This window comes from Trachurus japonicus, chromosome 24 (genome assembly GCF_045865225.1).
Source record: "Trachurus japonicus isolate A0001 chromosome 24, Traja_1.0".
Classification (NCBI taxonomy): domain Eukaryota; kingdom Metazoa; phylum Chordata; class Actinopteri; order Carangiformes; family Carangidae; genus Trachurus; species Trachurus japonicus.
This window is the reverse complement of record NC_140930.1, coordinates 15,180,329-15,454,839: the sequence shown is the minus strand read 5'-3', so window position 1 is coordinate 15,454,839 and position 274,511 is coordinate 15,180,329. Positions and strand designations below refer to the sequence as shown.

The 274,511-nt window shown below is 42.1% G+C and overlaps 5 protein-coding genes and 1 non-coding gene across 14 annotated transcripts; 2 read left to right on the top strand and 4 right to left on the bottom strand.

Moving 5' to 3' along the window:
- The first annotated feature begins 684 nt into the window (after nt 1-684).
- Nucleotides 685-10,798, top strand: epm2a (EPM2A glucan phosphatase, laforin). Of its 2 annotated transcripts, XR_015035205.1 has the most exons (3): nt 685-938; nt 2,344-2,699; nt 2,795-10,798. XR_015035205.1 is itself a non-coding variant. In XM_085770756.1 (2 exons), the coding sequence occupies exons 1-2, from the start codon at nt 755-757 to the stop codon at nt 2,625-2,627; spliced, it is 468 nt and encodes a 155-aa protein (XP_085626882.1). In that variant the 5' UTR covers nt 685-754; the 3' UTR covers nt 2,628-10,798. The 2 variants fall into 2 exon arrangements, 1 of the variants encoding a protein (XP_085626882.1); XM_085770756.1 differs by having other exon boundaries at nt 2,344-10,798.
- Nucleotides 10,799-50,109: 39,311 nt separating this feature from the next.
- utrn (utrophin) lies at nt 50,110-222,380 on the bottom strand. Of its 6 annotated transcripts, none has more exons than XM_085771343.1 (79): nt 221,886-222,380; nt 220,268-220,411; nt 203,509-203,570; nt 202,447-202,539; nt 201,144-201,221; nt 199,690-199,782; nt 198,797-198,969; nt 197,056-197,171; nt 196,170-196,336; nt 192,720-192,950; nt 190,843-191,024; nt 189,504-189,654; nt 189,064-189,183; nt 188,666-188,767; nt 188,335-188,442; nt 187,916-188,095; nt 186,399-186,562; nt 186,184-186,307; nt 185,991-186,078; nt 185,051-185,295; nt 184,001-184,169; nt 182,630-182,757; nt 181,060-181,197; nt 180,852-180,965; nt 180,560-180,715; nt 180,177-180,347; nt 179,896-180,087; nt 178,939-179,073; nt 177,216-177,365; nt 176,518-176,679; nt 175,987-176,118; nt 175,550-175,723; nt 175,201-175,356; nt 174,911-175,081; nt 174,254-174,433; nt 173,411-173,539; nt 172,365-172,535; nt 172,207-172,263; nt 171,723-171,887; nt 170,814-170,951; nt 170,558-170,653; nt 170,285-170,455; nt 169,981-170,153; nt 168,799-168,949; nt 167,610-167,785; nt 167,103-167,238; nt 166,514-166,663; nt 166,243-166,395; nt 166,020-166,121; nt 165,666-165,786; nt 164,910-165,127; nt 164,685-164,802; nt 164,260-164,465; nt 163,199-163,353; nt 162,871-163,060; nt 119,589-119,761; nt 117,901-118,057; nt 108,758-108,887; nt 106,078-106,346; nt 104,662-104,808; nt 101,450-101,528; nt 100,018-100,078; nt 92,948-93,009; nt 91,303-91,377; nt 88,233-88,434; nt 85,825-85,910; nt 84,215-84,372; nt 80,738-80,904; nt 78,351-78,462; nt 74,863-74,999; nt 70,077-70,115; nt 69,498-69,563; nt 66,885-66,950; nt 59,672-59,833; nt 58,359-58,596; nt 54,642-54,717; nt 54,298-54,381; nt 52,682-52,707; nt 50,110-51,503 (listed from the first exon to the last, which is right to left on the bottom strand). In XM_085771343.1, the coding sequence occupies exons 2-79, from the start codon at nt 220,338-220,340 to the stop codon at nt 51,495-51,497; spliced, it is 10,635 nt and encodes a 3,544-aa protein (XP_085627469.1). In that variant the 5' UTR covers nt 220,341-220,411; nt 221,886-222,380; the 3' UTR covers nt 50,110-51,494. The 6 variants fall into 6 exon arrangements, with proteins under 6 accessions (XP_085627469.1, XP_085627467.1, XP_085627470.1 ...); XM_085771341.1 differs by having other exon boundaries at nt 221,929-222,380; XM_085771344.1 differs by having other exon boundaries at nt 222,240-222,380.
- A 2,403-nt stretch (nt 222,381-224,783) lies between these two features.
- Nucleotides 224,784-224,866, bottom strand: trnal-uaa (transfer RNA leucine (anticodon UAA)). Its single transcript has one exon. It is a non-coding gene; the product is annotated as a tRNA-Leu (tRNA).
- A 1,531-nt stretch (nt 224,867-226,397) lies between these two features.
- Nucleotides 226,398-228,570, bottom strand: LOC146961716 (syntaxin-11-like). Of its 2 annotated transcripts, none has more exons than XM_085771229.1 (2): nt 228,434-228,570; nt 226,398-227,659 (listed from the first exon to the last, which is right to left on the bottom strand). In XM_085771229.1, the coding sequence occupies exon 2, from the start codon at nt 227,652-227,654 to the stop codon at nt 226,770-226,772; it is 885 nt and encodes a 294-aa protein (XP_085627355.1). In that variant the 5' UTR covers nt 227,655-227,659; nt 228,434-228,570; the 3' UTR covers nt 226,398-226,769. The 2 variants fall into 2 exon arrangements, with proteins under 2 accessions (XP_085627355.1, XP_085627356.1); XM_085771230.1 differs by lacking the exon at nt 228,434-228,570 and adding an exon at nt 227,865-227,915.
- Nucleotides 228,571-229,278: 708 nt separating this feature from the next.
- LOC146961715 (syntaxin-11-like) lies at nt 229,279-232,059 on the bottom strand. The gene is made up of 2 exons (XM_085770653.1): nt 231,851-232,059; nt 229,279-230,844 (listed from the first exon to the last, which is right to left on the bottom strand). The coding sequence occupies exon 2, from the start codon at nt 230,834-230,836 to the stop codon at nt 229,940-229,942; it is 897 nt and encodes a 298-aa protein (XP_085626779.1). The 5' UTR covers nt 230,837-230,844; nt 231,851-232,059; the 3' UTR covers nt 229,279-229,939.
- On the top strand, nt 231,803-269,108 carry mthfd1l (methylenetetrahydrofolate dehydrogenase (NADP+ dependent) 1 like). 2 transcript variants are annotated; one of them, XM_085770651.1, is made up of 28 exons: nt 231,803-231,933; nt 235,510-235,594; nt 235,711-235,761; nt 235,866-235,919; nt 236,541-236,665; nt 237,307-237,407; nt 238,804-238,940; nt 239,430-239,541; nt 239,915-239,982; nt 240,088-240,185; nt 240,278-240,451; nt 240,688-240,824; nt 241,284-241,330; nt 241,921-242,028; nt 242,544-242,618; nt 243,323-243,425; nt 244,848-244,924; nt 246,269-246,409; nt 247,770-247,838; nt 251,040-251,151; nt 257,058-257,197; nt 258,285-258,326; nt 260,277-260,380; nt 260,598-260,775; nt 261,685-261,792; nt 261,901-262,053; nt 267,597-267,715; nt 267,950-269,108. In XM_085770651.1, exons 1-27 carry the CDS (start codon nt 231,824-231,826, stop codon nt 267,684-267,686), a joined length of 2,799 nt encoding a protein of 932 aa, XP_085626777.1. In that variant the 5' UTR covers nt 231,803-231,823; the 3' UTR covers nt 267,687-267,715; nt 267,950-269,108. The 2 variants fall into 2 exon arrangements, with proteins under 2 accessions (XP_085626777.1, XP_085626778.1); XM_085770652.1 differs by lacking the exon at nt 231,803-231,933 and adding an exon at nt 234,513-234,811.
- The last annotated feature ends 5,403 nt before the right edge of the window (nt 269,109-274,511 follow it).

The window sequence follows — 274,511 nt, the reverse complement described above, 5'->3', positions numbered from 1 at the left end:
TCAGTTTCATCATTAGTGGTGTATGTATCCTACAATTTTTGTATCCTTAGGGATCGCACCAGTCTGCGTTGCCATAACTATAAGAGCACAAGACTGTGCATGTGCTCTTCTCAAGGGACTCAAAGCAGAATGTATAGTATAACAAAAAGTACGCCTACAAATCCATACTATCCACACTTGTCCATGCGCACATTTGTATGGGAGCATATTCATGGCCTGAGAAAGAGTTATTTTACCTACAACAAAGCCATTTCTGTGTTAAAAAGAGGTTATTTGGTAACAAAGTCAAGACCAGAGATTTTCACTGCAGTGCCACTCTGGAACATCACAGATTAACAGCGTCCTTTCTTCCTTGCATGTGTCACCTCCTCTGGTTGTTGACTTTATGCATGCTAATGAGCAATAAACGGAGCCACCCTCAGACCACAGTGTTCACAAACTAAATTAGAGGGATACAGGATCACTGCTATGAGGAAGAGAGGGATGGAGGTAGGATAAAAGACATGGGGAGAGATGAAACATTTTGATTATTAGTGACCTACAAAGCGTCACTCTGATCTGAAAACACCTCATCTTTATTATCTTATCTAAATTTTAAATTGTCCAGATCTCACAACAAAATAAAACCGACCACACACTGTAAAAATAAGGACTGAAACATCAGTTAAGTAATGCATCCCTTAATGCCCCCAGGGTGCTGTCACGTGTTTGGCTGGGCAGCTGTCCGCGACAGGTAGAACATGTGACGGTCAAGATGAAGCATGATCTGGGCATTACTGCAGTGATGAACTTCCAGACAGAGTGGGATGTGGTCAACAACTCCTACGGCTGCAGGCGCAACACTGGGGAATCCATGACCCCGGAAACCATGATGCATTTGTACAAAGACTGTGGCCTGGTGTATGTGTGGATACCCACACCCGACATGAGCACAGAAGGTAAGAGGAACTTTGTGGAATAAAGCAATGAGATTAGTATTAAGCTGAGTCAGAGAGATGGAGCAGACACAGTTTTGAGTTAAAGCAGATATCAGTGGAATGTTTTTGTTAATATAAGTCCTAAATAGTCCTATTTTCCGTCAGCAATCACTTACATGAAGTATTTCAGCCTAAACACGAGTCTCTCCGTCACTCTGCTCTGCTGTAACCCGAGGAGAAAATTTTCCTTGTGGGATACAAGTGTTATCCAATGAGGGGAGAGAACGGCATGAAGGGCTGTGTGTGCAGCCAAGGGATGCGCGTGAATGTGGTGACGTAGCACGAGGACCAATTGATGCCTGACAAGGGCGGGGGCTGCTAACTCATGGTGCGTTCAAGGAAACTCGTACTTTGTGTTTTTCCTTCCTGTGAAGTCATACCAGTTCGATCTGGTACGAGTTCACGGGTCGGAAGTTACGAGTGGCCGTTATAGGGAACTTTCACAGACAACAGGACGGTAAAAACACGAGCTACGGGTTACCTGGAACGCTACCAAGTCGTAGTTGTGACTTGAAGCTGTAACTTACGGTTTCAAAAGCCTGCCTTGAACACAGCATTAGCCGAAACGGCCGTGCCGATGATATCTGCTTTAAGGTTAGGGTTAGTCAATGTATTCCTCAAAGACACTCTGGCAGGTTGTGTTTAAAGCTTAGGTTACATAAAAATATTCCAAAGGTCAGTAAATTGGAGAGGATGAACACTTTTACTAATCGTAACAAGAGTGAGAGGAACAAAAGAAATACACCTGAAAAGGATCTGTGATGAAATTATAGCCAACTAAGATCATAAATAAGCTTCCAAGGTCTTTCTTTGCCAGGATGTCAGGGATGAATCTTCAAATCACAGTATCACACGCAGTGGGTTAGTCACAAAATTAGTGCTCCTCGTCTTCGTAGGTGAATGTAAGCAAAGACAAAAAATCTGAATTACTCAAGTTGTGTGATTCACATTTTATGAACAGGTCCCTGGAAGCATTTTCTGAGCACAGTGCGCTTCTTCATAACTAACAGCTCATTGCTGACAGTATTGTATTTTGCTCTGGAGTCCAGAACCTGCACAATAACTGTGATAAATGCACTTTTTAAGTATTCATGGGTATGCCTTGAGGCAAATGACTGCCGACAGTTATTTGCAGCACTATATATTACACGTTTCTTCTCCAAGGTCGCAAAGTCGTAAATACCCAAGTCAGTTCAAACAGATCAGAGGACGTTAATGGATAAGTCTTGTGCTATTCTATTTTTCCTAACAAATCCAACTGAAAGATGAAAATTAACAATATATTTAGGTGTGATATAGTTTCATGAGATTCATTATCGCCATCCCTCTCCTTTTAAGTGTATTGTGTTATTCTCTCCATATCCAGGTCGTATCCGGATGCTTCCTCAGGCTGTATTCTTGCTTCATGGTCTCTTGGAGAACGGCCACACCGTCTATGTTCACTGTAACGCTGGAGTAGGCAGGTCGACGGCCGCTGTGTGTGGCCTGCTCATGTACATCCTCGGGTGGAGCATGAGGAAGGTACAGTACTTTGTTGCAGCCAGGAGGCCAGTAGTATATATAGATGAAGAGGCTCTAATCCAGGCTCAGGCTGACTTCATCCAGAAGTTCGGACAGCTGCGACCATCCATCTGTTACCCGGAGATATGAGGGTTGACTGTCTTAATACTGAGGTCTTCAAATTTGAGGAAGAAGTTTACAGTTATGGAAAACTCCACTGGACTGGACTGGACCTTTGGAAGTAATAAAGATTAATGATTTTGTGTGAGGAAATAAATACATTTGTATGCATGAAAGCTGCCGGAAGGTGAAATAACCTGTAGCAAAAAAAAATTAACTTCAATTAATTTAATGTATGTAAATGATCCACTTGGTTGATTCTGAAGTATCTGGAGAGACTTCTCCTGGCTGCCAGCGAAGATGTTAAAAGCAATTAATCCTGCTGTGACGTGTTTGCTTTTAACGGCAGGAATTATTCTCTGCCATTTAACACATATAGTCACAAATTATGCAGCTGGCGTCATCTGAGGACACTATTAGTAGTAGTTTTCAGTAAATGCCTGCAGGGGTGTTTGGGTAGACATTTTCTTTAAGCTCTTTTTGTAATCATTAATTAATTGAGTTGACATTTTGAGGAGGCAACTTTCAGCTGACGTGTTGAACAGCAACGAGCGAGAGGGAGGCAGGTCAAAAATTTGGAGGAATATAAACTCCATTTCTCCTTTCACTGTTGCTTTTGTATGACTGGGTGTCATTTAAGAGAATCCCCTGTTCTATTACAGAGTGAAAATTATCCTTTTTTTTTTTGGAGAGACGTCTTAATGCTGCATGAAAATGGCTTGCAAAAAGCAACAAATTTCCAAAATGATAATGCCCTTCCATCTCTGTCAGACAGGTTGCCTGCTCCCAGACATCCAAGAATACCGCTCCGCCCCATCTCCCTCAAAGAGCTTGATAGCATTTCATCTTTATTTATTTATCCGGCGAATGTTATTCCAACCAATCTCCTACATAACAAAAACAACATCCCTGCCAGACCATTTAATGCATACATAATGAGACATTATTGGAATACTGTTTGCTGTCAGTTTTGAACTTCTGCCGAGGCTCTTGCTGAGAATCTATTGCATTATTAAGATACAGTGTCTTTGTCACCTGTGCCTGATTTAAGAAAGTCAGTGGATAAGCATCTTCTCCTGAAGCACTAGTCTTATAACCTGCCATTACATTTATATAAGTCCCTGCAGAATCCAGAATTTTCAGAGGGAGTCAGTGGGGATAGGTTGGTTTGAGCTGTGCATATGTGCTGCACGAAGCAAATTATCATGAATTTGACGTGCTAAAAACTGAATATTAAATAATGGCTGTGTTTTTATTAAGAAGCAGTGTGTTTACAAGTCTGAACATTTTTTTAGCTGTCTATACCTCACCGCATGCTGTGATTTGTCACTAATTGAATGCAAATGTAATTGGTAAACATGTCACATTTGTTCCACTGGGTCATTATCAGTGTATGTTCCCAGGTATTTGTAGTCCAGGATCTGTCAATCAACACCAGTTCCCCTTGATCTATTCAGATAAGATAGGCATTACAGAGTACTCACAGAAGTCATTTCTGCACCAGATAATTGTTTTATAAGGAGCAGAAGAAATTCCACAAACAAATTTCATTTCATCCAGAATGTGCAACAAGAATTTAATACAGACATGCTGTGTGTTGTGTCTACTGTTCTGGCATGCAATGTCCCTGTAAGCCATCAATTTGAATTTATTCCCTCCACTATCCCGTTTACACACATTCATTTTGCTGATTTAAAGCATCACAGACCTATTCTTTAAATTTGCTGTTGCAGTGTAACTTCCCTTCATCACCTAATGGAGCCATTAACTGAGACAGACTATTTCCTTTTTAAAAAAAATAAAATAATACACTTTTAATAACCTTCTAACAGTGTAAATCACAGGGGCTTTGTGGTGATAACATAATACTGGCAGAACCAGAAAAATACCTGCTGTCATTCATGTGCTGAGGTGATGGTAAGCAAAGGCATTTTTAGTGTCCTCACGTCTTCTAAATTAGACAGCCTTAGATCTTTGCTGCACTTTCAAGGGGAACTATGCAAGTCGTTCACTTTTTCGCTGCTTTGGTTACTTTTTTTCTCTACGGGGCTCCTCCTACAGGTTCAAAGTGCGTATTTACACTGTCGTACAGTCACTCAAAAAAACTCAGTGCCAACCCTCCTCCCCGGCCATGTGCAATCCGTGGAATGAGGTGGGTAACGTTAACAAAAGATTATTGATTACTGGCCGTGTTTGTGTCGTAGTCCCGTAAAGCTGTGCATGTTTGTCATTTAACCATCACAACTAACTACTCTGAACCTGTTTAATACAGTTGCAAATCTTGCCTCTTGTATTTTAACGGGCAGAAATGCTGCAACATTTTTTATTATTTCTCATGACATTTCAGTGTCTGTTTCAGTTTGTGAATTCAAATAAGTACAAGTTTGTGATAGTGACACAGCACAGAGACAACATCCAAGAAGAAAACAAAATACCAGAGCTGTGCCCAGAATTTACTGCCAAACAGCATCAACAGAGTGTCTGAAATGGCAAATCTCGCCAGCTGCAACCATTGTGTCCCATCACTGTTAGCAGTATAAATAATACCCATGAGTGTATCCGAGATGGCAAGTACCCCTGACAGCCCTGGCATCCTGTGTAGGGATACTATAGACTGTAGGCTGAGCCACTTATCTTTCACATTAACTTGAGACATGCCACTAAAACAAGTGAGTCCACATCATTAGGACTGAGTATTACAATCATTAAGAGTTTATTTTGGATTTTCATTATGTAACTATTTCATCATGAACAGGTGGTGCTCTACAACCTCTCTAGTGTCACAGTCTCTGCATCTGCAGCAGACACACATGCACTATGCTGCTGCACACCCCTACCTAAAGTACAAGTATACAACACAAGTTCAAATGAGGACAATAGAGTGTATCTGCCTGCATTCAGCGATTATTATTTCATATTCTATGGCTAAATAATTCTCAGCCACTGCCTCATTTCATCCAACGGCTTGGTATCAAAGCACTTTTCGGTAACAACCTAGAAATTCAGTCCACAACTCGCAAAGGCTCATTAAATGTCCCTCTGCTTTATTTTGCATATCTGTGAGATGGATGAGCAGAACCATTCAAAGTCAGCAAAGCGCACTACTCACACAAAGACATTATTTGTTTACTCTCTGTATTAGAAATTATTATCTCAACTCAGTCTATTTAAATTTGGTGAGTGAATAATCCAACAGGCCCAAAGTCTTCCAAGATGCATGATGCTTTGAGCACAAACTCTGCCCTTTGAAACACTTACCATTCATCTTCCATACAGCTCTATTAGCTTGACCAGTCTGCACTAGGAATTCATTCATCATAAAGAGGTAAAGCTTTTTCACCTCTGCAGACAATCCCACAAGTCACACATACAAAGAGCCGCAAATGATTTATATGCATCACATCAATCTGGGCACCCTTGTCCAATTTACTTAATAGATTCCAAGTCCAGCCATATCATTTGCATGGCCCAGGCTCACTATGTGCTTAAGAAAAGTCCAGCAATGAAGACATTGCTCTCGACTTTGCTCCCGGGCAGAGCTCCAGTCATCCTGTCAGATATTGACTGGGGAGTACTGACTATAGCTCCAGATTTATAAACCTATTCTACCATGTATGTTTCAGTAGCTTGCACCAGCAGCCCATCTTGTCGGACGACAGGTTTATCAATGCAGTCAAGCACATTTGACTATGAGGCATTCAGTGCAATTTGAACAGGCATGAGTAATGTCACACAGTTGGAACTACAGTAAAAATGTCAGATCCGGGAGGCTGCAGTGTTACATTGCTGAATAATGAATACATTTGAGATTGCAAGATGTACACTCACTGCAAGAGGCTGGATAGCATTTTCTAATGTCTGTGCCAAGCCAAAATATAACATATTCCTCCAGACAAACAACCACACTTGATAGATATGACGTCTGTGCAGGCTCTGACAGATGTAGGGACATTCATTTTGAATCTTTTTTTTTTCACCCTGACTGCTAGCCAACACTCATCTACCAACTCTTAAGCGTTAGCCACATATAAAAAGGTTGTCTATGTGTCTATAACACATTGAAAATACCAACACACAGGGGTTTAAGTTGACTGGAACTATCTGTGTGTCTAACCATAGATTGATTGGCTGATTGACTGATTTGGTTATTTAAGTGTCATGCACATTACTGTGCCCAGCCCACATGAGCTTACAAGACACTGAATAATATAAATACAGACATTCAAAGATGGATAAAAAGTCTTCTCATAATGTATCCAAAGACTCGTGCAATGAAAATTTCAGCATTTATAGGCAAAATATACAAAACAATCAAAGTAAGTATAGTCTTAAGGGGGTTACTGTCCTTTCTTTTCAATAAATCTGGCAAGGACATATCTCCTTGAAAAATCAACTCAACATATCACATTCAGATATCTAAAATAAGTCAGGATTCTTCGATTTTGAACTTTTTCAAACGAGGATTTCCTCAGTCCAAAGAGTGAGACAGACACATACACACACAACAGAAACTGCTCCTGAAAGATCACCACATCACCGATCCTCTTAGCTTCATTGTTGCAGAGGAAGCAGTATTCCACTTATCCAGGAACTCAGCTAAAGCTCTATGTCATAAATGCATGAGGTTATTAGAAAGATCAGCTCAGTTCAGGTCAGATCAGATCAGTGATTAAAAAAGAGCAGAGTAGCAGAACGGCTTCTTGACCGCTGCGGAGAAATACACCCCCGGCATGAACCGCAACAGAGCGTCATCAAACTCAGAATAAAACTGTCGTGGCCTACAGTACCTCAGTCATCAGTGAAGCAGACAGGTTTCTATTCCTGAACAAAAACTCAGTAGAGAAGCTATCGCCATGCTGTGGGGTTAGTCTGGTGCACACTGTAAAATGTTAAGACTTGCGGCCGACAATAACTGTTCAGATGGTGCTGATGTCACAGGATATTTTAAAAGCTCAACTGATAACATTAATAGGTCAAAATACTGATTGTCAGTTAACGGTTAATTATGAACAACCCGAGGCAGAAGTGAAGTCTGGAGAATGGTCAGCATTTTCCAACAGCTTTTGCTTTTTGCAAAACGCTGACCATTCTCCAAACTTCACTCCCACTTCCCTCTACTAAAGCAGTTTAGAAGAATGCTGTTAGGATCAAAGAGTCATTCTGATGAACCAAAGATAAAGTGAGGTTTATCGGAGTGTCAACCAAGCAACTTAATTGTATCAGTGTGGTCCACACTGATTTCATGATGTGGTAATAGCAAGCTTCAAAAAGGTTCAGTCCTTTATGATATACTATCAAATATCTTGCTCTTTTCCATCAACTTGTAAACACTGTGCCGTTAAAGTAGCTGGGTAGTTTCACTTATGTTAATATGAGGTGATTATAGAGTCAAGGACAGGGAGCCATCAGCATCCACCAGAGCCCAATGGAGGGATTGTCTGAGCAGACAACATCTGTGAAGCCGGTCCACTGGCCAATTGAACTTTAATGTATTATTTACAGCCAGTCATTCCCCACGGAGTTGGTGGCAGGAACCCACTGATATTCAATAATATCCAGCCTTTGTCTCTGAGGGGCCATAACAATGACTGAGCTGATATATGCAGACTCAACATTTCTCATGCAGACCGTGTGAATACAATCTGAAAATTGTTTGTTGCTGCAACACATAAACTATGCATCCTATTAATTTTCTAATCACTTGGTGGGCTATTCTTTGTTATTCTTCTTTATTCTGGGTGCATTGTCCTTTTATCAGGAACACTACTGAGATTTTAGTGTAGGTTAAAGTTGCTACCCTATCCACCATGCTATCTTTCTTCTTTAAAAAAAACAAAACAGATACATTATACTATAAATCTCTCCTTAGAAAATTTCAAAAACATAACTTTTTGTTTACACAAAACCTCACAGGAGTGGTCAAGAGATCATAAATATGTGTTTGGGGTTTGTACTTCTAAGTGAAGGGCAAAAGTTGTTTTTATTTATCTTGCTGATTCTAAATCATATTACATTTGGATTTTATAATCCTATCTTGTGTTTGTTAGATTGTAAATAATTTGCTGAAAAATAATAAGCTTTTTAGATTTCAACCGCCGCAGCTGAGTGCTCTCCTCAAAATCTCTAGAAAGTTCTGCATGGATGAACTATGGATGTATTTAAAATTCCTGTTTGAGTGATTGGAAGGTAGCTTATCTATATCTAGAAGCTTTGGCTGATAAATGTGCGCTGTGAGCCTTAGTGTGTGAGTTTTGACAAGACTAATCTCTGTCACGCAAAGATCGCTTATGCTCTCATTACATGCATGTCTGGAGTTATTTAAATTAATGACACCAGACTGTTGTTCACTGTTGGTGGACTCCAAAGAGATTTTTAATTTCAAGACACAACTCAACGCATTATAGATGGATTGTTGGTGGATTGTAATGATTGCCTCAATTTACAACAATCAAGCACTGCACTCAATTTAAACACATTACTGTTCATCACAGAGAAAAGAAGAGTGGTGGGCAAAGGAAAATGAGAAATAGATGAAGTAAGTCATTTGCTTTGACAAGTCCCCACCACAGTCAGTCACTGTGCAACTGTACTGACTGGCTTCCTGTAAAATCCATTTCTTGCTGTCAATACCTCTGTTGTTCCCTCCATCTTCTACATTGCCACTGCCATTGATCAGTGTCAGCACGACAGATTCTGATATGAACAAAGGAGCGGGATACATAGCTGCTGTGCCGTAGTGAACACTGTGAGTAATTGTGTGTCACTGGGAAAAAAAACTTGGCAGTGTAAGGGGTTGTGCACGAGCCCTGATGAAAATACTGGTGTCTTTATATCTACTGTCATGAAATGTTACTACGATGTATCAAATTCTGCAGGTCTATATAGATAGGATGCAATTCATCATGCTCACTGCAAACTGACAACACCTCAGAGACAGACACTTGGTTCAGTGACCTTGGACTTGGTTAATAGAGATATATCCCAATCAATAAATTCCATCTGTTACCTGGAGCTCTGCTCTGGGTCTATGCACACACTTGTGACTGGACTCTGTATTTCACTCCGCTTCTCTAACTCATTTCTCACATAAGACATTAGGCAAAGATCCGTCACAGAGGATGAAGGAAACGTTTGAGGAACTGCCGTATGAATTATTTGTTGCGGAAAACTCTAACTAGTTGACCATAATAAAAATGGGTATGTCTACTGAATTTGGCTTTAATTGACCAAAGAGCGGCAAAAGGAACACGTTTAAAAGGACAATAGTTGCCTTGTATGAATTTGGCTCATTAGTTACAAACTTCTACTTTTCATGACAGAAAATATTTTGACAACTTTATATTTATGTATACTTTGTTGTAGGCATTGCCACTTTCAAATTGGTCCTTATATGTGTCTTAAAGAACACTTTATATAAAAGAAATCGATACACTAGCTTCTCAAATTGAATGGCTATTGATTAGGCTAACCACCATTATACCTGCATTGTGTTTGTGTTCTGATCAAGCTAAAAGGAGTTTGATTAGAATATTAATCAAACTTTGGACCCCTGAAACCATTTTTGCCAAGATGATTTATGATGCATGTGCTTTTTTTCATGCTACGCTGCAGATTTACAGCGTCATCAATCTGAGTCTCAGATTGCCTAAAATAGTATCATTAAACCGTCGGTGGTGGGAACAGTCAGAAGTGTTTCTCTCCCATTTTGATGGTGGATAGGCACATTTGACAATTTGACAAAACAATCACTCAGGTGTCTGTGCGCTCCAAATCATGTCTAATGTGTTTCCTTTCAGTTCATTTTCGTAAAATTGTCTCCTAATCCACTAATCCATCATATGGTTTTGCAGTCAACAGCAGCCGTGGCATATCGCAAACAAATGAGATCTCTCATCTGTGCATCTGAATCGTATGTGTGCTGCTTGTGTGTGCCAGCACAATCTGTTTGTATTTTTGTCATCCAGCTCAAACCAAACAAGACTGGACAGGTATACATTTGTGAAAGGAGCTCATTTGAAGATGTTTTTAGCACGTAATTAAGCTGGCCCGCCCTTAAGAGAAGCACAACAGAGATGTGTGGCCATGCATGATAAGTGGGCCCTGCCTCCCCAGATTCTTTCCTCCTGCCTGAATCAGTGATGCCAGATGCCAAGGCTGACAGCTTAGTTAACATAGTAATCATGAGATCAACAAGCACTAAATGATCCAATGAAAGAAATGTCCATCATTTAATCATGACTGTAAAGGAAAAAGCTGCCTTGTGAAATCTATCAGAGGCTTATCTCTACATTTTCAATCATTAGCTTATGTTTGTTTATTAATACCATTCTCCACCTGACAATGTATCACAGCGTCTCAGCTACCAGTTTAGGTTATTTATTGTCTTCTTTTTAATCTTTTATCTCACTGGTCATGACAAACACCTCTCGTTCTCTGTGTTATTCACATGTAGAATGAAAAATAAAGAATCTGAATCTGAATCAAATCAGAATCGATTATTTGCTTCGCTCAATACACGCAAAGGACATGGCAACAGTTTTCATCCATCCTTTTGTTATGTTCAGTCAAATAATAGTGCTTCTTGACATTACAGGTACATCTATAACAATTTTATCTTAACAGTACAATCAACTCCATCTGCACACTTCTTGTGTTCCAAAATGTCCTCTTCTAATTGCTTATCCTCGAGGGAGCTGCTATTCCACAGAGGAAAGGAGATCCCACATAAATGCCCCGCCATCATAAGTACCAGTGTGCTGGAGTTGCCCATGATCACAGAGACCAGGCAGGCCACCACTAAGGGCAGATTGGTGACTTGAAGTAGGTTGACAGGGGACAGAATGTGACTCTAACCAGGTTCGCCACCCTCCTCACCTTTACACCATTTGACATGGTCTCCCTGCCAGAACAGATAACATTTACAACAGAGCAGTGAGCAACAAAGCACAGGTGAACCAGAGTCACATCAGAGTTAACACACACTCACAGTCACTGATCTCTTTTCACTATCGTGCATATACATACAGTATTGTTTCAAGCGTTTGCTCAATTAGGCTTTCTCTAATTATTTAAAGGCCTCTAAACTGACCAGACAACCACTTCCAGCGGGGCATTACTTAGTGACATCTTATGCAAATGTAGTCTATATAATGGGTGAATTGACTGTGTTAAAAACTGATGATGCTCATCTCATCATTTACATGGTACTGTATTAGAACTCTAACCTGATAATGACTCACTCAACACAATGGAAAGCAAATTTAGATTATTAACAGCTAATGGACATGTCTGGACCTAATATGATTTTCTCTATCAAAAGTACATACCACTCTGGCTGATGAACAATTGAAATTGGGTAATTTATCTGTACGTGTTTGGGAACAACACCATTCAAATAAAAGATGTTCTGTTAGGGATGTTAAAGCAGAACCAGGAGTTGAAGAGAGAGAGCGAGCTCTGGTGCTGTAAATACCATTAAAAGTTCATTTGGTATGTTTATTGTGTCTTTGGATGATGAATCTGAACATCATTAATAGGCCGGTCCTGTGTGTGTGAGTGCAGGGATGAGCAGACATATGGCTGCCAGTTCCCTGGACCACCAGACTCATAAATCACCTATGACAACAGATAATGAATGCATGGCTATCAGAGAAGATTGGTTTGCCCATTTCTACATCAGTTTTGTGGAGTGATGCTAGAATTTATGTTTACAAGAGGCTGCGTTCAACATGAACTACGTACATGCCCACATGTTAAAACATGAATAAATAAGGAGCAGGATGAAAGCATTACTTATCACGTGGCCCACAAACAACTGTGACTTTCATTTAATTTGTTCATTTGTTGGGTTGCGAATTAAAATTGTTCTAAAAATATATTCATTTACTGCAAAAATGTCGCTATAAGAGGTTTAGTTTTTACACCACTCAGCACATTTTGCTTACTCTTGTCCTAAATTTCGACTCTCCACCTTGCCTTCATTACTGTTCATCATCAGCACATCTGGGCTCCACAGCCAGGCAGATGGAAAGTAGATGAGGCCTGTCTGTTGTCTGGGGACCAAGCCAGGTGTTCAGACCTTACTTCAGGTAACATCAAGTCCCAAAAGATGTTAGTACGGGTCTTTGGCAGAGCCTTAGAGGCTTTACTGTGCAGTTGCTGAGCCTGGATGTGACTGCAGAGCCTTGAGGCAATATTCATAGGCAAATTAGTCTTGCAAAGGAGACTAATATCATACCACAAGCTGTCATATACAGTTAAGACACATGACATATTAAGGGAGGAGTGTTGGTGAAGTTCATCCTGTAGTTAATGAGGCACTTGAAGAGTTTACCTTAACTGTCAAAACACTTACACTATGACTAAGAGCGGTCCACAATGACTTTGCAAATCAAGCAGTGACACGGAGAAGTTTGTGCTGGTGGACCTCGCCCATCTGTCTTTATCTCAAGTAAGAAAGTTCCATTCCCTTCAATGTCAATCTTTCAACCTGAGAGTATACGACTTATCTCTTTCTCATTCCTTTTCTCTCTCTCTCTGTCACACACACACACACACACACACAAACATGCAGACATGCACACACAAGCACACACAATTTCCCTTTAAATCCCTACCTAAATTATCCTGGAAGCTGTGGGGGGCTGTGAAAGTGCCAAGTTGATGGGAGGGCAGAACGGGATTGTGGGTAATTTCATGTCACATTTCCAGCAGACTGATGTCTCTTTGGACAGATAATAGCCTACAGCATACAGAGACAGAAAAGGCAAAGTCACTGTGAACCCTTTCTTCAAATACTTTAGCCCACATTCCCAGAAATGCGTCCATGTATTTTTTTTTTTTTTCGAAGGCATATTTGCATTTTCTCCACATTTATAAATTTGCATAGCCAAATGAAAATTGCTTGTGTGTCTGAATACTGACATTATTGGCTCCCTGGTCTCATTGCCTCCACTAATAATGCTCATTCATTACCAAGCAAGTAGCATTGATAACCTACACAACGCACTCATCCATAGACTTGTTTCCACTCCATTGAAAGGGCAGACAAAAGTCTACCTCTATCAGGATGAAGTGAAACTTTTGCAGTCAACATCCCACTGATTTTCAGGCGCTCCAAGTTTTGGAACTACTGTAACAGGCCCCTCCGTTTTTGTTTGTTGGAGCACCACCAAGTCTTGGATAGACATAAAACACAACAATCACTTAGAAAAAGGCTATCTCCTCTGTTAGAGGTGCTAGCAACAGGGAGAAACTAGATATAAGGCTTTTCAGAAGTCTGCTTTTGAATTCCCTTTTGGATTCTAAACAACTGGCAGCTATTCTATTCTATTGACAATATTCACAGCGTCGCCATCTTTCCTCACGTCATCACTCACGGTGGGTGGGTAAACAAACCGTATAACTGCTGCAAGCCGTACAAACATCCGGAGTCTGATAAACTGCTTTCCTTTCATCGCTTCCTGGTTGATACAGATTTAAGGAAGGCATGGGTTATTAATGTCCGAAGGGACACCGGGCCATATTTCAAAGTAAAATGACATTTGGGTTAAACTGATTTGAATTAAGTTAGCTGGCATTAGCTGCAACTGCTAACGTTAACGGTAACATTACTGTATGTGACGGCGTTGAATCTTCCCACTCCAAGTGACGATGTAAGCAAAGATAGCCACGCTGTGAATATGGCTACAGTAATTCATTTTTTCCCCCATCTGCAACAAGTACTAAAGTGATTTCTCCATGCATCCAAATTGCACCTCTGACTGGGCTTCTTCTACTTGTCAAGTGACAGTTTTCAACACAGAAAAAGACCAAAGCTACTGCTGGGTTAAATGAAACCTGTAAAAGCCGGATACTGCATTGCACACCAACACAACATCCAAAGCCAGCTCATGGGAAATAGTAGTCTTTTACAAACTCTGAGGTCTTGCAGGTTTCGCAGCTTGGGTGAACAGCAGTATGTGCTGCTGGCAGATACAGCAGCGCCAAGGTGAGGAAAGCTGCCAGTAATGAGACTGAAAAGTTGAGGCTAATTAAAAATAATGAGCTCTGTGTTTTGTCTCTCCACCAACCATTTCCACCAGTGATAGGAAGCTGATCACAGTCTAACACGGCTTTATTTGAGATCTGTAACATGTCTCTTTTACCACTGAGATCGATCATGCTCACATATACCTGCAGCTCCTGGGCCAGTGTTTTCCTGATGGGAAACACTGGTACATTATGTTGACAAAAACGTGCGTCTATGATGCTGCCTGATTTCCCTTCTTGGCTTATCTGACCAATTCCCAATCCATGAGCGTAAAAAATAACAAGGCTAAAATTTTAATGCATTATTGATTATACCTAAAATGCTGTGTGTTACATTTCTGAGTGCTGCAGGAAACTGCTGTATGCAGATGGGAAAATATATAAACATTAAACAAGTCTACAAATTCTTTACAAGCTGTATAATCTACCACCATGTCCTAATTCTTGATTATTTCTGATAATGAATCTAAATCACAATACCGCATATAAATGTCATAAATCAATAAAACCATCATTTCCAACATCCCCCTATAACCATCTCCCTCGTCTTACTCAGTATTTCTGTGGTCTTTTTTGCAAATTGCTCCACTAAAGTGTTTGCTAAAGCAGAAGAGTTTGTGACAATATGGGCCCTCTGCTGCCTCACAATGAACCTTATTCCCTATTCCACCACTCTCACGTTCCCTCATCCATTGCCTTTACCCATACCTTACTCTTGTATCACTCTCTTCACGTTTAAAGTCTCATCATTCTTTTCCTTCTTTCAATACTTGAGCTTTTTTTCCCCCTCTCACACGCTTAACTCTTTCCCATCAGCAGGTTTTGTTTTCCTCCATCTTTGGGAGACACTTCACTATTGCATTTCCTGGCTGATAAAAGGTCTTTTAAAAAGGTGCATTTTCTAAATAAACAAATGATTTATAACGTCTATTAGTGAAAAGACGGTTTAGATTTAAGGAAGAACACAAGAGTGGTGGCTGCTCCATTGACTGCCAGGCCTGACAACACTGTCTCATTGTTTTGTGTCTGCTGTTAATTTAGTTTGGCATCTTCACGGGTAGAAAATTGGAAAATGTTTGGGTCTGTGCTTCACTGGACACAGTAAATGGTGCATCCTCGCAAATGCAGTCAAACACAAACCCCCTCCCCTCCCACAAACAGCAACGCCATCCATACACACACTACACACATAGTAATTGCCACACAAATACTCACACATTTTTCCTCTTTGGCATGAAGGTTGTCATGGTATTTGCAATATTTCCTTTGCCAAGAAAAATGTGAAATGCATTTCCTTCCTATTGTTTACTCATGTGGAGGACAGAAAAATGATTGAATTGGCCTGAAATGAATGGAGGATAAGGACCTGGTTAAATTCCTTCAAGAACAATGGTGTCAACCTACAGTGCATGCAAATCCCCATACGAAAGATTCAGAAAGTTACTGTAAGTTGCAGGGGTTTACAATCTGCATTATTGGGTCTTAAAATAAAATAGACGTTATAAATCACTGTGTTATCAATATGCAGTGTATCCAAAACAAACAAAAAAACATCATTACACTGCAAATAAGTCAGAGTAAACTATCTATTTTACTTCTCCCATATGTTATAGGTACCAACTGCATTATTTGGAAACTCCTTGACAAGTGGGAACAAATAGACAGAATTCATTTTAGGCCTGGCTGTCTTTTCCTAGGGGCTTGTCACACACCAAAGTTTTATGTACTGTACCTCCTTCCAACTTTTGAGGCATAAAACAGAGCTTCTTCCTGAAGCGCTTGTCTTTCAACAGGTATTTCTCACTGTACGCTCTTCCACAACAGAAAGAAAAATCCTGATCCTGGTCTGATGAAAGTGAATTTTAACTGTCAGCGCTGACAATATCCAACTGGGTACCGAGCACCTATCACCGTGTGAGAAACCCAGGCTATCATGTTGGGTAGGTTGACTTTAAAAGCCGCATACAGACTCTGTGCACACGCTGAGCTGACAGAACGCTTGGCCCTATCGCTCGCTCTCACTAACAGCGATCTCTTTGGCCCACTGTGAAGGGTGGCTCTTTGCTATACTTCAGCAATCGTACTGCTGAAATGTCCACCCCTCTATGTGCTTGTCGCCCACGGCTGGGTCAAATATCGCCTCCAGTTCAACATCTGCCCTATCAGCATCAGAGAGGAAGATTGTTTGGGGAAACAAGAGGGGAGACAGACAAAAGGAAGCTGAGAGATCGTTTTTACACTCATGTCATGGTGCGAGAAGCTGTCCTGACTTACAAATGAAGAGCCATTGTTTGTTTTTGTTTTTTTCCCAACACTGTGGGGATCAGCCCTGACAAAGGCACAGTCCTGGACCATGCATGTAGCATGCTCCCATAATGACAGGCTGACAGAGGGGGCTGGTAGAGAGTCTGATATAGCAGGACCTCTACAGGATTTTGCATGACGCTCGATGGCCCCTCTCCCTCCTCAGCCAGCTGTCATTCATGTCTCCACTTTATCAGACATTTCAAATTAAAAGCCCTCTGCAGAGTCATGCATTTATAGCTTCATGAAATTAATTTCAAAGCATTGGGCTCCTGCTGCAAAATGCAAACAAGGGAAACTCTGCTGTGAGAGTGTATCTGTCCTTCTCTGGATATTTGTCTTTGTGTCCTTTGTGTTCATGCAAGAGCAATCCTCTGTCACTTTTAAGAACTGGGAGGCAGCACAAGTGAGATGTATTTGCAGGACAATGTCATACACACATTCACTATGAGATGCTTAAGTTTTTTTTTTTATCACCTTGGGCATGTAAACAATAGCTCCAGAGCTACGTGCTCTTATATAACAATTCTCAACAGCCTTGTGCTTCATTTAATAAACAGACTTCTGTGGCATCATTGAAAATATCCTGAGGCAACATAGCAAGTTGAATGAATTTCCCTAAGTAGTTGTAGTTCTCGTTGTCTCAAAGAACAACAGAGAGCTGTTTTGGGTGGTGAGGTTGGTCATTAATCGGAACTGAATATGCTTTTGTGCTTAAACTAAAACAAAAACAAGATTTAGTATCAAATATTCTTGGAATGAATTAAGATGGGAGCTCAAGATGAGGATGAATTTTAATCAACTCACACAGCTTATAGCACTTTCTAGAGCAGCTGAGTGAAGCTGAGTTACATACTGTATGACCTCCACGTCTCTGTGTCAAATATAAGATGATGTTATCAGTTGAACTATTCACTAATGCCACCTTTTGCTCTTTCTGTGAATATATTTCACTTAATTAGAAGTCTAAGGGTGTAATGGTTCTCCAACACAACCCGGCTGGTTCAGACCTTGAGTTTTTGAGCAACAATTCAGTTTGGTTGTCACCTGAACAGCACCAGGGGTCTGCAATTTCAGGGTTATTAACATTTTTTCCAGCTTGGTATTTCAAAATCACAAGAAGGTAGAAACTAGTATTATGATTATGGTCTCACTTTCAGTTCATATACAACTTTCAACAAAGACACACACCTTTTCTAATTGGCTTTGCACATGTTTCACAATGAACAGTGGGGTTCTGTGTCTGGGTTTCAGTTGCCTTTGCTTAAAACGAATGACAGCACTTTTAGGAATTTGCTACTGGGGTTTAATTTGACAGAGGTGATTGACTTTATTCAAAAAATATTCAAAGTAACTCAAACTTTGATGGCACTTTAGAGTGTTGCCATAACCACATAACATCATACAGTATAATCCCTCAGCACAGAAAACTTGAGGGGGTTGGGTCGGAAATGATTAAGAATTAATACATTGATTTATAAAAATAACAAGAGCATAACTGAGCATGTGGACTGAACAGCCGCTCAACTGGAGCAAGATGGGGAACATGAAAAGATGGAGAAACTGCAGACAAAACTGGACAAAAAGGGAGACAACTATGACAACACACTTCACAGGAGTGATCAGGTGATGGTGGTCACTACATAGATGAAATTGAGAATCAACAGCAATACACCATGACGATGAGCATGAGATTGGTTTTATCCATTTGCATGGTGCTTGAAAAGAGAGATCCACCCTGGAGTCCACCAGAAAAGTGGCCCTGATTGAGTTCTGTAATTTAGGGGGCACAGACAATGTCAGGCTCTGATTGCTGGGAGGCACGGAGACAAAAAGAACTGCAGAGGAAATGAAGAGATGGAGGAACAAGAAGAGAGGACCGATTTTGTACAAGTGATTGTGCTTGGTCCTGGGGCTGTCAGCCAATTTCATTTAAGTGAAGATACTGATGGCTGATGATGAGCAGACGTTTCAAAATGGGAAACTTCAAAATGGAAAGTAGAGGGACAGAGAGGGAAATAAATTTGGGTAGCAAAGGCTAAGAGCGTGGACACAATGACAGACCAAGTTAGAAACTTCTTTCCATATCATTCAGAAGTAATTGCTATAGAAACCACTGCAAGCAATGGCAGTGATACTTAATCTAATTCAAGTGATATAGTTAAGTAGCTATGAAAAAAAGACCAAAAAGTATTTTCTGCTTGCTTAAAGCTTTTTGAATATTTTATGCAGCTTTTCAGCATACAGTAAATGTATTGATGTAAATGTCTATGAAATATGTATATTTTAAATATTTACATAGTCCAGTTATGGGGTAATGTGCAATCATATTGCTACTATAATTCAAAGATGAATAATTTTTCACTTGCAAATTTCTACAGAGTAAAAATCAATCACTTTTTTGCACAACACTTTTCCCTGTATGAGGTCAAAAACAGTGTGAACTCAGTCACCAACCAAATCTAGAAAATCAGTATGTTGTTATATCAGAAACAGCTTTTATCATTGTTTTGTTTAAATACAATTTAAATCAACATAATAAACAAACTGATAACCAACTGAAACCACAAGCAAACGCAGATACAATGCACTGACAGCGGAGGCCTATTCTAATGAGTCTCTTTCACTGACAAGCACTCCAGTCACAGTACGGTTCATCAGTAACAAGCGTGCAGCTTTTACGTTTCTCTTTTCTTGCCAGTGTTTTATTATCGCTTCCATCTGTGTCATCCTGTTTCAGCTCTCTGAGGGTGTGATGACCGAGGCTCTGGGTGATTGCATCAGGTTTTAATATCTGTCTGTTGGTTGTTGTCATGGACAGAGCACAATGGGTGCGAGATGGAGGATATTATTGAGTGTGCCAAGACAGGGAAGCATCTGTCCCATTTGCCACCCACATATCAGCACCAATTCCCGTAACTCCACAGCACATTGGACACGCACCCAAACTCCCCAAATTCCTCTCTTGAATTAAGCGAGACTGGGTGTTTGCCTGTGAGCAGATGGGATATTTCGGTGGGGAGTGAAATTAGCCAACAGACACAAGAGATGATTCTATGTGTATCAGAAAACACAATGGCACAGTAATACTGATGATTCATCAGAGCCAGTCTGTGTACTATCACCACTGCAGCTGGGGATGTCAATGACTTTGTACAGAAATGCTATCCCCCATCCCCAAATGCATTAAAATGTCTAGACAATGCTACTTACAGTACAGCTTCCTTCAGTGACACTGAAAACTTTTTAGTGGGTTTAAAAAGGTTAGAAGAAGTGTGTCTTACACAGACAATACAATGACAAACTAGCAGGGAATGTAGCTGTGTCCTCTTTTTGAGGATTATACTTTTTAGTTAGGAGTAGGACACATTAGTGCAATGAGCTGTCAGTGAGAATAAAATCTTCTTCTTCATAATGTGTTCTTAGGTCAAAAATGGTCTTGACTTTGGTCGTTAGGCTTCAGCGGCTTCTGACCCTGACAAGAATAAAATGAAGCTTTTTAGTAGGGCTGGGCATTCACTGACTTAATTTTGCTCATGTTGGCTAATTCAGTTGATATTTTACCCAGTGTGTTCATTCATGAACAACTAAAAAAAAAAAAAAAAATCAAACGTCTCTGTCTGGTCCAACTAACCCTGCAGTCACTCAAAGCAAAGCTGGCGATAGATAGATTGATACAAGCACAAACACTAAGCCCCAGGCTACTTCCACACAAATACTTTTTAGTTTTAAAACACATCGGTTTTGCTACATTTAAGCCTGGCATCGACCACTGACGTTGTTTTGCCGTCTAGAAAGGAAGAAACTGAGACTTTTGGAAACAATGGGACAGACACCTGCCTCACCTCCTGACAGGCTTCACCTTCATCTTAAAACCTTCAACGATTAGCTATGTCTAACGACTGGAACAAACACCGTAAAATTAAAGTAAAGTGCGTTAAGTACCAGTCAAAACTTTGGAAACACCCTCCCATTGACTTCAATGCGAAAAAGTTTCCAAATTGTGTGAGCCACTATGTATTATAACTATATTGTGTTTTAAAGATAAAGATAAAAAATACTGAATGACTGCAGCTACACACTACTAGGGTTGTCCAGATTACCATGTTTGGATAATCGATTATTCTTGGACATAAGAGGGTCATGAAGGACATAATGAATGTATGGCAAACAAACACTGCATGTCTCCAAAATCATGCAGGTTTCCAGGATGCCAAGTAGCCTACTCATTTCAATGTAACAATTGCCGATGAGAACCGGTGTCAAAAAGGAGTAAAACAAATCGATCACCGACTTCATGATCGATTACCATGGCAACGAACGAAGCTTCAATTTTTGGGGGGGTCAGCCCTACACACTACTGATAAAAGAGGAAATAGCTAACAGACTGAGTTTGCTCGGTCTCTCAGTACGGCCTGAAGCCTTTTCAATATACAATATCACTGTTAGGGCAGATCTGACCGATCTGAAACCGGCTTTGGTGAATTAAATAACATAAATTAGATAATTAAACGTTAAAACGCAGCAGTTAAATAAGAACATGCATTGCAATGCAATTGCACAATTCAATTTCACACCAAATTACAGACAGGAGAATGCATGAAATTCCTGTTGTTGGGAATACTGCATATACTCTTAAAGCTAATTAATATTTAAATGTAAGGTTTGTTTTGAGCAATGCTTGTTGTAATAATTTGCCCACAGGTCTTCAAAGTGGGATAAAAATGCAGAAAAGAAGGACTCCTTCACCTTATGAATTGCCTAGGAGAAGAAGATCACCATACACTGGGCATCTTAGTATAGTACTGTTCTGTTCTGTTCTGTTCTGTTCAATGCTATATCTGTTGAGTGTGTTTTTGTTTAAGCAAGAACATTCAGCTAATTTCTCTTGTGCTCTCTCCGTTTTTCCCCCTGACAAAAATACATGCTTTAATGTTCAGACACAAAAGAGCATAACACTTTGGCTTTGGATGGAAAGTCATTCCACTTAGCTGCTCTGAGCTGGTTGCTTCTTAATTATGGTAACTAAAAAGGCTGCGAAAAATGGCCCGAAAACCTCTTATAAGCTTAAAAAAGGGACAATCTAGTCATTACAGGGGTGAGCAAACACGCAGCAGACACACCGAGATCCAGAGGGTAATTTTCATGGATAAACACATAAATGAATATTTTAGAAATGAGTGAAAAAAGTGAAAAGATAATAAAAGGGTGAGATAAAAGCCATATTTTATGCCAGATAAGAAGAAATACAAAAACTAGAGCTTTTTTTTTTTGTACGATTGACACTTATGTCGACAGCTGAATAGACCCCTGACAATGCCACAGCAACAGTGTGGCTTTTATCAATGGCTGTGCAGGGATGCTGACATATTGTCAGAGAGAGACAAAGAACAATAATTAAGTTTATAGAATATCTAATCCTTTGTAAGGGGAAGGATTCCGAGAAAATCTTTAGAAAAAAAGAGTAAAAAAGAAAGAGGTTTTAATTGAAGTAATACTTTACAAAAGACGAAAGAAACTGCTATAGAATTCATATTCAAAAATGCTTTAAAAATATATATTTTTTTTACCTCAAAACGACAATTTCAGATTTTAGAAAGTATGATCAAATGTGACACAAGACCTCTATGTTTGGTATTGATCTTTAAAACCAAACCATAATGATGTAGATACATCAGCCTTTCTGATGAGCAACACTGATGCAAATGTACAATATGACAATATTTCAAGTTTATTGTTTCAGTATTTTAACATTTACATTTTGTGAAACGGACAGACTAATGTGTGTTGGCACACAGTACCAATCTTGGCATCCACAACAAATCACCCCCTGGTGCATCCTATCAGTCAGAGCTTTGCAGCAATGCATATAACTGACTTCTATGTGAAGCCTGTTGTTTTACCCCCAGGCTCCTTAAATACTCAATCATGTTCTGTAGCGACCAGGGCAGGAAAAAAAAGAAGATATGGGAAATCATATTTTATGGTTTCTGGGGATGAAATTCTGAATATGTTCCAGGAATTGATGTTGGATGCTGCTGAATAATAGACAACCCTATTGGCAGCAGACGCACCACGTCTCTCGTTTTAATGGAAGGACACCAGCTCGTGCACTGAACTGAATGCAAACAGCGATAGCACCAGGAATTTGATGCGTGAATGATGTCATCATTGATCTAGTAATTGTGAGGCTTAAGTAAAGGCCGATCATCTTTGCTGTGCAATGTGCACTGAGGATAATCTCTGAGTAATATCTGTCTTGTAACATCACTGATTCAGAACGCAGGTTATCATTTTCTGAGAACATGCACCTTGGCAATCTGTGCTACACAACTCTAAATCATAAGCCTAGATAACACCCAGACTTTCAATTGAGGCAGAACCATGTGAAGACGCATGAAGAGCCACGCACCTCAATATCTAAAATTATTTTCTCTTAAATGTGACTGGTCAAAACCATTTCAGAGCTGCTGATATCTTGATTTTATTACATCATTTATATCAGCCGACAAAATAATCATATAAGTTGAGAGCTAAGACTGTGCTGTGAAACTGGTTATATGTAAAATTATTGCTCAGAGAGAAAATTCTCTCACGGAGCCAATATGTTCAGAAACAGGAACTGTGAATGCCAAGCAGTCGAGACACTGTGATAATAAGCTGGAAATGTCGGGTCTGAATCACCCAGTTAAATTAAGCAAAATATTCTTTCACATCAGCAAACTGAAGGCAGACTAGAGTCTGGAAATTCATTTACTGTAGTCCCTGAGGATCATAGGAGACCCAACAGAACTGGCTATTCAAAACTCTTTCACGGCACAGAGCAGGGGTACAACCATTCTCATGTCAAATTTGATATTGCAAATGTAACATCTGACAAAGACAGTCATTTATCAATGATTCAGGCAAAATCATTCAACCTCATTGTCAACAAAGTTTTTGAATTCATGTGTATATCACATCCAAACTGAGAAAATCAATTGAAGCTGCTTTTTAGGCTGCAAAACAAGCTCTCACAACACAGTCACTGTTGAATTAAACACGTATATCCAATCCAACACATTCTACAATGAATTCTACACTTTAAACTTCAGTAATAGTTTGAAATAATTTATTTCTTCAACAAACTAGGATTACCAACCATTGATGAACAAGAAAAAGAACATCTTGATCAGTCTATATCAGTAAAATAAATTGAGCTACCAAATAAAAGTAGCTTCTGTGAATTGTATACATATTCTTTCTTCACAGAAATTGGCTCTCATTGAAGAGCATAAAGAATAGAAACATCACCGACAAGCACAGCAGCAGAAGCTGTAATTTCAGTTTCACATTAAAAGGACAAAGTTGCTCGGAGGTGCAAATCATATATACCTGCAAGAGCAATCTCAAGTGATTATACGATTGTAAATAAGGTCTCTGCAGTTACGCTGGAAAAATGATGAACTTTAAATACATCCTCATCAGACACAATTCATGTCAGGGTGACAAATTTCTTGTATATTTACACAAACTATTTCTATTCTCTATATGTCTAATGAATCACTGTCTCTGGCAGTGATTATCTGTCTTGGTGCCCACAAAGTGTTTGACCAGATAGAATAAATATATTTCTTCACAGATTTAAATAAACTGGCTCTGGCTCAACTTTCTGATCTTGGATTCAGATTCCTGTATGCCTCACCAAACGCTTGCATTAGAACAAACATGGGCGGCAAGAGTAAAGAGCTCCAATTATTTTTGCTCTTAACTGATTCCAGTCCTTTCCTGTTCTTGGTCTGTATCTCACTGCAAGATCACGTCAAACTAGTGGAGTTTACTGAAGTCAGGTGAAGTCAATTTTGACAGTCTTAACCGTGACAGTTAAACCAACACAAGATGAGGGAAGCCCAAAGCCCCACAACTGATTACTTTGAAATGGCTGACTCTCTGTAAAATATTCATTTCATGACTGGAGTGAAACACTGAACAGAAAAACTTGTTTTACTGACTTTAATGCGTGACTCTGATGGCCCACAGTAAAGAAATAGTGAGAGAGCAGGAATGCCCTAAGCAGCAATGGGGTGGCTCAGAATAGCAACAATTTACTCCCAAATGTTCAAAACGAACCAGTCTTTCCCGTGTAATTACACTATTTGTGGCTGTGGCTGAGTTGGAAGTGTTTTCCTAATTATGAAATAATGCAAGCTACTACTCTGGTTTGTGGAACAATACATAACTGTATAATATATACAGATCCCTGTTTCGCATTGTGCCAAACAAATAACAATGCTCACTGACCACACACACACGCACATGCACACACACACACACACACACACACACACACACACACACACAGTAAGGGACTGTAAAAACTTTATGGATTTATTTCATGGCCCACCAGCCCGAAAATGTGTTTGTGTGTATGTGGGAGAAAGAGAAAGAGCAGGTCAAGGAGGGGTTGAGCTTATCATTGTGCAGTGCACAGCTCTACAGATTTACTAGGATTCTTACAATTCGAAATAGCAAAAAAAGAAAAAAAAAAAAAATATATATATATATATTATGTGGCAGTCAATGTCAGTAGTGGTGGGCTGCTACAAATAAATTAATGGGAAACACTGTAAGTTCTACTAAGTATTTTGAGCTAGTGATATTACTTTGAAAGAATGAGTCATGATCACAAAGAGCACCGCCTAATTGGTGCCCACTCTTTCGTGTCACTTCAAAGTGTGAAAGTTACAGCTGATGTTCTGCGGTTTGGGCCTAGAGAAGTAGAAAAGGGAAAAAGAGACATCTGGGGTACAGTGAGCACAGGCTAGCGGAGACAGTCTTATTAAAAACCAAGTGAAGGGTGCTGTTAATCGTCCCATAGGTATCTCAGGGTCTGTGTGCACCGACCTCTCTTTCCACCCATGGAATAATGAAAGCACAAGTCAGCGTGCCGCTGTCGTGATAGCACCCTTCGGTTCCAGGACAGTGGCTGTGCTCTCACCCTCAGGCCCTGGACAGGATCTCTTTATTCCGCTTGGATCCCCGTCTCTTTGCAGCCAGCTGCTGCCCTACTTGGATTTCTCATTCTGCTCCTTTGATTTGCCCCTCTGCTTAAAGCCTGCGCCACTTTCATCAGAGGGCTATTTGAATCCATTCCACCTTGAATAATTGTGCAGGTGAAAGCAGTGTGTGGAGGCGCACAGTTTGAAAATGGTTCGACATGCAGGTTTGACTTCAGTTTCAAGCATCGGGGTAAATTGGTTCATTTGGAAATGCTGCATATGGCAGATAGGGTCTTGGTCTGGATATAAATGACATACATTGATTTTTCCGTCTTGTAAAGTATTTCTCACTCAGCTCGTGAATAAGCTGTCTGTTTAGTATTCAACTTGAGCACCTCATGCAGTAATTGAACCTGTATTACCCTGTTACATCAGCATGGACCATTTAACATTACTCACATAGGCTTGCAACTCATTTTAAGAGACAGAGGAAACAGTGTTGAAAAAAAAAGGGAAGAGTGAAAAGGTGCATTGTACTGTATTTATCATAAACACAGAGAAAGCGAACCACAGGTCTTGTTATGAATTCTACACCAGGCAGCATATTCAGTAGCACATCCTGCAAGACATCAAGACGACCCCTCATTACAGCTCCCTTGCTATTATCATTAGCTAGGTGAATATGTGCAACTGGGAATAGATGTGGTTCTTTGCTCGTTAGGCGACCTAGTGTACATTTGTCAGGAATTAACGAGTAGCTGTGTTCATTAAGAGCAGATAAGCTCTGGAAAGAAGGTCAACTGATGCAGAGTAGGGGTCATACCCCTCAGACAGTCACTGGAGGAGTTGGTGGGTAGTGCATCTGAGATAAGTGTGTGAGTGTCTTGTTTCTTGTTTCTTTTCTCTTTCATTCATAGTTAACATTGGTAACATGTTCATCAAGTTTATTTGCTGAGACGCATGTTAAGATTTACTGCGACGGGACAAGCTGTGAGTCAGACGTACAAGGTCGTGTAGAGAACGAGAACGGACAGGGACAAACAGCAAGCGCAGTCATGAAGAAACATTGTTGTTCTTTGCAGTCCCTTTGGTCCTTTACTGTCCAATCTCGATGCAGTGATTGAGACATAAAGCTCCTCTCTCCTGTATATTCAGAACCTCAAGTCACTTACTGCCTGAAATGTTTTCCTGAATTTCTCATTTTGTGCTTGTCAGAGTTTACGCCTTCAATTCGACCTGCCCTCTTTCCATCTCATGCAGTCTGCTCCTACATTCATTAGCAAAAGGGTCAGGCTAATGCTTTTCCTGTCATACGTTCTAAAACTGACATTTTGCTCAGAGTTCAGTGTGGACATGTTCCAGATGTGAGGGCAGTAGACGGGATGTGTCTGTGTTTTTCAGTTTTGAGGCGCGTATGTGTCTGAGTGTGTATTTTGTTGTGTTATGGCAGTGGAGAAAGGAAAAGGGCAAGGTTCAGTGGAATTCAATACTTATCCCGGTAGTAAATGACCTTTACAATAAATGTATTCCTTTTTTCAAGCCAGAGAGGGATAAGCAATTCAGCCAGTCAGGCAAAATGAAGCAAGCTTAAACTTTAACTTAAACTATAAGTTTACTTTCACCCAGCACGTAAATATGAACTCAGGGCACCAGAAACTACTTCTGTGCAGCCAGGCCTGAACACACTGCACACACACACACTCTAACTCTGTGGACCAAAATAATGCAAAAATCTTCCATTTGGATGCTAAACTATAGGCCTGGGCTGCAGTTAGTCAAAATAATTTTGTTTCCTACCTGCAAAACCTTCATGAATCCCATCGCACTTTCATAAAGATTTTAATAGATGACCATGTTAAATTATAACACATGGAAAATAAGTACTCTTTCCTTATCCACCAAAGGAGAGAAAATTCACTTTTACTTTATTTCACAATTGGGGTTGGCTTACTGTATTGTTAAGTTAAGAAAAAAGAAATCTAATCTATATTGGGCCAGCCAATTATGCAAGGATTTCCACAAATTTAACATGGCATCACAAAGTAAGCCTCCGTAATCCCTGTCCTCAACATGAAAGTGAAAACAAAATGGTAAATGTTTATTTAGATTTACTTTGGAGAAGATATGGCGGTTACACTTCCCTGTTAGAGGTCTTTGCAAAGATTAGCCAGCATGCTCACAAGAAACTTTTCAGTTACTAGACCAGCAAGAGCCATGAATACTGTGGATGCCTGAAAAAAATTGCATGGAACAGTAAATATACTGGTCACGTAGCCGCTTATTTTGAAAAATGTAGGCTTTTATATGTTTTTGTCAGTTTGTACTTGTACTTGTTGAGCTAAGCACTAAGCGCTATAATAATAACTTGCCCTAGTTCTGTGGCCTAGTGGGCTGGTGTCCAAACGCCTACGATTCCCCCCCTTGGATGAGAGATATGGTGGATTCCCAAAAAAGTGTCACTCCCATTATTTTTTATCAGTTGCTTTTGTCTTTGAGTTTATTCAGCAACTTTTGGAAGAGCAAATCTAAAAAATAAAAGATAAAAGAAACTTGATAACTAAAGAGCATAGTGTTTTAAACGTTATTTCACTTCACAGGTAGAAGCTTAGTTCATTATTGACTGAGCCACTATGTGAAGTGCACCAGCAGATTGCTGGCATTTTGTTTTTCTCTCGCATCATTTCTCAGAAGACTGTTCCAGCACGATATGGATCAGCGAGTGTGAAAGCGTCCCTAAAATGATTCACACAGTGGGTGGAACTGACTATATTTAGAGATGGAGGGAGAAAAGGACATCTGGGAGGATGAGAGTACTTTATTAGAGGCGAGTTTGGCATTGTAATTTTGTCCTGCTCTCACCAAAGGCTCAAGTTTGCCATGAAAATGTTTCATTCTATTCGCGAAACTTTAACCAGCCATTATTTACCCGTCTCGCTTCATCACAGCACAGACACCACGTGAAGGCAGTCGCATAGTTGTGGTTGGCCATGTTTGGCACATTCAGAGAATCTCATTAAACTGTCCAAAAGTAGCATTAGGAACCTATTTTGGGCTGTTAACAGGGTGGATGCTGGCTGGCTTTTGCATCCAGCCCTCAGAACAGCTGTTTGATGTCTGAGGAATGCCATTACTGGCCACAATCACGTCTGAAGTGAGTACACTAAAGTCATTGTAATTATTACCTGCTTTTTGCCATCACAGGGTTAGAAGTGTTGGGGAGAGCATGAGACCCACCGCATTATATTATTTCACTGGCCTGTCGTGACCTAGGAAAAGTTGGATGACTCAAACACATAACAGATGCAATTAAAATATGTTTTTATGTGCGTATGCTCATATAAATTCAATTTCCTCATAATTTCCCCCATCATGCCGGCAGAGATTGTAATTACTTATTCATGACATTTAATGGAAGTAATCTATCTAACTCTTAAGTGGGTAAAATGGCTGTTGAGAATTCTTATAGGGATGAATAAAACAGACCTAACCATGCTTTTTACACAGTCGCTGCTGTATCAGACCTCACTTGCTATGCTTACTTAGAGTCCTGATAGTTTTTATATTTCTCTTAAATTGCTAAAAAAAAAACAGAGCTATGAGCTATAATAAAGCTTCCAACAGTTTGTTTGAGTGTACACAATTTTTGGTGGTTTATTGTTCACAACTACCCTTATACTCTTATGTGTGGCTCTTCTCTTTTTTTTTAAACAGAAATGACAGGAAAATCGCCACTGTAGCTATTTTGGCTGCAAAACAGCTTCTATGCTGAGTGATCACATAAAATAAATGAAATGTACATTGTTGTAGTTTTTTTTTCTTGTTTTAGAGAATGAAAATGTCACAATAAGAACTGAATGTGCAAACTGCAAATTGCATATTGTACAATATTGACCTGCGATAAAATGTTGTGTTTTCTTCCCTTTAATGGTTAAGGCTGAACAATATGACCAATGTGACCAATACCTCTACAGGTAGTTACTTTTATGGCATTATACCTGTGAAGGCTTTGTACCTTCACAAACAGACAGTAAAATGACGATTCTTGTTGATGATGATAGGTTATTACATAGATGTGACTCAGCACGTGCAGTCGCTTATTGTAGGTAACATAGTCAAGACCTGATTGCCTGGAAGGATCTAAAACATCAATGAGCATCCACTGATGGGTAAATGTCTGTACAAGGAATGCATGGCGACATGGCAGCCAGTAAGTGCACCTCTACAGCCTGAGTCGCTAATGGAAAAGGGACCATATAAAAGGTACCTGTGCTTGAAGAAAGAATAACATCTCGTAGGAAAAAATCTTGCTCGATATATCTGTGACATGCCAGAGTGAGTTTTCATAGTCATTGTAAAACATACTATTCTTAGAGCTGTTGCGTTACTGTCACTTAACTCTAATGGTTTGGAAAGGCTCAAGATGCTGATGCTCAGTTAGCCTGATGTGGGCTCACGTTTCATTTACTGCCACAGAAGACAAAGCTCTTGTTCATATACAGCAGCCTCTCTCTGCTGGCTTTGTGTGAAGGCTTACCAGCAAAGTACCCAATTAAATTATCTTAAAAAACAGAGGTTTTCTGGCCGCTGTTCAAAACCACTTTCCTACATAGTTAGCAGGGCAAAAGCCATTCAAAGCTGAAAAGGGATTATGGAAAATACCACAATTTACAAATTGTTTCCCTAAATCATGTGCTTTAGTGCAATTAGTCTTGTCAACCTAATCATCTAAAACTGAATGCTGTCTGTTGGTTCCAATTATTAGGTGGCTCACAGACAGATGCTTTTTCTTGGTGAGTACACACAAACTGAATATATGTTGAAATAATGACTCCCACTGTTTTATTTTGTTTGTGATGAGCAGAGCAATAAATAGATGTATAATATTTCACCTAATAATATTAAATGTTTTAGGGTGATGTTATTCTTTAAATCTCTCGTATTTAACATCATTGCAGCTGCCACAGGTATTATAGTCTTTGGAGAGAACAGGACATCATACTGAATGATATTGCTATTAAGACCACTCTTCTCCGAGCCTCCTGTCACTGATGCTGCACACCAGCTAAGAGTAAAGTAGTAAACAAAAGAAAATTGCAATGATGCCTGCAAATAAGAATGTTATTAGGATTGATCTCCTTTTAATATATGAAATAGTAACCCTGCATCAACAGCCGGAGACTGCTACCTTGCAGATAAATTGTTCATTAAAAAGGAAAGAGCTGGGGGAATCCAAAAAAGATACAAACAGAGCAGACAGTAAGTGGCAATGATGTACTTTGGCCTTCATCCATAAAAGTAAATTGGATTGTTAAGGTAAGTCAGAACCTTAGGCTCACGCTCCGAACTGCAAAGCTGCCATTAATCTTGACAACAGTCATAAAACAGTATCAGCTAAACATCTTGAGTTCTTGTTTTTCAATGGAACTGGTGTGAAACAGAATTCCTCCTAAAGGTGGGCGATACATATCGTCTACGATCACATTTTAAAGGATATCGTCAGATTATCGTTATCGTAAAATTATCAAGATTGTTTTTTTGCCCATATCACCCACCCGTAATTCCTCCTCAAACAGAACAAAAAGGGGATATTCTTAAATGGAAATACAAAACAAAGGGGGCAATACCAGGTCCCTCCATCTCCATCCGTCAAGTAAAAATCTGAAATTTCCTGGTTACCGGTAGTTAGTATCTTTAATATTTCTCTTCATTACATTTTAAGTTGAAAAGTCACACAAAGAGAAAACAAGCCACATGATGAAGTTATAATTCACCATGTGAGAACACCGCAAATGAAAGAGCCAAATCAGCAGCTGCAGCAGAGAGGAAGAAGCTCGTCTGATCCACCACCCGGAGACCACAGCAAGTGTTTCAAATCAAACACACCTGCCAAGGTACCCGACCAACAGGTGCCTGCTGAGTCTGGCTAAACGCCAACAGCTGAAGTACAGACAGTGGATCCTTCAGCTGTGACTTCAACGTTCACTTCAACCATCAGTGAAGTGTGCACCACCTTTCTGCTGTTTTTTCATGTTCCCTGTTGTGACTGCGGCGCTCCATTCAGTTCAGTGTTTAAGACTTGGGAGCGCAGTGAGACAGTATCTTAGCGGTCTGATTATATCTCTTTCTTTTTCTCTGCTCATTCATCCTCAATGCAAAATATAAAGGGAGGATTTATTGCAGGATTGTTATATTCAATATTTTAGCTTGATATGTAAACTGTCAACTGAGTATATATTTTTCAACCAAAAAAAAGATGACAAAGTCACTCTAGAGGTACAAAAGTAAAAAGCCTTTATTGGACAAGAGCAAAAACTGCACCTATAGGGCACATCAGCACAAATCAGTGATGAGACACAGATGAAGCTTATCAAGATAATCACAGTGAGTGACATTATACTGTAGCTCCTGGGGAAAAAAAAAACTAGGCTCTGGAAGTCATGGCCATTGAGGGAAACGTTTTGGATTTTCAAACTGAAGGCAATGACTTGTCTGGGACTCAATGAAGAAATTGATTATTCTCCTTTTCTGTAAAAAAAAAAACGGTCTACTGTTGCTTATTGTCAAGTGTGAATTTAGTGTTTTGCTGTTTTTTCCTCATCATGTTTCTCCAGGAGCTATAATGTCACTTTCTGTGATTATCTTGATGAGCTTCATCTGTGTCTCATCACTGATTTGTCATGTGCCGCAATGAGTAGGTGCAGTATTTACTCTTTTCACTATGTAGCCGTGTCCAATAAAGGCTTTTACTTTTGTACCTCTAGAGTGCCTTGTCATCCTCTTTTTTTTGGTTACTATTCATCACCACCTCGATGTTTTTTTACTCATCCTCCAAAAGAATCACTTTTTTTCTGTTTTTCGACTGAGTATATATTTTTGTTGTATCCATTGACTACAAAATTTCCAACTAGAATTTATTAGCTGCTTTTTCTCATGTGCATGGAAATACCAACACATATACGCCTGAGTACATACATACCTTAGAAAAAACACCTGATATTAATCTTAACATATTTTTTATCTGCGTAAATAAAGTTACACAAAAAGTTTTACATCTACTTCAGTAAAGAAATTCTTTTAACTTACAGTACTTGAGTACAGCTTTGCACAACCAAAGACCAGAGTGCTTTGGCTCGAGATGAGTGCCTCAGGAAACTGAAACTGTTATGCCACTTAAGCCATCACATCTTTTCCTCATGCAGAACATTCAACCCTCCTCACTTAGAGGGATTCCTTGTTCGTTGTGCATTTAAGCATAAGCTACATATAGCCTGGTTTCAAGAATAACAGCAACATAACACTATCATTTATATAATCCATAAGTCTCAAGAGATCTCTGCTGTTGTGCAGTGTTACCAGGCTCGGACTAAGCGTGGTAGGATCTATTCATGGTCTGTAACCAAGGGACCCCAAAGTACTTGTCTGAAGATGTAGATAAAGAATGCCACCTAGCCATGATTGCTAGAGCAACGGCACACACACACACACATACACACACACTCCACATTCAAAGAGAGAATTGAAACAATGTCCACATCAGCCAACCATGACGAGCCTGACAGGTAATCTTGGGAGAGCAAAGAAAAGGGCATTCAATATGTCTCTGCCTTGAGTCTGCAAGTGAGTAAATATGAAGATGAGAAATGGATTTGGTCATGTTGGTGTATAGGAGACCCAAAGGCCTAGTGTGTGTGGACCCTCACAGCAACACCAAAGATGTGCACCTAAAAAATGTGTTTTTGAAAAATCTTGTGATGCTCTAATTAGATTATAAAAATACACCCAATAATCATAACTATTAGCAAAAACACTCTTAACATAAAGATTTGTAGTATGTTTGATCAGAAATGTTTATTTAGATAATTTCTCTCAAGCAATGATGCAACATCTTTGCAATTTGCAAAGTAATAGCTCTAAACTCCCGGACTCCCAGACTTCCCCCGCTCACTTTAAAGAAAAACTCACACGTCAACATTCTCATGACGTATGAAGCAAAAACAAACATGACCAGTACTGAAACCTTCACACACCAGCAGTGCCATCAACACACACACACACACACAACGCCTCTGCTCAGGGTCCACTGTCCACAATGATGCTGTTTGGAAATTAGTTTTAATACTGTATTATAGACATACTCTTTTCCACAACTGCCCAACAATTCATTGTATTACTTTCATCTCCATGGTTTTGAGGATGGTGGTCCTGTCAACAGAGGCAAATTGCAAATTGAAACACAGAATCCAATATCAAAGACTAATCAGCCATCTCACTGATCATTACCTATCACCACTGAGAATTGGCCTTTTTAGATCACCAGTCAATCGATCAGTGAATCTCTAGTTATTACACTGAATACGCAATTAGTGGGAACTTTATTATACCATCTCCATGTCTAACATCCCAATCCTAAAATTTGCAAAGACATTTAATCAATTTTCTCTTCCCAAGCAAAAACAAATTCAATCAATTCTTTTCATGTACAGGCAGAGGATGGTGTTGTTAATTCAGCCGAGGCCCATCTTCCACATGATTAAAGCATCACAATGTGATACCATTATGAAGAATGCACCTCACTGTGTAAGATATCTGGTTCCACACAAACAAGAACAATAATTTACGTGGTTACACAATCAAGCTAGGGAAAAACCCTATAATTTTTTGTGGCCCATATGATATAGTATATTTACTTCGAACTTCAAAGGAAAATGCTTAGAACTGTTCGGTTCAACTGTCTTATTCGGAGCGTGTGTTGAAAAGGCAGATCTCCAAAAACCGGTAAGACAAAAACGGGTCATATACAAAGGTTTTCACAAAGAACAAACGCGAGAGAGCAAAGCACACGTAGAATGGGCGTGACACATCGGGCTTAAATACAGGCAGACACAGGTGTGGAGATTATTGGAACAGAAACAAAGGAGCTTGACAGGAAGTGATGAACCACAACAGGAATGAACACAAATTGCAAAATAAAACAGGAAGTCCAAAAACATAAAGACAGAGACCTGACACACAACAATGTATACCAAACCAAACCAAATCGAAAACAGTGACCACAAAACCACAATACAAACCGAACCGTGGATTTTGTGAACTGTTCCTCCCCTAATACCTACTCGCACAGTCGCTCGGAAAGCAAAACTGAACTACGATGAATTCGCTTTCTAGTCATCTTGCTGTTGGAGAGGAATGAGGTGTACAAGGGGAGCGGAGGTGTGTTCAGATCGGTACATCTTTTCCAACTGAAATGGGCAGTAAGGAGGTCTGGGAACATTGCATTAACATGGAAGTGTTTTTGACAAAAAACAGCAAAATACAACAGCGGGTTCCCAGCCTCTCAGAACACATCACACACAGGGATTAGTCCCATGCTACTCCATAACTTGGCTGGAAAACAAAAACAGTACACCAACACAGAGGTGTGCAGATTTTCACACTGCTCAGAACACCACTGCTCCACACGGTGCATCACGCACAGCCCGTGAAGTATTTGAGAGCAGATGAGAGAAATAATACAACGATTTGTCATTTAGTGTTGGTGAGCAAGAGGGAAAGTGGAGAGGCTCTACATATGTAAGCTAAATATGCATGTATTTTACAAATATGTGTGTCTGCCTTCTGTATTTTTTCTGGATGTTAACATACACACAACCACATGAAATTATGTGTGGGTGTATGTACAGTCTGTTCTCCTGTGTATATCTCTGAGGCTTTTGCTTACGCTCGAGTTATTTACCGTTTTAGCAGATAAAGGTTAATTATTTTCTGTCACGCACTAAAAAGTAATCGAAGCATATTGGATCAAATTCAAAATACCTGTACACAGATACATCCCCTTTGAACAAAAGCTATCAATTCCATCCCAGAATATCAGGTGTCACCATGACAACATGCACTGACAGACCCTGTCATTGGCCAGATTAGCACGGATCAGTGTTAGTGTTAGCTGCTGCTCTGATTGAACTCAACTGGGCTTTCTGATGCATTCTGTTGTCTTTGGTAAACAGTGGTTTGTACAGTGTCAGACAGAGATAATCCTCTACATAGGGGGGGATTAGCCTAAATCAATAATGGCCGCACAATGTGTGCATGTTATGGCAGCTGGCATCTACCTCACAGAGGTGCACACGAACCTTTGCCCAGGTTTTGTTTCGAAATCAAGGGGGAAGAATTAGCTTTCAGGATGCAGAGGTAAATCTGTGGATTGTTATGCAACAAATGAGGATCCCCAACAGGAAGATTCACATTCTGTCACAGACTCTAACCTGAAATCCATTGTGTCGTCGGCTTGTTTCATGAGAACAGAACAGATCATCAATCATGCGTAAAAATGAAAGTTATTAGATCGTGAAAGAATGTGCCAGTTAAAAATTCAAGAGGTCTGATTTGACTATCAACCTCGTCGTCGAATCGTCGCAAAACATGGTTATGAATTTTACATAAAATTTCTTTGTTTTCTAATCTATTTTCAAAGAAACATGACATTGGGTGCTCAACCTTTTCATTGAGTGCACCCGGCTCGCACTCTCTCTCTCCTCCCTGGATGTCGTTTCCCTTCAATGGATGGAAAATTTAATTTGTGCCTATTGTTTGTTTTTTTACGAGATTAAACGGAGTGATGTATTCTCTGTCTATCGCACAGCTCCTGTATAGGTACACACGCATGCACGCACACACAAAAAAAAACTAAGCTGTCCATGGTGCTGAAACCGGCCATACAAGCACTGATGCACATATCATAGCCACACAACAATGGGACTAAAAGTTTTCATTCACCATACACACTCTTTAATTCACAGCACAAACTTATACTCATCATTGATACACCGCTAATGAAGCTAATGAAGGAAAAGATGGATGGAGAATGTCCTGTTATTGTTATCTTATGCTAAACAGTGTTTCCGCTAGGATTTTTTTAAGGAGTGGCGGGCTGACAGCACCTACAGTACAACTAGGAATAACAAAGCTTTCTCACATGCAATGTATCATCACCACACTCCTCTCACTTACCCTTTTGCTAATGATATAAAGATAACATAATGGACAATTGGAGAGGCACTGCTGGTTGGGCCAACACGAATAACACCTTCAGTAGAACAACCAAAGTCTCCCACCATGTTGGAATGTGTGTTTGTACTTTCTGATGACAAAGCAAAATTTTGAATCGCAGTCTTTGTAGGTTATTTTTGTGTGATTATGTAATGCACATTCAAAGTTAAATGGGGCATCATTTCAGGAAACAAGTATTTTAAGAGGTTCTGAAGACATTTATGGGACACATATCTTGGGACCTTGGGAACATCATTACTTCTCCGGAACACAATGTAAAGGTCCGGACCAATTAATAGGTTTTCTACCTGTATCACGCAAAGAGACTAACTATGTACCTTATTGTTCACCTTATTTGTTCACGCATGGAAGGGCAAGATGAGGACAAGAAGGAAAAAGGAGGCAGAGAGAGAGAGCTGGACTGAGAGAGAGAGCGAAAATGTGGGGAAAATGAAGGAATCAGTGCAAGAGAGTGAGAGAAATGTGGAAGAGGGATGAATACAATTTCAGCAAGAGAGGGGGAAAGATGTGAGTCTCGGAGTGGTGGAGGAAAGTGTAAAGGGAAAAAAGACAGAGAGATTCATTAATGCGGTGGATGGATATGGCCCATTAGGTGATTCTCAATAAGACTCTCTGGGCCAACTAATTCACCTGCAATCATTTACCCTAGTAGGTTTGATCACAGGCACAGAGGCTGCATGGCAAACAGCACACAGAGGAAATAGGACCATCTCTCTGCTAAATACATGCATAGACATACAGTATTGGCCACATAGATGACATAACATGGACACTTCCTACTTTCTTTCCTCCTCAGTGACTCTCACCATGTGTCAAGGTCATCAACAATTTTTGTTTCCTTTCTGCTGTGCAACTGGAGTTTCTTGCTCACACTGTGATAATTAACAATTAACCTTTCATTGACAATGCTTGTCAGGGATCAGACTTAACATGTCCATTAGTTTCGTGTCAGCGCACAGCCAATAAGCAGCCTTCACACACTTAATATTGCACATAATCTAAAGTACACAAAGTCTGACCTTCTTGCTATTGAACAGATGATTAACCTTTATGCTCATTTAGCCATTGGTTTGCATCATTGCTTGATGCAATTTTAATTACAAAGCTGAAATCATGTTCCAAAGCCCTCCCTAGAAATCCATTTAAGCTCTCTCTTGAAGACAATCAGCTGATGTAAAAAATTGAAGCCATCAAGAGTAGGGTGGATCCTATCAGCATTTTTTGGGGCTGATGCGATTTCCGATCACAGGAATCATAACAGCAACACACTTTTGAGAGCACGATGATCAACCTGTTTAGGGTCCAAATCGGCTGATAATGATCGGCGACCAATTGATCGAGGCATCCCTAATCAAGACACTTTGTATTGGTTTGCTACTTTAAAATTCTAAAAAATAAAAACTTTTGCTGGTTTTTGAGTAATATAAAACCTGTAAGTTCAAACTTTTGTCTGAAAAAATCTCCCGGCACCTCTTGGCTTTTAGTATGTGTCACTTTTTTAAAAATTCCCTAAGCCACAAGTTGTGCATTTTGACTGCTCAGTCACAGCAGGAACACCATATCAAATAGTTCTTCAAACCTCTTCACTGATTCTTGATCCAGAGCTTGACAAGGAATTCTCCAAAGCAGATGTTGTTTTCAATAGTTAATGAAAAAACTTAACAGCTATATCCCAGAGTAGAAGTCACAAAATCCCCGTACTATAGTCGTCTAATACACCCGAACAATATTCAGGCCCACAATGCACACAGCTAAACAAAGCCCCAGGCTGCATCAAAGCACACTATATATACGCTTCTGTAACTGCATTTATGTTTATATTAATTCTAGCAATAAAACAGACATAGATCTACTTGCAGCCAGACACACTGGAGATGCATTCACACCAGGGTACATCACCGATCATTGGGCATTAAAAGGTTTATGTTATATTTAGCTGTTTGCTCCACTTTTGCACTTTGGCTTGTCCCTTGTCAGCAGAAAACAGAGTATGCAGAGAAGACAGGGCTGGCAGCTCTGGTTCAGCTGATGCCAGCGCACAGCATCTATTGTTCACCTGCGGATTTGGAAACAAAAACAAGGTGGCATGTCGTGTCATCCCAAGCCTCTTCCTGTGAAAGAATAACCTGCTTTCCAACTGCAATCTGTATCACAGGGAGAAGCCTGATTCCCAGCTAATTCTCATTAAGTCTACAGCTATGGAAAAAGGGGGGCTATAAGGAAACACAGAGGACCTTAAGCCAAATTGGTTTCAACTTTTCAACATGTTTCGAGAGGTGGGGAGGGGTAAAGTGGGGCAACACTTTCCCTGGCATCTCTTGTCATGCATGAATAATGGATACATACATGTAGGGGGAGTGAGGGAGTGAAACTGGGATTGAGAGTTTGAGACTGAACCGATGATTCCAGACGCGATGTTTACAATTACGTTTAAAATAATACACACCTTTTCCTCACCACACCTTAGGACAGTAATACTGTATTGGTTTGCTGTGGACTTTTCTATTGTCGATCAAAACAATGAATTTACTGTTTGTAAAGGCTACCATGATCAATGACTGCTTCCAAATTCCAGCACTAACCAAACTTGGTACAATAATCTTGCTAAAAAGGAATAATATTTTTATTTCATGGGGCATTGTTACACCTGACAAACAAAATAATATTTAAATATCTACAGGACAGTGAACTGAGAAAAATCTTAAGTAGGTCATCAACCTCATCAAAATGTAATACTGGGAAATAGATAGGGACACTAGAAGGAAAGGAAATACAGTACAGATGATGAAAGAAATGAACAAACATCCAGACGCTCAATCAAATATGCAAGTTGGCTTAAGGAGGAACCTTATGTTTAAATATGAGCGCTTAAGGAAGCCTGGGAATATCTGAGCAGAGTGGGTTGGAGATGAAGAATGGGGCTAAAAGGCAGGAAAAAGGAGAGGCGACGGACATACAGAATAGCAAAACAGAATTATCCCTAACCAGCAGCCCCTGGAAATGCCAATTAGAGAAAATGAAAACAACGCAGGCTAATGATGGATAGGTCCTGTGCTCACTCGCAAATAATTGAAAGCATTACTTCTTCAGTTACTATCAGAAACTCAAGAAGAACTGTCTCAGCTCACATACTTTATTACAAAGTCAGGAATATGAGTTAGAATATGAAACAGGTTATTCAGTATTCAGTTACTCTGATGAAGATGGGCTAAATCAGAAGTGGCTGCCACCAGCTGTCAGTTAGATATCCCTCCTTACCGTTCCTTTCTCTTTGGTTTCTGCTACTCTATTCTGCTTATACCGTACACAGTCATAACTACTTCCCATCCTGTTCTTTTTACGATTTCTTCGTTTTTTTGCACTGGTTTTTCCTTGTCAATTTAATTGCTATTCTTCGCTACAACTGTCAGGTGAAAAAGTTGTATCTCAAGAGCCTTCTTTCTAGAGGAATCACGATGCGAGTTTAGTGAAGCTCACTGAGAAGCTTTGAGTCTATCAGATAAAGTTAAAACTAGACAAAAAAAAAACAATAAACAAAATTGAAGCTTTGAGGTTTTCAAAAACGCACCCACACCGCCCTACACACTCTTTAGTGACAAGTCAAATGAGCATTTCAAACCACTCTCATGCAAAACTCCTACTTCAGTTCACTGACATCCTCTCCCCTGCTTCTCGAGTGGAAGTGTACGCTACCTGTTCCTCTGACACATGACAACTCCCCTTCCTCCCATCAGCCTGCCAGCTGAATTTGACAGGCTCTTTAAAGGCCTCTGTGAGTTGTGTTTTGTTCATTAACAATCCATTTCTCAAAAAGAAATATGCATAATCTAAAAAGAATGTGGAGCAAAGCTGTATCCCTTGCAGCCTCTTCTCTGAGGAACATATTTTCTCTTGTTGAGGAGTCAGATACACTGAGTATGACTTAATGCGTGCTGCTCTCACCTATTAACTATTCCTGACACTACAAATGAGGATTCAACAATTAATGAAATGAAAAATTGCAAAAGCAAATATTGAAAAATTACAATATGACCAAGTATAACATCTAAATCTGTCATTTATTTTTTTATAAAGAAGGAACTAAAATAAAATAGCAATGGCTGAAATGGTAAAATATGACAATGTGTCACTCAGTGTGAACAACACTAGGATCATGAAACTCTGCCTCTTTACATGTCGTGCTGGGACATGTCAAAATGTCTTACAGTATATGAAAAAGACCTAATGCTTTTGCTGCATCTTGTCCAGTATATATACGTCAGGTGCTGCACACAGCTTTGTCTCCATGACAGAGTGACAGCTGAGCTGTGGCTGGTCATGCACTTACATGACAGGTGAGTCCCCACGGCTCAGTCCTGTCGGATTATAGCAATCACGCACAGCAACAACAAACTGAGTTAAGAATACAGATGATCTATTGTCCCTGGAAATTATCTCTATTTTTCATCTTATTCATTATTTAAAGATGGACTGTAAGCCGCAAACATCATTATTAATAAATCTGTACTATTACTACAGAAAACATTCAGAAGACACAGAAGATGTCATTTCATATACTCGTCCTCAGGCTAATTTGGAGCGTGTAACTGAACCTGTCTGGCATACAGGTGTAATTATTGGATTTGCAACCAGCAGGCGTATTTTGTTTCACAAACATGAACAACATTGTGTAAAGCCGGGACTTCAATCACTGTTCTTTGGGGCAATTTATGGAGGTGACAATGAGCAAAACAATTGAAAGCATATTTAGTACGCCAACAGTTCAGCCCCATTTAAACATCAGAAAATCATCTGCATACCACACAAACATCATTATGCAAAAGTGATTAAATATTATAGTGCCTGCAGTAGCTGAAACTTTTTTTTTGCCATTTCACTGCATGCACTTCACTTTAATTCCAAATTATGAACCATACACCTCCAGATCACAATTTCCTTTTTATGGCTCCTCTGAAACTCAACCAATTCTCCTGTAATTTGGATCCTGCATTCAGCGCTTTACTCTCATCAATATGCTGGTGTTTCGGCAACCGGGACCTGAGAACCATGACCAAGAGCGACCGTTTAGTAATTCAGAGTGTTTCTCATTCACAATCTGCAAGGTGGCAATGGAGTGTGGTGCATCAGCCTAAGCCTGTCAGGCACAGAGGTGTCATAAGCATTAGCTTTACCTCCGGCAGATGGGTTGTTATGAAAATAAAAGGGTGTGAGGAAAAACACCTAGGAAATTTTCCCACAATGTGAAATGTGTAAATCAAACTGCTATCAGTCTGCACAAACTGGAAGTACCTACTGTGAATGGTAATTCTTTTTCTTATACGCAGCGAAATGTTACAACAGTTCATTTCCAGAAATCTTTCAGCAACCTCTCGGTAGCCAATACAGAGTGGCCATCAAATTTCATTAGCGCCTCGTCTTCTGTGTTTACAAGTGGCCTGATTGGTTCATACTGGCATGGTGGCAGCAGGGCTCTAAATACTGTGGGCAGGAATGCCAATGACCTGCCTGGAACTAATGGTCCATGCTGTAATGAAACTGGGAAGATACTGACTGATTACCTGCACGCCTCCCACTGCTCCCATTTCAGACACACCAATTTCAGTTTGTCTCCCTTCATTAGTCCTTGGCCCTGACCAGGCGTCATGAATGAGGCTGTTACATACAGTCGCAGGTGTGGAGCATTCAACAGTCTGCTTGTTACAATAATTTTAGCTTTGGAGCGAATGACATGTGAAAAAGATGTACTCTATTCGAGTGTAGTTGTATAGTATCTGCGTTAGTGTATCTGTTATAACCATATACTGTATTATGAAAAAGTATTTAGGCCCCTTCACTTTTACACACGGGATTCATTTTTTCCCCTCATCAATCTAACCTCAACAACCCATACTGACATTTTTAGGAATTTATTAAAAACCCAAGAAATGAAATTTCACCTTCACATAGATATTTAGACCCTTCCCTCAGTACTCAGTGAAGCACTTTAGGTAGTGATTACAGCCTCAAGTCTTATGGGTGTGACACGCTAAGCACTGCACACCTGGTTTTGGAGGATTTTCTGCCATGCAGATTCTCTCTGGATGGAGGCCACTGATGGATGACTATATTGAGATCTCTCCAGAGAAGGTCCATTGAGTTCAAGTGAGTAGTCTGGCTGGGTCACTCAAGGACATTCACAGAGTTGTCCTGAAGCCTTTCCTGAATTGCTCTGGCTGTATGCTTTGGGTCACTGTTGGTTATTAAAGTGAACCCTCCCCCCAGTCTGAGGTCCTGAGCCTTTTAGACCAGGCTTTCATTAAAGATGGCCTTGTGAGTTGCCGTATGCAGCCTCCCCTCAACCTGACGACCTACCCTCAGACCTGTCCCTGCCTCTGAGAAGCACCACTACATATTTCACTTTCTCCTTTTAGATAAATTTGCAGTGTCTAAAATCCTATTTTCACGTTGTCATAATACTGAGTGTAAACTGATGATGGAAATGATAATATAAATGATCTTTACATGTGGCTGCAAAAAAGAGTCCATTGTAAGTGTGAAAATGATAAATGTTAGCAAATGATAACAATGTCTGCCTTGAAATATAAGAATAAAAGGAGGCAGGCAACTATTAACACACAACAATGCTATGAAAAGGGGAAAGCTATGAGGAAAAAAGTGAAAATTAATATAAAAACATACATTTAAAAAAACCTATAAAAAGGACAAACAATTTAGGATATGCAACAGAGCAACCACAAGTTTTCAAACTACGGCCGACTCCTTATAAGTACAGCAATGTAACAAAGTAGACTACTATTTCTTTAAAGCAGGGGTTCTCAACTAGTCTCACTCTGGGACCCACATTTTCCCATGGTCATTAAGTCGCCACCCACTTTTATAGAATTCAAACCAAGAATTTTTTTTTTTTAAGCCTTTAAAATCTCATTTTTCTCTTTATTGAGCAAAGTGCATTTCAGGGCACATGAATGAAACTGAGGAGGACCATGACAACTGCATGTACGGAAGTGAATTAAAAAAATATCAAACTGCACAAAATGGAGACCAACAAAATGATATATTTGACTTCTAATGCATCTCTGCATTCAGAGCATATTCACAAAAGTGAATAAATATCAAATTGCACAAAATAAAGACCCACAAAACAAGGTATTTTAACTGCATTCAGGCCACATTAATAAGAAACTGATATCTTTGCATTCAGAGCAAATGGAGCAAATAAGAAGAAACTGCGGGGGACCATTACAACTGCATGTGTTCACGTGTCTCGTGTGCCTTTCAAAATAAGTTATTTTTCACAATAAAAGACATGTCCAACATCAGATGTGCATTAAATATTATTTACTTTTTTGACCAGCTGTCCGCGACCCATCCAGAACGGGTCCGCGACCCACTTTTGGGTCCCGACCCACCAGTTGAGAACCACTGCTTTAAAGCACAGGGAAGAAAATGATATGGGACCAACGCCCAGAATATTCCCTGAAGCATCCAGCACAAAAACTGTAGGTCGACGTCCTGCCAGAGGAAGGTGGAGGGCAGTTAGCTACTTAAAGTTAATCGTCAAAGAGAGAGCTAATAAGGTGCTAATGCTAACTCACCATGTGTGTGTACTCAGCATATTCTGGAGATCTGCACTGCACTGAGGACAATAAACCTCTGCAGATAAGTATTGAAATGGAGCAATTAAAGCCGGGAGGTTCATTAGGAAATTTGACTTAAGGTTTGTGTGAGCTGGAACATTCAGAGAACTACAGTGTCAGCAGCATCACACAGATTCAAGTGCTGACATAACAGCAATAACACAAACTAAATCTGGCTTTGCTCCTGATTTCTTTTAGCTTCTCCCCTCTAGGTTGCTTGCCTTGTACTACTCATCCCCTCTGCTCTCCTCTCCCTGACTCCATCTCTCTGGAGTCCAGTCTGTATCCCATTTCCCATACAGGTCCCACAGTGCTCTGCCTCCCCTCCTCGTCAACATCTGTTCCCTATCCTCGCCTTGTGCCAGGGGCAACTACCCGCCAAGACACCCATACCATCGGTTCCAGCTCTGTCGCCGCCTGCCAAGCAGCTGATCAAAGGGGACAGCTGTCGATTGGATCGGCATGCCAGCCAGTGTTGCTGCATGAATGAGAAACAGGCAGAGGAAGGGTGGAAAAAATAAACATCGAGCCCGATCGCCACCGCCGTGCCATCCAGAAAAACGGTTTGCTTGCTTGTGGACAGCTGAAGCCATACGCCCAAAGCCTGGAGGAATCATGGTAGTCTGTTTTTACCCTTAGCAAAGAGAATAATTAGCAGATCACAGATGGTGATGCTCAGAGGGGTATCGGGACAAGAGGACAAGGGAACTGAATGATTGGATATTGTTTGGTATCCTGTAAAAAGACTCATACACACACACGAGAGAACCTGAAGCACAGTTTAACTCTGCGTGAAGAGCAGAGTACAGGTTTGGTTTGCCAATGAAGCCACATATACTGACAAGCAGGTACCAGGGGCAAATGTGGAACAGTGGGATCCCTGGATGATTCAAGGTGTTAAAAGTGACAGAGAATAGACGGATTAAAGACATTCATTGCATCAGACCTTTTGACAAGCTCTTCAAGTGGCCCCCACATTTCCTGGTTGCGTCCCCCATGGCTAATTGCTTAGTTACGTACCTTTTGCATGCTTGCATAGGTCTAGTCTTCAACACCTTGCAGCAAAATCTGTGTTGTTTGAAGTTCGGGTGATGAAAGAAACTGCTGTCTTTCCAACCAGTTGGGTTCTTCTACATAAAATTTAATTTAATTAAATTAGTAGCAGCGACTGACATTTTGGCCACAACATTCATGACTCTTTTCAGAAAAGCATTGAACCAAAAGAGCAAACACAACACAAAATACTTGCTGTATTTCGCTTTCAATAAATTTATCAAATAAAATTAATTAGTTCAAATCAGTCACAGCTGAGCAGTTACCTGACACCAGTATGTAACCATTGCACCATTTGGCTAACTTTGTTTTGTTTTAATGATGAAACTGGGAATTAACAATAGACTGAAGAGACTGAATGCAATGTGTGTATTAGGAATACAGTTATAGCCATTGGGCTGCATACAGCCATGTCAGCGCAAAGGAAATGCTCATAGTGACAATGCCAACAAGCCAGTGCTTCAAGAAGAGCATGACCAAGGTGAACATGTTTTGGTGCTTAACACACATGATGCTGAGGTTAAAGGGAATATCAGTAGATTTACAAGTTTTAGTCAATTATATCCAGTAAAGTTACTAAGCTTCATCTTCTGGACACCATTAATAAGTGTAAAACCCCACAAAATTATGTTTTAATTTTGTATCCAAATGTTAATTTGCACTGCAGCACCTTTGAAGAAGAGGATGACGGACGCCACCTGGCTAACTTAGTGGTTGGCTTCGCTCTTCAGCTAGTACAGTATGTTACGAAAACAGCCTGTCTTCTGTAACATTAAGCACAACAACACAACACAACACAACACCAGACCGCACAAGGACACATTGAAAATAAACTTGTTGTAGTGGTATTGTGAAACCTTGCACAAACTTACCTTTTTTTTTTTTTTTTTGACTTCCCGCTGATTGGAGGACGGCGTTCAACCATGGTCCAAAATCAACCGGATTTTAAGTCTGTGTGTTAAGTATTCACCATTAAAAGCCACCCAAACTGTGAAGAAACTTCTTAAACTGCGTTTAAATAGGGAGAAATATATATCTAGCAGGTGTAGGACACAGTAAAACAATTAAATCTAATTAAAAGGAGGAGACGTTTGTAAATCCAAAATGGCGGACTATCCTAGGCATGGATGTGATCCTAGGTCACGCTCAGGTCACGCTGCGACTGTGCTCGCTGCGCTCACCAACAGTCGGACAATGTATTGCAACAATACGACACGGTCTCATAATATAAACGTAATAAGGTAGCTACTTTACTATAATTGACTATAATAAAGAAACAAGCACAGTTTATGCTGCCTTATACAGTCTTGAAATAAATTACTCATTGATGCCATTTTTTTTTCTTGTAAGTATTATTATTTAGGGACCGTTCGTTATTTATGGAATGGGCCACCGGAGGAAAATGGGGGGGGGTCATGTCATAATATTCTTTGTTGAGGGGTGGGTCCACAAAAAAAAAAAGGTCAGTGAGGGGGGGTCATTCAACATTTTGTCTGGAGGACACTGCAATGCCCGCAGAAAACAAAAACAAAACAAAAACGGGACATTTCAAAGCTGCGAGCACTGATGACAATGAGAGTAACGGCCCCCGAATCACAACGTTATTTTATGTTGCCCTGATCTGCCCTGAGTTGGTTTCGAACCCGGGTCTACCGCACCGCAGGCGACGATGCTAACCGCTTCGCCAAAAACTCAATAAGGGCTCTGCCCGCGGCTTAGCACGTCTTTTATTGATGAGTGAGTTTAACTTCAGTACCGTACAGAGGTTACGCTGCCTGCCTGCCTCATTGCGTAACTCTACATAGTCTGAGCAGCACGTACGTTCACGTTGCTTTTGTGAATTGTAAACAAACAGACGCCCCCTCGGTTTTAGCGTCCAGCAGTTTAGCGGCTAATTCAACTGCAGTGATGGATAACTGTACCGGAGAGGATCAACAACTTAATGAGCTTCATTTGAGGAATAAACGGCAGCTTTTACCTGACGGGAGACCGACGCCTGAGCTACGGTAGCTAACAGCTAGCTGGTTTTATCTACTTCTCTCTCTCTTTCCCTCTCTTTCTTACACACACACGCACACACACACACGCACACACACACACACACACACACACACACACACACACACACACACACACACAACACACACACACACACACACACACACACACACACACACAGTTGTCTGTCATATCTGTCGTAAACCTTGTAATAATACGTTGTTGTTGAGTATGGTTCACATTATTGTTGCTTCGGTTTGAGTGTGGATTAATTGTTAATGGCTTGTTGTGTAATGTGGGCTGGTCCAAAATCGCGATTCTGTTATTGATGAGTTGGGTTTTAATAACAGCTGATAAATGGCATGGATTGATGAGAAGGTGTTGCAGTAGCACACATGGTTGTCAAAATGAAATAATGTAGTGTCACGCGCTACGTGATGCGATGTCACGTACTTGATGGCTGGGGGGGGGGGGTCATGTATCTTTTGATAAGGCTTAATGCAGGGTCATGTTAAAATTTACTGACTCCGACAGGGGGGTCATGTAAAAAAAAAAAAAAAGTCCTGTGAATCCCTCCGGTGGCACTGATGATAAATAACGAACAGTCCCTTACCCATTTCTGTGTCGTCGTCCGCTCCTCAAACTCCTATGTATATTTAATTTCATATTTCCATTTTTATTGGGAGCTCTGTAACAAAAGAATTGTTCCTTGGGGATCAATAATGTAATCCTGATTCTTATTTTTATTGAAATCATTTTTAAAACAGTGTTTATTCAACTATGTTGTTTCATTTTGCTGTTGAATTGCTATACAGAGTCAGGTATTTGCTGTCTTGCTGTCTGATTAAGACTGAGGACATCTAGCAGGATGCTGCTGAGTAGTGTCCCCAAGGTTCAGTTTCCCAACAAGTCAGCAAACATTTATCAGTTCCAACCAGTTCCTTGGCGGCAGTGTGCTGTAGCTAAGTGTGACTTTTGACCGCCATTTGGATGGGCAGGAATATTTTACTAAAATTGTTTCTATAGTCTATGATTATTAAAATATCCTCTATATGCGTTGTGTTTTTGTTGCCTTGCTTTATGCTAATCTTTACTCAGTCTAGCAAACAGACTGCACTTCACTGGAGCTTGACAGTCTAATAATGTGCTAAGTCACATAGAGCTGCCTCTGAGCAGGATTAAAATACTTTGGAAAGATTGCTGATAACGCAGTGCAATCTTGTTTTGACCAAGTTTCACATGAGAACACAGGATTGTTAAGTAATTAAACCAAATCCGCCATCACATTTAGCCTAATTGTCTCATTAATATTAATAACAAAAACAATACACTACTTTCTGGGATGGGACCCAGTAAGGAATAAGAAGCACCTCTCCCTTGGGTATGCTAGTTTGTTACTTACAAAACTTCTTTGCCTTTTTACAAACAAGCTGATTCTTGCAGCGGATTACAGAGGTTGGAGTAGTAAACTAATTAAAGCACCTCAGGGAGCCCAGAGGATGTGAGCACACTGTCTATAAGGAGTTGGAATAGGTACAGTAGCCCCAGATCCAATTAGGGTGCACTAACGCTTGGCTACCATTGCATTATTGAAGTGTGTTATGGAGCGGCTGGACCATGCATGATAGGGAATGCTATTAAGAGAAAACTTATCTAGCATGGAGAAGTCGTCTCCTTGAGTTACTTTGTGTTGAATTTGCACAGGTGCCACAACAAAAGATGATTGAAACGGATCTGGGGACTAATATGTCAGCGATCGCTTTTCTAATGAACCGTTGTAGAGAGGAAAAGTTTCAAAATGATGATGACATTTTGTGATGAAGAGAGAATGAAAGAGAGTAGTGTAGGATTAGGGAGGAGCAGTCAGGTTTGATTTATAACCACCAACAGGCGAAAGGACAGCCAAGCAAGACCAAGGTAAATGTCTCTAATGGAACATCACACAATCTTTAAGAATAATTAATGAATGTGGCTACAAGTGAGTAACACTGCTGAAATTAAAAAAGTTTGTTTTAAGGTGTTTGGAGGGCTGGAGCAAAGAGTGAAAAGGCTAATTGCCTTTCATCATTCATTTGGAGTTCAGTACATCCCATCATGTTCATCGCAAACACGTAATAATGACGTAACCTCACACCATGTGATCAATTCCTTGATAAATAGCAAAGCTAAGGTCCTGGATGGATGACACTGAGGAATTGGCAATAATGAGTTCTATACAGCTCAAACCAGGAGTGGGTGTATGCGATGGCTTTAAATTCAGGGAGCAAGTCCTGCATATGAAACATTTAAAAGTAGTGGGATGAATTTCTAATCAGCGGGTCTGAAATTCCCTTAAGTGATTCAAATATATCACCTTTAAATATTTACAGGGTTGATCAACCATAACAGTCCTAACAAGGCAATAAACAGAGCAGGCAGTAAGTAAAAAAGCCAAGGGGAAAAGCGTACTTGTTATAAAAATTTTATTTAGAATAAAACAACATAGCCATATTACACGTAGTGTGGTCAATCTATTTTACATACCTCAGGAGAAGCGACACAGTTCTGCCATGGTACGGTTCATCATGATTGTAATCATTAAAATTATCACCAACATTGTCATCAGTCTACAGTCAGAGGAGGTTATAGTAGTGTTGTTCAGTCTCACAAGTTTTACAGGATAGCATATAGCACAACAACACAACGCAGTGAGGGACCAGTGCTAGAAGGCCAGTGGAAAAACCAACAACAGATAAAGTAATACTCTTCGTCACGGGTGGCCAGCTTCAGCAGGCCACACACCCATTGTGGTACAGTAATAATAACTTCTTTTTTTTTTACTTGGTATCTCCTCGTTGCAGTGTACACAAATACAGTAAGCTAAAGCTTCGAATGCTAAACCAGGTTGTTCATGTTCTGTAAATGATCACAACTGTTTTAAACAAGTTTACGAACCACAAAAACAAAACTGTGTCTATGAGTCTGAGGTAGCAAGGCAATCATGGCTTTCCTCTGATTTCTGAACATATATCTTTTAAAAAATCTATTCTACATAATGATGGCAGGCCTCTTACAAACCCAGATTCAGAACAACTTTAGATTTAAATCTGTATTTTCCAAAACGTCTCTCTTTATACACAGTCCCACTTTAATTCATCTACTCTCGTCTTCCACTTGTGGAATGACTAACTGTATAGGCACAGAAGGGGTAAACTTTACATTAACAAATCGCAGTCGACACAAAGTCTGCCGGCATATTCAATGCTTTAAAGGGGAACTTGACATCAAGCATGCTACAAGATAGATCCTCCAAACAAAACATACGCCTGTGACTGTCCATGTCTTCAAAACGATCCTTTCAGCCACTGAATGTTATTACTCAAGAAATGTGCGTGCTCCCAGATACTGAGGATAATCTGTGGCTACTTCCATTGACAAAAGCAACTGGGGGCTGGAGGGTTCAAAGCAGTGGAATGACAAACAGGAAATTAACAGTTTGATTCCCAGTGAAGGCAGAACTTAACAAAAACAAAACATAAATCCCAAACCACCCTCTGAAAATCAAAAAGCATGTATAACTATACAAAGCCCCGTGTCCATATACTCATCTGCATATCTAAACAAATCACTGACAAATGTTGAACCAAGTTCAGGTACAATCTACAGTTCATAAAATGTACAGTTTGCATAGTACAAGACAAGGTGGCAAAAGTAGTTAAGTTGTCCGGTCCTGTGCGTCTTTGGGATTGAGGGTCTAGGGGTTTGTTTGTTTGTTTGTTTGGGAATGGTCCTGTCTCTTCCAACACACACACACACACACACACACACGCCATCCTGTGTGGTGACTGTTCTCACATCACCTGTAAAACAGACAGCACAAACAGGAAATAATCAAATTGGATCACATGACAAAAGTAAAACAAATTCAAGAATAAGGTACAGTGTGGTTGGGTTCAAGTGGACACAGTGAGAGTATTTCAAGGTGCAGCAGGTGAACCTGCCTCATTTCTCTTCATCAAGACATCACTGTGTGGAAACATCACAAGTTCAAATAATGTAATCGGGTTTGAAAGCTGGTAAATGGACTGCAGTCCCTCAAGCCAGTTACAGTCCATTAGGAGCTCGGTGTGGAGGAAAGAGAGGAGGCGGGCGCGGATGATGCAGGAAAGATTTTACAAAACATAGCTGTCTTCTTAGAAATGGAATTAGGTACTTGAACCTATTCACCCATGCCTTTGTGTGAAAATCAGCAGAGAGTGTACTGTGAACAGCATTTGCCAAGGACGGAGCGAAAAGGGAAAGATGAAAAGGCTGACTTAAATATCAGCAAAAGAAGACTGTGGTTCGCTTCATTTCCTGCATGTACTGGATTCAAACTACATATTATGGGTGTTATACAGTATCAGTATCAACCTGATCCCACATTAAATTCAAAGGTGTAAAATGTAAAAGCGATAAGTCGAAGCGCAGTGGTCTTCAAAGAAGAGAGTAGGGAAGAAAGTACACAAGGGAAATTATATCTAACAGCCACCACGCATGGATTCATAGCAAACAGGAAGTTTGGTTGGCGTGTGTGACGAGTACAGCAGCTTAAAAAGTCACAGTGAGAGAGGGGGAGCAGAGCGAGCAGAGCAGCTCCAGGGTGTGGTAAATAATTACAGGGGGGAAGAGGTCAGTGACAACGGTTTTCACAACAACTCTGTCCCAAAATGCACCTTGGCCTCGGACCAGGGGAGTGAGAGGAGCCGCTAATGGCGCTCCCTGGAGATCCATTAGCTGGCTCTTTCTCACAGGCCACCAAAATGTGGAGGGATGAGGCAGGTGAAGGCAACAGAGGAGAGGACTTCTGTGGCAGAAGCTGTAATTACTTCTAAAGTGTTGCTCTCTCCAACTTCTCACGGCTTTATAAATGACTTAAAATACTGACCCCGAAAAACTGACACACAACGGAGCGGACACAGGAGCTTCTGCAGAGGCTGCAAATACGCAGTCCGATTCAAAAAATATCTAAAAGTGGTGAAGTGCTGCTGCGTCTTACCTGTGGTCTTGAGGAGAGGCTTGAGGCTGTGGGAGAAAAAACAAAGAGACAATTGAGTCATTTAACACTTGAATTCCCCAGTTCTCAGTTTTATAAGTCTACATTAAATTATCAGCCTCTGGGTCCCTCCCACATATTCCTGCACACACACTCCGCTCTGCGCTGCTCGGCCCCCGGTGCCTCGGAGCTGTGCAGTAACCAAATGCTAATAGCTCTTGCTGGTGCGTCTGGCAGATTAGAATGGATTTTTAACTAAAGCCCTCATAGGAGTTTCAACTCTAAAAAATTCAAAGGCAATCTTAAACCAGCGAGCTCTCACTCACTTTTTTGAAGATTTTTATTTATTTTTGTATTTGATTATAGCCTCCAGAGGTGGGTATTCTTTCAGAGTCTGTTATAAAGAGTAATGAGGGTCTAAGGTTTTTCCTGATCAAATCAAATGCTAAATTGAAATGATAATTTAAAAGAAAAAGAAAAACCCTCAAGGATGTTGTTTAAAATCTATGTTTGACAAAGCATTTCATTGGATTCAAAACCACAGTCATAATGCAGAGCAGCCAGCCCACACCACACAGCACAAGCTATACAGCACTCTGCACCCAGACACAGGACAAGACCTTTTGAATTCATGACTACAGATGAGTGCACAGCTGCGCAAGTTACCATTATTTATACATGGCACTTCACTTCACAGCACACACACAAACAAACACACAAACAAAGCTGACGTAATAATGACAAAAAAGCGCAAAAAAGATGCAGAGCAGTTGTGTGCGAGACAGTCACACAGGAGGGGGAGGACAGGATTTGACAATAGTGGGAGGAAGTGAAGACAACAATCAAAAGATGGAGGATGAACCGCGCTTAAATTATAAATTATGTTGATGGTATCAGGAAAATACCAGTTTCTCTCCATTCTGATTCAATGTCATTTATTTCTGCCACGTTGTACTGCTACAGCGATAATGCTGAGACAACAGCAACAAAGATTAAATCCTAAAACAGCCGTTCTGTTGGGCTGAGACAATTAGTGAAACTACTGTAGCTGATCAACAGAAAATTCATTAGCAACAACTCTGATAACTGCTTAATCGCCTCAGCGACATTCACTCTAAAGTGTCAAACATTTTCCATTTCCAGCTTTTCAGTTGTGATGATTTGCTGCTTCTTTTTGTGACATATGGTTGTAAACTAAACATCTTCTGTTTCTGTTAGTCGGGATAAAAATATCCCACTTTGTATATTTGAAAGATGTGGTGAAAAAACTGTGAGCTTGTGATCTATTTTTGTCTTTTATAGACCAAAAAAGGTGTAGATGAATCCCTTTAATATTTTGTACTACAGTATGGTTGATTTCAGTGAAACATAATAATTTTTCACAAAAGAAACTCGAATACAAACTGGCCTTGCTCACACTCATGAATTTTTCCCTGCGAGGGATGAGCCGTGAAGAGTTATACAGTATGGCATGCACTATTTTTCTGCTGACCAGCGACCTTGTGGCAAAACACAAACCTGGCCTCAGAAAGGCTGGGGAGACACGGCGGGGGGAAGAAGAAGAAGAGGAGGAGGAGGAGGAGGAGGAGGAGGAGGAGGAGGAGGAGCGGGAAACTTACGACTGCATGCAGGGAAGGAGTTGTTAATCTGCTCCATTACATCTGCCAGGTCAGAGCTGCTGTTGTGGGAGTCCAGCAGCTCATCTGAACAGACACACACACACACAAATATGCAAAGAGAGGCTGAATTTTAGTTGCCACGCAGACACAGTTCAGCATCACAGTGAGCAACACTTTTCCATTAGCAGAGTAAGAGTGTGAGTGACGCTCAAACTTTCATTGTACCTGATGTATAAGTGTTGAAAAATGTATCTTCTGCCATAGTGATTGAAGTCAAGGGGACAGGCCTTCATATATCTAGATCAGTGGTAGCTTGAGTATACAAGTCTTTTTAAATGTCTCACCTGAGTTTTCGCTAAGTGGCCCTCGATCTTGCGCGGCAGGAGAGGACACTCCGTTTACCCTTGAGTCCACATCCGGCTGACAGGGTGAGAGACAGAGAGGGAGCATGACAGAGAGAGAGAGAGAGAGAGAGGGGGAGGGAAAAAGAGGGAGAGGGAAGAAAACAAAAAAAGAAAACTCCATCATTATAACACAATTATTCTGCTTGGCTGCCGCTTGACAACTTCAAAATTAGCCGTGCTTCACTGCGGCAGGCGGAGACCAGGGAATACCAGAGGGCGGCACAATGAGGCTGTCGTCATGTGTACAAAAACATTCCTCATAAACAATAATAAACACGCTGCAGTGCGCGTCACATTCAAAGGACATTTTCATAGATTTTTTGAGTGTTTCAGCTAATTGAGCCGAGGGATCTTAGGGAGTGTGACAGTGGAGAGAAAAATCCTGTAGCGCCATCATGACAGATTAAAATGAAGGTCGTGATGTGCAGCCAAGAGACACAAATACACAACCGCAAATATTCCTTTGTCTATGATAATCTATGCTGCACACTGCGTAATGGAATATGTAAGTTTCTGCCTGGATACAGAAGACATATATTTGTCTCGTCTTTTTCTCCACAGGTTTCTGCCCTCACACCTGTGGCTGAGCCTCTCATTTGAAAATCCATCTCTCCCGGGGCCGATGTGTCTGACATCAATGCAGCCGGCACAGTAGCAGGGAGTGAATACAGATGACCTACAATAATCTAAATAAAAAAACAAAAAAACATTGTTGATATTCAGGATGCTTCTTGACAGGGTCTTGCCTGTAATACATTGCATCACTGTTCCTCTTGTTCGAAATGCTGTCCCCTGTTGTCTGTGCAATGTCCCTGCTCTGCAGCCCCTTCTTGATATCAGCCACTGAGCTTATAGTGACTTAGAGGACTCAGTGAATGTTTTCACCATCACTAAAAAAGACTGTTTCAGGCAAAAGATTTTTAGATGTGTACATACAGTAGAGATTCTAATCACATGTTTCTATTATTGAGATAAATAAGCACAATAAATTAATATCTCAGATTCAAGTCACTGTTAAGGGTCTAAATAAACCAGTAATTTGTCCGAACACTTTGTCACTTAAACTCGACTTAATCAATTTGAAATGAGGATTTTTGTAGCTAAAACACCATGGACAGCTGATCGGTTGGTCTGTAGCTCTGATGCACAGAATCACATACTTGAGTTCCAGTGACATTTACAGCAGAATACCACATCCTCCCTCCTCCCCTTTAGCTTTTCAGCTGAAAGAAACCAAATCAATGTTTCCTGACTCCCCTCCCGCGTCACCCCTCTTCTTCTTCATCTCCTGGTGCCCCCGGCGCTAGTAAAGGCTAACACGTTGGAAACGTCTCTAGAGCACAGCCAGTGTCTTGAGGCTCGTCTGAGAATAGCTCGGGTCAGGGCTTTTGGTCAGCCTTCAGGAGTGTGAATTTAAAGCGTGCCATCAAGTCTGCTGGGTTTATTATTCTGCAGCTTGGCGGTAATGCTGCTGTTGATGGAAAGACATGTTGACATATCGTCAGGAGGACGCCGGGGACTCAAATGTCACCCAACAGAAGTTCTTATTTAGCGTGGGGATGTTTTGTGGGTGTGCAGATAGTCGTGCATGCCATTATGTTTGCACTTTTTGTCTTTCAGTATTAGCATCAGAATCACATTACGTCAAGATGTGGTGGCACTGATGCAGAAACGTTTCAATACCAATATGGTACAGATAATGTACAAAGGGAGGCATTATTTTATATACAGAGACACGGTGACAGCTTATTGTAATCTAACACCAACAGACTTGTACTGTTATCTAACCCTAACACTAACTTACTCTGTGATTGTATTTCATGTGTGTTTGTGTGTGTAACAGTTGCTAGTTACTTTCCAGATTAAAACTGCATATATAAATAATAAATAGCACCTATGATTTATCTATTATACATTTACACGTATATTAATCTGCACTGACAGGATAAAAAGAAATTAAATTTATTGAACTTGAGCCAGCTAGTGCTTAAATGTTAATAAATCAGTCGTAATAGTAAAATTTACGACAGTATAATACCGACAGGGAACATTATGTTGCCTAATGAGCACTCTCATTTTTCAAGATTCAATATGTTTACTTACAAAGAAGCACTTCTAATTGTACTATGTAACTATCCAAAATATTGAATTACATACTGTTTGTACAAATAAGTATGTGTACAGTTATCTGCGGTTTAAAAATAGAGCAGCAGCATCTCCGAACTGGGTGAACCAAAAACTTTTTCTTCACCCCCCACCCCTGTCAAAATGTTGATCTTCATCCATTAAAAATCTGCAGAGTCACATCAGCAGGCTTCCTTGGGCCATATTTGTTGTGAGTTATTACTGTGCCTTCAGCTCCACAGCTTCCAGAGAGCCAATACCTGCCCCTGTGTTTGCTCAGTCTGATTTGTCAGGATTGCTGTTTGTTTGGCTTGAGGGTTGTGCATTTCTCACTTGGCACAAACAGTCCAACCTCAATGAGCAATTAGGCTGCGCATAAACAAATCTGGAAGTTATTGATAGAGGGACGGGAGACGGCTGCAGGACTCCTGCATGGAATGGTAATGATTTGATTAGGATCTAATCTGACCGTTGATGAGAAGGTGTTATTGTTCAAAGGCACAAAACAGTAAAGATAAAAACTGATGGGCTGGCACGTCTCGCCTATGGACTTGTGTGGTTGTTGAGGTGAGGATTAATACATGCTCCAGTACGTATTAACGTCAATGATTTATCTGAATGACTGCGAATGATTCCTTTCAATTAACTGGAGGCCTGTGTGAGTGTTTCACTTTTTAAATTAGGCTTTTTTTTTTTTTTTACTTATTCTATGAATTGCACTGAAACGGCTCTGCCAGCTGCTGTGTGCGACTGCGAGTCTGTGAACTGTGATTACTGCCCTGCTGCTCCTCAACAACACGCCTAATGAACTGAAAGAAAAGGCAAAAATAAATGGCAGACATAAACTTACAAAGTCACAGTTGTATAAGTGCTGTGCTAAAAGGCTGCAAAATGGTAGTTCGACAAGAAAACAATAATTAATTTTTCACTTATGTATCCAAAAGTGCAAGTGGATGTGAATCACCCGTAAAAACCCTGCAACAAAGACGGGTTATTCTACGTTAGCTTGTCATTATGCAATAACGTTCAGTCTCCTTTTTGCTGCTAATTTGCAGCTACATTGTTGTTTTGTCTCGTCTCAACTTGTGACTGTTTGTGTTGATACTGCTTTTGACAGATATTGGTGCAACTTTGAGACTATCTAGCCAAAGTGTGCTTACTTTAGTTGTTACTCACTTACGAAGACCTCCTTTTAAAGCAGACAAATGCCACTAACCAGCCTTTATATCGTGGTATTACAATTATGTCGCTTGAGGTTTTAAGTCCTTATTCATGTTCTCTTGAGCAACAACACTGCATACATTTTTTTCTGCAAATGGCCTCTTCACAGCAGCAGTTCCAACCAGCCCACTTTGCAGTTGTCAAAGAGAAATGCACAACACCAAGAAACAACCCAGAGTGCTTCCTTTTTCTATCTGAGGAATGACTATTTTGACAACACACGAGTCTATGTATATCTATCTGTGCCCCCTCTCCGCAACAACCTGTGGCTTCTCAGGGATAAAACCGTCCAACAAATCAATGTTATGTCACCTGGTGCAGTAGCTGTCGGAGGCGGTGGAGCTGAGACTCCAGCTGTTTGTTGTGTTCCTCCAGGATGTGCATCCGGGCCTCCAGGCGGCCTTTGTGTTGTCGTAGCAGCTTGGCTTCGGCTAGGAGATCGGCCTCGTCTGGGTGGCCGGACTGGCTCTCGGACTCCCAGGAGCTTCCAGCAGGGGCCCCTCGCTGGCCATGCTGCTCCTTCAGCTGCTCGTACTCCCTCTGCAGGGTCCTGGGTAATAAGGAGTGGTAGCATAACACATATGTGTCACAGGTATGCATATACACCACATACTGTATGTGATCATTTTGTTTTATTTTTATACAAAGATGTATGCACTGTATATTTTTGTTTACATTCAGCTCATTAGATACATTTTTTATCAATTTTATTAATATATTTATATCATATTTTGCATACTTGTTAAGTAGAAGGACTTTGTAGTCATTTGTAACATTAGTTTGACAGTGTTAGATTCCTAGGAGCCTGGGCATAATGCAACCACTCGGCCCTGATGGGATTTCTCTTTCATGTTCTCTTTCCTATGATTAAATAATAATTACAAATATGTGATTCAGTGTTGTTGTTGTTATTTTTTTTGTTTGTTTATTTTTTTTACAATTCCTGAAGGACCCTCAAACAGAGCTTTCAAATGCTTCCTCCTCAAAACAGCTCCAACAGTGGGGTGCCACAAAAAAAAACACCCCTCTCATGTTTACCTCTTCTTTCTCAGCAAAATCCCATTTGAAGTGGATACACAAACACAAAGGGACCCCTCGCCAAACCCCCACCCCCACCACCCCCCACCCACCCACTCTCCCAGTGCAGAACCATAAGCTGCAGTGCTTTACTTAAGTTGGCATTTATGAGCCTGGCAGTAAAGCTCGCTCTCTCTCTCTCCCCCTCGCTCTCCCGGAGCGCCTGTGTATGTGGATAATCAGTGTTAAATCACTCCAGTCCAGCCACTGGCTGTGCAAAAGCATCTCTGCAACAATGGATCGTCGTACTGTACAGTGACTCTGTCTCTAAGCCATGTCCATTTACTAATCAAACCGGGGAAAGAACCTGGTTTCCGAGACGGGAAGTGTGACAGAATGTGCAAAAATACTCAGATAAGACCAGGAAACTGTGGAGTAAACAGTAAAAGTGATGACAAAAAGAAAACCAGAGCATTTCATTTCCGTACAGCAGAAATGAGTTCAGTAATCTCAGTGTTAATAATCTCCTCTTGATCTTGAAGGTTGTCCAAACATAACTTCTTTCCCCTGTCTCCTAAGCCTCAGCCCAGCTCAGTCTGATGCCCTACCTCTGCTCCTCCTCCAGACGAGCGATGATCCGCTCCAGCTCGCCTCGCTCCTCCCTCTCCACGGCCTGGAGGATCTGAGCAGGACTCTGAGGCTGACTGCACGGGGAGCCCTCCCCTCCCAGCGTCTGACAGTACTGCAGGATCAGGGCATGCTCGTCGTCCCTGTGGGAAAGAAATCAAGAGTTATGTGAGCGCTGAGGACCCAGTCGTCTTTGTCCCTGTTGCATCACTTCGCTTCCTAGTCTTATTTCAGCACTTATTTCTTGTAAAATAGATGAACCGACGCCACAGTAGGGTTTCCATTGTCATCTTTTGCATCAACCAGGTTCACAGCACATCAAAAAGCATAAGATTATAGCAAATGCACATGTGAAAAAAGAAGACAGCAACACAAACAAAAACAGCAGCTTCCAAGCTTGTAATCTAAACAAAGACTGCACGAGCTGCCACGATATAGAAGATCTTCAGCTATTGTAGGTCTGTGACGTTATAAGCTCCACAATCCCTGGTGGAACATAGATGTGTCAGTCTTTACCATCTGATAACTGGAATAAGAGGAAGGCGGTGGGATGGTGGAAGGAGCAGACAGATGGAAAGATGTGGAGGGAGGAAGGGAGGCGCTGGTGTCTGCTCTTGTGTTTCTGTTCATGTGTGTCTGCCCGTCTCTTTATGTGTTATCTAAGTTATCTGAAGGAGGCTAGCAAGTCTCGCAAAATCCCCGCTGTCACCGTCATTCTTAAACACAACCAGAGCCTTGAAGACTAAATCCTGAAAACCTTACACATGGGGGGAAAAACAAAAACAAACAAAAAAACAGGATGGCAGGTTATTTAAAAAGTCCTTTCCACTTCTAAAGTGACTGCCAGTTCCACACCCAGCCTGACAGCTTGGAATAGACTTGGGTGAGACAGTTTAGTGGCATGGTAGCTCCATATGTGACTTTCTATCCAATACTAATTCTATTTTGACATTTTTCATGAATCCGGCCAGTTGAAATGCCCGCCTATGCTCAGACTGTCATTCAGCATTTATATGCTGTGATTATGCAGCATTAACACAAATATATCTGTATCAACATGAAGCCAAAAACCTTGTGATGAATGTACTGTCTGCTATTGCTTCAGATACTAAAAGTAGAGGCAATATATTTTTATTACACAGAAATATTGAATAGGTTTCCTGGGATCTGGGAGCACGGCAACATCAAAAATACTGCTTATGACTCATCATTACAGAAAACAACTGTGCATGTTATGGTAAAATAAAATGAGCTGTAGTTGATGTTTTAGTGATAATTTTACCATTTGATTAGGTAGATTAACTTCCCTTATGTCACATAACAGCAGACAAAACATGATCAAGAATCAGCACTTATTTGTATTTTTTTAAGCTACAAGTTTTTGATATAAGTGTACTTTAAGCGCCTTTTAAAATACATCGACTTGCTATAAAGTTCACTCACTCTTATCTGGGCGAGACCATAACCGAGTGCATAATCCTTAGTTATAATGAGTGAGTTAATCAAATACGCTCCGGAGAGCAGTTTGACAAACTGGAACGTCTCAAGTTTAACATAAGACACCCTTGAACTGCACCATGGGAGACAATCAATGAGTATTCAGCAAATATTCAGAATGTCATTATCGGCACACACATAATAAGAGTCATTACGAATAGGAAGCTTTTTCTCAGCGTTGACAGTAATTATACTATTTTGTGACCAAGGACTGGGGGGAGCGTAGAGCTAATGAAAAGGTACAGAGAAAGAGGATTTCACCTCTTCACGTTAAAAGAACAATATGCCAAGCCATGTGTGTTGAAGAGGAAAGGGATTTTTAGTTCATTCTGGGATTTGAAGCACAAGTTTGAGTATTTTCTTTCTTTTAAGAGTGGGATTTACGTCAAATGTGCATTTAGGATTAAATTTTTCGTTTTCCTTTTTTTTTGCAAATAGGAAAGACACATAATATAAAAAAAAATATAAAATCACCTTTGTAAGAAGTTTTGGACCTCTCCGAACTCTCCATTAAAAACAAAAAACATTTAAAAAGGAACTGAGTAAGTCTGGTCACTTTTCCTCTGTTTTGCTAACCCTCGTCCTGGCCATGTGTATTTGTTTACAATGAAGCCGACGAGAAATCAATCAATAGGGTGGTAGATAATGTTATATACAGTATCATAAAGGATGTTACGACGTGTATATTTGTGTAGTTTAATCTGTCATAAGCAAGAGATTACGGGATATGGGGCGCACTTGTGTCGCAGTGCACGGAGAAGAGAGCTGGCACACCGGGGAGCGGCCTCTATCTTGCAAAGTTGTTTTTTAGCCAAGAGACGCAATAAGTGACTCGCACTTGGAAGTCAGAGAGCCTCCATTCTCCCTCTGAACAAGTTAAGTCATTTATTAAACCATCACAATTACTCCAAAGCTGTTTAATTAAGATAAAAAATGAAGCATAGTTAAGATACAAATCCTGCAGAGTTCCTCTCTAACTTCTTCTTCTTCTTTTTTTTTTTTTTTTTTTAAATCTCCTTTAACCAGTAGCTCTCACACACATATACTGTAGTTCCTTCCAAGAGTTTTTTTTTTCACCCAGTCATTACTTATTTATAGCTTTATTATTACAGAACTCTAACTTTTCTAGTTTTTCTTAAAACTCTTTCATATCTTAAGCTACAGTTTAAGCACAGATGAATGTAGTTATTCATCAATCTCTCTTGAACGTGGAGACTGAAGCCACACTGGGACTGCTGAGCTGCTGATAAATGACATAAAGAAGGCTGGCAGAGACAGGAAGCTGGATGTCACACTGCCACTGTACTGACAGGGATGATGAAGAAAGGCTTAGCTGCTTTAAAGAACGTTAGGTTTGGGAAAAGGTGGCAGTATTGCATGCTGGGGCCAGGGGATTAAGGAGGTAGAGGGGGAGGGCGGGGGGTCCTCCACAGTGAGTGACCAATTAGGCAGGTCCCTGGCAAGAGGATGCTGCAGAGGACATTATGGCTGGCAGGCAGGAGAGCCCACAGGACAGTGGGGAGGGGATCATTACATGGGAAAATGGGGACTACAGGGGGTCGAGCTGGCTGGCTAATACTGGAATACTGGGACAAAGAGGAAGTACAGTGAAAGGACTGGAGGCTAAGAGAGTGTGGTGGTGGAAGATGAAGGGACAGGGAGAAGAAAGGGATGATAGAGGAAGAGAGCATCCGTGTGGAAGAGGAATTAAATGTGAATAATGGCGATGAATGGAGAGGCTATTAGCTGTGATGCATTGTGAGGACGAGTGTTGTGTTTGGTGAGGGTGAGCGGAGGACACAGCTCAGGGAACTTTTTACAGTCTTTACACAACAACAATAGTATCCGGGCCTGATGCCTCGCTAATATATCGCAAAGCAAGCGGCGCCTCTCACACTGCATATCAATGTAGACTGAGCTTGGAGAGGAAGAGTGAGAGATAAAGAAAGGGAAACAAGGATATTGGCAATACGGGAGAAAAAGAAGAGAGAGGATGAAAGAAAGGCAGAAGCTACTTCTATTCCCCTCTTGTGGGATGTTAAAACCTCTCTTTCTATGAGACTCCCATATTTGGTGATTGATCATTGTGAGGTGTCTTGTTTACAACACAGGGCTTCAAAAAATAGTATTTCTGTGTTTACCTCTGTGCTTAGTGTTTAATCTGAGGTTGCCTGGGCTAAAAGATAAAACTTGATTAGACTACAGCTAAAAATGATGAAAGGAGGAGAAGAGAAAGGGAGAGGGCGAGAGGGGAGGGGTTGATGAAAGGGAGGTTTCGAAAGAAAAGGGGCTGGAGAAATTAAAGGGGACAGGAATAAAGGACAAAATATGAAAGACAACAAAAAGGGACAGCACTGGGGGAAAGACTGGAAAGCGAGAGATAACCGGACAAAAAAAGACGAGTGAAAAGAAGGATGAGGGGAGTCTCGGTCCTCGGCTGATGACAACATTGTGCTGGAGGTCAGAGAAATCAGGCATCACGACTTCCTTATTAAGGATTCCCTTTTAGATAAGGGAGGACAAAAATGACGTAAGCACACACACACACACACACACTCACACACTTTATCTCCGGGGCTCGCTCGCTCTGTCTTTCTCTCTCTCACACACTCACACACACACTAATTATTGATATCACTGCACAGCTGGCAGCGAGTCCACATCAGTGTTTGCAGGCTTTGAAAGATGAGGAAATACAAGCCAAAAGTCAAACATGCATGTAATTGGCTAACGCAACCATCCATGTTGTACACTATGTGACCAGACGCTGCCAAGGAAGACACCTTCTACTGTCCCATTGTCACACACTGGGGGGATCGTTTGTGTGTCTGTGTGTCCTCACAAACACCCAGATGGAGCAGGGTGATAGACAAAAGAGGCTTGTGTGGAATCAGCTGTAGGCGGGAAAGAATAAATCTCACGAAAAGAGAGGAAAGACAATCAAACACTCCAAACCAAAGGTATTAAAAAAAAGGAAGAGGAAGGCGAGTTATTTCTTAGCTGAGAAGTCTGACAGTGCAACGTACAGCTTCATCCTTTCAACAGAGATATGGCTGGGGGGTGGTGTTTTACTGTAGCCGTATCTACAAAGCACAATAACTCTTTTTTTTTTTTTTTTTTTACAAAGTTACTTTTTCCTTAAAAGTCGGCCTTAATGAACACATTGGAGTGTAGAACCAGAGCTACTGGCTGATTATGGCCTTTTAAGAACAGCCAGTTCTTATTCAAAATCTAATGCAAATTAATTTTTTTTTAAATGTCATCACATTTATGATAAAACACTGCTAAGAGATCGATATTAACCATACTCTAAAACTATTATAGGAGAATAAGTTGGCTGTACTGACAACACAAAAAAAAAATCATCACAAAGATCTTAACATTATTTAGCTCTTTGTTCAAATTAAGAGCCAGAGTGTGGATAATCAATTCTAATAAGTTAATTATCCTGCACAAAAAGAGCAATAACATAATTATCCTGCACAAAAAGAGCAATAACAATCTAAAACAGCAGACAAATTGGACGTAGTTCACTTCCTTTCCAATTAGTACTGTTAAGAGCACAATAAAAAAAGTTTATATCATTTTACAGACTGCAGAGCTCCCCACGGAGAGCTTGGTTATTCATTTTAAATGGGCTAATAATCAGATATGGGTATTGTGCTGCAGAAAAAGGACATTGTATGCATTTTTAAAGCCTGCTGTACACTCATAGGTGCCATACTGGGCTTTATCCTTTATGACTACAAAGCCATTCTTGTCAAAGATGTTCTGCAGAAATATTCTTGTCCTAGTTATCTTTTATGATTGGCATTTAAATTTCCCTTTTCTGGAGGGACTGTGCTCTTTTCATCTTCACAGCTACAGTACATTGTGTAGCTGTTGTTGTTTTGTAGACGAGTGGTGTACAAGACTTAGAGAAATGACACTGATGTGGACGTGAGAGAAAGCGGGAGAACTATGATTACTGTATGCTCTAAATGCGCCCTAGTCGGTTATTTTTTCTCCTCTGCCGCTAAAACCATTAGCCTTCATCAAACCCTCATCTTCCTCACCTCATTAGTGCTATAGAGACTTCAGTGTACCAGAGTCAGCGCTGCTACAGAGCCGGCAAAGATAATGGCTTCTTCTCTTAAATAAGCCCGAGTACAAAGCACAAAAGCGAGAGGGAAGGAGGAGTGGGGATAATGTGTTTGTCCCGCATTACGAAAGCTTTGAGAGGAAAATAAATCCACCTCTGATTCCACCTTCCCTCTGCTCACCAAAAACTTTTTGTCTTTCTGTTCTTCTGTCCTCCTATTGATCAGCTGAACACAGAGAGAGAGCGCAGACCTGTTCCTTCTGGGAGTCTTTGAATTGAACACCTTCTGCCTCTAAAGCTAAGAGGCGAGGTGAGAAGAAGGTGTGGTGTGGGAGCAGTGGTCCACATGATGCACACGCATCAGCAAGGGAGGCAACCTACAACCGCATGAAGCTCCACTTCATCTTCAGAGCAGAACCATCTTCCCCTGCGCCTTTCCACCATTGTGTTGTCAATATTCCTTTTTAATGAATTTTCCTTTTTAAAGGCCGCAAAACTTCCTTTCTTTTAAGGAGGTATACTGTACAGGGAATCTTTTTGCTCTCCTTCTCTCTTTGTGCTACTGGAAACTGATGTTAAGATAAAAATAAATAAATAAATAAATAAATCATCCACACCCTCTCTGTATCTGTTACATTCTCATTCACAAATTAATTTCACACATGCATACACACGTGGATAATGTTCAAATCTATTAAGATGATCTATGATCTGGGAAATCTTGAGATCAGGACAAGAACATGTGTGTCACGTGTGTGTGCCTGCCTGCCTGCCTGTGTGTGTGTGTGTGTGTGTGTGTGTGTGTGTGTGTGTGTGTGTTGATCTCTGTTTGAACACACATGCTCTCAGAGGGGATTTGAGCCTCTAGAGCTCATTCCCCTGATCAGGATCTGAGCTGAGAAAAGAAACTGATGCTCTCTTCAACCTGAATGGTCTGTGGAAGACATACACATGCCTTCACACACACACACACACACACACACACACACACACACACACACACACACACACACCTTTTTTTCCTCATTCTTTCCTTCTTCAAGTTAGCCGCCACGCTCCCATCTTACTGATCAAAGATAACTGGTCGTTATTGGAAATCCTGAAACTGATCACTCTCACTGTTCATTGTTGGCAGTCTAATCCATCACATTTCTTCCGAAGTCCTCTCCTTCCCGATGTATTCAACCACATCCCATTGTCTTTTTTTTCTCCCCACTATGAAAACCTCCCTCCCTCCCTCTCTCTCAGCTTCCTCACACACACCTTGATCTCTTTTCAGGAAGCCACCTTGTTATTGCTTTGACTGGTTTTGATGCACGGAAGCCAGAGAAGGTATGTTTTGGGGTCTTTGACAGGTAAACAGTGAAGCTGGAGCTGTCTTAGCATTGTAATGAAAGGAAATATCAAATAACATGTACAAGAGAATTTCACTTGACTTTTTGGAACAAGTTCGTCATTGAAAATAAACTTTATTTGTAAAAATAAAGAAATCTGTGTGAACGTGTTTTCGAAAGAACGCGGAAGGAAACATGTGCTGGTGTTGCAGAAAACTTAAAAAATGTTAAAAACAAAAATAAACAAATCAAAAACGCCGGAAATAACAAACGGTGACTTACATGCTTCCTGTGGCTGAGCTGCTGTCTGTGGGCAGGGAGCCGTTGGAGCGCTCCATCTGGGCCAACCTAGGAAAGAAAAGCAGCATTAGGGACTAAAATTTAAACATTTAAAAGCTGGTTTCACCTCATTAAAATGCAGAACATCAGTGTAAACAAATGAGGATCTCGGTCCCACAGCAGGACCCCAATTACGATTTAAAAAATTTAGTGACGTCTCTAAGCAGGTTAAATGACAAATGATTCTTTTTTGTTTTGCAAAAACAAGATTACAATGGCCACGTTTCATGCATACAAAGACTGTGTACTAATACGTGAATGCATTTTGTCCACAGGAGCGTTTTTGTATTATTTCTGGTCACAGATCCACACAGAGGAGCCATGCTAATGAGGCAGACTCCCACTGATCACAGCTTGTATTCAGCAAACTCTATAATACAGCAGCACCAAGGTTGTCCCACAGATGAATAATATGATCCACAAAATATCCTTTGGGGTGAAACTGAACTACAACAGAATATACTGTTAAGGGGACGGCACTGGGAAGAGATTCACCAGTCAAATCCTATCATTGTGCACATTTGCCCATGCAAATCTATAGGCTATGCCACAATCTATAATGTCAGCATCTAAAGCTCGGATAAAACAGTAAGTCATGCCTGTGTCATTGCTGATAAAACGACGCAGCAGGAAACACTGAGCGAAGGTTAATTGTGTGTGACCAGTGGAAGGTTGCAGGACACACAAAGCAGCTCTGTGCATCACAAGACCATCCATAATTAAACCTTGTGTGGAAGGACACACTGGGGTCTGTTCTGACACAGGTAACCCTTGCCCGCTTCAGAGAAGATAAGCTCAGGACTTATTAGAGATTCATTCAGTGGCGAGATGGGATTTCTGTGACTGTGATACTTGTGGATCTTTATATTCAGACTTATCTTAAAATCAAATATGACAGGTTTTCAGTCTCAGTGCAGGAGAGCATTAGTCTGTGCGATGTTGGCAGTGATTAAATGCAGCTCATACACCGTGTGTACATGGGTGTGTGTTGATGTGCGCGCCAGTGTCATTTCGAAGTGGGCGGTTGAAAACAGCTTTTGGGCCGATCTGTTGCAACTCTGATCTCAGCAGCAAATCCATTATGTCACCAGCCGTAGCGGTGGGTGGCTGTGTGTTCTCTGAGTTCTCTCACTGAGCTTTGACAGTCATCCGACATTTAATGTATGGGAAGACTTAAGAGAAAAGCAGATGCACAAAGTTTAACAGGGTATTTTATGGTTGCTGTTGTTGACAACTTTTCTCTTTGCACTCAGAACTCACAAAATAGCTAGTTTTTATGCATTTTTCCATCATGTGCATAATAAAAAGTTCATATGATGGATTTATGCTTTCAAAAAATAATAATTTTGCAACAACAATACCAACTCCAGAGAGTCTCCAGACTTATCGCTGCATGGTAAAACTGGTCTCAACTTTTGCACTTTTGTTTATTTTCCTCTCCAATTTAGTGAAAAAAACAAACAGCATCCCATATACTTCCCTTGTTCTGTCTTTGTAATGATTCAGCTCAATAGAGCCAGCACAGATTTGAAAAAAATAAATAAATAACAGGATATTTTGATAGATGCTGGCAGAACAGGCTTCGTTTGTGTTCGATTCTGAGCTTCAAGTGTCAGTGTGAGATCAGTTTCATTTTGTAATGAGCAAAAAGCAAAAAGCAGAGTGGCCAAAGAAAAGAGAGTTATTCACCACAATCAAATATAATGCTGCAGAAGCAACTAATTAAGATACTTAACAGTATCTCTGTTTATATGACAGCCTTCAGGCTATACTGGGCAGAATAAAGCTGCCAGTGTGCTTCTTCAGGAGTGTTGTTCAGAGGAGTGAATAGCTTTTAAAAGCTACTACTTTCAAACGCTCAAAAGCTCTGTTGGCTTTTCACCTTGCTTTCTACTGTGGCCATTTAGAACAGCTGTAAACACATTTGATTTCCGACAGGGTCGCACAAAGCATCGCATGAACTACTTCAAACACAACCCAGCTCCACAGTTCAATAATACACAACAGAGACATGTAATGACACTAAATTAAGTTTCTGGTTTTCATTTGATGTCATTCCATCTCCTGCAAACCACATTTTTATACATTTATACATTTCTGCTGATCCTTTAATATAGCATAATACAACCTTGTTTAATGTGATTTTCTGTAGCTGTAGCGCTGCTGCTGTTCTCTGTGTATTTCATGCTTTTAAAATCATTGTGTGGAAATTTGATTTGGTTGTCATGTTCCTGGCTCATTGTTGTCAATATCAGATTGCACGTACATAGTTTTGCATTAAATGCAGATTGAAGGCAAATGTGGCTTGGAGTATGGAAATATTTAAAAACAGAACAGAAAATGGCCTTGAACTATAAGATGTATTTATTTTCAGTAAATCTAAAATGTACAAAAACACTGGTGTGGCCGTTAAAGTGTGTTTCCCCTCCTATAATGAAGCTCCTGAGATTTTCTTTAATGTGAAGCATTTAAATGCAGTTAGCACTACTTTATGTGTATGCTTTATGGCGTCTGATATGATGAGATGATGATTGGGAAATGCAGTGCAGTGCATACCTGCTGGCATACTGCTCTATCCTGGAATGGGTGTCATCATGAGAGAGCTGAGGTGACTGGGACAGCCTGGAAATGAATGGGGTAATGGAGATGAATGAGATCCGGCATGCTCACACAACCTCATTAGCACACAGATTCACAGGCACATGCACACACAGTCGCTCGCAAACAACCTAATGACCCTTCTCAACATCACCTAGAAAACAAATCTGATGATCCTAGGGAGAGAAATAGGAGAGCAGGATGATCTACGGAGCGGTCGGGTGGTTTTTGACAGCCGCTGCTGGGATGAGCAACTGAAAGCTAGTTGGATGCTTCAGTGAGGAGAAGGTGGTGACGGTGAAGAGACAGTGGGTGAGTGGGTTTTTTGGGTTTGGTTTTTTTTTTTGCACGTACAGTCAGTGGATCAGGCAGGCGGGTGGGAAGGCAGGCAACATGCAGTGCAGTCATGGCTTAGTTGGTGTGAGGACGCAAAGGGAGGTGAGTGAGGAGAGAACAAGAGTAAAAAAAGGAGGTGTTTCTTAAAAGGCATTCCAGTCCGGGGGACGAGGTGTAGTTTCTGGTGGCGTGTATACTCACTCATACTGCTCCGGACACATGCTGATGAGGGTGACGGGACTGTAAGAGAATCGGAGGGAGGGAAGGAGGGAGGCAAGGGAAGGAGGGAAGGGGAGTAAAAAGGTACCACAAAACATTTTAAGGGGTCAAATCCACTCAGTGGGTCAGAAACAAAAACACAGCATGTGGAGGAAGAGCCTGTGTAACTCTCTCACACAGGGACAGCATGTAAAAGCAGGTGAACACACAGTCACCAGTGTGTACACTACACATGGTCTCTTCTTTTGTTATGTAAATCCTTCAAAATAGACCGGTGACACAGAATATGTAGGTTGACAGGCAGATTGTGTGCGTATGTGTGTGTCACAAATCGCATGGAAAAGGTTGAGTGTGTTAGCTGACATTGTTGCAGTCACACACACATTTCATTTAATTGTTTTTTTAATTTATCTTGCATACAGAATGATATGGCCCAAATTCATTCCTTTTTCTCATTTATTTACGGTGGGATTTACTGAAATAGTGTGCCAGAAAAAAACACAACATACAACAGAACCTGTTTTCTGGTTAATCTCTTATTGAGTCCATTATGTGATGAAAGTAGAACTGAAACACACCATGAGATCCCAGAAAATGAGGCTAACTGCTCTTTAGCGTTTTTGGAAATAAAATATGACAAAGCAGAATGCAGGCGTTAGTTTCATGAAGTCTTTTTAAGTTTCTAGTTTTCAGTCCGTGGTAATTGTTGCTATTCTTGGAGAAGCACAGCATAAATTGTTACTTGTAAACAAATAGGACACCTTCTTATCTCATGAAAACAAAGAAATGTGTGAAATTTGTGGAGGAGGCTGGCTAGAAATTGTTAAGATAACAGTCGAGGTTGACATTCTTTCGCCTCACGCTTTTCTTCCCACATTAAAGCAGGAAAATTCTGAGGGAGACGCGTGGCACGGCGGTTATGTTTCTCACAGCAGGGCAACAGTGTAGTCACACTTCTGTAGCTGCGAGGAGAATTTGAAATGTAGCAGGAGATCCAGATAGAAAGGAGTTTATAAAAAAGGAGGGAGTGAGAGAAAAAGAGAAATCGGGGTCGTCGGGGCAGACGGAGCTAACTACTGAGAGCTAAAGCTGCAGCATTTTACGCCCCCACCGACATCTTCGCCAGAGGGAACAGTCAGTGTGTTCCTTTTGTTTTTCAGGAGGGTGATGTCGTTTCTCATCTTTGCCAAAAATTGATAGCTTTTTGGTGTGAAGATTGTTTTCCTTTCACCCAAATTTGTCCCACATAACTTGACGTATGACATAATTCTATCTATCAGATGAGTGCACTTCAGAGGTAATCTGCAGCAACGAAGAGGGAGGAAGAGGAAGGAGAGGGAATTGGAAATGAAGAATGTGGAAAAAAATGAGTGAAGGAAAGGTGAGAGTGAGGGAGGTAAATCACAACAGTAGAGGCCTTGAGAGTAGTTGGGGTCTGATAAATGTGGCTGCATGTGCTTGCTGAAGTACAATAAAGGAGCAGAGCTTCATTTCCACTGGTAGTGGTATAAGTCTGAACACAGCCAGCTGCTGTCGAAATTCATGGCTACAATGAATTTAAAATTAAAAATACTCTTCATAAGAGATCACCATCAGTCTGGCTCTTATTAATATCTTTTAAATGCCTCAATTATGAAAAAAAATGCTTTTGGTGGCTTATTATGTCCAGATCTAAGTGTATTCAGAACATGAATGAGCAAGGTCAGTGGTCTGCAGAATGAAAAAAATGTGATGCTTCTCCATCTCGGCCTTTGGATTTAATACAGATCTGAATGAGTTCACAAAGGATCAGTCGACACTAAAGATGGTGACTGGAGTAAACAAATGGAAACATATGAGCAGTAAGAACTCAATCACCCATCAAGAGGCCTTTTCTTCTGAAAGACTGGCTAATACAATGTCACCAAACCTTGCTACTTGGACTTCTGTGTTTCCACCTGGCTACTTGAAAAAATAATATATAAATTGAAGCACTGATTCAGAAAAAAGTGAAGAAACTGCCAAAAGATTAGATGTCCTCTCTCATCTTTTTATGTATTTGTCAAAAGCATACAGTATGTGTTTCACAGTGTTTTCAGGGGAGGTGGAGGTGGAGGTGGTGGAAGGGGGTCTTTGTGAATGCCCTGAAAGGCTTCGAAAAATCAATTTGATCCATCATGCTGTGGTAGTCACTCTGTCTCAGTTAGCACCGTTTCGCCCTGTTCCTCCTCCCCACAAAACACAATCTTCACAGCGAGTGAGTGAGTGAGTGAGTGAGTGACTGAGTGACTGAGGGGGGAAATATACAATCTATCACCAAAGTGTAATTTGCGACTAACCAATGTTTTTGGGTTACCTACCTTAATTCAGTACATTAATCTACCAATACATGTACTAAATATGAATATACAAAAAGTTAAAGTGCACATGTTAAAAAAAAAAAAAAAAAAAAAAGTCAGCCTCTAATTTTCTAATCCGTATTCAAACCCATTAACCTCTCTGCGAGGCCTAACGCAGGGTGAAAGGCAAAAAAAAAAAAAAGTGTGTGGGAAACCATTAGAATAGTTCTTCCACATTATCAAATTTAGCTGTGACAAATCAAAAATCCTATATGGTGTGAAATTAAGCAAAGATTGAAGTGGGAGGTGAGAGTGGGCGGTGTTTTGCTCTCTCAAGGTGGAGGAAAACAGAGTGGGTGGAATTAAAACAGAGAAATGATGATACAAGAGCAGAGAGGGGAGAGAGACGGGGAGTGAGTGCATTAGGGAGGCCAATTATACAGCAGACAATCTAATTTCCTCTTCTGCTGCTACACTACTTTAAAAATTATAACTTCTTTAAAAGTTCCTTTTGTTGAGACGACCAATGGACCCTGACAAGGCATTAAAGAGGTTTTGGGGCGGATATTTATAAAAAAAAAAGAAAAGAAAGAAAGAAAGAAAGAAGAAATCTCTTAATATTATTCAAAGTTGTACACAGCGAGACAAACTGGAATAAGTGTGATATCCAGTCTGTTAGTTCGTTGGTATTCTGCGTTTGAGGCTGAAAAATTGGAAGCAATCACATTCTTATTACAAGCAACATGGCAGCAAATGTGAAACGTGATGTTTACCTAATCTGTATAATTCCTCTTCTTAAGCAGGGACTAGACCTTGTACCAATTATAGAAAAAATCCATTTCAATTTAGGTCACAGTGTTATTCATTCATATGAAGATGACAAGAGCCATAAACTGTGACAATATAGGTCTAAAATGAATGGGGTGTACTGATCATACGCCTAAGCCTGATCTTATGGACAGCTTAAAAGCTAAAAATTGCACATACAGGCTTCTCTCTGCACATAAAGCCGTCTCTTAAGTACACAGCCTGTGGTAACATGTGGAGAGAGAACAGCTCACAGCAGAGACCTAACATGGTAAACGAGACAGGAAAATGATAGCCATTAAATAGTTCTGAATTTCTCTAAGTCTCCATTCCCTTCTGCCATATTTTGAAAAGATCTCCAGGTTTCTCCGGCAATTCCTCTGCATTTCAGAGGCATTTATCAGGCGGGCAGCTCTGCAGGAGTCATTTTTCAGAGCGGAGAGGAAGTGAGAATGGGTCGAGGTGGGAGGTGAGGAGGAGGAGGACAGGCAGAGGATGGGAGGGATGAAAGAGGGAGTGCAATCCATCTGAGAGGGCGACTGCGTGCGGCTGGATGTTGTGGGAAAATCTATCCTCGGCGGACAGGTGTGTCGCTTGGTTTGTGTGTACATACGCGTGGGTATCTCCGAGAGCTCGGAAGATGCAAAACGACTTTGTTCGCAAGTCGAGGAGCACGAGGGGAGGGGGGGGGATGTCAGAGATTAACACCGCGAGTGACTGAGCGACAGCTGACAGGCAGAGACATGACAGACTGAAGGAGAAACATAAAAAAGTAAGAAATCGTAACAGTGTGAGAGCACGAGGGACGCAGCAATTAACACTCTGAAACACACAGGGGGGTGAGTGTGTGCTGCCGAGCGTCCCACATGAGGCTTTTCACAACCTGTGACCTGAGGATATTCATGACAGAGTGGGTGATGTGACAATAAGACATATTTAAAGGGGCACTCTACCAATTTTACATGCCAAGTCAATTTAACAGTCAGAGGGCAGACTGTGAAAAGCTCTCGAGAAGCTTTGACAAGTTGAAGAAAATTTATATTAACCACACTTGTCGCTTAAATAATCTTGCCTCTGAGGGTAAAATGTTGTAAGAGATACCCTGGGTGCGTGACGTTCAAAAAAAGACATATCAAGCAGGAAGGCTTTAACGAGAGACACAAACAAGTTGCATTTTGGGAAGTGTAGGATCTTTTTGTTTTTTGGGAGCTTGAGTCCAGACATAATAACAAATCAGTGCAGTGCAACTTTTAAATACAGAACAGGAACACTTGTCGCACGAATGACAGCTGAATAAAAATGTGTTTACATTTACAAAACAGAAGAGTGAGGGGTTGCTCTTTTTTTATTACCTCCTCCCTCACGTTGTGCTTTCTAATCCAGCAATGAAATTCCTCACATGACTAAATCTCGCCCACATCCTTCACTCACAGGTATGTCTCACTGCAGAGGACAGAAACGCTCTCTCCTTCCTTTTATTGCGGCATTAGGACAGTTGGAAGGTGTAAATAAATATTACCTGCCTCCAGACATAAAACTAAACAATACGGATTCTGACATCGATCTGTGTGTGATGAGTTTTTCATGTGTTCTATTTAATCAGATCAGTTCTCATTCATAAAGACACTCAGGTGTTTACTCACGTCTCCATGTTGTCGCCCTCTAAAACCGTCTGGACAGGTAGGTAGCCGAGCCGAGGGTGTTTGGCGAAGTACTTCTTGGATCGGAATTTATTCTTCAGCACTTTGGTGAAATCACGCATGTCCTCACCTGACGTTGTCTACAACAGACACACACAGAGGGAGAGAGAGAGAGAGGTTATTTATTTTGGTGTTTGTGTTTCTTATTCACACATGAGCAGCATATGCATTCGTGTTTTGTTAATTAGATGCTTAACAAAGTGTTTGTCTGCCAGAAGCGGTATCTGCCTTGCAAGCTCAACAACAAATTACCACAACAGTCTGTCCAGAGGGCGAGAAAATCCTATTGCAGAGGATTCAGACAACCACCGCTGAACACACACACACGACACCCACAGTTGACAGCTATGTGTGAATGAATGAACAGACTCTATTGAGTTCACTTGGCTTATTGACTAATCCACATAATTTAGGATGGTAGCTTGAGCAAACTAACAGCAGTTACAGAAAAATGTTGCTAAAGCTGGAGAAGATGTGTATGTGTGTGTCTTTTTGTGTCAACTCCTTCCTGTTGAGCTTATATGTTTTCTTTTGGGACATTTCTTTCCTTGCCTTATTAGATAGTGACAGTGTAGATTCTGGCAGGAAACAATGGGAGAGGAAGAGAAAGGTGTGGGGATGACATGTATTAACAGCCTCCAGCCTGAGTGGAATCAGATAGTTTTGTGTTTTGTGCTGTCTGTTTTTAACCACTAGGTCACCAGGTTTCCACCTGATGTGCTGAGACAACTCAACTCAGTTCACTCTGACAAAAAGGACACCGGAAACATGAGTCAGTCCAAGTGTCTCATCTCAGGAAAAAGGTATAAAGATTGAAATTACAGTAATAAATGGGAACACAACACCAAATCTGGCTTCTTCAATAACCCTGACAAAGTCCTCTGGAACTATGAAAATGTCACTCCCATAAAAATCTCAACCTAATAAAAAAGCAATATTGTGGCCATAAAATGAACAGTACAACAAAGATGAGAGAACGTTTCTTAATAAACGATTGGAGAGTTTCACAAAAACACTCCTCATCTGTACCTCCCTGCAAAGTCTATTTGTTTGTTGTTGGTTTTTTTGTGTCAACATTATTCAATATAGACTTTTTATTTTCAAAGATAGAAAATGGAAAGCCTTTTTTTGAACATGGAGAGGAGGGCAAATATAATTATGTTTAATAGAACAGAAACAATATAAAACTTCGAAAGGAAAGGGTTGGATAAAGTTAAGCAGCAGGATTTAAAATATCACAAGGAGCTGATTCAGTTCAAGTTTTTATTTGATTTCCCCGGCAAGACCCCGACAGGAATTACACATTCAGGTGTTGGACACATCTAATAGTTTGGGACTGATACAGTAGGTTTGTTTGGATATTCAGCGTTCATGAACAGCAAGAATGAAATCATACTGCAGCTTTTTAGTGTGATTCAAGCAGGAACTGTTCAAGGTTTTTGTTCCACATTCATTTGAGTATTGATCTGGCTGTATGCTTTACATCATTGTTCATGCAGAACAGAAGCCGTTGCTCCAGTCTAAGGTGTTTGGCACTGCCACACAAGCTGTCTCTCTATAATTTGCCTGTATTTGGCTCCTTTATCCTCACATGTCTCCCAGTTGTTTATGCTGAAAAGCCTGCGGTCAGCGTGCTGCTGTCCCAGTCATTCTTCAAAGCGGTGATGGTGATAAGCTGTGACTGGTTTCTGGCAGGCGAAGAGCTTAACATTATGGCAGATAAGTTCAAATATTCCTCTAATCAGTGAGTACAATCTTTTGTCTTATGCTCTACATCTTTCACAGGCTTCTATGCAGCTTCCAGGCTGCTGTCATGAACGCCTTTCACTGCCAAACAGACCACATCTCTGCTGAGAAGATGTGTCATCGGAGCAGTTTTATCAGCGAGGCCCTTAAATTCAGCTAAATGTCATCTAAACAAAGTCGGCCTCGCCTGGCTGCTCCGGTCAGTTTGATGTCCGCTCTAAGAGAGTGTAGGACAACGTAAAGATGCAATTACTGTGCAACAAAGAGACACACTGATATACGATGCCTGGATGTAAACAACTCATTGGTGCTCACATCTAGTGAATCTTAGTCGATCAGGCTCTAAAAGAAACATCAGGACCATTTACAAGAATTTGGAAAACCTCAATTGAAACTTTGAGGCTGAATTCTGAGCAAATGAAATATGTGGTATTTATTTTTTATTGGTTACATGATTTTGAAAAAACAAACTTTCATACTATGTGTTATTGTATAAACATTGTGAAAAAAACTGATTAAATCTAATTTAGATTTTAGCCACACTACAAGCTGTGGAAAGAATCAAGAAGGAAACAACTCCACTCTTTAGTCACTCTTCAGTCCTGATAAAGTTGATCATCACTAAACTCCTGAGTAATTATTGTACCCTTTGGCTGAAAATGAAATTTTAACCAACATTTTCAGTTTCAGCTGCAATAAAGCTGAATATAAGATAATGTTTTGAGTTTTTTTTATTTAAGTTATAGCAGGCAGCTGCCGGGCATCTTAACTCTGGAAAGAGCGATCACTTCTTCCTTCAGCTGCTCCTCCAAAGTCAATATCTATCCCATTTGCAAAATTGAAAAAGCAAATTAAAAGACAGAAATGAGAAACGTCCCCACTCCAGTCACTCAAAGTTTGATGTTAAGCAATACTGAAGGGAGTTGGCCTGCTAGTGTGCGATCCAAAATGAGAAAGAGAGCGATGTTCAATTTTGCCGAGCTCTCTCTTCTCTAATATTCTTCTCTCGGCTTGGTAGTAAAGTGAAATATAGCTTTATGGCGGAAATTATAAAAAGACCTCAGAGAGCCATGACCGTTTGAACATTTATTCACAAAAATTCAAATGAAGCCAGAGGTCTGTCAAGAGGGTTGATTATGGGCCAAGTGGGAGAAATCAAGCGGATGGGACATAGAAGCAAGGGACAAGAGTAATGTCAACTTGTATTAACCACAGTGAGGAGATCAAAATCTGCTCATAAAGTTACATTGAAGGGCAAAAGCAAGTTCACAATGCAAAATCAGGACGAGGCTAAGGTCCACACTGTGTTTATGTCCTTGAACTTCATACGCACATCATTGACTTACAAAATATTTGGTCATTAAGACAACAGCGTGTTCTCATAATTGAGGGCTGTAATAGTTAAGAAGTCCCTGAGACATGAGTGTGAATATTCAGGGGCTGGAAGAGTGAGTCAGTGGTTTATGTGACATTAGGAGAGGGGCAGTATTAATGAAAGATGGGACAGGAGCTAACCACAGTCTGTAAGTGTGAATGCGTACGCCTTCATTAAATGGATGAGCGGAGTGTGTGCGCATGTGGAAAAGAGATACGAGATGAGCTGCTGAACAACGTCTGTGTCTGTGTGTGTGTGTGTGTGTGTGTATGTGTGTATGTGTGTGTCTGTGTGTGTGTTACTCCCTCACCGGTGTGCAGTACTCCACCATGGGGTAGTTGAGCTTGTGGCCCTTGGCTGTGCGCCCAGAAAAGAAGCAGCTCTGACACACATCGTAGTTGAAGTGCTTCAGACTGCGATACCTGAAAAAGAGAGAGAGAGAGAGAGAGAGAGGGAGAGGGAGGTGAAAACTGAGATGAGTTGAGTTGGGAAGTGTGTGGCGTGTGCGTAGATGTCACTTTTATGTCCTCAGGGTCGGTCGGTGTCCGTTGGTGTGTGTTTGTGTGAGAGAGAGTGAATGTATGTAGCACTACAACATCATGACTCATCTCCAGGCTACTCTGTGTGTGCAGCTATGGATTTCCACACAGTCACACACAATCCTCCTACACCAACAAACACACACACACACACACACACCCTAAATATGCTGACAGTGTGACAGACAGTTGGATTTCCACCAAAACACAACAACTTGACAACAACTGTCGGGATGTTGTCCTCAGCAGCAGCTGCAGCAGCCAGGAGGCCATTTAACAGCTAAATTGAGACAGGAGCCATTCAGACATAATAGCTTAAGTCTTTTATCTCTCTCTCCTCTCCGGCTCTCCCAAGGTTAGCTGACTGATGAGTTACGAGAGAGAGTCATATATCAAAAGGATGCAACAGCGCGCAAGACACCACCAAGTCAAATGTGCCATTACATGCTGACATGTAGCATATTACTATGAGGAGAGGGTGTTAATTCACCTTCACAGCAAAAGGTGCAGAGACGGTCCTTAATTAATGAGTTTACCCACCGACAACTTCGTTAATAATGGAACCTGTGTGTCAGGTCTTCTGGGGTGAGAACGTCTCGCATATTAAAAAATTGTTTTTATGTAACACCTGTCATGAAACACTCCATCACATAGTGTAAACACTTGGTGTGAACATGAAATGTTGATATGGTACGCACAAATTACACCTATTGCTTTGGCCTTTGGGTGAACAAACACAGAAGAAAAAAAAAATCAATATAAGATGAATTTAAAACATTGCAGGGATGAAATGAAGTGGCATAAATTCATGAAATACACACAGAGGGCCTCAACACTTCCCTAAAATGCTGTAAACAGTAAGCCATTCAGGTCTGTGCAGCAAAAGTAAATAACATGACCAGAGAGAGTTTAAAATGAGAGGAAGAGAAACAAAGCTGGATCAGAAATAAAGGTCAGAGTCCAATTTTACATTATTCATCCCGCACATTATCATAAAAACACAATAGGGGTCTTTTGTATCAATGGCATTTTGCAGCAAAGGCCATAAAGCTTTAATTGTTGCCGGCAGGTTCAACATTGCAAGTAAATATGATGGAAGACATGCGCAGGAAATGGTGCATGTTGAATGTGGTTTGGTGGCTTGTTAACAATGCCACTAATTAGAGGAGCTTGAGGTTGACATTTGTCACATGTAAACACATCTGTTGACATCATCCTTTAAATGCAGTTTGAATCTTTTGTACGATCCCATGTACAGGGAGAAGAGCTACTACTCCTCATAAGGGGGGAAAAAATATCTGCCAGTGTAACACGATTGGTATCATGTCTCGAGACCACACAAAATGCTTGCTATGCATTTTCCTTCCTCTATCCCTCTCGCCCTCCGCCGTTCCCTCCCTCCGTCGCTGGCTCTCGCTCATCGATCAATGCCAGAACCTGGGAGACGCGTGCTTCATCAAATGTCTGACTGTATTTCTCTTTCTGCTGGCAAAGCAACAGATCTGAAGCGGACAATTCTGCCACCCTACTTCACTTACCACGGCGTTAAAACCCATCCACAGCCGCAGAAAAAGCCTCCGCCTGCACGGCCAGTGGGTGAAAAACTGAATTTTATGAAAAATTGACTGGAGCTGTTGAGCAGCGGCACAGACTTCTCTTCACCTGTTGTTACTGTGTAGGTGTAATTGATCAAGAACCAATTGAAACAAGGGGAGCATTGAGAGTGTTTGTGTAGTGTTTGTGTGTGTGTGTGTGTCTGGGTTATTGTGAGTCCTTCAGAGTATCAGAGGGTGGTCTGTTATAGAATATTTGCCGAGTGATCGCCTCCCTCTGAACTTTGTAAATGTGGCGGTGTCGTGTATGTTTGTGTGTACGAGGGGCTGTGTTGTTTGTGAGTGTACGTGTGTATGTTTCATTGTAAACCTCCGGATGGTATTTAGTCAGTGGTGTATCAGCCGCTGACATTTAGATAAATGCCTGCCCTCCAGAGCAGATCTGCCCTTTATGCTCAACCAGGAGAGAGCACAACTCAGAGCAGTGCTACACTTGCTGTATGTGTGTGTGTGTCTTCTGGGCTGCATACTTGTCACCTCCATCTTTTATGAGTGTTCCACTAATGTCGAATTAAATGCTAACGTGAGCAGATGAGTGCGTTTACCTGAAGCCAACAATAGGACACTCCTTGCAGATGTTACACTTGGCCTGGTGTTTCGCCGTCTCGGCCGCGGCCACTCGGTGCAGCACAGGAAGCCAGACCATGGACTGAGGCTCCAGACGCATCCAATCCACAAACTGCCTGGGCTCCAGCTCCACCTTGTTGGTCACCTGGACGGGGCGTGAAAAGGCGTGGAACAAACGTTAGGTTAGCCTTTTTCAATCAAAAAGTTTAGAAACCAATGTGAAGTTTACAGTTTCTATAAAAGTTGAACAAAGAGAGCTGATGAACTGTAAAGGCAGGAGCATGAAACCGAAACATGCACAACAGCATTCCCTGTGATGAAGAGGAGACTCTAACTCTTTGCTTGTTACCAGAGGCCTAATAAAGATGCAGGCAAATTGAAGATGACCATCCACATTAAACTGACGAGTCCCTTAGGCACATTAAGGTGTTGAATTGTGGACATGACTAAATAACTTTTACGAGTCTCTTACTCATGTTTATTGGTTGAAATATCTTACAATAAACATTGATTTGAACACCCTCACTGCCCCCAGCCGTGAATGGCCCGAGCTGTACTGCACCGTTAGCCACATTGCTCAAGAAAAAAACAAAAACAAACCAAAAAAATAACTCTTACCTGCTGCTATGCACTTTTAGGGGTATAATTATTCATGTCACTTGTACTCGCACAGAGCTACCAATTGTTCTAAACGCTCTTATCGTGAAACAATTTCTAACCTTCTAGTATCCACTTTCCAACCCTTTTTAAAAACGACCTATCGACCGACACAAACATTCCCTGATACGGCGGCATCAACGGAATACACCGAGGCAGAATCTTTGTTCGGCTGCAGATTATCATGAGACCATTCGAAAAGCCAACTCGGGGTTGAGCGGCTTTGACACGGCTGTTGTTACCGCTAAACAAATCAAAGACGACCTTTCCATCATCCCTGACAGACAAAAAGGGCAACAAATGCACCAAAGGGCTGAATACATTTGAAATAAAACGAGTGAATAATCAAAAGGAATCCAGAACATATGGTGTGTGTGTGTGTGTGTGTGTGTGTGTGTGTGTGTGTGTGTGTGTGTGTGTGTGTGTGTGTGGGAGCACGTTCCCTTGATCCTCTCCCAAAGCTTAAGGTGTATAAGACTGTACAGTGTCTCAATTTTATTAGCATATCCCTCTGAATGTTACTATTCACGCAGCAAAACAAACTAAAAGGAAGCACATTCTGTCATGAGATGTGGGATCAGGGATCGGCTTACTAAATTAATATTCACAACTGGCTTTCAAAAACAACATTCAACAAGAAGCTTTGGTGAATTCAGAGCGCCAGATATTCCAAAAAAATGTTACAAACCAACGTGGTGACATCAAACAGCTAATGAGATTTCTACTCATCTTGTCTCATGAAAAGTTTATAATTTCTTAAAAAAAGTTTATAATTTCTTAAAAGTGTTAATAAAGTGTGGTTGTCAGTCAGTTGGGTTTAGGAGGATAAAAAAGGGGACTTTAAGTTTTGTGGTGGAGAAGTGACAACACCGCAGAGGAAACTTTCATCCGGCAGACATCCCAAAAAGTGCTCAACTCTTCCATCTGACCTTCCCCTGCACAATCAGAACACTTCTCCATCAGTCTCATCGTCACCTTCCCTCCTTCCACTTCCACCATCTAACGGCAGAATTATGGCACTTCCAGGTTAATTAATGCCGGGGAGAGACGGCTGAGAGGATGACTATATAGACGGATGGATGGATAGATGAAGGAGAGTCACAAAGGAACGGCAAAGGAGCCATATTTATGGCGGTGCAACCCGTTCATCACGAGCCCATTAAACCAAATGGACTGGGTGACTGCACTGTCACTGGCAGGGCAGACTGACACACAGGTGGGACAGGGCTTGTGTGTGTTTGTGTGTAAATTAGTGAGTCTGTGTGAGTGTGTGTGTGTGCACCTGGTTTCTATCTGCCAACTTGGTTTGACGATTGAATGATTAATGAGCAACTGGACTACAGCTGGCACAGCAATTCATGATCACGTCTGTGAGCAATTTGCGCGCGCGACTGTGTGTGTACTCCTGCGCGCTCGCCTCTCCAGTGTGCGCGTGTGTGTATTAATAAGTCATCAAAGGAGTGAATTATAGGCAAAGCAGCAAGGTGTTCACCCCCATTGCCTTTTGCATTATTTTGAACTGGGGAAAAAAAAGAGAGAGAGAAGCAAAGTTTGAAACTGCCTCACGTTGCTATTTTGGGAGGTGCGGCACAGGAAATCAGTGAAATTTATAGCTTCCCAATTTTAATGTTTGGCTCCCATTTATGACTGCTGAAGCACGAGCCAGGGGAGAAAGAAGGAGAAAAATGAAACAGTGGTCCCGGGGGAAGAAGACATCATTAAACGCCGGTATCGTCCAGAGATAAACCCGGGGAAAAGTGGCGAGCTGGACGCAGTAAAACACTAGAGGACAGCCAGCAGAAGCCTAGAGGCCATTCCAGGCTTCATGGTTGGTCAGCAGAGCTTAAATATTAAAGCTTTTTTGTTTTACAGCATTGACAGAAGCAGGTGGTAGATGGCTGGGAAATGTGGAAGGGGACCGAGGTGTTTAATGACGATTAGATTTGGGGAAGATGCATCACAAAACATCATCTATTACAGAAGTGATTACTGTTATCAGGAAAGTTGCCAGAGTGACTATTCTGAACATCTGGCAGTTACCTGTTTAGTTACAGCAGACACTGAGACTTTATATTATAGGCTACATTAGGTACTAGGGATGTGTATTAGCAGAAGGATCGATTTCTCCTCGGGGATAAACCTAATCCATATATACTGTATACTGTGAGTGCACACAGCAAACATTGTACATAACCTAGGAAGAACCCTGCTCCTAAAAACAACAACAAACAGCATCTTTTTTAAGAAGCTAAGGCTCAGAGAAAAGAAGTTTAACAAGGGCAGTGGGAATCCTGCTTACCAACAGACTGCACAACAGAAAATCAAGATATGCTACAATTTGTTTTTCCAAGCGACGACTTTAAATGAGAAACAGAAATGTGAACTGTACAGTAGGTCAAGTTTTGGGTTTGTCCAAAAGTCTTGATTTGCTCTGTTTGGACCAGATTTGTGAGCTTTTAATTAGCTCCTACTGCACCAAGATGCAATTTTTTTTCTGTAAGTAATACATTTTTTTCAGTTGAGAACAAATTTTGGTCATTAAATCTGACACTGCCTTAGGGTGAAAATATGTTAAGACTGACATGAATTTATTATGACGGATTTTCATGTGAATTGTTAATCATGCATCCAGGTTTTTTTTTTTTGTCAGTAATCCGTCCAGTATTAATGATATTATGCGATTACTCAAGAGTGTGAAAAAAAAAACCCCTGATCCCAAGCTTCTTTGCTTATTCAATCTGGATGTGTCTGATGCACACTGGATGCTGGTGTGTGTTTGTGTTTGTGTGTGAACATACGTGCTGGAAGCAGCTGCGGACGCTGGGTTCGATGTTGGAGCCTCCGAAGGCGGCCACCTCCCCCAGCTGCCTCGGGATCTGGATGGCTTCGTGAAGCAGCAGACCCAGCTGCCTCTGGTCACAGGTGTCGCCTGCCGACGCTACCTGGCTGAAGAGGTCTGGGGGTGGGAGACAAAGGGAAGGAGAAAAAGAGAAAGAGGGAGTGAGAAAAAGAGACACAAGCATGTGGGTGATGTTTAAAATAAAAAGATAACAGCATAAATAGATAGAAATAGAAGAAAGAATAACAGAATAATAGCAGCGAGTGGGAGAGAAAGTGATAGCGTGAGTATATGTGGGTGTGAGGTAGAAGTGAGGACATGAGGGAGAAGATACATTTTTAATCTTTCTGCCTTATTCCTTGCATGCCAGGCTCTTTCTCCTCTAATCTCTTCCTCCCTGCGTCCAGCTCTCCTCCATGTTCGCAGAAAAGACTGACAGAGCTGCTCTGGACGTGGACACCTGCCCGGTGGCACGCAGCCTTCGTCCAGCGGGGCCCGTCTCCGGCGTTATCTCTTTCAGATTAAGTTACGAAACATCTTCAGAGCTCATGCACAAACTGTGCAACGAGAGCAGAGAGGGTAATGTGGAGAAAGAAGAGAGGGAGGGGGGGGGCATGACAGGTCTTTCTGCTCTGCTTACAGCTGACTTTGATCTCAGCGTGAGGCCGGGCCCTGATGCCATGCCCTGTTATGTATGTGTGTATGTGAGCGGACACATGTGTGTGTGTGTGGGTGTGTGTGTGAGTGGAGAATATGCAAACACCAGTCGCGACATGTGTTCACAACCTCCTTTTTCCCACAAACTTCTTATGTCATCTTACTGATCAACCCCCACATCTTCAACATGCTACTTTCCTGAAACAAGATTACATTTGACATATGCAGCTGTCAAAAAAGCATCAAATGGCACCATGCCTGGTTAGGTGTGTGTGTGTGTGTGTGTGCGCGTGTGTTGCTGTGCAGCTATATACATGCGACTGACAGACAATGACACTCTAAAAGAGTAGAGGAGGAAGGATGCAATCAACCGTGCTTGATACCCTTCTCAGGCTAATAGAAACTGCCAGTGGAACGAATAGGCTCAGGGATGGAGACCATGCCATGGCAAGAGACAGAGGAGGGGAGAGAGGGGGGGGGGGGGAGTAGGGAAGCAAGAGTAAGTAAGATAGGACAGAAGACAAAGTGGCACAGTTAGACAGATGAACAATGGTGTGAGCGGTGACAGCAGAGGCAGATAGACAAGAGAGAGATAAAGGAGCAGAAAACACCGAGCGAGAAACCAAAATGAGCCTCCTCCCAGTGCAGCAAGCCTATATTCACGCTCCCTAATCCTCAAAATAAATCAGAATGGAAAATGAAATAAAGAACAGGGGGAACGCGTAGGAGGTCTCTCATCCAATTAGACGACCCGTTCTCCACCTTTCTCTCCTGCTTTCTGCTGGGTCTGATTAATGCTGGTGGGATTACGGTCGTGCCGGAGCGGTATGGGATGGACTCGCCACACATCGGCCTGTTGCAGTGTTATGTGTGTGCGTCGGCAGATATCTTACTTTTCTCATTGGCACTTACATTTGTATTTCTCCTCCAGGTGTCCCTTGGCGAGAGAGAGCAGGCCGATCTTCATGGACAGGATGCGGATCTTCCCACTACGACCACTGCAGAGCCCACACACACACACACACATACATACACACACACAGTGGCAATGAGTCATTACATTTACTGTGGGTTTGTGTGCTTATGCAGTGCCAAGAAAAAGTATGTCAACACTGTGTTATTAACTTATTTCTTGATCCCCTGTCCTTTGATAGAATGCATCACTGCACTTTCATCTGTCATCATTGGTTGAGATTTTATTATGCTCATTATGTGCTAAATCCTGAATGTTTTTGTCTGTGTGAAATAAGCCCTCTCACTAGCTGTAAACTGAATCTACCTCCTGGTACAAATAGAGTTACCTTACACTTTGGAACAACCCGGTTGTTATCGTTATTGTTCATGAAATGTGATCTGATCATCAAGTCCGGACAAACACGATGTGCTAACGCCGAAAACACACAAATGCTATAATCATAGACTTCGACTAGCCTGAGTCTCTGTTGAAAAGACATTAAGCTTTCACAGCGTGGTGGAAAAAGTAAGTGAACCCTTGGACTCAATAACCGGTGGAATCTCCTTTGGCAGCGATAAACTCAAACATGCTCCTCTCTAGTTGCAGCAAATTAGATGTGCACAATGTTCAGGAGGAATTTCAGAGCAGTCTCCCAACAAAACCGCCTCAGATCAGCCATATTTCAAGGATGATGTCTGGTGTGAAAATCTCTCTTCAGGTCATTTTCACTGCATCTCTACTGGATTAAGTTCTGGGCTCTGACCGGCCCACTCCAGCAGGTGGATTTTGTTTCTTTGAAGTCACTCCGTAGTAGGTTTACTTTGATGTTTAGGGTGATTGTCCTGCTGCAGCTTTGACTGAGCCTCAGCAGGTGGACACACACCCTGACATTATCCTGCAAGAGACCTTATAAACTTGGCCCAGGCTCTGGGGCAGCAGAGCACCTCCTCCCCCCAGCTTCACCTTTGGGTTGATGTTTTCAATGCAGCGCCCTTTTTTTGCACCATATACAGAGCTGCAAGTTCTCAACCTTATCTTCATCAGTCCTCAAAACATTTTCCCAGTAGTGTTGTAAAGTGTCAAGCTGCTCCTTTGGTAAACTATTGGGGGGGATGCTCCATGATACAGAATGATGAACAGAAATGTTAACCAGCTCCAATGACTCCTTCAAAACTTTAGCTGTTACACTTTTACCTCACAGATCACTGTGTTGTGCTTTTGGAGTCATCTTAGCGGGGAGCCCATTTCTCCTCAGAGCAGGAGACACAGAACTAAATCGTCTCCATTTCTAGACAGTTTTGTCAGACTGAGGACTGAATATCTGAACTCTCTCAGACGACTTTCTAACCCTTTCAGCTTCATGCGAATCAACTATCTTTGATGCTTTTTTTTTTTTTTTTGAGACGTCTGGTTCACACCAGCAGATGCTTCTTGTGAACAGAAAACTAAAAATGTTTGTGGTGTTTTTTTCAGTTTGTTTGTTTTTGTTTTTATAAATCAAAGCAACGCTGACCTGAACCTCCAGTCTGGTTTCACTGGCTGAACTCCAGGTTTGTGAACTAGTTTCAAGCTACACAGCGAGTTATTGTGTGTTTTAGGATCTGACCATATTTGAATTTAATTCCAAAGGGTTCACTTTTCTTCCCGCTATGTATACAGTATGTCTATATGCATTTAGTTCAGTGTAGATCTGAATTAAATGCACCTGCAGTGACAGAAAATCATTACGTGGTTGGAAAGAGAAGAACATTGAAATGTGTGTGTGTTCCTATTGCTTTATTTTTGCTGCTGAGACTGTAATTGCCTTTTCTGTGTCTCCTCAAACAATGTTCAGAGCAGTAAGCACGGTGGGTTTTACAGCATGTGAACACACATGTGATTAAACAGAGAGAACTGTATGTTTGTGCTTTTCGGGCCAGCGCAGAGCATATTTGCACATGTGCCTCTGTATTTCTATTCCCAAACAAACATGGTGTGTAACAGCAATTTGTATGCCAAGCAGAGCTCTCGCTGATGTGTATGGCATGAGGACAACATCCGAAAATAAGGAATATACGAGTATGAGTGTGTAAATATGTAAAGCATAATCATTATGCATAGACAGGACCAACAAAGATGGATTGGAAAATTCAAGAGCATAGAGAAGCCTCAGTTCTGCTGCTTTCATCCAATCTGATTTGATTTAATTTTATACACTATATTTTGTAGAACATGTTTCACTATATAAACAAGAAAGCACATTAGAATATATTCTCATGAGGCCAGGCTGCAGGTATCAACATGCAAAAAAAAAAAAAAACCTATGACAAATTGGTGCTGGATGGATGATCCAACGTCCTGAATGCAAAGCAGATGTCGTACGTACGTGTCGTAAACGTTGAGCAGCCAGTTGAGACACATGTCGACACACAGCGGCACGTTGACCAGGTCTTTGTGCTCCTGCTCCAGCCCGTCGTAGATGGACGTCAGGCAGTTGATGACGTCGGGAACGGACAGCAGCTGATTGTTGTTGGTCAGTTTGTGCTGCTCGAAGGTGTTCTGGGCCACGCTGAGGTCCAGCAGGTCCACTGCAGGTAGAGAAGAAGGGGAGGGGGGAGGAGAGGAGTTAGACGAAAAAGGGAAAAAATAGGGGACAGCAGGAGAGAAACAGGGAGGAGACAGCAGGGACAATTATTGGGAGGAAGAAGTGGAAGCGAAGAGGGGAGGAGAGCAGACAAAGGTTAACAAGAACAGACAGCAGAAACAAAGTTAAAGAAGAACAAGAAATCCCATAAGGGGAGAATAGAAGAGGGGGACAGACAGAGAAAGAAAGAACAAGTTAGAACCATTAGTAACCCTTCCTTCTTGTTCACTGAGCTTTCAGTAGCAGACTATTCATAGAGGCACTTTAGAAACTGCAGACTTGACTGATATTTTGTCCGAAATAGTTCAAAACAACCAAGTGGGGACGTCTGAGGAGAGCATAGACAGAGAGCTGACTGATCACTCTGGTAAAATATTAATGTGAGAGAGAAATCTGAACAGAGAAGGACAAATGAGAAAATGTATGAGAGGCAGACTGAGATCAGTCCCAGTTTCTTCTAATTTAATTTGTTGGCCACATCTTCAATGACAGAAGAAAAAGAGAAAGTTATATTTATATCAATATCTCAATTATACTTCCATCGCCTCCTGTACTTGAGCCTTTCCTTATGTATCTTAAGATAAAGAGGAAAACAGAGAGAGAGGATTTCACAGAACAGGCTGATGGTCCTGTTTGGCACAACACTAATAAACAGAGTCGCCAGCTGCATAAACACACACACACGCAGACACACACACACACAAACACATAACACAGCGTGACAAAGCAGAGGAATAGAAACAGATAAAATATGAGACGCTCTCAGCAGCTGTTGCGCCACAGATAGAGCCATTCACACGTACAAACACACACACACACACACACACACACTCACACACACACACGGTCAGTGGTGTGAAAAGCTGTGGTGTTTATAGTGTTTGAAGACTGAAAACTCCCCAGTCTCTTATTGACTCCTAAAATATTATTTTCCCCAAATAAGCAAAAAAAAGGCTGTCTCATATCATGATACTGATGCTCCTTGAAGTCTTGAAGAACAAGTTTGGGATGAAATAACTTAACTAAAAGTGAATGTGCTGCATATTCAAAACATGGCTTGGATCAATAGATCATATGCTTTTGGGAGACAGTGTTTTAATGTGAATCTTCAGACCTTACTACTGATTTGACTCCTAATTAGTGCTTTATTAAAGGTCCAATAGAAACCAGTTGATCCCGAATGAGTTCAAAACATGTCGACAGCTGAAGGTGGCAGACGGTTTATTCACTTATTTGATTTAGTCATTAAGTGTGTTTTCTACATCTGGTTATTCTATCGTCGTAGTCGAGTATTATCCAGCAAATATTAAAACACAGGAGGCTGAATCATTACGTATAATCCAGGTTTTTATGATGTATGAACTCTCGGTTCCGTCTCCACATCCTCCCCTGACAATATTTAAGCCTGCGCTCACCTCCTCTCCTCACTTAATCTCCTCATTTGCCCCATCACTTACCCCCTCCATGGCCCCTTATTGCCTTATGCTACCCCCCCCTGCGCCCCAGACAGAACTAATTACTGTGGTGTATCCATGTGGAGGAAGCACACAGTGGGGGCAGTGGTGCTGTCAGAAAGCAAAAACTTTACTTCTTCTCACTACAAATGCAGATATGACGCTGTGGGGCAGTGGCACATTAGCGGGGTGCCATGCAAGCTCATTTGTGCCTCTCCAACCCCCTGGCACAGACTTAACCCAATTAGCCGTTTTATAGTATCCCTGTCATGTTTGTTAGTGTGTGTGTATGTGTGTGTGTGAGTGTGTGTGTGGGTGCATGATTCACCATGTATACACACAGTCGCACACATTCACGCAGCACACTCAGGTCTCCAAGCAGAGATTCCATATGAATCCAGGCTAATAACTAATAACTACTGATCCTTCTGCTGTGACTGTGATCACACACACACACACAAACACACACTCACAAACACACACACAGTCAGTTTTGGGACTGTTCTAATCTAATGGATGAAATTGAATTGCAGTGCCCCTAGTCGAAATCACTCAGGCTAATGCATTCCCGTCACAAACACACGCATGCGATCAGAGAGGCAATATGAGATCGCAAACTAAAACGCCTACATCACTCAAACTCATTAACAACCAACAAACACAATAACACACTTTGATACCCACGATTATACAGGTACACACACAGACGTCTCGAGCTGCACTCACACACCTACATCAGACGAGGCACACAGAACAAAACTTCCTACAAACAGCGGGATGTAAATGAGCAGTGTGCGTTGCTATTATAGTGTCACCAGCTGGATAATAGTTAACATTTGTCACCATTATTAACACTGTGCCGGTGCCGGCCCACAAGGGTGGAGTCTGCACATACCTGCAGTCAGCGTAGAAGTGTGTGTGTGTGTGCAGACAAGGGTTGATGGCCGCCTGAGACTGTCAGTAATAGCTGCCTTTATCAAAAGCATTCATTATAAACAAGAAAACAGCAGCTCTGGTGTTTTGTCAAAAATGTTAAAAAAGGAGAAAAAAAAAAGTACAGGCTAAAAAAATCCCACCTGCGCACGCCAAATGAGGCTTTGCTCAACAGGCGTAATACAAGCACCAGCTGCACATACACATGCACACACACACACCGACTCAGTGTGTGTGTGCTGCAGTTTTAAAGCCAAAATAGCCGTGTTGTTCTGGCACAGCATCTGGCAAAGCTTCAAATCATTACTGCATCCCCTCGCTGCACCCAGACTTCAAAAGAAATGGACCAGGACTGTAGGTATTAAGGTGTGTCTGTCTGTGTGTGTGTTTGTGTGCGTGCGTGTGTGCGTGTGCGTCTTACTTACAACACAGTGCTTTCTGTAGTCTGCGGATCTTCATGGCTGTTCGGTATGCTGAGAATCTCACATTGTTCAAGTCCGCTACAGGCAGGGATGGAGACAGCGAGATGAAAGGTAGACAGACAAAAAAGAAAACGGAGGCAGAAAATCAGAAAACAAAGTGCAACAAAAATTCGCCTAGTGGGCAACACGAGCAGGACTTGTGTCAACAATGAAAAACCGGGCTTCCTGTTAGTTATTGTGTATGGAGATGACCGAGGGGGAAGGGCGGCGGAGGTGGTGTTGGTGCGGGTGGGCAATGTGGACTGTGTAATTAGGTTAGTGAGTTCTGTCTCAGTGGGGGCTGGTGCTATTTGTTGAGCTGCTGGCCTACAGCAAACGCTCCCAAAGTTTCACAGCTTATTACTTATCCAGTTGCTCATTAAAGAACAGATATACTGGCCGCCCCACAGGGACACGGACACGCATATGGATATTAGTCTGGTGTTGGGAGAGTGGGAAAAAGATCAGGGTGCAATTTTCATCGAGTAAAATGTAAAACACAAACTAACGAGACAAGTGAGGAATAGATGTGCGGGATGGAGCTGATCCCTCACCAGAGCTCAGCCTTCATAACACCAGAAGCTCATTTCACCAAATTACAACATCCAAGTTGCAATTTTGCAACATGAAATAATTTCCTCTCAAGTTAATTTTGTGTGTGACAATCATTCGCCGCTGCTGCCATTTGTGATCTTGAGTGTAAGTGGTGCTCCCAGATTGCTTTTCTGAAATGTGCCCCCAGTCCTTTAAAAGACCAGTTAACCGCCATGAAACAGGCTTTAGTCATCTGGCCATGCAGATAGTTTTGAGTTTAGTTGCCCACGTTCTGAAAATGTGTGATGCTCAGGGCATTGACAGATTACCTAAAACTAGAATTACCACCTCGCGGTTGTTTGCCTCTGCCGACCGGCCAAGTTGAAGGAAATGTGGTCACGGTCATATGAATTTGTGAGGTATGGCCAAAAGCGTTACGATGTGCCTGAGGTAATAAAATTCCCTCTCTGATACGTTGCATTTACAAGAACCTAAGATCTCAGTGACCTTGAACTTTGACCTTTGATCCACCACAAGAGGCGATACTGAGATGTCGCATTCACAAGGCCACAGCAACCTTGACCTTTGACCTATGAGCACCACAGTCTAATCTGTTCTAATCTTTGAGTGTTTGCACCAAGTTTGAAAAGTTTCTGTCACACTGGCGCTGGATCGATAAGAACAGGATGGACTGACAACTTGAAAACAACATGTCGGTGCAGAGACACAAAAGAAATTCAGCAGCATCTCTTTTTCACAATCAGCAGGACCATTACTCTGGACAATGTATTTGTAGTGAAAAGTTTGTTCTGAAACTTTTTACATCAGAAATGCCATAAAAACAGTCGACAGCAGAGATTGACATTGACAATGTCATTTGTGGAGCAACCCGAGCGATTGAGGAACACAATGTCTGGATCCTGTTGATTCTTTGAGCTGACATTGTTTTTAAAACCTGGAGCACCACAAAGGAAATGGACCAAAATACAACATTTATGCGAACCAACCTTTTTTACTTCTGAAAATATAACCTATGACATTTAAGACAACAATAGAGACTGTGATTGTTTCCTACCGAGTGACTGGTAGAGCTCTGTCATCTTTGGATGGTCCCAGCAGGTTGTCTGTGTCTGGTGACTGAAAAACCACAAAAAGAGAGAGAGAACCATTAGATATAAAAAAAATATATAAAAAAGAAACACATATTCTGACACACAAACAGGAGCACACAAGACTGACGGAGCACTGACTTCAACACACACACAGACATACTTTCAAGGATTATCACAGAAGAAAGAAAAACACAGTGATTGAAAAAGATTCACCTTCAAAATAACACTGGTAAACACAAATGTGTCAGAATGAACGCGCAAGCTTACATCACTATTATCGTCACCACTATTTGACGTGTACGAACACTGTGGATTGCTTTATTACCAACTCTTTTCATAGCGCACACAAACTGGGGGCAGAGTCCTCCACAAATCATAAATGACTACTGTAAGTCCCCTGAATTAAACCGCGAGAAAAGACACACACACACACAAATCGCCACATGCTGTGAATCCCTATCATCACCCTGGCATCTGTCTTTTCCACACAAAAAAACCATGGGAGATAAATGTAAGGGGACCAAGTCTCAACTCCCCACTTACATTTCTAGTTCAAAGAGAAGCCTCGCACTCACATACACACACATACAAAACAATAACAAACTAAATGTAAAGAAAAACCAACACTACGAATATAAATAAAATACAAACTGTGCTAAAGTCAATCACACATAGTTTCTTCCGCACATCGCACAGCAAAGGATCTGGCTCTTCTCAGGCTGCAGCTGCCAATCAGTACATCTATTTGAGCTCTGCTGGCCGTGTTGTGGCTCCTCTGTGTGTATATTTCAAGAAGGCGCCTGGCTGTCAGAAGCTGCACTCAGATCTGTGTGGAATATTTGAGAAGATTTCTGGAAGGTGTTTTTTTTTTTTTTGAAGGCAGTGGGTCCCCTGTGGTCTCTGTGACGGCTCGCTCTCTGCTGACAGGCGGCAGGAAGTGGAGTGGAGTGCTGACAGTAAACTGAGGTGGCAAAGAGGACGACGGAAGCCCCTGCTCGTCCGCACGCGTTCGTTCATCTGTATTCAACGACTTTCGCACCCCTGCACATGCCTGGACGTCCCTGTTCTTGGGGGGACAGGCTTGTGTTTTTATGTAAATGGACAACAAAGGGCTTGGCTGCATGGAAAGCAGGTCAGACAGTCGGGGGATTTGCTGATATTTGCTTCACACAAACACATAACGACAGGAATACCGGATACTCAGGAGGAAACCATTGGCTGACAGCTATCACCCCGAAAACGTTTTTTTGTCATTCACGCGTAGACGGGCACATCACGGACAAGACCGAGCCAGTACAATGATGCGATGTGCAATCACAACATAAATCTGTATCGAATCCATGTGCACACACATCAGCAAGGCAGGCTGCATTTACTTCAAAAAGACCGGGCAGCTTGTGCTTATATCCACCAGCTCATGAATGCCATAATGAGGACAACTGAATTGTCAGGTCCAACTGTCCTCAACGCTGTCCCCCTCATTGAATTCCCTTTGTAATGCCTGAGCTATTTTTTATTGTCCTGCAAGAGGAAAAAACTGATGACACATTTACTACAAAGCTGCTACAGTTTAGATAACACTGTGGGAAATATCCATAGGGGACAGGCATCAGAATATATTAAAGACCAGGGGATGCAAACTGAGATTTTTTGGCAGATATGTGAGAGTTTCTTGGAGATCCATCTCAGCACAGTGGTGGTTATGAGGCTGCTTTTGTATCTATAATCAGGTTTGTGCTCAAGAGCCGTAAGCTTGAACTCATGGCTCCAAATGTCTGAGACCGGTGACGACTGACGACTTTCGTAACGGCTAATGAATCGAATCGAAAGGTCAAACACAGCAGGTTTCCTTTTCACTGAACCAAACAGGTGAGGTGTGAAAGCAACCAACCAAACCTCCACAGTCAGTCAAGGACACATGTGGTGCTGAAATGAAAACAGGAAAACGATGACCTTTTTAGATGAGATGATTTGCTGCTTTTCTCTGGTTTGTATCAATGTGAAGTGAATATTTTTTAGGTTTTGGGTCAGAAAATCTGAAGAACTGCTCTTCTCAGAACTTAAACATGAGTATGTTAGACTCTTCTTCACATTTTATAGATGAAAATATAATTGAAAAAGGAACCAAGATCGACTGCTGGGCTAAATTCAGCCCACTTGTCTCTGTATTGGAGAGAACCGACAATACTTTCCTTGGTCATGTGTCTTCCGATCCTCTTTGAATTCCAAACAAACAAAAACAGAAACAGGCCAATTAACATATCTCTTTTCAGGTTGTCCTGATTTTTCCGGAGGTGGCTCACTGTGAGCGAGACTGTCTGGGGATGCAGCCACTTGGGTCTTATGTAATGCATGTGACATTTCCCTTCATAAACATCATTTAATGACATTCACAGTAAGAATCAGCGAATGAAATGGGGTCACAGAGGGGGATACTGCAGCAGGCAGAGAGGGATGAAATTTATGTAGCCACTGGGGAACCATGAGTGGGAAAAATAACCTTTTGCGAGACATTTTTTTATGAGATTTCTGTCTGAACGGGCAACAGGAGCAGGCAGTTGAATCCAGTCTGACCCTCTTACACTAACAGATCACCACGATAACAATTAAGCTTATCAAAAATAATTGGTATTTCCTATGACGTTTGCTGTGTGGAAGTGCCATTCCCAGCTGCTACAGTCCAGTGGAAGGTTAAAGTGGTTTTGCTAATTATTCACTTTGTCTGTGTTGCATCATAATATCCCATAACCACATTTTCCCATTACTAAGTAGCAACTATGCCTGCGTTGCTGTTGCTCATACAAAAAGGACAAAATAATAAATGTTACCTTTGCTCAGCAAAAGAGCAAAAATGTAAATGACAAAATCCCTCTGGGATACATTCACCCCGTCCTGCCCCGTGGGGCCAAAAGGGCGAATCTATCCCATCAAACAGTTGGCTGCAAACCAGCCAACGCATCTGCACAACACTTCTCTTTGCTGCCGGGAGTTTGTCACTGTCAAACATTCAGGGGCCGCCATGAATAATCATGAGCGTGCAGATGAATGATTACTAGCGTATCTGGGTATCCAAAGAGACAGAATTAGTTAAATATCTGAATAAGCAAAGGGGAGATTTAAGGGACTTTTCCTGGTGACAGCAACCTGCCAGGCATCTCACAAAGTGTCTCTGACAGGTGATAAGTGCCGGCGTTCACCACCTGACTTGTGTCTTTTTCTGGCTCTCACCTCTCCTCCTCTGTCTCTCTCTTTCTTTCTTTTTTTTTTGCTCTTTCAAAAATGAACCCCCTCGCTTCCATCAGTATCAGTCTCCTGCTTTTGAAATACAGTTCAAACTTAAAACTTCTTAATCCTGAGGAAGGGATGCACATTGTCCAGCCATGTATATATGAAGGCTGTCAGCCCTGCTAGGAACAACCAACCGCACACAAGACTTCCCTGCAGACAAACGTTTTCTGACAAAAACACAAAGAGACAGTTCGAACCAGAAAAGCAGTGGAATGTGAGGGTGACGATCTCCAAACTTTACAGGGATTCAGTCGTGCTTTATTTCCTCCCAGAAAGCCCTTAAGACTCGCTAAAGTGCCCGAATGGGTGAAATGGGACAGCATGTGGGGTTTACCAGCATGAGGCTGCTGGCATAAAACTTGTGTGAAGCCATTTGATTTCCCTCCCCAATATGTCGCTTGAACTCCTCTCTACAGGGGGTGGACAAGGCGCAGTTTTAATCACGGGCCCTTTGTCAGCCCAGAGAAAAGAGTCGGCATATGAGAAGAGATGGAGAAGCAGAAGAGGAAAGGTTGGAGGAAATGAATGTGCCACAGTCTGATGCGGGTGTCCCAAGTATGTCACTGCACTGAATGCGACCTATGATTATTCCTGGAGATGGATTTAGAGTTCAGTTTTCAAGCTGAAAATTAAGTGGGTCTGCATGGATGTGTATTTGTGTGTGGAGGGAGATTTGGAAAAGGGCAATGTGCCGCATGAAAACCATCATTTTGAAATGAAGGAAACGCCATGCACTGTGGCTCAAGTGAAAGCAGAGATTCTTTGCCATCCATTTCTGAGAGGCGACATGGGGTTGGGTGGCAAAGCCGCCATGGAGAGGGAAAACCTACTAGTCCAACCATCCTAGAGGCATCGACACAACATGTGGCGTGTGCATTTGGTTTGCAAGTTTCAGCTTGGCTCCATTCATACAGTATGCATCTTTGGGTGTGTGTGTGTGTGTGTGTGTGTCTGTGTCTCTTTTGCCAGTGTGTGAGTGTAAATCTCTGTTTGTGTGTCTAAATGCAGTTGTGTGTATTGTTGGTGTGCAAATGCCCTTGTGCACAGCTGCTTTGTTTGTGCGAGTGGGAGGATGCAGGTTCGTTGCATGGGCATATCTGTGATCACAGGCTGTTGTTGACTTTAAAGTTATAAGCCTGTCCTCTGAGTCGTTGCCTCTCTCCGGCTTTCATCTCTGATCCCCCTGTAGTGCCAAGCCGCAGGCCCAAACATAACGCAGGTGTCCCTCCCCCTCTCTCTTTGTCTGAATCCTATTTTTCTTCATTTCCCTCCGTCTGGAAACACTTTACCTTGAATCAACTGTTTTTAATTGGTTGTTTTGAGATAAATTGTTTAACTAGTTTTTCAGTAGTATTTCAACGCACCACCATGAAAGCAAGAGTCTTCAAAAACAGTGAACTATTTTCCCCATGTAAACAACATTTCAGGTCCCCAACCACATTAAACATAAATGTAAATTCTCTGGAAAATGGTTGGCGCACACTTTTTGGAGGCAAATTAAACCTTTGTAGCTGTAGCTTTTATTGCGGGTTGCTCAGTGGTTAGTGGCACGACAAAATTTAAAGAAATGACCAAACTTCTTGACTCGAGCTACAGAGAACTGCATGTTTTCACCAACCAGCTATTTTGCAGGGTAATCACATTCTCCCCCTACAACATTACAGCATGGAGTAATAGGCTTGAAGTTTTCACAGAACATTTTGAGGTCACACTGAAGTTCACGCTTAACTATTTGGGTATAAAATGTCATCACTTCATTCATATTAAATTCACAAATTGTGTCATAATCAGTGTATGAATTAATCAAAACACATGTTTTTTGAGGTGGAAATGACCTTTGACCTTAGACCACTAATGTCTAATCAGTTCATGTTAGATTCCAAGTCAAGTTCAAGAAATCCCCACAAGGGAATATGCGTGATCACTGTGACAGATTTGTGCTAAATTTAAAGGGATGCCCTTACAGAGATATTGTATGAGATCACCGTGACCTTTACCTTTAATTACCAAATTATAATAATGTCATCCTTGAGTCAAAGTGAGTGTTTGTGCGAAATTTGAAGAAATTCCCTCAAGGCGTTTCTGAGATATTGTATTCATAAGAATGGGGCGAAACAGAGGGACAGATGGACCGCCACCCCGAAAATGTAATGCCTCTGGCCCTGGCTGCTGCTGGCATGGTGGAGGCATAATGACCATTTGACAACTCAACTGAGACAGTGACATTTAAACTCAGGGCAAAGAGCGATTAAAAGGGGACTGCCCTAAAAATTACACCCATTTTAGGAGCATAAATCACACAGTCAGGCTATTACAGCGTCCCAACAGGAAGGAGAGAGAGAGACACACGGAGACAGCAGGACTGACAAATGATACCTGAAACTGCTATCCAAAGATTTTTCCAACTACCAGCCAAAAAAGTGAGGGTTGAATTCAGGTTTGGTTCGTCAGCAGTTCACTGACACACTGTTACATTATTTCTGGATAATGAGGTCCTTCAAACTTTCAAAACTGTCACATCCTGAAGAGCAGAGGAGCTGCGCAGATCTTCTCTTTGGCTTGTTTAAATAAAACCTGCAGTGTGGCCTGATTTGGGACAAATTAGGATGGGAAGCAACACGTCAAGCTGAAGTTTTATCGTGACTATTAGAACAATGGGTGGATCTGTCCTGGGACTTGGTCAGGTGTTATCTATTCAAAAAGGAGCTACTTATGTTGGACTGAATGATAAATATGCAGGTGAAACAGTTTGAATTTTAATATGCGGAGAGCAGCAAAATCGGCAGAAAGAATTTCCTGCGTGGGAGCGAAATGAATTATGTATGCGTAAGGAATATACATAGAACAACAGCCACCATTTGACCAATTGTTTGAGGTCACTACAGGTCGGTGCTCTGATGTGAAAAGGTTAAAAGGCACTTAAGAGCATTAGACTGGCCAAAAAATGTTTCAGATAATGGGCTCTTTCAGGGTCGAGTAGGAACATTTTTGAAATGCAAAATCAAAAACATAAATTCAGTTCCACCACAGCGCTTCCCACATCTAAATCTACTGTGTATAGACGAGAAAATCTACCCTCCTTCCAAAGATTAATAAAATATCATATCTCTGTCTTTACAGTATTTTGACTTGGATTGATTTCTTTCACCTGCAAAAACTACATGTCACGGCCAGTCAATAACTCATAAGAGATATTCAAGAGGATTTTTCTTATACATTTTTACACAATCCACAGGAATATGCAGGGAGACAGTAGCTTGAATCACCGGCCTAGGACAGTCATTACTGACCTGAGGGTAACACCCCCAAAAGAGGTCATATGATGAATATACGAGGTCAAAAGATAATCACTTGGAGAAGAGATGCAAAAAGAAGTCCCAACTCAGCCGTGGAAAATTCAGTTCGCTTTTTCTACAACCTCTGCTCCCTTTAAGTAGTGCATGATTTGACCTTTGCAGACCTCTAAAATACAGTCAGATGAATAAGTGCCACATTAAAGAGTCACTGAAAAACAGATTAGAGACCATTAACATAGGAGATGGAGATAAATACAGGAAAAAAAACCCACAAAGGTGGTGTTGTTAAAAACAACAACATTTTTACAAACACTATCCGGAGTGTTCTACCTTGAATGCCTCAAGTGTATGGTAATCACTGACACACACACTAACACACATGCACACACAAATGTGAACAATTTCCAGGGGCACAAAGAGGCCTATTGAAGCAATTTCTAGCCACTTACTTGATGTAATATGGAACCTTATTCTGAGATACTGCACGTTGCCAGGGGAGCTGAACAGAGGCTGCAAATGGACAGAGAGAGAGAGAGAGAGAGACGAGAGAAGAGTCAAAATCAAAACACAATCTAAATAAACAATTTTACCGTGCAGTATAGTAATCCATTTAGTCTTTGGAGCTTGATGTGGAATAATTATCCAATCCAACACGTCCACATCATAACACAGTCTGGCTATATAAGGAAGACACTCACTATCTGTTGAAATTGTGGGGACAAAAAAACAAAAAACAAAACTTAAATAGGTATTGTTCTTTTAGAAGAAAGCAGGAGTAGGGAGACAGATGGGAATGAAACACAATTGAGAGGAGGTGCCATATGACCAGCTTTGTGTTCATCTTTCTGCATATAAAAGAAGACAACAAACACTATCAGACCAGGGAAATCTTTAAAATGACAAGCCGATACAGTGTTAAAAACAGCCAAATATGAGACGAGAAAAGCTCTCAAGAGCAATACGGAGCACAAATGTTGTTTGATTTATCGCCCTCCCACTTTCCCTCCTCCTTGACACAGCTCTATGCGCAGATAGAGAGATGAAAAGACAGTAAGAGAAAGAGATTAAGCGAGATTGGAAGATATACGAGATGGATAGGGCGAGATAAGACCGCAGTACTTTATTGATCCCTGAGGGAATATTAAACTACTAGTGTAATGAGAGCGAATATGTGATGGAGTAGATAGTGTCATAGTGCCAGGGAGATGAAAGAAGAGCCGGAGTGGTGTTTTGTCTGGCGCAGTGGCAGAGCTCTCAGCGGGGCTTAGTTAGTAAATTCAAGTCCAGCGGTGACACGGCGCAGCGGCCGAGCTCGCCACCTGCCCTGAATCACAAACCGTCCATTTTGTGTCCGTGTTTGACAGCCAGCAAAGCAAATCAGGTGGAGCGGAGAGAACGCTAATGTCTGTATGATTATAGAAAATGACGGCAGAAGAAAGACACAGAGAGAGACAGAGAAAGAAAGAGAGAGAGAGACAGAAAGAAAGAAAGAAAGAGGGAGAGACTGGCTACTTTGTTTAATGTTCACACTCCTGCATTTGTCTCTTCTCTCTAGCTTTGTCTCTCTGTTCCCCTCTCTTTCAGCTAATGACCACTCTGAAGAGGAAGAAAGAGGAGAGAGTCAGTGGAGAGCTGTAATTAAGCTTGCATTATTCAAGAGCAAAGGGCCTCGTCTGCAAACTGAGAGTTAGCGCGTGCATCCACATATCCACTGAGCATGCATGACAGTCGAGGCGTAATGCTGAGGATGAGAAGATGGGACGTGCAAAGAAAAAAAAAAGAAAAGGAAGAATTAACGGATGTGAAACAGTGTAACTGAGTGGAAACAAACCCCTGAATTTTCTATTTTTCCCAAAAAGAGGTAATTGTCTCTGTACTCACTGGAGAGGAAATGCTGGGAGGAGGGGCCGAAGTCTCTGTGGGCTTCCTGAAGCAGCTTCAGTCTGTCCTCGACCGCCACCTGCACCATGACCGGACAGACAGGAGAGAGGAGAGAGGAGAGTCAGCCGTGGACCTGAGAGTGACAGAACTTCACATGGGCTGTGAAGCCGGCGTCATGCTTGGGATGAACTCAATTTCAGTGCAATTAAGTTGAGATGTGGATTTGCAGTAACAGCCCACACTAAAGGACATTTCCATCCTTACAAAAGGCACAAAAACAGAGTGGACTTTTTACTGTTTAGCAGTTCAGTACAGGTGCATAATCAACTCAGTCAATTATTGAGGCAAAGGAAAAACTGGAATCAATTTCTCCACCAGTGAATAGAAAATACTAATACTAATTACTAAATTGTGTCATATTAGTGTATTAATTTCATTTTTATTCATTTATTTAATCAGTTAGATCCCCACTCACCACTGTGCCTTAACAATAGCTGCTCTTTCTGGGGTTCCCTTAGAGTCATTAAAGACTACTTCAATTGGATAGGATCAATACACATCCATTTTACTGGAGTAATACTCATAATGGGATGATAGTGATACACAAGCCAACCCCTATGAAGCACAACAACCAACAGAAAACTAATACATACAGTACAATAGCATTGATAAATGAGAAGACTTTCCACAGCTCAAAGGGTCACATAGATAAATAAATCAAATGAATATATATATAAATAAATGTATAAATGTGGCAATATAGAAAATAAATAGTGTATGAATTCCTGAGGCTCAGCCAAGAACTGTGTTGTGAGGTCGACCACCAAACTCAATCAGTTCATCTTTAAGTCTGAGTGGATATTTGTGCCAAACTGTATAAAAATCCCCTCAAGCCGCTGCTGAGATTCTGTGTTCACCAGAATGGGACACACCAGCTGAAAACATAATGCCACTGGTCATGGCTGTCGCCAACGTGGGGGCATAAAAATGTGATGATGTATGATTCTTTGATGTCTACACTGAAATGCGAGTCAAAGTCTGACATTAAGAATGCAGGGGATAAATTGTATTGTTGCTTTCATCTTCCATTACTGGCGACAAGATGAGAAGCCTCAATCGGGGCAGAGCGGTAAGCGCAGCTGCATGCAGGCAGCCAGAAACCAAACTTCGCTCATCTACCGCCACCGCCGAGGTAACTGAAGTGGTGCAGAGCCGAGAGAGCGAGAGATGAAGGAATAAAAAATGATAGCGGTGATGCACGGCTCTTAAACCTGAATAATGTTGGAATTGTGTGAATGTAAGCGTAGCGTTGAAGCAATACGATCAAAACCGCGACAAGACTCAAAACCCCCAAAATAGAGTGTCTTTTTTCTTTTTATACTCTCTATTACTTATATATTGCATAACCGATTCGCCCTAAAATAATGCTAGTTCACCTGCAGTGCAATGCATTCAGTGAGAGGTGAAACTTCACAAAGCTTTACAGAGTTATCAATCACGCACACATTTACTCCTGCACCTCTGTGAAAGCTGTGTATTGACCTCTCAGGCAGTGCACCTGTGCCCTGTGTGGCTGTGGGATTGCTGCAGTAGCAGGACAGAGACGGCGCTGGCGGTCTGATAATACCGACACACACACCTCGAGGTATTAAGGCGGTCAGATCACAGCTGTCCACGCAGGGAACCTGAAAATAGGCACGGAGAGGACGATAGCGCGGCCTCTTTCTGGACACTAATGGCTGTAATGGTCACTATCCTACCGAGAGGAAGATGGGAGCTGTCAGTGTATGAAAACCACATCATCAAACTACACAGTCAGACCTGCTTTATTAGTGGAGGTGTTCCCGGCCGTCCTGCAGACCGAGATAAGTAAGGAGAGCGGCCAATAGAGAGATAAAGTGTGCAGTCCACTGAAACCCTGCGTCACTCTGACTCACTATTTGAGTTATGGTCATTCTCCAGGCAGAGAGACTATTAGTGGCTGTCTGTACACTACATGGGAAATATCACAAGGCTACAAATTAGCCCAGCTACCCAGTTTCACGCTGCAGCGGTGTGACACTTGAAAAGGGATGACTTCAGGTTTCCTTTCTTTTTTCTCTGTCTCAACATATAACTTCCTCTTCTGCTTTATTATGCCCACACTCCCCACTCATTTATCTACTGCAACATAGAAGAGAACCTTTAAATGAGGTCCACTACAAGCAGAGTTTTCATGTCAGTGTCCTTGAAATCACAGTCTCTCTGTGGCTGTCCTTCAACTTGGTGCCATGACAGCTGGGCAGCCTGACCTGTATTCGGTGGACATCAGAGGCATCACCTCATCACGGGTCTCATGGGCTCCCACAGTCAGTAATGAGGGAGAAAAATACTTTGACATCCCACTGCACCAGTGTTTCGATCCTGTAGATCTGATCTCATTTCACACATGACTTCTTCAGGGTGGTCTTGAGGAAAGACCGCTGATATTTACGTACATAGTCCAACGTTTAACGCAAGAAAGAAAAAAAAAGACAGAAAATAGCAGAGTTGGCCTTTTTTATGACATGGATGTATCTGAGAGAGTTAATCTCACTTGCAGATTTAAATCTGCATTTCGCTATGCACCTGTGCTCCTGCACGCTTAACATAAAGGATTTAATTCCCAACATCCTTTCTCTTCACTTTTCCTCTGATGACTTGTAAAAAAAAAAAAGAAGAAAAAAAGAAGACTTTTCTACAACTGTCCCTCTAGGGCTGAGACATGCTCCAGTCGGAGAAACACTCAGCGAGTCCCACAGTGGAATCAAGACCAAGACAAGTTAGTAGAGAGCCAAAAATGTGACTGGTGTGTAGTGAGAATAGTGTCCATTGATGTGTAGTGACAAAGTGTCGCATTGAGCGCGGTGTTCAAATAAAGCAGGTACACAGGCAGAGGGACAACTCTCAGTCCCCCGGTGCGTTTGGATGACACAAAGTAAAATCAGCATGCGCACGGTGAGAGGAACCGAAGGCGAACAGAGGAAGAAGACACAGAGGAGGTAATAACACGCAGGCAGGCAGACGGAGAAGAATGACGGAACAGGAAGACAATGAAGACAGCATTAATCTAGACAAGTGTGGACAAAATACTGAAGGAGGGAAAGAGGCACAGGAAGCAACAGTGTGTGTGTGTGTGTGGGGAAACATGTCTGCCTCCACATCTGCAGACGATTCCGGGGGATTGAAACTACCTGCAGCAGTTTCCATCTCATGTTGAGCTGGTCCAGTTGTCTGGAGGCGGTGGAGGACAGCTGGATGTCCAGTGGTGTCAGCTCTGCAGAGAGCTCGTTGACGAGTCTTACATCCTGACGTAACGGGGCAACCTCCTCTCTGAAGGCCTGCACGCAAAGTTTCACATTGTTGTAGGGTGAAAGACATTTCTTTGTTTACTGCGTTTTTTTTTTGTTTTTTTTTTGCCTAAAGGGAGTTGTGTTTTGTTGTACTACAATTTGCATTTACAGTCTCTACCTTGGCTGTTAATATCAAGCTCAATTCGTACACACTTTGGTTGTTGTAATCTATTAATGGATATTGAGAGATGTACTGTAATTGGACAGGGAGTCAGCTATTGAGATCTGAGTTGGTGCAACACGCGGCCAAATTAATGCAGCAGCTGCGTTTCCTCGTACGACCTCGTGAACCGTGATTTGATTATTTCTGCCGCCACTATTTCTCATCTGTCCTCAACTTCTCCCTTATCGCTCCTTCATTCACTGTGGAGTCATCCGGGTCGTGATTATCCGAGCTAAGTTGAATCCGGGGGCTGGTTGTAGAACCACGCTCCGTACAACAGTTCAACTTTTCTTGGATATTGCTCGTTTGTTATCACGCTGTCATTTTTCTGCTTACTGACCAAATGTGTTGCCTGTTTTTTAGAGGCCAGGTGAAAAGACCTTCTTGATTTTGATGAGACAAATGAGACAGAACAATCAAAGCCAGTGCATCAGCAAATCACACACTCTTCTGGTCCGGAAAAAAAAACTGAGTAGAAAAGTGGAAAATGTGTGAAAGTCTCACTCACATTCCTGCACGCACTTATTTCATGGATGCACAGTTTCACTTTTACTTGATCAAACTGAGGTTAAATCAGTAATTTATGTGTTACACGCCGACGATTCACAGTGAACGGCCATAACTTAGATTTTGTGAGTAAAAGAATATAAGACTGAAGCTGACATGCAGAGGAGAGGATTGTCTAACTCTAACTGATGACGATGATTAATGATGATAATACAGAGTTCCCACTCTTTTCTTGAAATCATTTTCCAGGACTTTTTCCAGGACATTTTCAGCTGCTACAGTACAACAGACAAGTTATCACACCATACACTAATACATCCCTCATCCCATTCATGCTTTGGAGATGTGTTCATTTCAACAGTTGTACCCTATTTTGTGCATAATTGTTTCTATGTGAATTCCTCTCTCACCCCCAGAAGTCTGATTTAAAGATGTGCAGTCTATGGCTCTAATTAATGAAATAATCTCTTCCATGTTTAGAAATTATGACTGGAAAATCGGTCAACCAATTTCCATGTTTTCCAGGACGCATGGGAACCCTGTGATAGTCTAATAGCGTAAACATCTACAGTACTCTGCTGTCTCACCATTGTCTTTTCGATGTGGTCCTGCAGGGAGTCGATCAGCAGATCCCCCACCGGCTGCCACGTAGCTTTGGCTTCCTCTGCCCGTGTCAGCCGCAGGTCGAGCTGGTCCATGGAGCTCTGCAGCTCCTGGAGCCGCTCCAAGGCTCGCTCCACCTGCGTGTGCCAGCCGCCCACGTGTCCCTTCAGCCGCTCCCACCGCTCCCTCACCTCGCCTGTCTGCTTGCGGATGGCCCGGGCCAACTCTCTGGCCTTCTCCTCCGGTGTGAGGTCTGGAGGGAGAGAAATTACTTCCTCAACTGTGTTTCTTTGTATAGTTTTGCCATTTATTACTTCTTTTTTTCACAATCTGCAAACATAATTTCTCAGTGCTGTTTTTAATCATTTATGTTAATGTCCCACATACTGTATTCCCCGTTCCTGCATGTCATCTTGTATTATTTGTGTGTTTTGTGTTTTATGTGCTTTTTTTTCTTTTTCTTTTATTGCTTGGGCAAAATAAGTTAAAAAATGACGTGGGAAAGAAGAAGAAAAGACCAAAAGGAAAAAAGGGGAAAAAAAAGGATATCAATTACAGGGCGGGTGGGCGTGGAGGCAGCTGAGGCATGATGAAAGTGACCAGAAGAAAGAAAATAAGGTGTGAGAGAGAATGATGATAGCATGAAAGGTGAGAGGACGAGGTAATTGTGACTTATAGGAGGATTCAGACAAAAAGGAGAGAGAGGAGTCGGCAGAGAAACCTGCTCTCCAACTACAAAAAAAAGACGAGCAGCTTTTATGAGCTTTGAGGTCTCATCTCCAGGGTAATGACTGAAATACCATGTTCACCTGTTGCACCTCTGCAAGTCTTTTTTTTTTCACTTTCTCCCTCCTTCCCCCTTTAGACCCACGAGGCAAACATCAGCCAGACGTAGAGCAGTTTGCACTCGTGTAGACACACAGTGTGATGGTGTTTGTCTTTTGTAATGAAGAATGTGGGGAGCAAACAACGCAGCGAAAGTCAATTTAGTAGCAGTGACAAAACAAAATACTAACAGAGTACAGGAATGTAGGACAATTAAAATCGTTAAGACTTCACCGCAGCGTCACTCTGAGAAATCCTGTCTCCTCTGATTACACAACAAGCACAGCCTGTGATCTTAAACCAGCTTTTTATCTATTTATACAATGAGACGCTGCTTTGATATCCGTATCAAAGATCACAGACAACAAGCCTATCGGTCTGTGCTCTGAAGTCTCGCCACACCTCTACACAGCCCCTTGGGTTGGTTTAATTATTTACACAGTAGGGTTTTTAGTTTGGAGGGAAATGTGCTGACTTAACCAAGACTTCCCTGCTGCATCCAACAGAGACTGAGAGGAAATGCTGAATGAGGCGACGCATATTTGATTCCTGAGCTCTTGTTATATATTGATATTAGAACCAGCTGGGATTTTACTGACTGGTACTTAACCTTGAAACTGAGCCAAATAAGTCCTCACATTTGGGATGAAGACAACCAGACAGGTTTGCTGTGTCTAAGCGCTTTTTAGTACAGAATGTACCGGGCGAGAGACATCTTTGATCTAGAGCTACAAACTGGACAAAAACGGGACTCTACGGGGGCATTTTTGTGACTTAAGGGTGTAAGACAGCGAACAGGTAATCCAGTGTCCCTGCGGTTTAAGTCCAGCCAAGAATCTCTGATGCGTGTCATTGCCTTCATTTCCTGTTATCTATCGACTGTATCTTGTCCATTGAGGGCAACAAATGTCTCCAAATACTGAAACAAAAGGGTTTAATAACTGATACCCCTCGCATCATGAAACAGGAAGGAGGCCAGGTGATGTCATCTCTCTTGAGTCATCCTACAGCACTATTTTTTACCCTCTTCTGGGTATGAACTTTATGTCCTATACGTAAAGCCCTGAAAAGGCAGAGCAGCGTAGTGGGGCAGTATTTTTTTACAAAACAAAGCAAGGTTAGCTTGAGTATTTAGTGAGTTTAACCACATCGATATTTAAATTCAAATTCCAGTTTGATGAATACAAACCATAATGTTCCCCATCCACCTTTACTGTACAGTAATCACTCATATTGCCTGTTATGTTCTCTTCCCATTTACAAGATCTTCCTGTAAGTGAATGTACAATTAGGAGCGAGACACACAGTGCACACAGTTGCATAAATGGCACACAAACTGTGACTCCAGTCTCGACACCTGCATCTGACAAACAGGTGCAAAGCTTAATAAGTGTGGTTACCATGGTGATTTCAGACAGTGACAGTGTAAAGGGACTCCCCACCAGTCAGTCAAAATGGTAAAGCTTAATGGATAAAGTGCTTCAAGACTACATACAATCAGCTGCCTCTCCTTTTATACTGGAGGACTTAATGTACTGCTGCAAGACGAGACCACCTGGGGCGTAATATGAGCTCTGATTTAATGTAATTTTCCATAATAGGGAGGAGGAAAAGATGGTTAATATGAGCTATAAGTGGTGCAGCAATAATAGTTTTAATAACATTTCTTATTTCAAAATTGCTTTCCAGACCTCAGCCATTAATTTGAATTCATTCATTTAAATTACAGCGGGATGAAATATAGCTGTTCTCTCACACAACATAATCATGTCCTTCTGTTTCTTTTCCAAACAGTTTATATAAATATGAAGACGATTATTTAAGAGAGCGCAAACGCACCAGTCTTTGGCTGCAGGTTCTTGCGTGGCTCTCCGGGACCTTCGATCGGTTGATCAGCGAGAAACATCCGAGCCTGATCCAAAGTACTGGCCACCAAGTGCTCACGTTCCTTCAGTTCTGACCGTAGCGTCTGCAGGAGAGACACAGAGAAGGGAGTTAATACATGCAATCACACATCAGTCATTAGAGGTAAATTGCACTGTGTGATGATCCTTATTGTTCCACATGGACAGAGCATTTTCCAAGTGAGCTCCTGCATCTCCTGGAATTTGTTTTAAACAATTGTAAAAGGTGTAATTAATGCATTTCCTCTGCAGGTGTGTGCATGTTTCCTGATCTTTTATCCTCCAATGAACTAGAAATGAACCTGGAGTATTTAAAACATGGTGTTGCATCCTGATTTCTGCTCCCCTCCTCCAACAAAATATCTACTAATCAACCAGTTCTGCTTAAATCTGCTCCTCTTTCATAATATTATGAAAGGCTCTTATGATTAACTCATGCATACACACACACACAGGACCACCGAGCGACTGCAGATGTTTATGTTCAGCTTATGCAGGAGATAAACAACACTCTCGACCGCTAATTAGGTGATTGCTGCATAACAAACCGCTTTCCTTGCCCGGTCTTCCTTTATTAAGAGGGAGAGCACGAGGTGAGGCAGAGAGAGGGAGAGCCAGAGAGCAGCGGAGGGTCAGCGGGAGCCAGAGATTCGAGAACAGAGCTGCGATTGAAAGCGGGAACGCGGGGTCAAACCGGGCATTTCCTTGGGGTCGGTGTGAAATTAGCTGAGTGATCCGCAGAATAAAGTGAGATGCTGGGTGCTACAACCCTGCAGGAATTATCATCACAGAGGCAGCAATACCACATATCCTGCTCATCCGCTTAGAGAGCAGCTCATACTGCAAGAGACACACACACACACACACACACACACACAAACATATGCTTTTACACATCCACTGTGTGTTATTAAAAGTTTGCAGAGCGGTTTGATGGACACTTTTCTTACCCCTGCGTCAACTGCTGAGCCCTGCCGCCGCTCACAGCGGGCGATAAATCTCGACAGAGGGAGTGAGCGCGCATGTAACAGTATAATTATTCTTGTTTTAATATAAGCGTGACCCCCGGGGGACTTCATTGTCTATCGGAGTGTGTGATTACTTTGTGAGGAGGCAACGCAGTCGACGGCACCACGAGGCACGTTGATTAGATGGGACGACTCTCTTTGATAAAGTCTCGCACTTATCAGACTTTATCAAACAGACGAGCGCAGTGGAGATGAGATGCCAAAAATTCACACGCACAACACTGACTGACAACATGCTGTGCTGCATAACACTGTACACACACACAGCGGCATCTGAAGACATGAGAGGAGACTGGGAAGCGTTATTTTTTGTTCTAGTTACTAAATAAAAAGGCAAACTGAAGGCAGGAGGGTCCTGGAAAAGTTAAGTTCAGACCACTGCAATGACAATTTTATACACTCTACTGCAGACAAATGTACCCTCATGCCAAAATGGAGCATCCTGCTGAACACAAATTAAATCACCCCTGCTAATAAATGGTTTCCTCCGTTCCAATGATTTCCTCCCCACTCACATGGAGGAACCATAATAGGCAGGTAGCTCGGAGAGGGGACCTTGAGAGATAGAAACTAAATGAGAGGTGATTGAGGAAGAGCAAAAGAGGAGTGTATGGGCAGCAGAGATAAGAAAAGGAAGGTGGGGAACTAAGCTGTGAGGACAGCGACCAGTCACATCCAACTTTTTGGTTACTTGTGTTTTTTTGTTGTTGTTTTGCTCTCACAGATTTGTGGTGTGTCTCGAATCAGGCTTAAGAGGCAACCGCATCGAGTGTGAGGAGGTTGTTTATTCACAAACACCTTTTGGTGTTTGGTGGTGTTTAGCAGGTAAAATATTCTGCAATCGGTTTTGTAATGTTACGGTGAAATGCATCCCCTGCACATCACAGATAGGCAGCTCAGTTTGAGCACAAACAAACATCCTGGTGGTGGAAACATCTCTGGTCGGATAAATCAGAGTCGCCTGATTACAACCAAATCTAAGGGGAACTGATATTTACAACATCAAACCAGCAAGCGTCTGCTCTACAATATGTTCCTCCCAATTCCTATTGTAACAGAGCTCTGTTTTAGCTGTATGAAAATGACAGATGGATGACAATGGAGAAAACTGCACTGCCACTGCAAGAGATGAAGTTTAAAGCTCCAGAAAAAGCTTGGACTTGATATGAATGACGACCATTTACACAAGACCTTAACAAGAGTGAATCATTCTTGCAACAGCTTCTTATATGTTTGGATCAGTCCTCTGATGCTATTTAGTATTGGTTATTAATACATTGTGTAACATTTCCAGCTAATTTGCTCAATGTTGCTTGACAATTGGTTGAAAATTCAGTAAAGCTGCATTTAACAGCTATTTTCACTGCATTTATTGTCAAATAAAACATATTTGTTTACATTTACAGTTCCATGACAACAGCACAAACTCGATCTGCTGATGAAGACTGAGTGATGTGACTAAAAGCTCAGGGACAGCTACTCACTGTACGTTGTGGTCCGATTATTTAGTCGACTGTTGATTCCAAGGTCAAGCATGAACTCCAAAGATTAAATTGAATAACATAATAATGAAATTACCCAGCCTTAGTTTGCCCTATTTAACTGTATCACATGTCAATTACAATAAATGTTGAAATCGATCACAGTAGTGTTCCCCCAGACGTCGCCCTTCAGTGTTAACTGGACCCAAAGAGACAAACAAAGCCAGTGAAAGTTGTTACGACGGCAACACAAGTTTTGCCAACTAATTTCCCACGTTAGCGACAGCCACTCTGCCTGTCATCCACCCGCTGGGTATCCTTGCAGTTCAGACAGACGGCGACAGCAAAGACCTTTTTGCTAAAACTCAAACAAGCACTTTTTAGAGAAACTTTCGGCGAGCTCTCACATTATCAGAGCGCCACACAGGGACCTGCACTTCAGAGGCAGCATGAGAGGTAAATATCAAACACGTGTACGGCTTTCAGGTTAAGAATAAAGCAGGTTTTAAACAAGAAATCCCCAGCTGGGCTGTGAGTGATAAAACATGGCCGTCTATGTCAGATATAAAAAGTGGCAGGTCTTCACTTTGCTCCGCTTCTTTTTTAACAGCTTTCGACATTGGCACATCAGAGCGTGGTCTGGGTTTGTGTGATTTTTTAAGACCTGGGAAAGAAAAGACTCTTGTCAGTACCACAATACTTAGGGCATCTATTTTGCACAGCGACTGTGACCTTGGCCATGTGTATGTGTGTATGTGTGTATGTGTGTGTGCGTATCAGTGTCTGAATGATTGTGTGTGTGTGTGTTTGTGTGGGAGGGGGGGGGGTTGTGTCCACGTCTGCGTTTGTGTGTGGCCGTAGCGGCGCAGCAAAGCCTTATCGCTGTGTGCCCCTGTGCTGTGGCGCCGATAAGATAACATCACAACACAGCTACTTTCAGGGCTCTGCCAAACATCCCTCTTCCCGCTCTCAAACCGCCTGCTATCTCGGCCTCTTTGCAATATTACCACACCCCTCATCTTCTTCCAGGAACTAAATAAGCCGCCTGAAAGGATCACTAAATCACTTCAGCTCTCAGCATCAGAAAAAGCACCTGACGGGGACTCAAGGAGCCTTCAAAGTAGGAGGTCAAATCCAAACAAATCACAAACTGTCAAGCAGCTGATTACTTCTACTTTTCCTCCAGCAAACATAAGAACAACGCTAAAAGAAACAAAGTATTTTTAGGCATTAGTTTAGACTTTCTGTAACCTCACACAGTTGCATACTTAATGAAGGAGCCACACAGTGACTCAGCCTAAGAATTTAATTGCCCCTTCGCCCCTTAGCATCCACTGTTATCTTCGAGCGGCTAAAAGCTAGTGATAGGTGGTGCTTGTTTGAAATCATGCTCTCTGACATGCTCTACTAATCTACTGCTTCCAGCCTTGGCCATTTTTAAATAAGTAAAACACCCACAGGGCTGTAAAATGCCAACAGTTGTGTCGAGATGTCAGCTTTGCAGCTAATAAAACAGGAAGTTAAATAATAATTTATATATATATATATGTTTCCTCAGTGAGACAACAGAGTTGTTTTTATGATTTCCCGTAAATTATGTATGGGGTATGTTTATTTTACAACACTGTGCTGCTGCCACTGCACTGATTTAAATCCATATTACACAACATGAAGCGGCATTTTCTGATGCTTCTGGCAAAAAATGAATATTTTCAAGCAGCCCCATACTTCCAATGCAACTGGAATTTTAAACCTCAAGCTACATGAGATGTTTCTCCTCTTTGTTATTACTAGTCATTACTTCAACTGGCAACACTGATTTGCAATCTGATTGTTTTACATGTTGTCAAACAAAGCTGATGACAATAGCTGAGAATAAAACCAATGACCTTGCAGCTCGGTGGAGCTGCAGTCAGAAGGGTTCGTCGTCTTTTGAGTTATTGTTAAAATGAAATGAAATTATTGCATATTTTTGTTGTTATGTTTGATATTGCTGAGGTGTACTTGAAGCATATTTCCCTGGACAATAATGCTGTGTTGTTTTGCAAGTGTGCAAAGTTAAAACAAAGACGTCATTCAATGACAAGGCCACAGACCGCCCAGACACAAGTCTAACACAGGAACAGAACAGCTCCCGACGTGTAGAGGAAGCAGACAAAAAAAATGTAAAAGTTAATCAAAGCGAAGCAAAAGTGAGTTAAAAAAAGAGTCCTTGCTTTCCGAAGAGATAAGGTTAAGTCCAGCACAGCACTTTAATCCATTTCATTCTCCTTTACGACCTGTCCGTTCAGGTACAAATGGTGCTAATCAATCATTCAGGCACAATGATTAAGATGGGTTCTGTGGGCCTCCTCGCTTTGCAGAGGGTAAATGTACATTACTTCGGCAAATTCAGACAATTGAGAAAGTAAATTGAATGTAAATATGTTCACGCTCTGCCTGTTTGTCTTCATATTTACTCAGTGTGAATCATCTGAAGGAGCTTTGTAAAAAGACCAGATTGGACGGACCTAATAACGTCGACAAAAAGCCAACTGTTGCTGAAAGATAAGAGTCATTAAAAATGCCCACGAGCAGTTGGTCTCCCGTTCCCACTCCTTGATCCAAAAGCCGTTAATTTAATAGAGCAGATTGATGAGTTTAATCAGATGGATTGTGACAAAGGGCGTTTTAATGGATAATTGAATGTGCGATTAATAAATGCTACTGTGGCCATTTCAGCAGAGGGAAAAACACAAGACACAGATCAATAGACAGTAATACAGGACAGACGCCCCCCCTCCCCTCCCCCCACTCTCACACTTTACATTCTTTGGGTGTTTCACATAAGTAAACAGAAGTTAATGCAACAGTTGTGTGGGAAACAGAATATCCTAAAACAAACACAGCCGCCTTTCCTCCTCATATAAACCCCCATCCTCCCTCTTCTCTCCTGATCTGTGTGTATTTCTGTTTTCTGCTTCCTGTCCGTCACTTTTCTTGTCTCCTTGTTCGGACCACTGCTTCCTCATATTTTTCTTCCCTCTGATTCTTTAATAACAGCAATATCCGTTTCTCTCTGTTGGGCTAAGTGGCTTAGCCTTCCTCTTTTATCTCTCTGAGTCTTGCCGAAAAAAAAGAAAAGAAAAAAAGGCAGGTTTTTCCACTTAGCTGTTCTAAGCCCTCCCTACCTCATAGATACCAATTTCCATATAGCTGTACACAGTTCCTTCATCTCTGTGACAGAGCAGCTGGCATGAGCGTGTATGTGTGTGCGTGTGTGTGTACCGCTGAGTGATTGAAGTGTGTGTCTATGTTTTTGCGTGAGCACAAGGGACTCAAATGTGTGTGCCTGTTGGTGTAAGCAAGTAATAGAGCATGACGTGTTCAAAGCCCCGGCTCTTTGTGCTGCTCAGCCCCCTCATAACTCTCAGGGTCGCAGAGACCTCCAGGCCAATCTATTAAGAATACAGAGACGGAAGCAGAGGGAAAACTATAACATAGTCCAAATGAAAAGTGAGCCTGCCTCACTTTCAACTCCCCTGTTCCATTATTTCTTATTCCAGCGCTCTGAAAGCCAGAAGACCTGGAGACGGACGAGGGAATAGAGACAGGCTAGAGTGAGATGGGAATGAAGAAAGGATGTGTGTAAAGAAAGGAGATGCAGAGAGGAATGACAGAGGAGCTGAAGGAGGGTAATGAGAAAAGGAAGGTGAAAGTGGAGATGCAGGACGGTTGTATTCTCTTGAGGTTATTGTGCGCTCTCAGCCCCATTCCTTATCTAATGGAGCTTGTCTGATCTGCTGGGTTGAAGCCTGTCTACACTCTCCATCAGGTTGGTAGGTACAAAACACAGAGGGAGCCTCAACATCATCTCAGACCTCAGAGGGCAAATTTTGATTAACCGGGACCAGACCGTAAATGTCTCATCTCTCAAAACAGAGGTGAAACTAAAACTTAGAAAGATATAAGGTTCACAGCGCCGGGGAAACAACACGGCAGATTATCTCTTTCTTTTTGAGTCCATCTCTCAAACTGGATTGTATTCCGTTCGCTCCCTGGTTGTGTGGCACAGTCCTGGCTGCAGTAATCTGTTTTTAAAACATTTCAGGCACAGAAAAACTCTGTTTTCACAGTCTCGACAGCTAAAAGTTTAGTATGATGGTTCTCAATAATCATCAAAGGACAACAGTAAGCAGGGTAACACTTAACACATAACTATACATTATTGAGCATTAGTTAAGCATTAAATACTGAATTTATCATTTATAACACATGAATACTCATTAGTATGTAGTTTATAAACACAGTTAGAAATTGATAAGCACTACTGTAACTGTATTGATAAACTACATACTAATGAGTATTCACGCGAATTCAGTATTTATTAATGCTTAACTAATGCTTAGTAGTGTGTACTTACAGTATTATAAAGTGTTACCGTAAACAGACATTCATGCAGCCAAGAAATTGATCATCTGCCGTTAGAAAGAGCCAGACTCTGTCTTCACAGCTGATCACTTATCTCTGTCTTATATTGATATTTTTTCTTTTCTAAGTGGCAGCAAGAATGCACCCAATGTGTCCGGGTGGAGTATGAAATTGTCTCTCTAATGTATCCATTTTTCTCTTTTGTTGTTCTCCTGTCATTGTTTTGTTTTTTTCATTTTTTTGTCATTAACTTCTTTCCCCTTCAGTGTAACTGTGTTGATACAGCTCTTTATAATTGAGGACATATCTCATTTCATTATTTGTTTGGAAACAAATTTACCTGTGCAGTTGTGTGATCAGTCTTCACTGGTTTTGCATCTTCCAAAAAAATGCTTAGAAATTTGTCACGCTGCAACGAAACCTCACACATCCTTCGAGCAGATGCACAGTTTTGCTTTTGCTATACGAAGGTCTAGCCGCCGTTACACAATACACACACACACACACACGCTTACAGGCATGAAAGAAAGGAGGTTGAATGTGTCTGTGTCGGTCGTGTGCACACGCCACGCCACGCGCATCCAAAAGCAAGTCTGCCAATCTGTCTAAGTGTGTTTGTGATCCTGCGCCCACGCATGGCTGCACGTGTGTTTACTCTCAGAGCGTTTTGGGCGACGAAATAATAGTGTGGCGAACGAGGTGCGGAGAAACACATTATGATGTCAAGAGCAACATTGACGACGGCGGCGGCGGCGGCCAGAGGACTGGGGAGTAGCCACGGGGTGAGTCATCTATCTGAAAGCAATTACACTTCAACGCACCATCACAATAACCAGTGGTTGGAATAAATAATGTAGAGGGGATCGCACAAAGTGGAAAGCAGTGATGACGGAGGTGTGAATGAATGAGACACGGCAACAATGACGGTACTGATCACTTTTCAGAATAAGCAACACAGTGAGGTGTAAAGGTGATGGGTAAGTGATGATTTAAAGAATGAAACATTATTTTTTTTACATCAACTCTCCTGCTGATGTGAGTTTTTTTTGCATACGGCTGCTGCCCAGTGACTGTAACACTGCCGATGAATTACCATGGAGACATAAAACACTGATTAGGCCCGACTGCTGCAACGTGCAGTTTAGATGGATGTAGTGTAACCGCAATGCTGATGAGTCGGACGTTTGAAAATGTCACGGTGATTATTGCAACTGCTTCCAAGTCACGGTATCATCTCACTGGCATACTGTACTGTACTGTAAGTGTAGAGACTGAATACAATGTACTGTGCATCAACACTCCCTGGTTCTCCACTGTGGTCAGGAAGATTGCAGACCACAGGTAGGATCAGGATGAGTCTTTTTTCTATTGTTAATGTCAGACGCTGCTGTTACTGGCCTAGTCTGGGACCAGAATGATGCTTAATTATGTAGACAGAAGCGTTGAGTGTGTTTTTGTCGATGTATTGTATATATAGGGTTTTTTGACATTTTGACATTTTGAGGCAACACAGGTTATAAATAAATAAAGCCAACGATGCCTCAGTTTCACAGTCCTGGTTTTGTGAAAGCCGACGCACTGTCATGGTTTATTGGGATCCTTGAGTTGAATGGTACACTGTTAAAGTTATTAGCCACACTAGAGCTTCCTCCCTCCCTCCTGAGTCACAAAGGATGACAGTGGTTGTGCATCCAAAGACGTGACAGTGGTCATTTTATCAACATGATGCATGCATGTAATGAAAATTCTCAGTCCCCCTGTTGCCTTTGACTTAAATTTAGACCAAATACACCCACTGAGGCTTTAATGTTTATTTCAGCCTCTGCTCCGGGCGAAGACAGAGCCCCGTGAATCAATGGCAATGATCAATTTTTTCAACCCCTACAGTAGCGAAAAACGGATAGAAGGGTCAGGGAGATGTCAATCAAGCACAGTCCATTAGAGAAAATACTTTCGCAGTAGATAACATGCTGTTTAATGCATCAAGCTGCTGAATTATACACAGAATAAATCTGTACTCCCCTTTTTCTCCAGAGCATCAAAACTGTAACGGATTCAAAAACTCCTCTTGTTGGAGACTTGATGAAAACAATGAGGGACAAGGCATGATAAATCTTGCAGCAGGTGGCAGGAACAGCGCCTGAGGCAGTCGTACTCACCGTGCAGTGGTTCTGCTGCTGCAGCAAGGTGGGCACATCTCCTCCGATGGGCATCTGCTTGGCCAGGTCCTCATCCTTCATGCAGATCCACCTCCACAGCTCCTCCAGGAGGCCCAGCAGACGGGACCAACGCTCAGCACTCGCCTCCAGATGGGCTCTGCCGACAAACACCATCCACTTTAACTGTTACTATACTGTATATTTACAGATTTCACTGCTGAAACAGACACAGCTTTTGTATTGACAAATCTGTTCTGCAGCATTGCTCCTTGCTTTCCAGAACTAGCATCTTATAAAGGCTAAGGTTTGTTCTCATGCAGGAGTAAAGCCCCATATTATTTCATTTCTAGTAAACGTATTATATAACAAGACATAAAGCTTATAAAAAATCAGCTAAGTACAAAACCGCAGTAAAGACCTCGCTGCTGACCACTCAGGGGAGGCTTGCTGCCCCACTGGAGAAGGTATTATCTGCAAAAAGGAATCACAGCTGGCTGCTAATTGTGTGGGTGGTGCCACACACGTGCGAAATGTGTTGATGAGCACTTCTGTTTTTTTCTCCTCTCCTGTGGGCATAATGTATCTGAACACCGAGTACAGAGAGACGTCCTATTGCCTCTCGCCAAGTTAGTCTTAATTACACGTGTACTGCAATTAAGGCATAATGGGCTGTATACATTCGACACACACAGAACCTCACTTCCCACACACACACACATACTGTATACACATGCACACAAACTGATCTCTCCCCATCTATTTTTCTCTCGCCTGTCTTCCTGTGGAACAAGTCCAGCCTATTATGTCTGCACTGCCTGACCTTGACTCACTCCCATTTATTTTTTCCCACTCAAAATGAACTAGTTTCAGCACCGAATCTTTCTCCACACTTGTTTTGTAAAAAAAAAAAAAAAAATTCTATCTCCCTCAATCTCTCCTCAGCCTTCCTAACCTTTCCCCCTGCCCTCTGCAGCTTTCTTGTGCTTCTGAGCCGCTTCCCCTCCCCGCCTCTTTGTCTTTGAACATCTCCATCTGGTCCCGTCAGCTTCACTTCCACCTTCACTTTCTTCATCCTCCACACCGCCACCCGTCACCAATCATATTTATTTATGTCGAGGATGTGGCTGACGCTGCGCTGGCTTTGTCCTAAGAAGTTTATGTGCCGCCGTGGTGGCTCTCGGGTCCCTTTTTCATCCCTGTCCTCCCCGTGGCGGACAGAGTGGAAAAACAGGAGCTACTGTGTCTGCACAGCTGATAGGAAACACAACAACTCACATTAATATTCTACAATGTGCTTTGCTGTGTGTGTGTTTCATCATGGACGCAACTGTTTTCTGTTCAGGAGCTGTCAGTATTGATCCAGTGGTGTATAGTAACAGCAAGGAAAAATACATTAATGATTGGGTGATTTCTTGTTTGACAAATGAGACTCTCACTCTGTCTCTTTGAAACTAACTTTTGCTTTTTTTGATTCACTGGGTGATTAAAATAGTAAACCGAAGCAGAGACCTACTTGAACGACTGCCATGATCAAGACCTCCTGCCAAAATATTTTTTTTCTTTGCAGAGATGAGAGCAGCAAAAAAGAGCATCCGGCTGAAATATGAGCTGCAAAACCCAATACAGTGGGGAAAAAATCTAACATAAACATAAAACATTTCAATTTCTAAGTTCCCATGGGGTCTTACCGGATGTTGGCTGATTTGGCCTTCAGGTCGCTCCACCTTTGGTTCATATCATCCAGTCTGTGCTGGAGGAACACCGCCTCCTCTGAGCTGCCCAGAGCCTTGACCATCTTCGACTTGTTCCCGTCCACGCTCTTGTAGATGTCATTGTGGGCGTCGATCTCAGCCTGGATGTCCTGCAAAACACACAGAGAAAAAAGAAGCATTGTCACAGCTGAGCATATCGCCAGGGAAAGTTCCTGTGGAAACTGTACTGTACGGTCAAGGACAGCAGAAGTAAGTTCATATCACAAGCACCCAAAATTGGATGTCACAGTCCTCTACACTGTCACAGCTGATTATTCATGAACCGAAAATAACATTGGATTTTGTCACAAAGACTAGTCTTGGGGGAGTTCACGCTATACTGCTCACAACATTTCCACAGGGGCAGAGAAGTTTATATTTTCTCGAAATGTTCTTAAAGTACTTTTTTGACTCTTTTGCCAAGAAAAAAGATTTTAGCTTGTACCCTTTCACTGAGTTGGAAGGCCCAGTCCAACCAGGAGCAAGCCCCAAAGAAATATCTGCCTCCGCACTAATGCCGCATTAAGTTATACCAGGGCAACACCGAGGCAAGCTCTGCTAATTTTATGCTGGGATACAGTATGCAATGCAATGCTAATGTAATGAGGTGCCATTTCAAAATACTGTGTTTGTGTGTGTGTGAGTGTGGCTACAAGGGGCTATCACATTAAGTACTGTGACGAAGCACGATTTTCTCATGTATATGTGTGTGTGAGTGCGTGTGTGTGTCCTCTATTACACAACAACATCTCAAAGGGTACGTATGAGTGTTTGTGTGTGTGTGAGGGTTGAACCACAAGGGGGGCTGACGCAAGCAGAGGATCCTGTCAAATGTTTTATTTTTAGATGTGTAAAACTGCTCCATTTTTTCCCTCCCTCTCTCTCTCTCTCTCTCTCTCTGTACTGGGACTCCCCTCCGTTCAACTTATTTCAACTGCAGATGAAGAAGAGACTCCAATACCGTACGGATGGGGGTGTAACACCGCCTGCAGCTCAGAGACAGATTTGCAAATGGGACAAAATGAGACGTAGTTGGTACCTATGGTCTCCAACGGTGGAGTAATAAAACTTTGGACCCCGTGCACAACGTGATCCACCTCCAGTGCCTCTGGGTTATTACTTGTTGTGTATCCCTCTTATTGCAGTGTTATGGATGACGCTATTAACCGAGTTTCATTTCACAATCGCTGTAAAACTGCCTTATCAAGGAAAAATCTTTTAATGTTGCTGCACTGTTTTATTGTAGTCTCTGCATTATTAAAATAAACGGCCAATTACATTTTTTTTCACTATTAAAAGAAGTTATTAACATTTAGCAGGGGATTGTTCTGAGTCTGCAGAACAGAATAAAACACTGTGGAAAAAAAAATACTCATGTGTACAGCGGGCAGTGATGGAAACTTTCTATAGGAGTATTAACACGGCTACTGTACTACACCATCAGTCACAATCACACTCATCAAACCCATCATTGCACATGTATTCCCACATACATGAAGGCAAGACAGTGAAGATGTAGGAAAACACATGGGAGACACACATGTAGAGGACGTTAGAGACACATGACTACACATACCATGTGTACATGAAGTGGAACATGTGACGGCAGCTCAGCTATTCTAGAAACTGTTCTTGGAAATAAAATAAAAAAAAGTGGACAACACAAAGTCCAGCAACATCAGAACCAGACTACACACAAAACACCTTTCAATTACCACAGCGCTCCACGACGCCGCGCCGCAACGCACTGAATGCGAATAGATATTTCACAAAAGCTGAAGTCAATCCCTCACTGTGATCTGCAAGGATAATCACCTGCTGGATTCTTGACACGACTCAAAGGAAAGGTCGCGGTAGGGAGAAGGAGAGGAAGAGGCAGACAGACAGAGAGACAGACAGAGAGAAAAACAAGGAAGACAGAAGGACAGGCGAAGAGTGAAAGACAGAAAGTCATTCTGCCACCGAGCCAGCTGGCTGCATTTCAAGTCATTACCGAAGTGCTTCTCTTTTGTTTTTCTTTAGCACTTCTACTTCTGCTAAAATCACACTGACTGCACACACCAGCACACACACACACACACACACAGAAAAGACACACGCTGTGCAGCCATACAAAAGGCACATATAGTCACTTACAAAAGCCTCCTTTCAAATCTCATTCCCAGTGAAAGGCTACTTTGAGCCACAAGTTTATGTATGTCGACTTGTATCCTGGAGCTTAAGTGTGGTAACTGATCACTCTGTCTCTCTCGCTCTCTTTCACTAACACAGACGTGCACACACACACACAACATTTGTGCGCCACAGGTCATCATGTGAGCACCAACATGCCACTCCTCCATGGTTTGTTTCACGGGTTATTGATAGAAAACTTTCAATATGTGGGAAAGAATCTCAAATTTGTCTTTTTCCAACTCTCACACTCACAGAAACAAACTAGCAACATTTAGCTTAAGGCTAAACTGAAGACAATGAAGACATGTCTGTAACCACGGAAGCGTGTGACACATATTTGTGAGTACACCGGGTAAACAAACATATAAAAAGCACCAATAGCTACAGAATCAGCTTTTTGTGGCATGCTACCGCACACACACACAGGAACACACAGAAGTGTAAGTGTGGGTAGAAAGGCAGCAGAAAGGTTAATGGGCTCTGGATCTCACACACACTGTAATGAGTGATGGAGTTCTGCTGGCTCTGGGCTCGTTGAAGCATAGATAAGACAGCGCTAGTCTCCCTCCAAACTGAAGTCACAGCTACTACTCGGAGCTTTAAGATGGATGAAAACATTAAACACATGTTTACACTGTGGCTGAAGTAAAACACACACAAATGTGCTGCCCAGAAAAAAAGCTACTTTATACTGACAATCAATAATGACCCTAACAGGGGTAAGCCTTGTTTGTTTTTGAGCCTGTCGTAAAAACGTAGTTACAGTAAAGGTCTGCTTTGACCAATTAGGTCAACAATTCAACAGTCTACGCTCTTCATTCTGTGCTGATTCTCTCTCTGCACCACAGAGCTTCCTAATAAGCAGCAAAGCTGGACAGAACCGATTATTCCATTTTAATGAGTCCAACGGTGGCTGCTCAGACCTCATAAAGCGGACTACATTAGGCCGCAGCATAAGGGGAGACGGGGTTGTGTTTGTATTCATGCTACGTAGCTTGAAACTGCATTCAAAAGGCACCGGCAGACTGAAGGCCAAAAGCAGCTCCTCAAATCTGTACCTGTTCAAACTTATTGAGGAGCTCCTGCAGGCTGAAGTTAAAGCCAATCATGTTGGAGTGTGTTCTCTGACTCCTCCCACTCGCTGCGGTCACTACATCTTCCCTACTGTCGTACAGGTGAAAGGTCGCTAAGTCCTCCAGTGGTTGTGGTCAAAACCCTCAAGGTCGAGGCACAAGTCAGCGGCAAATCCAAAGTCTGAACGATCGTGAGTCCGGCCGCAGAGAAATCCCGCTCTTGACAAAGAATCAAACACGACGCGGTCAAATCCAGGTCGCAATCCCAAAACAGGCGGTTTACACACTTCACACAACCCGTGGCAGCACTTGCGCATGCATGCCAGCGTGTGTGTTCGCCCAATCCCGCCACATGTTCGTAGCATCCTCTTCGGACGGGCAGCCAGGCTGAAGGTGGGGTGGGGGGATGCGGGCGGGGGGTCGGTGGTGGTGGTGGTGGTGGTGGAGGTTGACAGCTACCCCGCAGTCATGCTTCAGTGCTGGGACTGGGATTAACGGGACGATTGGTGCCACTGGAGATTTGACAAAGTAGCAGTTGGAGGCTGACAGCGGAGTTCCTCTGGCCAGGAACGGGGTATTGAAAATGGGAGGGAAATCCAACAAATCTTGGGTGGAGGTCTGCAATGCGGAGATAACGGTTTTGTGTCTTGAGGGACAAGGCAGGCTGATGCAAACTGCCCAGTGGCCGAGGAGGATAGGTCTGGCTCTCCTCCTCCTTCCACTCTGCTGCTATGCTTCCCTTCCTCCACTTCCCCCCCTCTGGGTACGAAGGAAGCTGTTTACACGTTGTCCGGCAGCCCAACCCAGGGCAGGGCCGGGGCGTTTGTTCTCAATTGCACAGATAAAAAAAAAAAGCACTTTATCCCTGCCAGTCACACAAGCCTCCACACTTCAAGCAGGAGAGACGAGGGCACAAAGAGGCACACAGTTTGCCGTCTCCTTCCCCTGAGTAAAAGGTAACACGGGCTCAAAGAGACAGTCACCTCAGTGTCTGCCTTCCTCCCCTGACCCTCAGGTCTGCAGCCCCGGTCTGGTCTCGCTCTATCACACCCTCCTAATCACTGCCATGACTGGGCCACTTAGTCAAAGAATGCCTTCTTCTTTCTCCAGAGCCACGTGTTGGCAGGGAGCTGCCTCAGGGTTTGACGTCTTGATCCCGGGCAGCGAGTCTGCCTCGTCGGCCTCTTTGAGCCGGAGCTCTGCTGATTATCTTTTCCCCTTGAGAAGAAGGATGGGTTGATCCGTTCTTCATCCCGTCCTTTGTCCCCTCCTTGTAGGAGGAAACTTATTAAAAAGTTATGTTTCTTCTTTAGCCTTTTGTTCCCTCCTGGTGGGGGTCATGCTAACGCCCTGGGTGGTGTCCCCATCTCTCCTTCTTCTCCCTCTGTTGCTCTCCTTCTCTCTGGCCACTAGCCCCACTCTTCCACACAGCTGTTTATTATTTTAATCAGTATCCTCCCTTTCCCCTCCTCTCTCTACCTCTCTCACTCTCTCCCTCTCTCTCTCCCTTAAACTAACTCAACACACTATACACACCCACTTCCTGAGGCCTGTGCGGGCAGGGAGGATGGTAGAAAGAGTGGAGTTTCAGAGAGAGAGGGAGAGAGAAGTCAAATTTAGATGTAATTTAAAAAAGGATCATTATTCAGAGAGCGGCTACAGGATGAAAGTCATGAAAGTAAGAAAATGCAAAGCTTCACTACTGCAGCTTCTTTACCAGTCCAGCCGAGGAGAGGGGAAAACACAAGGCTGTTATAAAGAATGGGTGAAGAAAGTGGTATATCTGCGATGATGGTGTGACTGTGTGTAAGGACTAGGCAGATATAATCTGCTGCAAGGAGAGAGAGACTCGTTCAGGCATTTTAATCAATAAAACAAGCACCTTTGCTTTGCTCTTATTCAAGTTTCAACCCTCTTGTGCTACAGACCCACTGAAGCCTGTTACATTTCTGATCCCGCTATTTGAATACCATCTGCCTTCAGCAAACTGCAACAGGCAAGATCTGAAGTTCATACTATAAAACAGAGGCTAAACGCTTTGAAGTCTATAGGCAGTGGGTGATAACATGTTTGGAGCAGCTACGGTACCGGCTGTGGTCTTATAGGGTGATGATAAAGAGATGCAAACATTAAAATGCCTTCCATACATTAAACCTGTGTGTGTAAACTGTGCGACTGTCGACTCTCGTGCTCATGTGTGTTGGCATTTTTGAACAGCAGGGCAGACATGTGGTGTGCATCAAAGCCGTGCAGACAGATGGCTGTCAAGTGAGGAAAAAAAAATACAATACAATGTTGCATATTCATAAGACAAAGACTTTGAAGTGCGCTTAGCTAATTAAAAATATTTACATACCCAAGGCACTTAAACAGCATTTCTGATGTATGGTGACAAATATATACTGTTTGAGGGCTTTCCAGAGAAGGATGTAAAATTAACTGGCTGGAATTGGCATATTTGATGAGCATGACTAATTCAACAATGAGTGGAAACTGAGATTACAGGAAAAAAATTAAAAAGACAGGATGAAACAACCTTTTGGTGAGACAATTTGGGGTAACCAAGGGTTCTGAAGCTTCAGACTTCTAAAAACCGGGACTGTCATTCACAAAAAAAAACAGACACTTGTTAAGAATGTAAACACGCACATATATAGAGCTTAAGGCAGGAGACGTCGGGGGTTAATGTCAGGCTACATTACTAAACTAAGCGGATTAGGACCATTACAGGAGTAAGAATGTAACGCTTCCAGTCCCTCAGGCAAAACGAGTAAAAGAGAGAAGAAGGAAAAATTAAGTTGGCTGAATAAGAAGAAGAGACAGAAAAGATGAGATCTGAGGACGAACACTTATACCAAGTGAAAGACAAGGGTGAAAATATCCCCCAAAAAATAAATAATAAAATAATGACAAGTCATTGGAGCTGAGCAGAAAAACTTGTCAGAAGCTAGAAGAGAGCCAGGGAGAGTAAAGAGACAGAAAGATGAAATGATGATAATTCAGTCCAGCTCTATATTTTTCCAGCTGTGTGTCTAGGATGACTCAGTCTTAATTGCCTTCGAAATGGACAAAGACGTTTTATTTACTCACACCTTTATAGCTGCATAATGCAATATACTTAGATAAAAGATGGTTTAAACGACTAGTCTGTGTAACGTGGGCAGCAACTCTCATTTAGTGATGATCCCCCAGACAATTAGAGCTGAGAGGACGGTTCAGTTTTAGCTTTTAGTTGTATTGTTTTCACAGCCCACAGTTTTATTTTTTTGTTCTCCCACCACTATTATCAGCCTTATTTAAGCAGCATGTTGTTTATTGTGAAAAAGCTCTAAAACCAAATGTACTGTATCTGCCCAACAACAACAAAAAATACAGAGACGACATGTAGCTGATGAGCAATTAGCAGCTAAAGACCCAGATATTTCTGTCAGGAGCTGGATGGGGAACAACAAAAGAGCCAAAACAGGAGTGAATATTTGACAAAAGCAGGACTTCAAATGAATTCTTACTGAGAAAAATCATTTGTTGTTGTAGAACAGTGGACAGTCCTTTGACAAATAATTGAAAGTGATGTTTTTGCAATGAGAGAGAGAAAGAGAGAGGCCAGTTGAGGCAACTAAACTGTGCTCACTTCCACTTCAGTGTACCAGGACTAACTCAAACAGTCCATTCACATTCACCTACAAAACCAAAATCTCTCAAATTGTATTAGACATCCCTCTGATTTTTGTTTTTACTCATTCTGCTCAATTCTATTTATCAACAAGTGTTTTATTCTTCCCCCGGACAAAAGCCTAAAGAGAAAGGACACTGAAAAAGAGGAATGTGTTAAAAAAAAAGAAGAAAGAAAGAAAGAAAGGAAAAAGAGAAGACCAGGTATATTGAATCTAAAATATATTTGATCAAATCCTCAAATGTAGCTTTAATCTCGTCTCACCATGAACCAGTTTGGCTTTAAAAAAAAACACAAATAGAGAGAAAACTGCTGAAAGAGAAAACATGAGTCAGAGAGCAGCAGCAGAAGGCGAGGAGGCAGAAACGAAACAGTTTGCTGTCTCAGGTGATGTCGAGAGGAAGCAGAGGCCGCTCTGTTTGAATAAAGTTGGGAAACGGTATCTCAGGACGACAAACAGAGAAATTGAACACCAGAGTGAGCAAAGACAAGATACGGCCAAATGAACACAGTTAAACAAATACCTCCTCCTCTTTCCCCGTAGCCCATTTCTAATAGCAGGCCTCTCCTACCATGGTACTGTATAACTCTCAGTAGCTATTCCCACATCGGATCATCAAAGACTCATCCGATCCCGTCTAATCCTGGTTCCCTGCCACTACAATGTAGAGCGTCAGGCAAAAATCAATGTAGCCGTAGGATCCCACTGTAATTCTCAGCCTTTTCAAATAGACCGCATCCAATGAGATCACCTCCTGCGCCTCGGGTTATCGCTGATGCTCTTCCTCCTGTTGGAGGGCAGCACCTTTCTGGGGAGATCGCGGCCCCTGATGTTGTTTGTGTGTTGTGTCTGCTGTGTGTATGTGTTTGTAATTGGCAGAGCAGCTCTTCTTTGCTGCTAATTTGGCGGGATAACAAACTCTGGATCAAATCGCAGTGGGGGTTTAGAGATGAAAGAACAGTTCCTGTATATTAAAAGACCTGGTGCTGGTGTTTTACTGTAACACAATAATATAAGCATATTTTAGCTGGGAGGAAAGTGGTACCTGATTTACCTGGACCGCATACGCATAGTAGTAGTAGTATTTGTACCAGCTAACGGCACAAACGTGTTCATGAAGCAGAAAGAAATCGTTCTCTTCATGCTGCGGTCTCGGAGCTCACACTGCCAGGATGACATAGTTACATCTGACAAAGCCTGTCCACATGACTCTAAGCGAAGGCCTCGCTAATCTAGTTTCTGTCCAAATCAGAGCAATTGTATGTCCATTTGGATCGAGATCAAATCCACAATAACATGAAAACAAAACAAGAAGCTTGCTAAGTGTAATGGAAATCAACATAACATGAAGAGCAAAGTCAAAGCAATAAAAGCCTTCCCCCTGAAACAAGCAAACCGCAAAATGTGCACATTTACAAAAACCACTCTACCGACAGTCAATCGACATCTGACCTCCGATGATGTGACAGAGGAGAGGACGACGGGGGTCAAAGGTCATGCAGACACAGTCATAACTTATTCCAAGGATTTAATAATGAACCTCGAGGCACATCTGTGTGATCATGAGTAAGAAAAAGAACATATGCAAGCTCTTAAAAAGGGAAATTGAAATTGATTAGGAGCACTGTGTGCTGCTGGCTGATAATCAGCTATTGATCTGGCAGGGGAGTGGCCATTTGTGTGCCTACAAGACACTTGGGATCTTGGTTACACGCATGCATTGTTTTCAGTTAATTCTTTGTATAACTGTGACAAAAAATTAGGCTTAAATTTCATAATATTTAAACATGATTATACATTTAACACCAAGACTGAGGTCTCTATTACAACAGGAAATAATTCATTCCTGGATACCAGATCATTTTAAGTTAAAAAGATTTCCACTTATTGAATTGTGAATACAGTCAACCTGCTGAACGGACAGAATTTAAAAACCGGAGGTCCTGCTGAGGGGGCCCTCCAACTTCTTATCACTCTGCTCTTCACTGGCGTTCAAAGGCTTCAGCCCTCCCTCTTTCCTTTCATCACTACTTTCCTCCAGCGGGGCATCTCTTTCACTTTCGCTGCTCTCCTCACAACGATTGCAAGTGCTGCGGCATCTCCTGGGAAGTGAGATTCTTGACCATGGTGGGTGGTCTGTCAGCACGTAGCCGCACTTACTCCACATTTATAGAAAAGAAAAAAAAAAGCAGCTGAGACGTGATCAGTTCTGAAGCTGCCGTCATCGCCTCTCCACCATGAGCTGTGGTGGCCGTACAATTAGCACACGCACCCCCAACCCACAACCTGCTGCGTTTGATGAGGGGGAACCGGCCGTGGAAAGGTTACGTGACTGGACTAATTAGCGTGTTGCACCAATCAAGTGTTGCTTCCAGCTGTAGAAAACCAACTGTGTGAACAAAAACTCAAACTGATGGTCATGGAGCTGGTGTCAAAATAATGGTCCAACCCACGTCACAACTACATAAGACGTCCCGGCTGGGGGGAAGGACGGAAATAAAATAAAAAACTTTACTCGTGATGAAAGAAAAACTAAAAAGGCAGGCAATATCTTTTACACACACAGAGAGAGTCACACTCAAACACCCTTGGAGTAAAAAGGTAGACATTGTCATTATGATATAAAGACAGCAGACGGCCACGCAAGAGACAAAATGAAACTGATGGATGGAAGGAGATGATGATGAATTATTACATGCTTAAGTGGATGAAGTGAAAAAAAAGTAATAAAGGAAAATGAAGAAAAAGCAAGAGAGACAGCAATAATATCAGTAAAAGTGCAGATGGTATCATTGGAAATACCCTCAAGAAGAGCACCAGCGAAAGACAAATGTGCAGAAAGTGAAGCGTTTAGTCACAGAGGCATGACAGGATTACCTTAGGTTATTTTTCGCTCATTTGAATTGCTTGTTTTCGACAGCGGAGAATAAAGATAGATGAATAACAGGTAGCGTGGGAAAGGGTGTATTCAAAATCCTCCCGTGCCTCCGCCCCCACCACACACACACACAAAAAAAAAACATTCCACTGAAGTTTCTGATAACAAGCCCAAAATCCACCTGGTAATAACATACTTTCCGGGAAAGTCACATATTCATCAACATCACCGCTGACGCCCACACATGCTCTTTAATATATTCCCTGTATCAACTCAACGGCATCATAGATGGCATTAAAGAAGAAAAAAAATGGAAGCTTTCCTGATATATTTGCTTCATAAATATTCATTCTGTCCTGCATTTCACCCACAACTTCAAACATTATGCCTTTAAGCGGAGGTCTGGAGGCAAACAGACCATCTATTCAAAGGTACACAAGGATAACCTTAAAATCTCTGGTCACTGTGAACTCATAAAAACTGACCCGCTCTTCACATTATTGTTTACAACTGGCCTTTTATTGAGGGTTCAGACTCTGTGTTCAGCCCCGGTGTGACATATACTTTTCTCTCTGTCTGTGAGACAATTTACTGAGAGTTCACATTGTTCAATGAAGGGGAAGAGCTTTCCAATTGGACTGGCCCCTGCTGGTTGGAGTCCAGCTTTGAGATGAAATAATCTGACAGTCTCACCCTAAGAAAAAAAAAAAAAAAAAAACTCCTCCATTGATCTTACAGACAGCCCAGCTGGGATTTTGAGGCGATGGATGCGTGAGAATTAGAACTTCATTATGGTTAAAAATCTATATGTAATATGCCGCCCGTTGACTGAACATCGTTTGGATCGATCACCACAGCCCACAGCGTCAGTCTCAGTTTAGTGACTGTAAATACTGTGTCAGACAGGGAACAAGAAGCACCGATTTGGGATAGATAAAACCAAAGTCATGCAGTTTATGCATGTGTGTGTGTGTGTGTGTGTGTGTGTGTGTGTGTGTGTGTGTGTGTGTGTGTGTGTAAGACTGCCTGCAAGCTACAGACAGAGTTCCTGTGCAGCCCCTCAGGGACAAACCACTGGGTGGGACACAAAACAGAGCTGCAGTTCCAGGGAAAGATAAGACGCTGGAGTTTTTAAAGACTGTGATTTTGATTTTGGAGATTTAGAGTTTTTTTTCCCCCCTTCCTAGTCAAAAAATAGACCTACTGAGCGCTTTTACAATGGAGGGTATTTTTAGGGGCATCTCAGGGTGCCCTGGAGGCTGAGGGTGAGGGGATTAAGCCACCGACCACAAATAAATCAAATAACGAAAGATTTTCAAACACCAAACCAAACTCACAGCAACAGAGATATTAAGTATAAATAAAATATTTGACTAATTAAACGTACAATAGAAACAACATTAGGTATGACTCATGTTGCAGTTCTGCAGAGCAATGATTCCCTCATATCCTTTGGTAGCTTGTACAGTACAAGGACATTTATTTCCTCGTGAAGAAACACCAAGGACATTTCAGATGGATTAAACAAGCAAACTAAGTTTTGATTTAAAAAAAAAAAAAAAAAAAAAAGAACAAAGAGGAGGTCAAGAGTGGAGTGAAGCGAAGAGGCACGATTGTTAAAACCTTTTCAACCGAGCCAAATAGTGGCTGCTTGGCTGTCGGCAAAGATGTTCATGAGGATCAAAATAGCTGGTAAATCCCTGGTGGGCACCGAGTCAATGTCCCATAAAGTGCAGCTGAAATGAAGGTTAAGATACATGAGTGTGTGATAATGCACACTGTGTGTATCACGCTGGCAAGCCAGGCTGTTTAGTCCACCAAATTTGATTGCTGCCTTTTTAAAATACCAGCTTTTGAACCTGCGAAAAAAAACTGTGTTTTTTTGTAAAGGTTTGTCGCTTACAAGAACATGCCGCATTTTCTCCTTCCAGCTCTTCGCTGTGATTACTTCCTCGATTTATAAGTCAAACCCCAGGGACATTCAAACAAACACGACAAAGTCTTTTTTGCAAAAACACTACTAGAACCATGCCAGGGTACCAGATGAAAACAAAGCCAGCAGCGTTCACAGTGAACACACAATGAGACATAATAGGAGGCTATGAGGAGGAAGCGATGACACTGACATTGTGGGTGCGAAGTGTGTGAGGAGTTCTTTTTATTGCAGCGTAGTGCTGCGGTTATACAGCCTCTATGTGCTCCCTGCTTCTCCATCCTACCCCTCTTATAAACTTTTCATCCCTTTTCTGAGTCATATTCGTCTTCCTCCACTGCTCCTGTTAACTCCCAACTCCTCTTTCTTCGGCTCTCCCTCCTCCTCCTCCTCCTCCTCCTCTACTATCTCTTGCTTTCAGCACCTCTATTTCATCCTACTCATCTTTTTTTCTCTCTCGTCTCCTCCTCCTAGTTACTTTATTGCCCAGGGAAGGTGAGTGAGATATCTAACCTCCACAGGTCGTCCTCCCGCTGAGCTCATCCTTCCTCTCATCACCACGACAACGGGGCTGATTGTTGGCTTTATTACTTCCTGGATTGTTTACTGTAGGAGCTCGGCCTATAGCGTTGCAGCGTTTCCCGTCGTGCTGTGCTAAATTACTAAATTACTTCACCCATCACTCAAGCTGGAGTGTCTGTCTTCATTTGTTCCACTCTCTTTGCTTTCTACTACTTCCCTCAATTCCCCCCTCTCTCTCTCTCTACTTATGATTCGGTCTTAACATGCGCTGTATGTTGCGACTTCACAGCACAACTTCGAGGCTATAGTGAAATTACTCATTTTCTGCTGTGTAATCTACAGCACTCTTATATCCAGTGTAATCAAGATTTAGAGCAGATTTGACTCCGAGTTGCCTCAGCAGAATATTTTTACCCCGGTCTAAGCTGCTTCGATTCTCAAGTACATGCCTAGAGTTTAATATTTAGTCCCCCACTGTGAATCCATTACAAGTTTTGATGAATATCATCAGCATACAGCACCACTCTTCTTCTCCCCAAAGACGATTTTGCACAGCGCACAACAACTTAGCGCACAACCCGGACGCCAACACCCAATTTTCTTCCTCTAGACAAGAGCTGAGACCTTTTTTCTCTCTCTCTCTCTGCAGGGCGCAAGGTGAAAATAAGAAAATTGAAAGGCGAGAGAGTTCTGTTGTCCCCATGCTTTCTTTCTCAAAGCTCTTCATCTCCAGAGATACACGTCTCATTTTCACTGGAGACAAAGGCAATGTTCTCCTGTCATCTCCATAAAATCCCTATCTTTAAATGAGTCATCTTTAGCCTATTTTCTCCCTTCTCACTAACACCGGTCTTGGATGTTCCCTGTTGACTTTCATCCAGACAGAACATAGGGGAATAATGTCAGCTTAGGTAATATTCTCTATCTTCTCGCGGCCTCATCAGGTTTCTCTCCAGGGATAAGATCCATCCAGCTCTATAACTGTAAACCCTGAAGTCAGGACAGCACACGCCTCCAAACTTGCCTGTGTTACTGCTCCCTCCAGAGGAGGAATCAGGATCACTTGAAAGATCTTTTTCTCTCTTTTCAACCCGCACCTCCACTGCAGTTTTGAGAGAAGTCAACCACCAACACGACTGTAGCTGCGCGCGGTATTCAGCAGTTTTCCCGAGCCCTCAAACGCTGGTAAACTGCCAATGAGAAGAAATATTTTTCAGATGTTGTGTTCAAAACTGAAGTATGGGCGAGGATCTCCAAAGATATTAGTTATACGGGCTGTCCAATTACTGAGATAATTATTCATTGCACCAATTAGCTTCACACTTGACTCAATAGACAACCGTTTCCTCCCACTAATGAGACATACTCTGTGAGACATCAACTGAGACACAGTTATGAAGATTCACTGAGCTAGAATAACTCCGAACATCATTTTGGTGTCCTGCCTTTGTCCCCCTCCCCTCAATTTTTTTTTTTTTTAACCACCTACGGACTCCAATCAAACAGATAAGAGGGAAACTCAATCATGAGAGGCTGTGACAGGGCATCATTAATCTGACAGCCTATCAGTATTTAGAGCCCATTAACTCACTGTGACACAACAGCTGAAACAACAGAGTGCTATTACAGCTACATTTCAGTGACAGTTCAGTGGCTACACAGTGTGAGCGTCATGACAGTTCGCCTCACCACTTTATCTTTTTATTGCTCAAATGGTTGTCTCAGTTTGACATGTTTATGTGACATAGTTTTTTTTGCCTTTTTTTTGAGTATATAAATTGAACGTCATTTTTCTCTGCTGCTCTTTGAACTCGCAATCATAAAATATACATAGGAGTCAAACACTGTTTTGCACTCTGCTGTCATTTCCTCCAATGACCACACCCTTAACACACACACGTACGCACACACACAGGGGCTGTTTGCACGTTTCACGATGAAACTCAATCACTCACTTTCCTGTAGGTCACTGTAGGATAATCGAGGACACAGACATAACGCATAACAGATGCCGGATCAAGACAGAAGCATTAATATATTCAATACCCAAATCATTCAAATAAATAGCTATGGTGCAAGATGCATCTATTCGGAGAATATACTATCATCTGTCATCCATTATACGGGTGTCAACACAGCCATTGTAGAAATCTGGAGGAAATGGCATTTTTTGGGGGGGATATCAAAAATAAGCACGTTTCTTCTGGAAGCTAAATCACAGAGTTGTAAATCATGGGAATGACTGCTTCATTTTCAAAACTACTTCTTTCATGTAGATTCTTCCAAAAGAAGGTAAAGGCACCATATGGCCATGAGGTTTCAGGAAACAGGGTTTATTTTTGAGGCTGCCACCACCCACTGTACTTTGTCCCTGACTATGACTGACTGCGCATAAAAATTGGACATTAGCTGTACAATTACTTTAATTTTGTCCTTACCATTAAAATTGGGTGATTTTGAAACAGTACATGCCCATTCAGCTCATATTTGTTCAGTATAACCCATTAAGGGCAGTTTTGAAGCACTATACAATATCGAATGTGAGCAGAATTGGCAGACTGTAAATGAGATCTCTAGGGGCCACACTTGGTTTGACAGGGCCAATTACAGAAGACTTGCCTCTCCCGTGCACAGGCCCACAAAGATTGATGGCATTACATTAATCTGTTGTGAAATAACACGCCTTTTAATCAGAAGTCCCACCCTCCTTTCATCCGTCAGTGAGAAAAGTTCCTTCCTCCCTCGTCTCGAAAAAGTTTGTGCGGATCTGCTTATAATTTTATAAGATAGCTCAGACAAACAAAGAGACAGAAAGAGATGAAAGTACGGCGCCCTCCAACTTTGTTGTTTTCCGTATGCATTACGCTAACGTGACCTCGCTGTGGAAGTCAGGGCACATGCAATCCGCTTTCAATCAAATGTGTGAGCAGAGGACATGGTGACACAGCTTTGAACTTGCACTTACAAGTACACCAGAGGGTTATTCAAATGAATCTGCAAGAGGGACAGGGGAGGTGAGGAGAGAGGCATAAAGATCAGAGAGACAGTGTGTGGCCTGAAAAGACTGACATTTCCTTTTCGCCTTGATTCACTCAGAGGGAAGTCGTTTTTTTGAGTCTGCATGAAAAAATATCCTCAGCCGCCAATTTGGTTTGTCTGCGCCTTTTCTCTTCATCAGCCTTTCTGACTGATCTAACAAAAGCCAAGCTCTCAAGAGCAGCTCCTCGGAGAAAAGATAACTCAATTAGTCTAATTAGACGAATAGACACAAACAATGAGTGCGCAAACGCAAGTCTAAGAGAGAGAGGTGTGCTAAAAGGAGGGGAAAGTGTCTGCGCCTACATTAGTGTGTTCTTCTGGTAATGTGTTATTGAACAAGCGCAACCGCTAAAACACTGAGGGGATGTGTGCGCTACCTCAAAGAAGTTAATGAACAAACAACAGCTGCTTCCGTCACCAAGAAGCAGGAACACGAGGAGTGGGAGGAAAATGAGAGAGAGGCGAGGAGAAAGGGAGAGAGAGGAGCCTTGTTTGTGCTCGCCTGGGCTGCTGTGGCTTCTGCCATAGCTCAGCAGCTCAAACGGAGATGAGAGCGGGGGGTGGGGGGGATAGGTAGGGCGAGAGCGGTGGCAAACAAACACAGAGAGACTGGGCCAGCCCCGTGGAGGCTACAACATGCACTTCTCAAACAGCTCTGAAGGAGACACAAATGTTATGTAAGTATGCCTTGTGACTTCAAAGCCGCAGACGGATGCAAATGTACATGTTCAACAAATTTCCGCGCGCCTGGGAGGTCTGTGCTGGGTCACGCTGGGTCATGAGATGAGCCAATGACAGGAAGTACAGACCGGCCATATGGGGACCTGAACTCCTAGGACAATAATAAGTGAGTCAACAGCAAGTACAGCAGATAAAATCATAACAAGCTAATATTGGAAAATAGAAAAACAGATATCCTCTAGCAAAGATGGTATCTGAATCACTGCCCTTCAGGTATCTTCACATATCTTTTTATCGGGGAAAAAAAACAGCATTAACATGTTTCATATCCACACTTCTGACGGTTACTCATCACTTTGAGCCAATGTTCTTGGTCAGTTTCCCAGAAGCAGAGAATAATCCACTAATAGATGCACCAGCAGGAACTTTTAAATTGTTATTGCATCTGAACTTAATATTGATTTTGGCCTGTCGAGCAGATTTTTAAGTGTTCACAAAAAACAAATTTACCAGATACCACTGAAAATTGGAAAGAACAGACATTCCGAAATAAGTGTTATCATTATTAAAAAAAAAGAAATATATCTATTAGAATAAAGAAATGAAATAGCTAGATTTGGACCTTGTCTATCCACTGGCTCAACATCAATGCAGTCAGGTCGCCTCATTAACAAGGTAGAACAAACTGTGCAGCTTTGTTACCGAGCAACCGAACTCTTCATGTTCCTTTATTGACCTGACCGTGCCATTCATTTGAAAAGGTTCATACTTTCTAAATAAAACATAATAAAAACAACACTGGAGCTTGTTTTCTTTTTCCAAGTGCAAATGTAGCTACCGGTGTATGACAACATTTCTACATGTGCTGCATGAAAGGTACAGGTGTGGTTTAAGCTTCAGGCACCAACAGAGCTGCACAGCAAAATAAATATAAAGCTCCTTGAGCAATGTTTTTTTTTATACCAAAAACAAATCGAGTGCTTTACTCCCTCATGAAATGGTTTCTTCAAGTACAACAACAAATCCAACTGAGAATCGACACCCAGTCAAAAAAAAAAACATTTCAGCTGTCAAAACTGTGACCAAGATCCTCCACACAAACTCACATAGCACGCACACTTTTGTTTACCTCAAGTCTGTCGCTAAATGGCATAAAGTCAAAGTTGCTCATGAAGAGACACAAACATCTGAGTCGCCAAAGAAAGGCTGGAGGACCAAAATAGAGTTAGAAGATAAGCTAATTATGGACGTGCTCTCCACACCCAGTAAACTTGTCAAGTGCTTAATGTGTTAAGAACTTGACAAGTTTATAAAATATATCAAAGAATCTCTGAGTCTACTTTCTGTGCCCTAGTGGTCACTATCCCACCACACCACGCAGTTTTTAATATCCAACATCAGCCAGGGTGGGGTTTTCTTCCACATATGTCATAATTTGACTTTGTAGCTGTGCAGTTCAGTTAGATAAGGATTAAGACAAACAGATAAAAAGTGATAAACACAGAAAAGAGGGGGATGATATCACTGTTCCCTCAGATGTTCTTTTTATGATGAGTGTTCAGAAGCACACAAGTATGGACGCATCATCCCCCCCCACACACACACACACACATTTATACTGTCTTTTTTAAATCTGTAAGTGGTGCCTTTGATCTGCCTCGATGAGGAAACGCATATTCAAAAGCAGCGAGAGCAAGAGAGATGAAAGGCCTGTCCAATTACGGCGAACTAAAGCGATCTCTGAAATATGCAGTTGTTCATAAACACTTGTACACATTAGTTTGATATGCTGCGAAACGTCCGTGCGCCGACACGTTCGCAGCTTCGTGGAGGTTAGGAATCATAAATTAATCCTGTTAATCATTCAAAGGCACGGTCTGACACGTGATTAATACAGGGCATTTCGACTGCAAAGAAAAACAGCAACATGGATCAGTTGGTAGAATCCATGTTCAGGACTTAACTAACAAACCAGGGGACAGATAACAAACTGGAGGGTCTTCACAGCAGCAATAATCCTCTATTTACTCTATAATCTCCTTGGTTACACTCAAACATATCTACCATCCCATACAATACAATAAATTGCCACATTTAATAACACAAACATCTGATCCCCCTTCAAACACTAGATGAAGATATATAGTAACCTAGTGATCCACACTGAACGACTTGTTATAATGGTGTCCAAAGATAAGTTCCTGCTGTTGGCGTGGCATTGATTTTATGCCTAATTTGAATGGATTGTTCTTTGTTTGAATGGATTCTCTGGATTACTTGTTGGCTTGTCATTAATTTCATGGTTTGTTTCAAAGCCTTGTCTAATCACAGAGGCCTCTGCTGTTACAGATACACGGAGACGCTTTAAATAGAGCAAAAGCCAAATTCCCTCAGAAAACTGAAACAGCTGCGTTTTCAAGGGACTCTTTGTATTTGGTAATACTGATGATACAACAAATGATCAGTAACCAATTACAAATTATTTCAATTTAATTATTTTTATTACTAGAAGCTCTGAATTCTGATCTTAACGTGCTAACATGCTACTGATATGTTAACCATTGTAGTTCAGCATGTTAGCATGATGAGAATATGATTAGCTTCACAGTAATTTGTCTTTAAAGCCCCACTATGTAGTTTTTCAACCTTAAAATAATGTTTCTAAACTCATGGAAGTGGTAGAAAAAACGGTTGATAGGATGAATGGTGCCGCCGCTGCAGCCTAAACGAGGTTGCGTCGGCTGCAACTACACTATGTAACTTTCCTGGGCGGGTAGGAACACCGTGGTCCCGGTACACTGCAGCTCCGCTGAGCTCCAAAGTCACAACCAGAGAACCAATACCACGATTCCTACATAGTGGGACTTTAAGAGTGTTGAAGGAATGACACTTTTTGACCTGATAGTCGTGCTAGATTAATGATCGAGCACTCATCGATTCATCCAGAGGAGGGCCATTAACTTCTGTCCCTAATTTCATCACAACCCACTGAATATTTGTGGCAATAAAAACACAAATGTAGTGTCAGAGGAACGCCAAAGTCATTAGGCTTCATCCAAAGATCCATTAGTGTCAAACGTCAAAAAATTTGATGGCAATCTATTGCACAGCTGATGAGATATTTCAGTCTGATCCGAAGCGGTGGGACGACCGCTCTGACCGACATGGCTGGCATTTCCCTCCCTACGCTACGGCGGCTAAAACCACACAGTAAAACTAAACTGCTCGATAGGCGGCTAGTGGTTTTACTCATGTCCTTAGTGCCTCTCCCAATGTGAAAAACTCCATAAATGAAATAACCTTTCATGTCATATCATCATCTTTCATGTTATACATCATTGTTAACAGCAATGGTAAGTAGAACAGACCACGAAATGCGTCAGGATGTTTCATACAGATCCTTTTAAGTGGCAGTAATATCCATCTGGGGTAAGTGAGGTCACTGCTAAGATCCATTTTCATGGCTGTGATTTGCATCTATTTAGTACTTGCGGGTGTGAGTGGTGTCAGCAGCTGCTCACCTTTTGATACTCAATTAACCCTCCAGTAGCCCGCTCTACCTTTATCAGCGGTAACACAGAAGTAGAGCCAACCGATTCAAACTGAAAAAACTATTTCATTTTTTGTTTGTCGACTTGACAGACTCAGTGGTCCGCAACAGATGGTTGGAGACAACAGCAGCCAGCCACAGGCAAGATGGGAACTGATAACTTTATTGCGCCAACACACATCCTATAATAAAAGGATGAAAACAACAACAAAGTAAAAGAATAAAGCACCGAGGCTGCGGTGGCTGCATCGTGAGACCTTTAAAATTCATTTTATCACACACATAATAAAGTGAGGTAGAAGGTGGAGAGAATGAGAAAAGCAGAAAAGCCTCAAGTCAAGAAAATACTGTGTATGAGGTGATTAATCACTTGTGGGAGGACTGTTGGAATAAATTCTCCAAATCTTCCTTAGCTGACCAAATGGAAGTATTCAAATCCACTTCACATGGAATAGATTCATAATATAGCATGTAAATTAAAGCTCAAGGCCTGGCAGATCTTACTGTCTATCAGAGTGATTGCACTTATAAAGGGTTGACCGTGTTCTTCATAAACCATAAAAGCTCGGTCCGCTCTCTGTTATCAGGACAGGTTCTTGCAAACAGCAGTGCAACTGCTTGTGCAATTGTGCACTGTATATTAGCATAATGCATGTCCCTGACTGGCAGTCAAAAAAAAAAAATACTAATATAGTTCCCTGTTTTTAATGAAGCCTGAACTGCTGAGCCGTCCTCCCTGATGATAGCAGCCTCTATAATTGAACCCAGTATGTGGCTGCAATCCGATTTTTTTTCCAGGCTAAAAATAATGAAATAATGCCATGCTTTGAAGAATCCAGGACATCCTGGTGATAGATGTTTACCATCACAAGTCTTCCAAACACACACTTTTCCAAAAAAATGCACTCTCTGTGTGATGGCCTTGACCCAGTCAGATATAAAACAAACAGTGCGGATGAAAAGAAAGAAAACAACTGAGTTACCATTGACGCCGAGGCTATCTCCACTCAACAATGTGATTGGGTGAAACTTCATAAAAGAACATTACTTGATTATACTTTTATAACCAAATTTAAGGTTCCAAGTCTGCACTTATTTTTTCCATTATTCTTCAACCCCCACCGCCACGGCTGTCATCAAACCCACTTGGAGTCTGACGGCGGGATGTGATTTACGCCTCATGCCTTTCTGTTAGTCCACTTAACCCTGACTGGGAGAGCTGTGATGCAGTAATTGGCTTGACTTAAAGCCCAATCTCTAAATCTTGTTGCAAGCAACACACATACAGACACACAGACACACATACACACATACACATACACATACACATCCACCATCTAACATTTATTTTTCTCCACCTGACCACTTCTCCCTGATACAGCGCTCTTTAGACATGTTAGTTTGCTACCCAGCCTAAAACTGACACAACACTGATAGCAGCCCATTCTGATACCTCCATCTCTATCACGCACGCACACATTCCACCAAAAAGCCGCCATACAAGTATATTTCACACAGGGTAAATGTGCTAAACGCAGTGGTCCGGAGTAATGCATCAGTATAAAAGAGTTTCTCTTCCACAGCAACCAGTATTGATTCAAACTCAAAAGAGGTGCTCTAAAAGCTTTAGGGACAAGTACAGTGAGGCTCGTTGCTCTCTACTTGTTTATTTCTTTATAGCTTTTAAATACTGTGGGTCCTGCAGAGGCAAAAAGCCACTATTGAAACATAATGAGGCCACATAATAAGCTCCCATTTCTGCCTCCAGATAAATATTTTGGAGGAAAATGACATGGTGTATAACACTGAAACATTAGGTAGGGTCAGCTTTGTGCAATTAGTCAGACTGATGCAGACTGGGTTGACATTTGGATATTTAGTAATCACTACCATCAATCTATGAAAATTAATCTGGAAATGATGGCTTTATAATGTTGACAGACAGGCACACAGGAATACAGAGACTAGTAGCCCTGCAGGCTAGTGAGTGACAACCTCCAAGGGACAGGACATGGCACAGGAGGAAATTAAATATGAAAAGTAAACAGAGAAAAGCTGCACATGGGTGAAGCTTTACTGAAATGATCCAGCTCTTCTACGAGAGAATGTGCTAAAAAAAAAAATAATAAGACATCCCCTTTAATTGGTGTTTTATACGACTGACCCTGTATTGTATATAATTTGGAACCTATTAGGACCAGTTTTAAGTTTTAATGATTTATGTATTGTACTTTTTTTCTGAATCCATCATGTACCATTACTATTTAATCCATTTATCTATTTGTTTTTGTTTTTCTATATCTAATTTTAATATGTAAGTGATGAATGTATGTGGTTGTATGCAAAATCAATCAATACTAGGTTGTTGAATGGTACAGTAATATTGTTGTAGGGATTGGAGAAAAAAAAAAAACTGACTTTGCTTTCAGCCCTAAAACACAAAAAAATTATGAATGAATTGATGGAAATGTTTAGGTTTATTTGTGTATGTTTAATTTATGTGCATCAACAACTAACATGGCCCGGTTGAAAAACAAGTTCTGGTGACTTGTCGTGGATTTAGTGAGGAGGATGTAGTGAGTTGTGCTGGTACTTCTGTTAGCATTGTTCCTGCAAAGACAACATAAAAATAGCTCTGGGGTGTGTGTTGCCTTGGCAGTGGGAGCACAATGTCAGTACAGCTTATGTTAATGAGACATTTCTCCTCCACTTTGTAGATTTTACTCAGATGACCTCCTCATCGTGTAGGAATGTGCCTCCACTGTCATCGACCCAGATGTGACTTTGAACCGCAGCACATCCTCGGGGGGTCAAAGGAAGGTTCGTGTTCGTATCACAGCACTGTGGAGCAAACACAAGGCATATGCCAGTCCCGTGTCTGACGGCAGAACATCTGTTCTGGGCATATGAACGGCCCGGGGCACTGTGGCATAAAAAAACTGCTGCTCACAGTAATTGAAGTTGGAGACTGTGTCTGTTTTTTTTTACAAAAGTGATTGAGTAATTGTAATGGTTCATTATTTTCTGAGTTTATAAACTGTTGTAAGAGAAATTCAAGATCATCCACTTCTTGTACAACTTTAAATTGGCCAGCTTAAAAAAAAACATAAACCCCTCTTTTTCTTTCTTTCTTTGTTGCTGCAATGACAACTCTGTGCTTTCTTTATCTATATATACTCTGTATGTGTGAATGTGTGGATGTTTTAATTCCAACTTCGAGTTGAGAAAATTCAAAGACCTTTGAGTCAAAACTTTAAAAAAAGAGAAAATACATAACTTAAAAAAGATAAATGAATCATATTTTCTCTACTTCACATTTAATCAAGAAACACAGATATGAATCTTACATCAAAATGTACGAAATTGAATATATAAGAATATTAGTCACTTAATATTCTTAATGTCAGCTTTGCAAAAATCATCTGCCCTGTTTGTTGCTTGGTGATAAGGTGTTTCTAAAAATATCCGATCAGAAAAACAAAGATCAGAGAGTTTTTTCAACGCCCAACAGAGCAGGCAGGAGATCCTACTCCAACTGATGAAATATGAAAACCACCACGTTAGCAAGTCTCCTGCCAAACAGAAATACACAGCTTATAATATTATCATAAAGGCCAGACCATCTTGTGAACCTGCACTGCATTAATCAAACAAACAATCTCACCTCGACTCAAAGCGTCGACATCAAAGAAAATTGTGAGCAACCACAACGCTGAAACGAGAAATAATGGCAGATCAATTCAGATTTTTCTCCTCGCTGAGGCAATTATTACAACAGCAATAAAAGGAGGAGGAGAATATGAAACAATTGGATGAAGAGGCCTTGAGTAAAAGAAGCAGGGCAGCCAAGTTTAGAAAGGGATTAATACTATGATACTATGAGACTCAATATTATGATCTAAAAAAGGAAAATAGGTCTTTTTGTTTGTTGTAGGGAGCAACACTGAGTCACTATGTTACTGGCAAACAGAACTACACACTATACACATACCAGCACTTAAACATGAAAATTAGCATTAAAATAAACATTGTTTTAACGAGATATTTTATTTCATTTCATAACTACTGCCACAGTTTGAGTCTGGGAGATCCAGGCAACACTGGACTGTAGAAACTCAGCTAAATATACATTAGAAACAGCTTTTTCCTCAGGATTGGTTTCCTGTTTGTGCTGGCAGCACCGCTGTGGGCTGTTTCTCTCTCTCCCTACTGATTTCCATAAAATATAAAGCAATGCACACACGAACGGGGGGGAAACATCTGAGATGCTGCAAATCACACTTGTAAGTCAAAATTAATCACAAGATTTCCCAGAGTACACAGTGTATATTGCTGAGACACAGCCATCATGCGTGGAAAATGAACACAAAATCTCATTAATATGCATGTAACGGCTTCTTTGACAAACTACAAGGGCTTGTATTTTTAAAAATAAGGTTAATAATTAAGTATGACAAGATTTACTTTGCTTATCCTCTCAGTACATATCTCGCTAAAATAAAACAAAAAAACATTATAATAAGCCATTTAAAGAACTGACGTCTGGAATATAATTGCTGTTTTAGCGATTCCAGTACATCACGGTCTGAAACAACTTCATCATTATAAAGGAAGCAGCCACTTATAAATGTCATTCAAGCATTAACAAGGCACTCAGTACACTGTGTCCACTGGCAGAGAGAGAGAGGGAGAGAGAGAGAGAGAGAGAGAGAGCGGGATGAAGGAGAAAAACAATGAAAACAGAGTTAGAGACAGTGTGCATGTGACGTCTTAACTGTGCAGCCAATCAGTGTTAGGGTTACAAACAGCGGTGAGCACGTCCGGTCTTGAAGCCATTTATCAATCTTGTCTGCTCTGTGACAAACTGGAGAGGGCGGCACAGCTGCTGTGTGGGCATATATAGATGTGTGTGTGTGTGAGTGTGTCCGATAGTTAATTAAACTAAACTAGTGAACTTAGCAATTAGGTGATGAGTGGCACATTTATGGAAAGGTTGGGGCCCGAAATTGATTTAGCACCTGTTAAAAGGCCCGGGCCTGTCAGTACAAGTGTGTAAATGGAAACAGGTGGGCTCAGACAGAGGAGAGAGAGACTGCAGTCTCACACCACCAATTGTTTAAGTCACTGAGCCAAATCAGCGTATTCACACAACGAACCACTTGTAAAAAATGAGAAAAGCGAGAGAGAGACGAACAATGCAGAAAAATCTGCACCACCTCATATGATTGTTCTGTGCTGGATTGGAGAATAGAAGTAAATAAAACTCACAATAAACTGGGAAAAACAGACTTACATCACAGACATGGCCCAAGGCGTCTTCCATTACAGTGACTATTTGTCCCCTCCAATTCAGTCCCTTTATACATGCATTTTCCAGAAGCAATACAAAGCACATCAGCCCAATATCACTCACACTACTGGGAAAATACAATTCCGGTGTTTGGGAGCCATCCAATCACTTACAACTGTTTCATATGATGAAATGGCATTGTGGCAGCAATAAAACCGGCAATGCCCAAGAGAGTTTTGGCTGGACTTTTCCATTCAGCGTGAATTCACATCCAAGCACTAAGTGCATTACATATCACTCAGCTGTGGGATTTTTTTATGACTCTTTTGTAGTATTGTATTTTTTACAGCAGCAGCACAGAACTGCCTCATCAATTTCCGTCAAAGATGAGCGCTGCTCAGCGTGAATACGCACACAACACGTGAGATCAGCAGGAGGTGTTTCACCAACTTCTGAAAACTACAATCTGCCTTTTTTCTCTCATTAAAAAAAGAAAAATCATAACAGATCATAAGCACAGAAAGGGTGAGCAGGTCAGCAAAGTTTTTAAATCTCAAAGCCAAATACAATCACTATAATGCATGCCCATTTAGTGCAGGCCAGTTTTATCATAATTGAAGCCATTAAAATATCTATACCAGAGATTTCAATGACTGGAAATGAACAATGATCAGCCTCTTGAGGCCAGACTGTAAATGACTATGAATGATGCCTGTCCTCTCTAAAAGTAAGAAAAAACAACATTTACTGCCAGTCGGGCTCTTATTCTTAATTTGACTGATATTTCTCCTAAAAATGGAAACTTTCTTATTATCATCAGACTCCTGAATCATCCAAGTTGGACAGATTTCATGCACTCAGGCCTAATTTGATTAACCTATGTTACTCCTGCTCTGGACCAGTTGAAACTGTAATAGGTGTAAAATTAATGCACTCAAATTTTACATACATTTCCCCAAGGTACACTCCTAGCCAAACCTTATTTAAATAGCGGTTTGAGTTGTCTTACTTCAACTCTCTAACCTCAAAAAAAGTTACCCAAGTGCTGCGTGCAATACAAATCAAGGGCAACTTTTTGTTATGACATGCACACAGCTAGATAACGCTGTGCTGAGGACCATGAGGGCATCAAGCCTGAAAGGACTGGTGAAGCATTAGCATGGTTCATGAAGCAGTGGTGATGCAGCGAGGGACGCAGATTGTGTCAGAACTGTTTTGTGTGGTGTGATTAGCCTTAGTCCCAGTTGTATATTATGAAACTGCAACCTCCATCTCTCTCCCTCTCTCACACACACACACACACACTGGTGCTTCTTAAGCTGTGACCAAACTACCTCAGCGCAGCATCACTATGTGTAGGATGAGATGGCATTTCATGTTCCTTCATTATTCTTCCCCTTTTCATTTCCTCTCGCCTGCCTTCTCGTTGCCGCTTTTTCTCCTCCAATAGGCTGCCGGTGACACTGTCATGGCAACCGGTATCTCAAGTTCTTGCTTGCTAGCTGTGAAATGTAACCCTTACACAACAGAGCCCACCCTTTTGTTAACGCTGTCACTGTTGTCGTTCAAACACAACATGTTAAGTGCGCCCAAGAAAATTACAGAGCTCGGAAGTGAGCTGCTGTTTCGAGAGGAAACTTCTTGCTCAGCGGGGGAATAAAAATCCAGTATAAGATCAATGAGTTGTATTTTTGTTGCAACCTTAGGCAAGAACATGACAGTAAAGGGAAAGCTGAGCCTGTATGTACAGTATAGGCAGTGCAGTGCAGTGGGTGTATATTCCAAGCTTTAAGGATCACGTGTTTGGGTCATGACCTAAGTAAAAAATATCACATATACTGCACGAAAGGCTGAAATTAGTTTCCCTCAGAGGGCGTCACGGTGGCACAAACAATACAACTGCGACCTCTTTGTGTTGCTCTGGGCAGCTGATTACGGCGCCTCTGGGACATCTACATGACTAGGTATTTAAAGGGGACACTTCCAACTGGGAGGAGACCGCGGTCAGACCCGGAACATGTTGGAAGGATTACATAAAGCATCCCATCTGGCCTGGGAACAGCTCAGCATCCCTCTGGAGAAGCTGAGGGACACGGCTGAGGAGAGAGACGCTTGAGGAAAAAACTCCACTTCCTTTGTTTTCCATGGATGACTAAAGTTTTTTTTTTTTTTTAATTTTGAAATGATTAAGAAGCATAAGCCTTTACTGAACCGCTTGAGCACGCACAATAGAAAAGCAAACACAAACACGGTGTATAGGTCTAAACTAGAGCTCATGGTGGATGAAATGGGAATTTAGTCTCTATATTGCGACCGTAAGATTGGAAGGAGGCACTGGTTACGAGTTGCTGACGTGTTGAGCTAAACTTCAGGCCACTGGTGCATCCTCCAGCCAAAGAGAAAAGGAGACAGACAGATAGATAGGAACAAGAATACTGTCCAAATGGATCCACAATGACAACAAAAGGATAGCATTTGGGGCTATTTAGTTCTTATAATTATGTGAAAATATATTTGAATTTAGCAGCGTGGTTGTTATGAGGCTTGAGATAAAAAAAAAAAACCTGACAGGTGCCGTTCAAACTTTAATAACTGTTTATTGTCGCTCTTATCTGAAAATGTCAAATCCACTTAAAAGCAGGCTTTGACTTGTTTATTTATTTAACACACTACCGGCGCTTCCGTAGATGAGTTTGCCGTTGATTATATATTTGCGCTACACAGCTCAAATTGTTGTGATGTTTATGTGTGGGGGTTTTTTTGTCCGTTAGAGATCTTGTAAATATGGTGTTTTGTTTATGATGAAGTGGTGGCTATTCCTTTTTATTGTAAGTCATTTTTTGCACACACACAAAATGTGACAGCCTAACTAATATACAGAGACAAAGGTTAGAGGAGTTAGAGTGCGTAATTCACACAGTCAAGTACAGTCAAGCTTGCATTTGTGAGTAAGTGTGTGTTTTATGACCCACATCCCCTCTGAGAGCTGGGTACTCCATCTTTGCATGAGAAGGGACATCCAGTAGTGAGGCGTAAAGGCCATGCTATGATCTCACACACACACACACACACAGTCAAAGTCAGTAACAGAGTGAAAGGAGACAGTCAGTGATGTCAGAGGGAAGGTCAGCAGGAGGAAGGAGAGAGACAGAGGGACGGAGCCTGCTCGTCGATTGTCCTGTCACTCATTTAGTTGCCGTGGATGGCACTGTCTGGGGGGGCGGGGCCTCAAATGGGCTATAAATAGAGCGAGGCAAGATGGAAAGAGGACAATTATGATACATCAGCCAGTGACAGAGGTAGAGGTGCGCTCCTGTGTGTTTGTGGTGTCCTAAACCCTGGTAGCCACTACGTATGAGGGCTGTGTAAATGTTTAAATAGCTGTTTTGGGGGCTAAGACCTGGCTTTAGGGTTGGAGTTAAGGTTGCACATTTAGTTTAGGGGGCAAGGGATGAAGTGTGCGGATAGCAGGTCCCCCATGAATAGAGTAAAACAATGATGTGTGTGTGTGTGGATGTGCTTGTGTTTGTGTTTGTGTGTTTTTCCCAGAGTGGTTAGAGGTAATTAATGGTCGCTCTCCGTGGAATGGAAAACATCAATCCAAAATTAAATCTTGATGAACTACCACAAATCGACGAACCCGAGGGCAAACGCACAAAACACTCACACACACACACACACACACATACACATACACACGCATCCTGTTAATAGCTCTGTCTTTGTGAGGACAAAAAAACATCATTTCCACACAAATTTGGTTTTTCCTCAATCATAAAGCCTTGTATTAACCCTGCAATTCAGGTTTAACTGAAAACCCAGGAATAGCCCCCACTCAGTCTAAACGAAGAGCAACAAAATCAATCTGAATGGAGCTTGTTTTGATGATTACCATGAGAACGCGGCGACCTCACAGCCACAGAGGAGCACACACAGTCTTTTCATAGGTGAGTGAATACATTTCCTACAAAACGGATCACCAAAATCTTAACCCACTCTTTAGCCGAGGCCAAATTCTTCAAATCCTCACACATAAATCCCCACTTTTACAAGTGAACTGAGAGCATCGTTTGTATTCAGAAAACCTCTGTCTGCGTTATAGTTAAGGAAATGACACACACATACACACATACAGTACTCCTGCGCTCGCACACACACATTTTTTTGGCAGATTCCCCTCTGTTGTCTCAAGCATACAGGGTTTTTCAAGGGCACTTCGCAGTGAAGTCTCAGAGAGATGATCTAATTAGTGTCATTAGCATCATCTAATTGGAGCTTTAAAATTAAAAGATTAGCTCTGGCGCTAACTGTGCTAACCTATTTTAGGATTTTAAAGAGAAAGGGAGGCCGACAAAGAGAAAGAGAGAGAGAGAGAGCATGCTCGCAAGTGCATCGCAAGAAAATGAATTAGGTCCTGGGTATATCATTTTCCTCTTTAACCTCATAAATAAACACACAGAGGCCTGAGAGGCAAAAAGGGGGGAACGCGGTGTGTCGACCCCTCCTCTACCCGTTCAGCCTCCACCACCCCACTTCACTAATTAACAATTGTTTTAATCCTCCTTTAATTCTGCAGACAATTGCACAATTTGTGTGCGTATTTGTGTGTGTACATGTACGTACGTGCGTGTGTGTGTTGCACGCCAAGGGTCCCTCACACCATTCACCAGATTAGTCGAGCTACTCTCCGCCAAGCGTCGCCCACAGCGACCAAAGGTAATTGCTTTTTAATTAAGCCCCCGGTGCTAATCCCAATGATATTTAGCAGGCACAAACTGGCACCCCCCCCCATCACCACCACCACACACACACTTTCACACACACACACACACACACACACACACTGAAGAGAGGACAGAGACTATAAGAAGAAGACATTCCTCAAGACCTCCCTGTATGTACACTGGACAAATGTGTAATAGGCTTTGTTGGTATTTCTCTTTTGTCCTCAGTGGGAGGTAATGCAGGGCGAAAATCAACTCATTTATGTAGTGAAGCAACAAATGAATTTTCACCACATGCCCAATCTGAGAATATCCATTAGACTGAAAATGAACACTCGGATCGATTCTGGACAGAGTGTGTGTGTGTGCGTGTGTGTGTGTGTGATTGTCTCTCCAGCGACCCTTAAATAGGCGCTGCAAACATCAAAGATAGAGGAGACAATCGTACGCCTCTATCGACCACTTCCTCCTCTCCCCTTTCTTCTTCTGTCACTCTCTGGTCACTCTATCTCCCCATCTTTCCCACCCTTTCTCAAGATCTGTTTCCTCCTAAACCATTTCATTTTGCTCATACGTACCACAATGTTGTGTTTTTATCCCTCTATTTTTAAAAAAAACAAACGCTTGGCAGCCATGTTCTTTTCTGCCATATGTTTTTCCTTGCTCTCCTGCCCTTCTCGCTTCGTTTTCAGACTCGTCTCCTCGGGGCTGATGAGAGAAAATGTCCCCTTTCTCAGACATTTGGGTGATAACTATAAAATATGCTGAACCAATGAACACCCACACTGGGAGCAGTGGAGTAAATCTAATTTTATTCCCCTTCACATCTAAGTGCTCTGAACGTTCTTTGATGTCTACGGTCCGATGTGTGGAGGTACCACTCGAGCAGAGTTAAGGCTTACACTGGGGTTGTCTTTCACAAACATTTCCATCGCTCACGCTGATCCCCTGCCATCATCTCTGATCCCTCGCTCAACTTTCTTGAATATATCACATTTGATGGAGCCGTCTTGTGTCTAATCTCTTAACCACGTTGTGTTGAAAAGGACATTTCTGATTTAATGTGTCTTTTTTAGTTTTACAGAAAGCTGCCCAGAGCTGAAAATACATGTCAACAGTGGAGGGAGGCTCCTTTAGGGCAAAGATTTTTAACAAACTCACAGCTCAATGTTTCTGTATAACAAATCTGAGCAGCCATTATACCGTATACATCCGATTCTTCTTCCCCCACACAGTTTTACTTAGTTGTATATCTACCGTGGCATTTGACTCTGGCTCCTCTTGCTGGTTGTTCTCTCCTGCAGATTACAGACTATATATAGCACGATTTATCTTTAATCTGCCTGTGATATAACAGCAGAAACCATTTTCAGTTGCTCTTTGTTTTTGCCGCACCACAGTATTTACCTCGGAGGGCATGCTAAATGCACTATCCTCCCTCCTTCCTTTCACTAGTGCGCACTGCTTTTCCATCATCCCTCTACCTTCTCTCTGAGACCTTTTTTTTCTCTTATTCTTGGTCTTTTCCTTTCCACTTTTCCTCCTTCATTCATTTTTTTTCTCTGCTTTTCTTCATTTAGGCCACTGACGGCCCCAAGTCAGGGATCTGCCCTGAAAGGTAGCGCTTTATTTCAGGAACAGTAAAAGGAAACATTTCCTTGAAGAGGCTGCTAAGCAAGCTGTTTAATAGGCAAAGTGCGTGCACACATACAGTAAGAGATGCATGCGCATATACACACGCATTCACACACACACAAAAGATCCAGGATTGAAACGCAAACACACACACACACACACACACAGCCAACCTTGGGCTGTTAAGGCGAGTCACGTATGAGATGTGAGTGGGTGTAGTTTCGGTGAGGCAAACTGGCCCTCCAAGGATCTGACCCTGCATGATTAAATGTTGCCATGTCAGAGAAAAGCATTTGATCAATGTTTTATCAGCATGTAATGATCTGCTTCATAAGCGTGGCATCAAGGCGGGCTCAAGCATGTAAGCCATCTGTCTAAGACTTGAGGATAGAGAGATGGACAGTTTCAGGAGGACGGGAAGAAAAGAGGGAGAGCATGAATGATTTAAGAGTGGCATGCGAAGAGCAGATGACGGCATAAATAGAAAGAGGAGGATATGAGCCGGAGCATATGCTGCGTGTGGCTTACTGAGGGGTGGTATTAGGGAAATTGGTGCTGAGAGGAGTTATGACAGTCAGGAAAGGAAGGAGACAGGTACAGTGGCAGAGTGAGGGTTCATACTTAAACAGCTAAAGAAAAAAATAAAGTTTGCTTCACTCAATCAAACTTCTTTTTCCTTCTTCTGAGTATGTGGAGTCACCGACGGGGTTGGATATTTGTCTCCACAGAGAGAAACAGACCGACAGCAAAATGAACACAGTTGCTCAGCTGTGAATATGAGATTTGAAAAGTGATAAATCACCGAAAATGTGCACTGCATCTTCCACAAAACAGATGAAGTACACACACACACACACACACACACACACACACAAAAAACCAAAAAAAAACACCTGGGCTCAGTTGCACCACGGAAATGAAACAGCAAACCACTGACACGTAGCAGCAGCAGACGTTATCTTTCAGTGAATGTGCTTCTTCTTCTGAAAGAATTAATTACCCTTGACAGGAGAGGGAAAATGGTCAAAAAAGAAGATAATCACACAAAAAGAAAGGCGGTGTTCAAGTTGATGTGTCAAAAACAGAAAGAAGGAGAGCAACACCGAGAATATAAATAAAATTTACTGAACATTAATTGGATCAGTCCTCTTGTTATTATCCTGGGTTAATGTTATCGATTGTATGTGAGGCTGATTGAGTGAGTGAGGCACACAGTGTTTCTCCGCGTGTGTTTGCGTGCGAGACTTTCACACCGTCATCTCTCCTTCAAATCTCAAACTGATATTTGTCGGCACAACAGAGACACAGACGCTCGCATAGAGAGAGACAGAGAGAGAGAGTGAGGGAAAACACAATATGGGCTGTGAGTCAGCACAGTGCGTTTGTGAGCTCACCATAGATATTGGCAGGGTGGGACACTGGCAGGGTGCAGAGCTCAGGCCTTGTCCCCCGTTGATTGATCGTCAGACCAAGAATAGAAGGAGCAGCGAAAGAAAAATGATTGTGCCCCTCATTTTATTTCCCCCCCACTTAGGTCGCCCCCTGAATGACACCCTGACTTGGTGAAGGGAGGGTGACACGGAGCTGGAAGGTCAGAGAGACTTCAAGCTGGGGGCTGAAATGACCACCTCCTACCGCCGCTCACCGCCCCCCCACTCCCTCCCTTCCTTCTCTCTCTGTGGTAACGCTCCACACACTTGTCTGTCTGTTCCTTCAAACTTTATTTTCACAGCAAGTCCGCTCTGTTAGTGGCTGAGCAGATCACGGCAGGAAGGAAAGCAGAGAGAAGGAGGGATGTGGAGTTAAACGTGTCACTATGCAGCATGTGCCTTTTGTCCACTGAGCCTGCAGGACATCGCAATCTCTATCCTGTCTGGACTCGGTGTGATCCGGCGCAGGAAGTCTTGGCCAGCCATGGATCATGGTGTCAGGTGAGTTTGGGAGTTCTGGCTGAGGCCGCTGTCTGGAAACAAACAAGTCCTCCAGCTAATCTTAAATTTCAGTAGATTTTAGTAAAGTACTGAAGTTTCACAGAGAAGTAATAACAAAGCATTAATGACTCTGTGATGCCTTGTTCATGTTTTCTTTGGCAAGAGGTTTTCTAATTCAAATCCTTGTGTATTTGTTCTCATATGGCTGTTTAAAGAGTTTGTCTGGTTTTGGTGGAAGCAAAACATAAGAATCGAGACATAAAAGGTTTAATTTGTGAATTTCATTGGTTGATTAAAGTTCACACCTGCTCCTTTATGCAAAGCCAAGTTAATCACCTCTTGAGTTAATCCCTAAATACAGGTAACTCGTTCTAGCCTGAAAATCCATCAAAAATTTAAGAGGTGATAAAAAGAAAAAACAGTGTGAAATTTGTTTCTAATCTCGAATCAAAACAAAGCCGTCGACTTGCAGCTGTCGGCTTTTAAACACGGAGGGTGAAATTAAATGCAGCAAGTGATCAACAAGTCAGAAATGTTCAACCCACCGATGATGAGGGACTTTCTGGGGTTATACAAAAACTAAATTCAGACTCTAGTTGCTGCGGTCAAAACACACATAGGTCCTAAAAGGTTTCCGGTTTCTGGGGAAAGTCTCTATTATGGAAATCTATAGACACCACAGTGTTTCCAATGAAAATCCAACTCAAAAGATTAAATAAAATGTCTGAATACGTCAGCCCACACAGTTGTTTATTCCTTGATCAAAGAGATAAAGAGTAATAAATACTACTTGGAAAGCAAGTAATCAAACATTTTAATCATAATATATAACAAATACACAGGACGCTATCTCTCTCTCTCTCTTTTCTGGCCACAAACTGTTGTTTACTCTGACCATGGCATGTTGAGCGCCTGGGTGGCTACAGAGCTTTCCAGCACCATAAAGTCTATCTGATGATAAACCGCGCAGGCATTAACAGGTTTAGTTTGCTGTTAGGGCCCGTCTGAAAGGCACTAATGGAAGAGTGTGCACAAAATCCATCGCTATAGTGCACAAAACAACACAAAAACAACACACGGGGCATTACTCACTCAATAAATGGGCTTACTGGAAATGGCAGAGACAAAGTGGAGCGTAGAATGAGAAAGGAGGAGCGAGGAATTACTCTCCATTTATATTTGCATCTACTAATATGAAATGTAGTTTATTACACGACGTTTTCATTTTAAAGTCCCAGGTAGCGTTGGTCAAATAGAAGGCGGGTTTTCTCTCAGTCCTCATCTCCTCATCTCATAATGGTCAGTTTCTGCAGTAATGGCAATTGAGACCAGGAGAGCAGCTTAACTCTAGGCTGTATCGGTGATTTAAGTGCTATTTCAGATCACGACTGCTGCCAATAGGAAGTCCATCTGGGGGATTTACATGTAATGTTGATTGGGAGCAGCATCCTGTCTTCATTTTCTTTTTACTGCCCTCGCTCTCTCTCTCCGAATACCATCTTGATGAATTTAAGTGATCTGCATTTATGAATCTGTTGCCACATCACTCTGCTGTCCGTGACTCATCACTCAGGCTAGTGTGTGTGTGTGTGTGTGTGAGGGAAAGAGAGAGAGAGAGAGAGAGAGAGAGAGAGGGTGCATTGTGCACTTGTGTGTCTGTGAGCTAAATGAGTGAAAGCATGTGTGAAAGAAAAAATCTGTGATTTGAGTTTGAGCCAGGTTACTGGGGGGAAAGTGTGTGTGGGGGGTCTCGTCCTGCACCTGAGGCTCTAACTGCTAATGCTAACACTTGCTAATAACCCAGTGGACCCCGGTGGAGCTCAAGGACATGGAGGTCAGACAGGATGGGCTCCATGCCCAACGTGCCTGAGTCACCTGTCCCGGGGCAGCGCTGAGCCAGGGGCAGAGGTGGACGGCGTTTTTTCCAGACAAACAGTGGAGAAGACAAGGCATGACTCCACATTGTCACTGCTTAAGGGCTGTTTCTAAAGTGGGCTTTGGCTGAGAACACACACACACTCACACACACAGTGGGAGTCAGTGCTACAGTAATGAGAGTAGGAGGACACTCCTCAGGAGAGGGGTGGGCCCTTCAGCCAATTCTCAGCTAGTGATTACACACAGAGAGACAGAGCAGAGCAAAAGGGAGGAGATGAAATGAGCCCACGGGGCCCCTATGTTTGCTTCGGTACAAACTAACCAGCCGTGCCACTCACAAGTGAGCTTCACCAGTAAACAATTCAAGGAGGATGCTCAGCAGGAAGAGAAACGTGAACTTCTATTTTGTATTTATGGAATAAAACTCTCGTTCTGGTGTGAATGAATGCATTTCTGTTTCAGTATAGGACCATATACATAAACAAACCCCTGGGGGCCGTTGTATAGATGAGAAATTTCTCTAAATGCGTACAACCTCATTAAAGATTATTGTTTTGAATGGCTTTGAAAGTGGAAGAAGAAAACAATTTATGCGGGGAATAATAGATGCAGCTCTCAACAGTTCAAGTTAAATGGCTACCCGCTCGCAAAGACTGCAAAGCTCAGTATTATACATCAACATAATGAGTGCTGTTAAAGGGGCATGCACACACATATGCCCAAAAAGCTACCAGCGGCGCACTATTAACAAGAAAAGACGACTAAAAGGTTATGACTCGATAGATTTAAGAAACTTCCCATCCGTCATCGCGTGGCGAGCTGGCACAGCGGCTCCTCTGCTCCGCGCTGCCACCGTTAGACGTAGTGAGGACCAATATGATCGAGGTCAATATGTTTTAGAAGATAAGCTTGGCTTTGCAGCTTAATTGGACTGCCAAGAATAAAATACAGCCTGCATGTAATGTAAGGCCTTTATGTCAGCGAGCCTGTGACAAGAAGAATTGTTGACTTGGTCGGTCAGATCAGCTCGAAAATTACTGCTGGTGATTTTCTCTTTCAGTTCCACGACAGCATGAATATAATTTGTTCGAAAAATAAAAGATGCTTTACGTAACTGTGCTCGAGCAATTCCCCTCACTCATTGTAATTACAGAAGTTAATTTAGTATTAATCAATGTGAATCTGCTTAAAGTAGGACCAGTAGTTTTATCCAAGTGCTTAATATACTAAGTAAGACAATGGGCAGCTGTATTTGGATCGGCGCATTCCTGAAACAGCAAGAATCGCCAGACCCAAGAGGGTGAGCCCCGGGCAAATCCATCATCGAGAAGTCAGTGTTCCAGTCTGGCGGCCAGTGAGCGCGCCCCTGGGAGGCAGGACAAGCACGGCATTACCGATTCGCCCTCGAGGGAAGGCCAAACGAAGCTGGAATGACTGATGCAACCCAGGGGAGGGTAATCGAGTGTGGAATGAGTGATGTCTCCCACCGGTTAGGGACGCAATCCAGGGAAGGTCTGAGCCCGCGAGGAGGCCGAACCAAGCCAAATGAGCGATTCTGCTCCAGAGTTGAACACGTTTATAATGAAGGAACGAGCGAGGGATGACACTGGACGTGCGCAAGGCTGGAGAAACGAGGGTGGAAAAATGGCTTGTTTTGCACTGAATTGGCAAAACAAGCAGGATCAAACATGGCATATGGAAGATAAATAACTGAGAGCAAGGAGGAAAACTATCAATACCCAAAGCTCTGTTTGCCCTTCTCTCTAGCATTTCATTTTTTTCACAGGTCTTGTCCTTGTGCCTTGTCTCCACTGTTTTTTTTTGTTTTTTTTTGCATTTCTCTCTTTTAGAAACTAGAAATGCCCGTGAAATGCTGTTACAGACTTTACTCACAATCACTCACTCGTAAACACAAAGAAAGACTGATAAACAACCAAATACACACAGTGGGTGGGGGAAAGGGCGGAGCACAAAAGGGAGATGGATTTATGGATTAGTGATGGATTAAGTTGGAGCGCCACATGTTTGTCGGGGCATGATTGAAAACTGGACTGGTGCATTAGTGTCTCTCTCTCACAGCGTCGCACACAGCGCTGTCAAATCTCAACAGCTGGTCCCCTCTGCCCTCTGACTGAGAGCGGGTCAATGCTGGGCAGCGCGAGGGGGAGACAGCAGAGGAGATCGGCCGATCAATAATGATCAACAAGGATACAAAATGACACCAGGTGCACCGCACACACCGGCCGTCGTTTCCTCTAAGGTGAAATCAATGCGGCTGACAAACGGCCGTAACAGGTTAGAGTGATACAACAGTTTGTTTGTTCATTAGACACAGAGAGCACAGCGTGTTCAGCTCTTTGTGCGTGGCAGAAACCTGCTCATCAGCGTGTGTGATTTCAGCTTTTAAATTACTTAACTGTAACAAAGTCGGTTAACGAGTTTGATTAAGATGCTTAATTGTTAATCGCAGGTGTTATAATGCAAACTCATCACTCCTCTGACCACTGAGCAACTCAAGTTTCCTCTAACTGACAATATATCCTCATTCTCACACACATAAACTGCAAAAAGACAGCACAAACACACACACACACACACACATTGCCTTGTTAGTTTGTTTATGCCTGCACCACTATAAAGTCAGAACTCGCTTCAAAACTGACGCTGTGCCGACAAATATATAAAGCACATGCTCAACTCAGGAGCGCACACACACACATACACACACATACACAAGCCACAACAGTTGGAATCATTATTTGTTATGCAGAAAAAGTGCCAAAAGTCTTAGAGTCAGTGAGGTGTGCACACATATACATACATATATAAATATATATTTGAGAACGCCATACTGTGGAGGTGACAGAGTCCCCCAAAACAACATCAGCTGGAACAAAATGTCTTGACAACCAAATGACTCATGAATAAAAAGAGCAAAAATAGAAAAAGAATGGGCAAAGTAAAGACGGACAACTTGCAAAGGAGAGAACAAGAAAGGAACAGAAAAAAAGAAGAGTTGATACACATACCTTGTAAAAACTATGTGCTGATACTTTAAGTACACACAACCCTACCAGCCTTTTAATAGCGGGGGGAAAAAATGAAAACTACATACTAAAGCTTCATTAAAAAAAAGTCACGTAAACATGATAAAAGTTTGGTAAGCTACATAAAATAGTTCAAACATTTCCATCTAATTCAGAAAAAAACAAAAACAAAAACAGAAACTCTTGTCCTCCAGGCTGCTCTCTGTCTTGGAGTCCACGTACCTTGCAGAGTTTCTGGTAGCGCGGCGAGGAGATGGCCATCCTCTGGAGCCTGTGTAGGAAGACCACCACTTTCTGGAGGGAGGTCCGGACCATGGCCATCATCTTAAGAATGCTACAAGTCTGCAGCAGCCTGCTCCTGGTCCGCATGCTAGCACTGCCCTACCCCGCTCATATTGTTCTCCCTCTCCCTCTCCCTCTCCCCTCTCCCTCTCCCCCTCCCCTAGCCAGCCGACCAGACCCCAGCCAAGCTGACGTGATGCGCACACACACACGCACATGCACACACAAAAAGAGAAAAGAAAAAAAAACACACACACACACACACACACTCTCTCGCAAAAGCGTTCTCAGCTCAGCTTCTCAGCATGCCCCCACGTTTCGTCACACACACACAAACACACACAGTACACAGTGAGCGCAGCCTCAGCTTCCTCTCTCTCTCTCTTTACAAACAGACACTCACCATGCACACACACACAAATACACACACACACTTACACACACATATGATGATGCAGGAGAGCAGGACAAGACGAGACACTCACTTTCTCCTCCACGCGGACATTCACACGCGCACCCCGACCGCAGAGCCAGAAGAGAATCAAACAACAAAAATCACTTGTGACGGCACCCTGCAGAGTCAGAGGAGGGTTACGGAGAAAAAGAAAATGAAGAAGATGACGAAGAAGAAGAAGAAAAAGAAGAAAAAGAAAAAGAAGAAGAACGAGGAGGGAAAAAATCAACAGGGAGAAAAGAGTAGAAAGTGCTGGCAAGCTGAGAGGAAAGGAGAGAGGAAGGCACGGGTTGCACTGGACGAGGAGAAACGCTGGTCGTACGCGGCTCACTTTTTACTGCCACTGATCCAGAGAGGGAGGAAGAGATGGGAATGAGTACGAGAAAGAAAGGGAGAGAGACACAGAGGGAGCAAGAGAGAGGGAAAGAGAGAGAGATGCACAGAGAGAGAGAGAGAGAGAGAGAGAGAGAGAGAGAGAGAAAGGGAAGCGGGAGGGAGCGAGAGGGAAAGAGAACAGCAGAGTACGGGATGGAAGAAAAAACACTGTCTCTGCCGTGAAGGGAGAGTGACATTACGCAAAGCAACCAACAGATCAATGAGCGAGAGAGTGAGAGGTGAGAGGCAGAGAGAGAGCAACAGTGAAAGAGAGAGGGAGACAGAACCAAATGAGATGCACACACACACACACACACACACATACACACATACACACAATAGCATTACAGAGGAGGAGGAGGAGTTATTTCAGGCACCCGGGGTTCCTGGAAGTAAAACTTCCGTTTATCTTCTGCACTGACAACGTTAGTGACTGACAGCTGGGACGTCTCCACGGACGGGATGAGATGAGATGAGCAGGAACTTCTCCTGAATCAGAGCATCAGATAATAATAAACCTGCTCCTTCTCACTCAGAAAACTCATTTCTCATCATCATGCCTGTGCCACATGTTCTAGTGAAGAACTTATTTTAATCCCAAATCACTATCTTCCCCTTAACCAAGTGTTTTTTTGTTCCCTAAGCAGTAGTACCAAACCACAGATGTTCCATAAGCTTAACCCATATTGTAACCATGACAACCACAGACCACTATAGATGGCACCATAGGGGCTCCACTTTCAGGTGACACTCACAGATCGTATCGGATCAGATCGCTGTTCCTGTCTGAGCTATCGGAGTGACGGCTGCACAAAGAAAAAACTGTGTTGCATTTGACAACTCCAGAAAACTCCACCGTACAGTATCTTATTTCAAACTAATGGCTCCAACAAAAAAAAACTACAGTATGGTTTAATAATCCAAGAGACAGTGGGACACAGAGGAAAAGCATTAAAAAGGAATCAAGAGTGGAGAAAAAATATTACCAACAACAGCAGCAGCTCCACCTGCTTTCCACCTCTATGTTGTGTATGTGTACAGTATGTGTGTTGTGTCCAATCACTCACTTTCCAGATTTAACGGAGAGGAAATGAGTGAAGCCTTGCCAGAATAATATAGATAAAAGAAACGGAAAGAGGAGAGTAGGAGGAAAAGTGGAGCAGAAGGAGAGGAGGTAGGAGAGCAAGGTCAGGCGTAGATAAAAGGCTTTTAAAGCATCTTTTATCAGCGCGGGAAACGGCTAAATCTTTAAAGAATAACCCTTTTGGAGGCACATGTAGCGCATAGATGACAACCAGAGACAAAGAGGAGGGGATGAATAAGAGGAAGCTAAAGGTTGGAGCGGAGATAGGTGCACAATCAGCAGAGATTATCATAAAAGAGTTGCTTTGCTCCTGCAGAGCCACTGACCAACACAGTCTCTCACATACAGGTGGGTATTTTTGAACCTGTTCACGTTCTCTATGACTCCTTGTGTTGGACTTTTATTTGAAGTGCTGCTGCTGGAAAACGCACTCTTCCTCCCAACCAACCAAAAAGACAAGAGGCATTTATTTGAAGTGAGCATGAAAACCTCTGTATCACCCGAGAGCAGCACGCTTCACGCCGACGGTTCCCCCGTAACTCTGACTCATACATTAAAATATGTATATGTATATACAGTATGTGTACACAACTGGTATATTCAGTGCAGCGCTGTGGGGATGCATTACAGCACTTGGTCCCTGCGTGCAGTGTCAGTTTATACAGATGTAGGGAGACTCCAAGGCAGGAGAGGAGAAACAAATACAAATACATTCCTTCAAACCAACATGCAGCTTACCTACACAGCCGGCTAGAATAATCACCATTTACCGGCAGGCTCGTGAGCACACACACACACACACACACACACACATATATATATATACACACTTGCATCAACTGAAAGAGGGGGATCATGATGAGCTTACTGAAGAGCTCTGTTTAGACAAGGTTTAACTGGCTACAGCGTACATTTCAAGTCATTCCACTGAGTATCGACTGCTTCACAAGCGGGAATTACAAGCGGGACTGAGTGTTGTGTTGGCTCAGTGTTAATGGCACTGACAGTACCGGGTCTCAGCTAAAAGGTTGTAGGAGGGATGTATGCTTCTGCTGCCCCCGATGCTACGGTCAACACACACTCACACAACACACGAGTCAGTGTGAAGCCCACGGCCAAACACGCACACCACAAGGAGGCAGGCTTGATAAAAGCAGCTCTTCATGCTGTTGGCACCTTTGCACTTTTCTGGAGGATGCCGTTATTGCTTATAGCCTCCACTGTGTGTGTGTGTGTGTGTGTGTGTGTGCAATATATCAGCTCCACTATAAGCAACACACCATATTCTACAAGGTGAAAATGTCAACTCCCTGCACATGTGCATAGGATATGATGGATGAATAATTAATAATAAAGATGCATTAAAAAATGTCTTTGTTTGATTAACCCACTTTCTACACGGCATCATCCATCAGGCTCAGCCTCGTACGAGACTCAACTAATTCACATTCAGTGGTACGATGGCGTTCCAGTGTTTTTTTGATATATTAGCCTTTTGACTGATACTTAAATTAAATTCCAACTCTGTTACTTTCACCACATTTACTGCATACGGGGGCCTTTGAGATGACTTTGACAGACTTTTTGGGAATAAAGTCCAACAGCATACAATATATTACGCCCTTTAAAATTCTGAAAGGGCTTTTAATGATGGATTATATTTGATATAATAAATGCAGAATGAGATAATAATATCAATTTCTTCCCAATTATCAAAGTTATATTAGACAGAAATCCATCCAGGCTTCACAAAATGAGCTGCAAAAGTCTCTAATCCTCACCTTCACACCAAGTTAATGAATTCGCTGAAATCTTTGTGGCCATTCAAGCAGTGATTCACTGTCATTTTTATGCCTCCATCCTTTCATCCTTCCCACTCTCATGAATGAGGCCTCAGGAACACCTTGAAAGATGTTCTTTGAATGTGACACAAACAACTTGGACTCAACAGTGAAGAATCTAGCGGTCAGAGGTCAATGGTCACTGAACTCAGCCACAGCTCAATAATCCATATACTAGTTATGACACAGTTTAACAAATGTGTGACAGCCTTTATCATGAAGGTGAAAGGTCAACTTCACCTCATATCACGTTAAAACCTTCCTTTAAATTCCTTCAGAGTCTCCACGTCACATATTACATGAGGCTGAACAGACGTATGAATGTAAACTGTTAGGTGGCAATTCTACTTCTCTATAACCTTGGCCTGTTTTTTGAATAAGTGGAGTCTGTGAATGGGAGTGAAAGCACTGATTAATTCAAGACAATGAAACATCAATGTTATTACTGAAGTGGAGCTTTCAGCCCTGAAGAATGTATGACACTGCAGCATTTTGTAAAGGACAAGGAGTTCATCCAAAGAGTGACAGGAAGCTTGGATATATATATACGAATATTCACCAAATCACTGCTCCGCTCGATTAAAAAAAGGTTTGGCAGGTTTTGCAAATGAAACCCCTCTGTGTACAAGCCCAAAAAGACTGACAGGGTCAGTTTTTTATAATAGAAAGACTTTTCAACTCAAATAAGATGTTGAAAAAAGGAAGATTAGTGTCCGTTTCATCTGCTGAAAAGGTGAGGTGTTGGAGTAATTTTGGGATTAAAATGTTACATAAAGTACAAGATGATATGTGTCAACACATCCCTGAGGGAAGGTCTGGGTAAATGACAAGCTAGTGAGACGAAGAGCAACACACTAAAACTAGAGCGTGCGCACACACACACACACACACACACACTTGCTTGTACTGAATTCCTAAGCAGCATAGGACAAGACGATCAATGAGCTGCACTTGATGCATACAAGCACTCACACGCCCTCTGGATGCCCTCTCATTCACACACCTTTAACCAGCAGCGTACAAATGGATGCACCCACACACACCCCAGTGAGTGCTCAGCTCTGCTGGTGAAGGATGCATTAATGAGGGATGACACTACGATAATAGGCTAGCACCTGTGCACGGATTCATAGTTTCTATTTGCAGCCCCTACCTCCAGTTGTTGCCTCAGCTCCTTGGCGTGGGCGGAGTCCTGCGACAGGTCTTCCCTCTGGGAGGCGTCGGCCAGGACGTTGACCGTAGTCTCCGCCTCCTGGAGCCATTTGAGGAAGGACTCCAGCTCCCTGAGAGACATCTGCAGACCCTTCAGCTCGCTGTCCAGTTGGCCGTAACGGTCACTTGCTCTGCAAATCAATATTAATGAGTCAAATAGGTGACACGTGATTTATAGATGCGCAACTACTGTACTGTAGCAGCCGCGACGTGATTAAACACTGCTGCAACTCCAGCTTCTCATCCAAGCAGAGAGGCGTCGTGCTCACCTATTGTTGATGCTGTTCCAGGCGGCATTGTGTTTCTCTGTGACCTCTTTGATTCTCCTGGTGTCGTCAGTGGAGTACTCCCGCAGAAGGTGACCGGACAGCTCGTTGAAGGCTGCGACTGTACCTTGGCCTCGGCCCAGGTCTTGGAGGAAGACCTGTAAAGCAATCAGGCCGGTGACACTGAATGGGGGCGTCATGACAGTGAAAATGTGACAGAGCAACATCATTGGGTCACTGTGGACAGGCCCTGTTGGCATTACTGCAGTTGTTTGTTGGCTTGGTATCATCTCGCAAGAATATTAATGACATATTCTCTACACTTAGTAAAATAAATTCAAACTTCAGGCATTAATAACAAAAACAAAAAAAAATGTTGTTATTCTGCTGCCCAGCCCTCTGACATTGTTTGTCTAACCTCTACTTAATCAAGCAAGGTTACATAAGACTCAGCTGTTATTCAAGCCAAATTATTTTTATAATTTAGCATTAGCAAATAAATCACCCATATATGAACCCGAGGCTCATATTCTGCCAACAAAAAAGGTACACTTCACATTTTTAAATGGACAATTACTCATGATTACAAGACCACACAAACCAGGGGTAAATAGCTGTATATCTAAGGGGCTGGATTCTGTTAAACTCAGTTGCCCTCTAGTGTTTGGTTGCCGAAGTGCTCCAGACACACTCATGAGGCAGTCTGCGTTTCCAGATTCTCTCGGCCAAGTCATCATCTCGAATTAAAATGATGGATGACGTGGATGTACGACTGTTATTAAGGTTCAAAGTGAAACTACAGAGAGGTGATTAATTCATTCCCACCTTGTACACACTTATGAGTCTGCATAAAGGATCTCTAATGCTTTATGAAGTAAAGTTTGATTTAGTCTAAGATTTTTTTTCTCTCTATTAGGAAAGTGACTAGCACATTCCCTTGAGTAAATTTGGAGTCTGCCGTTATGACAAAGATACAGAATCACAGTAAATGACCTGAGGAAGGACAGGCAATAGACACCCAGAGGACATGGAGAGAAACTTTAGCAGTGAAACTTTTTCCTAACCTTGTTGTCAGCAAGCTGTTTAGTCAGGGGATCTCTGGACTGCTGAAGAAGGTTGTGGAAACGTCCTTCGTTGTGCCCAATAAGGGCCTTCACCTCCTTCCTCTGCTCCTCCCACTGATTGCTGTGGCCAGTCATCTTATCCAGCTGCTGGAGCCGTGCCTCAACACCATGCTGAGTGCTGTCCCACTGGCTCCGTACCTTCTCCACTAGAGACGGAGACAGATGGGCAAAACGAAAGTGACACTTTTAAACTGATTTGGAGGTAGGAGGGAAAAAAATCCAGTTTCAAGCAAAACTGAATTACTGATAAAAAAAAAACACCAATCCTGAGTAGTATCTCGAAAAAAAAAAAAATCTTGTTGTTGTCTTCAGAGCTTTTAATCCTACTAATTCTTTCAAGTGTGATGCCTCCGCTCTGTACTTACATTTCTCAGTGATGGATGTGCGGACGTCCAGATTAGACGTTTTGTTTTTGATGTTCTGTGCCAGGGTGAAAATGTCTTCAAGTTGTGGGTGACGCTGCTCCAAGTCACTCTTAGTCACCTAGTAAACGCAAAGACACACGCGCTCACAGTTTGTACAGTGGCGGCTAAAACAAAAAACATCCTCTTCCATTGGAAAAAAAAACTCCTCCTCTCCTCCCTCCTCACCTGCAGGCGTCCCATGGTGGTCCTGATCTCGTCTGTGTCCCCCACGGTGACAATATTAGACTTGAGCATCTGCGTAATGAGGAGGAGCCAGTCTGCCAGTTCGGTGGCCGTCTCGTTGAGGTCGTTGGGCGCCACGGTGTCTGGTGTGTGCGGGGTTTGGTGGTGGGGGTCCTCGCTCACCAGGCTGGCCATCTGCACGGCTGAGGGGACCGCAGACACTGCGAGGGAAGGGGCGGTAAAAGAGGGAACTCAAGGCAAGTAATGTTGACATATAGAGCTTCTTTAAAAGGAAATGATGCAATGAGCATTTAAGATGTTAGAGTGAGAGAGGAGGTGCTGCCAAATGGCTCTCAGAGGATTGTGGCATCACACTAAATCATGATGAATGAGGCATCATGGTTTGTTCTCGTGGTGCACAACCAGGACTTTGTTGCTCACCTCTTATTCATTATTTCATCATGCAGTTTTGTGATTTAGATTAAGATAAGGCAATAAAGAATTTCAAATTTGCCACTTGAGTACTTGAGTATTATTACCTCTCATAAAAGTGTTTGTTTATAAATCAGTCATATCCTGTTAATGATCCAGAAGACTCAAAATTGTAATTTTGCCTGTGTTATTAAAGGCTTATTGCTTCATTGGGACTGTGACTCATTCCATTCACATACCCTTGATGTATTATTAAGATAGAGGGACTGTTATATATATATTTATTATTACTCTCATTTCTATCAGCGCATTTCTCCAAATATTTACCAAGCTGCTGGTGCTGGACAACATGTTGCTGCTGCATCCACGGAGACACGGCCGGCTGAAGAGATTCCCTAAGTCGGCCGTCCAGGGCTTTCCAGTCAGCTGCCAGCTGCTCCACCTTACTCTACACACATGAAGGCACATACGTATGATGAATGTCTGAGTACAAGATATTAGCAGCAGGAAGCAAGAGTCTATCCAGATTTGAATAAAGCAGCCAATTAATCCTTAATAAATTATAGGAAACTGGGTTACCCAAAGTGGGGTAGTGGCATTTCAACAGTGCAATATGGTATAATTAAATGCTACAATTAGAACTGGTTCTCTATTAAATTATATTACTATGGAAACTGGGACCTTTTCCTGAGGCAACAGCTGCTGCCGTCTCTGCAGCTCTATAGAATGAGCCAACAGCTCCTCCAGGTCCTTTTTTCTGTCTTTCATGGAAGCCTCCAGCGCCTGTGATGAGTTAGAGCTCATTTTAGACAATATTTGCGTGTACTGTACGGAGACTGAACTTGCTGTGAGGTTAGGGGTGTTAGTTGTTGTAGTTGATGCATTGGGAGCACAGAAGATCTACCTGTGCTTGTACAGGATTCAGGCCTCTGGTCATGATTGTCTGGTGTGTAACTACGACCCAGTCAGTGAGTCTGTCCATCCTGTCCTGGAACTGTGCGTGACTTTGCAGGTTGGCCTCCACCTCCCCCACCTTGTCCAACAGCTCATGGGTCACCTGGGAGGTAAACGTGGGGTAAAAAAATGATGATAGGAAGAGAAAGACGAGAGGATTGTGAGGCAAACTAATAAAAAAAGGTCATATTAGAAGTTGTATAAGATGTAGGAACTCTCACTTTGCTCCAGTTGAGGTTGATGGCTCTCAGTTTGCCGACGTGCTGGTCTCTGCTCTGAGGGCTCACACTGGGATTGGCCAGGATCTGAGGGGCGTGCTTGTTCAGCCAACCGAGACGTTCATTCTGTGCATCCATTTCCTCAGCGAGCGCCTGCAAGGAAACACGCACTGACCCTTAATTTCACAAAGGACGACTGCTTTATTGCAATCGAGAAGGGAGCGGGAGGGAAACAGGGGCTCTACTTAACGTCATGTCACATCCTACTTTTCACAAAGTGTCTCCACGGGCTGAAAAGTTTTGTTAGAGCTGTTGCAAAAAAAAACTGCATTGCTCAAAGCAAGAGATGTGAAAGTGAAGTTCTCTGTGTGTATGTTTGCTGAGGTTCACAGGTTTTTGCTTGTGACTGAGACGCGGGGAGGAACTTGTGGCTACAGTGAGGCATATATGAAAAAAGAACAAAGGAAGCATCAACACAGTCAGAGCTGACCTTAAAAATAGCTGAATACCAGCTCCATGACAGGAATAGAAATCTCTGCGCTCCCATGAATCGCGCTAACTTTAGCATGTTTTAGGCCTCACTGTACTGTACCTTGAGCTCTTTGAGGTTTTTGTCGGTGGCTGTGACAGGCAGGGAGCTGACAGCACTCTCCGCTTGCTCCAGCCACACAGCCAGCTCGTCGCGTCTTCTCACCAGGTCTGTCAGCGCCGGGTCCTCACCAGCCAGCCTTCATACACACACACATACACACATATACTGTATATTACATACTCAAGATAAGGATCTCCATTTCCTGCAGGTTGCAGGTCTAATCCTAAAAATTTACATTTAGATTACTGTTATGGACTGATTGACCACGCTGATAATGTTAACCTGCCAAACACTGATAAAGAAACAAAGTCTGACGTAGATGTAGAGTAGACGCTAACCTCCGCGCTACATTGTGCTGTAAAACCAAGTTGTTACATAATCAAGACACGGCAAAGATATGTATTACATTTTTCCATATTTGACCGTATCTGCTTAATGTTTTCAATCCACGCAGCTTAATTTATATGCCACTGCATCCTACAGGACATGTTTCCATAGATACAGTACCTGCGCTGTCGGTCCACGACCTGCCGGTTGACAGCTCTCCAGCGCTGACCCAGAGTGTCTAACTTTTCTTCAAGAAGTGGTCCATCAGGTGAGGACAACTGTCCAATTATCTGCTCCCCGGTGCGGGTCAGTACGGTCAGGACAGGTTGGTGGCTGGCGAGGCCCTCCTCCAGCTCCTACAATGTGGATAAAGGATTGACAGAGTGGACAGAGAAAAACAGAAAAAAGGTGGATCAATCAGAGAGCATAAGCCAATAAGCCAATTGACTCGTGACCAAATCCCCTGCTCAAGTCGATCTCTCCGGGCAAAACACTGATTGACAGCCGTGATTTGTGGCAAATCGAGATTTAAGCTGCCAATTGTCTACTTCCTCCAAGAGAGATTTCCAAGTCAGACCCATAAAGCAGAGGTGAGTGATTGTAACGTTCACCAAAGGGTGAGTCAGCTAATTGATCTCTTCAGTTCCTGTCCATTTGATCCCCCGGTCACATTCTCAGCCACTATGACAACGTGTAAAGGAGCGAGGCAGACGGGACTGTAGCTGGGCCTCTGCAAATCACACTGATAAAAGGTGTTAATGGTGGCAGTGCTGTCAGCGATAATGCCGCGGCTTCAGAGAATTGAATTCCCCTCGGAAATGAAAGCGCCGCTTTAGTAATCAAACAAAGCAAAATTAGAGGCCTCTTCTCATCTCACTCTTCAGTTCACTTCTCTCCATTTCTCGCTCTGCATAATGAACAGTAAGATGTGCCGAGTGTTTGTTTATCAGGTACAGTATAGCACTGACTTTTTTTTTTCCTTTGGGGAACAAAATGCAATTATCTTCTCTCGACATTTCCAACCATCTAACTACTAATATCTCAAGCACATTACTGTGGCTTCCTGGGAAAGTAATAATCTTGCTTTCAACTTATAAACATATGGAATAGCGTCAATCTATATTTGACTAATTACTGGTTCATCTAGAGAAATATAGTATGCCTTGAGTACTTTCTATAGTGTCAAAAAATATCTACAAAACTATCTGCATATTTTCTTCTTTGTTAAACTTGTATTGGTTTCTGCAGTGATGAATGCAGATGTAAAAAATGTGAAATACCCAAGTAGGTATGCATATGAAATCTGGTCACACATACGAGGACAAAATGTCCATTTAGACCTTCACATGATTCATCACCCTCCACTGACCTCTTGGTGTTGTCGTGCAGAGTCCAGGTCCAGCTGTCCATCAGGGCCGACGCTCTCAGACAGCAGCGTCTCGGTGTCTGTCAGCCACTGACTCAGGTCATTCATGTCACAGTGGAACTGTCCCCACTCCTCAATGGCACGATCAAAACTCCTATCATAAGGAAACACACACACACAAACACACAAAGCATGTCAACTAGTACTTAAGTCAGTTCAAATGGGTGAAAAGAAATCAAGGTATGCTGGTCTTTAAGCATAAAACTCGGTATGTGCATCAACTGAGAAATTCCACAGATTCTGATAAGGAAGAATGGAACAGATGACCTCTATTAAAAACTAGAAAATCTCATAATAATCAGAAACCCCTGACAACACTGGAAAGTTCACCGTGACACGACTGAATAAATTAGCAAAGGCTGATTAAAGGGCTGATTACTTAAAATGCCCGATACAAAAATAGATCTTTTATCACACTGATGGTCTGTGTGACAGATATTTCCTCTTATAGCATCTCTTAGAGCAGGACAAATCTGAAGGGAGAGAAGGTGAGGAAATGAGATCTGGGAGAGTGACTTTACAAAAATACACTCTATTCTTTGATTTTTCAATGATACTTTGAGGTTACTTGGATTACACACACATAGTGCGTCAGCATTTGTGTGCAATCTTCAAAATTAGCCCACTTTTTTATCCTAGCATGCGCACACACACACTGTGTTCAGCAAAATGTAGACTGTTTATGCCTGGGGAAAAATGTTGATGGCAGTCAAGGTCAGCCAGTGAGTGTGTGTGAGTGAATGAGTGAGTGAATATGTGAATAGGCATGAGATTGTTTATGCCTAAGGAATTATTTGGATGGTATTCAAGGTCGATGTGCGTGTGTGTCTTTGTGAGTTTAAGAGTGTGCGAGGAGCTTGACTGTGTGCCCTGGTCTATCTCTTTATCTGTTCTTGCTGTCTCCTGAGTAGCAGACAGCTGGCATTTAATGTCCCCGCAGCTCTGACCAAATATCCTGACACACACTTTCACACCACATTCACATCTGAAATCAGCAGCTTGGCCACTTCTCTCCCCTGTCACAACACTTTCTGTGAAAGTCTTATTCTAGTTTTGATTCAAACCCTTATTTCTAACTGATAAAGGTATTTGTAATCTGGTTGTGTATGGGGTTGATGCACGTACCCCTTGCGGTGGTTGTACATGCGGTTAAGGCGGTCCCACTCTGCGTTGAGCTGCGTTAGGGCGTCTCCGACCTGAGTCACCTCAGCAGGTGAAGCATCCCGGATGGCATCAGGCTGCCGCTCATGGATCCCTGCAACCTGCTCGCCCAGATGCTCCAGATTCACTTTGATATTCTAGGAAAAGACAAATGAACAACACAGGAAAAAAGTGATTAAAGTGGCTAAATTAGTGGCATAAAGTTCTTCCAACAGGCTGACGATGTGACATTTGATATAACAGTTTGGGTGTGTGAGAGATGACCCACCTTCAGTGTGTCCTCCTGGCTTGAGAAGTCTTCGTAGAGCCCCCCGCTGAGCTCAGACGAGTTCAGAAGCAGCTCATTGTCCGCCATGGCGAGGAGCACTTTGTTGATGTCCAACAGGTAGTCGGAGGGACTCAGCAAAGGAGCACCGCTACGCTCGGCTGCAGACATCTCCTGCAACACAAATTATAAACCACATGAACATTATAAACCTACAGTGAAGGACACAACTTACTTCCTGGTCTGTGTGTGTGTGTGTCAATATGCAAATCTCACCTCGGCTGAAAACTCTCTTGTCTGCTCTGTGAAGGTGTAAGAAGACGACGAGTCCACAGAGACATCCACCTGCCTGATCCGCAGCACCCTCAGCTCCTAAAGTAGATAAACACATAAATACAACTTAGCCAAACTGTATGAGTCCACAGACAGAAAACACAATAGGATAGACAGTTTTGTTTGCCTAGGTAAAAAAAAAAAAAACTCCACATGAGCCCTGCTTATGAAGACACAATTTATATTTCAGGCATCTCACCCTGTGAGCAGAATATTGGCTCTGCAGCCGGAGCAGCAGAAGTCTCAGCTCCTCCCTCTGGCCCTCGTCTGAAGTTTGATGCAGCAGCTCCTCTCCTCTCCTCAGCAGGTCTTCCACGCCGGCTTTCTCCTCATCCATCTGGCGCAGAGAGACAGAGGGTTACAGGTCAAATGCAATTCAAACATGATTTGGAGAGGATCCATTTATATTTGTCTATCATCTACATTTAAGTCCGTGGGCATGGAAAAAAACAAACAAACAAACTTACACATCCAGAAAAGACATTTGCTGTTGGATTTGCTCCCTTGCTAGACAAGCAACAAGGCGCTTAGATTTGAGATGCTGCCCACACTTCTCAGGATAGTACTGTTCAAAACACAACAACAGTTTCCCTACTGGCATGCTGACCTTGCTTTGGATTGGTCAAATTTGTTCAGCCGGTGTGTTTAACGTCATAACCCTTGATAAGAAAGACTGAATTCCAGACTTGTTTGGCCTTGAATTGCCCAATCAAAGCTAGTCTTATCGGCTGGCAGCATTATATAGCTGGTAACCTGGCATATTCCTCATAGGAAATCTCATAAAACTTCTGGTTCGGGGAGACAGACAGACAATAATAAGCATCCTGGGGCAATTTTCTGTGTGTACGTTTTCAAATTCCTCTGGAAAATTGCAAGAGATTGCAAACCATAAGGGACACTTTGGACCAGACTACAGAAAGAGTGCCTACACTTACCCACAATACAACACAAATGTTTAGAGCTCCAATCTAGTGAAGCAATTCCTATTTTGCTGCTCATTAATCTCGCATTATTATCAATCATCTTCTGTGTGGTACTGTTTTCTGAAAAGTTTTTAAAAACTAATTGCAGATGCCATCAACGAAAACCGAGAGGTGACCTTGTGTACCTTTTCATCATCCAGGATGTTTACTGGGTCCTGTTGTTGCTGCTGCAGAGCCCACAGTCTGTCCTGTAGCTCCGCCTGAAGGTCCTTCACCTCGCTGGGGACCGCAGCCTCTGCAGGAGGAGCATGACTCTGACTCTCCACTCGGGTCTCCTGGCTGTGAACGACCTGACGAGAGAGAGAGAGAGAGAGAGCAAAAACACACCTCAGGCAACTCAGTCGGAGCTATCGGAGCCGGTGGGATGAATGTAATTATCTGACCGCGTGCACAATGAGAGTGATCAGCTCGGTGTAATTTGTGATATGACAGCGACTCCACATTGAGCCATGCAGTGTGTTATCAAAAAGCTCTTGGTAGCTCTTTTAATCCAGTTTGGATTAAATCATTAAGATGCTTTTATCACTGGGTATTTTGGAGGGAACTGATTTTACTTAAGGAAAATTATTTAATTGACCTTGAGGGTGGCTCAATGTGAGATTCTTATACCTGCTGTGCTGCCTGCTGGTTCATCTCAACGCCGCTCGACTCCAGACAGCTCATCATCTGAAAGCAACGAGACGAGGAACAGATAAACCGAGTGAACGCTTTTCCTTTCTGTGCGACAGCTTGAGTCCACACTGGCGTTGTGGTTTGTGATTTCGTACCTTAGCGGTTTTGATGTGCTGCGAGACTTTGTCGAAGTTGCAGTTGAGCTCGGCCAGCTTGGGCTCCACCACGTCTCGGCAGGCGGGCCCCCTGCTGGTCATCAGGATGATGGCCTGGTCCTTCACGTTGTCCACGCGCAGACTGATGTCCTCCAGCTCCTCCAGCATGCTCTGAGGACAGACCAGAGGACAGAAACGGGTTTACGCTATCAGTCACTCTCTCTCAGACTGGGTGGCGGAGCAGCCTTGGGTCTGAACAGAGAGCTAAGCGCAACATGTACTGATCAAGGTTACCAGGCCCGGGGACCAACTGATATTTAGTGGCGACCTTCAGTTGTCAGGGAGAAAGGAAGGGAAGGGTTAATCTAGTACAAGTGTAAGATATATTATTTGACACTGTCAAACTCTCATACTCAGCTTCTCCTCTTTTCTAAGTCTCTTTTTTAGCCACCAATACCTCAGCACACCTCATTTGCCCCTGACCTGGCTCTCACTCACTCTCTTTCCATTCTACCTGGTGAAAAATGGTGACAGTGGGCAATTACTATCCAAGACCTACACAGCAATGCCCTAATACTGTCCAAATGTGTGTGCATCTTTAAGATTTCCATCCTAACTGAGCACAATAAATTTCTGCTGCAACAGATGACAATCCAAATGGGATATTTAGCAATGATTGATCATTACCACACTAATCTTTTCATGTGAAAACGCATTAAAGTCTCTCCGTCCCAGAAGGTAACAGCAGAGGTATTCCTTGATGGATTGTCGCAGAATGCATTTCCTTGCCAGAGGCACTGATTTCCATAAAGCAATTCTAAACTACTATTTGCTACTTCTATGCCTGTCGTGGTGTAGGCCCGGTCTATTCTTACATATTTTTTTTGGACTTTACAGTCAGTGAAAAATAGACAGAATTAATAACTGAAATGGCAACAGAAATCATTTGGTAACTATCCCGTTATGCAAAAGGTGTGCTGTATCAACAGTCTAAGGTCATTCTTTCCTTCTGCCCACTGTGTTTCATCTCTCTTTCTCTCTCTTACCTTCACCACCTTCTCCCTCTCTGTCGGGGCGAGCCGCTCAGCCTCGTCCAGGTGGATCTGGGTCTGATACAGCCAGGTGCTGATGTGAGCCAAGTTCTCATCAAAAATTTCCACCTCATTCTGGTGACTCTGCACAAATACAAAAAGAAAAACAAAAAGGCTCAGTGTTGTGATGCAGACATTAAGAAAACTTTTGTCGTTGCTTTAGTCCCCCTGTGTTTTCCGCATTTTCTGCTTAATCTAAAACAAAGACGTTTCACTGATTACCAGAGTTTCCCATAACCTTTACATGACTTGCTGCAGTGCATAATTACAAGAAACAAGAAACATTTTTCAGTCTCTTTGTTGAAGTGGTAAATATATTTTTGTTGAGGAGCTGATTTGCATACCTTTGTTTAGTTCTTGATTTGAATTTTATTTCTTTTCCTTTCCACTGCAATCATTTAACTTATTCAGCAAACTGAGGAAATGTTTTATTTGGAGTGTGAATCTTTCATAGCAATAGCCTTGCAATGATATTTTCCAAATCTTTCCAAGGGCAAGAACAACATTTTTAAATGTAATTAACCTTTTAGAATTTGATTACTTTCAGATTTAATTTAATATGATAAATGAAGGAATTACTGCTTAACGATTTCTCATTACCCATTAAAATAAAGCTAAAAGGCACAGGTAAGATTAAAAAAATACATTTATTTACTCAAGGAAAGCCTTTTCTCACTTGCTAATGCCTATGAAAACTTAATGCAGATGGGGAAATGCACTTACTAAGAGAAAACAGAATAAGAAAACACAGCAAATCTCCATTTACTAAGCCTTATTGTACAAAATATTTGCTCTCACCAGCACAGCGCTGAGCCAGTCCTCTGTCCAGGTGCGGACGCGTCCCCAGGATTCGTTCAGTCCAAAGAGTTTGTCCTCCAGCTGAGCCTCACTGCCTTCCACCAGAGTCTGCAGCCCGGCGCTGGTCTCCATCAGGCTGGACAGCTCGGACTTACGACGCTCTGACTCTTTCAGCAGGCCCTGGTGGAACAGCATAAACATTAGGTACAACATATCAAACAGTGATGGTCTCCATGCTTCAATAACCTACTGCTACATCAACTACCTGTATTTGGGATTTATTACACACATAATGATATAAATAATGTGTCAAATGGGTGTAACATAAACCAAAATAAAATAAACTGCATATATAGATTTGGACACCTGCATATTTTTATGCACAGTGGCCCATTCGATGACTTCATGTGAACCTGTAGCTCATTTAAACACAGCTTCAGTTATGATCCTGTTGCTGATCTTTGGCTTCAGTGTGAGGTGCCATATAAAATAATGTTCAGTCTTTTTCACAGGGTCAGAGGAAGGCAGAGGACTGGAGCTCTCAGTAACTTCAAACAGTTCCTCTGCTCCACCTACTGGCCAGAAGAGACACAAGCACGGTCTTTGCTTCTTGCTGAGATGACACTGTATAATGAAATGTTTAGGACAGCTGCTCACATTAGCCCATGCAATCTCAGCATCAATGTCTGCTGGCATGTCTCCACAGCTGTTCTTCTGCTGGAGCTGAGTCTCATTTGCGGTCAGCCACTCCTGCAAGGCAGCGCTTTCCTTCTGAAACTTCTGAGACAGAGACAGAGCTTTTTCCAGGTCCTGCTTGCCCTCTGTTACCTGTTAAGTGAATCAAAACCAGATAATGTGAATATAACTTACAGTCATACGTGAGCTGCAGTTTGCAGATCAAGGAGAATTAATCTAATTAGATTTTTTTCCCCCCAGAAATAAATTACCTGAGCACCAAGGTCATTGTAGAGCAGTTTGAGAGCTGTAAGCTGTTCGTCCATGGCCTTGGGGTTCTCGGTCTGCTGTTTCTGCACAATCTGGCGACCTGTCTTGATCACGGTCTCCACCTCTAGCTTCACCTCACTCAGCAACTTATATAATTTCTACACAGCAAAACGACAGGAAATCAGTGCGAGTGAGATAGACTCTGTTTTTGTGTTTACATACAGTAGATAGGTTGGCAGGGATCTTTATGTTTTTGCGATTATAATGTGCACAAACCACAACAATCAGCTATAAATAAACAATGTCAATAGAGCATATAAAACAGAGATTGAGCTGAGGTCTGGTTCTCACCATACAGCCGCTGAGGTGCGACTGAATTTTTTCCGGTTCTACATCCTTGACATCCAGAATGTGCAGCTCGGCTTTGGCACCGTCGAGGACCCTCTTACAGTCCAACATGCGCTGCTCGAAGTTAGCAGGCTTCTGGAAGAGCTGGTACTTTGTTGAGATCTCCCTCAGCTTCCTCTGCGGTGAGTGAAGGGAGAGTTAATAAAGTTATACATCCTTGATGACAAGCGGCTGCAACAATTCTTTTACACTGTTGCCAAGAACATGTAAACACTTTGTAATGACGAGCTTCCAGGAAGACTAAAATTAGTATAACACATTCCTTATTCATACTTCAAGCATGAGGTTAATGGGAGTGTTGCATTATTAATGTCATGGTAATGGAGTGGCGGCATCACTTTCTGTAGTTTCAGGTGTTCTCCAGTAGGAGTCAGTGTTACCTGAAGCTGATCCAGCATGGTCCCACCGCGGGCCGCCTTGCCATCAGTGGCCGGCGGAGGCAGGTTGGCCACGTTCCGTCTTCTCATCTCCTCCACTGTCGCCTCGTGCGCTGCGATCTCTGACCCGATGGTCTGAAGGAGAAGTGGACACAGGGGCATGCAGCATGAGTGGCCATCCATGTGGATATTTATGCATTTATTGAGTGTTTGCTGAGTTTTGATATATAAAATACATATATGGTTAAGTACTACGATTATATGTTGAGAGGGACCAATTTAGTGTGTGGTTATGACATATTTAGGAACAAACCAGACAGTTTCATCCCTAAACGCAACTTCATTTAGGAGATTTTCAGGCTGCTACTATATAATTATTTTAGTCCAACTATTTATCAGGCAACAACTCAAGGGAGGAAACCTCAGACGGGCGAGGTGATCCATCAAGCTTGGGTGCCTCCTCAAGTGTCGCACCTTGTCTGGCAACCTGTCTGGGTGTGGGTGTGTTTGTGCTGTACATGTGGCCCCGTATACCTGCGCCTCCTGAGGGAGCTGGAAGGCGTCTATGCGATCGGTGAGGTAGGATGTGAGCGTGTGGTCCAGCTGGCTCAGAGACTCCTGCAGCGTCTGGAGCGCCTGTTCGTTCTCCTTCAGTGTCTGCAGCTGCTGCTCGAGGCTGATCTGCCGGTTCACCGCCTGGACGGGTACGAAGTCAGGAGTTTGAATGTTTCTGTTACTGTGATATTCAGCATGGAAGCTGACAAGGATAAGATAATTTGCTCAGAGTGGGACTGAATAAAAAGGCTTATGTGTCTTGTTATTAAACATAATACACAACTATATCAACACCTCTTCTCATTAACAACTTGTTTTGATTCTGAGCAGACGCTGCTTAAAGGCAAACTGCAGTCATAGCTCCTATTATAATAAGATATGACTGTCCATCGTATTTTTCTTGTATCGTCAAAGTGAATCATAAAAATTAAACTAAATTAAATGTAAAATACTGAAAATAATGAATGAATATCAATACAAAGAAATAATGAACCCAATCAAGTATTGGGTATTATGATGAACACACAACACGACAAATACAGCCCACAAGAACGTCAGAGAAACATGACACTGTGGCATATTTGTGGCACTTATTAACATAAGTCATATTTTAAAATAAAAACTGAAACAGTGGACAGAAAATGTATAGATGTAACACACAAAGACAAGGTCCTGACCTGGTGGTTGAGTTGCTCGTAACGAGAATTAAAGGCCTCTAGTTTTTCGCTAATGAGTTCATCCAATATGCCCCCGTCAATCAGCGTCTGACCCAGCTCTCTGATTTGCGTGCGGTTGTCCCCGGGGTGGCGAAGCACACTCTCCAAAGACTGGTGATGAGCAGAGGGATGGAAGAAGAAGAAGAAGAAGAAGGTAAATATCTGCGCAACGAATTTGAAAAGAATCAAACAAAAAAGAGAAAGAAAGGAGAGATGAGGTGAGGACAAATTAAAAAAAAAATAGTCCCTTTGAAAAGCCACAAGAAAGGTGAGCAGCTTCACAGGTACAAAAATGTTAGCACGGAAACTAAAGTAAAAACACAGATCAAAGCTAGAAACCCAAAACACAAAATAGGAAAAAAGAAATCCAGTAAATGAGCAAAAAGTGTGTGTTTATATGCGTGAAAGATTGAGAAAGGACCGAAAAGCTGAGCAAACAGATGGAGCGCAGATGCAGAAACTGCTGGGCTGGGTGTGTCAGATGGAAGCAAACCAAAAAAGAGGATGATAGCAGGGATGCGAAATGAGAGACAAGTGAGAGAGGCTTGTCAAGCGACGGCACTTATTTGGAACCAACAGAGATTGTTTATGTCGGGGTCATTAAATGTGCTTTTCCTTCCCGGAGGTAACGGACAGACAGTGTGACAGCCCCCCTCCAGAGGGGTGAGTCTGATTAGGAAACTGGGAGACTGGGGAAGGGTGAAGGGTGAGAGAACGAGGTTCAGGGGAATGAAGTGAGAGAGACGGAGAGAGACAGAGAGAGAGTGGGTGGAGACGGCAGAAAACATTCAAAAAACACATAAGGACAAAGAGGAGAAGGAGAAACATTGTCTTCAAGGGTCTTCAATTTCCTTCATCACTATGCGATGTTACAGAGGCTGCACTGTGATTAAAGTGACTTTGACAGTTTTGCTGGAGGCAGTCTACAGATATAGCAGCAGAGCAAAAGAAAGCAGAAGATATTTAGATGACAAAGTCAAAGACAATGAGGTTATTAACATCTAGTTACATATTAAACCGACCATCGGGTTACTTACCCCCTCTCTTAGAGCATTTTGACTATACGTTTAGTGATGGGGTGACAGTTTACATTTTCAAGGTTTAGAGATAAGTAAAGAAATAAAGCATGGATTTAAACCAAGTCAAATATGGACTGCTGCTTTAAATAAGTCAAATTCATTATTTACTTTCTGTTGACAGGCGCCTGCAGCAAGGTATAGTGAGTATGCATTAACGAGTAGTTAGCTCCATAGCATTTGTGTAAAGTGTGTGATACTCTGCATATAATCTTGTTGAACATGAACTAATGGTGATCCAAGAAAAGCGTGATGCGCTTTAAGATGTTTCACCTCACGTCCAAGAGGCTTCTTCAGTTCTCAACGACTGGTGAGGAGGGTTTAGTCCTGCTGTCCCAAACTAAATAACTCACTGTGTAGCCAATATGTCAAAGGACTGTGTAACCTCTATCCTTTTTGCTGCTACTGATCCCACAGGCATCCAGCAGTGGAATTAAGATGACTAATGTCACCCTTAAAATTCCCTCAGGCTGCGCCCAGAGGGAGGCTTCAACAGAGCTTTAGTCCTTTGCCCTTTAAGAGTGAGAAAACTAAGAAGGGAAAATGTGATAAAAGGAAACGGAGTGTGGGGAATTTGATGTGATTACACTGTGTGTGCGTGTGTGTACCTCCAGAGCTTCATTGACTGTCTCAGTGCTCTCTGGTAGGTTTTCAGTAGCTTGGACCTTCTCCTCCACAGTGCTGAGCCAAGTCTGCTCCATGTCCAGGTACTGAAGCAACTCCATCCAACAGGACCAAACCTCCTACAAAGTACACGCCAACACGCGCACACACACACACACGCACAAGGACACAGGTATTTAAATGCACAGCCAGGGAAACACAAATGATGTTCCTAAAAAGTAACAGCTCTATCGACAGTGTCCTCATTTTCAGTATTGGACATATTAAGGACCACATTTAAAAAAGAAAAAGAAAATTCACTGTGAGGCACTTTACAAGAAAAATGTTAAAGAGTCTTATAGTCAAATTAAACAGCAGAACTCTGAGGACAAAGACAGGATGGTGAGTGACTAATGGATTTGAGGCGAAGAGTATACACGAGCGTAAGCACAACTCTGTGATTTGTCTGACCTTTATCCTGTAAAGTCTGGAGGATGATAATCAAAAACAGTGCCCCGAACTATGATTTTACACTCACAGATTAGCACAGAAAGTAAGAATCACCAGTACTCCCTTCCAGCCTCTCTTGTTCTTCGCATTAAAACTAACAAAAAGGGAGCTGAAGAAATGACACACCACATAAACAGACTTGTCATTCAGATGCTGAACCATGGGAGCTGCAAGGTGACGAACAAATTGGGCCATTCATGCATAAAATTACGAATTATTTTTATGTGAATATGTGTCACAGCAACTATTTATACAAGAAAAGGACTTTAACCTTAAACTCAAAGGCAGCTTTAATCCACTATGACCAGGCGCATCTTTTTTTTTTTTTTTTGCATTGTCTATAATGAAAACTGTGAAGCTGTGGGGCAAGTACATTATTAAAACAACAGCAGAGGTGCCTATATTCAAAAGCAAACTATAAAACGTCACACACACACACACACACACATTACCTCCAGGGTGTGACACTTGCTCTTGAAGCGGTCACAAAGCTTATGGTAGTTGGCCAGTACCCCATCCAGCTCTGACGTGAGCTCCTGCCCGCGGCCGCCACCGGGTGGCGATGATCTGGACACCAACACGTTGATGCTGTCTTTCAGGATCTTTACCTTCACCTCCTTCTGTAGCACATCCTCTTTAGCCCTCTGTGTAAGAGACGGGGAGAGGTGAGAGGAGCAGGATGACGACATCACAACGAGGTGCTCAACAGTCAAATAGTCACAACAAGCCAAACCTTCATCTCCTCCAGCGAAGCCTCCAGTTCCTCAGGGCCCTTGTACTCAAAGTCCCTCATGAGGAACTCCTCGTCCACCTGGGTCATCCACTCCTGCATCTCCGCCAAGTCCTTCCTCAGATTCACCTGCTTCTCCTGACTCTCTGCAACACGCTCCTGATTGCTCAACAGCTGGAGGGAAGAACATGCCAACAGGTTTGTCAGAGAAACATGAGAATAATCTAAATGAGACTTCATAATCGAAGACCTGTGTCGCCTTATGTTTAAGCATCAAATGTATCATGTTTCACTGCAACTATATGAATAAACACATGTATGTACAACAACAACACACTATGTGAACAACACAAACAGAAGTTCAGATGAAGATGAGTTTCCTTCACCTGTTTGCTGAGTGTGTCCCACTTGCCCCGGGACTCGTCAAACTTATTCTGCCCCCACTTGGCCAGTCCTGGGATTGTAGCTGCCTGTACAGCACTCACATCCTCTCCCATCTGCTTCAACGACCCTTCCACTGACTCCATCTCATTCACATACTCCTTGTTATCAGAGAGAAAGAAGAAAGAAGTAGAAACACCTTAAGGAATAATACTTAAAGGATTGTGGTTATTGTCAAAACCCTGCAGTTTTAAAAACTGCAGTATATTAACTTTTAAAATCATGTTGTCCTCTCACCTTGCACTGGTTAAGCTCTTCCTGTAGACTCTCTGTATCACCTGAACCCGTGGCATCACGAGACAACAGCTCCTGAACTGCATCTAACCAACGTTCAACTTGCACCAAACACACCTGACAACAGCATTAAACAGGTGTGTTATTATTATCACTCATGACTCACACAGTAAAGAAATAAACCTTATCATTTTATACTGAACTACTGCACCTGATAGTCCTTCATGCTACCCAGGATGCATTGCAGAGTGCCCAGCTCCTCACGAGCCCTGGAGGAGAGTTGACTCCATCTTTGTAGTTCTGCAGGATCGGAGGCTTGCTGTGTTTGCTCAATTTCTAGACACAGGCCCTGAGGTGAACGAGAGTTCAGGCTTAAAATGACATATCTAAGCTGTGTGTATATAAACCAAAGAAACTCTTTTTGCCAGTAAAGGAATTTGCTCTGCACAATTTACACTGACAATGGGGAGAGGTCATCCGTAATGTCTTTGATTTACTGGGGCTTTGTTATCAAAGTAAGACAATTATGTCTATATATCTTTTTCTCCACAAATTCGATTTCCTTAAACATTATCAATGTCTGCATACGTGTAACCGGCACAAACTGTTCAGTATGAAATATTATATCACCTGTGTGCTAAAGGATACAATCAAATCCTGTCACAGTATTTCAGTCATGTGGACTGATGCATTACATTTTAGGTTAGCACACATTTGTGATGATGGTACTCCAGGCAACAATTTTCACACGTTTAAAATAATTCACATTTGTGTACACTGAGCCTAAAGAGGATGAATATCACTTTCCATAATTAGGCTAATTGCTAAAAGGATTCAGGGATGTTGTCATGGGAGTGTATGTTGTGTCTGTCAGGCTGACTGACTGGTTGAGCAGCTCCACACTGAGCTGTTGGGAGCTCCATGCTGCATGCATGGGCTCGCTGCCCAGAATGTGCCAAGTCCTACCCCCCCCACACCACCCCACACCACCCTCCCTCCTCTCACCGGCACCGTGCCCTATCTGCCACGATAACAAGAGCTGGACTGAGCCACATTCCAACAAAGATGGAGGAGGAGAGAAACACACACAAACACACACACAATAACACACGCATACATACACACACACACCCAACACAACAACACGCATATCTCAAAACTACATACCAAAACACGCACGCACCCACACCCTTTTCCTTCTACAAAGAGGTCTGATACAGTGCAGAGGGAAGTGACTGGCTGATAAAGGGCCTATTGTGCACCGCAAAAAAAATGACAGCAGACAGATATTAACACTCCGTGATATGTTGGGATTAAAAATACTTGGCCGGACAATACAGGCAGCAGCAATAATGAAACACTGACTAAGACTATGATAACACAAAATGTGTAACAAGTCCAAACTTAGACACCAATGTGGCAAACAAAACAATATGAAGAATAAAAAAACAAGGGGATGAGATTTGCCAATTCATATTCTGCAAACTCAGTGAAAATATTTCAGTTTCAATGGAAATATTTTGCAAGTGGAACCTCAAAAACAATATAAAAGCATAAAACAAACAAGATAATTCTTAAACACCTTCAAAAAATAATCAATGTGACTTTCTGATCATCCTTCATGTTGTAACCTCCACATATGACTTCATGTTGTTGTTTTTTTTGTCATTTGTAAATATCTGGGTACGTGTACTTCACATATTTAAATGTAGTTGCAAGTTTGTCGACAGTTAACCATGAACCCATGAGAGCCATGAAATAACTCATCAGTTATCACTCACCTGTGCCCGCTCCACCGCCCTCTCCGTGGTGGGGATGTCTGCTATTCCTTCTCTCAGAGTGGCCAGTCGGGCCTCGAGACCTTCCACTGGACATGGTGCCATCTGACCGGCCTCAAGGGACGCCAAGGCTGGAATAAGACAAGGGAGGGGGGCGGGGGGGCATTTGTGTAGAATTGGGGAGAGAAGAAAAGAGAGTCAAAACTTTCACATCAGCTTATCTGAAGCATCAAGTTTTCTACCACAAGGGGGCAGTGAGCTGGTTTGGGATTTCACTCCATGTGTATGTTTTACTGTAAGAGGATCCTTGGTGTTTGACAGCTTGTTTCTTTAAGTCAGTTTAGCTCCATTAAGCAACAGATGTGTGTCCATCATCATGCCAGACATATTTTGAATATACTTTTCAGCTGAACCACTAAATACATGCTTTAATATATTGTACAATAAAAGTTAAGTAATGTCAATTTTGTAGCGGCTTCAATCTAATTTATGCAGAACGGCTACATTCATATCTGTTCCTTGCTCTTCTCCTCAGCTGTTCTCCTTTCCCTCTCAGTCAGCGTTTTAATTACCAGGTGATTTAATGCTTACATAATCTGGCTGTGTTTACATACACAAAGAGCAGAGATGGAGCATAACTGTGAGAGAGAAGAAGAGGTGGTGGGGGGGGGTAGAGGGAGGCCCCGGCAAGAGGTAAACTGCCCTCAAGCAGAAACAAAATGGTTTTCCTTGGCTCTCATCCAAATCTTCACAGTCATAAAAGCCCAAGAGGCACAGCAAAACACTGACACCAACACACACCTATGGCCAGGAAAGGAGAAGTGCATTTAAGCCTCTCTTTACAGGCTTGTTTCTGGCCCAGAGCTGTGCGTGTAAATTCCAGAGGTAAAACGGTGACTGATTTTCAAGGCTGCTCCAGGTCCAAGTCACGTCCTCAGGTAGACACGGAGCTGGCAGAGGGGCACGATCTCACACACACAATCGCTCACGCATACACTGACGTATCTGGGAGATTTTGGAGGCCATAAAAGGGCATCATCTATTACTTGTGGCTGGCCAAGGTTTCATATAAAAGCTAATGTCAAATTTAAACAACCGCTGTGGGACTGAGCTCTGCTGAACTTAGCTATCACTCTTTGTGCCCCAACTATAAACCTGAAAGCTTTGTGCCGTGAGCAAGGAGAGAGAAATTGGTCTTTGTCTTAAGGAAGGCTTAAATCTCTTGTCCTGCAACTGTCTGGAATAAGAAAATGCCTCACAGCTGTCAGGTCCCGGGAACAGGCATATGCTTCTGTTAATACAAAACGATCCTGCTCAGGTTTAAGGAGCAGGTTTCCTCGGTGATGACATAACAAATGACATCAGCAGAAGTACCTCTGTTGACTTCTCGTTCTGCGCTCTGTAGCCGCTGCAGCGTGGAGGCGTGATGTGCAGATACCACCACCGTGTTGTCTTTAAGAGCGGGCACAGCTCCCAGTGATCCTGCCTCTGCAGAGAGCTGCTCCAGCTGCAGGCTCAGCGCGGTGACCTGGGCAAGTCGGGACTGAGGACGACAAGAGGAAGGGGAAAGTTCACTGATTTACATGTAATGAGGGGTTATCAGCATTTGCGATGCCAGTGAAAGAAGTAGATAACTGTGCATGGATAATTCAGCAGGGATCATTGTTGCAATCATTGTACATTTGGTGGCAGAAAGGGGGAATTTTATCAAATTATTCCCTCGACTTAAAAATGAGCCAGCTAAATCTGAATAATGACGTTAAATGAACTGAAAGCAGCTGGGGCTACAGTAACAGCCTCTATGATTAGTGGTTTTCTTGAACATTTCATTGACTTCTGTTTTTTAATGATGCAGAATGATGAGACAAAATGGAAAATGTGTGTTTCAGCAATTTTGTTTTGCTTGTTCTTTAGTCATTGTGTGCCATTAAGCACAGTCAGTGTCATCTTGAAGAACCAAAGCGTTGTGTACACACACACAGCAACAATACAAGTTAGTCTGGAGAAAATTCACAGGTTACTGAATGGAGTCATGCTTTACACTGACAGGTTTCCCCTGCCTGCTCCAAGCATATTAGTCTCAAATTGAAAAATCTCAACTTCACACTCCAGGACACACCGGCAAGGGTTTTATCCGTCTTACACAGTGTACTTTTCACTGACTTTCAAAGTATTTGAGGCAACTCTGAACTTCTTTTCTATTTACTACAACCCACATATGTCCTCGTGATTTCTTTTTTTTTTTTTTTTTGATGTATTACTGTCTATCAAAATGTTTCATCTATGCATGAAATACTTGCAAAGCAACTGCAACTGCATGAGCTGAATCTAAGAGGATTGACAAAAGGGTTAGAAGGTGAAATTCAGGATTAAAGTCACACACATGATATCAGGCTAAACTCGTACTGAGACGATGAATCTTACCTGACATTCTCCGCTCAGGCTCCTCAGCTCGGCCTGGTCGCGCTTTTCTACGGCCGAGGAAGAATCCAGCCACCGGTCCTGCTCCTGCAAGACCTGGTCCAGGTCTGTTAGCTCTGCAAACACCGCTCTGACCCGGGTCTGGGTGTGAACTCGCTCCCGGGCTGCCTGCAGCTCCCTCGCACACACATCGGACTCCGTTTGGATCAGGTCTATGTCTGCCCTCACAGAGTCCACACACACACCCTCTACAGAGAGACACGCAGGCCAACAGAGGAGAGGTTAAGGCTCACCGTAAATGCACTTTAACAATTATTACATTTTTACATCACCGAGTCTGAAAGTGCACAGCCTGTGTTGGGAGTTTTAGATGGAAGAAAGGGACCCTGAAGAGAGTTAAAACACTGGTGGTTAAATAAAACTGGAAAACAGACACTACGGGTGAGAAAACAGCAAATACGAAGGAATAAAACAAAGCTGAGTTTAACAAATCTACTTTAACGCGTGGCGTTGCTTCACTACCTCTGACTGCCTCCAGAGCAGTGTAAACTCATAAAACCCCTGAGTGTCTCTTCATTTCATTGAGTAGTTATATGAAGTCAGCCACCCTGCAGGCTGACAGAGCTTTACAAGTCCACACACACAAACGAACACGTTCCCGATAACTGACTTCTAAAAACTGAATGATAACATTTTTGACTTATAAACACACAGACAATACCAAGCTGCTGCAGAGAAGTAGTAAAAGCCTTACAAGACAAACACAGCTTAACAGGGAAAGGGAAGATTTGTGTTAAAGCCTCTAAGAAACGATAAAACCGAGCGAGCGTCTTAGGACACTTCAGATGAAGAAGGACAAAAAGAAGAAGCGGAGGATGTTTGACAATATTTGGATGGATTTGTTTGAAATAGGTTTATTGTGTTTAGTCATTTCTCCCCCTACCTCTCTCCAAGATATCCATCAAGCCTCGTCCTTCCTGGATAACTTCACGTACTATGGCTTCCTTGGCTGTCAGGTCCAACTCCAAGCCCTAAAGTGATCAGTCAATACATCTTTAATGCACAATTCTCAAAATATATATGTTAACATAAAGTTAAACTAGTTTATTTTAACGGTTCATCTTCAGGAGGTTTACCTTTAGCTTCTCCTGCAGGTCAGCTGTGTCAGGTGTAGTCTCAGGGTGCGAGGAGGCCAGCGCCTGAGCGGACGTCTTCCATGATTTAATCCAGCTCAGGAGGTCAGAGATCTTATTTTCATACCTGCAGAACAAAGAACACAACGTGCGTATTGGTGTGGGTTTGCCCGTCTTTTAGGGATGCATAGTCTGTCCACGTGCGTCCAATATCCTACATTCGTCTGACTTCTGCGTCCGTCTCCACCAGTCGTTTCTTAGGGGGAGCAGGTGGGGCCAAGTCCTGGTCAGGGATCGAAGCAGCCGCAGCCACAGCGATTGTGTCCACGACCATTTGTTCCTCCACCTGAGTCATCCCAGCGTCTGTGACAGCCTCCATTACCTTAGCAGTGAGTGAGAGTATCAGTGAGAATGGGATAGAAATCAAGGACGATTACTAAACCATAAAATAATAATAATAATGATATTTCTTTATTTCAATAGCACTTTTACAGCAGAGTCACAAAGTGCTCCACAGAGAATACATGAGACACAGGATAACAAGGTAACAGTAAGAAAACAAAACACCATACATATGATCACATATGAGCGACAGTGGGAAAAGTAACAATAAAATATCTCGCTATTCAAATGCCAACCCAAACAGTTTGGTTTTTAGCTATGCCTTGAAGATGTTCTCGGAGGCAGAGGCTCTTAAGTCCTCAGACCACCAGCCAGAACTTAGAGACTGGCTGGTGGTGTAGGGCTGTAGGAGGTCGGAGGTGTATGGGGGGGAAGCGGCCCCATGCGGGGCATTGAAAGTGGTTTCCAGGACCTTGAATAAACAACAATCCAGTCTAGATGAGGGGAAAGCATGAACAGCCAGTTTGTGTTCCGAGTTAGAGACAATGGATCTGAGTTTGGCGATATTTCTGAGGTGAAGAAAACAGCGGGACAGGGGCTTGATGTGTTTGTCCAAGTGCATTGGTGTTTTGGTCGAATATACCACCAAGATTTCTAAGGCTGGAGCGAGTATTACAGATAAAAAAAAAACAAGTTATGAAGACAAGCTACAGATGAATGGGTCGGTGAGAAACAAATACATTTAAATCAGCATTGCAATTTGGTGTTTAATAATTCTGCACACTCCCTATGCTGCAGTAAATTTAGCTGACAGTTTACAATGTTCTTTGGACAGTTTGGTTGTTGGGCTAAATTCAAGTTGCAAATGGTTGTTCTCTGTCAGTCAGCTAAAATTACAAACTATTTTTATCATAGATGCAGGTGATTTTTTTTTTTTTTTTTTTTTTAGATCTTGTTCTGATTAATCTCTCAAATGAGCCTTGAGCGAACCAATGGACCTCCCTCTGCTTCCCCTGTTTGTCTTTTGTGCTGCCACTGCAAAGGCTAAAATAACACATTCACATTCGACAATGTGAACCCGTCTGAAGGTTTCTTTGGAAAGGAAGCTGAGCCGTGTTTTTAAGCAACTCCTGCCGACTGAACTTTATTTTATTAGAGGAGCTTTTCTGTACTTCAGCTTCTTCCTTGTGGCTTTCAGCCAAGACTTTCAAATTACTTATTATTATTACCATTACAATGACCGGGGGATCTGAAATGTAGCACCTGCTGAATTTGTGAGCCTCGACAGCCATGTGTTTTTTGTCTTTGTTCTTTTGGCAAAATCATTTCAGCTCACATGTCCTCTGTAGTTATAACTTGTTAACCCCTGACACCCACACACACACACACACACCTGGAAGGAGCAATCCTCGAGCCTCTGCACCAGGTTGTCCCATCTATGTGCCAGCTCCTCTGTGTCTGCCTCGATCTTAGATTGTGCCTCAGGGCTCTGCAGCAGCGATATCACATCCTGTCCAGCATCGGACAACTGGTCCAGAGTCCTCCTCTTCTTCTCCATGTCTTCTTTTAAAATCTAAATGATTGAATGACAGGTTTAACAAAGTATTTAAGTGTCTGTTACAGCTGGTATTGAACTGTCTAAGAGTAATTTGAATTGAATTGAATTGAATTCCTTCCTCCTGTAAAACAGTTCCCCTTTGAGTAAAGGGGCTGTAAAGTCATTCACTGCATTAACAACCAACATTATATTTCACAGTGAACGCTATAATTGCAGCAGAGCAACTACAGAGAGCTGGCTGGCACTCTACTTACTGCTAATCGGCGCACATTAGTATTCATTTCACTTGGGTCCTTAAAGTTCCCGGTCTGTACTTCACTCAATGCCTCTTCTTTTTCTGCCAGCCACTCTCTGAACAAACTCTGTAGAAGAGGTGGGAAAACAGCATCAAGTTGAATTACTGAGTAAACATTACAAAACAAAGTCTTGTTGTAGCGATCCGGTCCAACTCTACATTCGGAGACAGACACATTTCCAACTCAAATAGCAAGGTCTTTGGGGTTATGTCGGGATTACAAGACAGAATTAGAGTGAGACAGTTATTCATTGTGTATATGTCTGTACGTGTTTGTAGGACAGTCCTACCTGGTCTGACAGAAGCTGTTGCCACACCATCAAGACTTCCTGCAGCTTGTGCCACCTCTCCTCCGTCCACCGACACACAGCTGCCCAGCGCTCACCCAACGACTGAAGGCAAGATAAAGACAGAAATTAATACAAGAAGCAAAGGTTTGGTAAATGTCCCTTTTTACATAAAAGCTCAGAGAAAAAATGAGGTCGGCTCTTACGAACTGCCAACATTTACCAGATAAAGACATATGGTAGCAGTATGGGCAATGATGTTTTAGCAGACATGTCCTATGTTATTAATCTAGAGTAAGAAATAAAAGCTGTATAGGGTCAACTGCATGAACTAGAATATAACTTTCCATGAACTGATAAACATTCTAAGTCAAGCACATTCACAAGGGCTGACAACTTACCTGTAGTTGCTCCTCCAGGGCAGCGGTGGCGCTCTCACCGCTGTTCTCATCGACCACGACCACCATGTGTGTCAGAGAGTTGACCTTCACCTGCTCTGCCTCCAGGTCATTCTGAAGCGTCTGAGCCGAAACACAAATTGTGCATTAAGCGCAGGTCACATGTTGTTACCCATTAACTAGAGCCGGCAGAAAAAGATTCACTCGGCTCAATGACGACACCATGGAAGCGTTGCACGGTTCGAGAAAAACTGCAGGATGACATGTTAATCTGATTCATACAACGCAGTGTCGCATCAACCTGGATAAACATGAGAAACAGGTTAAACATAGAAGACGGCCTTTTTTCATGTCCAATCCTGTCCATGACAAATCAATTATCCATTCTCCACTGACTAGATTCACACGAGATAGAAAATATTTGGATGGGGAGTTGTATTTACTTTGTGCTGCTCTATCTTTTCTTTGTACTCCTCCAGGCTTTTAGCTGCTGGTTCTGTTTCTATGTTTTTGATCCGGTCTTCGGTCTGCGTCAGCCAATCGGAGAGCTGCTGTAACTGCTGCTGCTGAAGATCCATCAGGACCTCGTGGAGCCTGAGGAGAGAAAAGCAGAGCGGTGAAGGGTGTGTGTGTGTGTGTGTGTAGAGGTACAAAGGAGATGACAGCTATCAGTAGAATAAACTTTAACTGTTCAGCTGGTTATCTCACCGCCCCACAGTAGCACAGACACTGGAGAGAGGGACAATGCTATATACGTAGAGACGGTATGAATGGTAAGTCATTGCACACAGACACGTATACTTTTACATGAGGGTCAACAAACGCTCTGGTGGACATCATTAATACCAAATACAAACAACTGCATAAATGCGTGTGTTTGTGTTTGTGTTTGTGTGTGTGTGCGTCGGAAGCATCATAAACCTTGATAACACAGATTAAGCATCAGATTTGTTAGGCCTTGGGAGACACGAGTCTTATCAGGTGTCACCTTCACACAAGTGTGTAGCCTTGCACATTCCTCACAGGAAAGACCCATAAACGCGTAGGGTCAAACAGTGACACTCGAAGAAAAATTACCTCTACGGGATAATTTGTGGCTCATGATGCGATGTCCCTGCAGACTACACTTTAAAAACTGCTCTAGTTTAAGCTGTATTTTTCTTAAAAGGTTAAAAAAAAGACGGATAAATAAGATTATATTACTTGTTTTTCACACAAATTGATGGGTAATATTTGCCAGTTGCAAATATTGGGTATTGCTATTGATTTACTGAATAAATTCAAATCCAATTCACAAGTTCCCAATTTAACCCAATTTCCGATCCAATTCGATATTGATTCATTTAGAGAAATTTCAGTTTTAATACCAATTTTGCTCAATTATGAAAGAGATTTTCACAGAACTAAGAAAGATGAAACTCTCTAATCTGGTGCAATATCAAATATATCAATGTTTACACAAAGAATTGATCCAAAAGCAGTTGCATTATTGCACATTTATTTAATATGACCCACTACAGAATTAAACAGTGCAACTTTTCAATATACGGTAGTTGTGGGTGACAATCGCGATCGCGCAGATCTAACAGAGGAAACAAGACATAGTGGCATACACTAAAAGATTGATCTAAGGATTTTATGAATTGATATCAAATCTTTTAAATGAAGATTGATATGAATTGGAAAATCGATTTTTTAAACCCGGCCCTAATAGTAACAGTAATGGCAATGCGATATAAGGACACAGGACTGAGGCAGGTGTATATGTGTGTGTGTATCTACCTGGCCTGGCGATCCATGCTCGCCACTCGGAGGCTCTCCCACCGGGAGTTGAGGAGGCTCATCTGCTCCCGGATCTCCTCCTCCTCCTCCTCCGTCAGGGTCCCCTGGGCAATCAGTTGGTTACCGGCTTGCAGCACGTTACCCACGCTGCTCTGGTGTGCTGTCAGCTCCATCATAAAGGCCTTCAGGGGGAGCAGAGGAGTTAAATGGTCATGATAGAGATTGACAGGAAATCTCTTACAGTTAGTGACAGTCAATCTTTGAGTGCGTGACAGGCTGTGTGCTAGAGCAAAACAAAGATGGGATAATCTATTTGAATAAAAATAAAGGTGAGTTAAATTAAAGGGGGCAGTGTATAAGACCTTAAACATGATCAGGATCCAGTCGAACTCCCTGGCCTGCCATTGTTTATATAATATTGGGCTCTGTGCTGGCACTTGGCACCTACACACTAACATCTGGATTCCCTCTTATTTCACCTGGTTTAACATTTGAGAACATCTTGCAAAAAAACTGAGCATCACCTAATTGTGTTAGCGAGGACAAAGCTGTGAACACAAACTCAAGGGCAGGTCTTGTCGAGTGTTCAACAGGGGCAAATTGTACAGAAGAGAGGAGAAATGACTCAAAAAGAAAAAGAAAAAAAGAGTACATTTGAAGGAGTTTGATGCTTCTGAACCCTGTGTGCTTTTTACTGGTTCTTGGACTCAGCGACATGAAGGCCAATGAACTGAGTTATTGTCTGTTTCTCCGTGAGCTCTCTGGATGAGTAAGCATTTTTGACGGCACCTCTGAGCACATTGTTTTTGATGAGGCTTTGCCGGAGAAGCTGGAGTAAGTACATGAACAACCAGGCAGAAACAAACTGGACTGATTTTTTTTTTTTTTTTTTTTTCAGATCTCCTGAAAAGCCTGGCTGTTAAAGAGGCTTTGGGTCTTGTTGCGCTCAGTCTCACTACCAGCTTTCTGCTTTGACCTGGATTCCAGACATTAGACTTCTCAAATATTCACATTTCAGCCAAGGGAATCCAGCCAAAGCCCCTTTACACACATACACAAAACGCAGACCCAGAAAATACGCCCTCTCAAGCAAGCCAGTGAGTTCTGGGCCAGGACACCATAGGGTGCTTTACGCTACTGTTCTAAGCAGGATTCCTGGCATTCCCGTCATGTTCGGAGCATGTACTGTTGGCTGTGGGAGGCCTCTATCTTTGGGAAACATTTGTCAGTCTCCAACATGGAGCGTGACGGTGACAGACAAACTACATTATGCCTCCACCGATCATGCATCAGAGCCAACCATTTGTGTCATAATTTCTGTCTAAATTCCTGACTAACAGCTAAAAAAAAGTATTTTCAGAGGTCACCCTGACCTTAACCTTTTGACTTTTGGCTACCATGTCTAATCAGTTCATCCTTCGGTCTAAGTGGATGTGTGTGTGAGATTTAAAAGGACACACTTGACAAGTTTGAGCGATGCAATGTTCACAAGTCCAATATCTTGTTTTATGAGGTCACCGTGACCTTGTAATCAGTTTGTCCTTGAGTCCAAGTGAATGTTTGTACCAAATTTGAAGAAATGTTTTCAGGGTGTTACAAAGATACAGAAAACAAAATAGTGTTATCACCCTGCCCACCCATCAGTTCATCCTTGGGTCCTCGTGAATGTTCGTGCCATGTTTTGGTTGTTTCACGGCATCACTGAGATATTGTGGGACATACAGAAATGTTTGGCTTCTCACTATAATGTCATATTCCCAGCTGATACACAGTGTGTGTTCATTTAGAAAACAATTAATTAAGCTACTAAGATTTTACACAGTTAATTTCTGAAAACCTCTGTTTACATGTGGGTGTGTGCTTGCCTCTCCTCTTACCTCGTGTGTGTGAAATTGCTCTTTGACTTCCTCCACGTCGTCCGACACCTCATCCTGAATCTGTAGTGCGTCCTCGGCCGACAGCAGCCAGGTCAGTACCTCCTCCAGCGTGGTCTGGTAGGTGTCCAGGTCCACCTCCATGAAGCCTCCCTCCATCTCCCCCTCTGTCTCCGTCAGGGTGCTCGGGGTCTCAGGTCGGGGGCTGCTGCCTCTTCGCTCCGTCTGTGCAGGCTGAGAAACATGAGGCAGGGGATGAGATCACTGGTACAGACACTCCGAGGCCTTGTGAGGTCGTCACTGTATTTATTTCTTAAAAAATACTAAAAAAGGAAAGTACTTCACAAAGCCTAACCTTTATAGATAACAAGGTACAGCAGGAATGTGGTCTTTCATTGTAACGTTGTTATTATTATTATACAAGGCCAAGTTTTAAACTGGAACGAAAACATGTTTTTTCTTTTTATAATATGTCACATTCGCATTGTATCAAAACTCAAACACAAAACAGAAAAGCTAAAACTGTGAGCACAACAATATCTTTGAAACATGATGTTTCCCCAAAACTTTCACTTGTCCTTTACTCTGAATTTCATTTGTTAACATCAGCTGGCAAGTTTTAAAATAGAACCAGACATCTAGGAGGGGCCTGTGCTGCTCTGGAGCATGCAGAGCGACCTCCCCACTCAGTGGAGAAAGAGAAAAAAATAACAACTGCTGGCCTATTATGGGATGCTGGGAGGTGCCCCTGGCACGCTGCGCAGGTCAATCCTCATTCTAGGAATAGCAGTAAGTTTGAAACAAACCCCGTATCAAGGGGAAAGTTGGGTGTGCACTCAGAGAGATGGATGGTAGCAGCTCAAAGGACAGGAGGGAGTCAAAAACTGAATTTGAGGAGACAACTCTGACTTTACAGAGAGAGGAGGGGGGTTGTTTAAAGTTGAATCAAGTCTCTTTGACCTCATACTTCATACACTGGACTTCAAAATGACTCAACAGACTTGATTTATATCGGAAGTCTACCCTCTCCTGTGGTGACAGTCGTCCTGATAGTACAGTTACCTTCATCGACTTTCTTTTGACCATGCTTTTCAAAATCCAACCCGTATGAAATACACAAAGCAGAGATATCATCAATAAAAACACCTCATATTGTAGATGTGTGATGTCCTTCGTCGACTACAGCACTCAACTATTCCAGGTTTCCATTTGGTGATGGAAATTGAGAAAAGGGGGGCTTGAAGGAGCTCAACAAATCTGTCTGGAGCTGAAATGAACAGCAGATAAAATCTCTGCTGTGGCTGCCATGCCAAGTCGAAGATGACTGAAATGCTAATGGGTGTGTAGGAACCAGTGCAACAAGTCAAATGGACCTTTGTTTACCGGACTGAAATCACAAAGCAGTTGTGTGTGTGTGTGTAGCAAACTCAGGGAAAGGTCACCTGCTGAAAATATTCAACGACCTTTTGGATATTTTGGAATAAGCCACAAAAATACTGTAAGTCCTTATGTCAGACCAGTGTTGTCTGGCAGAGGCAGACAAGGGAAGACAGAGAGGCATGGGAGAGAGAGAGAACAAGCGAGAGAGAAAACTGCAGCCTTGGTCTATTTATTGACTTGAATGGCTGTAAAATAGCTGTGGTCTGGCTCAACAGAACATTTTATTATCACCAGATGATTTGCTCAACTCAATCTGTGCATTTATCACTTTTGCAGCTGTGATTCTGGGGCATATGATTTACTACAATGCACACACCAGTGCACTTATCATCAGTGATATTCCAACCCTAGAGATGGTAATGAACATTTCACTGCGCCTCAAACCAAACTTGTCATGAATTTTTAAAAGCATTATCTAAAATCGCCATTTAAAAAAAACACCTATACAACTTCACGAACCAGTGCTGTGTGAACCTAAGGGGAGAAACCGAACACAGGCATCCGAAACAAAGAGCCTTTATTTTTCAGCATTAAGCATCTCTTCCTATGGGGAGAGGAAGCGTGCCAGGAAAGTAAACCCCGTGTTGGACCAATCAGAGCACTATTTAAAAAAGACTTTTCCAGCACTCGTTCCAGGGTGTGTGAAGTATGTGCCCACGGACAATAAAAAACTTAAGAGGTGGTTTTTTGGGATTTTCTGACTTCTGACTAAAAACCTCCGAAACGAGCTGCCCCACGGCAATGTAACTGAAAGCTGCGAGCACCGCAGGCTTGGAGAGGCTTCAAATGCATCTAATACATACAACCTTAAGTGCACACATTAAATTCTTATCGATTTGAACAAGGTACGCTCTGGACTTGGAGTTATTATGAAGTATATAGTAAGAATATGAACAGGACGAAACTAAATAGTGCATAGATAACAATCACAGACAGCAGGTAAGTGCATATCAGTTAAGTTGAAGCTTTAAAGACCACCCTGTGTGCACAGAAGTTACATACTGCAGCCACTCGTTCACCACCAGCACATAGACATCTTTAATGCTCAAACAACCTTCCCTGTCAACTCAATGCACACACTCCCGTTCTCACCAATTTATTCCCTCATTTCCCTCCATCCCTTTTACAGCTCTGTGTTTCCAGGAGCATGCAGTTCGGTCTGTTGGCTAATGTCAGAGTGGTGAGTCATGGCTCTGCTCCCTATTTGCCTGCGCCTGCTGTGCTTTTCATGAGCAGTGCTGGAGAGAATGAAGGAGATGGCTTTTTCAGAGTGGGAGTGACTCATTCTATCTGGCAACACACAATGAGACACTTTGCAATACTTCGTATGCCTGCACATAACAGGGTCTGTGGCCTTCAAACTGAATGTTATCAGAAAGGCAGCACAGCAGCAGAGCTTCAGGCATTTATGGGTTAATGTGATCTGTTTTTTTTGCTGTTGGGTTTTTTTTGTGCGAGCTGAGCTTTTTAGTTGTTTTAAAAGGAGCTGGGATGTTTGTATGTTTTGCTTGTTTTGCTGATAAATATTTTACTTGAAATAATCAAGGAAAAGTATTAAAGTTTTTTTTCCTCCAAATAAATAGAAAGAAAATGCCGAATGCATTCCCCCACTGGGCTAAAAACAGCCTGAACCACAACCTAAGTTTGTTTTTAAATTGCATCTGGTTCCAAACTTACAAAAAAGTAAAAACAACTATTTGCTAAGAAAGACTCTTTCCAATTCCAATCATAAATTCCTGAAGTTTGGACCCACTGTGCTTCTGTCTACATTGCTGGTTACCAGCTGTGGAAGTTTGCACATGAAAGAGCACCTTGAATTCTTTGAAAAACAGATGCAGCTGCAGACTCCGGTGGCCACCTTAGGTAGGTTTAAAGCTTGTGAGAAACGCACGGTGAATCTCCCTTCAGCCTAAACCCACACGCCCAACTTATTCTTTTCCCCCTAAAATTAAAAACTAGTCTTGTTTCGTCCTGTATCATATCACATGTAACATACTACACTGTATATTTTACCTGAGCACTGAGGCCTGGACCCGAGTCCTCAGCTTCCGCTTTGAATTTGCGCGGCAGGGTCTCCACCTCTCTGATGGCCTCCATGCTCACTTCTTTGGGCAGCACCGCAAACAGCGATGTCACATACATGATGATGGACTTCTTGTCTGGCAACTGCACCGCCACATCTGAGTGAGAAGGAGAGAGAGAGAGGGAGGGAGGTAGACAGAGGAGGTTAGGTGTGAGATGGTGGGATGGAGATGGATGTGGGGCAGAAAGATCCAAGATACAAATTAAGCATGAGTGGGGTGGGGGGGGTAAAGAGGTGAAAATTGCGTGAAGAGAAAAGAAGCATGGCAGATAAAGCGAGAACGCAGTAAAGGGTGACAGGGGGAGATTATGTGGGGAATGAAAGAGGCAGGTTGAGGCAGGTTGTACTGATTATACATGGCTTTGACACAGGTCAGGTGTGACTGCCCCTCGGTCATGACATAACGAGAAGTGTCTGATTTAGACAGCTCAAGTACGTGCACACGGAGCAGCCACAGGTGCTTCATGAGGTAGAAAAACATAATGAGCCAGCACAGTTTCTTACAAATCCGCAGCCAAAGACAACACCAGGTTATTTGCTCCACGGTGGGTTTATCCAACTGCTGGCAGGACATGAAGGTAGGCTTCATGAGCACAGACTGTGTTTAAAGATGTGGGAATTTTGGACCGTAAAGAAAAGTCATTCCAAAGCCAACTTTGATCTTTTTTTGGTACAACTATAAAAGGCAGTTGATGCATCTTCATTTATCACCAATTGTCATTTTTTATTAAACTTTTTTACAGTCATTCAGTCCAAGATAAACACCAATGTGTGTGCAATAATGGGAAAGTGTTCACATTGACTCAGCTTCAGTACCTTCAGCATCCAGTAGCCTCTCAATAGCCAACTGGTCTTTGGCTACAGTGAAGGCATGGTCCAGTCTTTCCACAGGGCTCAGTCTGACCACCTGATCCCAGCTGAAGGCGTTCGGCCTGACCGCACAGAGAACAGAAGAGATGAGGTCAGCAACACAAGAGACAGTAACACTGAAGGTTGGTAAAGGTTTTTCAAAATGAAGCCGATATGAGACCATTCACTCACCACTGATTCAAACAAACTTACACTGCCCGTCCCCCCCAAAAAAGTCACACAGTCTAATATTTCGTTGGACCGCCTTTAGCTTTGATTACGGCATGCATTTGCTGTGGCATCATTTCGATAAGCTTCTGCAATGTCACAACATTTATTTCCGTCCAGAGTTGCATTCATTTTTCAAAGATTCTCAATGGGGTTAAGATATGATGAGCTCTGTGGTCACATTGGACCACATTTCTTCCTTGAAGATGATGGTTCCCCACTATCCTTCCAGTTTTTAATAATGTGTTGGACAGTTCTTAACCCAATTTTAGAAGTCTCAGCAATCTCCTTAGATGTTTTATTTGCTTGATGCATGCCAATAATTTGACCCTTCTGAAACAGATTAACATATTTATTTTCCACGACAACAGGATGTGTCTTCCGATATGGTTGTTTAAGAGATGAGACTCCATCAGTTAGGGTTAGAGAAGTTGTTGCCAGCTGAAACATAATCATCCATACAGTAATTATCCAATGAGAGGCTCTTATCTATTAGCTTAGTTAAATCCAAGTGGTGACTTTTGTTTTGGACGGGCAGTGTATTTCTACTTGGGTGTTTGAGTGATTCATTTCAATATAATTTTTAGTACCACAGCTTCTGCCACAGATGTGATTGCATTTGAGACCCATATATGACCCTTGCATATAGACGACTCGTCCCTGAGTAGTTAGTGCATAGGGGAACTTGTGTTGAGGCCGGTTGGGTGTGGAATGTGTGTGTTCAGTGATCCACCTAAACCCTGGCCCAGGTCTAAACCAACACTGGCCTTTCTCACAGCTCACAGGCCTGTGTGTGTGTGTGTATGTGCGTGTGTGCTTGTGCACACATGTCACCAGTAAGGACAAGGGGTTACGGAGAGGGGAAAACACCCCTGACACTCCTCTCCTTCCCTTTCTTTCACACACAACAACACACACACACACACACACACATACACCAAACGTGTGCAAACAGTGACATGACAGGCGTAAACAGACCACGTCAAGCAGTGTACACAGACCCTGTAGGCGGTGACCTGTCAACCTGACCTTCCGCCACTTACACAGCTTGGGTATCCTCTCAGTCTCTCCCGCTCAGTCTCACACACACTCGCAGAAAGATTCTGACACACAAATGTCAGGCCTTGGGTTTTTGACAGCATCTGAAGGTCTCAGATTGTGCTCAGTATGATTTACATTCAGAGTCAAAGGGCACATGTCAAATATCTAGTGTCGACCTTAAGCAGAAGCTTCATCTCACGTAGGTAAAATCACAACATGGCAGGTAAGAGTTTGGAAAATACAGTCTCTACAAGCCGGTATGAGTCAATACAACACCATTCAAACACAATGTCCTGAAAGCAAAAGCATGAATGCAAAAAGATAACAGGTCACAGCTGTGAAAATGTTATCACCATGATTACATTTCTTCCTCTTCCCGCTATATGCCAACCTCCCATCAACTGGGTGTGCCCCACCCCCTCCCCCTCCCCCTCCTCACCTGAAGTGGTGTAGGATGCCGTTGAGAGCCAGACCGTCGGCCCAGCTGGTCGTGAAGTTGAGGACATTGACTTGAGGGTATGAGCGGGTGCACTGGCGTACCCAACTCAGTAAGATCTTCTCACTGTTTGTCTGTTGCAGGTTGGACATGATGTCCTTCATGATGTCCTTCACCTGCACAAACACGTCACATGGAAGAACACATATCAATGTCGGTGAAAAACTAGAACTTAAACTCGCAGACCTTTAATAAAATTCATATTTTTTCCACAAAACTAAACTGCCAAGTAATCTGTAAGTAATCTGATCTCATCCTCACTGTGATTGGCACAGAATGTTCAAAATGGAAAAGAAATGAGGCGACTCTCTATCACTTCAGCGGTCTATAATTATATGCAAATTCTGCAGGATTTATATTTTTACCATGCACAACACGCACAAACACACACATTTTACATGCAGCGACAGTAGTGACATTAAAGTTAACTAGAAGTAATGAAAGAATAATTAAAAACTAATATTGAAAGAACTGGCAGTGCTCAAACCTCTATTTACGTTTGAAGTGGCTGCCTCAATTTTCAACAGGTCACAAGCACAGAGCAGTGCGCGATAAGGATGTTTACATACACGCATGTGTGCACAACAATAATGATTTTCCATCATCTGTATTTCTGATCCCTAGGGAACATCAGTGAGTTTCAGTCAGCAAACATTAATGAGTCTTTGTGCGTGTGTGTGCAAGGTGTGGGTTGATAGAAGGAGCAGCACTTGAGTGTCTGTGTATGTGTGTGTGTGTGTGTGTGTGTGTGTGTGTGTGTGTGTGTGTGTGTGTGTGTGTGTGTGTGTGTGTGTGTGTGTGTGTGTGTGTGTGTGTGCGTGTGTGCGTGCGCTCACCTGCCAGTGAAGGATAATACTCCAGATGAGGCCTAAAGTCAGCTTGTGGTTCCCATCCACGATGTCTGTCCCTCCTATGTTTACCAGATCAACCTGAGAGAGAGGGGCAGACGATGAATACTTTAATAAGACGAGCAGAAATGTTACAAATCACATTGCTTCAAAACCAAATGAGTTACCACACTGTTGCTGTGTTTCTAATGAACCAGCACCACCTGAACTACGGCCTTCCAGAGATGCCTATAAAGTGTGACTGCAGGCTTGTCAGGCAATTACCATGAGGTGAGGCTGAATGTGGTGTGGTTACATATAAATATTTTGGAGAGGATCAGGGCACAGAGTGGAACATGAGGTCAAGCGTCTGGTCAAACTATGAAGTGACTTGTCTTGGCTGCCACACATATGACCTTTGACCTTAAGAGTATCTCCGTTTCCAATTAGCTTCATCCCACCACAACACCACTTCCCACTCTTTCTCTTTCCATCCGAGTTCCCAAAAAAAGCAGCAAGTCTCCTTGGCACAATTTTAACTTCAGGTCATGAGACGGAGCAGAGGGAATCCACGACCGTGCCACCCAAGTGGTTTTCAACCGCCGAAGCCAAAAACATTACTTATTGTTTTGCATTGCAACATTTGAAAGTATCACATTGTTCAATCCTGTGGCTACTGCTGCTCTTTGGACACAGATTTATAAGCTAAATGTGCACTGGAGAGTTGTTCCACTGCTAAACATAACTTCAAAGTCCAGCACATTTCAATGATAAATGTGGTTTCTATACTTAAATTGGAAACATCATGTATTTTATGAGTTCTACTTATCTAAAGTAAACTAAGTCCTTATTTCATTTTCCACAGTCAGCAGAAAGGCTCATGGGAACCTTGTTCCTCACAGCCAGCTGACAGATTTTGGCTCCTGCAGGAGAGAAACCATCAGGGGCTGCATGCAAACTGCAGCCTCTGTTACTTCCCATGAGCATGTCCTGCCCCTCATCTCCCACTGTTAAGGTCAAAGCATTAAGAGCAACCATTGTGCGCAGAGAGGAGGAGGGAAAAGAGAGGGAAGAAGCGAAGGAGGCACAGAGACAAAGACAAATACAGAACACAATGTAGACAAACTAGCATATTCAGATTAACAGCCAAAGGAGAGCATGTCTAGTCAGTTATAGATTCAGGAAGTGTTTCTGCTTTGATTCAAGCCAGTGCTGCCTTAGCTGGGAATAATGTCAATTGTTTTGTGGGCAAACTATTTGTGGAGAGAGCACAAGAGCAGATAATCTGACAGTTCAATATCTTTTTTCTCAGTGGACTGTCCTGTACTCATAAAAATGCAGCAGACTCCTTAGCCTCAATCACACCAGATTTAAAAAAAAAAAAACACTGATACACAGCGATATCCACCAAACCACACCTGATGCTGACGATACCAAAATAGCAGAAACGACCAGGTACTCACATTATTTTGATGCAGGACTTGAAGTACTTTGTTGACATTGTTGAGGGAGTGCACTCTGGTGGAGCCTCGCTCTTTGGTCTGAGGAAGAGGAAATACAACAGAGATCACCTGACCACACGTTTGCCATTCATTAGCCTGGAATAAAGCTACAGGGATCTTTGACAGTTTTGACATACAATCATCACAGTAATGTGTATAATGTTTTTCAGTGATCCCAAAGAAACTGGTTTTAACGTTAACCACAACCCTGTGACATATTCATTTGCAAGCATTCAGTATCTGTCCTCTGTCAAACTAGGCGGTAAAATGTACAAAAATGAAAGTGAGCAAAATATGTCATCACTCAGCAGGGTGTTTCTCACCAAACATTCATCACACCCATTACCCAATCAGCAGTGCCCACAGGTCAACTTATGGAAAGAATGAGAGGATGGAAAGCTGCCAGCTGCAAATCCTTCTTTAGTCTTCTCATAGCTCAACCACCCATTAGCACCCAATTATAGAATTAGTATTTTGGTATCACAGAGGGTGTGTGTGTGTGTGTGTGTGTGTGTGTGTGTGTGTGTGTGTGTGTGTGTGTGTGTGTGTGTGTGTGTGTGTTGTTAAAGAGGTGACAGGAAGGTGACGCTGATAAAAAAAATTCAAAAACAAAAAAGCATATCCTGTGAAACATAAGTGTGGTTCGTCTGTGAAAACGCAAACGTGATCTAATTATTTATCTCTTTTTTTTTCTGTTGTTGCTGTTTTAATCTAACCAACTAAACCAAGCAAAACTATTGCAGAGGAAAAACTACAACAAACTACAAACTAGAAGCAACACACATGCACAAAATACAAAATACCAAGATACAGAAAGTAGCAACGGTTTAAATAATATAAGATAATTTAAGTATGAATAATTAACGAAATGGGAGCTATGATATGATGTGTTTGCAAAACATTTGTTTTCAATTTAACAGTTTCTATTACGGGACCCAAAAACATCTGCTGAGGCCCCCCGAGTGGCTCATTTGTTTACATTAGCTTGGAGGTGGAGTTTAAATGAGGTAATGCATGTGGCTTGAGGGGATGCAGCAGTCACCCTTCAGCTCTAAAAACACTACACTGCTGTAATTTCATTACTTGCATAGCCGATAATCTTCCCCACCCATCCTTGAAATCAGTGTGCAACTAAGGTCGGTTTTGTGTGGCAAACATGTTTTTCTGCCTCATAGCATGTGGCAGTGTTGAAGCTGATCATATCTTGGGAATTTTAAAGGCCATTGTAAAAAAAAAAAAGGTGACAAAAAAAATTCAAGCTCACCAGGACAGAGCCAGTGAGACCCTCCAGGAGGTCCAGCAGCTTCCTGCCATCCCTCAGGTCAGTGAACATGTCTTTGATGGGCGTCTTCCCCGTCTGATAGGAGAAAACAGTACAACTAGTAAGTTTGGTTTTGTGATTTGTTTGTTGATAACACAACACGAAGATGTGTGGCTGCAGCCCAGGAGCAGTACTCCAGATGTTGTTGAAGCAAGTGCTCAACAAAGAAGCTCATATTGTGTTAAACATCTTGTATATATTTATGGCAGTTATGTAAATATTTGCATGCATGTAAACAACTCAGATTTACAAAAAATAATATTGAAATCAGTGCTCAACAAAGGTCGGTTTTGTCTCAGTGACTCTGTGGAACGTGGATTTTGTGAATGTATGTGACAACCCAGTCCAGACTTAACGCAGAATATGATGCAGCTTCTTTTAATGGCTGTTTGACAGGAACCAGAAACAGTGTCAAATATAGGAAAGAAGAGAAAGTTTGACAGATTGTGAAAAAAAACAAAAACCGCCATCATTCACATGAGACAGAATTGAGAGTGAAACTAAAAGCATTGAAGAGCTTTAATGATTATGTTGGTTCTGCAAATATTTAAACAGGACCAGTTAGCATAATGGAGCTAAGATATTTCAACACAAGTCTCTGAGTGGTGTGTTTTTGAGTCAGTGAAATATAAAAAAAAAAGAAAAAAAGAAAAGAAAACGGGACCACACACATAAAAGCCATTAGCTCTCTGACAGAAGCTGCTGCTGGGCGGAATAATGGACTGAGACAGGCATTAAAAGAAAAGTAACGTGTTGGTTAGCTCATTGTTCTGATCATTTGCAATCAGGCTCTGTGCCTTGTTTTCACAAATTAAGTGTAATTTTCCTGCCATCTGCAGTTTCAAGTGCTACAACATTTATACAATGATAATGAACATTTAGTCTGTTTAGTCTACTCCTCTAGGCAGATGAAACATCCCATTTTCCGTCTTGACATTTCAGATTACAGTTGCATCTTATCATGTGTTTTAACAAGTGGCTACCAACCAGTAATCTTTACATTACCTTGGAGAACTGTGCATTTATCCATTTGGTAAACGTTTTCTTCTGTACTGCATCGTGCTCATCTGTGGAACAGAAAGAAGATTGGCTTTCAGAAAGGTTGACAGGTGTATCAAAAACCTAACATCGGCAGTCAGTACCTTCCTCGTTATAACTTATGAGCACAGAAAATTGTAAACCATCAAAAGCCATTTCCACTCGTTTAATTCCAGGAACTGTGCAAAATCACTCTCAATGACATAATTGTAGCTGGAGGCACCGCTGCTTAAAAGCCCCCGTGATCAATGTGGATGGAACATCAGAAAATCACAGCAACAGATTGTGGGTAAAACAGGTGTTATTTGAGGGGTACAAAATGTCAAAAAGGTTGTCGGGGATGAAGGTAACACAACACTTTGTCAAATGAAAAAAGAAAAACACTAATTGCACATGTAGTTGCCCTGCTTTTCTGAAGTCTGTTGTACAAATATTTCACATTCTCGTCCCACCTGACCTCTTCCCTCCCTGCTCCTCCTGCCTTCGCTCCAACATGGCTCTGTCTTCTAAGGCCTCATTGTGCCTCAGCTGCTTTGATGTGCCTGAGTGATGAACATGGCAGCTCATGCAAAACCTTACACTTCACTCAGAAAATTACTTTGAACTTTGCCTCACATGTACTGGAATAAGGAGGAAAACCATCTATACAAGTTACTTTAATAATACTTATAGCATAATGTTTTGTAAACCATAATTGACTGATCAGGTTTGGCGGCCTCTGCAGATGTTGAGTACACAATGATAACTGAAAAGGTAGAAATCTGATACGATCATGATCCGACAGTCAATCAGTGGAGACTAAATTAATCAACAGGATTTATAAAAACTAATTTGCAAAGTAATGATTCAAAAATATACTGGTTACAGTTTCTCAAATGCGAGAAATACCCATTAAGTTCTTTTGACTTTTTCTGTGAAGCACCATTAAGTTACTCTGGTTAGGTAATTGTGATGCACTATGCTGCTGCTCACAATGGGTTCACAATAAATGTATTTTTAATGTGTCCATAATCTAAAACAATGAAAAAAGATGCTATACGACTTAAAACTAAATGAAATGAGCAGGACAGGCCTTCAGAGATTCTGTAAAGGATTAGTTTTACAGACAGAGGATAAAGTTTAGACTCGTGAATCACAACCAAACTTTATCTGAAGTCTAAAAGACTGAAGGTAAACACACAGAGACTGCATAACCTACAAACTACACCTTTTTTCTCTCATGCCCTTCCTGTAGCCTCCTTATGACAAGTTCATTGAGTCATCAGTCTGTTTCTGGTTTGTGCACCTGAGGGAACGAGTCAGAGTTTCACATCTGCTTCTTGACAACACGACTGCATTCAGAGACGGTAATACATAGGGGCAGAGAAGTGGTACACATGTATGAGTGTTTAACTGCCACTGTCATTCAAGTGGCCGCTGTGTAAAGCACCATGAACTGAACAAAGGGTCAGAGGTTATGATCACCAGCCCCAGCAGTCGCCGGCTTCTTTGTTTGGGATGTGTGGAGTGTGCATGTGTGTGTGTGTGTGTGTGTGTGTGTGTGTGTGTGTGTGTGTGTGTGTGTGTGTGTGTGTGTGTGTGTAGCCGCTGGCTGGGTGAGAAGGAGCATAAAAACAAGAATGTACAGAGGTGGGGGTGAGAGGTGAGGGGATGAGCTAAATGGTGGTTGTGGCGGTTTTTGTTGTATATATGTTGTCCAGATTATGAAGCCAATAAATTCCGGGTATATGAATAAAGGTTCTGCAACTTCCATTTCATCACATTGTTTCATACTTTGGACGTTTTCATCTCCAGTTTTTCTGTTCAGGAAATGAACATTCGTCATTTCTGCACTTTATTAATTTACCACAAATGTCACACGTGAAGATGAAGATGGGAAGATGGGACTACAGCACCAAGTATTTAGTTATGCATGTGGAAAAAAGCAGGAAACACGTGTCATTACCTGGTCTGGTTAACTTATATACACTTGCACTGGATCCTCCTCTTTACCACTGTCTTTAAAGTGCATTGACCCATAACACTGTTAAATGCTCCTCTGAGAGTATGTTGATGTTGACCCACATAAATCTACATTTTTTCCACATAAATCTTTGGGAGCAACAATAATAGCCTCAGGATTCATGCTTAGGAGGTGAAGAGGACAAAAAGGTGACGGTTGAAGGTGGTGCTGAATGAAGAAGTCGACACAGGGAAGAATGCAGGAAACAAAAAGAGGGGCTGTGTTGAAAAATAAAACGACAGCATGACTGACAAAGAGTAGGTGCCATGACAGGGGGAGGGAAAGGGGGGGGCAAGAACTGATGGTAATCAATCACGGTGGAATGGTTGAGCATGTCCTGACAGATAAGGCAAGAGGAGGAAAGAAAGACAGGCAAACCACAAAATGAAATAAAAAAATAAAAAAGATGCAGAAACACAGCCACAGGGAGAGAAACCTCCTGCCAGGAACATTTAGAAAACAGCACACAATAATAATGAGGCCAGCGGCCAGGTATAGTACAGGTGTGCTTTCAACACAATATCAATTTTCCCTTCATAAAAAGCCCCATATGGAGGCCTCCTGTCCGTACAGTCTTATCGACACCCTGCGGAGGGCCTCAGAGGCCCCTGAGAGGAGGGTCCCGGTGGGCTCAGGTCTCCGGGGCTCTCCACCATACCACCTTAACAGGACAATACACCTGATTCATACGTGCAGCTCCCCCTCAATCTGTCTGCTGCCCCTACTCACCACAGCACAGGAATGTCTTACTGCCGCATGGATCAAAGCAGCGACGGTGCTGTGTGTGTGTGTGTGTGTGTGTGCGCAAGTGGGTTCAAGAGTGTGTGTCAGCACCAGGCAAGAGAGAAAAAAAATACCCTCACCAAGGGAAGTCAGTATATACACCACACACACTTATACACCATTACATGTCCACTTAATGTCACTTTGCTTACAACTATTTACATTTCACCCACACAAGTACTTCAGTCATGGATGTCCCATATGTCCTACGTACCACTCATGCTGACATTTATATAACCATAAAAACATACACACACATAAACTATGTCCGTCACATCAGCTGTGGTCCTAAATTGATGTTTGTGTGACTAGTAATTGGGGTTTATATGTTTCAACTTCGAATTCAACATGTTTTAACGTCAAGCTACTTTTTTGGAATTAGATAAAAGGTGCAGGATCATGTACGTCCCCACTTTGGTGTCCAATAACTGCAGGTAAAGGTCTACAAGAATCAAGATTTATTTTTAAACTACATATTGACTGATTTTTCCCACAGTGAGGTTAAGCTTTTTTCTGCAACATGCCAGTAGTCAGAAATGAAAAAAAAAAAGATCAACAGTGAGTTTTGTCAACCCTGACCCCGGTCCCCTGTAAGAGTAAACTGCTACAGATAACAAACTAAACACAATGTGGCTCTATCTTGGTGCCACCTTGGCCTGGTGTGAATTCATTCCAAAAGAACGTATCAGCACAGATAGTGAATATTTTGGTCGCTTTTTTTTCCTCTACGGAGCTCCCCCTAAAGTTTGTGAGAGTGCATATTTTCACTGTCGTAAAAACTCACCGCTAACCCCCCCGTCCTTCCCCCCCTGGCCATGTGCATTTGTTTTCAATGAACCCGGAGAGAAGGCAATCCATGGAGCGAGGTGGGTAACGTTTACAGGAGATTACAGATTAATGGGCGTGTTTGTGTCATAGTGCCGTCAAGCAGTCCATGTTTCTCACGAGGTGAGATCTGGGACACTGGGGTTGGTTTTTTCGGCCAAGAGAGGCTAGGTGGAAGGCAGAAAGCCTCCATTCTCATTCAACCATCACAATTACTCAGAAGCTGTTTAATCATGGTGCGAATCATGCATAGTTCCTCTTTAAATGTTACTGAGGAAATCAGTTAATCATGGTCGTTGGTTGTCATATGTAGGGAAAGCATTATCATATAAATATTGTTTCATTTATCACTGAAATAAACAAAAAAGATCAGTGTTTATGGCCGCCACAGAATGCGAGGTCCCACTAATATTATCTACCTAGTTCTATTCAAGGCAACTTGCTGTAGTTAAGTCATACTGACAGGCTTTTACTGGAAAACAGTCTTTATAGGTCACTTGGTCATATGATAAAGATATCCTATCAGCCCAGTGAGTAGAAGTGAACAAACTGCACCGTGCAGCACAGCGAGGCAGAGAGTCACAGGCACATTTGTTTGCAGAACAATCATTCAACCCCTGTCCGTCACATAATCAGTCATCATACGCCACATAAACTAGCCGCACGCGCTCACACACCTCGGTGTGAGCAGAGGGATGACACTTGGCGCAAACAGTGCCGAGTCATGTACAGTGAATGTGCTGAGGAACACACGTTTTGCTTCCACAACGGGCCAAACAGGAAGTAGCGATTACATCAGGAAGAGTAAATCCCACTGGTATCCTCACACAGCTCAGTGAGCGCACACATGCTGTCAATATACTGCACGCACGCACACACACACATTCTCGCTCCATAGGATGAGGAACAGAGTGTTGTGTTTCAAGTCACAAGTGTGCAGGGTTTATTTCCTGACAAACAGGACAAACTCACTTTTCCACGAGTATTTCTGTGACATTTATGTTCACAGCCTGTTTAGAGATTTCTATGAACATCAGACCTTGAGGAAGAAAAAAATAATCTCATAAAGATGTTTTCTTAAATACAACCAACATCTGCCAAAAGCTACCATTCCTTGACCCAGTGTTGCCCAACATTACATAACCAAGAGTTAACAGCACTGAGGAAACTGAGAAAAATGAACCGCAAACAAATCATGACATAAGTGAGAAAGGGAAAAAAAAAAAAAAAATTCACGGAAACACTCATGTTCCTCAGAGTAGCCAGCTGTGAACACAGAGCAGGCACTTAAAATATACAGCCCTGGTCTCCCAGTACATCCCTCCATCTCACAGGTGGAGAGAGCCTGTGACCACACAGCGGGGAGAGAGAGAGGGGGAGAGGGGGCAGCAGTGGGAGGCACTGAGGTGAAAATCAAACAAACCATCAGGGTTTCCACAGCAGCATCACACAGTAAACACAAGAGCTCAGAGGCTGGACAAATAGAGATATTTAAGTTTAGCTGCCTGCACCAGTGAGGAAAAATTACCTTTGACCAAGTTAGTGTTTAAAGCTTTAAAAGCCTGTGTGGCCACTGAATGCAGTTAATGCGATCGTTGGTACATTCAGTCCCGGTACCGGCAGGACTGGAAATTTAATTGGCAGAATACCAACTGGGATGTGTCTGAAAGCTGTCAAGGTGATCACTCACAGTAGCAACACGCAAACAAACAGGGCATTTTGTATCTCAGAGCTCTCGTCTGATTGGCTGATCATTTCCAGAGTGATGCACACAAGCCAACCACAGGGACGGGATTGTAGCTTGGTGAAAACTCACCAGTAGAGGCGAGTGGTGATGGCCGGCAAGCAGGAAAATGACTGAGGCAAACCAATGGCTGAATGTGGGTTAAAATGTTTCAGTATTTCATAACAAAAACATTTTAGCCATTGATCTCTGCTATTAATATCCCTGGGAAGGCAGTGCAATAATCTGTTGGCAAGATTTTTCTCTCACGTAGCTTAGCAACAGAATGATTGTGTGGTATCCTGTTGTAAACAAAGTTAAGACACAACAACAAAAAAGCTTGAAGGGTGGGTCTGGATGGACGGTGCTGAGGCTGTAATAGTGACATCACAAAATTACAGAAGTCCTAACGACACATTTTACTGCATGCTTTCTCATTATGAACTGTGTATGTGGATCAAGTGTTTTGATACTTTTTTATATTATATTATTACTTTATTTATTTATTTATATAGCAACTAGACTTTGGAGCAGAATTTTTAAGGGTCGACTTGACTTGGCAACGAAACCACTCTCAAGATGAGGCTGCACTCGTAAATACGTTTCTCAGGGTTAACTTCACCTTAACGGCTGTCTGGAAAGAGGCTCAGCTGTTAGCTATCTTGTCTTTCAGTAAACGTACCACCCACAGCCTATTGGAGGGCCGTAATCCTTAAACAGGACACACACACACACACACACAGCCCTACAACAATCGCACTGATGGGGCTTTCAAGCCAACCATTGTGTATCACTCAACTAACCTGCTCTCGGACAAACTTTCTCCTTTCCTTGCATACGTACACACAAAAAAAAAGAAAAAAAAAGTACAGAACTCGGCCCTATTCACAGATCGCTGGTGGAGATGTGCATTATTTTGACTGTGTAGGTTGAGAGGAATGCATAGAATTCCTATGAATTCCTATGCATTCTTTCCTCCTCCCTCCAGTGGTCACTTGTCTAAGCTTGCCCCAGCCGGCACAGCCTTGTTGACACTTTTCCCCTGCCAAGATCTGGGAATTTGTAAGGAAAACACTGCAAACGTCCAGAAAGATTAGCCCATATCCCCACTTAGCAGTTTGAAAAAACACCCCTGTGTTGGGCATAGGTGCGTGCGCTGGGTGAAATTACCGGGTGAATAATAACTCTGACGAGGTGAGAGGTGGTGGAATTTTGTGAAGTCAGAGCGTACAGATGAACTGTGAGCAAGCGGCAAGTCAGGTCACCTCACAAACCAGAGACACAACACGCCAACTGTAAATCACTGTGGCAGCTTGTAAAATGAGAGGGCAAAGAAAAGAGGGAAGAGAAAACTATAAAGAAAATGTGAGTGGGCAATTTCTTACAACTCGGTAAAACCATTGTTTGGCGTTACATGTGTTTTAAGGGTGAGTTGCCTTTAACCGAAACATCTCTATCCAGCTATTGGCTTGGCTTAGTTAAAGACGAACATGCTTTTGGTTTTCGGTATGAAGACAGACAGAGGTTGCATTTTTGTAAACTTCTCTATAAAAGGCGACAGAACATGACAATTAAAAATGAATCTATCGAACCACTTATTGGAAATGTCTTAAAAGCATCTTTAAAAAGTTATAGCTCTGAAGTTTGTAGGAAATTAAGCAGCAAAATCAACAAGAAAAATGAAATCTCCTCGAGAAACTACTACCTATTAACTACCTAGCAATAAAAATACATCGAATTTGTCACCAGTATCTGTAATCAGTGTGTACTGCTCCTTAACACACCACTGTGGTACACTTAGCTGCCACCGAGCCATGTGTCACACACCTGTCAAATTTCCTACCTCTGAGTTTGAGCCCATGCTGTGCCATCTTTTACTGTGAGCCGCCACAACCTTGAACCAAAGAAAAAAGCAAAAAAAAAGTACAAGCACGGGAAGAGGAGATAATCCAGGAGTATCAGGACAAAACTGAATTTGACATTCCTGGCTCCCTCTCTCCTCCTCTCTCCTCTCCTCTGTCTCAGTCGCTCCTTGACCAGAGAGGGAGGAAAAGATCAGAAGAATGCAACAGCACAGAGAGAGAGAGGGAGAGAGAGAGAGTGAGAGGGGAGGGAAAGAGGGACAGTGCCAGTGAAAGGGAAACAGACTGGGGGCAGAGCAGAACAGGACAGGGCAAGCAGGGAGGGGTGGTGGTGGTGGTGTGCGGGGGGTTCGTAATGCATCACGGAATAGGGGACGAACAGAGATAAACACTGTTTGGTACCCAAATGCCAGCGCAAGATTGGGGGAAAAAAAAGAGATAAAGAAGAGTCTATCAGGAAAAGATCAGACACAACAACACAGGAACATGGTGGCAGCGATGCGGTGGGGAGTCGGCTTTAACTCTCTCATCTGCGTGAGCCGGAAATCTACAACAACAAGCTCAAAGTTTGGGACACAACACAACACACGCCCACCTTCATCTGATCCACATCGCCAGATACACTATCTTATACTGACACCTACACAGGAGCTTGATGAGAGCAATCAAACATTCAGCAAAAGGGAGAAAGGTTTTATTGTTAAGTGATGTGCATACGGGCGCGCACACACATACACACACACTCTTGTGTTTGAAAAGACACAAGCATGTCCCCTATTTATAAGCATGTTTTGCTTCTTTGGGTCTCCCTTTTATGTACATCTGTTGCAACTGCTCATAACATATTTTTCTTTCTTAATGAATATCAATAAAATGTCTGAATCTGAATCTGAACCTACACATAGAGATAAAAAAAAGGCCTGGACTAGAAAACTTAAAGAGGAAAATAGAGAGAAACACATGAAACAATTGTGAAACTTGACCTTGGGACCAACAGTCCTATGACCAATGTATTCCACCACAGTATATTTCTCTTTCACTTTCACATGCATTTTTACATTTCAACAACAGGCTCTTGAGTTTCTTTTGCAACAAAGTCAGGGCCTCTTTCCTCAATCATATAAAATACAGAGCCATAGGTACCTCTCTGTTGTTAAGACGTAAACTGCTCCATGATGGATGCACGACAGGATGTACTGTGTAAACCACCTACAGCAGTGATGCTCAAGATTCAGCACAGCACATTTACGCAAGCAAAACAATACACTGTGGGTCGACTGAAATAATGCACGCTAAAACAACAGTACAAAAAGCAGCTTGGATGAAACATGTGACTCAAGGCAAATTAGAAGCAGAGTTTGGCTGCTGCAGGTGGGATTTAGTGCAACAGTCAACAACTGTTTAGTCTCAGTTTCTGAAGATAGCCAGAGCATCATCTGGAGTTTGGTTTTAAATACCCATCAACTAGTAAAACAGCAGTTGGTCAATATGTAAGCCAAGTGCCTAAACAGCTTAGTTTTCCAGTAATTACTCGGAGAATTCGATGTTAAATTCCTCCACAGATGTATTACAGATGAGCTCCCCCACTTACCTAAATCAAGACTGCTTTCCTGCTTCCCTTTCCTTCTGAAAAAGTTACGCTTCCTCCACGACATCCACTTACTTATATTCATGATGGAGAACTAGAGGGGTTTTTTTTTACTAAAAAAGAGAAAAGACGACAAGAGAGACAGAAAAAACAACAAATCCGGAACAGGAAGACAATATGGTGGTGGTGGTGGTGGTGGTGGAGGAGGTGGTGGCAGAGCGAGAGAGAGAGAGAAAGAGGAAGTAGAGGTGCGAGAGCATTTATCGAGTACACTGCGAGTGTTTATTTGGGGTGCTGGGCCGGCTTGTCTGATGTGACATCACACACACACACACACACACACACACACACACACACACACACTCACTCAATAGGAGGGTGACAAAAGTGAGTGACAAGAGCAGGGATTGTTTCGGTTTGTCAATTAAAATCGAAGCAACAGGTGACACAGATGTGTGTGCGTGTGTGTGTGTGTGTGTGTGTGTGTGTGTGTGTGTGTGTGTGTGTGGCTGCAACTGACAGCTGATTTCACCCCATTGAAAACAAATAGTCCAGCTCTCCCACGTTGCAAGAAAGCGACAGACAAACATGACCCACAGTGACCTACACTTTAAAAACATGCTGCCGCTACTCTGCTGACTACAACAGCCACTTCCTTTGCTCATGTTTACATGAAAGTGAAACCATGGCAATAAAATTAAAAAAAAGAGACACACAATCACAGCCGTATTACAGGATACATCAGAGTCAAAACTGTGGCATCGCTCCTGACATTTAATGCAGGTCGGTGAGCCGGGCGGCGCAGTGGAAGAGCGAACAGGGTAAAGGCCCGAGTCCATTTGCTCATTGACATATTTAGTCAATGAGGACCAACTGAGCAAACAACTGTATTCCCACAGCGAGAGAGGGGGAAAAAGAGGAGAGATCGGAGCGTGGAGAGTGGAGGGGGAAGAGGGAAGAGGGAAGAGGGTCGAGGGGGCGGGAGGGGGGAAACTTAGAGAGAAAGTTCTCCTTCCTGTGTTTTGTTTTCTCTCTTCCTTTCCTCCACAAAGAGGAAGTAGAGGAGGAATACCAGCCCCGGTCCACCCGTGACCAGCTTCCAGAGTCTGACTGAATTACAGCCACTTCCTCTCCGTGGAGACTTGCAGCAGCTGGTCCACTCACAACTCAGGAGGAATGAGCCGGGGTGGGCGAGGCCGGCCTTGGCACCGACTGAAGGAATCGGAGCCTAAAAAAAGGGACTTTCCACTGGGCTGCATCAGTCATGAACCCGAGGGAAGGCAATCCCCCCCCCACCCCTCCACCCCTCACCCCCACCGCGCCTCTGTCATTTAGTTTTTTGCGCACCACCCCCCGAGAGCGTGACCGTCCATCATCGAGCTCCAGCTGAATGAAGCCGTGCGAGCGCGTTTACATCTGTCTGGCACTCACACACGCACATGCACACACACACTTTGTTTGACGAGGGTAGTTCTTCAAATCCGCAGCCAGCGTCTTGACGGATGGCTGGAAGAAATGAGTGAAACTTCTTATTTCCACGTCTCGCCACAAACATCGGCAGAGTTTACATGACATTCGGAGCTGTTTGTTTACTTCATGGTTGGTATTTGAACTGGACTAATTAGTTAGATAAACACTTAAAGATTATCTGAGAAAAGGAGAAACTACTCCGTGTGCCACACAGCCTCACGGAAATTTAAAAAAAAATTAGCCATGGAGTGGGTCGTGAAAGAAAAGATTGATGTCCTGGTCTGACTGACCACCAAAGCTTCATCTCTCATAAACCCATGAAACCACATGAAGGCCCGTCCATACATGAACTTAATCACTTAGAATGAAGGTCGGTCACATGCCTGTGCCTTTTTAGTCAGCTTCACCTAAAGGAAACTTGTGCTGTATTGTCACTCAGTGTGCTGCAGGACTCTGTGCTAAAATGTTGTAATTAACTTCTTTTTTTTTGGCTGCTCCCTCCTTTTAGCCTTCCTTCCTGATAGTTACCGTTGATTTCAGTTTGTTATCCTCACTAGTCACGAAACAGCGAGGGTCCCACGCCTTAATCAAACTTCAACATGTTTTGTTTCAGCAACACATCATGGCATTAGTACATTTTGGAGGGGGGTTACCACTTCCATGTCAATCATCACACGTGTAATGATTATTCTTTCAGCCCGATGTCGCTTACCAAGATTGCAAAGAATATTGAACTGAACTGCTTTTATATGTGGATTTTTTTTCCATTGAAAATACCATTCAGAGGCAATCTTGGCAGTCACGGATGGGCTTCATTCACACACATACGCATGCATCCATAAAGGGCAGATGAGTCAGTGGTCCAAGTAGCATCCAAGAGAAAGAAATGGAAACTGCACATTTCCCTCCACAATGCCACAAGCCAAGCCTCCACCCAAGGCCTTGAAAAAGTAGATTTCCACATCTAAACCCTCAAAATCTTTGTAGAGGTGCAGAACGTAGAGCCTCGTTTCAAACATCCAGTCCTGAGTCTGTACTCTGTACTGTCTCTAACTCAGGGGTGTCAAACTAATTTTAGTTCAGGGGCCACAAACTGCACAATTTGATCTCAAGTGGGCCAGACCAGTAAAATAATAGCATGATAGCCTATGAATAATAAAAAAAAAATTTTTTTACTTTTTTAATACATTATTAATATGTTTCCAGTTAATGAACCTTTTACAAACATATTATGAAAAATCTGAAATTTCTTGATAAAAAATATGTGCAATTTCAAATTTTCACACTTGATAACATCATCCTGAGGGCCAGATTGGACCCTCTGCCGGGCCGGTTTTGGCCCACGGGCCGCATGTTTGACACCCCTGCTCTAACTGTACCAGTCACTTGAAGCAACAGTGGAACAGTATTCAATCGATCAAAGTGTAATAATCTGAAAGAAGAGGTTTTAATATCAATATCGCTTTTAGCACCAAAAGTTTTAAAATGTTGGCAGTATGGTCTCATCTTAGAACAATATTATAGATGAAAATTAGCCACTGTGGCTAACTCTAGCACATTTACATTGATGGTAAAACTCACATGTTAATTAATGTGCACTGTCCCTGTTCAATAAATAAATGAATTGAACCAATAAATAATAGAACATGTAACAGAAACTTATAAGAAATAAAAAGTCAGCACAATGTGGAATGTGGGAATTTCAATAGAGGGATGAATTCCATCAAGTTATTTACTCTGTAGTGAAATACCTCTGTAGCTTTAAAGGGTTAAGCTAAACTCTCTCTGGGCCTCAGTCTGTTTTTTTGTTTTATTAAATCCTGTCATGCGAGGGGTCAGAAGGTAGATTGGGCAACATGGCTTTGTAGCCCTAATGAGCTAGGGGAAGGGGGCGAGGAGGGGGATTTAAAGTGCTTTGGAAAAGGGAGATTCACGGAAAGAGGAGACTGGTTTGTATAGTGCTTAACAACCACAGGCCCGTTAGAGACTGATCATTTTCTGCCATTTCCAGCCTCCTCTAGAGGAGTTTAAATGTTGCATGGGCTGGGTGGAGTGTCTGCAATGCTGCTTGATGGATGCACACACACACACACGTACACACACACACACTTGCACATGGACCAAAGAGGCAAAAGAGTCCCACACACAGCCGCACCCAGGGGAGATGTTTTGGCCACTGCTTCCATTCCCAGATTTCCAGCCAGGATTTTGCAGAGTTTTAGTTTCCTCCTCCCACTTCCCAGGAAGCCAAATACAGCTACAAGCGAAAAAAAAAGACTCACAAACACACACTTGTGTCTATATATTCCCCCCGAAGACACACCCAGCTGCATTCCCCGTGGACTTGTTCCATCCTTAAAATTGAAACACACTCCTGAGAACTCACACTGAGCGTTTATACCCCATTCAGTAAAGCAAAGCTAGAAGATCAGAGGAGAAGGGGGAGTAAAAACAAAAACAAATTCAGGTCATGACATCTTGGGACGAAGGGGGCGGCCACAGTGAAAGCTCCTTTTGTTTTGATTTGTGTTCGATGCTACCCACACATGCAGATCAGCAGATGCACACACCCATTATTATGTTTGTGCATAATGCTGCATGCCACGGCGCTTTACAGACAGTCTGACAAACATTTCTACCATGCCACAGTGAGGCGGTGAATATCATTCACTCCCAATGGCCTTAATGTTTCATCTGATCATTTCTTTGTGAGTGAGTAATCCGATCTCCTTCCACACAACCACACACACTGAGCAGCTGAATTATCTCCAAGTGCATCGGTCCACCCTGCTGCAACACGCCAAGTCAAGAATTAAGGATTCATGACATGTAGCTTAGCTTGTGTGGTGACAAATCACACCCTCCACACCCTCTCTCTTTGGCGACAGTCGCATTCCTGATGCAAGATAAAAACAATATTTCTTTTATTATTCAGCATGTCACGCCCAAAGCTAAGGTTCAGGCAGACGATCCTGTGGTCAGCTCAACAGGTAACGCTGAGAAGGTTATTGTTCTGGTTCAGCACCGGTAACCGAGTTGAAAAGACCTGCGAATCACCCATAAAGGCTTCTATTTAGTACATTGCTACGTCTGTTATTCTCTAAAAAAGCACAAATACACACTGAATAATAGCGGAGAGGGAAGAAAAGGCAAGAAACAACAGAGAAAAGAAAGATGGGAGAACAAGGACAAGACCAGGTCAGGTAACAAGAGCCGCAGAAGTGTGGGGTTTGAGGAGGCTCTTCCACCGCTGAGCTCTCAGATGACAAATAAACAGAGAGGGGGAAAAGGTCAGGTGAGTGTCCATTATTGTGTAATGGCTGTTAAACAACAGCCTGTAACCCTGTGGATGATATTTGACCTTTCACATTTGTTTGCACTCTGGAATGGACATGGGGGAGGGGGAAGTGTGCAGGATAGGTGGGCTAGGGCTTCAGGAGGAGTTATAGGATAATCCAACCAGAACTTTGTTGAACACTGTTTGAAAGCATATAGCAGCCTCTTCACAACTGCTGTAAAGCACACACATCTGGTTTCCTTACAGATAGTAGCTTATCGGGTCAGTGTTGGGACTGCCAGCTAACACCAATTGTCTGTAGATGATATCTTTTGATGAAATGTATAATCTTCTAGTCGACTAAATGTCAGATAATCTTGCCCATCCACAGCTTGTTCTGTCTGACCAAAGTCCAAAACCCAAAGATATTCAATTTATAATGATTAAAAAATGGCAAAAATAGGAACAGTCGTCCAGCAGTAACAAGTTTTTTTTCTGGGTTTTTTTTTTTTCAAAGCATGACAGACTGACACAGTTATCTATAATCCAATTTGTTGATGAATCATTTCCTGATGAGTCAAAACTCCTTTTAGTCCATTTCTTCAGTGGCTTCACAAAAAATGCTACATCCCACCAACCCAATGTTCAATAGCTGAGGATCATTTCTGTGGAGAAAAGATGTAAATGTTGGTCACGTTGTAACGCTTAAACTTAACCTATCAATGACTTAAGTTGATAGATTGCAGGCCCAAAGTCATTTATCTCCTATGCTCTACTTTTACCATCTTCACATGCTTCTACCCTGCATCTTTCCTCTCAACCTTTTTCCTCCCCCACCCTGGTCCATTGTGGAGACTTGCATAACAACATGACACGCTGGAAAACATGAGCTAACCCCCCCACCGCCACCACCACCACCACGCCCCTCAAGAGGCATAAGAGTGCATATGTCTGTGAAAGGGAGAGAGAGACTGTCTGGCTCGCTGACCTCCATCACACATCCACAACACACATGTACACACACACCCATCCCCTCTGCTTCTACACTCACTGCAGCCTTTAGACACAACGGGACGCACACACACACCACCAGCTGAATTCAGTCATCTGGAGCGGTAAAACGCAGGATCAGGAAAGGAGTGATAACTTTTTTTCTGTCAGCTGGTAACGATGACAGAAGAAAGAGGGCGTGCCGCCGTTTTCAATAAATTCCTCAAGCCGTTTTGAACACACCCTCATCATGACAGCCAGCCTGGAGATCACTGGAACAAGTGCAGCAGTGCGCTTTTCTCGCAAGGCTTGTCTCAGCTGTGAAAACATCCTTCCACCTGCCCACCACACACACACACACACACACACACACACACAGACACAGACAGACACTCACCTGCTTGTCAATCACTTCTCACAGGCTACAAATCTATGAATTGTATCGCTGTGGCATTAGCAGCTGTTTCCACTGATTTAACCTGGTTTTACAGAGTTCACACACTCTCCGTCATTATGAAATACCACACATAAGCTCAGCCATATTTCTATAAGCCCACCAATTACACACGCGCAGAACTCAAATCCATCCTCAAAGTGATGATAAGAAACATTTGGGCCACAGCCGGCGCGTTACCTCCACACTAATGTGCTCTGCTGTATTTCGTTGGGTTGTTTTAGTGAGCAGCTGAGTTACGTGCTAAATTTTCCCCTCTCCGCCATGAAAGAAAACATTACTTTTAGGGGTTGCTAGGGAAACCTGAATCTTTGTAAGAAAAGCATTGTGGTCTGGAGACAAGCGTTGTAAATTACAAACTCCATCGGCACGGTGGAATTCCTGGCACGGAGTCGGCCAGCGCTCTGAGGCTGAGGCGGGCGGGGAAAGCTGGCACACGGGACTGCACACAGGATGGATAATATATATCTTCACTTTTCTTTATATCATTTTCTGCTGCATTTTACAGTTTATGACACACAGGGAGGGAGGGATGCGGTGGCCTGGGTTTGTGTGCTGCTGAATTCATCCTGCACATAACAGTTAACATGACCGAACTAATGGAGGTTACATGATTTCACATTCCTTTGATTTATGACTCAAGTTTCCATACAATTACTTTGTGGAGTATAATAGGCAGGCTGGGATAGGCAGGTACAGTACAGTATGGTATCCATGTGCTGGCTTGCCTCTCATCGGTTGCTACTGTATGTGCTGTAAACAGTCCCATATGTGCCGGGCAGAGATTTGTCGACGACACTCAGTTCAATTCAGCAATTAACTATTAAAAATCAGCATTATCATCATTATCACATTATCTACCAAACTCACTTTTCAAATTCACCCAGGTTTGCAAACATGGTGTTGTTTACTGATGTATTCCGCCTGATATAAAAGTATTTGTTTTGATTAATAAAAAAAAAAATGTGAGAGGCAGAATTCGTCAAAGAGGCTGGAACTTCAATCAATTCACAAAATCTATTGACAACATTTCAGTGCACAGAGCTTCAGGTTGTTTTACTGAATACCAAGTGTAAAACACACCTTTGTATGCTATCAGATTGAAGTCCTGAGAGTTAAGAAGGTCAGTGGTTGAAAGTATAAAACAAACTATTTTTGGATGGCTCTGGGCAGAGGATGGACACAGAATAACAAGTACAGATTCTACGCAGTGTCCTGACCTTCAGTGTGTAAGGTCTGCTCATCTACAACTGTCCTCCTGCTAGATAGAACAACAACTTGTTTGTGTGTCTGTCTCTATCTCTCCGTCCACAAAGGATTAACCTATGGAATGATGTGATCCGCAGAGAAAGGGATCACAGGGTGCGGCCGTCTAAACCCGTCCCTTGCATTCTTGTCTTCCCTTTCTCTCCGCTGCCATTGGTCGCCGCCGTCCCTGTTACTTTCTCTTCCTCAGAGCGAACGTGTTACAGTCAAGTCAACCCACCTCCTGTTCTCCCTGTGCCTTTGTCGCTTGCTCTTGCCTCTGTCCCTTTTTTCCCCCCCACTTGCCTCCATGGGAACTGAGGTTAACTATGCACAACAGGATTTCTGGCTGTGTCAGTGTTTCCTTTCACCGACTGCTCTCGTGCACGTACAGCAGCATACAGTTCTCTCTCTCTGAGACAAGCTTGGTTAAAGATCCCAGGAAATGTGACGACACCTACGCACACAGACGTACGCACTTGAACAAAGTTCGCAAAAAAGACATACCAGATCTCCATTTGATGATGTCATTGAACTCTTCGTTGACTCCTCCCTCTGCAGTGTCTCCGTGTGATGCCATGGTTCCCAATTAATCCAATGCTAGTGTCGATTGTGTGATAGAGCGTCAGACCTCTTGAGACAAAGATGAACCTGTGAGTAAGAATAGAAAACTTAAAGTCAAAATCACAGTTCCATACTTGCTGAGTACTTATAAGGATAAAACACATTGCTTCTTCTACTGGCGCCTTTCTGCTTGAAAGTATGACCTTATGCTGTGGAAACTAATCTCATAGAGAGGCCTGGAAAGTGGAGGTGTCACATGCATTGGAGCTACACACACACACACACACACACAAACCATTCAAACATGGTCACACACACACAGGAAGACCTGGCACTTGATGAGGAACAACATAGGTCATTAAAACACTAACAGCTGCTTGAGACTTCACACACCTCAATGTCCACTCAGAGGTGATGGGGGAACTGCTTCACACCATGACAACCTTAGCACTGATTTATGTGTAAAACGACTCCTGTCATAGTAATTGAAGCTGACAGTTATTGCTAAAGACTTTTGTAAGGCTCAGGAACAGAGTGGTCAATTATCTCAAGAGCCTGAAACACCCACAAAGCAAGGAAATAGAAAGTCTGTTGTTTTTTTTCTTACAAAAGTTTCTTTTATCTAAGACCCTGGACACTTCTCTGATTGATTTCTTTTGAATGGGTGCAAGTTAAGAGAGTTTCCTTTAAGGAATGAATGAACGAACAATTAGATTTCAGTACAAATGGTACTGTTGTTCCTATACACGATGCTGTCAGTTAGCTCTCAAATGAAACAAAATCTCCAAATGATCATTTTGACCAAAGCAGTAGATTATAGTTGTTATGGATTATAATTGCTGCAGTTTTTGAAACATGCATTTTACTGTAGCCTCAATGCATGTGCTTGTGGCCAGTTTCAATTCAGACCCAATCACCCTCACTTCCCAAAAATAGCTCGCTTTGACCATGAAAGGAGTTTATGTGTAGTTTTTATCAAGCAGTGTTCTTGAGGGATGATGCAAGACCCAAAAATAACAACTGTAAACTAAGGGAAGAGGCAGTCCGATCCATCATGCTGGTGTCTTTACAATTTCGGTTCCTCTCACTGTGAAAGGACTGGTTTTGACAACCAAGGCAAAACAACTGGAGAGACACAGTCACTTTAATCTAGACTCTAAAGCTGTACATTTTACACAGGCACACAGTGTTGTAGCCTACAAAACAATACCTGGGTGTCAGTGCCTTGGCTTGAGCTCAGTGAATTTAAAACACTTCTACATTGTATTAATCTCTGTCTGGGTTACCGCCTTCCTGAGAGACAGAAAGAACACACACTGATCCTGCAACAAAGCATTTAAAGGGACATTAAAACAGTAAATCTAAAGTGGCCTTGTTATAGTTATTGTTTTATTACTTGGCTATGACTGCAGTATGTAGAGTTTAACTGAAGAGCTACGTGCAGCACAGACATTTATAGTTTATTTATGTAGTTTATTTCTAAGTTGCTTTTTTGTTTGTTTCCTGAAAAGCTTAATTTTGGACCCAAAATCCGACTATCAGATACTCAACACTCACTCACAGGTCTAAAGCCTTTCATGGATCCAAGTCCCACACTGACTCACCTCTGCTGTCACCAAGGAGTCAGGAGACGTGCTCACTCACAACAAGTCCAAAACGTGTGGAGTATGGACACACAGATACGGCCAAGTGTGTTTGGAAAAGTTGAAAAACTTTAAAAAGTACATCAATTCGCTTAATTTAAGGCATTTTCCTACGAAATACAAAGGCATTCGTTTTAACTAACGCGCTGCTGACTAAAGACAACCGTCCTCAAGCGCATCCAGTATCCACAATGTGCTATTAAGAAAAAAAAAAAGGGAAAAAAGCTTTGAGACGCCTTTTTTTTGCCACGAAAAGCACAAAGCACAAGTACCGTAGTGTTGGGGAGCTGACAGCAGGCTGCCTCCTGGAAACGGAGAGATGGTTATTACATTTCACGCGTCAACACCGCGGTCCCGTGGACTCAGGTCCCACAACTTTGTTCCTGTTGCTTACTTGACTCTTTCTCTCCACTGCTTGGTCGGTCAAGCGTCGCGGTGTTAGCCACACATGGCGGAAACGCTTCAACGTGCCTTTCAAAGTAAAAGCCACTAGGAAGTTGAAGCCCCTGGCAAAATCAGCCGCTTTTCTGATAGGTAGTGTAATTTTTCAATATGTTAACATGTTCTGTGATGTAATACTCGGATCACATTTAGTCTTATTTCTTATTGTTGTTGCCTATTTATTTACTAAACCGTCACACAGTCAGGTTTATTTTGTAGGTTTTTTACCGGAAGCACAGCACTCACTCAGGGTGACTTGACAGTGGACTTGAGCTTTTCCCTCTGGCTGTAAAAGTTTTCCTGACGCGGAGATGGAAACATGGCGCGGTGGGCGTCACGTGACGTAACACCAGCGAAACCAGTGATTCCCACTGGGATACAAAAAGCTTTAAAAAAAAAAAAAAAAAACTGTGTGGAACAATAACTGCTGTTTATAAGGACAAGCGATTTATTTTTGAAACTTTTCCTCATAAACGCACTATAATTTGATTGTTTGCACCAAACCATGCGTTTTATTGTCATATTTTTTGTAAAGTTTTATTCACCAGAATGATAAATACAATTGACTATAAACAAGCAGCAAAGCCACAGTGTTTCAACAAAAAAAAAAAAAAATGAAACTCTTAGTAAAGGTACTGCAAACTGTGGTTAAAGCATCAAAACGGTGCACATTCAATTGCATGTAGGTAAGAGACACAGAACCTGTCCGTAACTTTAGTAGGCTTATATAGACCTATATTATTGGATTGTTAATACTCATGCATGAACATGTAAGCTGCATTTACGGTAAACGCTGTGGCTGGTCCAGGTCAGTGGCCCAGTTTGACCTACTTCATACTGTTGGTAAAACAGATTAGCCACTTTCTGCAGTGTATTTTCCATTTAAATGTGGTCTAATGTAATGTATATGTATGGTACATTTAAACAAATGTGGCATAATGAGTTACTTTTCAACACTATTTAACAGAAAGTCTTGGAAATTATTGGGCAAACAAAAGATGATTTGGTTTAATCTAAAATCTTCACGTTTCTTACACCATGGCAAACTAGTCCTAGATAACATCAGTGACACAGATTTCATACAATACAGAACGTATAAATCCACTCTATGTAATTTCAGTTCTTTTAAAATGAATGAACTTTATTTATGTATCACATCTCAGTCACATACAGAATGTAAAAACCCCTAAATAGCAGACAACTGGAAATGCAAATACAAATATGTTTAAAGGTAGGGAAAATAGAATTACAACATATTTAAAAAAGATAACTACAACATAAAATACAATAATTACATTTTCCATAAACCCCTTCAATTGAATCAGATTTCCTTTATTATATTGTGTTGTGCGTTTCCCTGAAAAGCAACAACTTTTCCAGTACATAAGGGGACTGAATAATAGATTAAGGCACCTTGGAAAGAGTCTCTGTGGCTTTGGAGATGCAGAGATGTTGATCCTCCATTGTAAGCCTTCATCCTTTTCCCTCCCTCCTCTCAGTTGTCAGGCTCCTTTGTGGATACTTCCACACACAGTTCAAACAAGGAGCTCAGTTTCACAAATTAGTGCTCTCTTAGGCTTCGAACACCGATCAAGTGACACTATATTTGTTTGGGGGTTGTAATAGAGGGAGTAACAAGACAAGTGGGAACTTAAACCTGAAATTCACAGACATACAAAAGGTAAAACAAGACATTTTGTGACAAAACTACTTAATATGTGGCATACAAACATTGCAGGACCTTTATGAAATTTCAACAGTCTTGAAAAGATAACTTTTCTACCCAACAACCTTTTTATCTATGAGGCTAAGGTTCTGAAAACTACTTCAGAAGAGCAGTTGCAGCTATTTTCTGAGAAGCTTTTCCAGTGGCAGACTCAGATGACTGGGTATCTATGAGTCCAAGGCATCGCCCTTGCAGAGAAATTATAGGGATGAGAGTGTGTGGGCCTCCAGTGAGCCAGTGCTGGACTCCAGCCCAGAGAGTGCAAAGAGGGCTTGCAGTGCCCTCTCCTGTCCCATATATGCAAGTACTCCTAAAACATTAACCACATTTATTTAGTAAAACATATAACAGTTACATAAAAGAACAGTTTACAGTGTTGTAAAGTGTCCAACGCAATAGAGGGGAAAATACCTCGTATCACAACAGACAGTTTGACAATGTTATGTCGATTTATGCATAGCCTATATTGTGTGTATTTTTGCTGTTGCCATACACGTGGCGGTTCACGGGAGTCTGCAGCATACATTACAGATTACATTCACCTCACAAATCGTAGCTTTGTGTTGCTGTGTTATCATGCCGTTGCGACAAAGATGTTTCTTGTGTTTACCTGCGGCTCTTGCATGAAGGTGACAGCATCAAAACAGTTTACCAGGAGTGGGGTTCGAACCCACGCGGACATATGTCCATTGGATCTTAAGTCCAACGCCTTAACCACTCGGCCATCCTGGTACATACACCATTTCCTACCGTTCTTTCCCTTCAAAAAAATAATCATTCATCTAGGTTATGTGAAAAATATTTTATCTTAAATACCAAATAACAACTGCGCTGACCCATAATGTTCTTCATCGTGGTTCCGTGTCCCCATGGCAACTACGGCAACTATGACGCTAGTGGAATGCTAGCTGCTAACTTGGTAAGTAGCACCGAAGCACACTTGCTAATGGTGCAGCGTTTCAACAAACTACCGGACTATATATATATATATAAAGGCTGTGGTAAAACAAACCACAAACGAGTTTATTGGCTTGCGAGAACCCTTCCTATATCTATAGTTAAAATGCCAACAGATAAACAGCTGACCTAGATAACTAACTAGAACCAGCAGCTAATAACATTAGCGTGTAGTTAGCATATTATGCTAAGTGATGCAGCACAAGTTTCAGCAGATTAGAGACTCTGCACGATTCAGCCACACATGACGGTGAGTGCGGCTATCACTAACGTTACGTTACACCATACACGATGGCGAAGCAATAGTTTCGGATTGGTTTGTTTTTAGAACCAGCATAGTCATTAACGGAGTCAGAAGCGATCAAGTAAAGTCCGCAAAAACTTTGACAACCTGAAATGACCCTATCGCTGCTTCGAGATGTTTCAGCGCCTGTCGAAGTGAGTCTGTTATGCAAGACAGACGCAGTCAAGTCATCATTCATTCATTTTAATACATATGTATTACATAAATTCCATGCTACGAGTGCAGTTTCACATTAAAACAGAAACGGCGTAATAGACTACATAAACTACTGGATCTGTGCGCTCCGAACCTACCTCAACAGCTGTTGATCCAATTTCACTTTCTGTTGGATCACAGTACAATCTGGCATGCCATCTCAGTGCTGACTCCACAACTGTCTTACTTTACAGTGTACATCAGCTAATATCAGTGGATCAGATGGCATTCCCCGGTGGTAATGCTTAACAGCATGTGTGGCTCTTAAGAATCTGGACGATCCAGTTGATTTGAATTTCCCCCTTTCTCCAACTGGCCATGAGGTGTCAGTGTCTATTTTTAGCACCCAAAGAAAAACTTCATATTGCTATTCTTTGAGATCCCTAGCCTATATCCTGCTCAGCCCACAACAGTGTCTCTAACCATCTGAGCATAAAACCTAACTGGTTAGTCTTAAAACCAGCATGACACACCTGTTACCATCTTTAGCAGTATCATCTTTCACATTCTTACTTCTGTCTGCCTCAGATTCCTTCCTCTTACTGTACAATAGTCCAGGAGAAGTTTTCCGCTTAAGTGTGCCCGTAGGTCACCGCACCATGACATTTCTTTAGAACTTTGATTTATTTTTTGCTGCATTTCTGCGTAGTTGCCACAAATGCATCTCATTTTGCACCACTAACTGTATTTTGTCAACTCTCCTTACATTCTTGCTGCTTGTTACTCTCATGACTCCAATTCTTCTGAAACCCTTTCCCGCATGACCCATCCAACTAAACTGGCATTTTGCCAATGACAACAACATGGTTTTCATTTGTCAAAACAGAATTTATTTTCCATACTACTTAAAATGTTAATTATTTCACCATAAATTAAAGTTACTTCCTCTCAAAATGTAGGCCTCTCTCTGGCACCCACAATCACAAAGGATTCATTTTATTGAGTTATTTTACTATAAATTAAACTTCAGACAGCTAGTAACATCAAACCTTACATCAGGTAAAGTGATACAGTTTGCTTCTCTTTTTGCAAAGGGAAAAACTGAGTGTCCTTGTAAAGGTTAGATTTACCATGAATAATACACATTGCATAACACTTCTTGCCAGTTGTTTTTACACAGGTTAATATTTGAAATGATTTCTATTTGAAATCATCCGTATAAAATGTCCACATTCATGTCTAAAATAATTGGTTGTGTCTCCAACAGGGCAGACAGGGACAACACTGAGTAAAAGGATTTTTCCTCTTGTACTGAAGTGCCCTCTTCATGTCAACATTAATCTTTTCAACATATTCTTCAGTTCTGATCACATTGTTCTCTATGTTATTGAGCATGCATCCCTGCTCTTCTACCAGCATGGCCATATTCAGGAACAGTTCATGGACGTCCTTCATCCTGGCCTCCAGCTCCACCAGTTCCTTGTGTCTGCCTTTCATCTCACACATTGCCCAGCGGTGTGAGCGTGCGCCTTGTGTCTGCAAACTCTGGGACAGCTCGTTCCATCCCTCACCTTTTTTGTCCACCAGATCATCCAGCTGTTCATCATTGATATCAGACCCCATAATGGATGCCTGCCTCTGGATCCTCCCCCGACATGTACTCCTCTGCTTCTCTTCAGCCTCATTGTAGTCTCTCATGACAGCATGGAAGGCACGGGTGAGTGTGTCGTACTGAGTTCTGGCAATGCGGCCAACAGCTGAGTTTGGACCTTCTTGCTCTTCCAGCTGCTTGCTGTCCTTACCTAGAGTTTGCAGGCGGACGTGAAGAGCCTCTCCACGTTGCTGGATCGCCCTGGCTATGCAGTCAGAGTCCTTTTTGAGAAGGGTGAGGCGCCGCACAGAGGTCCCAAAGCGTTCATTGTGTATACTCAGACGCTCAACCTCTAAGCGGAGCAAAGAGATTTCCTTGCGTATGATATGGGCCTCCTTCAGGATGTCTTCAATAGCTGAGGAGTTCTCAAACACCACTGCCTGTTGAGACTGAATGATGTTTTCTTCGTCTTCCTCATCACAGCTGTCCTGCTCCTCACTAATGGTCTGAAGCCTTTCCAGCAAGTCCCGCATTCTGCCTGAGAGACCAAGTGAAAACCAAATGTTTGTTATTGGGCTCATTTTTACTCTAACTTTTGATTTCATGCATTATCTTCATAAGCATTTAACTTTAAGATACAGAACTTCCCACAACATGGAAATTGATATGGTAACAATTTATACTGGCTGACTATGTACAAGTAACTATATAACTGTAGCACAACCACAACCCACAATATTTACTTGTAGTGGGTTTTATGTCTATGGTGAAAAACAATGACAGCTCTGAGCTCTCACACCTGAGTGGAAGGTAGTCATTAAAACCAGGAACAAGGAAGACACAAACTTAGACAAAAGAAACAGGATAATGCCAGAAGACATGTGTGATATATGTTTGTATGAATTGTCACGGGATATTAATTTTGTCAGTCTCACGGTGAATGAGAAGTTCAATATTGTAGTGTGGTTTGCCTATATTATTGACATTTACCCTCTTACACAGTCTCATACAATCTTTACAGAGAATAGCTATTTCCTCATTCCTCATGCCTCACACTGGTAAAAAAAAAAAAAAAGATCAGCAAACCCTTTTAAAGGTGTCTCAAAACATGACAAAACAATTCAACCTTTTCTTAACTTTGTCATGATTGCCATTGAATCAATACTAACCTTGCATTCTGTCTAATCAGTGGTAGCATCAACCAAACCCTATCAATTATCCACTTGTCACCAGCTGTCTCCGCAGCAACAAAATCAAATGCCACTCATGGACCTAAAATGGACCCCAGGCCTGAAATTAAAAATGATCTCACCTGTTGAGACCGGCTCCCACAGTTTCAGAACTCAATCCTTCAGTGTTTCCTTCTCTCATTTATTTGGTCCAAGGTGTTTGAGGAAAGCATCTTTTTATTCTGACAAAAGAAGCTGGCTGTTTGCGTGAGTGTGACTGCCGCCTCCTACTCCCAGGTGACAGATAGGCCCTCCCATTGTGACATTGAGGACTTCCTTGAAGAGAGATGCATTTTTTCTTTTTCTTTCTTCCTCCAGATTCTTTTCACTAAAGGAAACAGGGGTCAGTACAAGTACAACGGCATTCCTTTCAAATTATGCGACCAGGTCAGTTCATGAAAAATGAAATGGAATGGAAATGGAATGGAAATCTAACAAATTAAACTTTTTGACAGTCCACCATTGGATCAATGGGGATGGGTTGTTTTTTTTTTACCATATTCAACATTTTTAGCTGTAAACCTGGTGTGACTGTGTATCAGAGTGAGAATTTAAAATTTAAGTATACAATTAGAGTGAAACTCGTTAAAGGGGACATATTATGGAAAGGCTCCCTAGGCTGAAATCCACATGGTTTTACTAGCTGCACCCTCAGTTGTCTTCCAGTGATGTAACTAGGATTCAAATTTGCATAATCCCACCCCTACCTGGGACCAGTAGAATGGTGGGGTGGGGCAAGCAGTGGCTCATTTGCATTTAAAGGGACAGGCGTTGAAACTAGCCGTTCTGAACAGGGCTGTTTTGAGAGTATCAAAAGAGCTGTGATGTTTGATCCTTGGAGTATTTTGAACAAAGCATGTCACAGATATGTCTTTAAGACACCTGAGAACTATTTTAATTTGTGGAAAGGGGGCATAATATGTCTCCTTTAAGTCTTTATTTTCATGTATTGATGTAGATTTCAACAAGGACAAACACGCTCATGCTGTATTTTAATACAGTTGTTTATGTTGTATACAAGACACCACAAAAATAGACAAAACAAGACATACGGTGATAAAAAGGCAGTGAAGAGTCAGATTATATACATAACAGAACATTGACAGAATGCGCAACATCAAGACTGATAATATATCTCAGACAAAATGCTGTTAGTCACCAGTATCCTCAGAAAAGATGATAAATATGAGAAAATAATGGACAAAATGGCTATTTTCTATCAACTCATGAATTTCATAATTTATATATACAGTAATGCTGAAAATATTTTCATTTGCATCACTCAGTCATGGGGGAGTATCTTCTGATTTGAGATACCTGCCTCAAATCTTTCATAAATATACTACAAAGGGAGTACCTAAATATAATTTTAAAATATTTTATCTGAGTGCGTTTGTCTCTCAATCTAGGTAGACGTCATTGATTTAACTTTTTTTACCCCCCATTCTCTATTTTACTTCCTGGAAAAATGGGCCGTGTTGCTAAATACTTGTGACAAACAGATGACGTATTTCCTTAAGATGTTCTGTCTTTTGTTTACCTGGACAGTAATTTCCCATCCCTCTCTCCATCTCTATACTGCACGATTATTAGTCGACACATGGGAAACAGCTGCAAAACATCTTTCTAAATGGGTTGTTACTGACATGACGTTTGGCCTTGCCGAGTTTGACAAGGGCAACTTGTAAGTGTTCATCAGTTTTCTGAACGTTAGTTTGGATGGCGTCCAGCATGGGACCCTGCCCCTCAACCAGCAAGGCAATGTCCAGGAAAATCTCATGGATGCCGTTGATACGCGCCTCCAGTTCCACCAGCTCCTGGTGACGTTTCTCAATCTGGGTCAGAGCTGATCGAGCCGTTTTACCTTCAGCCACCATGTTGTCATTAAAGACGTACCACTGGCCATTCTCTATCATGTCATCTAGCTGCTCTCCTGTCACCTCGCGGCCAACGATCTCCATCTGCCTTTGGATCTGGGATTTACAGTTCTCCCGATGGCCCATCTCAACCTCATTATAGTCAAACATAGCATCACGGAAGCCATTACTAAGACAGGCATACTGGGTTCTAGCAATACGTGTAATGGCAGAATTTGAACCATGAGCTTCCTCTAGCTTGTGGGCTGTACCGTCCATGTCCTTCAGACGTGTTAGAACATTCTCAGCCCGAGCCTTAATATCAGCACCTATGGCGTTGGAGTCCCTTTTAATAGTGCTCATGGTGGTGACACCCTGGAGCATGCGGGCGTTCTGCTCACGGAGCCGTTTCACCTCCAAACGGATGAGTTGGATTTCTCTGTGGATTTCTTGTGTCTGGGAAAAGACCTCCACCAGAGCAGGGCTGTTGTCAAACACGACTGCCTCATGGGGCAACTCCTCCTCCAGGTCCACATTACTGAAGGAGTCGGAGACGGTGGACTCTGCGTACTCCATCGGCTCCACATAGCTGCTGGACATTTCCTGCAGGTGGCTCAGTCTGTCCCTCATGGTTAGGGCTAGAGAACAAGCAAAAAAAATTTGGATTCAGATGTTGAGATGATTTCTGTCTGTTTATCTTTCTTCTAACACACGAAAGTAAAGATGGATAAATAAAAGGGAGCTGGAATTGACTTTTTGCTATGCAGAGATTAATGAAACAAAATCAAAGCCAGATCCAGACTGCTTTGACAAAACAAACATCTCCTCTGTCTATTTCAAGCTGCCTTGCCTGTTCAAAAGTATGTTCTTTCTTCCTTCAGATACATCCCACCCAGTACCAGTCAGTGGCCTAACAGGTTCCCCAAAGAATAGTCCAAGGTGTTGCTTCTCACCAAACTAGTTCTGTTAACTTTAGATCTGTCTGACGTCTTCACCCACACATCCAGTTTAACTCTTCATCTCTAACTGGGGCATCGGACAATACAAGTCAGACTTTGGATATCTATCTATATATCTATCCGTCTATCTATCTAAAACTTTTCTTATGTGCAATAATGACCCTAATGACATCATTAGAAGGCATTTGAAAGGCTATTTAGACCAAACACCAGGAACTCTTGTTTATTTTTGCTATTTTTGCTGGCCAATAACACAATCCATTAACAGATCCTTACTGTGTTAAAATCTACTTGATAAAATATTAGAATTTACCAATTCTGACACAGACACAAGTCAACATGTCAGAAATCACTGTTCAAGACTACTGCAACATTAACAACTTGGCAATATTTAAGCATTTTGTGGGTACCTTTCAGCTTGATGAGGTACATTCAGGACACACATGGTGAAGTTATTTTGAAAGAAATTACAAAGGAAGGTTCTGCTTTGTTTTTTAACAAGTTTAGCTCACTAGCCTATATATTTTGGTCATAGCCTTGTGTCTGTCTTCTCTACAGATTTGCCATCAACACATCAACATCATGAGCATTCCCAACAGTTCCTGTGGCTACCATCAACAGCTGGCTGAAGTTACGACAAGTCTACTCAAATTAATTCATGACGGCACGACTAATAGATCCTCACCTGTGTCGCTCAGATGTCCACAGGTATCAAACGCTGTCCTTGAATGTAAGGTGGCCGCGGGGCCGCAGCACCATCATACACAGGTGAGCACAAACTAGAGGCCCTAGATGCGTAACGCAGCTATCTTTGGAGCAACAGCCCGTGTTCAACTGTGGCTTTGTCAGGTTGATGCGTTGGGCCACGCCATGTAATGATGTGACTTCCGGAATGAGGCCCGGTCGGTTTGGCCCTGCAGTGACGCTGCGTCTCAATTGGACAAGACGGGGTGTGAACAGCTGGGGTGTGTGCGTGTCGAGTGAGTGCCAATTTAAACACACAGGACATGTCTTTCTTTTTTATACACGGGTAGAAAAAAATAAGTAGTTATTGCTTAGCTCAGGACACGTGTTGGAGACTTCTCTCTGTGAAGTTATCACGATGACGACTTTTAATTACCAATCACATCATCTTTGTCCCCTGGTCTAAAGTCGCTGCTGTGGACAGGTTTATCTGAGTGTTGAGACAGAAGGCGACCTGACTGTTCAGGAGCAGAGTGAGACAAGGCGGTGCCATCATGTGTAGTTTTCTTCTGCCACGCCCCCTCATATATCCCACATCCCACTGGTAACATAGATTTATAAAATAAATTGAAATAAATGACCTTTTAGCCAAATACAATGCAACAAGTAGCCTATTATTATTTGATATCTTAAAATGCAGGAACTGGACGCATTTGATTTGCACTTCAGTCTACATAGGTAGGCCTACACCTAACCAAAACTAACTGCATGTCTAGGCCTAATGCAATGGTTCTGTGATAAATCCTCCTTTGTGAGTCTATACCATTCAGACTTTGTTTTAATGTTTCAGAGAGGTGTTGATTTGATCATTTTGAGTATGTAGTTTGTGGTGCTGTTGAACTGTTTCGCATAATTGCATGCCTGTTTATTATACCCCCGTAAATTGGGTGGGCAAAAATAATAATAGAAACCCCAATGCAATGCAATACAGTTCAACAACACATTGAGTTATATTTCAGTCAAAATGAACAGCTGATGTGACGTAGCTACCTGGCTGCAGCATCAGGAGCTGGATGTCCTCTCCCATGGCCTCCTCCTCTAGTTGACCCAGTCTGTTTCCATGGGGAGCCACTTCACTGTGGCTTTGCTCTGTTTTACTGTTGCTTTGTATTTTTAAGCTGTCCTTTTTCAGCTTGAACAGGGCACAGCAGAGAGTGTGCAGTGTAATTGTGGAAAATGTAGTATTTTTTATTTTTTGGTAAGTGTCTTCATGCAACACTTGTTCAGATAATAATACAAAAAGACATACTTGTAATACACAGCACATACACACAAAAACACTTTAAGTATTTTATCTTTAAGTATTTACATATAGATGAATGAATCTTAGGCATTTATATAATCCTCTAAAGATACATTTTTCCATCGATTTATTATCACAACCCATTAAAATTCTCAAAACTGTTACTGCAATTGGTTGTGGCGCCTCCAGGAAAGTACCCCACCCTTTCAGTTGTCTCTCTTCCACTATTTACACAGTGAATACATCCTTTAACATCAGGGAAAGTCAAATCAAGTAAAATGTATCTATCACAGCATCAGGAGTGACTCAGTATGTGGTGGTTAGCACTGTGGCCTCACAGTGAGAATGCTCTAGTCTTGTGTGAAGTTTGCATCTCAAAGACACCTTAATAGGCTACATAAAATGGCAACTCTTAAGTGAGTGAGTCGGGTGGTTTAATTCTTTATCTTGGTCTTGTGCCGAATCTGCAATCTGTCCTGAGTCTTATTCAGCTGGAGTCGGCTCCAGCCTTCCATGACCATGTACAGATAATAGATGGATCCAAGCATCAGAAATCACATATTTGCCTCAAGGATCTTTGTAAACACTCTTTATCCTCAAAGGACCCCCTTCCAGAAGTTAATAATTCAGCCTAAATTATCTCTGTGGGGCCAGCCCCTAACCTTTTTGCATCATTTGTCACGTTAGGCTACATTATCAGACTAGAGGATCTGACGCTGGGCGAATATGTCAAGGTAGTAAAAAACATAGCCTTTTGTAAGGTCATAGTCCTAAATGAATGCAGGTCATACTGTGAACCCAGGTGTCCTGAACTGACCCTCTCTTTCTGTGTCAATGTATCACGTGACTGTGCATGTTGGTGCAGCTTCCATCCTTTGAGACTGATGCGTTCAAGTGCAACTCTGATTTACAAATTCAGTCCTTCAGGGGACTCTGTAATAGGCAACTAGAAGCGAGTATCTCCATGTCCCTACTTAATAATAAGGTATAGAGTAGACCCTGTGCAAAGGTGGTGGGTATTTTAAATTGTGGCCTTTAACCGAGAAGGAAACGTTAAGACAGCGTTTTTCTTGTGTAGGCTAATCGCTAAAATCAGTTAGTAGGTCTTATCTTGAGAACGTGACATGTACATTTTCTGACCCCCCAAAACATCACATGGATGTTTCATATGCCGCCTCTTTCTTCTCTGTAGCCTATTTATGGTGGTTGTTCATTTCACGAGCGCCAGCCCCTCTGAATGTTCACATTTCCGACTGTCCCTGAAGTCAACGCACCTCACCACCACCAGGACCCCGTCGCCTTCTTCCACACACAACTTTTCTTTTTGTTCCTCCCAGGGGGTTGACGTCCTCACCGGCTACGGCAACAACAGAAACAAACAGAGGACAGACTTGGAAGTAAAACAACAACAACAACCACCACCATGAAGTTGTCTATAATCCGCAGTGCTTGCAGCAATCTCCGGATGCAGCCAAGGAGCAGGGTCAGCGGCTTGTCCAGGAGATGCTTACCCGCCGCTGGTCCTGCAGCCGCCGGTAGCCGGTTGATTTTCCGGGCAGCGAGCGACGCCACCAACCGAGGAACCAGCCGAAAACTGGCCGACAACTTTGGGAAACAGTCCCGGAAGGAGGATGCCTTTGAATGCGACACTTCTCTGAGGCAAGACACACACAAAAAAGTGTTGAACATCACTAAAAAATCACGCATCACTCAGTTACCGTTGTCTCTACGTGTTGTTTTCCACATTTTTTTGTTATTTTATTGACATTTTTACATTGTTTAGTAGTATTTTAGGCTGAATTGACACAAAGCGATTGTCGGTTTTCTGCCGCGTTTTGGTTCTTGGCAAGCGGCCAGATCTGCACGTGTCCCCGGTAACATCAGAGGGTCTGCGGCCAGCTGATGTAACTTCACGTCGCTGTTGCCAGACATAGGATGTGTAAAAATATGGCTGAATATGTAGGGAACTGGGTTAAAACACTCTTGAATGAATGGGCGATTGTTAAACAGGGTCACACTCCACTGAGTTAGATGTTAATGTCATTTGTGTTGCATGTTGGCTGCTACAGTTGGATTTATTGTAGTTCATGTTTACATTGTGAACAATAGGTTAGTATGTTGACTCCACCTCATTTTGTCACGTGGACACAGGGATGGCCTATGGGTGGATGGCCACGTCCTAATTTAAGTTATTTTATTTACATGAGGCAATTGAGAGAGATTTGGGCTCAATTTACAATTATTTATTTCATGTTTCTCTGCCAGTTATTCCACAATTAAAGTGGTGACAATATTAAAATCCCCTTGTGTTTGCCCTTTTGACCTCATGTATCTGTTTGGCTTGACTTCTCTCACAGGGAAGTGGTTCAGAGCACCAAGGAGGCCATGGTGGCCCTGCAGAGACGAAGTCCATCAATCCAACCTTTGATGGCCATTATTCAGGTATGCAGATAAGGCCTCATGTTTTTTTTTTTGGACTGACTTTACCTTTTGACATAATTGGAGCATGTATGATCAGGTTTGTGTGTTTTTCTCATTGTGCCGATTTCATCTCAAAGTTAGGTGAAGACGACAACCTGTTGGAGATCAATAAGAAAATAGCAGGAAAGGTAACTTGCTCTCTCCTGCTGTGTTTTTGTTTGCTTATTTTTTTTCTGTGTTGTCAAACCATTCGAACACTTCAATGTCCGTATGTCCGCCCATATGTCCACAGATTGGGTTGAACGTCACTCAGATTTGTCTGGGTAAAGAATGCAGTGAGGATGAAGTAAGTTAAACTGAAACTCTTACTCATACAAACTCCTACTACCCTGTGATTGTTTAGCATGTCAGTGCATGATTTGCCGATTCCCTCTGGCAGTTTGTCAACCCCACATGTGATCAACGTGGTTGTGTGTGAACAATCAAGATAATCCAGAGTCTCACACGAGCTTTATTCCATTAAACAATTACTCAACTGTAAGTCAGTATTTCTCCACTGTTGCATGACTAATCCTCCATTTCCAAACTCATGTACTCCATAGATTCTTCATAGGTTATGTTTTTATAAAACGTTTTCCATCACATTATAACTGGACATAGGAATCACCATCTCAGCTGTAGGCTTCCTTTTCCAAGCTGGAAGCTGACTCTTGATGCTCACAGAAAGCGGAAACAGCTGGGAATAGCTCAGGAATTTCAGCTGACAGTGAAAGATTTACATTACGGTTCCCGACCTTTGGAGGACTCTCCTGCTCTACTGATCTACTGCTCTACTTTCACACACCTTTCCCCCCAAAAAATCACCTCTCTTTTTCATCCTTCTGGGATTTCCATCTTTATTCTTGCCCAGTCAGCAGAAAAGCTCTATACTGAATCTCTGTATCTGTTTTTATCTGTGTTCATGCAGATTGTAGAGGAGGTGTTGAAACTGAACGAGGATCCCAGGGTGCACGGTGTCTACCTCCACCTTCCTCCAGCGGCGCTCACGAGCCGGGTGCTTGACGCTCTGAAACCTGAGAAGGATATAGACGGGTAAAGGCCATATAAGGTCATAAAGAAACTATATGATAGCTAAGTTTCTCATTTTCACTTAGCAGTACATATATCACTTCCTCATGGGAACAAATGTTTCAGTGGATGATTTTATGTAGCTGCTGCTGGAGAGGTAAATAGCATCAGCAGTGTATGTTTCTGCAGAGATAAATGCATTTACTCTCGTGGTGCTTTAAATTTCTGCGCAAATCAAAAAGGGCTGCAGAGAATTAAGACAAAGTGAATGAGAAAATTACCGAGGCACCCCTCACAATCATCAGGAATTGAAGAGAACTGGTTCAGCTGAGGTCGATCTGTAAGGCACATTCATACAAATTAGTTTAAGTTCTGCTGTAGAAAAAAGCTGAAATGTACAGTATGGTGCTTGTAATTTACTGCAGAAAGCTAGTTTATGTTGGTTTATGTTTTAAAATAAAAATACATAATGTAACATGTTAAGTTGTAATGCTAATACATACATTATGCTGCTTATTCTTTTTTTATTCCAAGTTTTTAATGGTACACGACCCTGTTATCCATGACAGTTTACAAATATTGTTGATATACAGACCAATAATAGGTGACTAGCTTTCTGGCTTTGATATATTTACATATTTATGTCCATTTTTGTCTTGCAATAGGATGTCAGATTTGAATATAGGTCGTTTGGTACGAGGAGATTTGAGCAAAGGATTTGTGTCACCTGTAGCCAACGCTGTCCTGGATCTACTGGAAAAACATGGTGAGTCTCTTTTAAAGGAAATTGGTCCCATGTTTGGTTGTTTTTGAATTTTTATGGCAATACTGTAACTCCTTAAAATGGCATGACTCATAACAAAAAAAAGGACAAACTACACAAACACTTAGGGGACAAGATAAAGCAAAAACAACCAAGTGTCACAGTATTGCGATGGGCCCCCCGGTGCTTTGATTCTACAAGTCTCTAAACTCTTCATTTGGTGTCTTGATGATGGGGGTGGGGAGCACAGACACACTGGACCATGATCTGCCTTAGATGTTGAGATCTGGTGACTGTGTAGGCAGTATCATCTGATTCACATTATATTCATACTCATGAAACCACTCAGTGACTATGCATGGGGGCACTGTCATCCTGTTTCGCAATTTATTTTTTGCGTTTTCCATGTAATTTTTTATTTGTCTGTATGTAATGTCAGGTATTTACATCTGTGGTGACTCTTTAGAGCTATCAGAGCATGGGAACCACAGCTGTAGCTGGAAGAAATAATTAGTTAAAAAAGTTGTTGCAGCCCAGCAAAACCTACTAGTATTTTTTATTATCTACAGCTGTCTAAACCTAGTGATACATTGTCACCGTGTCCCAATCGCATCGAATGAATGGATTCTAACTTTCTAACCTGCTTCATGTCAATAGTTCAGGCTGCTGGTCGTGGTTTGATAGGCTACTTACTACTACTTACTTACTACTTAATAGTTATTGTTAAAGTTATTAACATCACAGTCTATATGAGCACATTTGCTGTAAACTTTAAAAGAGAGATCAGCAATATCTTTGACATAATTTATATTTAATTATATTCTTTTTCAGTGTGGACACCGTATATAGGTTACGTAGGTACACCTAATCAGAATTTGTGAGAAAGACTTGGGTCAGGTGTGTAAAAAAAAAAGAGAGTAAATAATGTAGAGAATCAAAAATGACATGGATTCAGTAAATACATGTTCAGTAGATGTCAATACATAAGCAATAATACATATCACACAAGAGACACCCTAGAAAATGGCTGCCTAACCCAGCTAACAACTGAACTAGGAATCAATTTGAGACGCATGCTGGGGTCAAGAGGGTAAGGGTCAAATGTCATAGTAGAGTAAGGGTCTATGGGTCACAGTTATTTTGAGTGTCCCTCATGCAAGTAGTGCAGATTCTTTAGTGCGCAGTCTTTCAACATACATGATAATGTCTTAAAATTATGACATAATAGGGTGTTCAATTATCAAATAAAGTCTGGCAATTTATTTTGAAGGCCTTATTGTCTTCCATGTCCAGAAGATGAGCATTTAACTACTAACCATAAACACATGAGCTTGACACAGATCACCTGATGCATTGAGTAAGTTTCAATTCCTAATGTTGAATTCAAACATTTCTGCAGATGCTCCTTTAGAGGGAAAATCAGTGCTGTTGGTCGGAGGAGACGGACCCCTCAGCTTGGCCATGCAGTGCCTGATTGAGAGACGTGGCATGGTGACTCTCAAGAGTAACTGGAACCCTAAAAGCCTGCAGAGACAGGTGTGTTTGCATGCATGTGTGATATTGTCATTTCATTTTCCATCACTTTTACATCCATAATAGTTTATAAGCATCATTCTCATCCTGCCTCCTGTTGGCCTGATAGGTGAAGGCTTGAGTTTGATTGTTTAGGGGTCTGCTATACTATTAATACCATTGTTTTTATATAATTAAAAAAGTATTATCTTATGTATTATTATTGTATTATTTAGTGACATCAGTTAAAGTATCTGCAGTTTTATTAGTTCACCACATGGGGTCAGTCTACGCAATGTCATAAAATATGACTAGCTGTAACAAAGTTGAGTCCAACAAGATATATTTTTCCTGAGATTTTTTTTGCGTCATGACAGATAATAATGTCTATCATACATAGCACACATCTATATGATTGAAACCGCAAGCTCTATCTAGATTTTTCTTTTTCTTTTTTTACCATTCTTGTATCAATCTTTTTAAAACTCTTCATATTTATTCCCCTTCTTCCAGGTGATGCAGGCTGATGCCGTGGTCCTGTTGGGGGGAGGGGATACGGATGTGCCACCCACCTGGTTTAGACCGGGGGCTGCTGTCATTCACTGTGACTTCACCCTGTCATCAGGTAATGTTGATTGTGTCGTGACAGTCCTAACAATCACTCTGTGTGGATCTGAGCTGTAGTCTAAAAGGAACACCATCATACCCTTGGCTGCTGTAAACCTCACAACTGCACATGAATTATTTCTTCAAACCTCTTTGCTACTTTCCTGTCAGGAAGCATTCATCCAGGTCTTTAATAGTAGGAGTAGATTTTACAGCAGTCTTTGCTGTTTACAGTGTAGCTAGCTGTATGATCATTTGGGTGTGGTTGTGAGGGTGTTCCTATACCATATGGTGGGACACAGCATGTGTTTTATGTTTTATGAATGGTCAGATTCTGTGCACCTGCATATTTTTGCTCAACATGAATATTAATCTTAACTTTTTTCATATAGATGAACCTGATATTGAGATCTCCTCAAGGTCTGGATTAGGGTCCCTCACTGCAGCTTACAGAGCACAGGTGCATCTCCTTGTTTCTGTCTCTGCTCTCACCCTATTTCTGTATGATGATCTGTCTTTTTCATTCCCATTGCTGTTCTCATTGTTTCCTCTGTTGATCTACTAGAACGTGGTGCGTAGCTGCAGTCGGTGGATCCAGGGGCAGCAGTATCGTCCCTGGCATCTGCGCAGTCTCAAACTCCAGCCCCTGATGCCTGTACCAAGGTAGAGACCACCATCCATCTTCACGATGTTGTCCTTATGTGTATGTGTAAATATATCATGAATGATTTGTCATGTTTTCTGTTTTGTTTCAGTGATATAGAGATTTCCAGAGCTCAGACACCCAAGTCAGTGGATCAGCTGGCCGAGGAGGTTGGTTTGCTCCCAGAAGAGCTTGAAGCCTATGGCAGGACCAAAGCCAAGGTCCGACTTTCCTTGTTGGACCGCCTTCATGCACAGCCTGATGGGAAATATGTACTGGTTGCTGGGTGAGTTTCACTCTCAATCTACTCTTTTTTTTTTGTTGCTTATCATATTTCCTCCCTGGTGAATCACCAGTGGTGATTTATCTATGAATTATGACTTGTAGTTCATATATTCTTACACATTGGCTGCAGGATAACTGTAGCTGTGACGTAAATGCATATAGATACATTAATTTATTACTACCGACAACAAAAAGAAATATGAAATTGTAAAGCATTCTCTTTTTCTGTATTTGCAGCATAACTCCCACCCCACTGGGTGAAGGTAAAAGCACAGTGACCATTGGCCTAGTCCAGGCTCTGTCTGCCCATCTGAAACTCAACTCCTTCGCCTGCCTCCGACAGCCTTCTCAGGGACCCACCTTTGGGGTTAAAGGTCAGCAACAAATACTTCCATATCCTGTTTTAAACGTTTACCTTCACCTCTCTGTGCTATATACCGTACAATTGAGAAACCTCTCATTTTGAGGATGTTCACTCCAAAGCTTATGTTACTCTCCAAATGTCTATTTTGTGAGAAAACTGTTATTACTGCAGTCATAATCTTTGAAGGACTTGTATTTTCATGTCTGAAAAGATGTCCAGCAGTTTCAAAGAGTGAATGTTATTGTACACCCAAGGCCAGAGACCGGCGCCCAATGTAGCATTTAGGAATGTGTCAATAACTGTGTGATAAGATATCTTTGTCAGTGTGAGGCTAGCGTTTCATACCCTGCTATATATTCTGTGCAGGGGTGCAATAGTTCACCCAGAGTCCACCACTCAGCATTCCTCCTCTGTGTGTCCCCTGTCCTGTTGTCTGCCTCTGACTGTGCTACCACTTCTTTGTGCCTAGGGGGAGCTGCAGGAGGGGGATATGCCCAGGTCATTCCTATGGAGGAGGTAAGACACACAGACAGACTCCCAGTGCTCCCCTACCAGGATTAGCACTCGCTTCAAAGACTTGAGACGTGCAGGGACTCCCATCGGCTTGCACAAAAACACACACATGTGCGCACTCACAACCCCTGGAGATGTGGCATAACATCGCCTGTGACTAAAGGCACAGTCCATAAAAAGAGAGAGAGAGGAGAGGGAGGGAGGGGCAAGAGGCGTTTCAAAGCTCCAGACTCCTTTTCCTCATATCAAAACACCAGCTTTTTTTTCCTTCAGTTTTTCTCTTCCACCTCCATCTTTTCCCTGCACTTGTGTAAAAAGATATCATGTTTTGTTTCCTTTAAATCGAAAAGGCTCCTGCCAGACGGAGAGAATATGAGTTATGATATTCTCCAAGACCAAAGGGACAGAGTCTAAACTATTAGAGGATAATTTAGTTTGAAGCCACATTTACCATGTGATACCAAAATTACTGCCTTCTTGCTGTAGATGGTTTTACAGTATTTCCACTGTTTCACATGTTTACTGCTGCCTCCATTACTTTCTTTTCCTTTTCTTAATTTGTTCTTTCATTTTCCTCTCACCTTGTCCTTTAGTTTAACCTCCATCTGACTGGGGACATTCATGCCATCACAGCTGCCAACAACCTGGTGGCGGCAGCTATTGATGCCAGGATGCTCCACGAGGCAACGCAATCAGACAAGGTGACCATGTGATGATGTCATTCTGTGAAAACATATTCTTACGCCAGACTGTGAAAAACTGTTTGGTCTGTGTGATTTGTACAAAATGCACAACAGTATTTATAAACTGTCAAAAACAGACGTATTGCACTCAGAAATATGATAAATAATTAAAGCTCAAAAGAAAAGAAGGAGAGGGTAGCTGATGAAGGGTAATATATAAACGATCATAAAGAACATTGTACAATTTCAGCGATCAGGTGTATGTGACTAGTTCTTATTGCTCCACACATGAACTCAGTCAGCAATCCTCTGTATGCGCACACAAACAATTGTTATCGTGAAATGTCACAAATATTCACAGCGTATACATGAAACAGATACAATGACTATTAACCAATAATTGCAATTTCATTTGGTACAATTGTGTATTCAATTTGATGCATCCAATTCATGAACTTAATTGAATTTCCTCCCAGATGCAGTTAAATGTACTGTCCTCCACTAATGCAATTGTTTTGTCTTATACCTCCAAGGCTCTGTTTAATAGACTGGTCCCCTCTGTGAATGGAGTCCGAAGATTTTCTCCCATTCAAATCTCCAGGCTTCATGTAAGTCTTTAAAACACTGCAGTACCAAAACCACAGGTGCGAACCGCAGATACTGACCAATAAGATTGTTGCGTTGTATCTTCACCATGCGACCTCAGTTGGCCTCTCTAAAATGTTCCACACTCCTCCTCATTGCCAAATATTTATGTCTCTTGTCTCCGTTCATGACTGTGAGTAATGCCATTTTATTTATTGTTGATGAAGAATGCGTGACATCATTCTTAACAGATAAAACACAAACCTTTTTCTACATAGATAAAAAGGGAGTAGATAGATACAACATATGTCATCTGTTGTTTTCGTGTGTTGTTTGATAAAGGTCTGTGGAATGAGAAGTTAAAAAGACTATAAAATATTTATTGATCTTAATGGACAAATTGAGAGATAAAGAGCTGTGGCTTTAAACAGAGCACTCCTGGTGAACCTTTTGAACCCGACTGTGGGTTGATTGCCTCATAGTCATTTGGTCTGGATTTGTTTTTGCATTCTTGGATAATGTGTGCATCCAACTTTGATTTCAAGTGGTTGAAGTATCACCATTATCACAAGATGACAAATAAACTGCTGCATCTAGCATTAGTGCCACAGTTAGGATTGAGATCTGGAGACAGAGGCAAAAAGGCAAAATTGCACTTAAGCATAATTTTCTCCGAAATCTCTTAGAAATAATTCAGTGATCTTTTTTTTTTGCTCTTCAATTCCAGCGTCTCGGCATCAATAAAAAAGACCCAGCATCTCTGACACCAGAGGAAGTCAGCGCCTTTGTCCGTCTTGACCTTGACCCTTCCAAGGTCACCTGGCAGAGAGGTATTAACGTGAAACACCTCACCACTTTCCCCTCATCCAAAACCTTAAAAAAACTGTTCTATGTGTCATAATTATAGAATCCCCTTTTTTCCAGTCAGTCATCAATCATCAGTCAATGTTTTTGTTCCATCTGCAACTTTACACATGTTCAAATCACAGATTGCAGAATGTATTACTTTTGTTTCTCACCTTGATATTTGGGGTATGCGGACCAGTCACACAGACCAGTCAGAGTGACCTATTATTTATTTACTGAAGCACAGATGCCATGTGGTTTTGATACTAACAATTAAACTGGTACAAACTGACCTTTGGCAATTGTGGAGATTTCGCATGGACAGTGATATGAATGAGATTGACTCTTCAAGAGAGCCAAATTTTACTCATACTCAATACTGATATCATGACTTTTGTTTTGACCAAATCTAATTTGCTGTTATCAAAGACAAACACAGCCCTAATGTCAGTCTCTTAGTGAAGAAGGTCACATACAGTCTTAAATTAGAAGTAATGTTCTTCAGTCCTGAAATAAGTATTGTCATATTTTTTGATTTGTCATCAATGGAAATTGGCATTGATACCTTTTTATGTCGCTATGTTATAGTAGAATCAATACATATTATGTAGAAGCGTTGCAGTTATAAGTGAGGGGATGATAGATGTTGGTATGGTATGAGTGGGAACAGCCACCTCGGTGGTAGCCGTGTTGGTTTAAAGTTGTTAGTGAGAACAACCAGCCGGGTGCTGCTATGACTGATGTGGTATTTACTCCGGGGGCTCCACGGGGCATTCTTAAGAGACGAACCCTGGAGATTAAAAACAGATTTGCCGCCTAATGTTGTGTGGGCGTTGACTGTGTGTCTGTGTGTTCATGAGACAAACCATGTTTTTCCACTTTCCCTTTCATTTTATCAAACCAGCATGAATGATGTTTGACTGTTGTGGTTTTCGTGGATGGTTGTAACGACAGCAAAGTCCCAGAACAACTGATTTTTAACTTTGTTATCAGAGAATAGGTTCAGTGCTGAGTGAAAGAATTTTTAAAGTAGCCAATCCCTTGTAGCAATAAGCACTTTGTGTGTGTCAGCACCTACTCACAATAACAGATAAGAATCTCTCCCTTTGTCAGTCACTGGCTTTATTTGCGTTGAAGCCTGTGGATGTGCATTTTTATCCATTTAACAACGTGTGGAAATTGATTTTTACAGTTTGTCACATTCAGGCTGCTAAATCTTCTGCATGTCTGGCACATCACACTACGTTTTACTACTTTATTTAAGGCTCATGTCTTGTCTGTTGTGTATGTTTTGGCAGTTTAACCACTAGAACAGGTCATATTATTCAGTCATAAAAACTTTAAGCCAACGATTTTATGAGAAATGTCGCAGGAAATGAAACTGACTTTTTCTCTTTGTGTTTCAGTTGTTGACACAAACGACCGTTTCTTGAGGAAAATCACGGTTGGACAGGCGAGCACTGAAAAAGGACAGATCAGAGAGGTATGCAACATCCATGCCTTTATAATCTCAAAAAGTCTGAATTTACAACATTATTTTAAAAATATTTTTCACTCACATGCTTGGTTTTGTGTATTTGTATATGATAAACTGAGTATGAGCACTGTATCCGATCTGGACTGAAGCCTCCACAGTCACTGCAGAGGCTCTCCTGATCTGTGTCTTTAACATGGGTGTAAAATTATTATTAACATGGCATCAGATGTGTGTTTTTCAATAGTCGTACAGTAAAATGATGAAGGGTTGTGTCTGAAAGCACACACACATGCACACACACACACACACACACACACACACACACACATGCTCCTCTCAGTTTCCCTCCCTCGTGCCCATGATAAAGCCCAGATGTATTTTACCCACATGTCTGTAATGACAGCTAAATGAAATCCTGTAAATAAACACTTCACCTCAATGGGAAGCTAGCAGGCCTTAGTGAAAGCAAATGTTTAAAGAAAGGGAAAAATGACCCACCCATCCACACACACACATACACATACACATGCGCGCACACAACGCACACACACACACCTGGAAGAACCTCTAAGCTAGGTCAGCATATGCTTACATTTACCGCCATCAGTTCATCCACTCTGTTTCCCTTTCATTCCTGAGTCCTCCACCTTCCTCCAGTACTGGATACACTATAGCCCCTCAGGGTATTATCACAGGGAGTGGGAATAGAAATGTTGTGTTCCTTGGTGGATTGATGTGGTTTAACTTAATGTTTCTTTTTTTGGTGTGGAATGGAGACTTCTTTGGTTTTCCATACGCATCCCCGTGGGTAGCTCTCATTCACTCCTTTTCTTTCATTTCTTGTTTGTCTCTTTCTCTTCCCGTTATTTTGATGTAAATCAAGAGGGAAGGTCCCATCAAAAAAATGAATTTAACATGTTTTTTAGTTTAATTTCTCCCCTTAAATCATCACTTTCCGTGTGTTCATAAGACTTGTATTCTCTTGGCCATGTGATAAATCTGGTGACTATTGTGTACAGTTCATCCTCCATCTGCCAGTCCCTGTGGAAAGTTGCCAGTTTGTATTCACATGGTGCAATCACTATAGCACTGTGGTCTGAAGAGTTACTCAGAGGTCAGACATTTCATTTAATTTATTTTATTTGGAAAATAGGTGCCAGCCTTCACATGATCTCCCACAGTAACAGCCATGAAACTACAGAATTTCTGCTTATCTATTTCATTTTAAGTGAAATTTGATTTTTTTTTTGTAGATCCACCAGCTGCAGTGGCCACAGCAAGGCACAAAAAGTTCTTGTTGTTTTCCCTGTGGTTTACATTGTGTATGATTATCCTCTTCTCCCACTCTAGACTGGGTTTGACATTGCCGTGGCCAGCGAGATCATGGCCATCCTGGCTCTGGCAGACGGCCTGGAGGACATGAGAAACAGACTGGCGCGCATGGTGGTGGGGACCAGCCGCTCTGGACAGCCCATCACCACAGAGGACCTGGTGTGTATAACTGTGTGGTCTTTTCATTCAGGCAGTGTGGGAATTTTAACTCTGGCAAGTCTCACAGTTGGCTTATCATCACTACATCTCAGAGTTTCTAGAAAAATATTGAATCTGCTCCACTTAATCTTTTAAAAGTTCTGATCCATGAAAATGCAGAAAGAAGCGTGAAGATTACTTGTTATGCATTGACCCGCGCTACATTTTTGATAGTAAAAGTTGTACCGTATATGCTGTTATGAATTTTGAGATGAGAGTCGGTTCAGTCGTTTTTATTAAATCACATTTAATTTGATAATAAATGGGTGCTGGCAGAATCAGCTAAACGGCAACATTTTCACCACGTTTTAGTGAAAATCCCTCAATTCCAACATACTACAACACGGCTAACAATATTTATTCGTTTATCTCTCTGATAATAATGAAAGAACTGCCCAAACATACAGTATGTAGTTATAGTATCAAACTTAATTGTGTTAAGGTTATGTTAAGTATGACTTACATGAATACAAACAATAGATTTGTCTCCTTGCAAATTGGTGAATTTATTTCTTAAATTTGTTTTGACCATTAACATCTTTTTTTTTTTCCTCTTAATGTTACATGCATGTTGTCAAAGCTGTGAAGGTTTTTGCATCCTTTTTCAGTTCAGCACTAGTTTTGTCTATTTGCTTTGCTTTTTATTTCAAAATGACTTTGTCACAATTTTTTTTTAGAGTAACAAAGACACAAGCAGTGATCAGGACAAATCTTGTGTTTCAGTGTGTGCACAAAAAGTCCTCATCTATTATCCTTTCTGCAATTTTGTGACAACCCTTTAACCTACAAAATTGCCCCCTTTCCAATCTTGCTCCAAACACTGTACACTTCCCACTCACCAAACGGTGTCTAATCTAGGTGTAACCTGTGATTAAGATGTTCGTCAGACTTTTAGCACCTCTTGCCTGATCCGTCTGTGGGGTCAGCTGGCTGTGGTTTCCCTACAGAAAACTGCAGCCTGTGTTATTTCAGAGCTGCACAGGAGGATCCCCTATTAACTTACATCAGTCTGGTTAGTCACGATGTAAAAATGCCACCACACCTCAAGAGCCAGACCCAGTGGGAATATAATGTATGACTTTGTGTACATTATATATGTGTGTAAGTGGGTCCAGATTGCTGACACGGCAGTTTCTTGGTAACACAAGCTTTACTTGCAGTGTTGCCCTATAAAGGGTTATCATTTATCATCTATAACCATTTAAGCTTTTATTATATCGATATCATTTGTTCGTATTAGTGAGGTTAATTTTTTTGTTTGGATCTTGATGACCTGTTCTCGTTTTCAGCCACCACCCTCATATTTCTCTCTTCCCGTCAGGGTGTGAGCGGCGCTCTGGCGGTGTTAATGAAAGATGCCATCAAACCCACGTTGATGCAGACCCTTGAGGTGAGACACGCACATAACCCCAATTAAAAAGTCATTATCCTGCTCTAGGTGGCGTCTTCTGAGGAATATGTGTCAGGATTAATTGGTTGCCAGTCCAGACGGAAGAAGAAAGCATGCCATGCACTGAACCTTGCTCTACCTCTGCTGTCAGAGAAGTGCTTCACTGATGGCTTTTAAGAAAGGATGATAGATTAACCTTTTCCTCCCATGGCTCCTTATCTTAATAGCAGTTTAGCAGTGTGCAGAGGGCAGACGGAGCTCCGAGACAGGAGGCCGCCCGCTCCCAAATTCATACATACTGTCCCGAGGAAACGGTTCAATTTGGGTGTGACAACTTATACCATAAGCCCGCCTCTCGCAGCATCTGCTTTTCATTTAGCCTGAGAGACCAGCGGACATGTGATCACACAGGCACATAAACAGTTCTTGTATGTGCACAAAACGCACACATACACATAGCTGACCCTAGGCTGTCCCCCTGTACTAGAAAGAAAACACCCAACCCTCAAGGTGTGATGGATGGAGAAATGGAGGGGGAGCGGAGTTTGAAGGTTATTGCATTAACCAGCAACATCTCGTCTGCTTTCTATTAAGCAGGAGCCCCATTAATGGAAGAAACAAGTTTATGAACTGCTGGCCCATTAACTAACTCAACTAAGGGATGAGAGTGTGGGCTTCAAAGTAATCAATCATGTGGCTGCCGGCTAGCGAGCATAAATAGGAGTAGCCTTTACATGCAACGATTAAGAGATGAAATATTGACACCTTTAGGTTTCAGTTATGAACAGACTTGCATGTCGCCTCATTAACTTTTGCATCATATTTTGTGTAAATGTTATATTGACAGTGGCTCCCAAACTGGGGGGTCAGTTTAAAAAATGTTATCATGTTTCTGATAACAGTTTTGTCTTTCTTTTGTTGTTGCAGAGCTATTTTGCGTTTGTTAGTTCTTTGTTGGTTTTGAACAGAAAGCTTGATTACATGGCTATTGGGTGGGTAAAATAAATAGACTGTCCCAGATTTAGTGTTTTTCAAGGGTGTAGTGGGGGTGGAGTGTTGCATTCAGCTGAGATTTGGTTACTTTATGTTTTTTCGGAGGAAGCATTGCGGCCCTGTTGTGTGAAACTGTTTCCTGTGTGGGTTTCCTGTGATTTTGGTCAGGGAACTGGTATCGCGACCAACGGGGCCTCAGAGCTCCATGAGAATTTTCCATGGAGCTTGACCGCCCGTGCTCTCTGTGCCCTCTCTCCGCTTGTTAGTGTGTGTGTTAAACGGACATGGATGGGAATAGAGAAGCTGGTGTGTTAGAGAGAATGAGAGAGAGTGTGTTTCTATGTTCTCCCATCTGAAGCAGCGTTTGGAGGAGTCGTAGCAGTTTCTGAACACAAACCCCCTGTGTACGTGTCTATTAAGACGACCTCAGTCGTTCTGCGCGTCGTTCAAACATCCTGCCTACGTGGAGTTCCACAGAGCGACGGCATAATGCATCTTTCCTGGGGAGTGGGAGTAGAGCGTAGTCTAGACAGCCCAGTCTTTCAGGCGTGGGTCCTTGTGCTCAATGAAAATCTCAGCTGGGAGTATTTTATTAATGTGGCACTCTTCTGTTGTGCTGGCACGATGGTCAGCAGCAGCACAAGAGATCCACTAGAAGAGGAAATAGTGAAATAATCTCCATCTTCCTGTTATTGTTCATCCCCTTTCCCAGTCTTTATTATCCTCTTGTCCACTTTTCATGTATTTCCACTGTCATCACCCTGTTGCAGCTTATTTATCTCCTCATGTACGGATGTGGAAAGAGTGAATCCTATATATGGGGTCGAGTTAAAGTTAAGTAGTGGGAATACACGTAATAAATGACGTGTGTTGTCTTTCCTTTGGAGGTGAGAAAAGTTGTTATTGAACGGTACTAAAAGGATGTTTTTTTTTGTCATTATGTGGTGCCATCCTTCCGTTGCTTTCCTTTTTTTCTCACACGTTTTCTTGCAGTTAGAAGCTGCTCCAATCCACATTACTGCTTCACATAAGACAAATATACAAGTGGCAACATTTGACAGGGCTTTGTTGAAATGCTGGCTTTACTCCCCAATGGGAGGCTGTTTATGCAGCCAGAGGGAGAGGTATGCAAACAAAAGCTTAGAAAATCGCACAAGGCCTTCCCATCCTTCCTTTTTCCTCCTTCTCAAGGAATTCGCAGGCAACGCAACAATGGGTCAGTTGCTCCCCCCCATTTTCTTCTTGAGCACTCTTCACAGTAATTTCCCTTTTTAAAGTCTCAAGAGTACAGCAAGGATTGTGATTCAGGAGCAGATTCAACGTCTTTGAGGCCTCATCTCATGCACAGTAAACGGGTGCACCCTGTAGCATATCTTTGGATAGTAACACAAACAACTCCAATAATAAAAACACGTGCAGCGGCCACATGAGTTGACTTACCCAAGGAACAATATTATCGTGGTTCACAGGACATCCCACAAGATGTGAAAAAAAAAACATATTAATGTTCTTGATATAAAGTTGTCCTCACTGCAGTTTATCCTTAGTTTACTTATACTGGTCAAAAACCTTCAAATGATATATTAAAAAACATCAAAAATAAATATTTGAGATCTAGATATATCTTTCTAGGTATTAATGCAAATGCAAAAAAGCTTTAAGCCTTCACAGAATTGTACGAGGTCTATAAATCATCAATGATCGACTTTTGACATAATAATAGATTTATATTTACATTTATGAGCATGTGCTATGTGTCACTTTCCTCATTGTCCTGCTGTTGTATCGATGTTCATACTTGCAGAGTCAGTCGTTTTTGTGAATGTAAACTGGAAGTAATTGTGCTGCCCCGAGCGTCTGCAAGTTAACAGACACCTGCACTTGAAGTGCTCTTTGAGTATGTGTGTATGTCCACTCCAGCCCTTAGGGAGTAATCCAGAGCAGCAGGGGAAGGAAGCCTGGCCCACAGTCAAGTCGGCATGCCAGTCCACTGCCTCTTAACTTGTGCCTACTGTTTAGACAAACACGGAGCCAGCCAAAGTGCATCCACACTTCAATATTTATCCTGTGTGTTTGACTGAAGGATGTTGAATTTAGTATGAAAGAACGGGTTGGTCCTTACTTAACTTTGCCGGCGTGGGTTGCTGTGGGTTACGCTGTTTGCTCACCTCCTCCTGTATGTTTGTGTGCCCCCTCTTATTGTGGCAGGGTACGCCAGTGTTTGTCCATGCCGGGCCCTTTGCCAACATCGCCCATGGCAACTCCTCTGTGCTGGCAGACAAGCTGGCCTTGAAGCTGGTCGGACGGGAAGGCTTTGTGGGTAAGAGCACACGTCTGTGCATACAGATCACACACACACACACACACACACATGAGCCAAGGCAGATGCACGACCGCAAAACTTTCGGGGGATGACGGACAACAAAACGTTAAGTGCACAGTCAAGGAATGCCAGATGTGGAAGGATTTAAGGCCTGAGATTCCACAGCAAGGCAGATTAAACTATAATTTACCATTTAATTCAGTCATGAACTTCATCTTGGTCGCCTGCTGTTGCAACCTTTGGCCTACATTCGTCTTAGTTCTGTTCTACCTGCCTCTGGTTAACCGCTCGGCTGCTCTGGACGGTGTCCTGTTCCTGCGCAACTTTCTAGGAAACTGGTGAAAAGATTGCATAAAAAAACACGGGCGAGAGGAAGGAAGCAGATTGATAATCTTAAGAGCCCGTGGAATGCTTTAGAGTAAACCACACTAATCCCTTCAACGTCAAAGCATACTTGAGTATTTCCACTTTTATCTGTCCATCCGTCCCGCTGCTCTCTCTCTCTCCCCGTCTTCTTTTATTTTGGAAACAGAAATATGGTAGGAATGCGTATGTGTGCGGGTTTGTCAAGTGCATTCGATGTCCATGCAAATCTCGCCGAGACTGGTATTTATGCGAGACATGTTTTCTGTGCGTAATAACAGGTAAAAGGAGCAGGGTGACATTAACGCAGGCTGTCATCTATGAGCTGGGTAAATGTGTAGGCAGCGTGGGCAGAGAGTTGGGTTTCACAACACTGGCGCAGGGGGAGCGGGGAGGCTCGTACGTGTTTTTAAACCTCCACCCTGCTTGTTTTCCATCTGTCTGTCTCCTGCCCTCTCTTCCCCGTCTGTGTGTTTGTTACCTGACTCTCAGGTATGCCAGGAACTCAGCCTCCCTCCTTTTCCTCCTCTGGCAGCTGGGATGCGTGACCCCCCCTCTGTCTCACACTCCCTCATTTCTTTTCTCTGATGCTACAGACGTTGCCTTCTCTTAGTTGGAACCACTGATGACTAACTAGTAATAAAGATTGATTTTGTAAGTTTACTCCCCCACGAAGAAATGGTCGGTCTATAGTTTTTATGGTAAGTTTATTTTAACAGAAAGAGACAGACTAGCAACAAAAAAAATCCAGAAATAATATCACCATATAAAGGTTATCATTCATTCAGTGAAAGAAGGAAAATCAGCAGGGGATCAAATACTTACCCACTGTATATGATATGATGTAATAAGATATGATATATGATGATTGAGATCTAAAGTTGGGCTTTATGTCCATGTTATGATTTAATTTCTACTTGTCCCCCCAAAAAAATTCATAATTGCCATTTCACACAAAGAAAACACTAAAATAATTTACCATATTTATGGGGGAAAACTGAAACTTGGTAGTATGTAGTCACCTATTGTGCTCTTCTTAGCACAAGCTATAGTCTAGGGAGTCCTTTAGGTTCAAGTTAAACCAGGAAAACACATACATGTAACAGATGTACAATGGACTTGGTTTTGTTTTTTATTTCCCAGTTCAACTAGTTTTCTTCAACAAATGTGTTCAGCAAACCTGGAGTTTTGTTTATAGCGTCTCTAATCAGTATTTTCATATGAACAAATGACTTTTTAATATTGAGGATATTCCTTTTATTGTTCTAGTTTGACTTCTTGCAAGTCTTTTTTCCCACCCTCACTGATCTCAACCATCCAATTTCCAAATGCTGTACAGGCTACATGCTCAGATCAGCATTTAGTGTTAGTGATTACAGTAGTTGGTGAACACAGAAGAGCCACATGTTTTTCCCAGCAGTTGGTGGAGACCAAACAATAGCAAAAAATTCATGTAAGTATCAGATTTGTATTCACGAGGTATGCAGTTGTTTGCCCTGTCAACTTTGTAAGGTGATACTTCCATAGTGTGTCAACAGCTGGTTTCCTGTTCTCCGCACTAAAAATCTTGTATCGTAGACCAGTTTGCTCCTGTCTCCTGACCCCATCTTACTCTTTCTTGATGTAGATATCATTGCTAGATTTCAACTTGATGAACAGGGCAGTGAAATTACAAAAAAAGACCCAATCACTTCACAGTGTTTTCCCAATTAGTGTACACTTCAGTTTAATTATGTCAGAAAGCTCCTCTCATGTGGCAAAGGAAGCAGATGAACTCTTTATGAACTCGGTGAGTGGTTGTCAGGGTGTGTATGAACATACTCAGGGCCATGCTTCATCATGCTCGGTATTATTGTGGGGGTTTTTCAAGTCACTTTGGAATCTGGACTTTAAAATGGAGAAACGCTGCTATCGGAGAGGGGGCTGGTCGGGGATGAATTCCTCGTACCAGATGTGAAGGATTTCTGTATCATTAACAGTCTGGAGTATTGAACGCAGATAACCCCCCTGATACCGACTTAGTGTAAGATTTCCCACACCGCAAAGCCTCCCCAAGCTAGAGCGAACGAATCATCTGGGCTTTTAGAGAAGTGGCCGCTGAGAAATGGCGAGAACTCAGCACGTAGGCTACTCAAGTATTTTCAACCACAGAAGTTTTGTTTTTAATCATAGTGATGTGAAAACGCAGCCACAGCTGTAACATGTGTTTCAACATAGTGAATTGAATTTGCAATACTACCAAATGAGTCCAGGGAAATCTTAAAATGTATCTGTTATACTTTTAGTCCAACTGGTCATTAACTCTTTTGGGATTTGGGATTTGGGATTGGGATTAATTATTTGTGGGATAAGGACTAGCCTAACTTAACTGATACTGAATCGCTGTTTCTTCTAAATTCCCACCATACAAGAAAAGGCGGCGTTTATAACTTCTTTTTCGAATTAATGATTAAAGCTGGAGGTCAAGGTGAAAGAACATACTGTATATACAGATTTGCTGTTTTATCACTTTTTTACATTGTAAATTGTCTGACCAACAATTACAAACCATAACATGCAAAGATAAACCATGATTTGTTGTAAAAACAATCAACAGATTAATCAATAACAATAAGAAACATGAGTTGTAGCCCTCACTCCGAGGAACAGCATGAAGCTTATTGTGGAAAATTCTTAACAGGAAGTAGGTGGTCGTGTTGATCTAGCCTACTTTCCAGCGTTTCTGTTACTGTTGCTCTTGGCCCTGGTGCTGGTACCAATTCTTTGACACCATTCAGCTCTCTCTTTCTCTTTCTCTCTTTCTCTCTGGAACCATTTTCCAACAACATCGACCTTTTCTCCCCCACATGCTCTCTGGGCAGTTCAAGGTTGTCACGCAGAACAGGAAGCTTGCAAGTGTTTCCTCATGACATCCTCTGGGGTCACTCTCCTGCTCCGGGTGTAATGTGGCGGGAGAAAGAAACCGTGTTTTATTGTCTTTGCTGTCGTTAATGGTACCTCTCCGAACGTGCTCCGATCAGGCTCAATTTGCATGGTGTGGTGTGAGAGTACGCCTGTGATCACACAATTCATGGAAATATCCACAAACAGTGTGTCTAAGACTTTGGTTTTTATTGGCAGGCGGTTTCTGCACACAGAGCCAAAGCTCCAGTGTGGTGCTAATGAGAAACACTACACTCTGTCAGCGGTCTGTGGCCAAACAAAGTCGACTTACATTCTTGTGCTCATCCCTCAGGCTTTATTTGTTGCTCTTTACTCAGAAAGCCTTGTTGGGATCATGGAGATGATGCAGCCAAGGCTCCTCAAACCACATTTTCTGCCTCACAGTGCCTTTTGCAATCGCAGAAACTGTTACGGCCTAGTAATAAATTTATGTTTTTTTCATTTTTCACTTATCCTTTTTTTTTTACCCCAGAGGAATTTCTCAAGTTTGTAATTTACTTTTCCATTTCATCTCTCTGTTTCTACCTCTGTTCTCCCTTAAAGTCTTTTTTTTTTCATTTTAACATTTTGTCTCTGGGGAAATAAATTGAATTGTAATACAGAAATGCAAAAACAGTGGAATCAAGCATTTCTGCATGGAAACAGTTGTTTTCCTACTGAAGCCTCAAAGACTTGTGATCTATCATGTGTCACACTTTAAGCTCTAATGAACTGTTATTTTCTTACCAAAGGCCTCATATGTATGATGTTCTCTTGTAGTCAAACAATGAATGTTTTCAGTAATTTTCTTGTTTGTTGAATTTCATAGTAATTCTATTTTAGACCACTTGCTTCAATAGAAATATGATCTAATTTGATTTTCTTTTATTCAATTTAATTCTTTTACATCTAGAATCGATAAAAATGGAAAATAATTAATGCAATTTATTTCTGCAGCTGTGAGAGTGTAACTATGCTTTATGCACTGTGTAGTTATTGTACAGAAAAAAAAAAACCTGTGCATCCATGCACATAAATGAAAATGACAAACGCATCATTTATCACTTTAATTTTGTTTGTTTCCTGACTTCCTTTCATTATCATCCTTTCAATCAAATTTACTGCTGGTTGCTGAGTTCTGTAAACAGGCTGCCCACGCACAGCAGACACCTTTGCCAGTAGAGACAGACAGACAGTCATGGAGGATTGTCTGTCTGTAATTTATAACAAGATGAGTGAGTAACATTATGACCTTCCTCCCAAGTGGGATATAACTTAAAAGCCAGTCAAGCTTTATTACAATAATAAAATCACAATATCAGTACTAAACCTCATCCTCTAAACAAACCACCTCCCAGATTCTTTCCTTTAATATTATCTACCTATTATGATTCTTCCTCTCTGTGCTTTTGAAGTGTATATATAAATCACACAAGGTTAAGGTTAAAGGCATGTACGTAAGTGTTTTTATTGTTTTATTTTTTAAACAGATTACATTGTGTGATTTACAGTGTTACAAAAACTCATTCACATATAAAGAGTCTGTTTCATTCAGTTTGTATCAAAGCAAATGATTTCAGCTCTCGACCACGTCGGGTTCAGCTGTTACCAATATACCATGAGTCATTTGGACTAGTAGTAACTCATCTACATTATTTAGCAAATATAAAAACAAACTTTATTCCTCAGTCTGACAGCAAGTCAGACTGGACTTGACAGCTTTATTGGTCTTCTCTGGTGGTCATAAAGAGTTCATGAAGCTCAGACTGTTTCAATCTGCCACTCAGTATTTATCACCATCGTGGCCCAGAGGAAGAAATTGGGATGTTGTAGTTAAGTTTATTCAGATTAGTTTGGTGTCACATGAGTGTCTCATCTCTGTACAGCAAACACCAAACGAGCACTAAAAGCTTTTTCTCTGGAAACATATTTACAGTTTGTTTTTTTCCTCACCAGGCTCCAATGACAGCGTTCCCATCCGGTGAAGCTGGCAGTAAATGCAATAAATGGGAAATGCGTCAGAAATCGTTAAAACCTCACTAAACAAATTAAATGTGACATTAAGCTTTGGCTTTTTTCTGAAATTCTCGTTTTGGCCCCCAGCAAGAGTTTGGGAACAATGGTGCCACACACACATACTCACAATCCCACCACACACACACACACACACACACATGCATAACAACAGTAACAGGAAACCTTATCTTAACAAGGCCGTCATACCAGGTGGACTATTTGCTTAGTTTGGAGCATGTTCAAGAGGCCTGTGTGTAGGGCCGTCCATTTCAGGGGCCCTCTGTCTCCTTGAGAGTCCTTACAGTGAACCCATTACTCAAAAACAGCATTACTGTACAGACACAAACACAGTCAGACCTACTCCTTATTCCCATGATTCCCATGAACTGAGCTCACGCATGTGTAAAGAGGTGTTGTGAGGTCATCTGAAGTCATAACATGACATTGAAATACATTAAATAGTTAGAGCCAGCGGTGCTGCAAATGTAATATATTTAAAACTGACTTACGTTTACATGTTGCAGCATCTCGTAATGCATAAATAGATATCGGTGAGTATATGAATGTGCATTATAGTGTTTTTATCTCGTCTGTTTCCTCAGTGACTGAAGCTGGTTTTGGAGCCGACATCGGGATGGAGAAATTCTTCAACATCAAATGTCGAGCGTCAGGTTTGAGGCCTAACGTGGTGGTGCTGGTCGCAACCGTCCGTGCGCTGAAGATGCATGGAGGAGGTCCGAATGTAAGTTCCCACAACGCTTTTATACCATAATACACTGCACTCACTGACGTATATGTATTATACTGGACAAGGCCACCTTTGCCTTCCTCTTGGTGTTTTTCCCTCCGTAATCCGTCTTAAAATAGCACAACGTGGAGCCATACATAACCCCTCATGGAGTGGAATTAACTAATCGGTGGCATTAATGTGCTCAACATCATAGACAAGCATGTGACACTGTTATCACAGTAACAATCACATCACCCCACATAACCCATAACATACTTTTAATGGTCACTCACAAGAGCTGCTGAATTTATTGAGCCAAAACTCAATAAAAAGACATTTTATACAGTCAATTAAAGTTATTTTTATATTCAAAGTTAATTAAAAGAGGTCCAATAATATATTTATACAGTAATATACAGATAGTTTGACTTCTCTGTTTTGTTCTTTACAGTTACCAAGCACTCAGCTTTTTTTATATTATCATAAACAATTAATATTTCCCACTCTCCTCCCTTATTTCTCCAATGTCATGTTTCACTGTGTGTGTCTGTCTGCAATGATTGGTTGAGTAGCATCACATGACCAGTGTCGTGAGGATCTAGAAAAGCTGTGCTGGTTGAATTATGCTCTGTCGAAATGTAATGATTCTTAACAAATTATAGGTTTTATATGGATCTGGACTGAGATCTGTCAATTAGAGACCTGCTGACAGACCAGATGACCAGCTGCTTCTCTGTTTAAACAATATGGACAGTATACTGTATGTGCATTGCGCAAGTGCAAACATGTGGGACAATTAAGTCTTTTGGTTTGATTTTGAGACTTACAGATGTTTTTTTGCATTCCCCCATGAAACCAACCACGTTCATAAAATTAAAACAATTACAGAAATCTGCTTAAAATTTCTTGGTATTTACCAGCGTGCATCTTGTTCACTGAAATGAATCAATGCCACAACACGTAACAGCAGGAGTTACTGGCTTTTCTATTGAATCGTTAAAAAAAGAAGAGAAAAAATTATTTATAGACTTGTCAATAAAAAAAAGTAAACGGCAAAGAAACCTTTCTGAAGTATGTGATTATTTGTCTTTTTTTTCAGGTGTCAGCAGGCGCACCCCTTCCTAAAGAGTACATTGATGAGGTAAGAGCCATATACTGTAAAGCCACATTCATGGACACTATATACAACAATAAGAGCATGCACAAACACACACTGAAATAAAAAAGAAACAAGTGGGAGAATATTTTAAGATGGGGATTTGGTGAGTTGTGTCATCACTTCCAATCCAGTTATGCTAATTGCCTCTGTCTGTTTTTATTACATTTAGCGGTAAAGCACAAGACATTTGCTAGACAATTAAAACTCTTTAAACTAATTGGCCCTAGCAAGACATCAATTATAAGACAATCATGTGTTCATTAAGATAACGCTGTTTGTCGGTGGGTCTGTGTGTTGTGTTTTTGAGTTAACTGGTAGCCACAAGGACAGCCATGGGTGGCAACACCACATCTTTTAATGTAGCTTTGTGGCCGTGGACATTCCCAGAATTCCCTGAGGGTTTCCTTTGCCTTTGCCCTGACTGTCTGTAAAGACATGAGCCGGCCCGTTAGGTGGGAGTGCAGCAGCACAGTGAGCGCAATATTACATTTCACTTATCAAATCTCTTATAGTGAGTGCATCCTTTGTGGTGTGTTCGGTACAGGGTCAGGACGAACTTGGGGAAGTGAGCCATGATTTGACACGTGTATCGAGAGATTAGCGTGTGATGCAATAAAAGGGAAGTTTCAAACTGTATTCGGTCTTTCTGCCTCGGGCCTCCAGCTGTATTCTCGCTGACATTTAATTCCCCACCCATATGCACAAATACATCGCCCACTAACATGGTTATGGGCGTTCATTCGATTAACAGCACAAATAGAAACCTCTTCCGGGTATGTGGGCCCGAGCTGAGTGGAGGTGGGATTCTTTCGCTGTGTGTGTGTGTGTATGTATGTGTCCATATCTGGATAGAATCACTGGTCTCTGAGGCAGGTTCAGCTGAGTAAATAATGAAGCAGTATAAGTTAATTGTGTAGCTTATAATGAGAACCAGAAGTACTGGAGAAAACAGAGCCAGGGAAATGAATTTATGGGACCTGTATGGCCTTTCTGCTCTGAGCCTGCGGCTGCACACACACACACTAACACACACGCTCATTCACATACACACACGGGTTTTAAGATTGGATTACTGTGGTCAATCTCAGAGTAGTTGAATGAATATGCTGTTAATGTGCTTTGGAGTAACTGCAGTTCTGCACGTTGTGGTTTAAAATATGAGAAGGATTAATGAGTAACTGTGCATACCAGGATACTGTGACAGCTTTATTCTATAGTGTAGTACATTACCAGACCAAGTTCAATGACTTCAAAGACGACAACAAACCACATCAAAAGATGCTGTTAAGTTAACACTACAAAGTAGTTGGTGGCATATATTTGGATTGAACCATTAATTTGGACAGCTTCTACTCAATGGGGAAATAGGAAATGAGGTCAATTTAACTAACCTTTCACTGGAATTACGGATTTCCTGTCATACCCTCCAAATTACATCTCTGCAAACTACTCAGCGGTGAGAGCAAAAGTAGAAATCTCCAGTAAATGTATTTTTTTTTATAATAAAAGAGGTTTTTAATAGTGTTCTGCTTTTCTGTAAAAACACTTTCTGTAGCATTTGCCTTTTTCATTGTGACACTGAAGAATTTTAGATTTTATTGTTCAATATAAGAGGAACTTCTATAGATGTTAAGTAACTTAAAGGGAATTTATGTGCCTGGACCGTAGAGATGTGACAGGAGTCAACTGGTGGGAGAAAAAGTGGCGCTGATTTATCGGTAATGATTAATGAATTATGAAGTGGGAGGAATCCTGATGCTGCAGTTCCCTGTCCAAGTTTTTATCATGATGTGCTGATGGTTGGACGCCTTTGGCGGGCTGCCAGCTGTAGTATATTTTATAGGTCTTTTAAAATTCAATTGAATTACAATCATGCATTCCTGACCTCTGCCCTGTCTGTTTTTCCTCCGTCTCTCCTCCTCCTCCTCCCAGAATTTGAGTCTGGTTGCAGGCGGCTGCCGTAGCAATCTCAGGAAGCAGATCGAGATCGCACATCTGTTTGGGGTACCGGTCGTGGTGGCTGTCAATGTCTTCAAGTGAGATGCATGCACACACACATCCACAAAAACACAGTACTTCTGCAATATTGAGTATATTGAGTATATTGAGTATACAGTAATTTGATATATAGAACCAAACAATGCGGTTCAATGAGCTAATGGACTCTCACATTTCCGCCGCTAAGTCTGCAAATACACATGATATAATATAAAATAGCTGCTAAGCACTGCTTATGTTTTTGTTTTTTTTCAGGACGGACACCCAGGCTGAAATCGACCTCGTGTGTGAGATTGCAAAAGAGAGTGGGGCATCGGACGCCGTGCCATGTCACCACTGGTCACAGGGCGGGCGAGGGTCTTTAAAGTTGGCCCAGGCTGTGAACGAAGCCGCCAGCAGACCCAGCAACTTCCAGTTCCTGTACAACACAGAGGTGAGAGCTGGTGCTGTAAATTCAAAACTGCATGTTATGTGTTTGCGTCCTTCATATCTGATATCTTTGTTTGATTCCTGTGCGACATGCAGTGGTCAGTATCTGCATTCATACTTTTTTTTTTCTCTTGTTTTTTTTACTGACTTTGCTATTTTGCCGTTAGTGACGATGTTGTTTTTAGGAGCCGAGCCTGAGAATGTGTAGGTTAAAAAGAAAACATCAGCTGGTTTGAGTTAGTGAGTTCGGGAAGGCGTGACGTAAATGAACTGATCCTGTTACACTGACGTATGTTTGTGCGCGTCTTCATGTGCACCTATTGACAGAACGCATGTGCCTGCATACCAAGAATCCAACAAGTGGAGAGCAGCGGGTCCAGCTCTGATTTAATGAATCCAGCTGAGGTCCAGTTAAACAGATTCGGTGAACTGAGAGAATTACTAAGTGCAGCGTTGCACACTATGTTGATCCTAGAAAGGTGTCGCAATACCCTGCCTTGATAATGGTGCACAGTGAGTGATAGCGTTTTAATAGCAGCTGTAGTTCCCATTATATCTGACAGTGAGTGTGTGTAGTGAAGGGATGGTGGGCGTGCCGTGTGTTTTGTTTCTCTCGCATTCACACAGCTGCTTTCTTGATGTCCAGATGAGAGGTATGGCTGCAGATACTATTGTGTATGATCTTGAGGCTCTAAAGATATAGCGTGGCATGTTTCGATTGAAGCGACTGATCTTGCTGATGTCTGACCGCAGATAAGAGTCAATGAGTGCAAGTTAAACATGTTGAGTGATTCAATTTACTCTGTTAAACTCTTTTAACCCTTAAGTCACATGAATGTGTATTTGCTAAATCTAATTTCCCCCATTTCCCTCCCCCTGTCCACCTGTCTCTGATGCACTGTCTGTCTTGTAGATGCCAATAGAGGAGAAGATCAGAACGATTGCCCAGAAAGTGTACGGGGCTGACGACATCGAGCTGTCTCCAGCAGCCAAATCCAAGATAGACTATTACAATCAACAGGTGAGATCACTGCTGCGACCATCTCACGCAAGATAGGGATTATCCTGCTCTATCTCCTTTCTCTCCCACTCACGTCAACCATTAAAATCATTTTCCCCCTATATCCAGGGCTATGTTTCATTGCCCGTCTGCATGGCCAAGACCCACCTGTCCCTGTCCCACATGCCTGACAAGAAGGGTGCGCCCACTGGATTCGTTTTGCCCATCAGAGACGTGCGAGCCAGCGTCGGGGCGGGCTTCATCTACCCGCTCGTGGGAACGGTATGTGTTGTGCAACAGCACGGAAAGTGCAGACTAATGCTAACTTCATTGTCCGTGCATAAGTCACGGTCACATTCCACATGTTTCATCTGAGAATATACTTTGATTTACAATCAACTGTCTGTGCCGTTACCGTCGAGTGAGAAATAGAAACAAGAGCATTATTGAGTCTTCAATCACACTCTGGAACAAAGTATCCTGCATTTTCTACAAATACTCACTGGATCATTTGATTACAACCTCCTAATTTATGTCGTTATATCGGTACTCAATATTTGATGAATTTCTGAAGCATAACTCATTTATTTTTCAAAATTCCCAGGATAATTTTAGGGTTGTATTCATTTAGACATTTAACGATCAATATCAAATCAAATATTAGGAGCAGGGCTAAATGATTTGTGGATGAATTCCCATGAGTCAAAACTAATTTCTTTCCGAGTTCTGAGCCAGTTATTTTTGTTTCTTTTTACACCAATGTTTTCCTTAAATATTGATAAGGATAACTGGATTAATTGAGGATAAATAAAATTTGAATTTCCTGGTCGATAAGGATGGACAGATGTTTGTTGGGGTGTTTCCGTGAGTGTGTGTTTAAAACTTTGCGTCTATATAGTTGAGTGACCAAGTGTCAAAGCAGCTATGAACGGCTATTTACTGCACAAGACGGTAAATCTAATTTACCTCACCTAATCTAATCAACCTGGCGCCCTTTCCTTTACCTTGTTACTGTAATATCAAGCTCAAACACTGATATATCCTGCGACTCACTTTGATCGCTGGGGGCTGTGGACAGGAATTGAGCTCGGCTGCACGTGGTGAAAAGTTAATGTAAAGCTCCAATCGACGCTTCGGGATGAATCGCAACCTCTGTGCAGTTAAACGTGGATGTGGTTTGTTGCTGTGGGGTTGAGGCTTCCTGCAGGAGAGGAGGTTTTTGTCTGAATTGAGGCACATTTTCAGAGTTATGTCATTGCAGAAATGCTATTTCAATCACTCCTGACAGCTTTGTGGCCGTTTGTCCACAGACGATCATTAGGTCTTGCAGGTGCTGCATCCCCTCATCCTTCATCCTTCCCATGAGTTCACCTCTGTGCAGTATTTATGGTTTTAGTCCGTCCCCTGCTTTTTCCTGCAGACCATATTATTGTGGAGCCGAGTTTGGCTCGCTGCAGCCTCTTGGTTGATGATGATGATGGGCCGGACAGGAAGGAAGCCACTTCCTGAGCGTCGTGCCTCCCGCTGTTTCACCAGTGTTCCCCGAGGGCGAGGCTCTGGTAGGCTGAGGCTGCTTGGTCAAACACTGGGGCATGCTGGGAAGGGGTAGCGGCGTCCTGGTGTGCCTCCCCGCCGAGCCTTTGATCTGCTGTGGCCCACGGAGCCGCTGGCACGTCGACGACCCTTGAACTGTGACTTATAACCCAAACGGGAGTCTCCAAATAGTTATTTGAACTCTTTAGCTGTAACCTCTTGTCTGGCAGACTGATCCACAGATCCATTTTAGAGTTAGAGAGAGCCAAGTATCCAGGGCTGCTCCCATCTCTAGCTGCAGCCAGAAATGTGGTTAAAATGATAAGGTATCAACGTTTCATTGTAGAACATGCAAATAAAGGAAAAACTCTCCTTGGGAAAATGTGAAGCAAGTGGAGGAGAAGCTGCCACAGAGGAGGCAGTGTTGATTTGATTGAAGGTTTCATTTATACTTTGTGTCTCTGTGATGATGGTAGCTGCTATTTCATATCATCATTTATCAATAAATATTGGTAACAGACCCAAAGGTCATGCTTAATATAACTCAAAGATGTGGAAAGAGCTCAGCTGCAAAACTCCTGAGGCGGTGAATGCGTGAGTACAAGAGGAGGAGGAGGGGGGGCTGTAGATGGAGGGCTGGGTTAAGGGTCTTTACAGGGTGAAGAATCAGGAAGGGGCTGATGTCACTCTTCAGATATGTGAGGGAGGGGTCGCAGGCAGAACAATAGATCTCTGTAGAGTTCATATCCCGTCAGAGCAACCTCCACTGCACCAGCTCAGATTTATAAAAAGCCCCTTCCTGATTATTCCACATGGTCACACAGCTGGATAATGGTTAACAAGCTGTACATTTGGTTAAAGGGCGGTGATTGCGTATATGAAAGAAAGCACACACGAGATAAAAGTAGATCTTAATTTATTTTTCCTGACTTTGGTCAACAAAGTCAAGTGCGTCAAGCTCCGTTAACTCAGGCTTATTTTGTATCTCGGAGGCTTTCATCCTTAAGTTACAGTAAAACTAATGCGTAACAATTTACACGGCATCAGGGTACAGTTCATGTGTCTCCGTCTCCGCAGCTTCACATCTCATACCTACTTTAAGTCAATTTTCCACAGTGAACATAACAGTTAAATTACACTTATCATCCTAAACACGACTTTTGTCTTTCAGAAAGCAGACTAATGTTTTCAGCTTGTCACTGTGAAGTTCAAAGTGCTTCCTCGGTGGAAGCTGTTTGACTCTCACAGGTGAGAGTTCAGCATAAACCCATGAACTCTCCAGTCTCATCCCTCCAGCTCCACCTTTCAAGTCACCAGGCAGTTTATCCATCGATGAGTCGGAGCCAAGAATGTGTCTCCATTAGATAATACAGTCAACATGAGAAGCGTCACTTTGACTTTTGATTGAATTGCCTAATTTCACACTTTCCCCTCCGTCAAACGGGCCATTAATCTCAAATGGCTCAAAGTCTCTACTCACGACTTTGATTTCATAATCTCCTCAATCCTCAGCTTTAGCGACTGTGCCGTTTTTTGTTGACCGCGACTCTTCTCCGAAGTCGGACGGGGGGTAGAAATCCAGCTACATTGTCTCCTCCAGGGTTTTCCCCGACAAAAGCACATTGTGTGTGGGCATAATGGGGGGACTTATTTGGCCAAGTGGAGTTTCCAACTTAAGCCACGGAGTGTTATGTGTTTTTTTGCAAGTGCCAACTTGTTCTCAGGCTTGAGAGGAGGTCCAGCAGAACAGAGCGGCTTTTGTTGCTTTCACAGCCTCGACAGTTTGTCTTCATGTTTTAGCATCTTTTCATAGTTAAATACGCAGCTTAACATTTTATTTTATAAAGAGGTGTGTAGAAAAAGGCTGTTTGTGAATCTGAATGTTTTTGTTTTGAGTCATTGAGTCAGTTTGTAAACCCCGTCCATTTCATTTTAGCATTTGAAGTGATCTCATTGAGGAGCGGTGGAGGATCCTTCTCACTTGCAGCCGTACTTTCTTTATTAGGATGGATACATGGATGCTTATTAATATTGATGTGTAAAGATAAGAGACTTTACAACCACATTTCAACATGAAATTTCATCAGCACCACCTCTTTACTTAATGATTCTTAATGAAATAATGATGATTAATTAAATTTGCGGTTTGGATTTAACACACTTACAGTATGATATATAACAAATACCATGCATAGTCTAGTCTTATTGGACATAAAGTGGCTTGACAGGTATGGCTCACAAGGACATGATGTAATACTGAGTGAGAACCAAAACAATGAAGCAAATTTCAATCAGGAGATATCAGTTAGAAGTCTATAACAACTTTGAATAGACTCCTCAATGTAAAATATTCTCGGTCAGACTGGGATTTTCCACAAGAAAAGTCTAATTAAAAACTTTTTTAAAATCCTGTGTTTGCACCCAATCCTAAAAGTTAATCTGCTAGTATCATAGTGTTAGTGTGGAAATTGTGGAAATTGATTGCCTATAAAACAAGTTGTTATATCACAGACTCCTGTTCGTACTGTACGGACATCATTCTGCTAAAATATCCAAATGAAGTAGTTATGAAAACAGTTTTTATTTGATTACATTAGAGAATGTAATTCAGTGATACTGACTTCATTTAACTCCACTCATCATCTGAGTCATCTGTGGTTACAGCCCCATCGGTCAGTTCAGTGTCATGTAACCTCAGTCACAATGAGCAGATAACATCCGCTCTGTCACACCGGCCGAGCGTGTACCGCTTGTCCTGTCCCCTCATTTGCTTGCGCAGCCACGTTCCCTCAGACAGGAAATTGGCTGGTCACTTCCTCCTGTCTCATTTCCACTAATGGGCCCATAAAACTGGCCCTGGGTCAGAGGCAAGGAGGCACGCGAAGAATGTCGCTCCCCGTGTAATGAGCAAGATAATTTACTTTTCAGCGTCAGACGGGATGATACGAGCGGGTTTTTGGGACAAGAAAGTGTTTTTATGAGTCACACAGTCGCCTTTGATCAATTGTAGTGAGCAAACCACTTCCTTCTTTCTAATCTGTCAAACAACAAACACTGGAGTGACACATTTATTGACTGGAAAATCTAGGTTTACATTTCTTTTGGCGCGTGAAACTTGAAAGAAAACACTTTAATTACAACGTTACAACGTTACTCACAGAACCTGCAGCCCATATCTGACCCTCTCATTATCTGTGAGCTTCCATTCACATGCTCGATCCTGTTCGAGTCACAAATTTCATTTCAGAGAATTTCCGCCATCAGCTGCACATGGCTCTCTCCCTGATGGAAGCTGGCTATAGCATTATCTCTGTCTCCCTCACACACACACACACACACACACACACAGACAGATACTGTAGAGGACAAAAAGCACGGGGACAAGTCTCCATTACGCCATCCTTTTAAATGTGTTGTGAATGGAGTCGGTGTTATGTAACAGTCTATACGAGAACACTAAAGTTTTGTCTGCAGTTTCGTCCATACAGGGAGCGTTAATTGACAAATTTGGAAATATATGAAATACTTTATATTATAATTTTTTTGTTTGTCAGTTCAAGAAACTCAAACACTGTGAATTTACACTATTTTAGACACCAGTTGCTGTTAAGTTATTGTACACTGGGATGTCTGTGCTGGATCAAAGCTCTCAGGATGTGAAAGTTAAGCTTCTTACTGGACAAAATCAAAACTCAGTGTGATTCTTAAACAAGCCAGGAGAGCATGAATCCCTCTCCTCCTGATATTACCACTGCCTACACCTCCTCATATCTTTAAGGCGGCCTTTGTTTCCTATATTTTGCAGACAAAAAAGAACAAGGCAACTTTTGTCTGTGGCTAGATTCATCACTGCTTAAAGTGGAGGTTGTCAACATGTTGCTCATCTGTCTCTCTGGGGTTAAATGAGTCTAGATTATAGTCATTGAACCTGAGGGCGTTGATCTCACTCCCGTCTGTCTCGTATACATTGAAGAAGTATGAAAATCAAAATGTGAATGGGTTCTCTCTCCGTGTAGAACAGCTGTGTTGTGGTAAAGGCTTTAAATGGAGCTTTTAGTTGTTATTATTATATACATTATAATCTTTTTTAGCGCTGTTGTCACTGGCATTATGAACCAGCTGCGAGTATTGTTCAGCTAATCCTGGCAGCACCAACCTGAGCCAATAGATGGATTAAATACGCATTTGACAATGAAAAGGCAACTTGTTTTTTTTGGTTTTACTTTCCATTTCTCAGCTTTTAAACAAACTTCTGACCCTCCATTGTTGTTGTTGTTGCTGTTTTCCCCCAGATGAGCACCATGCCTGGGCTGCCGACCCGACCCTGTTTCTACGACATTGACCTTGACCCGGTCACGGAGGAGATCACTGGACTCTTCTGAGCGCGCTCCAGTTAAAGAAATCCATATTGGTATTGTCATAAACACACATTCAATCAGAGTTACTAAAGGAGTTGGCGTTTAGTCATTAGACGTGTTTTACAAGCAGTTATTATTGTACAACTTGTTACATGAAACTTTATGTCCTCCCTGGAGTTTTCACTTTACTACCTCACATTCACTCACTGCCAAGGCTCTGGTCTGCGAAGCGGCACACGCACACGCACTCTCACTCAAATCCATCATCTTGTTTTTCCCCCTCGCAGGCTCTGTGCTCTGTTTCCAAGATCTCCATCTCCATGTGTGCATCATAAAACGCATCCATCCGCTGCAACGCTGACGGGAAATGTTGTCCTGCCCTTCCCAGCAGCTCACACTCTCCCCACGTCACAACAACGCGTTCTGAAAAACAAACAATTAACCAGTTTATGCTGTGTTTGCACATGTGTGTGTGATATGCCAAAGATAACCTCCTACAGCCATATGGTGTTTATTGTATATTGACCTTTATATACAAAGTTAGTTTCATCATAATGAATTTTACTTTTACTTTACATTTTTTATGTCTTTTTTTGTGATTGTGTGTGTGGAAAAAAAGTTCAATGTCTTAATACGGTGCTGCAATATTTATATGCATCTCAATCTTTTTTAACTGGAATGGGCTCAGTTTGTGTATTTATTAACTACATTGCTGATGTACGCACAAAAAGCCATTATGGTGTTTACATCTCTTTCTTATGAGTACGACTGCTCAAGTGTCCGAACCCTCTGCTAAATGTCCAAGCTGCTGCACTGCCCAAGTGAAAGTCACTACAGGTTACATTCATATCTTTGAAGCCATTTTTGTGAAATTGTTAGTTTTAACAATTTATGTGATGCTATAAGTACAGTTTATACAGTGGGTATATTTCTATATATCCAGCATGTTGTATTGGTCACAACTTGCATTTCAGGGTTTATTCCAGTAACAGTATCCACACTAATTTGATATGTTGCATGTGCTATTTTACATATAGCATATAGCACATGTTTGTTTTTTTCTCTTAAAGTTGGTGCTTTATTTCATGAAAGTTTACTAATTTTTTTTTATTCTGTTAGAAGCGGTTGTCTTCATTTCAAGTGAGGTCACTGGCCTCTGCTGTCAAAACTGTGAGAAACACAGATTATATGCCTTAATACAGTTACCTTTGTGCATTGCTTACACGGACATTGTGGCTGGTTTGCATCCAGATTGCCGAATGTAACGCTCTTTCAATGCAAACTGGCCGCTTTGCCAACTGATGAACAACAGGTAAAATGTCAAATATGACCAAAACTGTGATTTTAACTGAACATTAGATCAGAAAGTAACCACTGTTTGCTCTGATATGTTCAACATTTTGGTTCAGAGGTCAAACAGCCTTTCAAATAAAACGTTTTTTCACTCCAAAACAGTGTTTTTGTTTTGTTACACCCAGCAGCTGACTTGTGGCTCGGCCTATCTGTTGCTTTGACACATACATATATTGTTTTCCTGTTTTCTCATGAATCTCAAAGGAGAAAAGAGAAACCTTCCTCTGTCTAATTCTCACTCCACATCACAACTTTTTTATCATTTTCCTATTAATTTTCCTGTGTTTTTTTTCCCCAAGTTTGGCTTTATTCCTGCAAGCAGAGGGGGGGCGGCCCCTGTGTTGGAAATGTGCCCAAAAGTCAACGATCGGGCCCCCGTGCAGCACCCCAGGGTGCAGCATCTGTCATTATGAAGTGTTTGGGTTTGCAACATGGAGCCAATGTACATGTGTGCACATGTGTGTGTCTGTCATAGCTGGCATTCCACACCTGCTCGGTCTGTTATTCCCTGTGTTCGCCAGGCAGGATCTGGTGCTTTAACTACAGTCAAGGCTGCAGGAATGCTCTCATTTATACACTGGAGCTGCAACGGCATATTTACTGTGTGTGTGTGTGTGTGTGTGTGTGAGAGAGAGAGAGAGAGAGAGATGGGGGAGAGGGGGGACCGAATCCTCTTGTTTTGAGCTGATGACAGATTTGAAGACGTGGTGTTGATGAGGAGGGGGCTTCGTCATTGCTCCGTAATGTGCTGGAAAGTCCCGGGTTTGGTCATGTCGGAGTTGTTTGTGAGCTTCTGACACGCTCTGCTTGAAGCCTTGGGTTTTTAAAGCGCTTGTCTTTTAGCACTCATATTTAATAGACTGGCTAATTTCAGTACCAAGGACAGGTCCCTTTGAATGTGTGTGAGTCACTCTGGCTGGAAAATGGCTCCAATGAGTCGAGGCTGGAATACAAAGTGAGCAAACGTCTCAGAATTGACAAATAATATTGTCATATTAAATTGTTGCCTTATTTATGTTTTATACATGGTCAGTTATTTCAAAATAAAGTTTTATTTCATCAAATTATCACAGACAAACTGACACAGGAAACCTGGCCTTGTGTATTGCTTCTGTGGAGAAATGGGCTATTACTTAATAGGGTGTGAATTGCTTGTCTTGGGCCAAATGAGTACATGTGTGACCATATATTATCATGTGACATTCTAGGTTTACATTTTTGCTCCTTGTCGTTTTAAAAGTTTTTCTAACACCTGAAAAATATAAATATATGTTTTCTCAAAAAGTGTATTCTCAGCCATCTTTAGGTAAAATGTCTGTGTGAATGTTTTATTTGGTCTCAACAATTATCACAACCACTGAAACAGTCTTTTTTTCACTCATTTTGTTCTGGAGTGGGGCCCTTGTGACAAAGTATCTGTGTATGGCCCTCGTGCACGCCGCTCTCGCCAGACATCAACCGCCCCTGGGGGCCACATTCTTGTGCAAACCCTGTCTGTCTGAAAAACACAAGCAATTCCCGACATTTCACTGTTACACTTGTTTTGTTAAATGTGCAGTCACAGTATCGACTGGAAGTTCTCTGAATTAATTTCATTGCCAGTGATGAGCTGAGCATAATAGGCCAGTTGTGTTTGGACAAAGTGATTCCCATCAGAAGGCGATTAGTCGGTAACAGTAAGCGTGATAGAAATAAAGTATCTGTGTGTGAAGGTCGGTGACACCACTGCCTCTAAATGTGTGTGTGTGTGTATAAACATGCCTTTAATGTGCCCTTACGTCACTGTTTTATTGAATAGAGATCATGACCTGTCCAGTAAGGCTTTCACTTTAATGAGGACCTCCTCCTTCCCCACCCCCTTGTCTTTCAGATGACATCAGCATTACTGCTGACAGGCCTGCCATGCTGAAGGTCACTGTCTAACCCATCGATCTACATGTACTGTACATCTGTAATGAGGTTCCCAGTCTTAGCTCACTCTCCTCTGCTTGGAACTATACTGTCATTTTTCATGAGCAGACTGAATAATGAATTATCAATATGCTACTTTGGGAGCCTGAGATCATTCTGTGGCACAAAGGCATTTTATTCATGAGGATTTGGAGAACAGTTTAGTCGGTGGAGTTACATTACTGTACTTTTAATTCTCCTATTAACACTTAAAGCAGAAGTAAGCGATCCGGTCGTTTTGGCTAATGCTGCGTTCCAGGCAGGCTTTTGAAACCGTAAATTACAGCTTCAAGTCACAACTTACGACTTTGTAGCGTTTCAGGCAACCCACTCGTGTTTTTCCGACCTGTTTTACCTGTGAAAGTCACTATAACGGCCACTCGTAACTTCTGACCCGTGAACTCGTACCAGATCGAACTGGAGTTTCCTTGAACGCACCATAACAGTCCTCGTCCCTACGTCACCACATTCACGGCGTCCCTTGGCTGCACACACAGCCCTGCATGCCGTTCTCTCTCCTCATTGGATAAAAACTGTAGGATCCGATAAATGTTTTCTCTTCGGCTCAGAGCAGAGCAGAGTGACTGACAGACCCGTGTTTCGGTCCAAACACTCTATGTAAGTGATTGCTGTCGGAAGATACAACTATTTAAGACTTATATTAACACAAATATATCACTTACTTCTGCTTTAAATACATTGTGTGTGAAGTAGGCTAACTCCCTGAGATTGACAAGTTTTTGTTATCCAAAATCTCAGCATATTTTAAAAGAATTGCTAAAAGGCTGTCAGTGTTTGACTTTCTGATGTGTCCTATAAAATATTAACCAGTTGACCAATACTTATTTACAAATGTAATTAAAACTTTAAACTTGCTGCTTTGTGGACTTATGTAACTACAACAACATTTTATTTTATCAGTTACATTCCTGTGGAAATATCACACATACATAATAATCTTAATGTAGCTATACGTGGTTGCATCCAGCACACTTGAAATATGTGTTTGTAAATGTAATTTCATGAAATAATTCCAGAAGCTATCGATGATCTGCCAAATTTGCTGACACTAATGTAAACAAAGGTGTCATCTGCATACACTTGCACGTTCTTGTTAATTTCTGCTGTAGCTGTTTGAGGAAGTTGACTGTTAAACAAACAGAGAAATTCAGTCATCTCATGAATCATGAACTTAACTTAGAAAAAAACAGGAGACCCAAACAAAACCTAGATGTTTACAAAACACAACAGGTTTTGAATAAATAAAAAAGAAAAAAATGGACCAGGGCGTTAACACAAATGCACCTAAAACCTTTCATATTGAACAGATTATTACCCGTGCGGTATATTTAGAGGAGCCAGCTGCTGCCTGCCTGCTCATTGGCTCATTGACTTAGAGCTGCACATGTCAAGATCAACAGACCAACTATTACATCAGAGATGAAGGGAAAATAGTGAACAGAGAGTTTCTCGGATATTGCCTGGACATTGATCGTGTGCATCCCATACTCCTATTAGCTCATCATGTGTCTGTGGTTAGTTTGACATGATAGCATTACAGGTTACATATAATTAGATTTTCATGAGCCTGTGATACTAATGTAGTCAACACTGTAGAGATAGAGGGAGCCATAGACTCTTTTGGAGTTAAAAGGCTGAGGGGAGTACTGAATTAGATTCAACAGTAAATTCTCAGAAAGCTTTATGTCACCGGGTCCTGCTCACCTCAAATTTGACCTAATAGACAGTATCAGCATCCATTGGTTTTATATGCACAAAATTGATATTGCCTGCTGTATATTATGTTTTAATACTGTTGATATTGAATTATTTATTGACCCTTGGTGCACTTTATGTTTTTAACTTTTTAATTGTTTTGCTGCCAAACAAATTTTGTTGTAACAAATTAACTAACTGAACCAACTTAGAGTGAAAAGATACATGATAATGAGTCAAATTTCAGTGAAGTGAACACTTAAGTCAAGTACATCACATGTCTAAAGTCTGATTCACGTCTCAAGTCCATTGCACTGCACTCAAGGTTATTTGGCTCAAATGGCCACGTGAACATGTGAAAATGAGTTAATCCTCAGCTCTGCTCGAAGGAACTCCCTTTCCCATCCACAGGCGACACCCTGGACACGTCTCCAGTCGATTATAGGGCTCACATATAGAAACGAACACTCACATTCAAACCTAGGGGCAATTCAGAGGCAAATGCCAGAGAACACACAAGCAAACTGCCTCAGGCCCAGGACGAGGAATAAAACCCAAAACCTTGCTTGCTGTGTGTAACAGTGCTAAAAAAAAAAGGCATCACTGTGCCAACCAGCTCCCTTTTCTCCTTAAAAAATAGTCTTGATGAAATTACATCTGATGCAGGTCAAGTTCCTCTCATGTTGTAAACCACCAAGATGTTCTTCTGAATTTCTGTTGATCCGTGTGTTTGGATTCTGGTTTTGGTTTCAGCGTCGGGGATCCTCAGTCTCGGCCTGTGTGAACTTGGCTTTGAGTGTTGAAGCTGTAATTTGTGCGTTCTCAAATTCCAAACAAAATACACAGCCCAACCTGTAATTAACATTTAAACTTGAACACCCCCCACCCCCCTTCATCCCATCAAAGCAGGCAGAGATGCTTCACACTCCCACTCCTCATGAGCCACTATAAGTACAGTGGACCATTGCAAACTGTATCAGCAAGCATATACTAGTACAATTTGTTTGGTCAAGAGATCAGATGACGGGATAGATTACATATTTGAGTATACATTTAATTTACAAAGCTGACTGGAACAAACTGAAACCAGAGATCCCATCTTCAATATCAATGGAGAGTAAAAAGACAGGAGAAAAGATTGAAAATGAGTAAGAAATTGTTATGAGCGCTGAAATGAAATGTGTTTTTACATAACCCACAAGAAACAGAGTGAGCTTTGAGATGTGAAACAGACTGACCACATCGCCACAAAAGTGGATTTGCATGTTAGAGCAGATGTTACCTGACCTGGTTAACCACAGGAGTGAGATAAGAGAGAGAAAGAGACAGAAAGAGAGAGGAGATGCTGAAGTGTTTGAAAAGATTTTTATAGCTTTTTGGTATGAGCTCCTTCAGCTATCACAAAATCCAATATGGTAAAAGTATGGCATCCACTGTGATTTAAAGCAAGCATAGACTATTAATAATTTCACATTAGTCAGACAAAATGAGTGAGGATCAAAACTGATGTGGAGAAAAATTATTCATGAAGAGTTCAACCCTCAAAGTCTGAGCTAATCTGCTGCATCAGGGCTGAGTGGGAGTGGCTGTAATCGTTTGATTTCACTGGCAGTGGCCTGGCAGCACGAGGAAACAACCCCACAGCTGTCTTCATATTTTCAAATGCTGCACACACTGCAGCATAAATCCAGAGATTTCTGATTTGAAAAGACCAATAGTCACCACACTGTAACAGAAACCTGTTTATATGGGTTCACATTAGTTGTGGTAAAAAAACAACAACTGTTTGACAAAAATGCTCAATCCAGAGTTTCTTTTGTGTTTTATAAC

What these genes read in the sequence shown, in the direction of transcription:
- epm2a (XM_085770756.1), top strand. Translation starts at nt 755, where the DNA reads ATGAAGCATGATCTGGGCATTACTGCAGTGATGAACTTCCAGACAGAG. An exon ending in ACCCGACATGAGCACAGAAG is followed by an intron (nt 939 to 2,343) that starts GTAAGAGGAACT and finishes CTCCATATCCAG; the next exon opens with GTCGTATCCGGATGCTTCCT.
- utrn (XM_085771345.1), bottom strand. Translation starts at nt 212,409, where the DNA reads ATGAATATAAGTAAGTGGATGTCGTGGAGGAAGCGTAACTTTTTCAGA. An exon ending in CTGAGATTGCATGGGCTAAT is followed by an intron (nt 174,434 to 174,910) that starts GTGAGCAGCTGT and finishes CTGTTCCACCAG; the next exon opens with GGCCTGCTGAAAGAGTCAGA. An exon ending in CTGCACGACAACACCAAGAG is followed by an intron (nt 167,786 to 168,798) that starts GTCAGTGGAGGG and finishes TCCACATTGTAG; the next exon opens with GAGCTGGAGGAGGGCCTCGC.
- LOC146961716 (XM_085771229.1), bottom strand. Translation starts at nt 227,654, where the DNA reads ATGCGGGACTTGCTGGAAAGGCTTCAGACCATTAGTGAGGAGCAGGAC.
- LOC146961715 (XM_085770653.1), bottom strand. Translation starts at nt 230,836, where the DNA reads ATGAGGGACAGACTGAGCCACCTGCAGGAAATGTCCAGCAGCTATGTG.
- mthfd1l (XM_085770652.1), top strand. Translation starts at nt 234,576, where the DNA reads ATGAAGTTGTCTATAATCCGCAGTGCTTGCAGCAATCTCCGGATGCAG. An exon ending in ATAAGAAAATAGCAGGAAAG is followed by an intron (nt 235,762 to 235,865) that starts GTAACTTGCTCT and finishes ATATGTCCACAG; the next exon opens with ATTGGGTTGAACGTCACTCA. An exon ending in CCATCACCACAGAGGACCTG is followed by an intron (nt 246,410 to 247,769) that starts GTGTGTATAACT and finishes TCTTCCCGTCAG; the next exon opens with GGTGTGAGCGGCGCTCTGGC.